The 266,571-nt window shown below is 32.5% G+C and overlaps 33 protein-coding genes across 53 annotated transcripts; 18 read left to right on the top strand and 15 right to left on the bottom strand.

Annotated features, from left to right (window-relative positions):
• Nucleotides 1-6,871: 6,871 nt before the first annotated feature.
• Nucleotides 6,872-12,716, top strand: LOC114380478 (peptidyl-prolyl cis-trans isomerase CYP21-1-like). Of its 2 annotated transcripts, XM_028339555.1 has the most exons (7): nucleotides 6,874-7,192; nucleotides 9,448-9,538; nucleotides 9,730-9,777; nucleotides 10,081-10,104; nucleotides 10,184-10,366; nucleotides 10,495-10,570; nucleotides 12,247-12,716. In XM_028339555.1, the coding sequence occupies exons 1-7, from the start codon at nucleotides 7,067-7,069 to the stop codon at nucleotides 12,407-12,409; spliced, it is 711 nt and encodes a 236-aa protein (XP_028195356.1). In that variant the 5' UTR covers nucleotides 6,874-7,066; the 3' UTR covers nucleotides 12,410-12,716. The 2 variants fall into 2 exon arrangements, with proteins under 2 accessions (XP_028195357.1, XP_028195356.1); XM_028339556.1 differs by lacking the exon at nucleotides 9,730-9,777 and having other exon boundaries at nucleotides 6,872-7,192.
• Nucleotides 12,717-14,793: 2,077 nt separating this feature from the next.
• Nucleotides 14,794-19,032, top strand: LOC114379974 (CTL-like protein DDB_G0274487). The gene is made up of 3 exons (XM_028338834.1): nucleotides 14,794-15,842; nucleotides 16,292-16,637; nucleotides 18,439-19,032. The coding sequence occupies exons 1-3, from the start codon at nucleotides 14,794-14,796 to the stop codon at nucleotides 18,697-18,699; spliced, it is 1,656 nt and encodes a 551-aa protein (XP_028194635.1). The 3' UTR covers nucleotides 18,700-19,032.
• Nucleotides 19,033-27,238: 8,206 nt separating this feature from the next.
• LOC114378165 (actin-depolymerizing factor 5-like) lies at nucleotides 27,239-28,654 on the top strand. Its single transcript, XM_028336713.1, has 3 exons — nucleotides 27,239-27,358; nucleotides 27,456-27,715; nucleotides 28,113-28,654. Exons 1-3 carry the CDS (start codon nucleotides 27,338-27,340, stop codon nucleotides 28,261-28,263), a joined length of 432 nt encoding a protein of 143 aa, XP_028192514.1. The 5' UTR covers nucleotides 27,239-27,337; the 3' UTR covers nucleotides 28,264-28,654.
• An 11,182-nt stretch (nucleotides 28,655-39,836) lies between these two features.
• Nucleotides 39,837-42,626, top strand: LOC114378506 (subtilisin-like protease SBT1.6). Its single transcript, XM_028337101.1, has one exon. It carries the CDS (start codon nucleotides 39,991-39,993, stop codon nucleotides 42,310-42,312), a length of 2,322 nt encoding a protein of 773 aa, XP_028192902.1. The 5' UTR covers nucleotides 39,837-39,990; the 3' UTR covers nucleotides 42,313-42,626.
• A 334-nt stretch (nucleotides 42,627-42,960) lies between these two features.
• Nucleotides 42,961-44,155, top strand: LOC114380260 (senescence/dehydration-associated protein At4g35985, chloroplastic-like; the record flags this gene model as incomplete). Its single annotated transcript, XM_028339262.1, has 3 exons — nucleotides 42,961-43,258; nucleotides 43,350-43,434; nucleotides 43,725-44,155. Coding segments are annotated over 3 exons (561 nt in total), but the record flags the coding sequence as incomplete, so codon positions are not given.
• Nucleotides 44,156-44,345: 190 nt separating this feature from the next.
• LOC114378419 (amino acid permease 4-like) lies at nucleotides 44,346-48,476 on the bottom strand. Its single transcript, XM_028337008.1, has 8 exons — nucleotides 48,218-48,476; nucleotides 47,953-48,091; nucleotides 46,721-46,954; nucleotides 46,517-46,610; nucleotides 46,184-46,398; nucleotides 45,925-46,082; nucleotides 45,593-45,820; nucleotides 44,346-45,053 (listed from the first exon to the last, which is right to left on the bottom strand). The coding sequence occupies exons 1-8, from the start codon at nucleotides 48,263-48,265 to the stop codon at nucleotides 44,628-44,630; spliced, it is 1,542 nt and encodes a 513-aa protein (XP_028192809.1). The 5' UTR covers nucleotides 48,266-48,476; the 3' UTR covers nucleotides 44,346-44,627.
• A 20,106-nt stretch (nucleotides 48,477-68,582) lies between these two features.
• On the bottom strand, nucleotides 68,583-69,928 carry LOC114378128 (myb-related protein 308-like). Its single transcript, XM_028336676.1, has 2 exons — nucleotides 69,377-69,928; nucleotides 68,583-69,248 (listed from the first exon to the last, which is right to left on the bottom strand). Exons 1-2 carry the CDS (start codon nucleotides 69,637-69,639, stop codon nucleotides 68,759-68,761), a joined length of 753 nt encoding a protein of 250 aa, XP_028192477.1. The 5' UTR covers nucleotides 69,640-69,928; the 3' UTR covers nucleotides 68,583-68,758.
• Nucleotides 69,929-73,097: 3,169 nt separating this feature from the next.
• Nucleotides 73,098-78,605, bottom strand: LOC114380179 (L-ascorbate peroxidase 3-like). Its single transcript, XM_028339132.1, has 9 exons — nucleotides 78,411-78,605; nucleotides 78,137-78,261; nucleotides 77,738-77,787; nucleotides 74,795-74,860; nucleotides 74,658-74,706; nucleotides 74,433-74,515; nucleotides 74,264-74,343; nucleotides 74,027-74,129; nucleotides 73,098-73,519 (listed from the first exon to the last, which is right to left on the bottom strand). The coding sequence occupies exons 1-9, from the start codon at nucleotides 78,524-78,526 to the stop codon at nucleotides 73,328-73,330; spliced, it is 864 nt and encodes a 287-aa protein (XP_028194933.1). The 5' UTR covers nucleotides 78,527-78,605; the 3' UTR covers nucleotides 73,098-73,327.
• Nucleotides 78,606-80,844: 2,239 nt separating this feature from the next.
• Nucleotides 80,845-93,001, bottom strand: LOC114379975 (synaptotagmin-2-like). Of its 2 annotated transcripts, XM_028338835.1 has the most exons (12): nucleotides 92,682-93,001; nucleotides 92,487-92,585; nucleotides 92,338-92,388; nucleotides 92,100-92,223; nucleotides 91,212-91,330; nucleotides 91,023-91,124; nucleotides 84,485-84,559; nucleotides 83,505-83,581; nucleotides 83,160-83,406; nucleotides 82,724-83,074; nucleotides 82,000-82,128; nucleotides 80,845-81,220 (listed from the first exon to the last, which is right to left on the bottom strand). In XM_028338835.1, exons 1-12 carry the CDS (start codon nucleotides 92,790-92,792, stop codon nucleotides 81,086-81,088), a joined length of 1,620 nt encoding a protein of 539 aa, XP_028194636.1. In that variant the 5' UTR covers nucleotides 92,793-93,001; the 3' UTR covers nucleotides 80,845-81,085. The 2 variants fall into 2 exon arrangements, with proteins under 2 accessions (XP_028194636.1, XP_028194637.1); XM_028338836.1 differs by lacking the exons at nucleotides 92,100-92,223; nucleotides 92,338-92,388 and having other exon boundaries at nucleotides 92,682-92,999.
• A 7,528-nt stretch (nucleotides 93,002-100,529) lies between these two features.
• Nucleotides 100,530-111,464, top strand: LOC114379120 (E3 ubiquitin-protein ligase UPL3-like). Its single transcript, XM_028337705.1, has 18 exons — nucleotides 100,530-101,678; nucleotides 101,925-102,035; nucleotides 102,165-102,281; nucleotides 102,461-102,631; nucleotides 102,703-102,864; nucleotides 102,988-103,236; nucleotides 103,376-103,497; nucleotides 103,591-104,980; nucleotides 106,620-106,715; nucleotides 107,205-108,776; nucleotides 108,870-109,094; nucleotides 109,190-109,294; nucleotides 109,912-109,992; nucleotides 110,091-110,159; nucleotides 110,253-110,381; nucleotides 110,624-110,746; nucleotides 110,829-111,055; nucleotides 111,201-111,464. Exons 1-17 carry the CDS (start codon nucleotides 100,833-100,835, stop codon nucleotides 110,892-110,894), a joined length of 5,634 nt encoding a protein of 1,877 aa, XP_028193506.1. The 5' UTR covers nucleotides 100,530-100,832; the 3' UTR covers nucleotides 110,895-111,055; nucleotides 111,201-111,464.
• Nucleotides 111,465-113,777: 2,313 nt separating this feature from the next.
• On the bottom strand, nucleotides 113,778-119,364 carry LOC114379675 (beta-galactosidase 13-like). The gene is made up of 18 exons (XM_028338366.1): nucleotides 119,061-119,364; nucleotides 118,615-118,710; nucleotides 118,382-118,494; nucleotides 118,119-118,185; nucleotides 117,907-117,999; nucleotides 117,677-117,820; nucleotides 117,315-117,409; nucleotides 116,876-116,981; nucleotides 116,577-116,780; nucleotides 116,325-116,492; nucleotides 116,037-116,215; nucleotides 115,816-115,925; nucleotides 115,567-115,676; nucleotides 115,352-115,459; nucleotides 115,167-115,271; nucleotides 114,718-114,863; nucleotides 114,290-114,635; nucleotides 113,778-114,171 (listed from the first exon to the last, which is right to left on the bottom strand). Exons 1-18 carry the CDS (start codon nucleotides 119,280-119,282, stop codon nucleotides 114,052-114,054), a joined length of 2,532 nt encoding a protein of 843 aa, XP_028194167.1. The 5' UTR covers nucleotides 119,283-119,364; the 3' UTR covers nucleotides 113,778-114,051.
• Nucleotides 119,365-129,258: 9,894 nt separating this feature from the next.
• LOC114379780 (rac-like GTP-binding protein RAC1) lies at nucleotides 129,259-132,234 on the top strand. Its single transcript, XM_028338498.1, has 7 exons — nucleotides 129,259-129,600; nucleotides 130,270-130,357; nucleotides 130,435-130,544; nucleotides 130,620-130,683; nucleotides 131,342-131,406; nucleotides 131,578-131,643; nucleotides 131,728-132,234. Exons 1-7 carry the CDS (start codon nucleotides 129,502-129,504, stop codon nucleotides 131,827-131,829), a joined length of 594 nt encoding a protein of 197 aa, XP_028194299.1. The 5' UTR covers nucleotides 129,259-129,501; the 3' UTR covers nucleotides 131,830-132,234.
• Nucleotides 132,235-132,763: 529 nt separating this feature from the next.
• LOC114379781 (ubiquitin-conjugating enzyme E2 28-like) lies at nucleotides 132,764-134,302 on the top strand. Its single transcript, XM_028338499.1, has 4 exons — nucleotides 132,764-133,134; nucleotides 133,239-133,366; nucleotides 133,685-133,789; nucleotides 133,881-134,302. Exons 1-4 carry the CDS (start codon nucleotides 133,065-133,067, stop codon nucleotides 134,022-134,024), a joined length of 447 nt encoding a protein of 148 aa, XP_028194300.1. The 5' UTR covers nucleotides 132,764-133,064; the 3' UTR covers nucleotides 134,025-134,302.
• Nucleotides 134,303-140,368: 6,066 nt separating this feature from the next.
• LOC114379744 (PTI1-like tyrosine-protein kinase 2) lies at nucleotides 140,369-144,366 on the top strand. Its single transcript, XM_028338433.1, has 12 exons — nucleotides 140,369-140,529; nucleotides 140,692-140,772; nucleotides 140,850-141,043; nucleotides 141,133-141,206; nucleotides 141,464-141,558; nucleotides 141,676-141,791; nucleotides 141,889-142,416; nucleotides 142,511-142,759; nucleotides 142,859-143,022; nucleotides 143,110-143,334; nucleotides 143,606-143,755; nucleotides 143,872-144,366. The coding sequence occupies exons 3-12, from the start codon at nucleotides 140,908-140,910 to the stop codon at nucleotides 144,118-144,120; spliced, it is 1,986 nt and encodes a 661-aa protein (XP_028194234.1). The 5' UTR covers nucleotides 140,369-140,529; nucleotides 140,692-140,772; nucleotides 140,850-140,907; the 3' UTR covers nucleotides 144,121-144,366.
• Nucleotides 144,367-148,551: 4,185 nt separating this feature from the next.
• Nucleotides 148,552-152,240, top strand: LOC114379746 (basic leucine zipper 23-like). Of its 14 annotated transcripts, XR_003659593.1 has the most exons (6): nucleotides 148,552-148,774; nucleotides 148,883-149,695; nucleotides 151,203-151,267; nucleotides 151,404-151,501; nucleotides 151,692-151,746; nucleotides 151,886-152,240. XR_003659593.1 is itself a non-coding variant. In XM_028338437.1 (4 exons), the coding sequence occupies exons 2-3, from the start codon at nucleotides 148,909-148,911 to the stop codon at nucleotides 151,229-151,231; spliced, it is 816 nt and encodes a 271-aa protein (XP_028194238.1). In that variant the 5' UTR covers nucleotides 148,552-148,774; nucleotides 148,883-148,908; the 3' UTR covers nucleotides 151,232-151,267; nucleotides 151,692-152,240. The 14 variants fall into 14 exon arrangements, 3 of the variants coding, with proteins under 3 accessions (XP_028194238.1, XP_028194239.1, XP_028194237.1); XR_003659595.1 differs by having other exon boundaries at nucleotides 148,883-149,736; nucleotides 151,404-151,746; XR_003659596.1 differs by lacking the exon at nucleotides 151,404-151,501 and having other exon boundaries at nucleotides 148,883-149,736.
• A 586-nt stretch (nucleotides 152,241-152,826) lies between these two features.
• Nucleotides 152,827-155,660, bottom strand: LOC114379745 (WD-40 repeat-containing protein MSI3-like). The gene is made up of 6 exons (XM_028338434.1): nucleotides 155,296-155,660; nucleotides 154,899-155,210; nucleotides 154,634-154,777; nucleotides 154,176-154,300; nucleotides 153,912-154,007; nucleotides 152,827-153,245 (listed from the first exon to the last, which is right to left on the bottom strand). The coding sequence occupies exons 1-6, from the start codon at nucleotides 155,599-155,601 to the stop codon at nucleotides 153,023-153,025; spliced, it is 1,206 nt and encodes a 401-aa protein (XP_028194235.1). The 5' UTR covers nucleotides 155,602-155,660; the 3' UTR covers nucleotides 152,827-153,022.
• A 1,997-nt stretch (nucleotides 155,661-157,657) lies between these two features.
• LOC114378278 (heavy metal-associated isoprenylated plant protein 26-like) lies at nucleotides 157,658-158,651 on the bottom strand. Its single transcript, XM_028336847.1, has 2 exons — nucleotides 158,307-158,651; nucleotides 157,658-158,127 (listed from the first exon to the last, which is right to left on the bottom strand). The coding sequence occupies exons 1-2, from the start codon at nucleotides 158,388-158,390 to the stop codon at nucleotides 157,951-157,953; spliced, it is 261 nt and encodes an 86-aa protein (XP_028192648.1). The 5' UTR covers nucleotides 158,391-158,651; the 3' UTR covers nucleotides 157,658-157,950.
• Nucleotides 158,652-165,730: 7,079 nt separating this feature from the next.
• On the top strand, nucleotides 165,731-167,930 carry LOC114379128 (probable BOI-related E3 ubiquitin-protein ligase 3). Its single transcript, XM_028337718.1, has 3 exons — nucleotides 165,731-165,914; nucleotides 166,262-166,790; nucleotides 166,904-167,930. The coding sequence occupies exons 2-3, from the start codon at nucleotides 166,500-166,502 to the stop codon at nucleotides 167,477-167,479; spliced, it is 867 nt and encodes a 288-aa protein (XP_028193519.1). The 5' UTR covers nucleotides 165,731-165,914; nucleotides 166,262-166,499; the 3' UTR covers nucleotides 167,480-167,930.
• A 6,868-nt stretch (nucleotides 167,931-174,798) lies between these two features.
• LOC114378057 (probable CDP-diacylglycerol--inositol 3-phosphatidyltransferase 2) lies at nucleotides 174,799-179,401 on the top strand. 6 transcript variants are annotated; one of them, XM_028336570.1, is made up of 11 exons: nucleotides 174,801-175,037; nucleotides 175,608-175,737; nucleotides 176,064-176,227; nucleotides 176,326-176,375; nucleotides 177,421-177,460; nucleotides 177,582-177,626; nucleotides 177,713-177,778; nucleotides 177,895-178,009; nucleotides 178,090-178,146; nucleotides 178,240-178,338; nucleotides 179,037-179,353. In XM_028336570.1, the coding sequence occupies exons 3-11, from the start codon at nucleotides 176,148-176,150 to the stop codon at nucleotides 179,094-179,096; spliced, it is 612 nt and encodes a 203-aa protein (XP_028192371.1). In that variant the 5' UTR covers nucleotides 174,801-175,037; nucleotides 175,608-175,737; nucleotides 176,064-176,147; the 3' UTR covers nucleotides 179,097-179,353. The 6 variants fall into 6 exon arrangements, with proteins under 6 accessions (XP_028192374.1, XP_028192371.1, XP_028192370.1 ...); XM_028336569.1 differs by having other exon boundaries at nucleotides 174,802-175,001; nucleotides 176,143-176,227; XM_028336568.1 differs by having other exon boundaries at nucleotides 174,803-175,037; nucleotides 176,143-176,227; nucleotides 179,037-179,401.
• Nucleotides 179,402-180,931: 1,530 nt separating this feature from the next.
• On the bottom strand, nucleotides 180,932-183,276 carry LOC114380063. The gene is made up of 2 exons (XM_028338974.1): nucleotides 182,881-183,276; nucleotides 180,932-182,021 (listed from the first exon to the last, which is right to left on the bottom strand). Exons 1-2 carry the CDS (start codon nucleotides 183,151-183,153, stop codon nucleotides 181,179-181,181), a joined length of 1,116 nt encoding a protein of 371 aa, XP_028194775.1. The 5' UTR covers nucleotides 183,154-183,276; the 3' UTR covers nucleotides 180,932-181,178.
• A 4,053-nt stretch (nucleotides 183,277-187,329) lies between these two features.
• Nucleotides 187,330-198,116, top strand: LOC114379233 (pentatricopeptide repeat-containing protein MRL1, chloroplastic-like). The gene is made up of 19 exons (XM_028337858.1): nucleotides 187,330-187,706; nucleotides 188,085-188,826; nucleotides 188,961-189,225; nucleotides 189,474-189,537; nucleotides 189,620-189,764; nucleotides 189,843-189,958; nucleotides 190,057-190,185; nucleotides 190,297-190,470; nucleotides 190,559-190,723; nucleotides 190,897-191,037; nucleotides 191,646-191,745; nucleotides 192,791-192,899; nucleotides 192,988-193,079; nucleotides 194,161-194,251; nucleotides 194,593-194,824; nucleotides 194,922-195,014; nucleotides 195,709-195,757; nucleotides 196,542-196,635; nucleotides 197,390-198,116. Exons 1-19 carry the CDS (start codon nucleotides 187,386-187,388, stop codon nucleotides 197,649-197,651), a joined length of 3,384 nt encoding a protein of 1,127 aa, XP_028193659.1. The 5' UTR covers nucleotides 187,330-187,385; the 3' UTR covers nucleotides 197,652-198,116.
• Nucleotides 198,117-199,733: 1,617 nt separating this feature from the next.
• LOC114379314 (auxin-responsive protein SAUR21-like) lies at nucleotides 199,734-200,392 on the bottom strand. The gene has a single exon (XM_028337954.1). It carries the CDS (start codon nucleotides 200,309-200,311, stop codon nucleotides 200,033-200,035), a length of 279 nt encoding a protein of 92 aa, XP_028193755.1. The 5' UTR covers nucleotides 200,312-200,392; the 3' UTR covers nucleotides 199,734-200,032.
• Nucleotides 200,393-213,478: 13,086 nt separating this feature from the next.
• LOC114379313 (auxin-induced protein 15A-like) lies at nucleotides 213,479-214,339 on the bottom strand. The gene has a single exon (XM_028337953.1). The coding sequence runs from the start codon at nucleotides 214,017-214,019 to the stop codon at nucleotides 213,720-213,722; it is 300 nt and encodes a 99-aa protein (XP_028193754.1). The 5' UTR covers nucleotides 214,020-214,339; the 3' UTR covers nucleotides 213,479-213,719.
• Nucleotides 214,340-220,461: 6,122 nt separating this feature from the next.
• LOC114377953 (auxin-induced protein 6B-like) lies at nucleotides 220,462-221,084 on the top strand. The gene has a single exon (XM_028336434.1). It carries the CDS (start codon nucleotides 220,631-220,633, stop codon nucleotides 220,907-220,909), a length of 279 nt encoding a protein of 92 aa, XP_028192235.1. The 5' UTR covers nucleotides 220,462-220,630; the 3' UTR covers nucleotides 220,910-221,084.
• Nucleotides 221,085-221,931: 847 nt separating this feature from the next.
• On the top strand, nucleotides 221,932-222,613 carry LOC114379575 (auxin-induced protein X10A-like). The gene has a single exon (XM_028338253.1). It carries the CDS (start codon nucleotides 222,030-222,032, stop codon nucleotides 222,306-222,308), a length of 279 nt encoding a protein of 92 aa, XP_028194054.1. The 5' UTR covers nucleotides 221,932-222,029; the 3' UTR covers nucleotides 222,309-222,613.
• Nucleotides 222,614-228,217: 5,604 nt separating this feature from the next.
• Nucleotides 228,218-228,701, bottom strand: LOC114379545 (auxin-induced protein 6B-like). Its single transcript, XM_028338224.1, has one exon. The coding sequence runs from the start codon at nucleotides 228,594-228,596 to the stop codon at nucleotides 228,318-228,320; it is 279 nt and encodes a 92-aa protein (XP_028194025.1). The 5' UTR covers nucleotides 228,597-228,701; the 3' UTR covers nucleotides 228,218-228,317.
• A 2,358-nt stretch (nucleotides 228,702-231,059) lies between these two features.
• On the bottom strand, nucleotides 231,060-231,642 carry LOC114377976 (auxin-induced protein 6B-like). The gene has a single exon (XM_028336466.1). The coding sequence runs from the start codon at nucleotides 231,454-231,456 to the stop codon at nucleotides 231,178-231,180; it is 279 nt and encodes a 92-aa protein (XP_028192267.1). The 5' UTR covers nucleotides 231,457-231,642; the 3' UTR covers nucleotides 231,060-231,177.
• Nucleotides 231,643-239,292: 7,650 nt separating this feature from the next.
• LOC114379502 (auxin-induced protein 15A-like) lies at nucleotides 239,293-239,818 on the bottom strand. The gene has a single exon (XM_028338184.1). It carries the CDS (start codon nucleotides 239,698-239,700, stop codon nucleotides 239,422-239,424), a length of 279 nt encoding a protein of 92 aa, XP_028193985.1. The 5' UTR covers nucleotides 239,701-239,818; the 3' UTR covers nucleotides 239,293-239,421.
• Nucleotides 239,819-240,431: 613 nt separating this feature from the next.
• On the top strand, nucleotides 240,432-241,271 carry LOC114379501 (auxin-induced protein X10A-like). The gene has a single exon (XM_028338183.1). It carries the CDS (start codon nucleotides 240,770-240,772, stop codon nucleotides 241,049-241,051), a length of 282 nt encoding a protein of 93 aa, XP_028193984.1. The 5' UTR covers nucleotides 240,432-240,769; the 3' UTR covers nucleotides 241,052-241,271.
• Nucleotides 241,272-243,272: 2,001 nt separating this feature from the next.
• LOC114379084 (auxin-induced protein 6B-like) lies at nucleotides 243,273-244,087 on the bottom strand. Its single transcript, XM_028337645.1, has one exon. The coding sequence runs from the start codon at nucleotides 243,824-243,826 to the stop codon at nucleotides 243,548-243,550; it is 279 nt and encodes a 92-aa protein (XP_028193446.1). The 5' UTR covers nucleotides 243,827-244,087; the 3' UTR covers nucleotides 243,273-243,547.
• Nucleotides 244,088-249,242: 5,155 nt separating this feature from the next.
• On the bottom strand, nucleotides 249,243-250,000 carry LOC114379340 (auxin-induced protein 6B-like). Its single transcript, XM_028337981.1, has one exon. It carries the CDS (start codon nucleotides 249,685-249,687, stop codon nucleotides 249,409-249,411), a length of 279 nt encoding a protein of 92 aa, XP_028193782.1. The 5' UTR covers nucleotides 249,688-250,000; the 3' UTR covers nucleotides 249,243-249,408.
• Nucleotides 250,001-254,952: 4,952 nt separating this feature from the next.
• LOC114378317 (transcription initiation factor TFIID subunit 14b) lies at nucleotides 254,953-258,182 on the top strand. The gene is made up of 6 exons (XM_028336888.1): nucleotides 254,953-255,146; nucleotides 255,462-255,550; nucleotides 255,661-255,882; nucleotides 256,317-256,504; nucleotides 256,584-256,705; nucleotides 257,859-258,182. Exons 1-6 carry the CDS (start codon nucleotides 255,033-255,035, stop codon nucleotides 257,943-257,945), a joined length of 822 nt encoding a protein of 273 aa, XP_028192689.1. The 5' UTR covers nucleotides 254,953-255,032; the 3' UTR covers nucleotides 257,946-258,182.
• A 5,721-nt stretch (nucleotides 258,183-263,903) lies between these two features.
• On the top strand, nucleotides 263,904-264,712 carry LOC114379131 (auxin-responsive protein SAUR50-like). The gene has a single exon (XM_028337721.1). The coding sequence runs from the start codon at nucleotides 264,006-264,008 to the stop codon at nucleotides 264,321-264,323; it is 318 nt and encodes a 105-aa protein (XP_028193522.1). The 5' UTR covers nucleotides 263,904-264,005; the 3' UTR covers nucleotides 264,324-264,712.
• The last annotated feature ends 1,859 nt before the right edge of the window (nucleotides 264,713-266,571 follow it).

Genomic DNA, 266,571 nt, shown 5'->3' on the forward strand with positions numbered 1-266,571 from the left:
TGCAGCTAGTAAAAATAGTTAAAAATTAACTGAAATATCTTATCGAACATATTCAAATTAATTATGTTTGTATCATAGTGGATCAGGTATGACACTATATTGAAACATTTTGTTGTTAGGTTGACTACATAATTGATTATCTTATTAATATAATCAGTTATGTATCAATTGCATAATTAATAGATAGAAATAAAATGAATATTTCTTTCATTTCTGTTTATTCTTTACTTGCTACTTAATAATTCAAATCTTTCATCTCTTTCATCTTAATCAAATAATTTCACTTTCTATTATTTTTTCACTCTATTTCAATTCTTTTAATTCCTCACACTTTCATCTCTTCATCAAATACTATCTTAATTTAAATGTATCACTTATTTTCATCTGAATTAACTTTCATACTTTTTTCATTCTTTTAAACTAAACTCACCCTAAGATAACATCTATCTCAATAAGGATTAAAGTAAAAACATCATATATACAAAACAAATATAATCAGGCTTAGTTTAGTTGGTGAGTAATTTATTTAAAAAAATGTGAGTTTGATTTTCATTATCGATGTAAATAACTAATTGATGAGTAATATATAAGTATTTCATATATAAGTGTTCCTTGAGTCTTAATATTCTCTAATATTGATGAGTTGTTAAGAGACCAAAATCCAACTCACCTATGTAGGAAAAAAATATAATAAGTGATAATTAAAAAGAGAAAAAAAGAAAATGGAGTGAAAGTAAGATACACGAATAAATGTTTAAAATTATAAAACTAGTTACTATATTATTAATTATAAAATTTTGCTGGGTTAATTTTTGTCGGTATTATGGAAAGTAAAAGAGTAAAAAAAAAATGAAATTTGAATTAAAAGGTCTAAAACTTTTATCTTATCAACACTCGGACCCCAATGTTGAAGATAAGAACAAATTATGTTTGATTCGCGCCTATTATACACTCATCCACATATCATAAATTCGTACCTTCATCTTTTCAACATTCAACAATCAAGATGATTATAGATAAGGATGACATTCTTAGAATCCAATTAAAATCAGATTTTTTTTTTATGTAAGAATTAAAATTTAAAAAAGTTAAATTTCAGATTAAAGAACAATCAAAATTATATTTTTTTAGGAAAATGTTAAATAACTTCACATCACACTTTTATTTTGAGTGTCAAATAAATGAATAAATATTAATTTTTATAATAATTATTTTAAAAATTATATCATCCGTAATTTAGAATTAAATAACTATACAAATATTTTATATTATTAGTGTGATCATTAAATTTTAACATAAAATATATTTTTAATTTTTTATGAGTATAAAAGTTTGATTTTAATATTTTTAAATAAAAAAACAATAATTTTAGTACTTCCCGATTATATGACTTAGGAGCATTGGTGACATCAAAGGGTAACGCAAGTAAATGTAACACAATTATTACACCTGGACGATGTGTTATTTCCATTTACTTAACAATGTCGATAAAAGGAATTACATATGATATACATTTAAAAGACAATGTACTAAAACAATACGTTTTTAAATTTGACGAAGTAAAATTAAGTTTCAAGGACCAAAATTTATATTTCTTTTTTATTTTATTAAAGCACGCACAAAAGAGGCAATTAATTGATATAGAGGAAACAAAACTTGTTTTGTGGAAAATTCAGACTTGTAAACTGACGAAACGGACAGAAGAATATATAAGGCAGCGGGGCATGCATTGTCAAGAAAATCTGAAATGATTCGTCGGGGACAGGGCATTTAGTTTATTGCAATGAACCAAAAAGAAAGTATTTTTCAGCGTCACGAATACTTCAAGAAATGTTAATAAAAAATCATATAATATGAATTTTGTTTACTTTGAAATTCACGTGTTATATCTTAATTATGTTGCTTCTTGTGTTACAAATGTTATGCCATCATTTTAAAATATTATATTCTGAATTTTAAGCAATCAACAATTTTCAGTTATACACGTATATTTGTTTAAACTTATTTATTGAGAAAACACTTATTTTAAATAAAATAATATTTTTTGTTTTTTTAGTATGTTTGTTTAAATTGTTTTGCTTAAAACTTTTAAGAAACAAATTTTAAGTAAGTTTATTTAAACTTTAAAATTCATTTTTAAAAGAACTTTTTTAAAAAAAATATTTTTTTAAGAAACATATATGATTTTTATTATAAAAAAAACAAAAAAAAACTACTTATTTTAAATAAAAGTAGTTTATAAAAACAAATTAAAAAAATTATTTATTTTATTAAGAAGCACGTTTTTGAAAAAATAAAATTAAACAAATTGATCCTTCTATATATATCTGTTTTTTTTAGAAAAATATTTAAAAATGCTTTTTTACAATTGCTTTTTTCTGAGTCTTTTTGGGTTTGTTTGACAATAATAGTTGATAATATGGGTGTTGTAAGTCTCTAACTTTTACAGGACGGTTACTTTGACATTAGAGGCCTATTGGAAAAAGAAAAAAAAACCGCAAAACCTGATGGAAAGTGTCATACGTTGTAGAAATGTGTTTCGGTTCCCTTTCTAATCTAAAAGCCTTATATACTTCTAAAAAGTTGTAGAAGAAGTGTGTTTAGCTTAAAGCTTTAGGGGTATTCACTCAATGAGTGTTGTTAAGGCTGATAAAAAAAAGTGTTGTTAAGATGTAACATCATCATAAACACTACTTTCTTGTATGGGTAAGTTGTATTTATTGCAAACTAAGTAGGTGGGTTAGTTTAGTTTTGGTTTAGAGAGAAGTGCTGGATAAAACTAAGAAGGTGGCACCAAATTGATGAGATTCCAAAGCATCTTTATCATATGGTAATGGAGTCGGTCTTCTGTCAACGGAGAAATTATAGGAAAACTACGTTCCCATTGACAATGCTAACGTTTTATTTACTTTTCTTTCTTGAACATCGTATACACGAGGAATTTTCAAGCTCAAATATGAGGACCCTTCAACACTTTGGCGGAATGGCGGTAGAGAGCTCATCGTCATTAGGAATGGAAATACGTAAGATGGTATGTCAGGCACATCGGAGATTTAAAAAAAAAATCTTTTTAGATAAAAAGATAAGGTTTTATTACACTTGATGGGCTAGTTTTATATTTTATACTATATGTTTTTATTTATTATAAATATTATATTTAATATTTAATATAGGTTAATAGTAATTTTTAAAATAAAATATTTTAATTTGAAACTCTTATTCTTTTACTATGTTAGACTCCTTTAAATTTAATTATGTTTTAACTATATTTCATGTGTACTATTAATCAAATTGTATTATGTATGCTGAATATTGTAATATTTATCATTGTCGATTTATCGGGAATTCACATATTATCATACTTGATACGATAACACTTCACTCAACTTCTTATTAATCATAACTGCCTGTAGGTAGTTCTTTCAATGTACTTTATTTTTATTCACTCATTTTTGGAAAATTTCTAAAAAATGTCACTCATTTCATAATTGTTTCAAGTCAAATACGTTTAGTTGTACAGTTTTTATGTGATATGTTACCAAAAATTAAATGTATTTTATTGGTATATGTAGTACTAATTAATTCTTTTAAGTCATTCTCAACTATATAATCTCATACTTACACAACTTCTAGATTCCTCTCATTCTAATGTGATTCATCTAGGGTGTTACATGTTCTTTCACTTGGTTCGTCCTCGAACCACACCATACTAGGATAAATATTTGTTTTGATACAATTTGTAACATCCCTCATCCTCAATTTTCACGATGACACTTCACTCAACTTTCCGTTGGTCAAAATCTTCCATAAGTAAGTATTTCTGAGACATTGACAACTAGCTTTGACATCACTCAACTTCTTTTAGGATCATTGACTGTCCCCATAAAATAATACGAGATTTTTTGATATGTTTTGTCCTTACTCACACATGCTTTTGGGAAAACTTCTTAAAAGATCACTCATTCTATAATTGTTTCAAATCAAATACACTTAACTGTTAATTTTTTATTTAATGAGATATCGAAAAGTAAATATATGTTATTAGTATAAATAATATTAATTAATTTTGTTAACTCATATCTTTAACTTTAGAATCTCTTCCTTTTACGACCTTTAGATCCTTCTCTGGTATTATTCACAAATATTCTATTTATATCTTGCACGTTGAAACTTGATTCATTGCACATAATAAATGAAGTTTGTATTACAAAGAACTTGACTACATTGACTGGGTCATTATTTAACTCTACGAAAAGTTGAGAGAAACTTTGCGTGATATACTACAGAACTTCAAAACTAGAATGATAATTTTTTGTAAAAAAAAAAAGGCATGGGAAAAACAGTTTAGAAAGAATGTACATTGAGATTAAACTAAAATAAATCCTTTAGGTGAAAATAAAATTATGACAACAACTTGATAATTATAAAGTTTGTCAAAATTTATTTTTCTTTATTTTTATTTTTTACAAAGCATGTAATAATTTAGGTGGGCATTATTTTTTATGGTCCATTTATTAGGCTTATTCACCTATTTGTAAACTTTATATAAAACAAATTAAATATATAGGTTTTCAAGCCCATCAAGCCTTCAAACATGATAGGCCTTAAAAATTGTCCATGATAGACCAACATGTCAACTTCAAACTCTGACTTTGACTTGTTTTCACTGTTACCTGTTTGTTCCTTTTACTTTATTTTTGATAAAGAGATTCATGAATTGAGATCCTAATGAGACCCTAATGTATAGATACAAATGGTCCAATTCGTCCAATGGGAGCAAAAATTTTGGGGAGCATCAAGTGTACGATGAGACTATCATTTGGGAGCACTCTAACAAACTAACACATGAGTATACTTGTGCTAATTAAGTCTAGAATCTTTTAGGGTTTAGGGTTAGAGTGATGATACAAACTGTCCCCTTTGTAATGAAGGGGAAGAAACAATTTCTCACCTTTTGTTTGTTTGCAGGGTGGCAGCTTCCATTTGGTATCTGAGCGCGCATTGGTGCGCTATCCAATCGTTGATTCATCCTATGGTGGAGGACTTCTTCTGGCAGTTCTCAAATTAGGTGCAAGGGAAAGAAGCTAAGTTGATGTGGTCAAATGTTTGGCCGGAGACAATATGGAAAATTTGGGAGCAGCGAAATGATGTGGTGTTTCAATGGTGGCCAGTTCTGCAGGATGAAGATATTGGAGTTGGTTAACGTGAGGTGATGGCACTGGAATAGGGGGGGCGGGAAATTAAAAGGTTTTCATTACTCACTATATGATTAATATGATATTCCAATGTGCGATCGCTGATGAATCAGATGCTGTGAAAAGGCTCTGCATTTTATCTGAATTCATTATGCTACGACGATTTTTAGATAATATACAGGCACTTGTGCGGACTGTCAAGCTTAATCAGTTGGGAATTGAAGGATCAATCGAATTTGTTGATGCATACGGAAGTAACATGCATGTATCAATGGGGAATTGAAGGGCTCAGTTGCTGTTCATAGTATATTTTTTAGAACTTTGTTTTGTTTTAGGGAACTGTATGGAAGTGGTCTAGAAGGGATGGTTCTGATTTAGGTGTTGGTTCGGGTGGTTAGCATCTATTTAGGTTCCATGGATTTAAATGGCAGCTAACCATGTCAAGTTTTCTGTCTTTTTTTATGTATGTATATGGGTTATGGTACCCATTGTATCAATATATTTTCTTAGCTAATTTTTTTAAGAAAAGAGTAAAACCTTTTAGAGAAGAAAACATACTTTGAAATGAAAAAACCATTAGTGTTATACACAGTATTGTCGGTGGTTGTGTTACCGTCTTCGCTGCTGCATACGACGGATCGTTGCTGGGGTTCCCAAACATTGGCAAGTTCGTAATGAGTTGAGTTGGGTGAAAGAAATTTGGAAGGTTTTTCTATGGTCTTTTGTTGTAATATTATGGGAATGGAGTTTTTTTCTTCAATGAAATTTTTGAACAATTTTACCGTAACGGTTGCTCTTCAACAGCCTCACATATAAAATGGACTTCAATTCCCGCCGCCCAATAATGGCAATCAATCTGTTCTACCCTACCTTTGGTTTCCATTCACCAAATTCACACCCAATCTAACAGAATTATCCTACCAAAAACCAATTACTTTTTGTGCAGGAAACTGGTTTAACATCGAATTCATCAACACTCAATGTAGTTTTGAGACAATTGTGTTCATCAATTCCGACATAAGGATAACCTAATCCCACAACAAACACGGCAAAACCAGTTGATTAGGGAAATAAACCCTAAAAACACAATAATAACACCAAACGACTAAAAGTAATTAAATGACTAACATAAAAAGGGCAAACCAGTAAAATTACTCAAACTCATATAAAATAAACATTAACTTTTGATTACTGCAATATATTACCTATATACAATTTTTGAAGTTGAATTTGATATTAAATCATTGTTTCCAATAAAAAAAATATAATTTAAATAAAAAAACCCTTGAAAACATTATATTATACTCAAAAATCTCACGTACAATTTAGATAAATTCCTGACCATTTTTAAATTAACATTTTAAAAATTGTTTTTTATTAAATGGATTTTTTTATAAATAAACTATATTTTGTCGTTAGGAATTAGAAGAGTTTTGAACTAAATACTGGTCACAATTTCTTAATATAAATAGATTAAACTTTGAATCAATTAAACTGATGTCTTAATTATATGGTATTTTGTTATGAAAATAGTTAAATGTATTTGCTTTCAGAAAAGTTAAATGTTTCTATAAAAATAACTATAACTATTTGAACATCAATTATATATTTTGGGAATAAAATTCTCACTGTGAGGCTTTTCCAATAATCAGGACCTCATTATTCCGAATTTTCAAATTAAATTAATTTATCAACTTGTTTTCCCTATGTGGACCGCCCTCTGTTCCGAGCTTGAACCATCTTCAGCTTCAAGTTCTTAACAAAGCGCCCCACGTTCTGAGACAAACCCAGTATGCTGTCTGCCATGGAGGATGAGAAAGTTTCGATTTTTCATTGATTGGGTATAACTGCACAAAGAGGTTAGTGAAGCAATGCATAGAGCGATCGTGTTTCTCATTCACCCACGATTCCTCCTCCTCTTCCTTGTCCTCTCAATTTTCCTCATTTTCACATTTTCTGGTTCTACTACTACCAGTGGTTTTGCTACACCTCAACAGGTGCGCCCTTTAACCCTTTATCTGTCTGTTGTCTTTGTGGGTCTGATTTTGGGCAATTGTGCCGGGTTTCGTGCATAATGTTTATATTACTGTGAGTTTGATGGGGTATAGTTTAAGTTTCTTTCCATAGATCTGAACGTTCCGTTACATGCATTTGCCACGTGTTTTCGTTTTACTCTTTCATTTTTACTTTCTGTTACTGATAGAATGAAATCAAAATGGAGTTTTTGTATTTTAATTTTGCTTACATTACCTGTAATGCCATCCCAAGGAAGTGCACCTTATGAAATTAAACTCTTTGATGTAATTGAATTGTATTGCTTTCGGATGCATTTTAACTTTTGCCATTGTAATCATTCTTATTATTAGTTGTCTGCTGTCTATGCAGTCTAATTTGATTACTGATGAATATCTCATGGCTCAATTCTGTGGGATTGCGCTGTGTCTGGGTAGCATGCTTTGCATTATAATCAATTCCTTCTTTATTAATTCAAGTAAGTTGTTTGAGTTCCTTTTTGGTTGGGTTAGTGTATGCTCTATGCAGTACTAGAAGTATGAACTAGGTAATGTATTCAAACTTCCAGCTGTAGACTAGCACAAAATTGGAGCAGCTCAAGAATAAAATGGAGGTTTAGCCCTGAAAGTGAATCAACGGAGGGTCATAACTCATAACATACATTAGCCAGTTTGAAGAGGCATCCATCTTGTAGACCAAATGTGTGTACCCGTGCCTTGTAACCCAGCTTTAGAAAGAAGAGGATAATGAGAGCTTCAAAAGGTGGGTGGAGACACAGAATCTTTTAGTTCCCATGATTCCTTTAAGTATTAGTGAGAGGACATCTACACTATAGGGCTCCCGAGGCACAGGGTGCATTTAGTGCTCACAGAAGGCTATGATCATTTATAAATGTGATAGAAATTGATGAAACGAGGATACTAGATTAGGAGAGTATACTAGTAGAAGAATGTGACATAAACAGAAGAGGATAGTATTTTGATGAGAAAGGCAATATGAAAAAAAGTGTTTTGAAGAGGATAGTATACCTGGGTAAGCAATACCGCAGAAGTTAACTTTATCCTTTGATTTCAGTTTGAGTCTTTTGCTGAAATCAACCCATCATGTTTTATCTTTCCCACCTTATTCTGAGCATTCCCTGCTTCTTGGAGTGTTACCCTTATCTATATTTGTGGCGGTAGCTCTATCTAGTACAGGTTCATTGGTTGAAGTTGTATGAGCCACACTCTGACTATAAATGAAGTTTTTTTGTCCACTATATTATGTGTGGACCTGTTTTGAGACCACCATTTTTAACACTGAATATTTATAAACATTAAACAACAACTTGTGTTAGTTGTGTATCATTTGATTGCAAATCGATGGTTAGGTGTTAGAATATTAGGAAAATATCTTTAATTTATTAAAGAATATCTTAAATTATCTCTTACGATTAGTTGTTATTTTGGAGTATCTTAGATTATCCTTTAAAATTAGTTTCTTATCCCATAATATCTCCTAGGATTAGTTTTCATATTTCTTAGTAATTATCATGTTTTGTTTTGTTATTTAAGTAAAATTAGGAGTCTATTAATTAGAATAAATAAAGGTTAGTGCCTTAGTCTTTTGAATAAGATCAGTGTATCGAATTGTATTCATGATTCAAGATTATTATCTTTTTCTTTTCTCTCCTTTTTTTGCCAAACCCATATACCTTCAACATGGTATCAGAGCCATCAGGACTTGTCCTTCATTATTCTGCTATTGAGTTGCTACTCAGAACTCTTGTAACAATGTCTATCTTTCCAAATCCTTCTCTTTGTTCCTTGATATTTGTTGTTTGCCACCATTACATATCCCATAATTACATTAGTGTTCTTCTTTAGTTTTCAAGCTCCGTTGTTACTAGCATATGCCATTTCTTTTGCTTTGCATTTTCAATGGTAAAATTTGCAAAATAATGAAAGTTGGGTGGTAAAATGTGCAATTAAGCCTAAATTCTAAAAACTTTTTAGTTTAAGAAAAGATCTTTAAAAGTTCTCATTCAAGATGATGATTTAGATTTATAATATAGGAGTAGATTTGGAGTCTATTAATTAGTATGAAAGTTCTCAAATCATATTCATAATTCAAGGTTATTTGCTTTTTCTCTTCTCTATTTCTCTCTAAAAGCTAGTAATTTCAACATTAGGCCATGTGTAAATTTTTCCCACTTATGATTTCCATCTTAACTGATAAACTTTCCCCTTTTCTGATGTAGGTTGTTGAGATCATTGAGGAGAAACCAGAAGAGGAGCCTGAAATTACACACAGAGTATTCTTGGATATTGATATTGATAAACAGCGTTTAGGTTGTCAAGGAGTATTTTTAGAAATTTTACTCATTGCAATCATTTGAATCAATTTGACTCATGAAATACTTTTGTTACAAAGAGGATGTAGAAAAATTGAAGCAACAATTTAGGCTCAATGTGCTTAAAAAATGCTATTTTTCCTTTCCTATCTGATATTAACAACCTGCGGTATGCAATAACTTCTACAGGTAGGATAGTGATTGGATTATATGGCAAAGTTGTACCGAAAACTGTGGGTATGTCATTGTTCTTCTATTTCATGTTCTTTTGTCTGCAACTTAATTGCTTTAAGAATATAATTTTTCATTTTGCATGAACCAAGGGTCAGCTTCTTTAGTAGAAAATGTAATATTTGTGGGTATTCATTTTCTTTCACCCTTTTATATAGGGTGTCTACTTTAGACTTCAGTTATTTCTGTAAATTCAAACTTAAATGTGCTTGATGAAGCTTTCTCCTTGTATATTTAGGCTATTTACATACAGTAAGGCTTATACGTTATAACATTGCAATTTCTAATGACTGAATTTTCTGTCTGCAGAAAATTTTAGAGCTTTGTGTACAGGTACCTGTAGTCTCTTCATTTCGTTTATTAATTTGATCCCCATCGGTCCTTGCACTGATTAGGAGTGTTCCACGTGTAGGGGAGAAAGGCAAGAGTGAAAATGGCATAAAGCTTCATTACAAAGGAACACCATTTCATCGGATAATATCTGGTTTTGTGATTCAGGGTGGAGACATTGTTCATCATGATGGTAAAGGGTCTGAATCTATTTATGGTGGCACCTTTCCTGATGATAATTTCAAGATTAAACATTCTCACGCTGGTGAGTAACAATTTGCTTGGATGAAAGCATTTCGCTTTATTATTAATATTTTTATAACTTGATGTTTTTCTGTCATTTCTAAGATGTGTTTGAGTTGTTTCTATAAAATCTTACTCCCATGATTGCAGGTGTTGTTTCTATGGCAAATTCAGGACCTGATTCCAATGGCTCACAGTTTTTCTTTACCACAGTGAAGGCCAGATGGTAAGTTATTTTTGTCCTTAAAGTGTATGGTTTGGGCGATTTCTAGACTGGGGATCAGATGCAGTTGGATAAGTTCTTGTAGGTTAAGCGCAGTCTTTTTTAGGGTGCGAGCACACACACTTGTGAGAATTCTGATTTATCGTGAAAAACAAGAACTATAAATCTAGATCATTTAACCATACATGCAGTGGCGGACCTTGAACTAAAATTTTGGGGGAGCCAAAATAAATTTTAAGGCATATCTTTAATATGCAATATCATATTAAGTTGCAATATAAATACAAAGTTGAGAAATAAAATTATCAATTACATAAAAAATGATAAATTGTTTACATAATTATTACAAATAAAAATAGATAAAATCTATAATCATTACTTGAACATGCATGAAATTTTTGAGCATTAAGATAGAAAAAAACATTATAGGCTAAACATTACATATTTTAGAAGGAAAGTGATTATTTTACGAAAGCATAGGTTGCACAACAATAACATCAAGATGGAAAACGAGAGCAATAACAATGCTTCAAAAAGTTAGTAGATCATTGGATTTATATCAAAACAGAAAAATAAATCAATAACACAATTGAGATAATATATATATATATATATATATATATATATATATATATAATAACTAAAGATTGAAAATGAAAACACATATATACTTATCAAGATAAATCGTGCAAATATGAAAAACAAGTCTATTGATATTGTTGAAACTAAGCTACAGGTTAGGTGTTTCAGAGAATAAAAAATGATAAAGAAAGAGAAGCAACTAATCTGTAAGTTTGTGTTAAGAAAAAAGTATCAGAAATCCTTGAAAATGTTAAAACTATAATTGGCCAAAAGAGAAACAATAAATGATGGGCTTTCAATTTTTGTTGAAAAGAAAGAACTTTTGTCCTAAATTGTAAGTTAATTGAGTTAAGGTAAAAGAAACTAAGTATTAGAAATAATTAAAGTTTTTATTAATCATATTATTATAGACATATGTGTTTATAATTTTGAAAAACTCTGGGGGGGCCATGGATCCCCATCCCTATATAGCACCGCCAATGCATACATGGATGGTTAAGATCATATATTTATCTCTTAATCTCATTCATTCAAATATGATCTAGTGGTCCAAATTTTTAGTTCTGATTTCTTACAATGACTAGAATTCTCACTTGATATACTTTCTATATATAGATTGATTGACACTACCTTTGAATTTGTTCTTTTAAAGGCAAAATATATACTCATTGTGTCATCATCTATGAAGCACGGACACCTCTCTTGTCCGTAGTATTTCTGTGTCAGACGCATTTCCGACACCGACACACTCAAACATGTATCCGAGATTTCTTATTAGGTGTTTGATTCAAAAATTACTTTTTGTTGTTGAACACTTAAGCTGTCACTTTTACACAACTAATACATTTGAAAAGATATAGAAAGTTGGTTTAAAAACATGAATCTACCATCAATTTGGATATTTTATTATATGTTACTCATATGTTATTTAATTAAAATCTCTTTGTTTGTGTGTGAATGCGGTATCTTCATGTCCTATATTATAGACATTACCGTGTCGAAGTGTTTGTATCCATGTCAGAGTCTATGCTTCATAGGTTATTATCACTAGTTTATAGTTATGAGTTATGATATCAATTTACTTGTAAACTTTCCAGGTTGGATGGAGAGCATGTTGTCTTTGGCAGGGTTGTTCAAGGCATGGATATTGTGTATGTAATTGAAGGGGGAGCCGGAACCTACAGTGGAAAACCCAGAAAGAAGGTAGTGATAGCAGACTCTGGGGAGATACCAAAGAACCACTGGGATGAGGAAAATTGAACTTCCTCCTTTTGGTGACCGACCACTAGCACATGTTTGGATAGCAGACACGGCTGGTTTGTCTTTGATCTTGATTCTCTAGTTCTTAAACCATGGTTTACAAATTATTGAAAGTATACTGAAACCCGATTTCTTTTATATGTAACAATGTAAGCAATATATTTGGTAAGTCCGTTTTATGTTTTTCTGTTTATTGTGTTTTTCTTTTTTTAAATCATTCCTGTATATTTATATTAAACACTTTATATCTTAACACGGCCCTTTGCTGTAGAGAAAGGGGAAGAAATTATATTTTCTTGTTTCCGTTGAATATTCTGCTGCCCCAAAGGTTGCCGTAATTAACTATGCTCTATTTTTCTCTCTTTATTTTCCTCTATCACATAACGGATTTCATTCCATACTTTTCTTTCCCTTCTGTTTCTCTTAATTGTAAAAAAAAAAATGTACGAAATGATATCACTTCCCGCATTGTAAATATACAAGTTAATGAGTTTGAAGAATATATCGTTCTCTCCTCAATCTTATTATTCTCCTAAAAATTTATTAAAATTATAAATTTCATGATAAGTGATCATTGTAAATATTAAACAACGATTTAATTAAAATTTATTAAATCTTAAAAGGTTTTTTAAGCGATACAGAATTTAACATTTTTAATTAAATAAACTTTAAAAAAGTATCCTAACTTCTTTATTAAATCCTATCAAAAAACTTCTTTATTGAATAGGTTTAGCTTGACATAAATTATAAAATCAGATAATAATAATAATAATAAGATACTGCACACTCCGATCATTGATTGGATGATTCTTATTGTTGTTGGCTTATACAAAAGGTGTGATAAAGAAGACTAGCAGCACTAAGTAATAAGTTACGTTTAAAACCTCTGTTGAAGTCTGTGGAAGATTAAGCCGTTCAAAAGAATCAGATCAAATAGAATTTGGTTTAATGTTAGAAGTTAAAGGAATTAATTGAAGCAATGAATGTCAAGCCAACAAATGATTTGTATTATTAGAGGGGATGATATCGGACAACAATAAGAAAGAGCCACAACCCACATGTTTCTGGTGTTGTGCATGTATTATTAATTATTAAGTAATAAGAAAAGTACAACTTTGAACATAATCTCTTTCTCTTTTTCTTTCTTAATATTATCTTATTATAATTGTAAGGTTATGTTAAAGAGAAGTGTGATTTTTTTTTTTCTAGCTGTTATTTACCAGAGCAGAGTCAACAGACTGAATGTAAAATGAAGTAAAAAGCCAGATCTGCATGAGCTTTCAAAGCATGTGGATTGCAGCTCAATATTTTTTGACAGATTATACCGCGTCCTTTGACTTGCTGTCTGGACCGCTTCACCTACGGGGCACGCTGTACCGCTAGCCATTCTGGCCACCTGCTACTCGTCTGAGACGGTCATCAACTTGAACCATCGGCTCTGATACCAATTGTTGGGGAGATTCGAGGGATACACCTGTAGACCACGAGCCACCACATAAGGAGACCTGACACCACACTCTAACCCAAAACCTTAAGGCTCAGGTTTATGGGTCTTCTCCTCACTTATATGGTGTTTAACCTTTCCACTTCTACCGATGTGGGACTTCACCTCACACTTGTACTCAACATCATGTTCTTCCAATATCTCTCAATTTAAAAAAAAAAAAGGTGAAACCATAATCAAGGTTCTAAAAATATTGTTTAAGAAATTTAAAGGAAAAATATATTTTTTAGAAAAAGAAAATTTTTATTTATAATCTTTTTACCTTCTCTTATGATTTACATGATAATTTTTTTTAATTAATACCGTATGCCCACTGATTAACTACCAAAACCATAAAAAAAAATAGAGAAATAGTAAAGTAGTATTAATATATAAAGCATCTTAATAAACGAACAAGAGAATATCCTAACAATGAAATGAATAATAAATACTATTGTACTAAACACTAAGAAGAAGAAACACTATGTATAATGTCTGACCTAATATCTCACAAATTAAAAAAAATAATATTAACATAACAAGTAAAAGTATTCTGTTTTGGTTTGAGAATTTTTTTACGGCGAGGAACATTTCTTACACCCATTTGCAAGAAAAGAAAAGAAAAATAATATTTTTATTTATTGTCTTGTCTATAGAAAATTATCTTTGAATGCAACTACTTAATGGAATATAATCAGGCGTAGTACATATTAGAAGTAATCCGATTAATACACTAAAACCATAAAACTCCTATACTTTTAATTGGTGTGTAGAGTTTCAGACATAATTTTAATTGGTGTTTTTGGATGGATTGAACATGGAACATTCTTGTCCTGAGGGCTGAGGCAGCGCCACCAAAAACACAACATTGAACCCTGAATAAACACTCGTGCTCTCTCCGATGGGTTCTAGCGAGGATCCGAACAACAAAGTCGATTTTCCGTACGAGTCCCCGGCATCGCAACCCTTTCTATCGAAACCCTCGTACCCTTCATCGTCTTCTTCGGCTGTGGAAGAAGAATCGGAGTCAAACCAGCAATTCCATCACATCACTTACAATTCAGGTCCTCGCTCCTTCAAGGACCTTCCTTTCCTCATCCTCTTCCTTCTCTTCGTACTTTCCTCCTTCGCCTTTGGCATCTTCGCCATCATCCACCGAAACAACAGCTACCCCTCTCTCTCCTCCTTCACCTACGACCCCACCACCACCTCCTGCGTCCTAAACCCTTCTAATTCCTCCTCCTCCTCCGTCTCCACGCTCTCCCTCGTCGACACAACATCATCCGTTTCATCGAAATTGGTGAAGGGTCTCATATGGACTCTCGTCATCACCTTCGTTCTCAGCGTCCCCTTGTGCTGGGCTCTGCTTCTCTTACTCAAGCATTACACCAAACAGATTGTCTACGCTGCTATTCCACTCTTTATCGCCATCCCCGTTTTCCTCAACGTGTATTGGTTCGTGGCCTGCACCCTCGGCGCGTCTTGCAGCAACGCTTTCCCCCTCGCGTACCGGGTTCTGATTTTGGTGTTCTTGTTTTTGGTGATTGGGATCATTGTGTGGATCTTGGTGGTGAATTGGCATCGCGTGGAGCTCACGGTGAGCATAATCGGGGTCGCTTCCCACGCACTTTCGAGGAACATGGCTTTGTTCGGGGTGCTGCCTTGTTTGTCTGTTGGGCTGGTGCTGTATTTTGTTCCAATCGTGGTTTTCATGGTGTTTGCGAGGTTTAATGGGAAGATTGTTGTGAAGAATTTGAAGAGTGGATATGACTGTGAATGGAAGGAGGATTCTTGGGTGCCAGCTTATTATGCTTTGGCTGTTCTCACCATGTTGTGGTCTGCGGCAGCTATGGTTGAAGCTCAAGTTTATGTCATCAGTGGGACTATTGCTAATTGGTATTTCTCCAAGGAACATCAAACTCCTAAGCGGAGTATTCGAACTCCTCTCAGGTCAACATTGTTGTTGTTGCCTTACATTTGTTTGCTTATAAGTTATATCATGTTTCATTCAGACTCCAGTGTTAAATTGGTTAGTTTAACTTGAATTGTGTGCTTTGATATGATTTTGGTATATCGTATATCCTAGTTTATACATCCATGTGTACTTTATAAATTCTGTATCCAGTGTTAGAGTGCTTAGTTTGAAATGTTTTCTTTGCTTCCATTTTAGTTATTATTTATGTCAATGACTCTTGCTTGTTGCTTTGGAAAATTTTCTTAGTTCAACATTGCTGTTACCTGTGGTGTGTCTTGTGGCTTTTGAATATGATATGGTTGTTCCTTGTAGTGTACTCCTTGATTGGCTGATAGGAGAACTAATGAAAATTAATGTTCAACTGTGTTGAATGATTGCTTCTTTTCATTTAGATAGACATTAACTGTGGGAATTTGGCTTGCAGAAATGTTTTTGGTCCTTCTTCTGGCACGATATGTTTGTCAGGATTGCTTGTCTGTGTTGTTCGAATGGTGCGTTCTGCGGTTGATAGTGCAAGACAAGAGGATACTCCTGGGATAGTGAACCTTGTGTTGCGGTGCTGTGTAAATGCATTGCTGACAGCAGTTGATTTTCTTAACAAGTTTACCATAAACTTTGCTGCAATAACTGGTGAAGCCTACTGCTCTTCTGCAAGGATGACATATGAACTTCTAAGACGCAATCTTCTCTCTGCTGTTTTTGTGGAGACCATCTCATCTCGCATCCTGGCTGGAATTGTCTTTGTTTTTTCTGCATCATATACAATAGTGGTACGTGGTGTTAGTATGACTCTTATGCTTGCACTTTGCATTAGAAATTTGCTGTGAATTGTAAGTTCTTGGCATGGACATTTTCTCTTGAAACATTAAATAATTTGTACAGTGATGAAAGTTTGGCCAGTGCATAAAAAATGTATAAAATTGAAATTTTCAATCATGGTAAATGCACCAGTCATGTCAGATACTAAATAGTGAGATCCTACAAAGATTGTGAGCAAGTAATTGATTAAGATGGAAATAATTGAAGACAGAATTGTAGGAAGTGTTTAGAATGCAAGAATAAAAGCGACTAGGGTACAAAACTCCATTCTTGTCTTCCAATGCAACTGAATTCAATTCAATGCTAATCAAATCATGAAATTGGAGTTTGAACCTATGAAATTAGATTTAGCTCAATTCCTTGAGTCAAAACCAAGTATATTTCTTATTCCTTACACAATATCTAACTTGATTTAGCAACGAAATCAAAGATTTATAAAGAACCCCCAAATTTGATGTCTGTTCTTATACACACCCAGACTTCTGGCAAACAATTTAAATTCTAGTCTAAGCCCGGTGTTCCAATTACCCCACAAACCTAAGATCAGTTTCTATAGCGAAAAACTAAAGAAACACCAAGAGTATTGAGAAAGATGCACAAATTTCATGGAATAAACTTAGATAAGAAAATTCAGATTACATAAAGATTCAATATCAACCTTATTTAGCTTAGAGAGGATTAGTTACACATGGAAAACAAAACAGAAGAACAAGAAAATAGAAGGGATAAAATTCGTTTGTCCTGGTGGATCCTTTCCCTAGGACTCCAAGGCTTCAGGAATGTTTTGGAACTCTTTGATCCTCTATTCCTGCATATGCCTTCTTTTGGTCCAAAGATTCAAAATAAACTCTTGACCTGCGACCTTCAGCGCCTATTGTTGGCGCTGACTAGATACTCTTTAGTCTAACCCTTGGTGCTGGCTTTGTAGCATTGGGCACTCCAAGATAGTATCTCACTGTCATTTCATCACATGATGCTTTAGAGGAAACACATAATGCTGACTTCGTTGACCTTCAACTCCTAACACTGAATCGCTGATGATCTAGTTCTCAAGACTAGGTTATTTTTAGATTTTTTTGCGCAAATAAAATATAAAAATCATTAAAAAAATGTAAGTAATTTCTAAAAATATAAAATACTAAAATTTTACAATTAAGTGCCAAAATGTAAATATGAGAATCTAAATTCCCTAATAATGATGCCTAAAATTAGCTATAAATTTACATTGTGTTGAGCTACCAAGGAAATAATAACCCCTAAAGAGGCTAGAGCAAAGCCTAATTGAAATGAATTGAATTATTGATTGTGTCATATAGACCCTTATGTCCACGCCCTAATTGTTAAGGTAGACTTATGATATATCTCTTGCACTTGTAACCTGTGGATGTTGACCGTTTGTTTGACCACTTGCAAGTTAGAACATTTCCTTCCATTAGCATCTCTACATTTGCACTTGGTAGGCATAAATTGTAGCCAATTTATATTTCTTTTCTTGGTAATTGTTTTGAAGTTAGAAGGAGTTTGCAGGAGGATTTAAATCAGTTGAAAATTCATTTTCTTATAAAACTCCAGACTCCGGGCAAATAATGTCTTAAAAATACTTTTAGGGATAAAAAAGTATGCCATTTATTTGATGGACTTGGTTATTCTGTCTATTTAATACATTGTTACTACTTACTAGTTTGTTTTTCTATTTTCATTATTTTCTGTTTCTTCTATCAAGTTTTGTCTTAATTGTTTATGTATTACCAGGTCTGTGTTATCTTAAAAGCTGGTACCAATCTTGGGTCTGACTCATATTTTGTGGCTGCGATGGCATGGGTGCTACTGATGGTAGTGCTGGGTTACCTCGTGCATGTGCTAGACAACGTAATTGACACAATTTACGTCTGCTATGCGATAGACCGGGATAGAGGAGAGGTTTGTAAACAAGACGTCCATGAGGTTTACATTCAACTACCCATTAGTAGAAGTCTCAGACAGTCTGTTACTACAAGAACTCTAGGTGTGTAAATAATTCTTGAGATACAAATGTTTTTGAATCCTGGGATTGCTATTTTATGGACAGTGTGGAGTTAGAATTGTCTGTGACTGTGACTATGACTTGTGAGCCTATTGTGCATACTCCTGAATGTTTCTTCTTTAAAATTTGTTTTCTATTTTTTTCTAAGGGTAACTTTTAGTTAATCTGAAAGTTGACTGCAGTTTTGTGTAACCTGAATGATGTATATTTTGTTTGGGGGGAAAGAGGCACAAGTTTACCCTGTTAATCAAAAAGATTTGTTGGAGAACTAAGCAAAATCTGTATTACTTTTGTAGTGCTTTCATTCTTATTTGTTTGGTGCATTGATTTGCTTTGATCCCCTTTAGGCATTTGTATACTATTGTCTTAGTCACGAAGCCGTGTAAAACTGTAAAAGCTTCAATTCCAAGTATCTATCTGTTTCTTCTTCCTTTAGAAATACTTGTTTGTTTTAGACATGTAAAAATGAGTTAGGCGCCAAGTCTATTGGTCATTGTTTATTGAAAATTGTACTCTCTCGACCCCCTAGATCGGACATAAGATGATCTGGGCTTTGATTCTAGTCCCTTTGTGCTTACGCGCTGGGGACTGTGGGGCTATGTACCCCCTCAGCGTACTTGGTCAGAAACTGAGTGATCATTTATTCGGTTTGCCTATTTTAGGGTCCTTCGGATTCAAGACGACTGATATCACGATAAATGAGCATTACATCATCCATGTAACACCCCCCTAAGCTATAATGATGGTCTAGGAAGTGTCGCTATGTGATGCCCATAATGACAATTAATGGGGAGTTAAATGCAGGGACAACCGTTATTAGGCATGGGAGAGACTTGTGAATAAGAATCTCGGAAATAGAGTTGAAAAGATATATTATACTTTTACACTGAATGTTATTGGACTAGTTTTGACACGATCTAAATACAATAACAAAAATGATTGTGATTTTTTATTAGAAAAAAACCTTTGAAAACAATTCAGACCAACCTAGTGCATGTTTGGAAACCCGTAAAATTGCCTCCAAAATTACTTGAGGCAAATACTATCAGGGGAGTTACTTCTAGCCACTTACATTTATCACAAACGAACGGTTATTCAAACACATGGCTATTATATTTCTCAGGCTAAAATTTGGGTCACTAACTTTTAGAATGCGTGGATAAATAGCTGAATTAAAGCTTTACTTTATATTATTTTTTTCATAAATTTGATCATGGGATTTGTTGTAATAAGGTAAAAAATATATTTTTTCATAAGTTATATTAAGAAGTTAATTAAAATAAGTTGAAAAAAAGCTTATGAGAATTATAAGTTAATTTAAAATGTTTCTTAAAAAAAAATCCAAACACTTTCCTAGTGGGTGGACCTGATAAAAGGAAGATGGACTGAGATAATTAAGGGCACTGGCAATGTCAGGTTCATTTGGTTCTTGTATCAGGTCAGTTGTCCCTTATGGTGGAGAAATTCTAATACTATATTGCAAGACCAATGTCCAATACTCAAGGTAGTTTTGGAGCAATTCAAAACTGTTTTCTTATTTTTAATATTTTTAAATTCAAAGGCCTACTCGTAGAGTATATGAGAACTCATTCAGTTTGAGAAAATGCCTTTTATTTTTATAAATAATCACAAAAATGTAACTTTACTTTTACATTTTTTATTTTCAATGATTTGTACAAAATAATGAAAATAAAAATTTATTATTTTCACTAATCCTATACATTTTTAAAAAATAACAAAATAAAAAATGTATTTTTTATAGTAATTTATAAAACTAGAAAAATGTTTTTTTTTTAAATAAAAACAAACTTGACACTTCTCCTTGTGGAGAGGTGTGATTCACTGTACATGTTAATTGGTCCAATAATATACTCTTGCTGGAAGCATTTTGTATATAGGAAACGTCAATAAAGCATTGTTTTTACCTCACTAAGTGTATGTTTGCATGCAAGTTAGGAGAGTTGATTTTTTTAATAACAAATTATTTTTTCTTTATTTTGTGTCTCAAATTTTTTTCATATGTGACTTACGTATAACTAGACTCCTTATGTCTTAAAATTTATGAATGCCAATCTGAATTTTAGAAAAAAAAATTAAATCCTTCATTCCTTGTGGGTTTAGCAAGTTAAGTGGGTTTCAGTTTGCAATTCCAAAAGGCAAGAGTTCTTTGTTTCTTGGATCCCATCACGTGAAAGCTGGCACTGGGAGAGTGGCAGTGATAGTGACAATTATTTATGTGTCTCTTGCTGCTCCTTCCTTGCTCGGTAAAATTGGCTATCAAGAAACAAGCCACATGATTCAAAATCTCGAGTAGATATATACTGTTTTTTTAGTAACAATGGCTTCTCTGCATAAAGTTTAACATTTTACAGAGGCAGTGGCAATTCCAAAACTTTATTTTTAGTTACAAAGTTTACTTTCATAAACTATTTTACTAGCAGTTTGATAGGTTATATTACTCCACAAAAAGCCTCTCTTTGCTTGACAGGTTGGTAAAGGAATATGATCAGATCAACTGATAACACCATCATAACGTACCCTTTAGCCAGATCCCTATCGATACAGAAGTTGATCAAACCCCAAGACTGCAGTGCAGATGCATCAACCAACATAATATGTTGAATTGAATCAAACATGCATCTTCACTCTCGTACTCTTTTGAATTAGCATGAGCATAGGGAAGAATTCACCTACCTGATATGGTCTTGACTTTTGAGGAAGCATTTTGTGAACACATAATGTGCTGTGAGGTGTAGTCAACAAAGAAAACCTGCCTGTTCTGTTGTCTTCCATTAGCATTTCCTTTGAACTGGTGGAGTTGCAAAATTTTATGGATCTATTATCTATATATATAACAACTGTACATGTACGTAGCTCTATGGCCTAAATATGTTGAGTTGATGAAGCTTTATAATTTTCAATGGTAATCAGTTAACTTAAAGCTAGGAGCGGAGCCTATGATTTTAACAAAAGCCCCAAGATATATAATTGAGACTCAAACCATGTTTAGACAAATAAGGAGTGACATGGAATAAAAAGAAATGAAATAAAATACAATACAATAATCACTTTATGGATATTTCATATTGAAATGAAAAAAAAAAAAAAAAACACAGACGGGTGTTGTCTCTTATCTCAAACTAGAGGTGAAGAAAAGGATTGATATTAAGTGGAAGAAGAATAATCATTTGATTATGAGTACACTTCAATGGATAAAAGAGATAAAAATAAAAGAAACGAAAAATCATAAATATGATAAATAACATGATAAAAATAAAAAATAATAATATTACGGTGTAAGGTAGATATAAAAATTAGAATTTCTTAATTATTATATTATACGTGTAAAGTATTCATATGCTTTTGTTAATAAGATGTAGAATATTCGTTGACTTTTATTGATGAAATATTTTTTTGTTAAAAAAATGATTTAACACAGATTAGTGAAGTTTCTACCATATTTATTATTATTATTATGAATATTCAAACTTCAAACCTTATAAAAAAGAGCTTAGAATAGTTTCATCCGAACAACTTAATGTTAGTAAATGTAAAACTTAAAATGTGAAACAATTATGATCGTAAATGGAACATTAAAATTTATTTTGAGATTCCATTTGATCATATTTTAATTAATCTAAGCCATGAAATTGAAGAAATTAAATTTTATTTTTCTTCATCTCGTTCATATCCGTAATCTAAACAGAGTGGCTGCGTTGCATTGAGCCATTGTACGTGTTACGTGACAATGGCTTCAAGGTCATGGCCTTGTCGTTGGGTTTAGACTTTAGCGGATATATATAGTCCATGCATGCCCCCTTAAGCTGGCCTTACTTGGTGAACCACTTTTCTATCATAGGATAATTTTCTATATGCAATTAGAAGCTAGCGGGCCAATCTGGTTCTGCAAGAAATCCGAAGATGTAAGCAGTTGCTTAAAAAAACAACAATGTGTTCAAATGTGTGAAGCACTTAAGCTATACAAACTGCTGTCTGATCTTGTGGATTAGATCATGGAGAATGGAGATCATTCTCTGAATCAGAATGTACCAAGCAGCATAGCACATGATATGTATATGTATGTTGTCTCTCCCTTTAGTTTGCCAAATATTACTTTTTTTCAGTTCTTGGTGTAAACAATGATAATGAGGAGAGTCTAGAGTTAGAAACGCCTAATGTTGACAAGTCAAATAAACATTAATCAGAATAAGGTCCAACAAGATAAAGTTAGCCTATATTATTTGCTGTTTTGTTGTCAAATTGATCGATCAGGATTATTATACACCACAAGAGTGGGTACTTCCATGCAGAAGAAGCTCCTTGTAATATTAAAGTAGTTTGATTCTAGTGGCCCACCACTCTACCACAAAGTAGTTAGACATCATGCAAGACCATCCTATAATCAACAAGTAGTTTATGAGTAAAAATATTAAATCTTGGGATTGTGTTGATAGGAATAAGTGAATCATGCCACCTCAACTTGTGGGCCTAATCAGAGTTTATTAAGTCAAGTAGAGGGCCCTTGGTTCGATAAACATGCCTCCCAATTCACCTGCATAAGTTATCTTGCTGGCTATATCACTGGATTTTTGTGTCTGTAATCTCCATTTATCCTCTTTCTCTATGAGCTAGAGCAAGCAATGCATGTGGAAAAATATAGCATGGCGACACAAAGAACTGAATGTGTGACTGCGATATTGAATCAGAAATAATTTTAAATTAAACAGAATCATATCTGAGTCGCTGAATATGTCAGAATTTCTATCGCTGTCTCAATATCAACTTAATGATATGATATTTGTTGCGGTATTAACTCTATTGGCTTCATTTTCTTAGACAAATGCATGGGATTACTTTAGCCCTTGGGGCGTTAAATGTCGAAGCTGAAAGAAGCACGAATAATATATATATATATATATATATAAACAAACGGATGATAACCAAGTTCAAGTTGGCAAGGGAACTGAACTGTGATTGGCAAAATGTACGTACATACACAGTTTTATGAGGAGATAATTTTTTATTGTAGTTTTTTTTTCCACCTTCTTATCTGTTTTTCTTTCACGCAAAGACTATTTTCAGAAGCAAAAAGTGTGATGGAATGTGTGGGTGTGATCCGAGATAAACAGGACCATGGTCAGCTATACTGCAAACAAATATTTGTGTGTTAAAATACATTGAATTGGTGGGTGTATATGTTTATCGGGAAAAGTATATTAAATCCATATCGAGCTTAATTAGCATTTTTTTTAACTCAACCTCATGGCATCTTCAAATAAACTAATGCAAGTGCTAAAATAAGTTACTTAAAATTAAGTAACATTGTTGTTGTTTTTTTATTGGAGTTGATAATTTTACAGCGTATTGTTTAACTAAGTAGTTTATATAAATAGATATTATTTAATTCATTATTATAAAAAAATATTTTTTAATTCAAAATTTAATGTGATTTAAGTTAAGTATACCAGTAATATAACTTTAATATTGAAATAAATTTTTGTGTAAAATTTTTAAATATACGTGACATTGTATTCATTGATATATAATATAAGTTTACTTTTTCTTCTATTTCATTTGTGGATTATTAATTATTTATATGTACTTTTTTTTCTCTTATAAATTGTGTTTGAGTTTAACTATATCCTATAAAAATAACTTGTTTGATGAGAATTATCATTTAATTATATATTTAAAGTTAAACATGTCACTACTAGAATTATCATTTATTTATATAATTTAATTTATTCTTTTTATGTCGATCTAGAATGAATAAAGTATCTTGAATATAAAATTTGGAAGAAATAATATTTATATATTTGTAAGTAGGTTGATAATATTAGATTTCTTTATTAAATACCTAAAATAAGGGGAGAATTAATGCATTTCCCCTTATTTTTATTACTAAAATTGCTGAATATGCTATTTTGGTCCTTTGCTTAGTTGTTTATTTTCATTCTAGCAAGTTGTGGATCGAAATTTTTACAGTGTCCTTTTCATTCCTTATAATTATTTCCATATAAAAGTTAGCTACCCCCTTATGCAATCTAGATTATGGACACAACACATCACACCTTTGTGAGGGAAATCAATTAATACCGTGACCAATTTGGGTTAAGTCCGTCTATAATTTTTTTATTTTGCTTTTGTTGTCACTTTTTATTACAACTTTTGCGCTCGTCGTTGTCACGAGACCTTGAATGGGTTACCATTAATTAAATGTCAGTATCCTATGTACCTTAATGGTTTATTTAGTCATCCACAATTATATTCCCACAAGTATTTTTCTTTAGAGATAATATTCTTTAAGTTTTTAATTTTAATTTTTTTTTCTGAATATTGTTTAAGTTATTACCAGATACTAAATATAAGCATATTTCTTCTTCTTTTTTTATCGGCATATACGTATCTTTCTTGATAGAATTTAAATTTGAATTTGCTCATTAGTTTCTAAATCATTAATTTTACTATAATTTACTGATATTTAACAAGCTTAATTTTATCATTGGACTTTTGTGATTTTGTTTTCACGAATTTCAACATTATACTATTCAATTTTGTCAAAATTTTACCACTTCGTTATAAAAATGACTTATGAAAAATAATGAAATTCGGGGCATATCTATTATTAAGAAAGGAAAGTAATTAACAAGAGAAAAAAAATCCATATCCATTTTAAAGAAGAAACTATAAATGATTTTTACTTTTTTTATAGTTAAGATATTAAAAGTTTTAATTTTTCACATTTAATGATTTATATTTTAAGTAGCTTTAAAAAGGTGAAAAAGTTTTATTAAAAGGTATTTTATATATATCTTACAAAAAAAGGTCTTTTATTTAAGATATTAAAAGTCTTATCAATGCTTTTATTAAATATTAAATTCTTGTGTTTTAATTTAATATTTTTAAATAGTTAAAAGAAGTACGAAAAAGGATCTTTTAGATAATTCATGAACAAATAAGGGTGCATTTATTTTTAAATTATTTAACGAGCTGAAAACATATTCAGAATATAATAATGATCGTTTTTATAATATATTTTACAATTTTTATAAAACAATTATTTATTTTTCATTATTGCCTTTATTAAGATTTTGAGTATTTGTGTATTTTGTTGTTCATTAACAAGGATAATTTGAGAAGTAATTAATTCTCTTTTTTTAAAAAAAGACAATAGTAATATTTATTGATAGTGGTGCATAATTTAATATTTTCACTTTACTCACGACAATTAATGAGGATAAAATTGGTATGAAAATTAATTTGCGTATTACAAGTGTCTTATATTAAGATCCTTTTTGAAGAGATTTTTTTTAGTAAAACTTTCTTCAAAGTATTTAACATAATAATCAGATATTCAAAATTTGAATTGGATATATCTTTATTTGAGTTGAAATAATCTTGTGTCATTTAATTCACACACAATGATAAAAAAAAAGTGCATTAATAACATTTATAAATGAAATGTTTTTATTTTAAATTTCTTAATCAATGTGTTTAGTATTTGTCAATTAATGTTGTTCCTTGTTATAATTGTCAATTATTATGCTAATTAATTTATATTTTTTATTGTGAAAAAATGTACAAGTGTTAATCAATAACTTTGTTTGATTATAAAATTCATTAATTGTATCAAGTGTGTGAATTAATTAAAATGAAATTATTTTAACTTAAATAATAATATTAAATTCAAATCCTAAATATGATTAATTAAATATTCAAATAAAAAATTATTAATACTACTCATTTAGAGCAGAAATTTCCCTCTTATTCAAGATACCTGTAGTTAAAAAAAATTATTAATTGTATATATACAAATCAGAATATTAACTACAAATAAAGAAATGATTTAATTTTGTGATGACCATTCGACCTGTGTACCAGAATTAATCATTTTGAAAGTTGATCTGGCACCCCATTTGACATTGAACTTCAATTCAAGATTGTTTAGGAAGTATTAAAAAATGGAGGGTTATTGCCAAATGGTTGAAATTAATATTAATAATACACTAAATTAGTTTGAAAAATGTGAACGTTAATATTTTTTAATTACTAAACAACATTTTTTTATGTTATCAAATGATAACTATTTTAATGTTGAGTATTATAAAATAAGATTTAAAATGATATTTTTATAACTCGAGATCAAATTAATGAATATACACCGGAGAGTTGCAAGATAATTAAGTTTCTTAGAATTCAATTATTAACTATTTGTGTAAAAAATTATATTTCTTGATAATTTTTTTGTCATACATCAAAGATCAGTTAGCATTTTCAACAACTTATGAATTAAAGATTAATGTTATTCATGATTTATTATCGTTGTGAATCAAATTTTTGTTGCATAATATAAATTAAATATAATTTTTTCTACTAGACTGTTCCACGTGAACAAAGCGGGCCTTATCCCACTTACTTGGTGGTTTATTTATTAATTTGTGCAAACCAAACGAATAGTAATAATGAATATAGTTAATTTGATGTATTATTTATTAAATACTATAGAATAGGATAAAATTGTAAATAAGAAGAAATAGGAATGGCAATCTGAAGGAGGCCCTGCTTATATATAGAGCCAAGTCCCACTCTTCCTTCAAATTCTCGTCAACCTTCTCTGCTGAGACAACAATGGCGATGGCTTTCAAAATGGTACTGCTCCACTGCATCTGCATCTGTAACCACTCTTTTTTTCGATTTGGTTGTGTATATATGATCTTAAAGTGATGAATTAACACTTAATTAATAGGCCACTACTGGGATGTGGGTGACGGATGAGTGCAAGAACTCTTTCATGGAAATGAAGTGGAAGAAGGTTCATAGATACATAGTCTTCAAGATCGATGAGAAGTCAAGGCTTGTCACCGTTGATAAGGTGGGTGGTCCCGGCGAGAGCTATGGTGATCTCGCCGCCTCCTTGCCCGACGATGATTGTAGATATGCCGTATTCGACTTTGATTTCGTCACCGTCGATAACTGCCGCAAGAGCAAGATCTTCTTCATTGCATGGTATAATTAATCAACCTAGCTTCTGTTGATTATTATTCATATGTCATGACCATAATCATTTTTTTCATAGGCAAGTCTTAATGGTTAGTATTATTAATTTTTGTTAGCGAAACATTTGAACCTGTAATCTTTTTTTTTTTTTTTCCACTGGACCAATCTTATATTTCTGTCGTGAGCATAACCATAACCATGGTTAAGTGGTAGTGCTACTCACCCCGTTTGACTCCAATACTAGTAATGTTGTAGAAAAATGGGATGGGAAAATGACCCACTAACCAAAAGGGTAATTTAACTTCTGTTTTAGGTGTGAATAATGCAATTGTCGTGTGAATTTAATATTATGATGATTGATGGCAAAGGCTTTATTTTGTTTTTTGTTTTTTACGAAAAAATTCAGGTCTCCAACAGCATCAAGGATAAGAGCAAAGATGCTCTACGCAACATCCAAGGATGGTCTGAGAAGAGCTCTGGATGGAATCAGCTATGAAGTTCAAGCCACCGATCCAGCCGAGATGGGATTCGATGTAATTCAAGACAGAGCCAAATAGATGCCCCCTTTTTTAAAGTGGGAATCCAACTCCTTATTTATGTGCCTGAGCTAATCAATTAATCCATCAATCTTACTCTCTTTTATTTGCTATAATTAAGTAACTATATATAGTCCAATGACTGTATGACATGTGCTCTTCTCTTCTTTCTTGTTTTTATGCTAGTTTAATTGTGTTCGATGTAAGTGGGGCATCTAATCTTCAATCCTTAAGTCATAATATTAAGTTATGTGTAATATATGACTGTCGGGTGTATGATAAGTTAAGGGCAACAAACTTTGGTTGCAATCTCTTTAATGATGAAAATTTGTGGAAAAGAATGGATTAGCTCAACTTTTCCCACGGAAAGTTGATGCGTTACCATATTTATAAATGATGCTTTCACATTCTACATTCTCAATACTTTAATTACTTAACTATTGTAGTTTGCTAACTTGGGCTCGGCAGTTTTGTTCAATGGCGCCATAACGAAGGCACTTGCCAACAATGCTTCGCTCATGGATTCGTACAAAACCAGAAATAGAAAATCAGAAACAGCGGTGACTAGGATCTGAGACGACATCAAAATAAATTAAACAATGCAGGACCTTTTGCAAGTCAGAAGTATTTTTATATACTTTTCTAATACTTTACGCTTCTTTTGGGTACAGAAAAAGAGAGAATAGCAAGTGCTCCACAAATACTTTAATTTTAAAGTAAATCTAATGATTAAAAAACTGATATTTTACATAATTAATAGTAATAATATAAACATGCTGACTGCAATGTTACTTAGAGGCTAAACTATCCTCTTTCACACTGTTTCCTTTAGCTTGATTCGGTATTTTCTTTTGACCTTTTCTTTTCGTCTTTATCTTTTAGACAGCCAACAAAATTGAAAAGATGTATTGCCGTGCATGAAATTGTAGTATTTGGTTAATATTTGGGTAATGCACCATCAGTGTGAAATTTCTTGTCTTCATGACAACATGTTCAAGGGGCTTTTGTACGCCTTTACTCTAAATTTCTCGTACTTGAAAGTTACAAATAAGTTAGCCAGCCTATCAAGATGGGGATAGGCATAAAATAAATTTGTTAACAGATTGAAATACCTTGTTAAATATACCAACATTTAAAGTTGTCATTTTCAATACAACATTAATAAGCAAATATACATGCATAAGATGTCGACAAATATGAAACTATTTAGTATATATTTTGAATAAATTGCACTTCGCTCTCTTATAGTTCCACACTTTCAACTTATTTTCTTATACTTTTCTTTACTACTAAATTCCTTATTATAATCATGGGTAATAATGCAGTTTATAAGTTTAGAACCGCAGTTAAATCAAATAATATATGGTTCATATATACAATCATACCTTGTATACGATATGAATGTGAAGATATATCAAAGTTATTAACAAATATTTCTCAAAAGTATACACATAAGCATATGGATGTTTTGTATGCATATTTTGATCTCACTTTCTTCGGTTTCGCTCAGAATGAAAATTGAAGCCAAACTTGGACTCAGACACATTTGTATACGACAATTTCCAAAAAAACAGAAATAAGGTTACGCAGGTAAGTAGTCTTTGTCGGTTAAGGAGGCTAAATTACGTAGATGGATTGACTTGTCCAAAATTGGGCAGTTCTAGTGGGTAGATCGAGCTGGGCCGGGCTTTACTGTTTATACCTTGCTACTTTTTATTCCCGTGTCGTTTTCATGTTGCTGTGGAAACCATTCAAGCTTATCACCATTTCGTCTTTTTATACAACCCCACCTCAACTACTCTGCTTTTTTTTTTTTTTTTCCTTTGCTAATTATTCTTACTCAAAAATATGCTATTATCAAATACCTTTTTAATCATTTGTTGAGCAATATATATAATTAAATGATTACCTTTCCCTTATGATCTAATGCTTGAATGGATCATTAAAATATTTCAAATAATAAAAAAAGGTATGAAGTCAAATGATCCTACCCTCCGACCTCCGTGTGTATATATAAAAGCTGCTGAGGGGGCGAGGTGTTGCTTGCGATTGGCATCAAATTAAAGCAACATAGCAAACTAAGACAATATATCTCTCTTAGTCACTTTGCAGTTCTTGACACTGCAGTTAGTTATTCAGATATATTGTTATGTGCTTACTGGTTAATGATTTGTACACAAAATTTCTGCATGATACTGTATTTGGCAACAACTAAGAAAACCTTCAAATTCGTCTAGCCCAATGAATGGGTATATATACAAATCCATCGCCTCTTGCAATTCACGAGTAGCTAGGGAAATAGCATTAAAGCAGTCCTTTATTTCTCACTATGTTAGAAATTAACTGAGCATGGCAACTCCGGATCCAAAAACTGATTTAAACAAATCTTATATGGAGTATTCTAATTATACTCTTGACCAACCTGGGACATTTTAACATTTAACTTAAGATCGACCATCCCAACTATCAGAAATGAATGTACACCAGTCAACATATATCCTTCCTAAAAGGCTAAAACCATGGCTATGTCTCATTCCTCGATGCTAAAATAGCAAAACTACAGCCAAACTACATGATTGTTTTTTCTTTGCTACTAGATGATTGTTAAAACACCATTCGACTGCGTTAAAATATATAGCATTTTCACAATAGTTTCTGAAAGTAAGAAAATTAAAAAAAGAAAAAAAAATTCTGAAAATACAATATTTTGATCACTTTAGTTCAAAATTCAAAAACGTAGTATAACCTAACTACTAATATTAACACATGTTTAAAAATTAAAATAACAATAAATATTTAGAAACTTATTTGATATTCTAAAAACTTATTTTAAATTTTCTTAACTTCAAGACCAAAATAATATTTTTTTTTCCATGAGAGAATTTACCTCATCTTTGTTTTGTATTAAAAAATTTCGGTGTATCCACAGTGTGTAACACAAGTAGCAAGTAGTTTGATCCTTTTAAGTATATGTCAGAATTTCAATCTATGATATGTGAATAAAGCAACACGTGGTAGAAGAGAAATGTATCCTGATATTCTAGTTTTTCGAGAAATTAGTCTCATAGTTTTTTATTGTGAAAATACCTTTTAAAAAAAATCCGATGCACGTAGTATCTAGTATGTACCATTTGCCTTGTTTGCGTGCGGATAGTCTTTGCTGACATGGACCACAACCCGAAGCCTTGTCATGGCCGAGTTACTTAGAAATTGTAACTGGGCCAGAATTGCTAAAGGTTATGCATCAAATTTGGGCTTGACCTATATTTAGTTTAGATCTCTTTTTATTTGGTCCAGAAATTTAGTTCATTTCTAAACTATATATTCATCTTACCCAGTCCAGGCAGGGCCACCACCACTGTATTTTTGGTCATAAAACTAAAATCAAATTTTCAACTCCCTCCCCACCCCCAAGCGGAAAAATCAAACTGCCAAACCAAACTTAAAATCTTTTCAAATGAATATAAGATCTTTATATTAATATGAACTCATGTTAAACCATTACTTAACTGAAAATTGGTTAATGAAATTCTTAATTTATTTTTCAACTTTAATTTTCGAATACTACCTCTAACAAATTATCAATCCGAATGGACAAGCAATCGACCTGATAACTATCTTTTCTCAATTCTCCAATTTCTTCTTTTCGTTTTCAAACTAGAATTCGTACATCATTCTATTTCGCGATAAAAAAAAATAGTACTATTCTTAGTTGGTGTTTGATCTGATATTTTTTTATATATAGAGGAGAAATCTAATCAATTGAATTTTAAAAAACAAAAGAAAAAGTAATTTCAATGAAAAATACTTCTGAAGAAGTTAATTAGATTAACAATTATTTCCAGTTTCAGAATATATATATATATATATATATATATATATATAAAGTTAACTGCTTTTAAGTAGTGACTTAGATTGTGCTTTTTGGCCTGATTGACGCAAATTAAATCAATAACTTGTTTCTTTGTCTTTTCCTTGGACCGGCTTTGATGTCATGGAAATCAAAGAAGTAAAGCACTACTACATCCTGCTCGTCCTAAAGGAAGGGTATAGGATCCTTACCTCCGCTACATGTGATGTGAGGTCCATGGATTCTATATCTCCTTGCAAATCTTCATCAACCACAAAACCATCTTATGAATCTTTATTATGATAACAGGTAAGTAATCTCTGGGATTTATTAAGCATATTTTATTTCTTTGTTAAATTTTTTTTTTATTTTCTAATTTATATCTCTGGAATTTATTTTGTTTAGATAGATTTTTTTTATAAAAAAAAGAGTTAAATGGGGAAACTATAATTTTTAGTATTTAATAAAAAAAAGAGAATAAAGGGAGAGAAAAAAAAAAGTAGAACTCACTAATCTCTCTTTAAGTAGAGATAAAGATAGCTAGAGGAAGAAAACTAGATACAATACTGAATTTTTTTATTCATCTACTTACTTATTATTATATTAAAAATATATAAAAGTAATTTACTATATTTTTCTCACTTTTTCCTATAACTCATTTTTTATTCATCTACTAAAAGTAATTTTCTCACGAGAGTGAAAATGGAATACTGTTATTGTTAGTGTCGAAACTTGTTTGTAAATGACCATTTGAAAGTTTAGATTTTTTTTTTTTACTTTTATGTGTAACTTAAATTTTTAATTTGATAATACAAAAAATTTAAAATAATACTTTTTTATTTGATTTTTTACTTTGTTATTAAAATATTATAAAACTGATATTAAACTAGTGTAAGATATAATAGCTAAAATTAATAATTATTATCATATATAACAATAAAAAAAATAGTATTTGAGTTTATTTATTTTAGGTTAAATTAATTTATTAGTCTTTTAATTTATTTTTTAGGTTTGATTTGATTCTTTAATTTTTTTAAGATTTAATTTTGTCTTTTAATTTTTTAAATCTATTCAATTTGATATTTGTTGTTTAAATTGAGTTAACCGTATTAAAAAATCATACTTTATAACTGTTTAAAATTATTTAATAATAATTTTAAACTATCACAAAACTCATATTTAAACGATAAAATCACTCAAATTAATTTAGATAATAATATTAAATTGAATTAATTTTAAAAGTTAGAAGATTAAATTAAACCCAAAAAAAATTAAAAGACTAAGTCTAATCAATTTTAAAAATTAAAGGATAAAAGTAAACAAAAAAAATAGAGCAATAAATCAATTTTTAAAAATAAATTAAAGGAAAAAACTAATATAACCTTTATTTTATTATCATTAACAATACTTAAATGACAAGGAATAAAAAATTGTATATCTAAAAATTATATTTAAAAAAATAAATAAAGTAAAAATAAACTCCATGTATAATTATAAAATTATGTTTAACACTTTAACCATTATTAACAATATATTTGGGGCGGCGTTACTTTAACTTTAGTAACTATTGGTCTTTAACATATTATTTGGTTTCTTTTGTCCAAGTGTCTTTTACACTGATTTTCAACCACATGGATGGTATATATTGTTCTTCTATTCCGAGTTGACTCAACATCTAAACTCGTCGTCAAAGGGTACACACCAACTTCTGACAAAATTCACTTTTCCAACTCAAAGGAAAATTAAAGAAAAGAAAAAGAACAAGTACGTGTCGGACCAGACCACTCTTTGGGCCGTGAATGACTGAAATCATCACATGTCCATCCACGCATAAATCTTTGTGTAACACAATCTCTACCGTTCATCTCAGTTGATGGTGGCCCAGCCAATGAAGCTGCACCGTCCGATAGAGGGTCATGGGGACACTATCTTAATAGGGGACATAGATAAAGATCGTGTAATAAAAAAACCTTAAACAGCATATTGTTTTCCACGCGCCTTTCATGCAAGTAGAGTAACTATCCTCTACATGTTCTGCAAATTGAAAGCGTTCAAGGTCTCTTCTTAAAAATGTATCGTAAATTGTAGTTGCATACAATGCAAGATCATGGATTTGGGAACATCCTCCGTCTTAGATGCTCTCACTACCTACATAGTTGATGTTATTCTAACTTGAAAGACAAGATAATTTCACATTGCATTATATAGAGAGAAAAAGAAAATATTAACTAAAAGTCTAATGATGTTACAAGTATTCCAATTGAGCTTCGCTTAAATTGGCATTTACCATGATGATCTTCTGATCAAAATTTTCTTTTTCAGTGCTTTTATTTTTTTGCTTTATTTCGCTGGCTGTCATTTTTTTTAGTTAGTAGTATAAATAAATTCATGGGGCCAATGTAAATGACAAAAGAATACCAAATGAATAGTATCTTTAGCTTTCCTAATTTCTGTCGGTTGATGGAAAATTAATAATATTAAAAAAAACATGTCTGTCGGTAGTGTTGTTACTATAGACTTTTGTTTGGGGGTAAAGTCCCTATCAATTTGCATGTCATTGCCGTATACAATTCCTCACCACGTTGAATGTGATATCTATTTTCGTTGGTCAGATAGATTTTAGTTGTTTCCTTCTTTTTTATATAATTTTTTTTCTTTGAACTATACATAAAATTAGTTGGTACCAATTCTTCTTGTTCTTTTGAAGGAAGTAATACCTTTTTCGTAACTATAATTTGTATTTTAATCAACTGCTAAATTAGATTTTGAAGTATATATACATAATTATATAATAAATATTATTCTAGTTACTTTCAAACACAATAAATATTAAACTTTTTTCATTAAAAAAAAGCGTTTAAACTTTAGAAGTTTAAACTTTCATGACAAATCTGACACCTTCATTTTCACGAATAGATAAAATATTAGTTGATGAAACTCATAATTGGCATGTATAGAAAAAAAATACATGAATTTTTTTGAATGTTGTGAGAAGATAATTAGAATTGGTATTTTAATTAACTGTTAGATTAGATTTTGAAGTATATATACATAATTATATAATAAATATTATTCTGGTTATTTTGAAACACAATAAATATTAAATTTTTAAAGCGTTTAAACTTTCATGACAAACCTAACACCTCTATTTCACGAATAGATAAAATATTAGTCGATGAGACTCACGATCAACATGCATAAAAAAAATGCATAAATTTTCTTGAATGTTGTGAGAAGATAACTCATGATACTTATATGATATTACTATTATTCTTTTTACATTTCTTACTTTAAAAAAATCATTTTATTTATTTTCAGAATTTGACATAATATTAGTTATTAGTTTTAATTATATTTTAATTTAAAATAAATAAAATATGAAATATTAAAATAAAAACAATGTGAATAAAAGATATATTAAAAATTATAAATATTCTTAATATAGAAATAAATATTTGTCTTAATCATAAACACCTTTAAACTAAATAAAGAAAACAGGAAAGTTGTAATTTTCTGTCGCCACTCTTCGTTGTAGTACTTAGAATAAAAATTATAGTGATTAAATAGAAGAATATTAGCATGGAAAAAAGAAGAATATTTAGAGTGTATTTGATAAATTGTTTTAGTATTTTGTAAGCTTCTTTAACCAGTACAATAGCTTAGAAGAAGCTTTGCAGCAGCTAATGTTGGATATAGAGAATAAATAGAAAGAAAAAAAATACTTAAATCGGAGTAATTTTTTGTTTCTTATAATTTTTCTTAATTCTTAATTTTAGTTTTTGTTATTTTTTATTTTAATATCTGACTAAACCATTATTATAATTCCAACAAAGATATAAATTTTCTATTGATATTTAGTTTTTTAATTTAAATAACATTAAATTTGTTTTTTCTACCTTCATTAATCACACCATCACATAAATATAAAAATCGTCACGTCCAAAATCAAAATAAAACAAAACAGATTAATAAGAAACCAACAAAATAATTAAAAAGTCCAAAACAAAAATAATCATGTACTAAACTAAGAAATTATTTAAATAAAAGAAGAAACATAAAAAAGAAGGAAAATTATGGGTGACATGAGAATACTAACACTTATCTTTCTGTTCAACTTTTGTGCTTAACTTTTGCCTGTAAGTGGCATTTTCACAGAAAAATATTCCACTGCCTTGTTCTAATTTCAAAGAAATATTTATATAATTACAATATAGAAACTAGTGAAAATATATACTCGTGCTAATTTTGACCAGAATATCTTAGAACATCACGTAGTGCCTGCATTTTTTAATTAAACTTTTCTAATTATTTTTTTAAACAATATCAAATACTATTATTTTAATGATATTTATCTTTAATTAACTGTTAATTATTTATATATTAGTCACAAAATTAGATATATAATGAATTATTCAGAAGTCTATAAATGAAAATAAAAACTTAGTACGAGTCGTTTTTTCACCCACTTCTAAACATTTATCATTATAAATGATTTGGATATTAATTTCAATACATGTATATTAGTTATAATTTTATAAGTGAAATAGTATTCTGAGATATTAAAAATTAAATTTAACATAGATAAAATATTAAATTATATTTTTAAGCATACATAATTACATATATTAAATGTCGCTTAAAAAAAACAATGGAGAGAGTACAATTATTTCGTTGACGAGCACCTATGGTTGTTAGTAACATATACGAAAGATTGTAAGGTATAGTATTTTGTTGTCATTGTCTGGAAAGAATTTCAACATGAAAAAAGGACACGGTGGGGTGACTGGATGCGATGGGATGGGCCTTCTTCTTACGTGTCTTGGCCTTCCACGTTTCATTATGTATCGCACGTTCATTTTTATTTTTTTTCGTCAAAATCAAAGATAATATAATTTTTTTTTTATAATAATTCACAGTTTTGATTTAATCAACTGACTTATATCACTCTACATTGATTTTCTTTTCTAAAAGAAAAGCGAAGAATTTGAAGCTTACCTTTTTTCTCTTATATGATGGGGATACACATCATTTTCTTTTCCAATATAAATAAAATAAAGAGGACCTTGTAACAGTTACACCACTTGATGCTATACAGTCTATCACATGGCATTAGAATCATATTTTTTTAAATAAAAAAATACTGAAGGAATTTTCGAACGAATATTTGATACATGATTAAAAATTAAATTACAAATAACACATTTAAGAATTTAACTTTGATGTATTAACAATATATAAAAATTACTTTATAAAAAATACGCTAAAATAATTTTGATGTTATGGTGAAATAAACAATATAAAAAAATGACACTATTAACTGATTAAAAATTACTTTATATATAATATTTAAAATAATTATTATAAAACACAATAATCTTATTATATACTGATTACATTCCATAAATAACAGTATAAAAAACTTATATACTGTATATACAATCTAACTATATTTTATACTTACAAGAGACAATTATTTTGCTAATAAGAAAATAGGTTATATACTATAATTTAATCATAAATTATTATTTATAATAAATTTATTAGTTTTTATAAATAATTATATTAAAAGTTCTACAAGTAATGATTTTTTATTTATTGATAGTGTAAAAGTCTTTACACCGATAAATATATAGTTATTAAATTATGTGTGTATTTATCAAACTTCATTGTTGACAAATCAATCATTTGCATAAATAGTTGTTAATCAATTATACCTAAAATAAGTTTACACAAATTGTATGGGCGATAATATTTATAAAATATTTTTCTATAATATTGTTTATAAAATATGTTTTTACACAATTCTATACTTTTCCTATATTTTCTATTACAAAAAACTGTACAGAATTACTATATAAATATAATTCCTTTGAAGCAGTTTGAGGTTCACAACCATGAACCAACACAAGAATTAGATAAATATTCTTATATTATAAATTATAATATATAAATTTTTCAAATTATTATAATATATAGTTTAGAGAATAAGATTTTTTGGTCTTTTAATTTTTTTTAATTAATTATACACACTACATACTCCTTCCCTTTGTTTTTATCTGTCTTTAGATTTTTATGAAGAAAACAAAAAATATAATAAAATTTATTGATTATGATATAATAGTTGTGGGTTTTTCTTATTTTATCCCTTTCTTTTTTCACTTCACAATTAAATAAATACATATATAAAATAATTAAATATTATATGAAAAATAAAAATATAATTGATAAGATAATAATTAATGAATTTTAAAACTTTACAAGCCACAAATAAATATAAACAAATTTTAAATCCAACAATTAAAAAAACACAAAGGAAATAACAATTAATGAGTTGTTAGGAAAAGACTGATCTCTACAAAACATGTCATTAGAGAATAATAAATTTTAATTATAATTAAATCTTGAACACATAATTAATCTCATTATTAAACCTCCCAAAGTGTTAAAAGTTTGTAAAAATATTTCAAAATGAAAAAGCCATATATCCTTGGAGATTAAAAAGAAATTCTTAATTCTTAAAAAAAAAACTCTTAAAAGAATACATACACCATTATTTGATTCGACAGCTTCATAACACGAATACGACAAATTTAATCTAAAGTTTTGACGTTTACCCTAAAGCATTAAATGCATTTTGTAGAAATGTTTTGTTTTGAGATTTAATTATGAGTGGGCAGGTTTTTTTTTTTTATAATGAAATTGATAGGAAGTATTTATTAATTTTGTTAATAATTATTTTTTATAAAAACAAATAAATTTAATATCACTCAATTAACGATTTATCGGTTGCACAAGTAGGTTTGGTTTAGTTTTAAAACATTAAATCAATCAGATTATACATTCAGAATGTAATTTTTTTACACTAATATTCAATCACCAATTATTACATATGTCAAATTTATTATTTTTATAAAATTTAATTTGAAAATCATACTAATAATATTTTCTAATTAATTGATATTATATTTTTATAAACAATTGATATTACAAATTTTAAAATACTATTTAATAATTAAACTATAAAACAATTTAATTCACTTATAAATATGTTAAATTTAAATCAAATGACTTTGTTCGAAAAAAGTTAACTAAAAAGTTAGTGAATAACTGAATAGAAAGGGGTAGTTGGAGATTAAAAAGTATAAATATTAAGTAAAATTAGCTAAAAAGTATAAAATAATATAAAAATAATAAAATTTTGATTTATTTAAAAAATATAATTAAGAAATTAGATAAATGTATTAAAGAACTATTAAGAAATTACTAAAATAAACTTGTTGATTAAACTGTTAAACAAATTTTTTAATTAATAAAAAAAATTAAAATTATCTAAAACATCTTGTCAAATATAACTTATTTTAATCAAGTAAATGAGTTAGATATTTTTTTTTTTTGAAGAAGTACAGAACCTAGAGGATTAGAAGTATCTGGGAAAGAGATCAATTTGATTTACTGTGTTTGTCGTGTGTTTGAATTTTCATTTGATTTGTTGTGTTTAAATCTTACTAAATCAATTTAAGTAATAGGTTGTCAAAACTCTTGATTATAAAATCAATATTCAAAGTAAAAAGATCGAGACTAGCTTTCTATTATATAAATTAAAATATAAAATTGAAAATTTTATTATTAAACATTATTAATATTCTATGTCTTGTGTTTTTTGAAGGAATATTTAATATATTATCGTCTCAATCATAAAAAAAACATGTCTCTTAATTATCTTTTTCTTTTGTTTTTCTCATATATGAAAAATACTTACAACATATTATATAGTATTATTCATTACAGAATTAGTTTTTGTCATTATTTTTAGAATCATGAGTGTTCCCTGGGCATGAGTGGACGCTATAAGACTCAGTGCACTCACTCACTCACTCACTCAGTGACTGTGTCTGAAAATGGGCAAACAAGTATTGAATTCCTTTCGTCCCCCAGTGGTTTTCTTGTTATTCTTCATTGTCTTTTCCGTTGTTTCCTGTGATGAAGCTTCCAAGACCTTCATCTTTCGCGTGGATTCCCAATCCAAGCCCACCGTCTTCCCCACCCATTATCACTGGTACACCTCCGAGTTCGCCCAAGAAACCAGCATCCTCCACGTATACGACACCGTTTTCCACGGCTTCTCCGCGGTGCTCACGCACCAACAAGTCGCGTCCATAAGCCAGCACCCCTCCGTCCTCGCCGTCTTCGAAGACCGCCGCCGCCAGCTCCACACCACGCGCTCCCCGCAGTTCCTCGGCCTCCGCAACCAGCGCGGCCTATGGTCCGAATCCGACTACGGCTCCGACGTCATCATTGGAGTCTTCGACACGGGCGTCTGGCCCGAACGCCGCAGCTTCTCCGATTTGAACCTCGGCCCCATTCCCCGCCGCTGGAAAGGCGCGTGCGAAACCGGCGTCAGATTCTCCCCCAAAAACTGCAACCGCAAGCTCATCGGCGCCAGATTCTTCTCCAAAGGCCACGAGGCAGGTGCGGGTTCGGGTCCTCTCAATCCGATCAACGACACCGTCGAATTCCGATCCCCTCGCGACGCCGATGGCCACGGCACCCATACCGCCTCCACCGCCGCCGGCCGCTACGCCTTCCAAGCCAGCATGTCCGGTTACGCTGCTGGAATCGCGAAAGGCGTTGCTCCGAAAGCCAGATTGGCTGCTTACAAAGTTTGCTGGAAAAATTCCGGTTGCTTCGACTCTGACATCCTCGCCGCCTTTGACGCCGCCGTGAACGACGGGGTGGATGTGATTTCGATCTCCATCGGTGGCGGCGACGGTATTGCCTCCCCATATTATCTGGACCCCATCGCAATCGGATCCTACGGCGCAGTTTCCAGAGGAGTGTTCGTGTCCTCTTCCGCCGGCAACGATGGTCCCAGCGGAATGTCAGTGACGAACCTTGCTCCATGGTTAACAACAGTAGGCGCAGGCACCATTGATCGTGACTTCCCCTCACAGGTGATTCTGGGCGACGGTCGGAGACTCTCCGGCGTGTCGCTATACGCCGGAGCAGCTTTGAAGGGGAAAATGTATCAACTTGTTTACCCAGGGAAATCAGGGATTCTTGGAGACTCACTCTGCATGGAGAATTCTCTAGATCCGAACATGGTGAAGGGTAAGATAGTAATATGCGACAGAGGAAGTAGCCCGAGGGTAGCAAAGGGGTTAGTGGTGAAGAAAGCAGGGGGAGTGGGAATGATTCTGGCCAACGGAATATCCAACGGCGAAGGACTGGTGGGAGACGCTCATCTTCTCCCAGCTTGTGCTGTTGGTGCCAACGAAGGAGACGTAATCAAGAAATACATTTCCTCTTCAACAAACCCCACAGCCACTCTTGATTTCAAAGGTACTATCTTAGGAATCAAACCGGCACCGGTTATAGCTTCTTTCTCAGCGAGAGGACCCAACGGTTTAAACCCTCAGATACTTAAACCGGATTTCATTGCTCCCGGTGTCAACATCCTCGCCGCCTGGACCCAAGCTGTCGGCCCGACCGGTTTGGACTCCGATACCAGGAGAACCGAGTTCAACATCTTGTCTGGCACTTCCATGGCTTGCCCTCACGTCAGTGGCGCCGCGGCTTTGCTCAAATCGGCTCACCCTGATTGGAGCCCCGCCGCCCTAAGGTCCGCCATGATGACCACCGCCACCGTCCTCGACAACCGCAACCAGATCATGACCGACGAAGCCACCGGGAACAGCTCAACTCCTTACGATTTCGGTGCTGGCCATCTTAACCTAGGACGAGCCATGGATCCTGGCTTGGTGTACGATATCACCAACAATGATTATGTTAATTTCCTTTGCGGTATTGGTTACGGGCCTAAGGTGATTCAGGTGATCACTCGCGCGCCGGCGAGTTGTCCGGTGAGGAGGCCGGCGCCGGAGAATCTGAATTACCCTTCCTTTGTTGCTATGTTTCCTGCTTCGTCCAAGGGGGTGGCTTCCAAGACGTTCATACGGACTGTGACAAACGTGGGGCCCGCGAACTCAGTTTACCGCGTGAGCGTGGAGGCACCCGCGAGTGGTGTCAGCGTGACGGTGAAGCCGTCGAGGCTCGTGTTCTCGGAGGCGGTGAAGAAGCGGAGCTATGTGGTGACGGTGGCGGGGGACACCCGGAAGCTGAAGATGGGTCCGTCCGGGGCGGTGTTCGGGTCGCTGACGTGGACGGATGGGAAGCACGTGGTTCGGAGCCCCATTGTGGTGACTCAAATAGAACCGTTATAGAGAGCCTCGAATCGATCATGTCGTTTTGATCGATGCGGCTCGTGACTCGTGACGTAAGTGGGTGGCACCCCTGTAGGTTGCCACGACTAGTATAAAAGACAACAAAAACACAAATATTTTGTATTTCTTCTTTCTTTTTCATTTTTAAATTTTTGTTTAAGTGACCAAGTTTGGAGGTGTAATCCGTTGTTGTACTTTTTTATAAAATTATAGGAGTAATTTGTAATATTTATGTTAAGCCGTCATTATTTAATTTTAACCACGTTTGATTTGAAAATATCTTTTTCTATTACAGCATATTCTGTTTTCTCTGTTGTTGATTAGTTATTATTATTGCAATCTTAAGTTTGTGGTTTATGGTGCCAATCTTACACTGTTTTAAACTAAGCATTGATTATGACAGGAACCTAGATTCGTTGTCTAATATACTTCTATCGCCTCCTCTCTCGATTCTGTTTTCCATAATATTAGATGTGCATGTAAGCTTTGTTTTGAAAAAATAAATAAAAGAAGCTAAAGTTAATTTTAAGAACGAAGAATGGAGTTTGCATTGTCTTTATGTGACATAGAAATCAATGACATTTTCTGTTTAGTAAAATTTTATTCTTTAACTGAAAATAAGAAAAAGAGAATTTTATTCTTTAACTGGTTAGGGGGATTTTGTGGGTTGGAGATGTGACTGTGGAAAGGTTGAAGTGGGGGAATGATTTCTTGAAGAAGAGGTTGGAGTCTGGTTCACACTCCCAGGTTAGTCCTCAGGCATTGGAGAGCATGAAAAGGGTTAAGAAATTGACTATGATGTCTGAGAAAGTTGCCACTGGTGTGCTCTCTGGGGTTGTCAAGGTGTCCGGATTCTTCACAAGTTCTGTGGTCAACTCCAAAGCTGGAAAGAAGTTCTTTAGCCTTCTTCCAGGGGAAATCGTCCTTGCTACCATGGATGGATTCAGTATGTTATGTTCCATTATCTGTGCATGGAATAGGTAGGAATTTTTTATTTTATTTTATTTTTCTTATAATTATTTTTCTTTGATCTGCAGATAAGGTTTTGGATGCTGCAGAAGTAGCTGGAAGGAATGTCATGTCCACTTCATCAGTTGTGACCACCGGCCTAGTTTCACATAAGTAAGTTCGTTCTCTATTTAAGTATTCTTCTCATCACTAACATAATTGCCTGGCCTCAAATGATACAAGACCTTTGCTTGATTTTTTATTTGTTTTTTATCAAACCAATGTTTTGTTCAAATTAGTTCGTTGTTTGGTTGTGACATGTGGGGATTGCACTTGCTTGGTTTTAAAATTGGACAAGCCCTTATTTCTGTAGGTTGCATTTAATTAACCTGTACAAGAAGCACCTTGAGCCTTATTGATGTGGTGTGATTGACTTGGTCTTTTTTATTTTTTGCTGTTGTTAGATATGGAGAGGAAGCAGCACAGGTTACAAATGAAGGCCTTGATGCAGCAGGGCATGCGATTGGGACAGCTTGGGCCGTGTTCAAACTTAGGAAGGCACTCAACCCCAAGAGCGCAATCAAACCAACAACACTAGCTAAAGCTGCAGCTGAAGCAACTTCTACTAAACTTAAGAAATAAGGCATGGTAACAAAAGAATTAGGATCCCCCCAGCACCCTTCATATATAATAGTTTGCCTTTTTCAATCTTTATAGTGATTAGGATTTATAGTTAATCCAGATGTTCGGGAAAAGGAATTGGGTTAAGTCCAACGGGTTATTTACCGAATTTGCGATGTTGAATTCCATTTATTTTTTTCCCATTCTTGTCTACTGATATATATAAATTGCATATTCATGGTTGAAAGTGGATGAAGTTATGTTTGTAGTTGTATGGTATAGCCAAGTTTCTTTCTCGCTGGCAGCAACTCTATTCAGTTATTAGTATTTCGTAAATAACAGAATAGCCACAGTAATGTAAATGAAAGTGAAAAGAAATCTTAAATTTAAGGGATATCAGAGGGGTGGAACAAAAGTAATCTAGCTAAAGAAATAAAAAGGCAAAAGGAAGAAATACCATGGACTGAGGAGAAGAAAAAAGTACTATGACTAAAGAAATAACACGTTCAAAGACTTTTATTCCTTACAATTGACTTCAATATAGCAGTTACACAGACACGTATACGTCCAAATTCTGAGGTATGTTATGTCCAATTATCATTTTTTTCTTCTTCTCAAATCAATTGCTCTAACAGCAGCGGCATGGAGCGTATATACTTAAATTTCACAAACCAACTTATCATTAGTTTTCTATAATATCATCAAGCTTAAACACTTCTATTTCTACGACCTTCTTTAAATCTCACTTAATAACTAGTTTTAAATGGCTTATAAGTCTTGAGGTCCAAAACAACCCCTGCCATGGAACCAACTGCAGCTAACAATGAAATGATGAGGCAACTGACACTAAGTAATTGAAGTCCAATCCACCGACTAGTCCATCGTCCAATCTTCTTTTGCGAAATATACATGTCGATAGGGAAATAAACTGTTAAGGGCCAGAACCCAAAAGCGCCAAGTATTCCAACCACATCGTTGAAAAAAGGCATGAGCATGGCTATGAGGGTCGTCAACAGCACAAAAATGGTTCTCCATACTAAGCGGAAGAAGTTGAGTTGGTACACACCAAAGCAGGGAATCGGTATATCATATTCTGCCGTGACAAAATTGCTCTTTGGCCATTTGCGTACACTCCATTTTTCCACAAATGCAAATAAGGGCTGGGAAAAAACCTGTGGAATAGTATATACATTTCATAAATAAATGTAAATATACCAGTACATTTCTTTAGCATGCTCCCAGCCCTAGTTTATATCTAGAATTGAGAAACTAATATCGATTCAAAATTAAAGCAACTCAAACCAAATCATAGTGACACACACTGCAACATGATAATGTTCAACAGTTTTCAGAAGTTCTATCAAGTCTTTGAAATAAGATACTAGTCATTATTCCTTGAAACAACGTACTAACCATCAAGTCCTAATGTGGCACCATGTAATTGTTATAGTTTAATTCAATTTTAGTCACAATCATCTGAAAGTGTCTCTAGGAAAATGTATATAATTAATTAGATGTTCTATGAGAAGAAAAGCACAACCCAATTAAGGCAAGATCATTATAAGTTTATATTCGATCAATTCTCTCTTATTTTTCATTTCTTGTCTACTGCTGCTTGCTCAGAAGCTCTTGAGCCCATCATAATTCTTGCGTCAATATGTAGACTTCACAACAGATAACTAGCATTGAAGGATCATATGTAATATAATACCTGATATGCCCCAACTAGGTGGATAACAATTGCAAGGTTGGCAATGTCCAGAAGCCAATAAGGGTTATAGAACCCAAAACCAGTCAAGAGATTTCCAGGTGCATTATCTCCGAAGGCTGCATAACCCATGCATCCACAGAGTAAATAGAACACTGTGGTAACCGCGATGCTCAATGTTGTGGCCTTTCTCATGGTCTTGTGCTCTGCAGGAGGAGATTTTATGGTGTCCTGCAACAAAGATAAATTGTTTCTTAATTAATTCCCATGCAACATTATTAATCTTTTTGTGAAGAATACGTATTATTTATTATGATAGGCCATATCTGACTTACCTGAATTTCGATGAGGATAATGGAAAAGGAGTATGCAAAGGCCATTGCCCCAAGAGCTTGTAAACTCCTCCATATTTTCTGTGTGCTGGTGACTGTTCCGGCTTGTGTTACTGTGCCAATGCTAATTCCCATCAGGCTTCCTTTGAAAGTTTTATTTTCTGCAATATGAAAAACAATTTCAGAGGTTGCAAAAAGAACTAAACAATGGTTTAAGGCTGCAGGTAAATGTTAGACACATGGAATATAAATCTGCTTGCACCTGCTACTTTGGCCACTCCAAGACTCAATCCAACTGAAGAATAAGTGAAGGACATGATAGCTGCAACTATGGATAGCCACCACACCTGATCAAAGTCTGGGATTTGGGAAAATATCACTTCTGCTATTCCAAATGTTATCATATACCCATTGCTTGACATGTGGCAGGGATCTTTTCCATGACTGCTGTGATAGCAATTCGACCTTTTTATGGCCCTGAAGACAGGCAGAAAAGTCAAGAATAAATTAACATCACAAATATAGTTCCAGCAAGTGAATTCATTTTATAGAGCAAGAAAGAATAACTAAAGTCCCTTATTATGTTTGAACTCACATCATACTGACAGAGGCAGCAATGGTGTACCCGATTGCAACTCCAAACAGATTGATATATTGGATGAGGCCACATAACTTGACCTTTTTTCCTCCTGAAACACAAAGGGAATGGCATGACATGATATCAGTTTAATAACAACAACACACTTTTTGTGGTTACATTACATTACATACACACACACTAATAACATGTTCTTAATACCCAAGATGGACTTGACAGCCTCCATGTAGGTGTAATTTCTGTGCCCATTAACGGAGTCACCGGTCCTGTAACACTGTGTTAATAGGTTGGAAGTGTAGAGATTGACGACGGCAAAGAGAAACATGACAACAGGTCCAGCAACCCAACCAAGCTGAGCAACCGCCCATGCTAGTGAAAGGACTCCCGACCCTATCACAGCAGTGATGATATGAGCAGTTGCCGTCCAAAATGTTCCTGCACAACATGCTTTAATTTGTCACTTCCACATTCTGCTTCATGTGTCACCTTCAGGATTGTTACCATTTTATGTCAATGTAGCTTATGAGACAAATTTTGCCTTCTAACACTCTACTTATACTCTACAGCGCGCATACGTTACTTTCTCAAATATAAGGTACTTTTTTTTATTAAAGGTTAAATTACTTATTTTGTTTCCATTATTATCTTTTTAGTTCCTATAATTTGAAATTTGAAAGTGATCTTTTTAATTCTTATAATTTATATTTTAATTCTTTTTTAGTTCCTATAGTTTAAAAGTGTTATTTTTAGTCCTTACCATTTACATTTTAATTTTCTTTTAATCCCTAACTTGAAAATTATTGGGACTAAAAAAATAAGAATCGTGAAACTATAGGAACTAAAAAGATCACTTTCAAAATTAGGAATTAAAAGAAAATTAAAATATAAACTATAAAAATTAAAAACCCACTTTTAAAGGACTAAAAAAGTAAGAATTATAAAATTATAGGGACCAAATGAGTAATTTAACCTTTATTAAATTATGTTATAACTTTACTAAAATGAATTATATAATTTTGAGTTATTTTTATAGGGATCACTACTATATTTCAAAAAAATTGCATAAATGAATTTTTACTTACCAACAAACCATTAAGATCATGTTATCTTTTGCTAAGCTATAGCCTACAAGGGCTTACCTATTTGAAAACTTAAATAAAGAAGTTATTTTACAGAGAAAACAATGACATAGTTACTTTTATCTGAATTTTTTAATAGAAGTTTATATAGATAGATAAAAAATAAATAAATGATATTTAAAATTTCGTGAAAAGTTTTTAAACTATAACAACATTTTTGTGCTTGAGATTGATTTATATAGATGAAATTATATGAAATTCATGTATGTAATTTAATTTAGCAGGTACTTGAATGCTAGCTCCTCCCCTGAAATGAATCTACCATAGCTTTGAATTTTGATATTAAAGTAAAACCTGTTCTCTTCAAGCGACCATCATCATCGAAGCACTTGGAATAGTTAGACTGGATATTCATCGCTTGGGTCTCCGTTTGGATATTATTGGGTCGCACTTCTACTTGTACGTAGGGCCTGACATCGTGCCTCTCTTCTATCTGTTGTAAACAAATGAACATCAGATCAATAACGTGATCGAATAATACTATACTAGCTGGTGACTAACAAAATTAAAAGCAGAAAAAGCGTATGATACTCAAATATAGATTCCTTTGTGCACTTACAATTCCTTGGTGGATTCTGCTAGGAAGGGTTCTACTTCTTGGCAACATGGCTGTGAAATATGTAGCTCGATACTAAGAAGAAAGCTGGATGAGAGAGATGCTTCTAAAAGATGAAAATGAATGGATTTTATAGCTATAGGAAAAGATTGAGTCTATGTACAGTCCACGTACAACACGTTTCCATTGATATTATAGTTAGAACTGTATAACATTTTCAAAGGTTTAATGGGCAAGGATAATTTCAGCTTGCAATCAACGCCTCTTAGGACCTTAATTGGGAACATGTTGTCTATGAGATAACAAACTGCCACTTAACTGAGTGAGTGCATGGATAGATGGGGCCATGAGATGGTCCAATAAAAACGATAGTTTATATATCTATCAAGATATGAAGAGAAAAAGGTTGTTATTGGCATCCAGCATGAAATTTTTTAATCATAAAAGGACAATTGCCTTACCTATTCGGTCTCCCGATTAGATTATTCAATGTATTAAAATCGATTGCCAATAATTTTGTACATCCTAAAACTACTAATGGCTAGCTTTACTTTAAGTAGGTCCATGTTCATGATCAGGATTACTTTCTCAACTTTGTGATATCACCAGATGACATACGTATCATCCAATTCACTACGACAACACTTTGAGTTGAGCAAACTATATTTTTATCTTTTCATTTCTTCTTAAGCTGCCTCGTCAAATTAATAAACCCCAGTTCTAGCTACCTTCTCTTATCATTAGAACACTACGGCTTAAAGTTCCAACAATATTTTATTATTTTAATTGGGAAAGCCTACTACTTATGAGAAAAAGAAAAGGAACAACTTTATTAGTCTGTTCTTGCCTGTACACTGTAATACATACATGTACTAACTAACAAGGTCGGAGGAATAAAAAGTTTGAATTGTGACTCTAGCACTAGAAGAAGGTGTCATGGTGATTATGATTGCTTGCCACCATCATCAACTGTATCAGTTTGTCTGTTTGTTTTTAGACTAATGTGCTGTCCAAGTCCAATCTAGCTTATTATACAGGATAGGTGCTTAATTTGCTCTTACTTCACAGGGAAATGAAAATGGCGAGCTTCTCCTTTTTTCAAGTGTCGACGACGAATCAACACTTCAAGAAAAGAGTAATATTTAATCTGCTGCTGGTTGATGCTGGAACACCTCCAAGTCCAACTGTGGTATCTGAAAAATAGTCTCATGCTCAAAACACTGAAATCAGTAAAAAAAAAAAAATGGCAACAAGGTAAATCATGTAACCGAAGGGAGATCAGTTAATGTTTTTTATTAGACCCTACCTGACTCCATCTGTTTAGAAAGATAAAATTATAGCAACTGGAATACTAAGAAAACTACCATCAGAGACAGCTAGTGAGAAGATAAATATGACTATAGAGAAGAATAAAAGGAACATTCTGATTTTTCATTCTGATGGTTGTCTTAATTAATACACATAATCACTATATTGTCCTGTCAGAAGGTCTTCTTATAATAGGTCTAGCAAAGTTAGGAAATGGTAAAGAGATTAAGCCATTTTTTCAGTTGCATTGCGGCAATGTTCTCTCCCCGACCTGTGAATGATGGTGTTAGAAAAAGCAACCTTGATTATTTTTAGCCCGCAAGTGTCTCAGAAAGGGTTGACTAGAAAAACCGAGTTAAACGTATAGTGCGGAGCCATTGAGACATTGAGATCCCATGTCAACTATAAATATAGCTGATGTAATCCTTTGTAAAGGTTGAGGCAGTCCTTCTTACAATTTTGTAGGACTGAGTTATACAATTATTGATCGAAGAAGGGGGGAATTTTTATAAACTTGTATTATTTGATTCATTTTTAGGAGGGAAAATAAGAAGAATGGAAGAGAAAAAAATTCCTTGTCAACTAATTTTTGCTTCCATCCAATATTTGTGAAATTTGGAGGAAAGAGAGAATTTTAAATATTTCAACAGTAATAACTAAGATATCTCTATACATACGTAGGTTTAAATAAAAATTCTCAGGTTGAATAAATAAGTTAAATATATAATACGTAAGCACAAAAAAATCATAGTTATTCTCTTAAGTTGTTTTATTTGAATGTGATATCAAATTTATTTATATTTTATTCTGTACTCATATAAAAAAAAGTTATCTTATATCTTAAATTTTAATATAAACAAATCTAACTAATTTTAATTTTACTTCTATTTAATGATATTATTTTTAAAATATCTTTTATTTAATTGTAATTTTATTTTCAAGGATCCTATTTTATTCATGGTATCAAGTTTTAATCAAGAATACTTTAAGAATATCCTTATTTTTTTTTACTTAAGATTAATAAAATTAAATAATTTTAACTAACTTTTTAATTAACGTAAAAATAATTATTTTTACTTATATATAAATCAGAATAAAAAAAATATGACTTAAGACACGATCTTGTATTAACTAAACATAAAATTTGAATCTAAATACTCATGCAAACTATTCAAATTTTATTAGGTCAAATTTTAATCTATATATATATTTCATGTGTATTTCATTCATTTTATTTTAGAAAAACAAGAGGATTTTGATAAAAATTAACCATTTTTTTAATTAATCGTTATCAATCATGAATAAGATACAAATCCTCGATCTGACGATCTGGGATTTAACTCATTAAGTATAAATTGCACCCTGTGCATTTATATCCATGAAGATACTTCATAGACTGCCATGTATGTTATTAAATATTGAATAACAAATTAGCCTCGCAGCCTTTTTGTTCCTCATTGGTCTAGTTCAGACGAGAGGGCACACCTGCATGAAATCTCCAAAGCCCCAAGTCTACTAGCAATCCTCAAGTAAAGCGATTAGTAATTAGACGTGATAGTGATTTGTTAGCCAAAGCAAAAATTCAGGGCATGAAATATTACCAATACATTGAAATAAGTGAAAAGTTTTGTGAATAATGAGCGACTCGGAATGGATAATCGTATTCATTTAAAGTCTAATCTTACTTTTCATTTGTAATCCATATAATTGCTTAATTAATTTGTAAAAAAGAAACAGCTATAATTGTGGAGAAAGATGTTTGATATTGGTGGAGGGAGGGAAAAGATAAACATGGAAGCAAAATTGTGATATGGTGGAGAAGATGCTAATAAAATAATTAGTTTCGTGAAAATAGCCCTACAAGCACCCAAGATGGGTCTCGTCATTCTGGTTGACGAAGAGGTCAAGACAAGTACTCGAGTATGCTCGTGATTAACTCCAAATAAGAGTAACGTGTTCGTGGCCTTACCACTCACTCAATCCATTGTGGAGACTCAAAAATTCTACTACTGTGATATAGAGCATTTCATTTGTCTTCATATGGTGCAGCAGGAAGGAAGAAAAATTCAAGTTTGATGAAAGACCATTCATTTACTTCAGTCATTCCTTTCATTATATTATATGACTAAATAATATATGCGTTAATACTATTATAAAAAAATTATATCATCATTCAATAACAAATTCTCATTTATGATTAATTTATTTTATTTTATAACAACTTTATTAAAAGTCAAACCATCAATGATTTACAATTAATTGAAAATATCTGTTTTGATAAGCATAGGTATAAGCTCATCAAGCATGTTTGTCTTATAGAAACCCAAACCAAGATAGGAAAGGATCCACATACGTATTAATTAATCTTGATGAAAGAGTTTGGCGAGTTGTTGAATTGAAAGTGTTTGCAATGCAACCTCGTCCCGCTAAAAAAAGCGTCAAAGTGTCTTAAATGGTGCTTGGGTCCCGTCCCCTAAAACTAATTCATTCTGTCACTTGCATATCTTAAAACCACTATGACCAAAATATAAAACAATCTGACACTGAATCTTCCTTGTCTCCTGCTACAAATGGCAAATCCATAAAAGAGATCCCGAAGCTGAGTTCGGCCTAAAGTTACCTAAAATTAATTTAATAATGCTAATCACAAATTTTACATTACATTAAAATAGTCGATAACTCAGAACTGCTGAATGAAGAGGACTTGTATTTTAGCTTGATAGATCAAACTTAAAATATACATTTAAAATCTGAAAATATCTTGGATATATCTATATAATAATCTACAGTTAGAGAGATAAAAATGAAAGAGAGAGAAGCGACAGATATAATAAGTATATAATACAATAAGAAGAGAGACTAACAGAATAAAAGATATTAATAGAGCTTGTCGGGTTTAGAATATTAGATGTTTAAAAATTATTACTCTTACAATTCAAACGGTTAACTGTGTTTATTTTGTTATTTGGTTTGATGTTAAAATAGTAAAAAAAAAAAAAAAGAGTTAAAAGACTAAAAACATGAATGAAAAAAATAATTAAGAGACTAAAAATAAGTACAAAAAAATGTTAAGGAACACTAATTAATAAAAAAAAAAAACAACAACTAAAAACATTTTTTTAAAAAAGTAAATCCTTTCTTCTAAAATCATTTAATGTCCTCTTGAGTCATAAGCCATAATTCATAATAGTGTTGCCTGGTTTCAGTCTTTTTTTGTTTTTGGGGTCTGGGATATCTGTCTTTCCAACACAGAGGTTCCAGTGGTAATGAACTTGGGCAGTAGGGCGAGTCCAAAGTAAATTTCTTAGGCCGAAGTCTTCCTTTATTGGTCCACACGTCCTCCATCAGGCCCAAAAGAGGTGCGAACAACAAGTCCATACTGCCTAATTAGATTGTCATGAGCCTGGTCATTCGGCATGAGACCAGAGTTTGATTGGGATCAATCGAATAGCAAAAGATTGACAATACAATAGCAATATGTAAGCCTCTCTCTTTTGGGCCCAAAGGCCGAAATGAAAAGAAAAGCCCACCATCCCAATAGCTAATACAGTTTGTTCGGCTGAGTCGTTCTCACTTCAATCCTCACCTTGGAACTGAAGAATCTATCTTGATTTTCAAGCATTCCACGTATTCACTGTTCATATTACTTTTTAGGGTACATTAAATAAATGTCTTTAGGACATTGATTAAGAAATTTAAAAAAATATTTATTGTAAAGATGATAAAAGAGTATAAAAAAATCATAAATGATACAATTTTATGCATCTCAATAAAAATATTTTTTTATTTAATTTATTAACTAATGTCTCAAAGATATTGATTAGTATTTTTATACTCCTTATAATCTTGCACCTCTCTCTCTTCATTTCTCATTGAGGAGAGAAATGGTCTTGGATAGGATGAGATCTTTGTCTAGGTTGTGGTTTAATATAGTTAGAAAGATAAGGTGGAGGGTTAGATGTTCTAATTGATCTTCTTAAGGGAGGAGAAGACAATGTAGATGATGCACCAATGGTAGTATCAATTGTAGAATCAGATAACTGAATAGGCAGATCACTTGTGTCAGGGGGAATAGGGTGATCAGGTTCAGAAGTATTGGGTTCAATGGCTCTAGGTTGAATGTTTGAGGTTATAGGTTCAGGAATGGGTAAGGAAATAACTAATTCACTAAGGAAATCAGGTTCTTGATATGAGTTGGGTAAAGTTTGAAAAGGAAAAATGCTCTCATGAAAGACTAAATCCCTTGAAACATAAAACTTCCTAGTATGCAAGTTATACAACCTGTACCCCTTGACTCCTTGTGGATAACCAACAAACACAGAGGGAACTGCTCTTGGAGAGAATTTTTTCCTCTCAGAAGCTAAAGTAGCTCCAAAGGCAAGGCAACCAAAAGATCTCCAAATGGAATAATCAGGTGCAATGGTGAAGAACCATGAAGAACCTGATATGGAGTACTTTGTTTCAGCAACGGTGAAGGCAATCTATTGATAAGGAAAGCAACAGTAATAACACACTCTCCCTAAAAAGTAATAGACACCTTGGACTGGAAAAATAATGCTCTAGCAACATTAAGTAAATGTTGATGTTTCCTCTCAACGACAAAACTTTGTTGAGGTCTTTCAACACATGAGAATTGATGTAAGGTCCCTTGAAATGCTAGGAAGTCTATAAGAGCCAACTCCTTGGCATTATCTGATCTTAGACATTTGATTGAAGCTGCAAATTGAGTCTTTACCATTGCAAAAAATCGCATGATCATAGTTGGTGCTTCAAATTTATTTTTGAGCAAAAAAATCCATGTAAATCGTGAACAATCATCCACAATTGTTAGGAAGTAACGATTATTATCATAAGTTGAATGCTTATAAGGTCCCCAAATATCACAATGAATCAAATCCAATGACTTATCAAAAACATTATTAACAGAAGGAAAAGATAATCTACGAAACTTAGCAACAGGACACACACAACAACTCTTTGTGGAAAACTCATTAGGGATGGAAAAAGGAATTTTATTACTCAGAACTTTCAATACACTGTCTGATACATGGCCAAAGTGATTATGCCAATTAATAGCTTGAGTATAAGTATTGGATACAAAATTTATATAGGAATTAGAAACAAAAACATTGCAAGTGGAATGAGTATCCTTGAGGTTCAAGACATAGAGTCCTTGAAGGAGATCCCCTCTACCAATCTTCTTGCAATGAGGCATTTCTTGTATGACAAATTAATTTGAAGAGAAACAAATAGAGTAAGCTGAATTGGTAAGGAATGCACAAACTGAAAGGAGATTGAAAGCGAAATTGGGAATAAAAGACACATTATGCAAAGTTAAAGAAGAAGATAAATGCACAGTACCAACTGCAATGACTGAGACTGTTGCATTATTAGGCAATTTAACTATACGATTTGACACATATTGATAGGAATCAAAGAGATCAATGGAACAAACAATGTGAGTGCTCGCACCTGAATCAACAATTTTGAGGAAACTTAGTTAAAGAAGCAGACAACAGTCACAAGACCATACCAGCGTTAGAAGACTCAATATTGGGAATAACAACATTTGAATTTCATGCTTGAAGCAAACTCACGAGTTGGCCGTATTGTTGGGTAGTGAGATGAAAATCAGGAACAAAATTGGGTGTTGAGACTTGATTCATTGTTTGCTTTCAGTATTAGAAGAAGAAGGCTTATTCTTCTTGTAATTTGGGGGAAACCCATGTAACTTGAAGCACTTATCTTAAGTATGGCATAGTCGACCACAATGTGCACAGAGGGGTCGATTCTTGGAATTGGCATTAAACTTGTGGTCAGACTGATATTTGGAGTCCTTGACAGCAAAGGCATGAGACTGTGAAACATCATTCGTAGAGTTGAAAGCAGAAACAGAAGCACCAATTCTCTTTGTTTTTCTTCTTGAACCACTAGAGAAAAAATGCGAGTAATAAGGGGGAAAGGGTCCATAGAAAGAATCTGACCTTGAATTGAACCATAGGATTCATTGAGTCCCATCAAAAAATGCATGGCATACTCCATCTGCGCATAGTCGTGCCAAGGATGGATGTGGTTGCAGGTGCATGAATATGCAGACTTTAATTCAGAAATTGATTCCCAATTTTATCACAACTTGGAATAATAGGATGAGACGGACATAGAACCTTATTGCAAGGTTGCTAGTTCATGTTTCAATTGGAAAATCAAGGGACCATTTCTTTGTTCAAATCTTTCTTTAAGATCATTCTAAATGGTTTGAGCAGTGGAACAGTAAAGAATGCTTATTTGTATCTCTTTTGTAAGAGAATTGAGAAGCTAAGATGCAACGATGTTATCATTTTGCTGCCATAAAGCATGACTAGAGTGCTCCAATGGTGGTTCAAGAATGGAACCGTCCACAAAACCAAACTTATTCTTTCCAAGAAGTGCCATCTTGATGGCTTTCTTCCAAGAATTATAATTCTCGTCAGATAAAGGATGAGTCACAAGACTCAATCCAGGATTATCACTGGGTTGTATGAGAAAAGGATTGGAATCATCCATGGCACCCATGGGGGAACTTCGAAGAACCGAAGAAAGGAGAAGTAGAGCTAGAAAGGGATTAGAGAAAACGAAAAGAGTTTATCTCTGCTGATATCATATTAACAGAGAGATATGAGTAATAGGTGCATTCTCAAATTCTTATTCATGGGTAATAAAGAGATACAAGATTATATACTAGGTATTTTAACCCGCTTAACTGATAATAATAACTAACTTCCTATGCCAGTTATTCTAACTAATTGTCAACTATTTTAACTAACTTCCATCCTTTTATACAACTATAATAAAAGTATAAAAAAAATCATAAATAATACAATTTAATGCATCTCAATAAAAATATTTTTATTTAATTTATTAACTAATGTCTTAAAGATATTGATTAATATTTTTATACTCCTTATGATCCTGCACCTCGCTCTCTCTCTCTTCATCTCTTACCGGGGAGAGAAATTAATATAGAAGCGTGTGAAATGAAATGAGAAAGTTGTTGGTTGGTCTCAAGAGGAGTTAATGTTTTGCCAAAGAGATCCAAAAGCCACGTCACATCCACATCCACGCCCAGCTTGTAATGATCTCAAATTGATTGATTATGTTAAGCTAGTTGGTAGAAGCGCTAAGACAATATTAAATTTGTCAAAAGCAACTCCGTTGGTTGTTCAATTTAATGACACCTTTTACAAACCATGTTCATTTTTATTTTTTTTAAATTTATCTTGCTTCTCAAGCTTCTTCTTTTTTTGGATAAGTTTTCTCATGCTTTTCTACAAGTGCGGCAAGCCTCTGGGAATTGAGATAAGAATTTGTAAAGTTAGTTATACTCTTCAAGAAATTGAAAGAAGTCTCTCTGGCTCTCATCTAAAGTTAAGACTTTGTAAAGTTAGTTATCCTCTTCAAGAAATTGAAACAAGAATTTTGTAAAAAATGTAAATTATATTAAACTCAAAATGATACAATAATAAATGGGGCATACCTCACGGTTAAAGAAAATAAAAAATCTCCCTAATACAAGAAGACCTATATCAAGATGTTAAAACAAATGCAACAGGTGCGTTTGTCTATACATAAGAAACTTAATCTTGCTAATAACCTCTATTACAAAAAATTGATAATCTTCAAAAATCAGCTTGTTCCTAGACAGCCAGATGCAGTAGACTGTAATCCCAGACAACGTAATTTTCCTTAAACACCTTATGTGGATCTGCCCTTAATTAAAGAGTCAGTAATGCATTCTAAAGAAGTGAAACGCCTGCGGGAAGGAGTCAAATCACGAATGTGAGCCCAAACTTGGAGAGATTTCCTGCAAGAAAAGAACAAATGAAAATTCTACTCAGCCTCATTTGAACATAAAAGATAGAGGGAACCCTTGTTAAAAAAACAATTTTATCAAAAGTAAATAATCGGTTCCTTAGAAATTGAAACAAGACTTACTTATTTGTTAGGTGGAGAGAGAAACTGAGAAAATAAACCCAAATAATTGAAGCTAACCGTTTAAAAGTCGGTATCGAATTTAAGATCGATTATAGTTGGTATGCCTCGGGATTTTTAGTTTTAAAGGGCACCAACACCATGTGATGCCAATGCCATGTCTAAAAAATCAATTAACCAAACAACTGATTCGGCCAAAACTTTTTTGGAAGATTGCTTTGATTTGGAAACATTTGGAGTTTTCTCGGTGGATGTTTGGTACAAGTTTTTGGAAAATTCATGCTTTGTACCTCTTCATCATGCAATGGAGTTATACATCTTTCTCTCAAGCACGTGTAGAAGTGCCCAGAAGCACTCCAATACTGTTCACGCAGAGAACATTGAGATCCAATCGGTTTCCTGTTAAAATACTTTACTTGCTTTAATTTTTTTATCCAAACACTGTAAATTTTCAGGAAATTCTAGGATACTAATCTTAAATCTCTCACTTTATCCTACACTTATACACAACACAATCAATGAAAAGCTTATAACTGATAAAATAGAATAAAAACAAAAAACCAGCTTGTCAAATAAAAAATAAAAAAGAGTTTGGACTTCATTTATTTCAATTAATTAAACTCCCATTTTAATTTCTGGATTTGTGAAGCTATTATAGTAATTTCTAGAATTAGAAAAATAACAAATAAATTCTTGAAATCTTTGACGTTAGTTCCACTAGAGGAAAATTATGGAATTTAGGAACTAAATGATAATAAAGTATATATTTTAGGGATTAAAATGACAATAATTTTAATTTTAAATATTTATTTAATATTTTTCAAATTTTATGAACTACTATGACAACTTCTCACATTTTAAAATGAGAGTTAATTCTGGTGGAACTAACGTCATGGACTAATGTTACTTTTAAATTGAATTATTTAAAATAATTTAAGGATATAATTGATAATTAAGTCTTCTTTTACACAACTACATTAATAGTATGTTTGGATGTAAAAACAAAACATAGAAAAGAGAAAATATGGATAATAATATATTTATTGTTTGTTTTTTTTGTATGAATCACATGTATCTTCAAAATAAGGTAGTATAGTTAAAGTCAGTTAAGATCAATGTAGATAATACAAAATTCCCTCTAAGTATTTATTATGATTTCTTATCTAAATTTTGAACTCAATACTTTCGATTAAGTTGGAATAATCCCACTCATTCATTCATATAAGAAACAAGAGAATTTTTTTTTTTATTATAAGAAATATAAGACTACTTTCAAGTGTATTAATTGCTAGTTGTTTAACTCGTAATTAATTGTGAGGTCTGGTACTCTTTCTTTTCTTATTTATACGACTCAAATTTGAAATAATGATTAATCATTTCTTTTTATTAGACCCAATATATAGTTTTATCTATATTAATTATTTTTATACTAAAAATATCACTAATTAAAAGAAGAAAGATAATGTATTCACAAACAATTAGAAGATAAAGAAATATTAATGACAAAGATAGTTTTAAATTTTTTCATAAATTTATTACCATAAATTAAATTAATAATTTTTCTTAATCTTAATGAATTAGTGAATTACTTCCTCTGTTCCTAGTTATAAGACATTTTTAACTAATTCATATTTTTTAAGAAAAATATTTAATTTAGTTAATCTTATTAAATTTGTCAATTATTTATACTATCATTCCAAGATTACCCATTTATTGTATCTCTTTCCACTTAATTGTTTCTCATTAATGTTTATTGGAATGAGAATAATAAAGTAAGAATATACAAGAAAAAGTAATTAAAATATCTATAAATTAGAAAATGGTCTTATAAAAAGAAACAAACAAATTTTTGAAAATGATCTTATAACTAGGAACAAGGTAGACTCATTATTGAAAATTGAAAAATAACTACATTTAAACCATCTAATAGGTAATTTTGAAATAAAATCAAAATTTATTATATTATTAATTTAAATGAATTAATTTAATATTTTTTATCAATGTTGATAAATTAGATATTTATTTCATATATAGGACTGAAGTTACTATTTTTTTTTATTTTGCTGAAGAGAAAGTGTAAGAAAAAATGATTTTTTAACTAGAATAATATATATATATATATATATATATATATATATATATATCTTCACTCTATGAACAATAATAATATAGACATTACTATAACTATTAAAAAACCAATCTCATGTCCCTGAATAAGGATGTCCCACGTCTAAATTTTAGTTGAATTTTATTCTTTATATTGAAATGTAGACGTGCTTATTATTTTACTATTATAACTATTTTATAGTTTATAATCTCCCTTGTTTGGGAATTTTCTAATTAATATATAAATATCTAAACAATGATCAGTAATTTAAAAAACATTTACTGAGCTTTTAAATATTTTTTCTTCTTTATTTTGTATCCTTAAAAAAACATTTAATGGAATACCACAAAAGGATCAATTCTTCAAAATTGAACTCCACAAATTGTTTTTCAAGTGATGAGCGTGCGTAGAAATCTTCTTTCCTCGACTGCGCACATCCAAATGGCATCTATGCGCAGTGTCAATATGGACCACTTCGTCTGAATCTGATAGAAACAGGTTTGTGTGCGTAAGGTTAAAAGATAGTGTTGGCAAGACATGTTGATCAGGTAAGTAGAACAAGAGTTGTGAACAAAAAGAGGAAAAAAGCATGACTTTTTAGACTATAAGAGAGCAGATCACACAATAATTAATTACCTATAAGAGTTCATAGAAAAAATTATTAATACAAATAGTTTTACACTTGACTTCTTTTGATAAGTTTAAAGTTTCGATTTCCAACTTAATAGAATTGTAATTGAAAATACTATTTTATTTAAAAGAAGTTGATTGGTGGGATAAGATTAATCGTGTGTGGAATAAAAGTTCTTAGTACCTCTTAGTTTTTTTTTTTAAAAAAAAAATGAAAAATAATACTAGAAAGAAAAAAAGTGTTGTGGGCTGAGGTTGAGTTTGTGAAAGGGACAGATGGTTGACTGAGAAAAGACTAGATGAGATACATGGGGGTGAGGATGACTTTGCAGAATGATCATGACCTAAATCCAAGCAACCACTACCTAACAACATGGGCATCCATGCTTATTATCCACACACTACAATATCCTTCTCCACTCTCTCATGCTCCAGGTCCAGAACCTATTTTTGCTTTTTTCATTATTATATCATATATTTTTTTTTTTTGTGCTTTTCCCTCATCTCATGTGCCTATCTCATTATTTAATCATAGACATCTCACCAAACTTTGTGAACTTTTCCTACCCGCTACATTTTTGCTATTTTGCGCACGGTGCTCTGTCCTTCTTCTATGCACATGTCGCTTTCACGGTTTGGTACGTTCAGGCCCAGCTATGGCCCAAATTAATTAAAAGAGCTGCTCCACACCAAGACCTAACGAGTAAAGGCATTAAAATTTAATAACACAATGGCAAATTTCATCAGGATTTAATTTGCCAACTATGAGCTTATGACTATGCAGCAAAGCAATAAAACACATACGGATGAGGGGAAATAATTACTAGTACCTTTTTTTCAAGTTTGCAGCTAAATAACACATACCAACTAGAAAGAAGAGAAAGCATACATCTTACTCTTTCCCTCTTCTCTAATTATAAGATTTTTTTTTAAAATATTTATTTTTTTATAAGCTTCTTTTTTAATTTATAAATATATTAATTATTTTTTTTACTACATATCATTTTTTAATTATTTTCTCTTCTAACATTAATGAAAAGTAATTAATTAGGTAGAAAAGATAAGAAAAGAATAATTTTAAATAATATTATAAATAATTAACATATTTAATGTAATTAATTAAATTAATTACTTTTCTTAAAGAGATATAAATTAATTAAAATAATCTTATAATTAGAAATGGGGAGGATAATAAAATTAATTAATTACTACAACAAACATCTTTCAAACTAGAGCATTTCTTGCGTTTAATTTAATATGAATGAGGCAGGGAAGGGTTGGAATGTTCCTTTCTGTGTCTCTCACAAGTGACCTGCGTGGCAACTAGCAATTTGTTCATTGCATAAAAAAACTTGGGGATTGTTTAATTTGTTTGTTCATGAAAAGGAAGAGTAGCTTAGATACATCCCACTGTTGCTAGTATTTATCGAGGAGAGTTATCCAATTTTTGCCCAACCACAAGACCCCAGATGTAATAGAAAAAAAAATGGTACCAACCAAGTGCCAGAAGCTGAACCAAAGATCCAATTCTATCTAGACTTGTAGGGTAATAGGGTATTAGGTTTGACTCTGCCCGTCCTCAGTAATGGCTCTGTCCCATGCATGTCTTGAAAGTTAAAGATAAAAGTCTTGCTTTTTGTGTTCATTTATCATGAAAAGATCACATGCTAAAACACATATTCAACTCCTCAATTTTTTTGACAACCTTTTGAATTTTCCTCTGCTTATCTTAATCCAAATCAACTTAGAAAACACTTTGGCTTTCTATTACTACAATTGTGCAAGTAGATATATATTCAAAGATCAAATTAGTCATCTTGGACCAAGGTCACCCGAATGCAGTCAAATATAGAAAAATAGTGAAGAGCACAATTGATTGTCGTTTAGTAATTATTGTTGCATATAATAATTGACGGTACAAGAATAAAAGAATTGATGCAATTCATGTTCAATCCCTAAGCTTGGATTCTTGGTATTTTACCTGATATCCTAAAAATATAAGAAAAAATAGACTAAACAAGAGGAACTTTAAAACCAGTATCTCGGAATTCATCATTATAAAGTGAATAAGACCTAAACAAAGATAATTTCTGATACGCTTTATATAATTAATCCTTTTTTTCCCTAGCTGATTACATCACCGAATCCATGGACTTTTCTACGAGTGTTCCATCATGATGTAATAGTCTTCTAGAGATTAGAGAGAAGAATTATGGATTAAATCAAATCAATTAAGTGAGAGATTTTCCTTAAAACCAAGATTAGATTAGAGAAAGTGTCGGAAAATAATTATACTATAGGATGAGGGCTTGGTGATAAGAAAGAGATGTATTATGTGGAAATATTGAGTTGAGGAATATATTGATTCTTGACAATAAAGATTAGAAAAGAGAGGACCCACCGCCGCAGCAGTGCACATGCGCCTACGTCGGACGGCTACCAACTACCGCCCCAAAACATACTCGAGTTGGTAACGTTCAGGGCCCAGACCATAGGTTAGTTATTCAATTCAATAATGCTATTTTTATGGGATCAACTCAAAACTCTATATAATTACTAACTTCTACTACATAAGTTTAGATGAAAGTAATGTAACAATATAAAAAAAAAATTCTCTCTTTTTTTACGGTAACAACAATGAAAATCGAACCTAAATACTTATACAACATTTACTCCCACCCCTTGTCATTAGCCCAATCCTAATAGGTAAAAATAAAGGACAAACGGTGACTTAATGTGAAAGAAGTGATGAATTAAAATATAGACAACAATTTGATTAAACTTAATTTTAATATTCCAAAAGTATTTGGACCTAAAAGATAGAATGAAATAATATATGGACAAATAAATTTGTTATGAATTCCGATATTCTCTTTTATTTTATTTTATTTAATTAATTAATTTTTGAAGATATGGAAGTGGACTACCCATGACTGATCAAGTAAGAAATGAATGGAAAAAAGTTACATGTCTGATCAATTTTAAAAATATTTTACTCTTCTATTGATACTTAAAACTCAAATTCGATATATCTTTCAAATAGGTTTCATTCAGTTGGTTGAATAATATGGGTTGTAATAAGTTTTTTGACATTATCTTTAATGCCTACCAATAAAAGAAAAATCAACAAATCTTATTAAGCTTTGAATTCTCATGTTATTTAATCCATGTGTTGGATGGTGATCGAAAATTCTGTCCAAGTATAATAAAATCGTTGTATATTTTTAAGTATTTAATATAATTATACACTTAAATCTGGTACTAAACAAAAACAAAAACAGAATCATGCACAAATTCATCATGCACTCGATGGTGATTAATGTAGGTTTAATTAATTCTTCATATTCTTCCTTTTCATAAATATTGTTGTGCATGCGGTGTACAAAATTAATTTTCAGATATGTTATTTTATTTTATCATCCAAATAAAATTGCCTCTTGTAGAATTACTTATAAAGGCATTATTTATAAATATAAATATTTTTTTAACTTTAGTGCTTCTGAATTCTATTCTTTAAAGTTTAAACATCAATCCTCTCAACTAAATTAACTGATTCCTCGAGGCCTATTTATGAATTTATTCATGTTTATTTTGCATGATTTGTGAAATTTAATTTTAAATTTAATACAATGATGACATCATATGGAAGTTTAAGGTTATATTGGATTAAAGGTTGCAAAGTAATTTTGTAAATTTTAATACACAATTGCGAACTCCAATGCATCAAATGAAGAAGAAGAAAATTGTTACTTTGAAACTAAAAATACTTTTTAAACTTTTCTAACTTTAATCTAAACATACACTAACTTTGTTAGATTATACAAACTATTTAAGTTTCTAATTACTAGCTCACTTTCGATTTTTCTTAAAATTTTGATAAATCCCTCTATGTAATACATACAGTAGTATTCAATTCTTATAATATTAACCACTCCAAATCAGTGGATACTCCTAGTTGATATATGACTAATGTATTTGAATGATGAAATATAAGTGTTAGGTAAACATCATAAATATTTCCTCGGCACCTTGGTCTCTTCTAACTTCCTTTTGTGCCCATGTTGCATTTGAGTATCTCTAGATAGAAGAAAGCTGATCTTGAAAATAAAATGGAAAATTATGTGCTCAAGTGATTAAATTAAAGTATCGACAAAAATAATTAGCTCCGTGTCTTGAGAGTGCATGGCTGCAACCTATACCTCCCGAACCCTAAATTTAGTACAACTACAACCTACAACCTGTTCAATGCCAAACCCACTTTAGCTAGGGAGACATAGATGCCTAACTCGCACATTAACCTCGTTTCTGTTTCTTAATTGTTGATTACGAAAGGAAAGTATCCCTACTTTTTGGGAGTGGTACCAACCACGAGTCAATTGAAGGAGGAACCCTCAAATTTTGTCCAACTCCTTACCGCACAAGAGAAGTGCATGTTGTTTTCTCCCTTTGTAATTTTTTTTTCTTTCCATTTGCTAAAAGATATCCTCCATTTTAGTCGTTTTTCAATCATGAATAATGTTTGCTGCACGGCATTCAGCTTCCCATCCTTCCCAATAATGAGACGATAATTAGAGTAGGTATATGAAAAATGAGACAAGACTTTTTTTTAATCGGAAAAAATATCTCTGAAATTTTTTCGTATGAGGGATACCCTCGTACTGTTATAAAGAAATTAAAAGCTACAGACACAATCTCTATTATGAATTTGGACCTGCAGTTCTATAGAGATGAAAGAAATATTATGGATAGAAATAAAACAGAAGAGAAAATGAATAATTGTTTAAGCTATTTAAATTAAAAGAAATAGGGAGTAAACAGAAGAAAAAGAAAGAAATTAAGAATGTTTTTTTCTTTCTTTGTTTAGCTTTAAGAAAATGAAAGAAAAGAAAATAATTTATTACAAAGTCTCATTTTATTCTCTCAAAACTGCATATGCAAGTGGATTAGAGAAAGGACAGATAAACGAAAGTATATATTAGTAATGCAATCCTTCTGATTTTCTTAACATTCAATTTCAATGGAAGGCCATCTCGCGGTTGACCGCTGATTTTTCTTTTCTAGTTTTCTTTCTGTCCACTTTTATGGTCAATCCCGAAAAGTGGAACTACTCATTATCTACCCCCACTAGTCCTCTTCCACTTAATTCACTCGTTCCTAAATAACAGGAAATAAACAAAGTGATCATTAAACGTTTAAATTGCAAAGTTTAATTTTACTACTTTATGTTCCATTTTCCGCCATGCCCTTCAATACAATTTTCCCAGTATTGTTCATCTATGTTGGTAAACCAATAGTTCAATACCCCATATTCATAGCCTTGTGAAATCTAAATTCTAGCAAACTTGACGGTATGCCATGCCTATAATTAGCACACAAAAAAGAAGAAAATAGTAACAAGTTGGAATGAACAATAATTAGCATAGCAAGGCCCAGTTTACCCGTAGATAGATAAGAGGAAGGCAGATAAATGTCCGAACAATCTCTATTCTCTAACCTATAACGGACCCCATGGAATGGCCATAAAATGTACACACATGTGTGCTACTATTTATCAAGTTTGGTTAAGGTTCTATCAACATTATTATTATTATCATGTGATCCATATCTATATGCACACACATGCACATCCCCAAAACAGAATTGGATATAAAGAACTTGCCACCAAACAATGGCTTATGTAAGGCATCCTTGTCTATTATTTAGTAATCTCCTTGATGCGGTGAGGATCTAGATATGAATCCAAAAGGACCCACTACAAGTCATGCATGTGATGTGGGTGGAGGTTGAACCAATTTAACAACATCGAGGATGTAGAAACAATAATAATAAGTACCAATCCCACCCCTTCTCCCAATTGCTATTTGACGGTCTCAGAAAGCAATAAATTAAAATCACAAAAGTCCCCTACCTTAGGGCACTTGTTGGCTGCGCCATTAATAAAAAAGTTTACAAGGGGCGAGTAAAATAATAGTGAAGAAATAGAAATAAAAAGAAAAATTCTTATGGAAGCTTCTAATGTCTCTACCTAACACTTTGGAAAAAGGAAAAAGGAAAAAGGGATGGTTGAAAAGGGACGCTCCCCATTATCTGTGGGAAGGGCATAGTTTTGGGATCTGGTTGAAAATTAGCTACCACCCGTTCTGTCCTTTCTGCTCGTTGTTATCTAATCCTAATATCCAATGTCTTTAACTACTTTTTCCAAAGACAAATGCTTTTCAGCCTTCTTTAGGAATTTCATTCAAAAATTATAAATAAAATCGTTTTATTACTATTCATGTTTTTCACTGTAATTTTTATTATTCTTATAAGTGCAATTATTTTTTTGGGATTTTTTACTAACAATAATTCTCTTTTATTTTATAATTTAGTTTGCATTTCTACAACATTCACACTTCTATTCTAACTTCTGTGTTGTTTTAAATTAATTCTTACATTATTGCTATAAGACTAATTATTCAATAAAGTCTACACCTATGATGATTATTTTATATATATATATATATATATATAACCAATTCTTATATAAATATTTTAATGCTATAATAATAATAATTTCTATCAATCGTTATTAAAATAGATATTTTATTCCATACAGATATGCTATATAATAAATTAATGTAATTTTCTAATAAAACAATTTCAGGAATTCATCCATATATACACGAATATCACAATCTTTAATGTAGTAGTGTCATTAGGTTGGGGAAAACATCCCCATTAATCCAAGGCACCCAGAACTGGCCAATCCAATCGAATTGCTCTCTGACCCCATGACATGACCCTGAGTTAATGCGGCAGATAAAATTTGAATGGTTGGTAGGATCAATTTACTGCCAATTTTATTTTAGTTGCTCCCACCTTTTAATGTGATTTATGCCATTTACCTATGCAAAAGTTCCTTATATATCGTCAAATACGCAATTTTGTAGCTAGTAGCTACTACTCAGAAAGCATACTCGCACCAAGCAAGCACGATTTAAACCAAAAAAGTTTGGAAAGATAATTACGCAACTACCATTACATGACCTAAAGCCAGCACAAAAAACATTCTTTAAATAACTAACCATAAATATAGATGTAGATTGAAAACAAACAAGGGTGCTTAGTGAATACAACTAATTGAGGGTTGCTGGGGTTTGATTAACCTGACGAAACCAATTAAGTACCTAATTAATATATATTAATAGTGCTGTACTTGGTTAGATCCATTGATCCAAAATCTTATCAGTTTTACCTATCTATCATTTCTCTAATTTGATTGCAAATATGTTATGAAGACGTATCACCAAATTTAGAAGAGCATAGTGCATACTTGATCTCTGTGTGAGGTAAAATAAAGTATAGCAAAACCTAGGTATGTTGGGCATCTACACTAACTATACATACCGAAGTAAGAAGTTGGTTGGAGCATGGCCTAAATAATTAAATGTTAATAAGGTTGGCAGAACGAAAATATGTGGTACTACGGATTCTGCTGGTTCATTCACGCGTTTTACATAGTCTTGTATTTATCAGTACTTGAGCTAGCTGTAACTGTGATTCAGTAGAAATGAGGAAGATACTGTATTTAAGATCCTTCTGAGCCACATGAGAATATATAAACATGTGACAAAGTTGAGTGTAAGTATATAATAAAAACAAAATGAGATTAGTTATATTTAAAAATTAAAAAAAATGTTTAAATGTATATGGAGCATTATTTTAACTTTAATTAGGTAATTAGCATTCCATCTCAAGAATTTCTCCTCCTCTCTCAGCTTATCCATTTACTGTTTGCATATACATGGATATATCTATCATCTCCCTTTTCTTTTTATTTTTCTCCATAAAAGACAAGCCCAAAAGCCTCCAAAAAGATGCCAAATAGAATTCAAAGGGGGAAGAAAAAGGGAAATAAAGATCATCATCCAAAAGCCTACATGGATATATATGACGCATGAATGAATACATAATATTCATCATAACAATAAGAACAACAATGATAAACAACACCAAATCACAGGATTCATCTAGGGGAGCAGGGATTTGTAGCGCAATTGTATGATGCATCCATGTGAAGCCGCGAATAATTATATACTCAAAACTCTGGCTAGCTCAAACTAAGGATGTAAATAAATTCATTAAAAATTCAGAAAAGATTAACCACGACTTGGGATGTGATGATGCAGATAAACTATTGAATAATATACAGTAAAATATAATTAAAAGAGCTGTCATTACTCATTCCAATTGGAAAGAGAGACCTCTGTAAAATAAAAAAATTAGCAAACCCAAATCAAATTCATGTTCTCTTCTTTATGACTACCATCAATTGCCGGAAGAAAAGAAAGTGAAGAGTAACAACAAAAGGGAAAATTGGGCAATAAAATGTTCAACTGTACCGGTACTATATATTATGCATCAGCGACTAATTATTTATACAAACAAGAGAAGAAAAAGAAAATAGGAGAGAAAATTAAAAAATTAATGAATTTCATTCTCTCGACTTCTCTCCAAAAACACTAACTAATTGGTATAATTTCGTTGAATTTTCATTTCATTTCCAAGCGGGTGCAATCCCAAACACCGTTGGTTTTCATGCCCAAGAAATCATAAGCAGCAGCAGCAGCAGAAGAAGGAGTAGTGTTGCTGACAGTAACAGTAACAGTGTTGGCAACGTTGCAGCTACAATCCTTGCTGTTGTTCAAACCCAAACTGCAAACAAAACAAAGATTCTTCTGAGGTTGTTGTTGGCGAGGAGGACTAATGGTTAACTCAAGGTTCAAGTCAGGGCAGCGTTCCAAGATGGAACCTTTAACAACGCTTCCGTTACTAGAACTTGTCTCTTGTTCTTGTTGTTTCCCAAAAGATATATTAGTGGTGGCAGTTGTAACAGTTGCAGCAGAAGCAGCTTCGTTGAGTGGCCTATGAGTAGCAGGGTCGATTCCTCTGTTCAAAAGCTTCCTTCTTATGTGCGTGTTCCAATAATTCTTTATTTCATTGTCTGTTCTCCCCGGCAATCTTCCAGCTATCAAAGACCACCTGAAACAACAACAACAACAACAACAACGTTGTTGTTTTTTTTGTTTTTTATTTTAATTCAGATAAGATTTGTTTTGAATTATTAATATTCATTGATGTGGTGGTGAAATGAGTTTTGCTATGCTTACTTGTTACCGAGGAGACTGTGGAGTTTGATGATGAGTTCATCTTCTTCTTCGGTAAAGTTACCTCTTTTGAGGTCGGGGCGGAGGTAGTTGATCCACCGGAGACGGCAGCTCTTGCCGCACCGGAGAAGGCCGGCGGCTTTGGGGAGTGAACGCCAGCAGCCTTCGCCGTGAGCTCGAATATAAGATATGAGTCTGTCATCTTCTTCTTTAGTCCATGCACCTTTGTTTGTGTGAGCTTTCTCACAGCAAGGGGACCTTCCCATACTTAACTCACAATTCTAAGAGTTGTGTTGTGAAATTGCTCTATTTTTTCTTACTTTAGAGTTATGTAAAAGGATAGGAGAATAGGAATTAGGATTGGCTTGCAGCAACAAATTAAGAAGCCGGCTCAAGAGGGAGTTTGGGTGTGGTTTTATAGGCTTTTGACTCCAAAGTAGAGGGGACAGAACATAGAGAGAGAAGAGAGGAAGACCCTATAATTGCTTCTAGATGCGAGTTGGTGAGGCAGGTTAAAGAGAGAGAGTGGCTGTTGGTTCTCTCTCTTTCCTCTCCCTATCTGATTATATATTTATACTACTATATTTGCATCAATGATATAACTAGTTAAAAGACATTAATTATGCGTAACCTTCAGGTTGGTGTAAAGTAGAGTGTATTAAAGTATGGGTAAGGCAAAACAAGATGTGATCTCTTGCCCCCTTTTAGAATAAGAGAGAACATATTTTATATCTCATACGCGTTATCCTAATATAAAATCCAAACTTAGTTACTAATCTTGTGCTAAGTAAAAAAAAATCAGTTCTCCGTCTTTCTTCAATAATTGATCAATGAAATGTCAAGCTGTGGTTATGTGAGGAGTAAGCTACCTCTATATTTAATCATTTGGGATTAAAAAATTGGCTATTTCATTTACTGTGCATGTGACAATGGAATCAAATTGATTCAGGATCTACTTACCTCAACACGTCTGCGTTTGATTCTTATTATTATTTTGGAATGTTACAACCTCTCGTCTTTCTAAACTTTGTTTCTTATTGTAATATAAAAAAATGTTACATGTGTGCACACACAAGACGGTGAGATGTTTTTTTCAAACCAGCAGGTAACTGCATTCGAAGGTAGTTTAATTTTGGACAATAGTTTAATTCTGTGTCCAAAAGATTCTGCATACATTGGATCATCAATGATTAACATAATTTGACATATATATTCTAATAATAGTTCGTTTTACGGCACTTAACAATTATTCACTAGTTTTAATTTTACTAGTTCCGTGAAAATCACCACTTAATGTAGAAATACAGTACATGTGGATAACCAGTCAATACCATGCCTTAAACATAAGAGCTTCGTGTGGGTTAAATTTCCTTTAAAAAAATTTAGCAATTTCGGTAAGTTAGTTGCAACGGGCAATTCCTGAAAGAAATGTATCAGTAGTTGGCTATTCATGTGCATAAGCATAGAGATGGTAATGGTAGTTGTGGTTCTTTATTCTATTGGTGCATTATGATGCATGAGAGAGAAAGAGAGGGATCAAAATCAAATAGATAAGTTTCTAGAAGTGTTGGAGGAGGGGTTGAAATAAGAGAAGGGGAGAATGGGAAATGCCAAATGAGTGAGTGTGGTAGTGGTTGTATATGGACTTTGTTTTTGGTTTACCTTCCACTTTTCGTTTTCCTCTTCCCTCCCCCAAACCTTGTGTTGCAAGTTTAGGGAAAGGTTAGGATTGGGGGACTCATTCATCTTTTTGTTGTCATAATCGCCCCCCCAAGTGCATAGTTATCCACTCTTTCTCTTTCCCTGTGTGAACGTCAAGTGGATGGTAAGAGTTAATATTTCATGGGTACAGGTTGCTTTCAAGGAGGAAGAGCACCAATATTGTGGGGAAAAGATTCAGTCCACATGGGCGTAATTATTTGCGAGTATTTCACCCACCTTTTCACTCTTTTCTGACTGTACTTGCAATTCTAGACCAAATCCTCCACCAGTTATATATGTTAAACTATGGCACATAATGACATGAGTTGAGTTACGTTACCACACTTGAAACCTCTTTTTTTTTAATTAGTGAAAACATCTCATTTTAACTGCATTTTGCTTCTAAACCAAAATTTGACGCACTGTTTTTAATGTGCAAAAGAAAATGATCCTCTGTGTTTTTAAAGAGAATGAACAACTCAGCTAAGATCATGAGCATATAATTGCATTCATAATTGTATGATATTTTATTGGGTGAGGTAACAACACTACCTAACTCTAATTCGTAGGGTACCCAAAAGATGCAATGTGCGTATAATACTAAAGGGTTAGTACTAGCAATAATAATAAATGATGGAGGAAGGCGCGAAACAGCGCACATCAATAAATTGAGCATCAGTAGTCATGGTCGCTATCAGTTGGGTGTAATTATTACACAAGATCAGCCTATAATGAGCTTCTTAGCTAACCCAAAAAGGAGGAGCAACCTAAGGGGTTCTCTCTTGCTGCACACCACATGGGATGGGAAGAAAATCAAACAAAGATGAAAAATTGAAAGGAAAATATATACATTACATTATGCAGAGAGTGAGTCTGTGGCGTACGATTTGCATTTACATGATTGTTTTGTTTCTGTAGTGTGTGGTGACAGCCAGCACAGCAACACGAGTTTGTCATGTGCTTAGGTACTCGTGGGAGGCTGTCCTAACTTCTAAAAGCCCCTTACCTACCTCTTTGGCTGTCCTCCACATGTGTGTCTTCCTCAACATGAACCTTTTCTGCTATGTCTATATACTAGTGGATAACATTTTTAAAAAGATTCAATAATAGGATTAATAGCCTTGCCTCACAAAGGAGACAATTTTCTTGTGACAGTATTGGCAGACACCAACCGCAGATTCCGATATTTCTCAATCTCAGTCTCACATTGTTGTATAGTATAGTGTAGGTCTTCCTTTTCGTTCCTTTTACCGCTTTTCAATTTTCTTTCCTATTTAAAAATAGGACACATTGTCTGAAGGGCTTGAATTTGATGAATCGCTCATTGACATACATGGCACCTTCTCTTGTGTATCTTTGTTCATCAAAGAAAAAGAAATAGACCTCCACTCCCCCATTTGATACTTTCATTATATTCAACACGTGCTTGAATGATCTAATGTTAAAAATATGCTTTTCCTATTGCTTGGACATTCGCGGGTATGTATGTACACCAAAAAATGAGTGATGTATAATTATCAAGTATTAATGATCCAATGTTTAAGACTTTTGTGCCTATAAATATGTAAATAAGGTAGACTTAAACTTTACATAATCATATGAGGAGACTTGAATTATACTATAGTTAATAGATCCAATTAAATTGTTCGCATGAATAATATTTATAATACAATTTTAATTATATAACTCTAATTCAATTATGAAATTATATTTCACAAACAATAAATTTAAAAGTAATGATATTTATTATACAGTGTTAATATAATAACACAATGAGAAAAATTAGCAATTTATTATCAATGAAAAAGTATAAATCGTATATTAAAAACACTATCTACACCTGGTTAACACTTAACAGGAGAATTCTCTATGCTACTGCAGTCTAATTATAAGCATGATTTTCACAATTCTCTCGGCTAGTGCAGTCACGGTTTTCATAATTCTGATTTCCTCGCGCGTAACAAACACAACAAATTAGTCTCTTTGAGCATGTCTACCCTCTAACCTTTCAGAGAACAACACGTAACTGGGAATGCTAAAATTTGTATTAACATATTAGGAAGTTGCTACCAAATTGAGTATTTAGGGATAGTTTTAGTCTATTCATATAAAAAAAAAGTCTGAATGGCTGTGGCATTATTCTTTATTGGTACTATGTAAACAGAAACTGAAGCTGCAAAAATGAACCCTGTTTTCACATTATGGGTCAGGGTCACGCAAACGTAACAGCCAAGTGAAATGAACAAGTCCAGTTTACTTCCCTCTTTTGCGAACTTCATACAAGTAACTGATGATCACCACTGCGGCAGTAACTACAACTCCTACAGCACCTTGTGCCAGTATGGTCCCATCCTTAATAGAAATCGGCTTTGAACTTGGCACAAAGCCTAGCTCTGAAAGTTTCTTATGTGATTCAGCATAATCTCGAAAAAATGCATCCTCGTCCTGCCAGAATGACAGTATAAAAATGAGATGGCAGACAGATTCACACAATTCAATGGTGCATTGACAGCAGTCAGAACTTTGCTGAAAACAGTATGCTCTTAATTTTCTTTAATAGCTTTAGAGCAAAATAGAAACTTCACACTGATGTCTTAGATAAGTTATTCTACAACTCTACATACAAGTGCGTGCTAACACTATCAGGCATGTTATTTAGTTTAATGTAAACTTTAGTTTCATTAGTCTAAAGAAGGAAAAAAGACAAAAGTTTAGTCAATTGTTGGCAAAGTACGTAGTTTTATTAATTCCTGACCAACCATTAAGCCAACCCTAGTGGGTACCTCCGGCCAAAAGATTGATCTAATAATTCATGCAATATGATTACAAGCTTCATGGTGTTTATAGTAAACAAATAGACCCATGAAATGCTATAGAGAAACATTAATTGGAAATTAGGACACAGCATCAAACAAATTTCACACGGTGGTTATTTGAATTAATCTCAATTACCTTCGCATATAGCTCAACATAACGGCGAAATTCAGCATCCTCCAATAAAGCCTTGTCTGTTGGAAGTTTAAGCAGCCCAGCAGAATCTTCTTTCAAAAGTTCCCTGATGTTAACGATGATATTTAGTTGTAGATAAAAATCAAACTCTTTCGGTATTGCAAGGCAAAAGTGAAGCTCTACAAAATGCCTTTGTAGAAAAGCAAAAATGAATAGCATTGCATACAACACAAGTCTTACACAAAGTATGAGTTATCAAACTTCAGAGGGTCCTCTGTCCAAGGGCCATCAAACCCTGATCTCTCTGGATGTGCTCTCCCCTTATAAGATCACCACAGAAAGTAAGATAAGAATATCTAGCCATAATCACAGCAAGTAATAAAAAGATATTACACAAAAGGATAATTACCAGTGTATGTCCTCCAGATAGTGCAACAATATCTCGGTCAGTCAAGCCCATTCGATAAAAGATATCATGGAGATGTGAAACACCTAACAACAGCATTGACATATTTTTATGCTTTCATATCGCATTCATAACCTCGTCCATTGTGAATGGAATACAAAAAATAGAATATCTTTCACAGTCCAGGTGAAGAGAATAGTTTTATCACTGAAAAAAATTTAAAAACACCTTTTTTAGCATCAGGAAGCCGCCCTTCATTAGGAGATATTTTTGAATCCTATAAGAACAGAAAATTACATTAACAAAACAAGATTCGATGATTTCCTAACAATTAATATTCTGACCAAAGGCATGGCACAACATACCCTTCTACCAGGAGCGAAATCAATTGTGGGACCCCCGGTAACCTCAACTGCAACAACACCCGCAAGCTGGAAGCACAAGGACAAATAAATTATTTTTAATCAGATTTGTATAATCTATATGGCAGTTAGTTTAAGTCCGTTTCTACTTATGAATGCAAATCTTGTTTTAAACAAGGTATGACCTATCAATGAGTGATAATCTCCTCCCTCTCTGTTTCAACAGAATCTGGACTCATGCACTCATTGGATTTAAATGGCTTGTATGTGATATACACAAAAATCCAGTAAATGCTTGATTTTGATATAAATTATTTCAGTAATCTTAAGGGAGATTTTGATTTTCAGAATATCAAATTGCTGATATTTGCTAACCTTTAACATTAGTACATTAGTGTATAAGAAAATCAAACGGTATTCACCTTTATTGTAGAAATCCTAGGCACTAACGTTAACTATATGCATTTCAAAAACTAGCTACAAAAGAATTGGACCACAACCAGGTAAATGCTTAAGCTATTAAAACTTGAAACTCATTGCATTAACTTACATAGATGCTTGAACTTCAATTGTACTCCTGTACACTCCTTAACTAGCAACCTCTAGGTGTATTACTGCTACTAATACAAAATAGATATAGCTACCCAGAATTCTTGTTTTAGGGATTTGTTCCCCCTCCCTTTTGAGCTGATAGAGATTTGTGGGCACTGGGCAGAATGAAACAGATCATGAGTTCCTTTTAAATAATTGGGAGGCAGGGCTAGAATTTGATTAAGGGAAATGCAAATGTGATACGATCCAGCAATCAACAATAGGTAGGCCTTTCCAGGTTTATACCTAGAGGCCCAAAACTCTTAAGCCCAACATGCCTGTTGGCAGAAATTAGAAGTTAAGGGGAAGGTTGTTATAGAGAAAGTAGTTACAGAGAGAGAAAGGGGAATCTGTTAAATAGGAGCCAAGGTTATCAAACTTGAGAGTCTATTGAAACTCATGGACACAGACTTGACTCGTAGACTCATAAAAGTCTACTTCATATAAAAATAATAACAAAATACCTATAAATAACATACTAATTAAACATTTCAACAACATAATAAATAAAATAGTAAATCATAAATTTCACAATACTTAAATAACCAAGTGTAGTAATGCATCACTACTAGATAATAACTTGAAGAGATGATAATAGTGGTAGAGCATTCTCGTCGAGGGTTTGATGTTGTTGAAGAACAAAAGTTTGATGTTGTTAGAGGAGAGGGTTCTTCAATTTAGAAGCAACACACCAAATGGAGGTATGTTGAACCCTAAACGTACAGTAAACAACCCAAAACAACTTGTATTTTGGTCTAATTTCTTTAACTTACTGACTCGCTGGCTCGGTGGTAAACTAAAGAGTTTACCGAGTTTGCATTAAGTCTACCCCGAATCTACTAAAAAGAGTGTTTGTACACGAGTCAACTCGCAGAGAGTAAGTGGACTTGTAAACTTGTAAGAGTTAACGACTTAACTCAAGAGTTTGATAATCATGATAGGAGAGAATGAGAATAATGTAGGTGTGGAATATTTGATTTAGATTGGGAGTTGAGAGAGAAGGTTCTCTAACTAGGGGATTAGGTCATACTTGTATTCCTTTAATTCACGTTATTAATATCAATAGCAAAATCTCATCAAAATGCATATGCTCTCGAATCACATAAAGCAACTAACCAAACAAATAGCTCAAAAAATGGAAGTCTATAGAAGAGCAATCAAGTTGGGCTCTCCCCCTTAAAATGGTTCCATCACAGAACAGCCCCCTTACCCAAATTCAAGGCATAGCATAATTCCTTGACAACTTTTCAAAAACCTTGGAACCTCACAGATAAGGTACAAGGCCAAGAAAAGCAAACCTGTATCCAATTAAATAGAACAAGCAACCCATGTTGTCTTTGGAAAGAAAAAGGATTTTCTTAGAGGATAGAGATAAATAAGTACAAGAAAAGAAGATAAATTATTATGCTTAAAGAGAATAGAGAAAATGAACAAAACATCCCAGACAAGCTGAATAACTAGGAAAAGTTTGCTAATTTCTTTGCAATTGTGGTTGTGGATGCAGACATGTTTGTGGCCACTGCAATTGTACCTATTGTGATTTGTGATTCAATATTGTGGCCATTGCGGTATAAACTTATTTTATGCTTGCACTGAACGTAAATTATCATGACTCACATTCAAAATCCCACATCTCCTGCTCCTCCCTCCCAAATCCCACCTTTAATTCACCAACATCCTAAAATCTCCCCAACCCTTCGAAATCCACTTTAAATCTACTAAGTAAAGAAATAGAAAGAATGAAGAACAATTTGTTTGAGGACTTTGATTCCCATTGCTGTGTGATGCATCTGTTGTGGTGCTATGTTGCAGATCTTAATGTGATTTTCAAACACATCAAAAGGTGTGATGTGATTGTGAACACAACTACAACAACAAGTCCCACATTATTGTGGCCGCATCATCGGATGTGGTCCACAATTTGAAACCATAAGTAATCAGAGTTGACAAACATTATGAGAAGATGAGTCTTGACTCTTAAGTGTAACAAGGCACTACATCACTGGCATGTTAAGTCTGTAACTTTTAAGATTCATCCATCCACATCATACTGAAATTCAATCATGATCAGGGAACAAAATAGAAACAAGAGTCATAAACTAATCCCACCTAACACTACGGGAAAACCAAAGCCTCAGCAGCATCCATGAGATTTGAGTTAAAAACAGTGTACAAAAAGAGTCATTTGAATTGATAGTGGACGAAAATGGAACCCGTAATCAACTATCATGCACATGCCAGACAAGTTTGAAAGTCCATTGACCCCATTCTACAATTTTCACCTAATGAATTCATTACAAAATTATCAGATTCACTACAAACTTTCATAGCAACTGAATGAAAACAAATGATCACCTGGTAGAGATCTGCATATGTAATTTTAGGATGTTTTTCCTTCACTTCCTCTGTGACATCAGAAAATAAGCAACTCTTAGAAAGACAAGGAGACCAACATAGTTCCAACCAATGATACTATTTTGGTTAGAACATCCTAAGCGTGTTAAATTGGAATAGCTTCGATTCAACACAAGGCACGACCATGACAATACACAAATCAAATTCAAGACTGTATGTCATGTTGTTATTCAATACTCAAATAACTCAAAGTATGTGCAAATAGATAAGCACGGACGGAGCATTAAAAATCCTAACCACAAATATGCTAGCTAGCTAGCAAAATGAAAACGATTATTGAATGATAATTTTAGGAAAAGATAAAAGCGAAGGAATTAACTCAATTAAGAAAAAGCATACCACAGAAATCAATAGCCTTCTTCAAGCCATTGTTGGCGCCGTGAGAATACTCTTCCTCGTTACGGATCGAACCGTTAGGTCCACCAGTCTTGGTCTTAGCATCGTAAGTTCCGGCATCGTGCCAGCTGCATCAGATTAAGCTAATTCAAACACAGAAAAACTAAACACAATAGCACGATCGCAGCGTTGACCAACTCGAAATCTAAGAATTAACATGAAATTGTTCGACTAAAGAAAAAATAAAAGCGATAGAGAGAGAAGAAGAAGTACATACGCCAATCGAAGCATGAGAGGAGCGCAGTTCCTGTTAGCGATGAGTGCGCGGAGATCGCGGCGAGCCTTGTCGACCTCCTTGAGGTACTCTGCGTCGACGACCACTGGCAAGGCCATTCTCAAGTCACTGCACTCTGCTAACTAACTGACAAATGTGAATGGAAAACGGATAATTGTATTGTAATTTGTATGGGTGTGGGTGCTGTTCCTATTCCCAATCCCATCGCATATTATTATTCTACTTCTCTCTTGCCACGTCACATTACTTAATTGCCTCACAAGCTTCAAATTAGGAAGGGACAAAATTCATTCACATTTTTTTATTATTAAATAAAACTATAAATTGAGATTTTTGTAATAGAACTACTATGCACTAAAAATAAGTGTTAAAAAATCTGTAAAGGAGATGTCTATCATGTCTTACCTCCATACAGCAAAAGGCCAATATTGAAGAATGTCCAATTTATTTCAGATGAGACAGAGAATGCCCGATTTTCTTACCCATCTGTCCAAAAGCTATTCCATTGTGTATTTAAATAAATTCCTTCTTAGATATTGATATAAAATTTTATGTATTTAAACAAAAATCTTGAAAACTTTTTTCATTGTATTTGGTTTATGATTTTTATTTTTTTTTCTTGTTAGAAAATACAAATATTTTCCAATCCACTGAATTTTATCTGATCATTGAAGGTCTCAAATTTTTTTATACACAGACCCCATCAAACATGATTCTCCCACTAAATAAATGTTTTTCATATGTAAACACAACAAAGTCTGTTGCATCAATCTTATGGATTATTTATGATTTTTGTTTAAAACTTAGACTTATTTAAAACAATAAAACTAAATAAGAGCAATTGTTTTTATTTTTGTATTTATTATATTGAACGCTAGTTGTTTTCTTAAATAGATTTTTGGCACTTAAACTAACTTTTTTCAAACGTTATAAAATAAAATAAAAATACCCCGGAATTTTAGTGTCAAAACTGTAGTTTTATTAACCAAATTCTTTGATTATAACATGCATGTTTTTTCTTCTTTCATTTGACACATATGCTCACTTTGCAGGAATTAAATGAGTCATGAATTATATTTTGCAAGAGAAATTCATACTTATCCTTATATGAACAATAAATGTTAAGTCTACAATTAAAGATAATAAAATGAGTCGAATTAGCTGGAGCGACCTAAATCTATCTGACAAAATATAGGACTTAAACTTAAATTTTTTAGTCCAAATTAAATGTAGACATTTTAGCCAAACTCAATCCTGACCTATTACAATTAAGTCAATTAAGTCATTCCATCACTTTTCTTATATTCATATTACTTTAAGAGTAAATCAAGCATTCATATTTTTTTCTAAAAGTAAATCATAAATTATAAACAAATAATATTTGGTAAAAAAAATGTATATATAAAAAATGTGTCCTCAATTAAAAATTTTATGCATTCAAAATATTTGCAAAAAAATTAATGTTTATTATATATGTTACAATATAGTTAAAATTTATTAAAATAAAAAGTAGAACTTTTACACATTCGGACGTAAAAACTAAAACTAGAGAATTCTCGTAGAGCTGGTCGTTGTGTATAGTAGAAAAATTTTGGTATGGATTTTTGACAAATGAACCAACTTGTGCTTGTTCACTGCAGGGACAGATGCATCCTATAGAGTACACAGTTGCTTCCGCAAGATAATTTTTTTACTTAAAAAAAAATAAGAGTTACTTTTCATAAGGTAATTTTTTAAATGAATTCCGCTCATCTAATATTAAGTACATATAATGAGTCAAAGAAATAAGTACCTAATTATAATTTGTACAAACTTAGTTAATTTAATTTATTTTATCATGAGACTACATTTTATAAAAACTTATACTACTAATATTTTGTTTTTGAAAATATTATAAACTACTTTTTTATATTTTTCTTTTGTAAAAATATTATAAACTATCTTTTTAAGATTTGTGATTGGATTTTACGCTATCAGTACTTAACCATTAAACTCTTTTTTTATCCCACTAAATAATTTTTTTGAATCCGTCCGTGTTGATCAGTTACACAAATTAAGAAAGAAAATAAAAAGGCCGAATTTGAGGAATTTTCGTCTAGACAATTTCCAGTTAACGGTACGATTTTCTTTCTACGAACGGATGGAAGCCGCAGCGCAGGGAGCCGTTGATGAGATATTACCTCTTGTAAACTGTGAATTTTCCAAACCAAACATGATTGGCTGCAAATGATTTCCAAAATTTCACGAGTTTAATTTAAGTACCCAATAGCAAAATTGTTACTTCATTGTAAGGAAATTGCATTGCTTCATTTGGGGTAGTCGACAGTTTAATCTAAGGGGGGAGGATGAACACAATAATTATGGTTCTTATGGTTCAAGCTGAAAGCTGCATACGTATCATATAGGTCGTCTATAATGATACCAAGTAAGGTAAATGTATATAATCAAAACCAAATCATATCTATGCTTTTGCTATTTCAGACCTTTTTATCTCAAACATGTACATGATTGACAAATAAAATCAATATATTTCACAAGAACACAAGAAATACCCTTTTCTCACATTTTCCTTGCACTGCATAGAAAACAATCTTTAAAAAAGGAAAGACGGGGGGGAGAAAGGAAACAGAAGTACAAATCTATGGAGAATTTAATCATCATGCTTCCGAGGTTCTCCACTGCAACTCTATCTGGAGGCGACCATTCTTGGAGTCTATAAGATGGTACTTCTCATTGATTCTTTTGTTGGCAACAACATCCCCAAGATTGATGTCGATATAACCCAATGATTCCTAACGCCGTAAGGAGCAGCAGATAATAAAACTCAAGTCATATCAAGTAACATGAAAGGAAAAAAAAAACGTTGGGCTTAATTTCAGGGCAAAGCACTGTTTTTTTACAAGAACAAATTTGTGCAAGCCAGGAATCGTCAAGTGTTAAAATAAAGTTGCCATGCGTGGACACATAATTTTCATATTTTAGCAATAAAAGGCAAAATGCAAGAAACCCTTTGAACCAAAGATGCTCCATGGAGTATAGAAAAGCAGTACGAGTGTATAGTTTACCGCACAAACCTATCTCTCGAAAATTCAAAATAATGTTCCTCTGAACTAATGAAGTCAATTTCATATGCATTACATTCTAGAAACATGAATACAATCATCCCTCAACATATATTTTGGCTAAATTATATAAAACTCCCTTGAACTTTGAGACATGTGATTTACTTTCTTCAATTCCAATTAAAACAATCAACTTCCCAAATATATAATCCTATTAAGCTTCCATCAAAATAGATAACTGTGAGCATGTTGCGTGTAAAATGCTTTTTAATTGGAAGCACGTGCAGGTAAGTTGCACATGACATTACCCGAAGCTAAAGGCACTTGTGTATAATTCAGCCTACATTTTTATATCTGGATTTGGAATCATTAAAAATTTGTGCAGATTCCACAAGTACTTTAACTTTTTTCAACAATTTGAGGCTTTCTAGTCTAACTCACTCTTGCATATCATATTAATGATAATGCATCACATAATTCAGAACTGTAGAGTTGCTATGATTATTTACCTTTTGGTGGAGCAGGTTTCGTGATGAAGTGCTGACAACCTCCACATGTAATCTATCATTGGTGGGAGGCTCGTCCACCATAAACTGGAACTCATCTTCCCATCTTGGATCTCTGTTCTTTTTAATGCGCTGTGATTGTAACCATAGTATCATCAGCATTCCATACAAAAGTGACTATCAACCTGAATGTAATGTACATGTATCACTCCAATCTTTTCATCTTTGACATTTGCATCTGCATCCCATTATCTTCTTGTTCTTTTGTATTTTTTGTTATATTAATAAAAAAAATTATGAATTTGCCACTCGACTATAGACATGAAAAATTCACCAGACAAACCAACCATGTCATTATACATCAGTTGTTTTAGCAACCTACTAAACTAACAAACCAATACCATATGCTGGGTAGAATGATTAAAAACTACAGTATGTTTCATTAAAAGCTTTGACAGTATACCACATTCTATAAGGAGATTTGCCAAACTGGAACCTGTACCCCCTCCCCCACCCCTCCTCCTAAGTAGCATCTATTAGCCTATAGGGATTTAGTTGAATGGAAAGAATTCCAGAAACTCATTAAGGAATATTAAAACCCAAGCTTGTAAAGAGGGTTTTTCCCTATCCTCCAGGGGAAAGGTTAGGGAGCCTGCTATTTTATTTATTCCAGATAATTCAGAAGAAATATGAAGTAAAATGCAAGTATTTTCTTGGGATTCTGTACCTTGGTTTTTTTCTCATCCCCTCTGAAAATAAGGCGTACATGTGGATTAGTGTGATACTTTCCTTCAACGTCTTGAGCTTCATGGACTATAACTACAAGCAAACCTCCACCAGCTGGAGTACCTTCAGGAGCTTTTGGTACTGTCTGTGTCTCTTCAAACCCCTTGCCCAAATCCTCCTCCTTGAAGGGTTTATATGTCAATTCTACAACAATCTGCCCTCGTGACTTCTCATTTTGGGCATCATTAGGATCCATATTTTTTAGGAGGTCAAGAGTAAAACGTTTAGGCTCTTCAGGGGAAACTTCTTTTAAAGGGATCACATTCATACCCATCTTGTCATGCTTCCCAACCTAAGCACAGAAACAAAAAAACAACATTCAGTTGAGATATCATAAGAAGAAACTAGATTAAACACTTACAGTTCAAGAGGTTTACCTGCTCCCAGTCATAAACATTAATCTCTAAAACCTGGGAGTCTGGATCTTTAACAACTATATTGAATTCTTCATTCCATTCAGGATTTAAGTTCTTGTGCTTCACAGTAGTCTTTTTTGATGGCAATTTATCCTCAGTAAGCTTTAGCTTCACATAAGGGTCAGATGCACCAAGAAGATCTTTCTTCTTTAACTTCATTGCTTGCAGAACCTTTACATGTAAAATTCCAACAGGCCTCTTCAAGGCTCTAAGATTCCCAAAAACATTCACAAGAAAAAACAGAAAAGAGTCAAGGTAATATACCATTATATTTTGACAAACATTTATAGAAACGAAGTAACATACTTTGACATATCTAACACTTGAACTTCCAAGGTTTTGGGCCATAGATACATGTTTGCAACCTGATCTTTGATAAGCTCCTGAAAACAACACTCTTTAAGTTAGTTTAAAAGTGATGAATACTTCAACAAACCAAAACCAAAACCAAAACAAGTTTGGTACAACAACAAAATTATGGATATGTTACAAAAGAATAAACCACAACTCCACAAGTGCACACCGTGAACCAAAGAATACATTACATGTGCTATACATAATATGACCACCAGTTTTCTGTGTACACTTTAATCTGTAATAATAAATCAAGGTAGCGTAATCGAGAGAATGGAAGGCATTTAAGATGCCATAACAAATTTTCAATTTAACAGATGTGTCCAATCAAATGATATTTCTATAACTAATTCTAACAGAGAAGAAAATGTCAAAACAAAAAGCTGGCTTCAATCTAAAAAGGTAACAGCACCCAACTGAATCTGAACCACTGGACCACTTTAAACAAGAAGACCCAATTACACCCTCAATGAACTGTAAAATAAAACCTTGCAAGCCCACAAACAATTCAACTTCAGACCCCTACACTACATGTTCACAGCAACATTATACAAGCCAGTTCAGTTACTAACACACAAGTTCTTATTTCCTTTAGCAATTAAATTTCTATCTGTCATGTGCAAACACATCACCAGCTTGATGCAAGAAATTGTTCCATGATAATTTCCCCATCATTATGCAAGCAAAGATGTTTGTGCAGACACAAATCAATGGCCTGTGCTGAGAATATCTCTCATTTCAAAATAAAATCTACTTGACCAAACAATTGTTCATATCTACCATGGTGAGATTGTCTACTATGCAGGTGGTGGCAACTCTGGCTTAATGAATGGAAGAAGAGTGTAAGCAACTTCAGACCTCAAACATTAACCATTAAGATAGGAGAAAAGAGGGGGAGCAAACAGACAGATAAAGAAGATACCATCTTATACCTGAACAATCCTGTAGACTCCCGGAATAGACATAAGATCAGCCCCTATGAGCTTTAGCCCAAAGTCAACATGTGGCTGCAAGATAATGTACACCAAAAACAGAAAGAAGATAAGTACCATATATAAAATAATCACAGGTTGATATCAATTTTGGGCAGGAATAAAACATTGCCAAATTTCCTCAAACATTCAAAATAAAATCAAATAACAATTTAATTATGTTTAAGCAGGATGAAAAAATGTTAGAATTTCAACATCATCAAGGATATCATAAAATGGCAATAATAACTCCAGATATCATCAACATAAGCATAAAAAAAAACATACCTACAATTGCAAATCATTTGCATATGGAAGAAACCCACCCAAAATCACAATTATATTTGAAGTTGCTAAACTACTAATATGGGAGGAAAGCAAATTATTTAAACATGATCCCCTTTTCGACTAAAGCTGAAAGCTTGATAAATGATCTTCATTATAATAGCCCTAGAATATCTCAAAAATATTTTGAAAGTCACCTTTCAGTTTTAAAATGTGTAAATATTATTAGAGTTAGTTAAAGTAGTTATTTCAGTTAGTTTGTTAGAAGTTAGTTAGTTCCAAGTTGATGTATATATAGCAATCATTGTGTAAATCATTCACAAATTTTCAATGAATTCATTTTTTAGTTCTCTCATCTAACTTGGTATCAAGAGAAATTCTTCCGCATTCATAGTTTTTTAGCTTCTCATGAAGCATCTTCATCTTCAAGCTTCTTCTCTTTCATTGAAGCTTTCTCTAGTTTTCTCCCATGGCAGCCATGGATGAATCCAATCCTCTAAGCATTCATTCTTCCGATAATCCCGGATTGATGCTTGTTTCTCTCATCCTCTGTCTGGAGACAATTATAGTTCTTGGAAAAAGGCGATGAAGATGGCACTTCTTGGCAAGAACAAGTTCGGTTTTGTAGATGGTTCCATTCCAGAACTTGCTACTGGATCCGCTACTCATTCTCTTTGGCATCGCAACGATAACGTAGTTGCTTCTTGGCTTCTGAATTCACTTTCGAAGGAGATGTAGGTTAGTGTTTTGCATTGTTCTTCAGCTAAGGCTATTTGGAGTGATCTTAAGGAGCGTTTTGAGCAACGCAATGGCCCTCCCATTTTTCAGCTGAAACGCGATCTTGTTTCACTGCAGCAAGGGTCCATGTCAGTTTCTTCTTATTATGCGAAGTTGAGATCAATTTTGGGAGTCATTGATGAGTTAAAACCTGCTCACACATGTACTTGCAGTGGCATCAAACCATGGAGTGATCATGATCAAATGGAGTATGCCATGCATTTTCTCATGGGTCTCAAAGAAACTTATTCTTCTATTAGGGGTCAGATTTTGTCCATGGATCCATTCCCTTCTATCACCAAGGTTTTTTCTCTTATTGTTCAAGAAGAAAAGCAGAGGGAAATTGGTGCTTCAGCTAATGTTGAGTCTTCTCATGCCTTTGCAATCAAGAATGGTGTTGATTCGAAAAACAAGAATGTTCAGAAAGATCGCCCAATCTGTGCTCACTATGGCATTCAGGGTCATACGAAAGCTCAATGCTACAAACTGATTGGATATCCACCAAATTACAAGAAGAACAAACCTTCTTCAGCTTCTGTAAATCAAGCTTCTTCTAGTTCTGTGAACCAGGTTTCTTCTGGTGAGGTTGGTAAGGATTCCACACCTTCGTTTCAACTCACAGCCCAGCAGTATCAACAATTGATGAGTCTCCTTCAGGGTAAGGCAACAAATGTCACACAGAACTCAAATACTCCTAGTGGTATGATTATGTTTGCTCTAGAAGTCAATTCTATTTCTAATGGTCTAGCTATGTCTACCATTTCTGTGAATCCTCTACTTAGTGGTAGTTGGATCATTGATTCTGGTGCCAGCACTCATGTGGCATGCTCTTTAACACTTTTTCAATCTTATAGATATGTGTCAGATAAAACTAGTGTTACCAAATAAACAGTAATACCTATAGCAGCTGTTGGCACAGTTACAATTTCTTCCACATTGTTGCTTCACAATGTCTTTTATGTACCTCGATTCAACTTCAATTTGCTTTTTGTCAGTGCTTTATTAGCTGACAGTAATCTATCAATCACTTTCCTTAAAACACATTTTTTTATTCAAGAGGTGCCTCACTCCAAGAAGATTGGCAGTAGTGATCTCACTGAAGGCCTATATGTTTTGTCCTCCTCGGCTTGTTTTGATGACAATCCTACTACTTGTAATTCAGTTTCATACAATTCTTGTACAAATTCAGTTTTTTCTTGTCAGAATGTTGTACCCCGTAAGAATGCTTCTGTTTGGCATTCAAGGTTTGGCTATGTATCTGATAAGATTCTTAGACTTTTGAGCAATGAAATTCCTTTTGATATGTCTCATAGTTTTTCTACTTCAGATTGTCAAATTTCTCCTCTTGCTAAATTTAGGAGATTATCCTTTACTTCACTTAATAATGTTTCCCACTCATTATTTGATATTCTGCATTGTGACATTTGGGGACCATATGGTAAACCTACATATGATGGGAAACGATTTTTCTTAACTTTGGTTGATGATTGTAGTCGTTTTACTTGGATATTTTTACTCACACACAAGTCTGAGGCTGCTAGTGCCATTAAACAGTTTTTTCAAAAGGTTAAGACTCAGTTTGGAGCCACTATTAAGTCTCAGGTCTGATAATGCAAAAGAGCTTGCTCTTACTGAATTTCAGCAGAACAAGAAACTCTTCGTCAATTTTCTTGTGTGGATAGATCTCAACAAAATTCAGTGGTGGAAAGAAAACATCAACATCTATTGAATGTGGCTAGGGCCTTATTTTTTCAGTCCAAATTGTCAATACAATTTTGGGGAGAATGTATCTCCACTGCTGCTTTCCTTGTCAACAGAGTTCCCTCTCCTGTTCTACAACAGCAGTCTCCTTATCATGTGCTTTTTGCTTCCAAGCCAGACTATCACTCTTTAAGAGCCTTTGGCTGCCTGGCATATGCAGCAGGTTATAAGGATTACAAGTTGTATAATCTGGAAACTAAACAATTTTTTGTTTCTAGAGATGTGGTTTTCATGAAACGGTTTTTCCTTTCTAGGGAGTAACACCTACTTAAGATATTTCACGTTTTGTTGATGACATGGTTATTCCTTTACCTGTTGCTGACAATTCATCCTCAGATCCTCCTGCTTCAGATGCTGTGAATACTTCACCAACAACAACTATTGTTGAATCTGCATCCACTGCTGATATCAGTGGAACCTCTGTGCCAGTAGTTCCTTTGAGGAGATCCTCAAGAGTGTCTAAAGAGCCACCTTATTTGTCTGACTTTGTGTGTTCCAATACTTTACAAACTTATCCAATTTATCAATTTTGTTCCCTGGATAGACTCAATCCAGATTACAAGGCTTTTATCAATCAGATTTCTACCACATATGAGCCTCAGTTTTATCACCAGGCAGTTCCTTTTCCTGAGTGGAGAGAAACCATGGCTCAGGAAATTAAGGCTTTAGAGGATAGTAACACTTGGTCTTTAGTTCCTTTGCCTGATGGCAAGCATTGCATAGATTGCAGATGGATGTTCAAACTGAAATGCAAGGCAGATGGTTCAGTGGATAGATACAAGGCTCGACTAGTAGCCAAGGGCTACGCACAGCAAGCTGGGATTGACTTCTCAAATACTTTCTCACCGGTAGCCAAACTTACATCTGTAAGAGTCTTATTGGCCGTAGCTGCTGCTAAAAATTGGTGTTTACAGCAGTTAGACATTAATAATCCATTCCTAAATGGAGAATTGTTTGAAGAAGTTTACATAGATTTACCTCAGGGTTATAAAACAAGTACTAAGGGTCTAGTTTGCAAACTCAATAAGTCTTTGTATGGTCTTTTGCAAGCCTCAAGACAGTGGTTCTGCAAATTTTCATCTACCTTGCTTCAGCATGGTTTTACACAGTCTAAAAATGACTATTCATTGTTCACACATGGATCTGGCTCATCCTTGGTTATTTTACTGGTGTATGTGGATGATATCATCCTGGCTGGACCAAGTTCTGCTTGTGTTACTCGGATACAGGTTCCGTTACAATCATTGTTCAAATTGAAGGTTCTTGGTTCTCTCAAATATTTTTTTAGGCTTGGAAATTGCTAAATCCAGCAAAGGAATCTCCTTAAGTCAGAGAAAATACACTTTATCTTTGCTTGATGATACTGGCTTCTTAGGTAGCAAACCTGCAACTCTACCTATGAATCCAAATCTGAAGCTCAGTCTAACTAGTGGTGATCCTATTGAGGATCCTTCATTGCACAGAAGAATGATTGGCAGGCTTATGTATCTGACCATATCTTGGCCAGATATATTACTTTGGCTGTGCACAAGCTTAGTCAATATATGAAGCATCCTTTGTCTACTCATTTAAATGCAGTTCATCACTTGCTGCAGTATTTGAAATCCACTCCAGGTCAAGGTCTCTTCTTCCCTGCAAATAACAAGCTACACTTGTCAGCCTAAGCTGATGCAGACTGGGGGAGTTGTTTGGATACCAGAAAATCCACAACTGGTTTTTGTGTTTTCCTGGGAGACTCTTTGATTTCCTGGAAATCTGTCAAACAAGGCAACAACAACAACAACAACAACAACGCCTTATCCCACTAGGTGGGGTCGGCTACATGGATCAACTTCCGCCATAATGTTCTATCAAGTACCATACTTCTATCCAAACCATTAATTTCGAGATCCTTTTTGATAACCTCTCTTATAGTCTTTTTGGGTCTTCCTCTGCCTCGAATTGTTTGTCTTCTCTCCATCTGGTCTACTCTCCTCACTACAGAGTCTACCGGTCTTCTCTCTACATGCCCAAACCACCTAAGTCTATTTTCCACCATCTTCTCTACAATAGGCGCTACTCCAACCCTCTCTCTAATAGCTTCGTTTCTAATTTTATCCTGTCGAGTCTTACCACACATCCACCGCAACATCCTCATCTCCGCTACACCTACTTTATTCTCATGTTGGCTCTTGACCGCCCAACATTCTGTTCCGTACAAAATCGCCGGTCTTACCGCAGTCCGATAAAATTTTCCCTTTAGCTTGATCGGTACCTTTGCATCACATAACACCCCCGATGCTTTTCTCCATTTCATCCATCCTGCTTGAATGCGATGATTCACATCCCCTTCAATTTCCCCATCATCCTGTATTACAGACCCAAGATATTTAAACCGTGTGACTTGAGGGATAATATGGTCTCCTATTTTCACCTCTGAGTTAGAAACCCTCCTTCTTTTGTTGAACTTACATTCCATATACTCCGATTTGCTTCTGCTTAGGCGAAAGCCATGTGTTTCTAGAGCTCGTCTCCAAGTTTCCAACCTCTCATTCAACTCCTCCCTCGACTCTCCAAGGAGGACTATGTCATCTGCAAAAAGCATGCATCTCGGCGCTATCTCTTGGATTTTGAAACGGTGCCTTGTTTGACAAATCTGTCAAACAAGGCACCGTTTCAAAATCCTCAGCTGAGTCAGGGTATCCTGCCTTATCCTCAGTAGCAAGTGAAGTGATTTGGTTACAGCAATTGCTAGAACACTTTGAGGTTTCTGTTGACACAGCCATGCTCTTCTGTGATAATAAGTCTGCAATTCACTTGGCCTCTAATCCTTCCCATCATGAGAGGTCTAAACATATTGATATTGATTGCCATTTCATCCGTGAACTAGTTCAGAAACAACTACTTGCATTGATTCATGTCAAGACTCAACATCAAGTAGTTGATGTGTTTACCAAGGCTCTGCCTGCTGCAGCTTTCCATGGATTCATCCGCAAGCTGGAAATTATTAGCATATATTCTCCAACTTGAGGGGGGTATTAGAGTTAGTAAAAGTAGTTGTAAAAGTAGTTATTTCAGTTAATTTGTTAGAAGGTAGTTAGTTCCAAGTTGATGTATATATAGTAATCATTGTGTAATCATTCACAAATTTTCAATTAATTCATTTTCTAGTTCTCTCATCTAACAAATATCAATGACTATGGTGAATTTTTTTAATTCTAAACAAATCAAGTGCAAAGGTTATTTATTTCATTTAGGTTACGTCAGAAAAGGGAAATGTGATTGTGACTTCCAAGAAGTTTGTGATCCTTAATACATTTCTAGTATTCCTAAAAGTAAAAGCAATTACTGATCTGGAAAACTACATTGTTAAAACTTTCAAGACTTTATGGGGACATATAGCAATCAAATGTACATGCAACAAAAGACAAAAATATAAACTGAATTTAAGCATTTTCAATAGGAACACAATGCATTGTATTTGCACATAAGTAAGTCAGAATGAAAGACCAATCCCAGCTCCTCTTTCCCAATAAGAATAGAATATCCAATCATCCAGTAAGGGGTTTCTATCAATGCTAATTCCAACTAAAACCACTCCATGACAACACTATCAAATATACTTGTGTCTTTCATTACGTGTTCAAGGGGGCATGCAAGTAGGTGGGGGGAAGTAATACACCCAACAATCACCAACCTTTTCCATGAGAGAGACGTATATGTTGGCAAAGCACGGAAAGCTAGGAACCAAAGGCTTCAAAGTAATGCGAGGCAAGAGGAAAACTTGTAAATCCACAACCTGGAGAAATAAGAGCCCTTAGTGGGAAGGGGAAAAAAACTATCTATCCCCTCTCTACAAATACACACAAAAACACAACAAAGTTACCTGCACAGTTGCTTTCAACCCAAATGCCTTAACAGAAACAGTGACATTAGGATTTCCAGCCCATTTTACAGAAGGCTCCATAATTAACTCCTTCTCATCAGTCACAAAAACTTTCATCCCTATGAATGTGAATTTAACAAAAGTGTTAAGAAAGTTCATATTATATGACATAACAAATAAGTTATCATGACATAAATCTATTATATCGTAGAATAGCAAAGAAACAAGTCAAATAATCCTTTATTGTAAAGATGAAGACATGAAAGGGTAATCTTTAAGACTATAACAACTGACTCATACATAACAAGTAAAATGCAACAGGGGATCTTATGGGGAAATGCATTATATAATACATCAACTTTTCTTCAAGTTCTAACCAGAAACTGGCCTCCAACTTGTTAGTTCAAGTTCAAGGAAAGTACTATCAAAATTTCAAACCTTGAATTTAATAGAAAATATTGATTCAAGACCAACAAGCCATATAAGAAGATTTCGTGTGTAAATACTGGTTACTCTTTCTCTAACTCTGTTTCATATCCCAAAAAGGCATTATCTTTGGTATCACAGGCAATGTCTTAAAACAGCGATATTTATGGACCTAGATTGACTGAGGCACATTTCACACAGTCAAGGGTGCAGTCATGATCTAATGGCTATTTCTTTTGTTCTAATATTGTATTAATTTTGTAAGGTTACAAAATAAAATTAAAGGTTAAGATTCAAAATTCTCTCTCTCACTGACTGCAGAAAATCCAAATCCAATATTTATCCCTTCGTAAACAATAGAATAGAAACTCCGTGAAAATAGCTAACACTGTTCACAAAACATTGGCAATACCCTAAGTATCTGCGCAGGCAACTAAAAGGTTCTTATCCAGATCTACTAACCTTGAAATGTTGGTGGCAGCGACCCCAATGTGAGTGTTTCAAACTCAACAGAATCAATTTTGTATTTAGGAATCTGTTCGGCAATTATGGGTTTTGCAATGTTTTTCGCAGTCTTACAAATTGCCTAAATAAATTTAAAAAAGAAAATCTCTATAGTCAAACAAGCTTAGAAACAAGGTGAATCACAAGCCTAGTAGGTGTTAATCTCGAGGAGTTGAAGTATATCAAAACTGCAAACCTTATCAAGATACGGCCACATATATTCTACAAACTTGTTCAGCCAATCAAGCTTGACAAAAAAATCAAACAGATAAGTTCAGTAGTCAAATCCTAAAGCCAAAAAAAAAAAAAAAACGAAGTACTAATTGGGTAGTACTAGTAGATTACCCGATCAAAATCCGGATTTTTTATCCAAAGAGGAATCTCTGGAAACATTCGTTGCAGAGTCTCTTGCTCTTGCTCCGACAATGGCTTGATTTCAGGATCCTGCACAAGCCACAATAACAGTTATTGAAGTCAAATACAAAGACAACAATGATTAAAGAATCATATGCTGCATATAGCTGCTACACATATACATACCTCAACATTGGTGGGTTGGAAGTAGATGAAGAGAAAGTACCCAGACACGAGACCAATCGAAATCCCAACCCCAAATCCCAAAAACCCCAAAATGGTACCAAAGAAACCCATTTCAACTCGATCTTTCAGCTAAACCCTATTCCAGATCGCGATTTCTCTCCACTACTACACCATTCCTCTACTCAGTTCAGTGTAATTTTATTTTTATTTTTATTTTTTCAAGAGATCAATTATTTTAAAGAAGAAGAAAAAAGTGAGGAAAAGATCGTTTAAGAGTTTTTGTCCTTATAGTAGAGGTGGGGGCAGAAAGGCGAACCAATTGAACGGCGAGAGACGGATGCAGAAAGCAAGGCATCCATAAAAAATATTTACATCACAGTTATCTTTCTTTCACAAAGTCAACTAGTTCAGTAACTATAAAATTATATAATTATAATATTATAAAACTTAATAAAAGAGAACTAAAATTAATATAAAATACAACATTTTGAAATATGTTATATTAAATGGGATAAAATTATTATAAACAATATAAAAAAAATTAAACAGTCGCATAGGAGGACTCAAACACATGGTACCTCTGTTTGATGGTCCATAAAATATAATTTTATGAATGGAAATAATCTTAATAATAATAATAATAATACATAAATGCAGTAATTATACACGTGGCGTGCATGGAAAGCTGTCGGCATGGGTTTCAGCCAGATCACCTGATGGTGACCGTGATTGCCAATGCCTCTACGCGGATACACGACACCTGGCTAGTTTCCATGTAAAATAAGACAAAGAGTTACCTTTCACAGGTGGGCAATTTATCTTTAACACTGTTTATAACGACAGAAAATAAGACACAGAGAAAACAGATTGAAAAAAAAGAGAGAGAGAGAGATTAATTTTAATGTACAAATTAAAATTATGGGGAATAAAAAAATATTTCAATTTTTATGATATGATATAGCATCCGTATTGGCAAGTTCTTTTTTTTTTTTTTTTTACTGAAAGCTATTGCAACTATGATTCAACACTTTGACGGTTGACAATATAATAGGTAGTTGGAAAAAGAAAGGTCGGTCGGATGGGTCATGGGTCCGGTCATCCAGTTATTAATCCATACCTTTGATATTATAATGAGCGATTATTCAAGGCATTAACATATGTATGGACGTGACTGCAACTTACGATAATAATTTTGATTTCTTAGTTCATCTTTTTAAAATTTAATTGAGATATTTCATTTTTTTTAGTTTAAAAATTTTAGAATTTTAGTTAATTAGTTAGATTACTAATAAATATTTATAAATTAATTAAAAACCATTACTCATTTTAAAAAAATCTTTTATCAAAGTTTATTGAACTCTAACCACTTCCTCTTTATCTTAACCACAAATTGCTTTTCCCCAATCCCTAATTTCACTTCATTGATAATTTTAATGAGATTAATTCTATTTTTGTTATTGTTCGTTGAGATTTTTTGTGTTGGGTTGGTTGGGTTTAATAATGTTCGGTTGATTAGAATGAAGGTTGTGTGAAACTCATCATGTTTCGGTGATCGGATATTGACCAACGTTGAGCTGACAAAGATGTTATCTCTGATTTTGGTGTCTAACAAGGCATCATCATGTTTGTTGAGCAAGATCTAAAGCACGCGAAGCTTGCGCTACGCTAAAAAATGCAAAGGTGTGATTGCTAGGGTGGATGGGATAAAACACAAGACGACAACGTTGTCACTTCGCATTGTCAATTCTCCACACTTGCGTTGGTGTGACAAAGTTGTATTTAAGTTGCTTTCTTGTGGTAGCTCAGATCCATCAAATGCTTCATTGAGGTTCATGATTGAGATTGAGGGAAGGGTTGGGTTCAATGATCTTTAATGAAAGTTTTTTAATAATTAATGATTTATAAATAACTTAATAATTCTACCAATAACAATTATTCATTAATAATCTAACGTATTAATCAAAATCCTTAAATTTTTTAAACTATGAGGATTAAATGTCTCTATTAAATTTAAGAGTAACCAAAAATCACGATTTTTTAAATATGTGAGGCCCAAATGTCTCAATTAAATTGGGTTGAATTGGATTTTTTTTTTTTTTGCAATTGAATCCTATCCAACCCATTTTTAATTGGATTGGGCTAGACCATTAAAAAAATAACTTTTTAAATATTAAAACATATTAACTTAAACTAAAAAATGTGAGGGATATTTTTAAAATAAATTTTGCAATTACTCTTTGAATAAGAAAAATAAACCATAAATCATTAACCTATAATAAATTTAAGTAATTCATTCATGGTAATAAAATATAAAACCCATAACCTATTTAACAATTTATTGTATTCATAAAACAGAACATTGTTTTACAACTCAAAATATTTAAGTCAACAGTAATCACTAATTATAAAAACATAAAAGTCTTAAACTATACAATAATGAAAATATGAACAAAATTCATACAAGTACTTACTTTAGAAATTTCTATTCAATATATGTCATGCATTTAAGAAGATAAATATTGGGAACATTTACACCAATGAGACATAAGTAACTACATAAACAAGTTTGACACACCTTGACCAAAAACCTTAAGGCTCACTAGTGTAAATCTCCTTGATATTTACTCCCTCGGATGCACAATAATTGGTATTAAAGTTGACCGTTTGAATTGGTAACTGAATTGAATGAGTATAATGGAGTTGGTGGTGAATCCATGGAGATGGGGATTCCTTGTATTGAACGTCTTCCTAGTGGGTGAGTCCATGCATGGAAGCCAATCAATGGGTCTCGTAGGCGTTGCGACAGTGTAAGGTACCGAAGTATGTTGGTGGCAATAACTACGTAATTCGGGGCAACCAAGATTAAGTTCTAAAACTTTAGTCATAGATTAAAAATGAGTTCTGCTCAAGGGGGAGATTATCATATGGAAGAAAATCACACTTTAGGGAGAGATTGTTGGAGTACAAGTGTGAAATAAAGTCTCTCATCAGGTAAGAATGAGAAGGTCGAGCACCATATAAATAAGGAAAAGATCTATAAACTTAGACCTTAAGATTTTGAGTTAAAGTGTGGTGTCAAATTTGTTTATATGATTGTTCATGTCCTATTGATGTAGATCGTTCTGATATTTATCTCCCTCAATTGCACAAACAATATACAATTAATATTTTGATATATGTTTGTTTATTATGTGCGGGTTGGATCGGGTTTTGGTTGAGTCCAAAACATCAAACCCAAGTTTGGTTAAATTTAACGATTTTGTAGATTGAATGCGATTCACATACATTCTTAATTTTTAAAACCAGAACCTCTCTCACCCCTCAATTCAATTAGTTATGTTCTATTTATTTACAATGAGAGACATAGAACAAATGCAAGAAAGAACCAGAGAATTAAAAAAAAAATACAATGGAAATAAAATGAACTGTCCGATTATTTTGTTTGAATAAAATGAAAGAAGAATAGTTAATAAACTTATAAAAATATTATTATATGGTTAAATGTATCTTTTGTTTAAATTTAATCGATTAAATTGATGCATTTAACACGTCATACCAATCAAATAATCGGGGTACCGTTTTAATAATTAATTAAAATTTTAATTAATTTGATTCAATGAAACCCATTTAATCCATTAAGTGTATTTGATAATCTATTAATAGATTTACGCATTTGTGAATTTGGTTGTTGTCTCAACCATTTAATTGATTATCAGCCAAAGATAATCGATTAAATGGCTCGACCCACGGTATATAACATAGTGCATTGCAAATACAATTTGTGACCTTTTTACCAGCCCAAAATCCATGCGTGAGTTGGCCGAAACTGTGTTGCATCAAGGGCAAAAAAATAAATTACACATTGCTCTCCCAAAGCCACGTGCTCCAGCATCACATCCGGGAGCGAAGACACAATTGTGAGACCCACTAATTTTCAAATAATGTTGCACGTTTTGTTTCAAAGAAAGTTATTTTAAATTAGTTATTCTCAAACAGATGATTTATTTGTATTTTAATCTATTATTTTAGACTGATAAGAACTCATATATGATATTTATGTTATTACTATTATGTGATTATATTGTTATAGTTTTCTTTTATCTTATAAGACTTGTGGTATAATTTTTATATTAATTTGAAATTTTATTCCGTTTATTTTTCATATTAATTTAATATACAATATAATATTAACATATATATTCAAGTATTATTTCTTTAACTATATTTTAATTTAAATTATATATATAGATATATAATATTTTTTTAATATTATAAAGTATTATTTTTTCATTCATAAAAGTTGAATTTAGTTATAAAAAATTTATAATAACTCACAGTAGTTACACTCTTATATATAACTGGATATGACTAAATTCGTTTTTACACAAATGCAACATGGAAAATTATCTTTACTACTCATAGTCACAACTTTGTTCAATCAGCAGCCCATCAACATCTTATAAGCACTTCAAGAACATTTTCAGCTTTCACTGGTTATTCCATTAGATATTTTAATGGTTGTTATGCAGGAATTAGAATATAAACATTCTTGCCTTCATAAGCATATATTCTCAGCGAATAATTATTTCCCATGTGTCAACGATATTACTTTCATAAACTTGGATTCTTAACAATTAGAATATTAATTAGTAACATGTTTTGTGATATAATTTGTTTTGGTAAATACTTGTTTTTAAAGTGTTCTTTAATATTAGTCTTTTTTAAAAACAATTCCATGTGCATAGTGGTGGGGAGTTTGGGCAGGGTCATTTGTGGATTAGATTTGATCTATTTCGAAAGAAAAATCATTTGATTTAATCACTTTATTTTTTTTATAAATTTATCATTCAATCGATTTTGTCTAAAATTTTAATCTGATCTAATTCAATTTGTTACGGTTTGAATTTTATTGGTTTTTGATTTTAATCATATTTTTATTTTTTAGAAAATATTAAATAATTGATAAGATATATGATAATTATAATAACAAATAATTTAAAATATCAAATATTTTATCTGTATATCATTATATAATTATATATATGCATCTTAACTCAAATAATTAGTAAAAATAATCTTTAATTAAATATTTTTTATAAATAGGTATAAATTATGTGATAATTTTATAAATATATAAAAATATAAACATGATCACTTATATTATTAAATTATGAATTATATATATGTGTATGCGCGCACGCGCAAAAAATCAATTTAAATTGGATTAGATCTATTTTGAAAATTAAATATGATCCAATCCAATAAAAAAAATTGATTTTTCAAATTTTTAATCTATTTGGATTTTGATTTTTTAAAGTTTTATTGGATTAGATCAATTTATGAACACCATCTAATATACTAGGTTCAACCTTAGTGTGATTATTGCAAAACAAAATTATATGAGAGATTTACTTAGTAAGATATATATCTTTCAATTCAACTTAGTTTAGATTAATTCAAATTTAACCTCACTTTTAGTTCTCTCTCTTCAATGAAAAAAAAAACTCACTTTTAGCTATTGATGATCTCATAAAGGTAAAAGACTTTTTAATATGGACCAATTTATTTAAACTAAAAAAGAGTTATTTAAAAAACAAAAATATGTTTTAAAAAAAATAGTTTAGACAGATACAGTTTTTTTTGCTTGTTTTATTAAAAAAAATTAAGGCAAGCTTTAATAAACAGGTCATATGTCATCTTTGTTATTAAATTAAAATCACTTTGAAATTTGATTGATTTCATTGGATGATTGACTGACTTAAAAACTTTGTTATTAATTTTTAAAAATGATTTTATAAGACAAAATTTAAAATCAATTTTTTAAAGAGTAAGAGTGAGAAAAAAATATGAAAAAGTATGACTCAAGCTCTTGTCTGTTTTTACATAAAGTTTTAAGAGCTAGATTATTTTTATATACACTTTTTTATGATATATTTTATCTCAAGATCTTAAGCAACAAATAATAATTTCAAGGCAAATATATATAATAGGATGCACAAAACAAAAAATAGAAATCAACATACACCAAATTTTAGTTAGTTTGTCTGAATGGAATAATATTTTAAAGCTTGAATGTTGGATCGATTAGTGTTATTTCCAAAAGCAAAACTATGTCCCTGATTTATGTTTGAATATTAACTTATGTTTGTGTTTTATTTCCAAAAAAAAAAAAGAAGTACAGTCACAATTTATATTTGAAGTTGCTAAACTATACTAATAAGGGAGGAAAACTAGGTTATTTGAACATGACCGGCCCCTTGTCGACAACAACTGAAAGCTCGATAAATGATCATCACTAAATCACTATAGTAGCCCGATAACTTCTAAAAAACATTTAGAAAGTCACCTTTCAGTTTTTAAATGTGTAAATATTAATGATTATGATGATTTTTTTTTTAATTCTAAACAAGTCAAGTGCAAAGATTATTTATTTCATTCAGGTTAAGTTGAAATGGGATTTGTGATTGTGATTTCCTAAAGTTACTGTGATCCGTAATACATGTCCAGTATTCCGAAAAGTACAAACAATTACTGATCTAATAAACAATATCCTTAAAACTTTCAAGACTTTATGGAGACAAATAGCAATCAAATGTACATGCAAAAAAAAAAAAACAGAAATATATCCTGGATTTAAGCATTTTCAATAGGAAGACTATGCATTGTATTTGCACATAAAAGTAGGCCATAACAAAAAGTCCTATCCCCGCTCCTCTTTCCCCGATCGATAAGAATAGAACATCCAATAATCCATTAAGGGATTTCTATCAACGTTAATTCCAGCTAGAAACCAGTGCATGAGAACACTATCGAGTACTCTACTCGTGCCTTTCATTACATGTTCAAGTGAGCATGCAAAGTAGGTGGGGGAAGTAATAAACCCGACAACCACCAACCTTTTCCATGAGAGAGACATATATATTGGCAAAGCAAGGAACCAAAGACTTCAAACTTGCACTCTCAGTGGGAAGGTCTGGTATATAGGCAACTCTGGGGTGCATTGGGGCGTAATTTGTTTTAAAAATATAACTATTATTGAAAATTAAAATAAAATGTTGTAGCTATTTAGAGTATATAGTTAAAGGTAAAAATATTTAGAAGAAAAATGACAATAAATAAGATTATTTCTTTTATAATAATTATAGATATTGATAGTGATATATAATAGATTTATATAGTTTTTATTTTTTATTTGTTTTTGAATATTTTATAAATAAAAAATTACAAGTGTTTAAAATATACTTCTATCAAAAAAATCAAATTAAAATGTGTATATAAACATTACATGATTATTGTTTCAATTTTTTAGTATTTTAAGAATTATTGTTTTGTGTGTTATAAGTATTAATTGCTACTGACTTATAAGAATTAAGAACTAAAATTATTGAAACAAAGCTGATTTGGCAGTATTTATTTAAAGCAGTTATAGAAAAATTGAAGAAATAATGTGTTGATTTATCATTGGCAATACATTTTTTTAATTTTTTTTAATTACTCAATCCAATTATCTAATCCAACGGCCAATTAATACCAGCCTTATGTTTAATTGGATTATATTGTAAATTAGATTAAACTAAACTCAATCCAACCAGTTACATCTTATATTTTTATCTAAAATTTGTATTATAATACATTTTCTATTAAATACAATTTAATAATTTAACTTTATTGTGCAAGTGCAACGTATATTAATACAATGCAGGTGTCTATTGAAACGACGACGTTGAGGGATCGAAGTGTACGCGCCACATTGCGACAGTGCCACCGAGGAGCGTAGCTAGTTCAGTTCCGTTTGATGAACGAAAATGACCAATCCACCGAGCGAAATTGTAATTTTCAACAATAAAAAAGGCAAAGAAAGTTACATATGAAAGCCTGTTTTGTTCTGTCCCTTTTTATTCTTCCCTTTCTTTCTTACTTACCCCTTTCCCTGGCTTAGGGTTTTCTGCCCCCCCTGAATCCTCATCGCTATTCATGATTACACTCCTTACAATTCTCACTCAGCGACTCGTTCGAAATACGTGAAATCCCCTTATCTCCAATTTCTAGGGTTTCGATTCATTCAACTCACCACAAAGATTGGATCCATGGTAGCGTGATTGGCGCTCGGTGGCGAGCGAGTTGATAATTATCGGGTTGGGTGGATTTTGTATGGAAACTCGGAGCCGGAAGCGGGCGGAGGCTTCCTCAGCTGCCCCTTCATCCCCTTCCTCTGGTCCCACCACTCGTTCCAGCAAGCGTGCACGCCTCTCTTCTTCTTCCTCCGCTTCCGCCGCCGCTGCCGCCGCATCCGTTTCTTCCGTGAACACTCGCTCCCGTTCATCCCGGACTAAGGAACCCTTGCCCCCTAAGAATCCTCCTCCCATGGACTCTGCCAATGAATCCTCTGGCTCCCGCCGCGATCGCCGCAACAAAGACAACTCCGACAAGGGGAAGGAGAAAGAGCATGATGTTAGGATTAGGGACAGGGATGCTGACAGAGGGCTGGCATTGAACATGGATGGTGGCGGAGACGATGATGACAATGACAGCGAAGGCGGTGTGGGGATTTTGCATCAAAACTTGACCTCTGCGAGTAGTGCACTTCAGGGGCTTCTTCGGAAACTTGGTGCTGGTTTGGATGATCTGCTTCCATCATCGGCTATGGGTTCTGCGTCTTCCTCTCACCAGAGTGGGAGGCTGAAAAAGATCCTCTTCGGATTGCGGGCGGATGGCGAAGAAGGGCGGCAGGTTGAAGCATTGACACAGCTCTGTGAGATGCTTTCGATTGGGACTGAAGAGTCACTTAGTACATTCTCTGTTGATTCGTTTGTTCCCGTGCTTGTGGGGTTGTTGAATCACGAGAGCAACCCTGACATCATGCTTCTTGCTGCCAGAGCATTGACCCATCTCTGTGATGTGCTCCCTTCATCTTGTGCTGCTGTTGTGCATTATGGTGCCGTGTCAATCTTTTGTGCGAGGTTGCTCACCATAGAATACATGGACCTGGCTGAGCAGGTTGTTCCTTGGTTCATGACTATTGTGGAATTAATGAAAATGGTGCTAGAAAGTTATAAAATAAATATTTGTGTTTCAGTGTTGAACCCTGGTGCTGCCTAATTGTTTTTAAAACTATATATTTCGATGTTTCTGGGTCAAATTTTCAGTTGTAGAAGAATTATGCCTTTTTTTTTTAATCTAAGACTTAGCATTTTGAAAATGAAATTCATATAGTTTGATTACTGTATTTGATGGCATGAACAGTCCCTTCAAGCTCTGAAGAAGATATCTCAGGAGCATCCCACTGCCTGCCTACGAGCAGGTGCTCTTATGGCCGTGCTTTCCTATTTGGATTTCTTTTCAACAGGAGTTCAGGTAAATTGTCAGTGAAGTACCTACATTTAGAGGATGATTGCAGTTTTGGTCCTTTTGGACAGTCATAAATCATTTGGCCACAGGTGCCATTAGTGAGCAAGTGTATGTTGACATTATTCTTTGTTTCAGCGGGTTGCATTGTCTACTGCTGCAAATATGTGCAAGAAGCTTCCTTCAGATGCAGCTGATTTTGTGATGGAAGCTGTTCCTCTTCTGACAAACCTTCTTCAGTACCATGATTCCAAGGTAAGGTCATGTTTTGTTGCAAGTCTTGTCACATAATGGAAACTGTATTTTTCCTTTTGCATCCATAAACTTGCCTTTTAAGGAAGTTTAGCTTGAGAAGAGGGAAATTTTGATCCCTATATCCCATGGTATAAAATATTTATCTATAGCTTCACCTTATGCATTTTCAATTTTTGTAGGTTCTGGAGCACGCCTCTGTTTGTTTGACTCGAATAGCTGAAGCTTTTGCGTCATCTCCAGACAAATTAGATGAATTGTGCAACCATGGACTTGTAACACAAGCTGCCTCCCTCATTTCTAACAGCAGTTCTGGGGGTGGTCAGGCTTCTCTCAGCACGCCGACATATACTGTAAGTGCAATTTTTACTTTTAGTTAGATGCATTTTGCCTATAGTTTGGTCCTTGACCTGGGTATATGCAGGGTTTAATCCGACTTCTTTCAACTTGTGCGAGTGGATCTCCTCTTGGAGCTAAAACCTTACTACTTCTTGGAATTAGTGGTATTCTTAAAGATATTCTATCTGGTTCTGGAGTTTCTTCTAAGGCCTCTGTTTCTCCTGCATTAAGTAGGCCGCCAGAACAGGTATAGTATAACATCAGAACTTTTCTTTTGGTCATTCATGTGTAGTTTTATCTCGTAATGTTCATTAAACAGACACTGACCTTAAATCCATCATTATTCTAATTCTCGGTTTCAAATATATAGATATTTGAGATTGTAAACCTCACGAATGAGCTTCTGCCTCCATTGCCACATGGAACAATTTCTCTCCCTATCATCTCCAACATGTTTTTGAAAGGGCCCATTGTAAAGAAGTCTCCTGCTGGTAGCTCTGGAAAACAAGAAGACACAAATGGAAATGTTCCTGAGATATCGGCTCGTGAGAAACTATTAAATGATCAGCCTGAACTACTTAAGCAATTTGCGATGGATCTCCTTCCAGTTTTAATACAGGTTGATATTTGTGCATCAATTGCTTAAACTTTGCTTGATAAATTTGTTAAATTGAAAAAAATGTTCTGATAAATTGCTCCTTTGCTTCCTTATTTGTCTTCTTTGGTTAATTGATGATATTGGCTTGCTGTTGATATAGATATATGGTTCTAGTGTCAATGGTCCTGTTCGGCACAAATGCCTTTCTGTCATTGGAAAATTGATGTATTTCAGCACAGCAGAGATGATCCAGTCTTTGTTGAGTGTGACAAATATATCAAGGTATGTTGAAATTTAATTGGGTTGATATTGCTTGATACCCTCACTGATTTTATGGGTTTAGAAAATTTATGCATTGTTGCTTTGATCATATAGTTTCTTAGCTGGCGTCTTAGCATGGAAAGATCCACATGTTTTGCTTCCTGCCTTGAAAATTGCTGAAATTCTTATGGAAAAGCTTCCTGGGACATTCTCCAAGATGTTCATTAGAGAAGGTGTTGTGCATGCAGTGGACCAACTTATTTTAACTGGAAATTCGACCAATATCTCTACACAGGCATCTTCTGCCGAGAAGGATAATGATTCTATATCTGGAGCATCATCTCGCTCTAGGCGTTATCGGCGACGCAGTGGGAATTCCAATCCTGATGGAAATCCTTTGGACGATTTGAAAACTCCAGTTTCAGTAAATGTTGGTTCACCTCCTAATTCTGTGGATATGCCAACAGTAAATTCCAGTATTCGGTTATCTGTTAGTACAGCTGCCAAAGCTTTTAAAGATAAGTATTTTCCTTCAGATCCTGGGGCTGCTGAAGTGGGTATTACTGATGATCTTTTGCATCTGAAAAATCTTTGCATGAAGTTAAATGCTGGTGCTGATGAACAAAGGACTAATGGAAAGGGGAAATCTAAAACTTCTGGATTTGGTCTGGAAGAGTATTTAATTGGGATCATAGCTGACATGCTAAAGGAACTTGGCAAAGGAGATGGGGTATCTACTTTTGAATTCATTGGTAGTGGTGTTGTTGCAGCTCTGTTGAATTATTTTTCTTGTGGGTATTTCTCTAAAGATCGACCATTAGAAACCCACCTTCCCAAGCTTCGCCAACAAGCACTTACAAGGTTTAAGTTATTTATAGCTGTTGCACTACCTTCTACTACTGAAGATGGGACTGTGGCTCCTATGACTGTCTTGGTCCAGAAGCTTCAAAATGCCTTGTCCTCCTTGGAGCGTTTCCCTGTTGTGCTGAGTCATTCATCTAGGTCATCTAGTGGGAGTGCACGCCTCTCCTCTGGACTAAGTGCATTATCTCAGCCCTTCAAGTTGCGGCTTTGTCGAGCCCAGGGTGAAAGGTCACTTAGGGATTATTCATCCAATGTTGTACTGGTTGATCCATTAGCAAGTTTAGCAGCAATTGAGGAATTTGTTTGGCCTCGTATCCAACGAAGTGAATTGGGTCAGAAGTCCACTGTACCTGCTGGGAATTCTGAATCTGGGACAACTCCTACAGGAGCTGGTGTATCCTCTCCAACTACCCATCGCCATTCTACTAGATCCAGATCATCTGTTAATATAGGTGATACATCTAGAAAGGAAATAAGTCAAGATAAAAGCACAAGCTCTTCCAAGGGTAAGGGAAAAGCTGTATTAAAGCCTGCACAAGAGGAGGCAAGAGGACCTCAGACCAGAAATGCTACTCGCAGAAGAGAAGCTCTTGATAAAGATGCTCAAATAAAGCCTGTAAACGGTGACTCTACTTCTGAGGTATACTGATGGAAACCGAGTTAGGGGCAGATATGACAGTTATCTGTAGAAAATAACTGCTTTAGAAATCAATTCTGTATAAGAAACTCAAATAACTGTCTTAGAAAACAGTACTGTATTAGAAACTGCAGGATGGTAGTTATGTGTAGAAAATAACTGCTGGTAGTTATGTATTAGGAGTATATGTCTGTTAGTATGTGGTGTAATTGGGCAGTGTAAAGTCATTTTTAAGTTTGTGGATAGAGAATACTCTGTAGGAGACTTCTGTCTCTGGGACAGCTAGTGCTGTTTTTTGTATATGATAGGAGACTTTAGTCTCTAGGACGGCAGGTGTATTGCTGTATTTGTATGTGATAGGAGACTTTTGTCTCTGGGACAGCAAGTGTATTGCTGTATTGTGTGATTTCAGTGTTCTATATATTTTAGGTAAATGCTAGGGCTCTGGTTGAGGAAGTAAAAAGAGGGATGCGTAAAAATGTACTCCTCCTATGATTTCCAAAAAAAACTTTTCTTTTTTAATTCCTTAACCAGTGCCTGGCACTGGTTAGCAAGACCCTATATTTTATTACTTTATCATTTGGTGTTCTATCATATACTGTGAAATCCTAGCGATGACTTTACAATGCTTCAACTTTTTTCTTCTGTTAATTTATAACTTCCTTCTGGCTGTATGACCTGACTATGAATGCTCTGTTTTCATGTTGGCTTATAAAGTGAAATACGAAGAGAATACTTGATAATGCCAATATAAGATGTAAAGATGCATTATTACATTTTTCATTGCAAGCTTGAAAAGACATCTTACATTTCTCTGTATCTGTAACTTTGGACATGCTGGATTTTGTTGTCTGTAGATCCTTAAAATGTTACCTCTGCCATTTAGTTTTATAAATGGTTTTTGATTATAATTATCTATTTAAGATATCATCTCTAATATGAGAAACACTGCCTAGGTGTTCTTTGGATTATGTTGAACAGTTGCTTTTTTGCACCATTGATTTCTTTACATACATTAAAATTAAGCTGTTGTAAGGTTTCCCTGCAAAAGTGTTGATTTACTAAAAAATTGAGGCAGAGCTAGCACTGAGAGGATAACTTATCTATTTTGCATTGAAGTAACATTGCTGTAAGTAATAGTGTATTTGGATGTAATCAGATGGATACTTTGTATATGCTGATCCTCATCCTTCTTTCATTAAGTGCATGTGTCAGAATTTTTAGTATGGTACCACTCAAAAAGTCAAAATCGATTCCTATTTTCAGTTTAGCTTAGTTTTTAATTATTTTCTTATAACATTAAACTTGTCTGTCATGAAGTTGTAGTTTGTATGACTCTCATTGGGGAATATTTTAGATTATTTGTGGGCGGGTTACATATTTTTTCCGTTTAGGTGAAGCTTTCTTGTTTTGTTTTTTGTTGCTTTTGATTATGGCAGTGTTTACATGCATGTTGTTTAGCTTGGTTCTTGTGGTTGTTAAACTGGTGGAAGCATCTTTGAGTATAAATATTAGTCATTTGTTTTTCCTGCTATGCTTTGGACTAAATCATGAACCTAATCCAAGTATCTTGAAGTAGTCATTTGTTTTTCCTTTTCTTTTTTTACCCTTCTATTGACATTTTCCAATGTCTACATTGTAGGATGAAGATTTGGATATATCCCCTGTTGAGATTGATGAGGCATTGGTGATTGAAGATGATGATATTTCTGATGATGAAGATGATGACCATGATGATGTATGTTATCTACTGTTTCTTCTTCTTTGGCTAGGATTTTCTTACTTCCTTGGTGATGAGTATCTCATTTAAGTAATTACTGTGTTTCTGTCTTTTTTTTTTTTTTGCTTTTCTGACATCATTTCCTTTTTTAACATGGCTTTTAAATATGTTAAAATCTGTGTGCATCTTTATTTTTTTATTTCCAGTGCTGGTGTCCTTCAATCTTGTTTACAATTTTTTCAAAATGAGTTGCTGCTGTCTTTCTATCATTTCTTTGTTTTCTATTTTTCTTTTCTGGGTATAATGATGCAATGAAGTTTTGGTTTATGACCTTATGCAAACTATCCATAATCCAAGTCTCTGACCAATAGCTCAATCCTGGTGTTTTATTTCCAAATTTTTAATTTTAGCTACCATCATTATTGTTAACCAAGATTGAACATTATAATTAAATTCAGTTGTATCTATTAAAATTTTTGTGCTTGTTTTGTTTTTTCTGATGCACAGGTACTGAGGGATGATTCTCTTCCTGTTTGTTCACCTGACAAAGTACATGATGTGAAATTGGGCGACATAGTGGAGGAGAGTAATGTTGCTCCTGCAACTAGTGATGGCGGCCAGACTAATGCTGCCTCAGGTTCTAGTAGCAAAGCTGGTACAGTCAGGGGATCAGACTCTGCTGATTTTAGGAGTGGCTATACCTCAAGCTCAAGAGGTGCAATGTCATTTGCTGCTGCTGCTATGGCTGGACTTGGATCTGCCAATAGCAGAGGTATCAGGGGTGGAAGAGATCGACTAGGGCGTCCATTGCTTGGTAGTTCTAATGATCCTCCAAAGTTGATATTTACTGCTGGTGGGAAGCAGCTTAATAGGCATTTGACTATTTATCAGGCAATTCAAAGGCAGCTTGTGCTAGATGAAGATGATGAGGAGAGATTTGCTGGCAGTAGTGACTATGTATCCAGTGATGGAAGCAGGTTGTGGGGTGATATTTATACTATAACTTATCAGAGGGCAGAGAACCAGACAGATAGGACTCCCCCTGGAGGTTCAACCTCTAATGCTTCAAAATCTGGCAAATCTGGGTCTGTATTGAATTCTAGTTCTGAAGACAAGCTACATCAGACATCTGTATTAGATAGTATTTTGCAGGGAGAATTGCCCTGTGAACTGGAGAAATCTAATCCTACATACAATATATTGGCATTATTGCGGGTGCTTGAGGGTTTGAACCAACTTGCATCTCGTTTGAGGGCCCAAGTGGTTACTGATAGCTTTGCAGAGGGAAAATTTTTGGATTTAGTTGAGCTAAGTTTTACCAGTGGTGCTAGGGTTCCTACAGAGGAATTTATAAGCAGCAAACTTACTCCAAAATTAGCTAGGCAAATACAAGATGCCCTTGCCTTATGTAGTGGGAGTCTTCCCTCATGGTGTTACCAGTTATCTAAAGCGTGTCCTTTTTTGTTTCCTTTTGAGACCCGGCGACAGTATTTTTATTCAACTGCCTTTGGGTTATCTCGTGCATTGTATCGCCTTCAGCAGCAGCAGGGTGCTGATGGTCATGGATCAACAAATGAAAGAGAGGTCAGGGTTGGGAGATTGCAGCGTCAAAAGGTTCGTGTCTCTCGAAATCGCATTTTGGATTCTGCTGCTAAGGTGATGGAGTTGTATTCTAGTCAAAAGGCTGTACTTGAAGTAGAATATTTTGGTGAAGTTGGCACCGGTCTGGGTCCCACTCTGGAGTTCTACACACTTCTCAGTCATGACTTACAAAAAGTTGTACTTCAAATGTGGAGATCAGGTTCTTCAGAGAAATATCAAATGGAAATTGATGGAGATGAAAAGAAAATGAAAAATAGTGAAGGCTCTTTTGTTGGAGATGGAGAACTCGTTCAAGCTCCTCTTGGGCTGTTTCCTCGACCTTGGCCTGCAAATGCTGATGCATCAGAGGGTACCCAAATTTTCAAAGTGATTGAATATTTCCGATTATTAGGCCGTGTAATGGCTAAAGCTCTTCAAGATGGACGCTTATTGGATTTACCATTGTCAGTGGCATTTTATAAGCTTGTTCTTGGTCAAGTAAGTTATGAAATGTTGATGTCTTGTCTGATTTCATGTGTATCTTAAGGTTGATTTTTAGTCTCTATATATTTAGCCTTTGATATATTGCAGGAGCTTGATTTGCATGACATTCTTTTCATTGATGCTGAACTTGGGAAAACTTTGCAAGAGTTAAATGCCCTTGTTTGCCGGAAATGTTTTATAGAATCTATTGGTGGTAGCTACAATGATACCTTTGCTAATTTGCATTTTCGTGGGGCCCCAATAGAAGATCTCTGCTTGGACTTCACACTTCCTGGTTATCCAGAGTACATCTTGAAACCTGGAGATGAAATTGTATGTATTCAGTCTGTTTTTTTTACCTGGTTTTTGTTTTGGTTCTGATTCTGTCTGTAATAAAAATTGCTTTGAACTTACTGTCAAACTTTCAGGTTGACATCAATAATCTAGAGGAGTACATATCCATGGTGGTTGAGGCAACGGTTAAGACTGGAATCATGCGTCAAATGGAAGCTTTTAGAGCAGGGTTTAATCAGGTTATATGTTGTCTCAATAAATTCATGTAACTTTGTCTTTGACTGTGCATCTTGTTTGGTGATGCTGAGTATAAAAAATATCATGTATTTTTTAACTGATTAATGGTTCATTCTTTTTGGTATTCCTTTTCTAGTTTCTCTCAAACAATTTTATTGAAAACTAAACTTGACTGCGGTTTAATTTGAAAATATTGAGTATGGATTTTTCAGCTTTTAGATTCTTAAGGGGCATTGTTTTCTACTAAAAATTATTACTTTTGGTTATGTCTTGAGCAGTGAACTGTATATATATCCTGAATCTCGGATGTATCAATTAAGAAATTACTAAATGTTTGTTTCTGACTTTTACTTATGTTTGCTACCAACCTTGTATCCCCCTTCCCCTGCAGATGAAGAATGGAAGTTAGAAAATACACATTTTTTTTGTATTGATGTCAAATATTCAGTTATTTAATGTCAAAATTTTACAAGTGAAATGAGCTACTAGCCTAACTTATATGGAAGAGATGGGCTGGGCAATAGTTTGAACTTGGAACAACTAGTTGGATAATTTGTTCATTTGCTTGAGTCCAAAAACTAAACATTTGTCACTTTCCCACTTGTTCTTGTCAATTCAGGTTTTTGACATCTCATCTTTACAAATTTTTTCTCCCCAAGAACTGGATTACTTGCTTTGCGGCCGGAGAGAATTGTGGAAGGTATTCTTTTTTATACAAAAGTATTACTGCTGCTTACAACAATCTTTTAGATGTTACCATGGATAATGTAGTTATAATTTTTTTTCTCCTATCTGCAGACTGAGACACTAGCTGATCATATAAAATTTGACCATGGTTATACTGCCAAGAGCCCTGCCATAGTTAATGTATGTTTTTTTATTCCTGTAGAAGGACAATTGTGTTTTTGGAAATTTAGGCTTGTTATATTTGGTGCTGAACCTGTATGATGCTATTTTCAGTTACTCGAAATTATGGGAGAATTCACACCAGAGCAGCAGCGTGCCTTCTGTCAATTTGTTACTGGTGCACCTAGGCTGCCTCCTGGTGGACTGGCAGTTCTAAATCCAAAATTAACGATTGTGAGGAAGGTATTGAAAAATATTTTTGATCACTTGCAACCTGTGTTATTCATTCATGCCTTTGCAATTTTGTACTTGATATCTTGAATGTTAAAGTTTTTTGGGGGGCGAGGATCTATTTGAACTTCGGTAGCTAGATGTGTCTGGATTTACTGCCTGACATATGTTGCTCCACTATTCCTTTACCTCTTGAAGGGGGGTTTTCAAAATGCAATGTTAGTAAGTGATTACATTTACATGTCTGGGTGCAGCTTTCGTCAAGTGCAGCTAATGCTTCATCTAACGGGAATGGGCCTTCAGAATTAGCAGATGATGACTTGCCAAGTGTGATGACGTGTGCAAATTACCTGAAGCTTCCTCCTTATTCTACCAAGGTAGAACACTGCAAAGCATTGTTGGTTATATGATCATGCATGTCAAAGTGTCTTTTGATCTTTGATTTCCATTTTAAAACAGGAAATTATGTACAAGAAGCTACTCTATGCAATCAGTGAAGGCCAGGGATCCTTTGATTTATCATGAGTTTCTGGAACTACCCAACCCGGCCCTGTATGTTAATATGATGATGAATCAGGGTTTACTCGAGACTTAATTATTTTTTGGTTGCATGTACTTTCCTCCCTGCTTCTCAAAATAATGGCTTCTCTCGGGTCACGCACATCAAAGGTGGTGACATGGTTCAGGTGAGTTTACCATTGTTGTGAAACCTCACTATGATTCTTGACATTACTAGACTATTGTTGTGAGCTTACCAAGAGCCTCTTATTATTTTGTTCATTTTCATTTGTTGGTAAACTAAATTAATATTAATTCTTTGATTATTGGCAGTTGAATCAGATCGCCTCGTTTTTAAAGGTGTAAAGGAATTTGCGGAGCTCGTTTTAGCTGTTACATGTAAATAGAATAGGAATGTTGAGTAATTCCCTCCCAAATTTTTCATCATTCTGTTTTCAACTCAAATTATTGGCAGTTAGTTATCATACCTGTATGGAAGATGGTAAAAGGAATAGAAATAATATCGTATACTATGCTTTATGATTTCATGTTAGATCTGTTACGAGCTTTTGTTGAAGTAAAATGCGAATTATTCTATGCTTGTTTGCTATGATTGTCCCAAAATGAGGCGTTCTAGCATAAATAAGTACTGTTTGAGTTACTGATTAATTAATTTGTTGGTCGCTAATGAGTCGAGGATGCGTTGTATGTTTTGATCTGAAAAAGACGTCCCAACTCCCCAGTCTAAGACACAGACCAGGAACCAACCTACCACCCATTCTTTGGTGTAAATGGCAGTCTATCTCCAAAATCAATAATTCTGCTACTTTGAGTTGAGTACCCATCGCACTTGTGATTTTGAAAACAGTCTCATACCCATGCCTCTTATTTCCAAAAGGTGTAATTATTGTGCACACTTTTTTTTTTCATTCTGAATGCCACAAAAAAGTTTGATATATAAAGAAGGTTTTAGAAATTATAAGATAAAATGTGTTACAATCTCATTAAATCAATTCACATTTTTGATCCAATTAATTTTTCATCCTGATTTATTGTTTTATAATATGTAGTTTGTGCTTCAGATTATATTTTTAGTATGATTTTAAATTTTACAATTTTGAATAAAAATATAATATGTTAAGATTATATATTGAATCAATATGACCGAGTCATAATAATAAAATAATTATATATCACTGGAAATTAAAAATGCTGTACGTATAATAAATGATCTCTAAAAAGTTATTGCTGTAATTCTAAGAATAATGAAGTTGAAGAAATTTAATGTTTGAATTAAAATTTGAAAAGTATTTTTATGGATTCTAATGCATGATTATGAACTTCAATGCATCAAATGAAGAAGAGAAGTTTCCGAATAAAAGAGAGAAGAAAAAAATAATAGATATAAAAAGTTATTAATGGTGTTTTATATATATGGGTGTTCATATATTATCTCTATACACAATTAACATTAACTCACAAATCATTAGGACTATAACAGCAGGTGAAATGTTTGATAATTTGGAGGAACTTAAAGATTTAAACTTCATTATCATATATTATTATATTTCAAAAGGGAAAAACAACCTATAACTTATTTCTTATTAATTATCTAGTTCAAATAAAACTAACTTAGTTCTTATTAATTATCTAGTTCTAATTTACCAAAAAGAATGGACCATTTGTTTAATTTGATAAATTCAATATGAACAAGTCTATTTGAACCGTTTCAGCTCACTACAACCTAACAACAACAACAACTTGGAATTAGTTATCTTTGTGTTGCATTTAAATTGTGTTCTAATTATTTCCTGGATTGATACATGTTTGATACGTAGTAGAAAATTTAAAATTGATAGTGTTTTTATATGATCCAAACATATTGGCACATCGTTAAATAAAAGTTAAACTTTTAAGTGATTGTAGAATTTCCACTTTGGGTTCTAAAAGTGGTAATTTATGTTAATTTTAAAACTTGCTAGTGAATTAATACTTTTAAAGATTAAAATAACACAAGTTGTAAATTTGAAGGATTAAAATGGTCATTGAGTGGTTATCGGAAAAAATGGTCAATGAGCTTAAATATATCTTGACGATGGATCAAGATTGTTTTGTGCTTTTTATATAATAAACTACACTATATATATATATATATATATATATATATATATATATATATATATATATATATATATGTATATATATATATATATGTATATATATATATATATTTATTTATTTATTAAAGAGACTATGTTCTATCTCTTTCCCATTAAGAAACAAACAAAACAAAGCACCGCTACTTGGTACAAAACACAGTATTCTGTACAAATAGTGAGTAATAAGTTTGGAAAAAAGAAGGAACAATAATCATACATGGAGTGAAGGAACAATGATAGAAAGGAATATGAAACAATTATTCCAAGAAATTGACAAGTTGCCGGGGAACATTAAACAATTATTTGGGGTTAAGCATTTTCGACATCTTATCTGATAAAATATTTCTATTGCATGAACGCGTAAGATCTCCAATACCTCACAAAATGAAAATGTACGAATATTGGACAAATAATCTTATCGAAAGTTATTTGTAAGTGAAACATCTTGAAATCTTACACCAAACATGAAAATTCAATTCATCATTTTCATATGTAAGGATTCTTATTGAGCAACGTAACAAGTACCTAAGGAAACCCAACAAAATTAAGTGGAAATTAGTGGACTTCTAACAAGAAACCCAAGGGTAATAATACAAACTACCAAAAGTTATTCAATCGTGTGCATTGTTAACTAATAATGAGGAGTGTGAGGTTAGTACTTTTTGTCATATGTTAGCGAGTTTTAAAGAGTTTATAACTTTTTTTGTTTTGGTGATAAACGGAATAATTAATGAACTCTTTTGAATTCAAATGAACCAAGAAATTAAGGGACTTTTATCATTCAGAGAAGGATGACAAGTTGCCGGCGATCGAATATGAAACAAAATTGAATCATAATTTTTTCTACATTTTTAATGTAAACAGAACAAACAAAATGTTGCTTGTTAAGTAAAAGACACCGATTTCAGGTATCATGTGCTACAAAACAAAGGCTAAACTAAAATGTGGGCCTATGGACTCCACTTCAACAATCAAATCACTAACGTGGCCACCCACCCAACTCTACTTCACCTAGTGGCAGGTTGCTAGGCTTCACACTTCACTTGGATTGCAAGTGTCTTCACCATATTTCGGCAAGCATCTTGGCCCTTAGTGAAGGCGTCCTTGTCAATTGGAACATTACAGGATTGTTTTCCAAGGCAATGCTGCACAAAGTCAAAGGAAAAAAGAAACAAAAAAAAAATGTTCAACTTGATATATTGTCATAGCATAAGACATAATGATCTATTTTTTAAAAAAAATTACTAATGAGAGCTCTACTACCTTCTCAACAATCTGCTTGGTGGAAGGTGCATTACATTTGCCTAAAGTATAGGCTCCACATACACCAGCAGGATCACCAAAGCTTGCAAACTCCACAGCCTTAATGGTTCTGCGGTTTGGACATTTGAGTGTAGCTGTTGGCACCAGATTATTCGAAAGAGCCTGGAACTTCTCGCTCTTAACTGCCCATGACTTCACATTGGGGGGGTGATTCTCTGTGATGAAACTGCATATTGTATCTCTGTCTACAGTTAGGATCTCAACCTTTTCTGGATTTGCTATCTCTTCCTCAAACACAACAATCAAGTTGTCTTTTGGATTGAAGAAAGCTCTGGGGATGTGGTACCTGATACAATCACAAATTCAAAATGGACAAATAAGAAACTAAATGAAGAAGAATAATGTTTGTTGACGAGTGATTTACTTACTCTGACTGAGTAGGCATTCCAAGAGGAGAGAGGTAACTCATCCAGTGACGACCAATGCTTTTGCCATTGATCCAAATCATTCCCTTCCCCATACCAGTCATTCTGATGGCAACAGGATCCGTTCCCTCCGGGGTTTCAAAATTTGTCTGCAAAATCATAAAAGAATTCAAACATGTTTAATTTGATTGAATTGAATCCCCTTAAAGATAAAAATAAAAACTTGCACAATGTTTTAAGAGAAAAAGGGTTATGCCCTCTCAGTATGAAATAATAGTTTTACACATTATCTAATCACAATCCAACATATATCATAAGATTATTAATTTTTATGATAATTATTTTAAAAGTCATATCAACAATAATTTGTGATTGGATGATAATATATAACTAGTTTACACCTAATTTCATGACCATTAAACTCATGTTTTAATCCAACAACTAACTATTACCTTGTACCAGGAGAGAGCTGGTCCAGATCCCTTGGCTTCTTTCCATTGTACTTTCTTTGACCCCTCTTCAGTGAAAATGCCAAGCTCCTCACCTTTGATACCAACCTGCAAATTGGCACCAATTCAGTTATAGATACAATCTTACCCTGTTCAACAGTGACTTCGACAGATTAATTAATTAATACCTTATGACCCCAACCATTAGAAGCGAGATCAATTTTTCCAGAGTTGAGACCAAGGATGAAAATAGACTTTGGTCCAGCGAACCTGTGCTCCATGTATGCTCCACTGTCCTGTATATCAAAGGGGACACAGCACAAGAAAAGAATGATAATATTATCCTCCTTGAAACAAACAATTGCTGAAAATTTAAGACAAGGAAAAAAGTTGAGCCTCTTACGGGGAGTCCCACAGTGCAAGCCAAGATAGCTATTTGGTTAACTCCAACCTTCAAGGTTACAGGTTTCTGGAATTCAAAACTTTTCTCTTCATGGGAACCGTGATTTGATCCTTAATTAAAACCATCAAGACATTTAATTAGCCAAATATCAGTACCCATTTTAGTTTCTCATAGAGAATATATATAATACTTTGCCATGCATGGATAAATCCAAATACATTGAATTTGATCAAATTTCTGTGTTCTTACCAATGAATTCTCCATTTACAAAGGCAACCAATGAATGGCCAAGACTCATAATACGGAGAACGGGGGATATATCATTCTTCTTTGGCAAGTCTTCTGGACCCAGTTCCACGCTGCAGTAAATATATAAAGTCTCAGATAGTAGTTGCATTGCATACATAAGTTACAGATGCATAAAGAGAATATTGAAATGTCCTCAGTTGTTGTCATGAAGATGAACTCACCTGGTGGTGTACCATGCATAGTCGCTGGTGTCTTTAAGCAAACTGTAAAGCTCTGTAGGAATCTTTTCATTGGTTGGAATTTGCTTGGTGGTAGGAATGTTCTCAGAATACACCTCCCACTTATGATTGTTTGCTGCCATTGACCTCTTGAAGTTCCTTGAATTATGTTGTGAAGCAATCTGAAGATTGAGGAGGCAATGCAAAAATCAAAATGGTTAGCTACAAAGTCAAGCCTGAGATTTCTCTAACTTGTAAAAAAGCAAGGCAAGGGTTAAAAAAGTTACTTACAAATTGAGTGTTGAAGACAACAGTCTTGCAGTCAGGGAGTATGCTAATGGAACGTGGTGGCATATAGTAGTCAGTACCTCTGAATTTTATGGTTGCTGGTGTCAAGGTGTGGTTGTTGGTGAGGAAAGCAGCGCACAAATCACTTCCTGGCTTCTCGAAAACTATAGTCTGCGAAATTTAAACTTGCAGCATGGCTTAAATTGTCTTATGGAAATGTGAATTTTGAGAAGGCTGTGCCAGATCAATGCTTACCTCGTGATGTTGGCTCAGTTTTGTGACGGTAGACTCACCATTGAACAAGGCCTTCTTGCATAGGCTCAATGCCTTGTGCACATCCCTCAAGTGACTCCATTTTGGTTCTCTCTGCATACCGTACTCATCAAGAGGGGCTTCATCATAATATTGGGTTGTAGTGAAGGCAGAGCTTGTTCTACCAAAATTTGTTCCACCATGGTACTACACCAGTTTCGGATTGAGTTTAGTAAGAAGCACAATTTTCATAAGTTAATTTCGTAAAAAAAGTTTGGTAGCATGATAAGGTTATTTGTTACCATATAATAGTTCACCAAAGATCCATTCTTAGAGAAGAAGCGAGCAACTGAAAAGGCAATGTCTTCTGCTGATCTTCGGGATGGTGGATCTCCAAACACTCTATACCTGTAGTTTCAAATTACCAACAAATTAGTGGGGTAAGCCAAAACTAGAACATTGTGCTTGTTTGGGAAATATTATGTCCTGAAAAGAACTAGTTAAACTGAAAAAAATAAGTGACTGTCATTTTTATTTTTCTCACAAAAATAGGTAACACAATCAATTTTGTCAAGTATTCATGCATATAGTCAATCAGAACTATTACATGAAGATCAAATACTAAGATAAAATACGAGTCATTTCATCTTCATTTGAGAGTTCTAATTTACTGATTGCATGAATACATGAAAAAGGAACTGACTTAGGACTAAAAAATTGATCACTAACGAATATACTTACTGAACCGTCCAGTTTTCAGTCCATAGAGAAGGCTTGTAAGGTTTGTTGGGGCCTGCAAAGGTATCACCACAGTGCCTTCCATTGCAAGCATTAATCTACCAGATGAAGTAGGCATGGTCAGGTCATAGAAAACACACATGCATTATTTATCATCGATCACTGGAAGTGATACGAACACAGAAATGAAACGAATCGCCTTGAAGAATTCAGAATTTAGGAACTGATTTTTGGTTTGCTATTAGGGAAGGATATTGTGAGAAGGTGAGTGATAAGTCATAGGTTTGATCGCCACAAGTTTCCTATGACTTATCAAGGTTTCCATCAGGAAGGAAAATTATGTCAAAATATTTTCATGAACTTACCACTGGATCAGGAGCATCTCTCTGCTTGCACATGATCCATGGAACTCCAACATCCAGCGACACTGCCATTTTCGCAGCCCATTGGACATAATTATCTCCTTCCTCTCTGAAAGCACGTTGGATATGGTTGTACTCATTCTCAATCTGTAGCACGTAAATAGAATGTTGTGAGCACTAGTTTGCGTATACTATTGAGCACCTTGCAGAAGGGTCATGTGGAAAATCAGAACCTGTGCCAAGATGATGGGGCCTCCTTGGGGACCAAAGAGCTTCGCCTCTTTCAACGTTTTTACAACAGTTGATACATATTCTTTCATGTGCTTCTGCACATTAGAAATGATTTTAATCAGTAATCTTGAATTATAGTCTTAATTTCCAGAAACTAGAAGCAGCTCGCGAGTTCTACATATCTATATACGGAGATCAGAACACGGTTGATTACCTTAAAGGGTTCATTGTTAGAGCGGAATATGATATCAGGGATCTCTCTCAGCCAATATGGAAGTCCTCTGACGTATTAACATTGAAGGAAATAAATTATCAAATCAGAGATAAACAGAGTACACTTTCTTAATTAAATTTCATTTTCATGTGTGAGTATAATTTTTTTTACACTTAATTAGTTAAGAAAGTGTATGGTCACCATTCATGAACGGTATACGGTATTTGTTGTTTCTTTTGAAATAAAATAATTAAAGGGCATACCCGTGGTTCCATTCAGCTTGGATGAAAGGCCCAACCCTGAGGGTTACATACATTCCTTTCTTTTGAACGAGCTTCATGAACTTTATGTAATCATACTGCGGCTCAATTGAGAACTGGAAAACGGAACAAACCACCAATTAGTCAAGCTAGGACATTCATTAACCTTGGAATTGGAATAATAATCAAACTTTACATGCATGCATGAGGTAGTTCTGGTTCTCGAATTCAATTACCTTGCCTTTCTCAGGCTCATGAATGTTCCAGAATATGTAAGTTTGGACCACCTTTATGCCTCCATGTTTTGCTTTTTCAAGAATGTCTGCCCACATCTGAAAACACACAAGCGTGCATGCACACATAGCACACATACACATCAAAACAGTTAGCTGAAACTCTATTTTATCTATGATTGGTTAGTAGTATATTATTATGAATCATCTAACAAGTATCTTGAAAATATTAATAAGTAATACAAATTATGCATGATCACGGATAACCACATATTCCTGATGTCAATCAATTTCCACGTAACTTAGAGTTGAATTTTTAGTTTATAACAGAGAATTAATAAAATTCGACTACATGTTACATTGAGAATGACTGAAACCACAGATGATATAATAATTTCTCGTGAAATGTATCGTATGATAGATCCGATGTTACGTGACGAAGAAGGTACCTCGGGGGTGCTTCGTGGGTAATGAATGGAACCGGAGAAGAGAAGCTCTCGTCTTCCATTGATAATGAGAGACCTGCCATCATAAGTCACAGTCTTTTTCTTGTCTTTGTCGTTGTCATCGCTTTCAGAAGTCATCTTCTTGTTGTCTTCATCATGGGCGCTGCTGGCAGAAATGACCAATGAAACAATGATGGTAATCAAAAGAACTTTGAGAATTGACATGTTAAGATTGTATGTGCAGAATGGAGAGAAAGAGAAAGATGTAAAGTGTGGTTTGATCGAAGTGACCCTCCTTCTAATTAGATGCAATAGTTGCTCAGAAACTGTTTCTGCAATTCCATTAGTGACAAGTAACATGTGTATTTAAGGTATTAGAGCAAAACTCGGTTTCCCGTTTTGGATTTCTGTTAGGAATCATTGGTCATGATTAAGCTTCGTCCTAGGCCTACGTGTCACATGTATATTTTGCTTTCTCATTTCTTTCACTGCCACCTACTTAGTTTTCTTTGTTATGTTGGCTATAATTTTGGAGACATCTATATTCATAATATGAGGCATCATCTTATCGTTATCTCTCTTCCCCACACTATAGTTTGAATGTCTTGTCTTCAGCGTTGTTCAAATTGTTGTCCATTCCACAAGTATTCCTACAGCATGTCTTAAACTTAATCATAATGCTTTCTATTAATAATTATAATGTACTACATTGTTTTGTTTTATTTATTTCTCTTTTTTAAAGATTTATAAGAAATAATCTTGTATAATGTTTCTTAAAAAAAGAAAACATCAAATGTAATATGCTTGTAACTATTTATAAAAATAAGAAATGAAATTGAATAATATTTTCTCTAATGTGTAATATCTCATTTTTTAAAAATAAATTAAAAAGGATTTTATTTCTTTAAAAATAAATGATTTTAGAAAAACGATGAGGTTTTTATAATTAAATAAATAAAGAGAAGTAACTTTATTAATTAAAATAATGGCTTGAAGGAAAATAAAAAAAAAAGATATTTTATTTATTCATTTGATAGGAAATAAAATAGAGTTCTTGTTTATAAAATAATAAAAAAATAGAATAAATAATAGGCTGGGAATACCCTAGTTATAAATAGAGATATGTTAGGTCAGTTTTGATACCTCTATATGCTTTCTCTTCCTCGAAAACCTTCACTTTTTCTTGCATACACTCAAACCTGTCTTAATAAAATGATGATTCCGAACTTGTTAACAGTTGGATCATTGTGAAATTTGAGCACCTAGTTCGAAACTCATTTTTGAATATTCTCACCCTTGGAATTTGTGAAACAATGTATGAGGTGAGAGAAATGTTCTTCGCATCCTACCTTTCTCTTTTCCCACAGAGACCCAAAACCTGTCCCAGCAAAACTACGATCCTGGACTCTTCAACCGTTGAATCATTGTGAAATTTGGACACCATCTTCAGAACCAATTTTCTCACACCGTTGGGATTTATAAAATAATATTTTTGCATAGAGAAATTAGTCTCACACATTGACAGTAAAATGGAGGCTATAATCTCTTCTCCTTTTCTCTAACGCTTGGAAACCCTAACCGAGCAAACAAAGGAAAAATTTGAGGAATCTTAGGAAATTGCTAGAGATGTAGCTATCGGTGTCGGACTATACATGTGAGCCTGCTTAGAGGTAAGAGATGAGTTTATTGCAATTTGGTTAGAATGAATATGTGTAGGGATCCTTAGAGGATTAAATTGAGTTTATTTTGAGATGTTTATTGAATTATAATTTTTTCTTTATGATTATAAATACGATATTATTGTGTTTGACGAACAAATTGATGTCCTGATGCGAATTAGATGATAAATTGAGTGCTCTTGGTGTTTTCGTATTTTTTATCTATGTTTTTTATTTCTTGATTTTAATATGATTATGTGAAATTATTTAAGAGGTTTTACTCCTCATGTTATGAGAAAGATTTTTGTATAAATTATTTATATTTTGGATAAGATTTACTAGGTGAGCATGATAAATTGTAACTTTGAGATCATGAAATTGTGATTAAAATTGTGTGTAAATGATAAATTGAATATGTGATGAATTTGAGATAATATGTTGCTTTGAGATTATAATATTGTTATTGAAATTGAGTATAAGTGTAAAGTTGAACATGTGTTAAATTGTGAGATACACGTAAACATGTGATGATGGATTGTGACATTATGAAATGTTAAATTGTGGACATGAGATTTGATTGTGAATAAGTGTGTGGTTAACACTTGATGTGACAATACTTGTGTTGTGAGTTGTGAATTATACAATAACCCGATTGGTGTTTACCTTGAGAAAATTGTTTATATATGCGCAGTGTTAAAGGAAAAGTATAAGATTCCTAGTTAGGAATCTGAAGTGTTAAATTGTAACACAATGTGTTAAACGTGTTTGAAACACGAGTGTGAAATCGTGAGTATTGTATAATTCATAAGCAGTGTTTGCGTGCAAAAATTGTTTTAGGGGTTGGACCTGAATCAGGAAGGTGAGATCCTAACGAATTTTTCAGAGTCTAGGCCTTGGGAGTAAAGACACTCTCGGTTTAAGTGTTCCTTTAAGCTTATATTGATCGCATATGGTTGGAGTATTCTCGCAAAACAGAGTGACCCTGATCGATCATCTTATGATTTTACTTAGTGAGAGTGACCTGACATACCCATTGTGTGGTGTGTCTTGTTATGTACTCCTAAGTTCCCTAGGGTGGTTTTTCACTACATGGTACCACATTGCATATAGACTTGAGTCTTAGTATAATTGTTGCATAACACTTGCTAATTATTTATTATGAAATTGATGAGTGTTATTACGTCTTGACCCGAGTGTGTAATTCATGCGTGATGTGATTCGTGATTGAAAAATAAATTTTAAATGATAAAGTGGTGAAATGACATGGATTATATTAAGTTGAGCTATGTTATAATTACTTCCATAGTTTATTTTGATTACGTCTTTGTTTATTTGTATTTTTTTAGAAATGTTATAACTCATTCACTATATGTTATTTGTATTTGGATCCTATGATGATCTCGAATCTTGTGTTCATGAGAACAACACATGAATAGGTGGATAACTTTAAAGAACCTCGTGTCTCATGCTAGAGGATGCTGGATCACAATGCTTTGATAGGATGTGACATTGGAAATGAGTTTTTATTTTAATTACATGATGTTATTTTATTTTATTTTACCTCAGTGACTTAACACAATTTCTTTTGTGTAAACTTTGACGGTCTTGTTCTGAGCCGAATATATTTTTAATAAGTTTTATTTGATAATAGTAAAGTGAATGCGAACCTTTTATCCACATATTATTTATCAGTCTTTTTATATGTTTTATTTATTTATATGTAAGTTGGAACGGAGAATGTCACAATATGTTAGATAACATTTGGTGTGCCATGATTGACACTAGCAACCATGTTTAGAGTTAGAAACAAACTTGGTCCGAAGAATTCTTTGAATGGTCATATCTTAACAATCTGATTTTTTTTAACACACATAAAAACAATATTAAAAAAAGTATTCTAACATGCCAAAATAAAATAATAATTATAACTAGAAGTTCAAATACAACAATTTAAAAATAGGAATAACATAAAATTTAAGAATAAGAAGTTAAAGCTAAATAATATAATATTAATCTATTGTATACTAATATTCATTAGCCAAATATAATAGACAAAGTATAAACATAATATAATAGCTAATATAATAGCCAAAGTATATAATAGTTTCTCTACCTAATATACAACCGATAAAGTATAAATTTTATAATGTAATATAATTATTTTCTGAAGCAAAATTACTCCCTTAGAAGTAAGTTCTTTTGTTTTACGCGAGTTGCAAGATAAGATTCCATCGAGCAGAATTTACATAGAAGAGGAGGTATTTTGGAAGGGGATGAGATGCGGTGTGTTGATTGCAATGTGCACTTTAAATCATCGCAGAACTTATTTTATGAGTGCCTTGATTTTTCTCAAATTTGGTTTTTGTGTGCCAATGATTTGGCCTTGCAACAACGTTTCAAGATGAAGCTGTGTCTCATTTCTTTTAATCAGTTTGGGGGCTTGGCTGTGGGTTAAGTGTGGATAGGGAAGGTTGGAAAATTGATTTGGTTTTGGGTGGTGTGGATGCTTTGGAAGGCAAGGAATGAAGTGATTTTTCAAGGTGTTAATTCCAATATTTCTAAAATCATGGAATCAGTCAAACTTATTTCGTGAAAGTGATCGAGGGGGAGGAACAAGCTTATAAGGGGAGTTTCATGAGGATGGGAGGCACGCATGCTGTTTTAATTTGGTTTTGAAGGGGTGCATTTTGCATTTTGATGGTGGATGTGTGTTGTAACAACATGATCAACATGTATCTTGTGGTCTCTTCTCGATTGTACAAGTGCAGTATGAGATCTTTATTTGAGATTGTTTAGTATACACCTTGTACTTTATTTTTACCTTTTAATAAAAATTTTGGCAGTTAAAAAAAATATCTCTCACATTAAAAATACTAAAAGTTAAAGAGTTTTTTACGTGCAGATTTAAAAGTGTGAAATGGTCAAACTAGAAAGTGGGTATCTATTTTTTTTATATAGAAAACAAGTTTAAAAAAGATATATATATATAGTTAATGGATTGTCTTACGGGCCGGGCTTCTTTTTTTATGGATTGAGATAAACCGTAAATAGACTTGAGTTATGGTTAGGGTTTTTTTCTTCAGAATTATGCTTGGGACTTAAGACCAAATTATTAAGGGACTAAAACTTTATGTAATCCTACTATTGTTTCCTGCATATTTTATTACATTTTAGAAAGTCTATTTCAAAGTAGATTTTCTAAAATACAATGGAAAGTGAAAAAAATATAACAGTGGAAGTATAGAAAGCAACACCCTATTACAGGGGGCAAGTTTTATTTTTGAACATTCAATTTGGTACCCGTATTGTGGAACATGTAGTTCCGTTCATTAAGTTTTCCAGAATATATATAACATTTTTTTTTTTTGCAATAATAATTACAGAAAGTCGTTTCCTAGTGGCTTGGTTTTGGGTGTTTGGTAGGAACTGAAGACAAATGGCCAAAATATATTGGAATCTGGAGGCTAGAAGGTAGGTGGACCTTTATCTGTTCACATGGACTAGTAATTTGGTATTCAATAGTGTGCTGTTATTATTTTAGATACATAAGTTCTTGAATAATAATAATAAAAACCATAATTTCGTACCTCAGCTTCTCTTACGTACCCAATTATACTTATTTTGGTACGTGAAAATTTTAACATATTTGATAGGTTCCAAAAGAACTACATAAAAGAAAAAGAAACCGGTAAGTAATTGTCCTTTTTGTTATAATCTTCTCATAACATATCACCCTTAATTTTTGTTGGAATTTCTTTATATTTAAGGAAGTGGCACATTTAAGGAATTCTTTTAAGGGAACGTACTGTACCCCAGGTCAAGCAGTTTATTAAAATTAAAAATAGTTAGTAGTTATTTTGTTTATTCACTTTTATAAGAAAAAAAACACATTTCTTTTTTGTTTTCAGGAGTAAATTTTGACTATTTTTGTTTTATTTAATGAAATTATATTTAAATATCCTCATAATAAGAAATTTATGCTTAATATCAATTTTCAATAAATGATAGTTTTAAAAAATATTTTTTAATTAAAAATAACACAATTTAATAAAATTAACTAATTTTCATAAGGGAGAAATTATTATTATTTTGCTTATAAAAGATAAGAGTAACTATATTTGATACAGTTAAGACATGTGAAATTAAGATAAATGCACGTAAAGGATGCACACGCTTAATATCCTTTAAAAAGTGCAAGTGTTAAAAGCTCCATTCTTGGATTGTCTTGATATTTAAAAGAGTTTGAAGTTTAAGTGCACTAAACAGGTCTCTTAAATAAGAAAAAAAATATTTGTAATCCTTCAAAGATAGAGATACTTTTAGCAAAAAAGAGAGAACAGTTTTAGAAAACATGCATACTTAAAAAAAAGTTAAAATACATTTCCCATCCTTAATAAATATCTAAATTTTATGTTTATTTTTTAATATTTTTTCTTTTCTTTTCTCCTTGATAAAACAAATTTTTTTATTTTTATGCATGTCACTTTTTTTAGTATTTGATAGATTAAGAATTTTATGTTTACTCCTTGATAAATTTTTTAAATTTGTTATTAGTTCCTTTGAAAAGATTAATAATAAATGATATATATTTTTTTATTAAGGAACAAATAAAAAATTTCCTAATTTATCAGGAACTAAAAAAATATCAAGAATTAAAAATAAAATTATTATTTTATTAGGGACTCAATATAAAGAAAAAATTTATCAAAAAATAAATAAAAATTTAAATATTTATTAGGAATAAAACATATTTTAGCCTTTAAAAAATATAACTTAATTTGAGAAAAAAATGTACTTATATCATGTATGTAACAAGAATTAGGAGATATCTTATAAATCATTATGATTAGATAAGACGATCGAGAAAATATCTTATGTGAAGAGAAAAATACTATAATTTTACTTTCAAATTAAAGTAGAGATATTTTTACTTTTGGTTCCTTCAATTTCCTTATTTACATTTAAAAGTTGTTTCATATTTCTTGATATCATTCTTTTACCTATTATTCAGTACCTATTTTGAATTCACTATGAGAAATTTGGACTGTTAATTAATTTCCAACATTTCTTTATTACATAGTTACCCAAGCACTTATGAGGCTAATATAAAGATTTTTGGCCTGTACATGTTCATAGGTTTGCATTTTATTCGTATGGGTGCTAATAACTAACTATCTCTAAGGAGATTTCGTAAAGAAGCAACAAGTTAAAAGAGACCATGTCCTATAAAAAAACAATTCTCTGAACAAATAACCCTAATTTGAAATATGAACCAAAAATTGAATAAGACCTACATATATTGGTGGTTGCATAAAATCAGGCCGTGGAAGGTTGATTCACATAGGTTTAGGTGTAGATTAGATAGTGATAAATTACTATTTTTAGTTAAATTCATTCATTATAAAAATTCCAAGAGATACGTGCCGCGTGTCTTACACACACCCCACGCATATATATAATTGGTTTAATTAATCAGATTGTCTCTTTATTCACTTGTTGGTTGGGTTTAATAATCTTTGAATTGTTATGATTAGTCCCATTGCTTAATCAGTGGCAGATGAACCTGAAACTACCTGTCCTCACGGTCCAGTAGTTCCGTAGGACGTCACAATTGTTGATTTGTGATCCTCCAACTAATCTCATTAGGTGGGGGTACCACTAGCCACACTCAACAACCATTGATATTTCAAGCAATTTTGTGGGAAATTAATTAATGTGAAATTCACATACTTAATAGTACCTGGTGAATGAAAAGAGTTTAGCCACGGATCGGATTGAAATTTAATTAAGCATGTTTGTCGAGTGTTATGGAGCAAAATGGAACTAGTGCTAGTGTACTACTACTAAATTAAAGTTTCTGGTGTGATAATGTTTATGCATCATTCATTGTCACTCACTAGCTATAGCATGGCTGGTATAATAGCACATAAATAAATGGCGCTTTAAAAGACATCCATACCCAACCATGAAAATATATCGCTTCCTAATGAAGGAAAATTAAAGCGTGGTCCATTCTCTTTGCAGTTGTGAATATCGATCGTGGCATAATTGTGATGAGAGTTATGGCATTTCTTTCACATCATTCTCACACTTGTCACCATCTTCCACGTGGGTTTAAGGGAAGATGCATTACCCATCCCCATCATCTTCCTCCCTTTCAATGCAAAATTTTCCATGCTCAATATTTGAGGTTCGGAATCAGAACTTCAATTATATCAGCATGTAGTAGTATTTTATAACATACTAATTAACAAGGCATATAAGTTCACAACTCAGGTTGAAGTGGAATTATGGTCACCAATGTAGTAAAGAACTCTAAAATTAAAATTGTACTAGTAGTTAATAAACTTCTGGATTTAAACTTCGTGATACTGATATATTGTGGCGTCATTAATTTTTTTAGCAGTTTTCTCCTTATTTATGATAGCAATTGTTATGTTTCTCCATGTAGTGGACGGCAACATGCGTTGATTTGACTTTGCATTTTATTCTTCACAGGATCTGTGAGGATTGAGTAAGAATTGAAATAATGCATGGACAAAATCAATAAGCTGCTCAGCTGTAAAGTAATTTAAGAAAACAGATACCGTTTCTCTCTGTCAAAATTATTTTGTGACGATTGCTTTAAATTTGTTATGACAGGCCACCGTGATTCTTCTTAACTTGCCATAAATTGCTCATTCAATTTACTGAACTATACTATTATTGGCAATGTGATACTCCCGAGAGCTTATCTGCATGTGTCCTACTCCTACAATTGTTACTCACCTCCTTTTTATATCAACATTGAATTTGAAAGATGATGAATGTAAAATTTTTATTTTAAATATTTATCACCTCATTTATGTTACTGTCCTTTCATGTTTGTAAAATTGACAGTGCATCCGATTTTAATTGCATAGTCAGGTAAGTATCAATAGGCTCGGTTTCTAATTTCAAGTAGCTGAAATTGGAAGTGATTCAGATGGTGAAAGTTTTAGATTTAAGTCCTAATTCTTTGTTGATAAGAGAGAAAGAGCGACCTCTAATCAGAAATTAACTTTTTCTTTGTTCACACTAAACGATGAACATTTTATAAATATTTCACATGCTATATTCCTAGGTATTTAGTTCTTTTATGTAGCAACATTTTTTTTTCTCTTCTAACGAGAGATTCTTGACAAGTGTATCACGTACACCTTATAATTATTTTTTTAAAAAAATTAAACCAAAAGTATAATTTACGTTGTGATCGACATTATCTTTGTATCTTGCATGTATTAAATTAAAGAGATACAACTAACAGTCATACTATATATTCATTACGCAGCAAGCTCTATGAATAATGAAACGTGGCTGACATTAAATGCATCACAATTACAGCCAATAGTGGGTCCTCTAATCATGCCTCTTTTGCAAAACAAAATCTTTATTTTATGTTAATACAAGACTTAGATACGTACACTTCGATAAGTGTTTTGGGTCTTTGTTCTTTTTTTAACTCAAAAATTAATTTTATCTCATTATTCTACGTTATAAAACATTAAAATTTAATTTAAGTTATAAGAATGAAATTCTAATTCTAATTGAAAAAAAAACAAAATATTTATCTTAATAATCTGCATCTAAGTTTTATTTTGAATATTATATAACAAGGGAAAAAGGATAAAACAAATGCTTTATTTGTTTCTGTGAAGAACTGATGGGTAGATTAAAGAATAGAAAATATTATGATTAAAAGTCCTTTCGTAGTTTGAATATTTGTATGAAGAAAAGAAATAAAAGCTTTACATGAGTTTCACTCTATTATTGTCCGTTCATTGGACGAAAAGGCGAGAAAATGAAGCTCTTTTTTTTATAAATATAAAAAAATTAATTTATCTAACACATATAAAATTAGTATAAATCAAAAACAGTTATATATATATATATATATATATATATATATATATATATATTTATTTAAATTTAAGACTATTCATTAAATTAAAATAACTTGCATCAACATTTATTAAATATTATATTTGGTTATTTTTTTTCTTATGAATTAGTAGACGTTTAAGTAGTAGAGAAACTTTTTATTTCCCGTTAAAAAACTTGATTTTCATGTTTGATATAATTTTTTTTAAATAAACATTTTGTTCCTGCGAATGTCTTTAATCAATTTTTCAAAAAAAAATTCATGGAGAGTTACAAATCTTACTTTTTTAAGTTTAATTTTTTTTACAACAACAAAATAACAAAATATCATGTTATTTTTTTTTATTAAATTATATAATGTAATAAATAATTAAAATAATTAACAAAAACATTATAACATTTTGATTTCTAAAAAAATATAATTTTTTTAATAATTAATTAAACAAATTTTATTCATCAGAAAACATAATTCCTCTAAAATAAATCATGATTCCCGAGGATAATTTTTTTCCTACCCAACACCCCCAAAGGGTATCTTAAAAAAATATCTCATTTTTATTACTAATTATCCTTTTGTTTCCTTTTACTACCTTGTGTAATTGTGTTGATAAAGGCATTATGGTGGAGGTGAGGGGAGTTGGTGAGGGCATATTAAAATTTGGGAGCTGAAATTGTGGCATAAGCATAGCTGGCAAATACAACATGCAGCCCAGGCCCAGGCCCAGTACAGTACACCAAATTCAATTTCTTTTTTTCCCTTTCTCTAATACACACTAGCTCCTCCTTCTCTTCTCTCTCTCCCTTTTCTTTTGTTTCTTTCTTCTTCAACATCCACTGCACAATTGCCACATGAATCATTAGTTAGGGTTTATTCTCCAAGAAAAGCAATGAGTGCGTCCAGGTTCATCAAGTGTGTCACTGTGGGTGACGGTGCCGTTGGCAAGACTTGCATGCTCATCTCCTACACCAGCAACACTTTTCCTACGGTCAGTGCTACTTTTCTCACTATCGCAAACAAAGCTTCACATTTTCTGTTCTCTTCAGGTTCTAGCTTACTGGGTTTTCAGATAATCACAAATAGTTGGGAATGCTTGTTACCTACTTGTTCTTACTCTGTGATAGTTGGGTTTGCTTGTGATTTTCATAATTCTTTTCTTTCTTTTTTATTGTTTGTGTTCTTGTTTTTAGGTTTTTCTTGGTTCTGTTGTCCTAACCTTTCTTTTAGAGTTGCTGATGCTAGCTAAGGTTTCTTCTAAACAGATTAAATGTGGGGATTTTTTTTTCCCATCGTTTTCATATACCCTTCTTAGAGACGACCGTGGATTTGGACCCGTTTGTAATTTTTTGGGTGAAAAGAGGAAAAGAAAATGTTTTGGTTGAATCTTGGATGTTGATTTCAACTTTTAGTTGCTGTCTTTCTTTGTATTTGATATGACTCCAACGGAGGTGCGATAATTTCTCGAAGATGCTTTGCTAAAATTACTTTCGTAGGACTTTTATGACTTAGATCCTTCTTGATTTTTTGGATTGCTACAATAATCTTCAAAACAATTCCCTTTGTGTTGTTTGACTTGCAATTGACTGAGCGATGGGGATTGACTTTGGGATGTAGTAATCGTGACATCTTGTGTTTCTTTGTGATTCATTGGCAACAGGACTACGTGCCAACTGTCTTTGACAATTTCAGTGCAAATGTAGTTGTGGATGGAAGCACTGTGAATCTTGGGTTGTGGGATACTGCTGGTAAGTATAGTTTCCCGGTTATCTTTCATCCTTCTTGTGTTTTGTCATTGTTTTGATGTTTTCAACTTATGGGACAGGCCAAGAAGATTACAATAGATTAAGACCCTTAAGCTATCGTGGAGCAGATGTATTCCTGCTTGCTTTCTCTCTCATAAGCAGGGCTAGCTATGAAAATGTTGCCAAGAAAGTAAGCTTGGGTTTTTTACTTTTTTTTTTTTTGTACCTCTCTAATCTGGACTAATTTTCTCCCATCCTTTTCCAGTGGATTCCTGAGTTGAGGCATTATGCTCCTGGTGTTCCAATTATTCTTGTTGGAACAAAACTTGGTTAGATTCTTGTTCCTTCATTACCTTCTCTGACTTTGTATACACTCTTAATGTGCTCCTTATGTTGTGTCATTGTTTTAAAGTGGGGGAAGTTACTTGCTTAATAAACCTAACCTCTAATTAAATGTCTTGGCCTAAATTCTAGAATCTGAAGCTACTGGATGGGTTGTTATTCAGTATAGATTGAAAGAATAAAGTTCCTTTCTATATTCCAAACTTCCCTCAGGCGTAACTTTACCCAGTAATTGGTTCAGATATAACAAAGTATTTCAGAAGAGCCTTGGCAAATTTTCATCTTCGTTCAATGTTTACCTCCTTTAAAACCAAATGGCAAGTGTAATGGTTGTTCTGAATGCTGCAAGAGTGATTACTGATAAAGCTTGAGAACTTTTGAAGTGTACTAGTGTAAGATGAAAGAGGAATGCAAGTACATAGTACATAAGTCCTTCGCTTCACTATTCATCAGACTTTCTGTTAATCTGTAGCAAAAGTTCTTTTGTTCTGTAAATTTTTCCATTAATAGTTTCACTTTTCACAAGGTTGCCTTTGGAATGTGTTTCCTCCTACATACAGCTTTTGATAGTTCCATTGACCACGATAAAGCTGCCATGATTAGTTTGCTTGGGCATTTCATGACAACCAAATCTCTGTCTTGTAGATCTTCGGGATGATAAGCAGTTCTTTCAAGACCATCCTGGTGCAGTGCCTATCACCACAGCACAGGTGCTTGCTATTTGCCACTACTTCCTTTATATATACAATTAATTAATTGCTTTTGCATTATTTTTTTTTTATTTCACTGTTTTTTCTTTTAGCCCTTTTTTTGTTGGTCACAGTATGGGCATGAGCTTACTTTTGATAGGTTAGTGGTCTGATTTACTGTATTTTGTGAAGGGTGAGGAGCTGAGAAAGCTTATCGGTGCTCCAGTTTACATTGAATGTAGTTCAAAAACGCAACAGGTACATACATGTTCTTTGAATCTTTTGAAAGTTCTGAAGGTTAAAGGAAGTCATGACCTTATTGATGTTAGCCTTTGTATACAGAATGTGAAGGCTGTTTTTGATGCGGCCATCAAGGTAGTTCTCCAGCCCCCAAAACAGAAGAAAAAGAAGAGAAAGGGGCAAAAGGCCTGTTCCATTTTGTGATCTTCAGTTCTTAATATAGTAGTTCGTGGAGGATGACATGACCGTAGTCTTCACCATTCTATATCTTATACTATTTCCAACCTAGATGAAGGAATCACCATGTCCAACTGATTGGTGTGCACACAACTTGCGTTTCTGCTGTAGGATCTGTACAGTCGTAATTTCAATATGTTTGGTGTGCACACAACTTGCGTTTCTGCTGGCCGTTTACCTGCTATATTGATTATTAAATGGCCATTTCCACCAGTGGACACGGGTTGTATTCATGTTGTAATCTAATCTAGGAAGTGCTTGCATATGTGGCTTTGGATGTGAACCAAGTATATGTAATTAATTATGTTAGCTGCTTTTAACAGCTTGGATATATAGATGGTTTGATTAAGGTTTCATTCTTCCATTTGTTTATTCGAGTCGGGTTGACTTAGTGAACTTAAAATCTTATGACAATTCCAGCCTGAGGCTAGTAAAAACGAATTTTAAAATGGAATCTAAACTATCAAGTAACGAAAAGAATAATATGGAGCTGTCAACAACTTTGAGCTTGCACGGGAATATACATTTATTTTAAAGGATTCACAAAACAAGACCAAATTCATCTTTCCCTAGTCACAACTTTATCAGATACTCAACGTGTGGACTTTGAGAGTCGGCAAGCAAAGTGTGGATCTAATTTCTTCTTTTTGGGACGTGGGTTGTCCAATAACTCGGTATCTTGTTTTGGCATTGATGCATTTCACAGGGGAAGTGGTACCTGAAGCCAAAATGGAAGAAAGATAAAAGGCTTAAATAGTCAATGAGGTGTTGGACTTAATTTAATTTGCAAATGGTTAAACTAAACTATATAGTTAATTCTTTGTTAGATTCAACGTTTAACTTTGATATAATATCCTAATGAAGAATCTTTGGGGCGTGGACCATTTTTCCATCTATGCTTAGATGGACAGCAGGCAATTGCAAAAATGATAGAACTCAATTGAAAGCAGCTAAATACTATGTAATATGGCCAACAGCTTTCACTCATTGCTCCCATATCTAAAAGTTGATTGATTCTTAGAATCTTATCTTTTACATGAGGAATATATACTGTGCCCACTTCCGTTGATGAATGGAACTCGTGATTCTGTTCAATCTCCCTTCTCCAACCCTCCATTAAATAATAGCCTGCAACCTGCTTTGTTTCTTGTAGTGTTCTAATCATTTTGGCTTTCCTCTTCTACAATTCTAAAATCACGCAAATGGCATCCAAGAGAATACTGAAGGAGCTCAAGGACTTACAGAGAGATCCACCAACTTCATGCAGTGCAGGTAAAGAGGTTGAATGAAAGTTTGTTTAATTGGATTATTTGACATAAGCTATAACCATGCTGCAGTGTAGACTAGTGTGACATGCTTGTTATGGCGGATTTCAGGACCTGTGGGTGAGGACATGTTCCATTGGCAAGCAACCATCATTGGTCCAAATGACAGTCCCTATGCTGGTGGTGTTTTCCTTGTGACCATCCATTTCCCTCCCGATTATCCCTTCAAACCTCCCAAGGTATACATCAAAAACTGTTACCGTATTCTGACACCCATTTTCTTCATTTCAGTTAAACTTTCATTTACAAATGACTATGGATAAGCAAAGAGTTTCTTCCTTTGCCATATTTGAAGGTGGAACATCTGTTTTTCTAGAGCAACACACAAACACACACATCAGCAGCTATATACAGATATATATACACATACATGGTAGCAGCATCACCTAACAAAATCGTGCTTGTCTTCAATTTTAAATCTTAGTAACTGTTATTTAATATTTGTAGTATAAAGCACGGGATCTAATTGATGGCTAGTATTAAAAACTATTAAACAGGTTGCATTCAGGACCAAGGTTTTCCATCCCAACATTAACAGCAATGGCAATATTTGCCTGGACATACTCAAAGAACAATGGAGTCCTGCTCTCACCATATCCAAGGTCATGTTTTGGACCTTTCCTCATTGATGCCATTAATAGTTTGTTTCTGTTTGTTATAAGTGCTGACTGGTTGTCAAAAATCATGATGCAGGTGCTGCTCTCTATATGTTCTTTGCTAACGGATCCAAATCCTGATGACCCTTTGGTGCCTGAAATTGCTCATATGTGCAAGACCGACAAAGTCAAGTATGAGTCCACTGCTAGAAGCTGGACCCAGAAGTATGCCATGGGCTAAAACTCGATCTCTGCCCTCTTGTCCCCTCCAATACGTTTTGGAATTGTCTCTTTTTGCTCTTCAAAAACCTTCCCTTTTATAGTATTATATATTAATATGTAGATATGACCATGAAGTTTGGGCATATTATTGAACAACTTGCATACACATGAGAATTGTTCTCAAAGGCTTTACCTTTGTGATTCGAGCTTGCTCTATATGAATAAATGCTACTCTCATTTAGAGCTTTTCAAATATTCCCATTAAAAAAGTAACCAAGAAGACTGAATTATTGTCCACTTCCTCAGGTCAAGAAACAAGGTTTTTATATGCACTAGAGGTAATAGTTTTTTTTTTTTTTAAAGACCAATGTTTGTTGTTACTTTATTAGATTTTGTTATTGGGAGAGATACAAATTCACGATCTCTTCCTCTTCCTACAACCACCAAACCATGAAAACTCTAAGCCCTTAATTTGCATTTTGTTTTGGTTTGAAATTATGGTTAACTAAATTGAATCATACTATAATCTAGGGTCAAAAACATGAGGGGAAAAGAAACACGTTCTGAATTATATCTTCAAGAGTACACTTTTATGTTTGACAGAACTAACGAATTTGTGATTGGTATTTCAAGCTTGGTGTTTGAAACTGTCATCCGCTTTGCTGATTTTTATACATTTCATCGTGAGGTAATGAAAACTGTCATCCGCTTGTTGATCACAAATGAGCATATTGACCAAGTATTTAAGAGTCATGCTTTACAAATTACAAGTAAAATATTCTTCCATACTAGTTAAACTGCCAGTGCTAGTAAACATCTTAATATAACCCAATATAGTTCTCATTGACAGTTTGACCTGTAACAGTCTTACATTAGTCATTTTGAGAAAATAGGCTGCACATGGTTTTATAAAGTGATTTAATGACAAACGTAGGATCACAGTTAAACCCAAGGATAAAGTAACTAAAAGTTGCATTTTAGGCTCACTAGCTAGCAAAATTATTTGCTATTAGTATTAGTATTTATAAAGTAAAAAAGCACTATACATTGACAAAAAAATCATATATATTAGTAAAAAGACTCAACATATTTAAAATACAATATTTCTTTTCAAAATTATTTAGATCTTACTTATCATTGTGTCGGTCCTGCGTAAAAAAAGAAAAAAAATAACATAAAAAAATATTATGATAAATTTATTAATTTTTACATGAATTATATTAAAAGTCATACCGTAGTATTGTTGGTGATTTATGATTGATTAATATTTAACGGTATAAAGCTATCTACGCATAGTCATTAAAAATATGCATATGACTTGAAACAAGGTATTATGTTTTTCTGTCACTACCAATTTTAGCTAATAGTCAAGAATCATATAGTCATCTTCAGCTTTACAAAACTATTACTTGCTATAATTTGTTTGAAAAATGTTTCTGAACAACCCTTGAGTTGTATACACCTTGAGAGAGAAAGGAAGAGAATAGAGATAAAAGAAAGTGATTGCTTTGATTGATGATGTGGTGTGATAAGAAAAAAAAAATAGAAAAAAGAGAATTATTAATTGAGTGTTTAAATATAAGCACTCAATTTGTTTAGACACGCAGGTTCCTAATATCCCATATCACAGTGGTTAGGTTTCTTCATTATATAAAAAGAATAAAGGTAGCAATTATTGCAGGATGAGATTAATATTCTGATAGATATTTACATTTTATACCTAATGTCCCATCTTAATAATTGCAACATGCAATATGCGCAACTTTACGACTTACGAGCAAACATTAGTACCACGCAAATAAAATTTAAAATTAGACATTGGTGATGCCATGTCAAGCACGCAAAGCTACAATGGAGTGTCTTAATGACAGCATTTGATGGCATGCTTATGGTTGGCGTTATTTACAGAAAGAATAGGGGTTACACCATCAATATTCTTCGAGCAAATAATTCTCTTGCTTGGTTCCAAAGATGCAGTTGAGTAGGCCACAGCACCTTTCTCATATGTGATGGTAGCAAAGCCATGCAGGGAACCCCTACGATTGTGAGACTTGAACTGCTTTAATTTTATTTTTCACACCTTGTTTCTTTTCAACCTCCCTAAATTTAATTTAATTTTCTGCAAATAGACCCTTGAACTTTAATTTCATTACAATTAATCATTAAATTTAATCATTTTATAAATAGACATGTTGGACTTTAATTTTTCTAAATTGATTCCTAAATTTTAAACATTTTACAAAAAGAGACTCTATTCTAGACTTTAATTTTATACCAATTGATCATCAAACTTCGCCTCTATTGCAAATAGTATATTTTAATTATTAAGTTGAGATTAAATTATTGACTGCGGAGAAAAAATCTCAATTGTTTATTTACCTTAAATCTCAATCATTCATTAAAAATATTTATCTTTCAAAACTTATTCGAGTACACCCTTCAATAGAAAATATCTTAATTTATATATTGTTAGGTATATGTAGAGTATTAAATTATTGTGCTGCATAAAATATTCTAATGACTGAGAGAGGGTACACTAAGTATATTAAGTAGAAAAGGAAAGAATAAGAGGATTTGATTTTGATTTTTAAAACAAAGAGGGAGGACCTTGCTCATCTTTCGAATTTTGTTTCGTCCACTAATCGCTTATGTTGGTCAAGCATCTTTTAAAAAATATAATAATTTCCTTTGATAAATTATTATATATAGATGATTTTGTAGTGCTTTTTTTTATATAAAAATAAACTTTTTAAGCAGCCTCTATATGTTTACCAAAAGAAAGTCATCCACGACTTCACAAAGTAGTTTTGTCGTTCTAGCAAACAAGCTTAAACCGTTGTAAAACATTCGCAGACAGTTTAGACCTATAACTTTTACTAAGGTCCACTGCCAGTTCTACCAAAAAATTCTTATTCCGGTCCCTCTGTATTAAAATAGTGTTAAAATGTTTTGACTTGTCCTTTCTTTCTTTCCTTTATTTTTTTTTTCTTTTCCTCTTATTGGTTCATATTGACATACATATTTGCGTATTTAACTAATCTAACTGTTATATTTAATCGATTTATGTACGATGCTTTTCTTTTCGGTTGTTATGAGGCAGAGATGACAACTTAATTATCGCATACAAATCAAGAGAAAGAAAAATAGAAGAAGGAAAAAGATGAAAATCCAAATACAACAAACCAAACCATACCAAACCATCCCGATTTCTGTTGTACCTAATATCAGATAAGGGTGAAGATTTATCAGTCCCATTTCTCACCAAAGAACAACAAGGCCTGACAAGAAAACGTGGCATGTATTCAGCTTGAAAGTTGAAAGGTTATGCTTTAGACTTTGAATTTGTGGGGCCTATTAAAGAATCAGAATTTTAACGTGTTCAACTTTGATTTCATTGTCAATATTAATTTCAACTAGATAAGCAACAAGTAAATTAAATTAAACTGCGTAATATGTTCAAACTTAAATTTTCAATTATCAGATGGGATCTCTTCAACTGTTACATTCCTGTTGTTGAGCTGCTGAACAATCTGATGACCATTTTGGTTCTGTAAAAAATTCACATGAAAAAGAGAAACAGTATACAAATTTTCAATCAAAGACGTGCACTCCGAGAATTCTAACGTCTAAAATTTTTCAAGCTTTGCATAGTTTTGGATAAATATACACATGCGATCATGACAATGACAAAACAGATCGATTTATGTTGTGTGAATTTTTCAATTTTGTTACGGAATGTATGTTTTTAATTTGCGATATAATTCAAACACTGAAAAGATTCTTTTTTACATTTTTATTTAATCATGAAATTTAAATGATTGAGTTTTTGTAATAATCACTTAAAAAATTATATTTAAAATAATTTCTAATTAGTTGATAGTATAATTTTTTTTTTACAATAACAACATGTTAAAAGTAAAATGTTAAATTGATTGAATTTTAATTTTTATGGTTACCTCCTTTACGTGGACTAAACTGTAATATTTTTTAAACAATTAAGAAATTTAGTGTAATGTATAAGGAGTGTTGTTATAATATTTTTAAAATAATTAAGAAATGTTAGTATAGGAATAGAAAAAACATGGAGAGATTGAGTAATTTTATGAAATCCTAGGAATAACGTTTGTGTTAAGTTTGCATGTAGGCAAACTAATCAAGTTTCTCATACTTTAGTTAGAGTATCTTAATTTCATGCTATTCCACATGTTTCTTATTTCATTTCAACATATATATTCACTCAATTACATTAAAATTACATTATAACATGGAACATTTTATTGCATGTCATGAAAATCATATGCAATTGAACATATACAAAAATTTTCAGCAATTTTATTTTTAATGTATACTAATAAATAATTCATCGAAAATTCATCTTGTTTTAATTTTTTGTTTTTAATGATCATAAGAAAGGCTCATAATTAGAGTTTAGCAAAGCCTAAGGATTTTTTTTTAACTAGGGTATTTCTAAACCCAAAGCCAAGGATTTGTCTCATGTGGTAAAACCCATATGTATGATCACACTTAAGAAACAAAATTATCTATTAATAATGTCATATCATATTTACATGATTGTATAATAATTAAAAATTGAAAATATATTATCTTTTGATGTTTTAGCTTTCCAATTTTTTTCCAAAATAATTGATGTTTTAGACTTTCAATGTCCATTTAAATCTTTTTTCTCAAATATACTCTTATTTAACATCGGATGCAAGTATCAAAGATCAAAATATTAAATAAGGATAATTTAGTCCAAATACGATTTCATTAAATATTTCTTAATCTATGTGTAATGATCTTAAACATTAAAAGATATGAAAAGGAGGTAGTAATATTTAGATAAAAAAAATCCAAAAAAAGATAAGATTACTAATAATTTTATCATTTAGAAAAAAAGTAAGGTTAAATATTAATTGTATAATGATTAAAATTTGATAAATGTAATATTTAGATAAAAATTTCTTTAAAAAGAAAAAATAAGATTACTATTAATTTTATAACTTTAAGAAAAAGTTAAGAAATAAATATTGATTATATAATAACTAAAATTTGATTTAATATTTAGATAAGATTTCTTTGTTAATAAAATATCCTTCTAGTTTTTTAAAAATATATACCAGTGTTCTTATATTTGATGACCACAACTATATAACACTATTCTTTATAGTTTCAACAATATATAAGTTAACAGCGAACTCAATTTAATATGGCTTTTAAATTTAGCAAAAAGTCAGGGGGGCCTAGCATATTTCATTATTAATATTTAATGTAATATGATAATTTGTTATCATGATTATCAATATACATAGATATTATAAATAATAAAATAATAATAACAATAATAAATATAAAATATGACCACAAATTTTATTATTTTTATTTATTGTGTTAGCGTTTAAGGTATCATAATCATTTATTTACGGCAAATTATTATTATAAAATCGTGATATTAAACAAAAATTAATCATAATTATGAAAAGTATTCTAAAATTTTAAAGCTGATTATCATCTTATATAAAATTAAAATTGATTTAATGATTTTATTGATTAATTTAATCAAAATATATTTTTTAATTTACAATAAATGATTATAATAATGTTTTTATGAATTAAAAACCCAAAAGAATCGACGAAATTTAGACGAAAAAAGAGTACATGTATGATGTCATGCTTATGTAACAAAACCTCCTTTTATTATTCTTCATAATTGACTGGTTTTTATATAAAAGTTAGAATGACACACGTGCTTACTATCCAAATATATTTATCATGAAAAAATTGAATTATATAATTAGAATGAATTTCATCGGTGCAGACGTTCTAACAAATAAAAATTGACAATTGATAAAGAAAGTACTAATATTTTTTCTTTATCATCATCATTGTTTGATTAAGAAGGGAGATAAATGACAAAACAAAAATTGAGCATTATTGTTATTATAACATTATAAGAATAATATACCACGAGTATTAAAAAAAAAAATAGAAAGAAGAATACGAGTGTCACTCGAAGTTTGGAAATTTTTATTGTAAGCGATGTGGTCGTCCTAGGCGCAATAATCGTGGAATAGTGTTTCATCAGACCATGAACATGTAACAGGACCGCATGTCAAGGGTTTCCCGCCAAAACGCCCGCTTAGGACTAAAAGTCAGGTGCTTATTTTCATCTTATCGTAAATAACGTTAACACACAACTCTCTATCCGTACTTTTCGCACCAATACTTTTCCTTATCAACACCCCCAGCAATGCATCTTTTTACTTCCTTTTTTCCTTTCCAATTTTAACACCCCCATTTCGTTCAAGAACACACTTTTATTCCACACCCGAATTCTCTCTGTGTATTCTTTTATTCCATTCTACCACAATACGTAAAAGCAATTTCAGTAGTCTTCTATAGAAATTTTTTAGTTCAAGTAGGTACGCTTGCTGATGCTATTTGGCGGTAATTTAATTCAGTTAAAAGAAAAAACACACCAAAAACATGCTGTTCTCAAACCATGGCTGCTTACAACATTTTAGGTACATATTTCTTGTTTTATTCAACATATTTTTAATACCATAATCGTTTTTTACGACGATATATTATATTAATTCAAGGTCTCCGCGGGTTTTCTTCACCTATTGTTTCATCCAATAGGTCATGTGATTTTTAATGTTTTTTTTCCTCCCCTTCCTCTCTAGCCACCATAAATATATGGATTTTTTTAATGCGACGTCGTCTGTCAATGGATGCTGCTATTTAATATTCAACTATACGAATAGGTGAGCCAAGTGTTGGGACATTATGTTCAAGTTTCAATTCCAACCATGATAGTAATATTAGTACCTCTGTTTTGCAGAGGATGAGATGGTTCGCTCAACAAGGTGAGGTGATTGATACTATAAGGGCAAAACGCAATGACTGTTGAAAAGAGAATTGTTTTGGTTGGGATTAGAATTGATGGCTATAGCAGACAGCTCCTCAACTGGGCACTTGCCAAAGTTGCTGAGCCTGGGGATTGTGTTATAGCAGTTCATGTTGTTAAAAGTTCGGGTAAGGAACTTCAAAGCTTCTACAAATATTATTAGCGTGTGTATTTTACCTTTGAACATGCCGTTGTTGAAAAAGTTAATTTAATGCAGATTATGTTTCCAAAAACAAGACTCTGATAGATGGCTATTTAGAAGTTTATGAAGGCCTATGTGGTGTGAAGAAGGTACATAAATATTTCTATACTTTTTTTTTTACAATACTTTTGATACAGTTCTGGAGATATTGTTTGTGGTGTTCTTCAATTTATAGTTAGAGTTTCACCTCAATAAGGCATAATAAAACCAAGTTAAAACTCCAATTCTGATTAGAAAATGATGCTTAAGATATTGTAAGTTATGTCTTTATTTTTATTTTTTTTTACTTTAATTCATGGGGTTGGTAAAGTCACAGATTTTATTGACGGGTCTAATTGGATTTCAGGTAGGTCTCACCGGTCAAATCTTCACAGGAAGCTCCATTAAAAACATTCTTGTTAGAGAAGCTAAAAAGCATGCTGCCCTGGCTCTAGTGTTAGGGTATGTGGAGCTTGTATTTCACCATATTTGTTGTGGGTTTAGTTTACTTGATGTGTACATTTACTTAATTTGCTTTCTCTGATTGGTTTAAAAGACTAAAACAGATTTCAATTGCAGGGGTCGAGCTGCCACAGCTAAATATTGTGCTAAACGTCTACAACCCACCACCAATGTTCTAGCCATTCAAGACTCAAGAATTGTCTTCAGAAGTTGCACCAATAAACAACTACCAGGTTCATATCTGTGTCATTTTTCTTGTAGAAAAATTATATCGTAAGAGAGTCAGTAACATGAGTGAAACAGAATAAGGCTTGTTTTCTCTTGTGGCAGGTGGTCTTATACTGGATCCAAGACCAAGTTTAACAATCATAAAAGAAAACTTGCGTGACAGAGCAATCCACTCTTCAATTTGTGACTCCATCGTGGAGATTGAGGAATCAACGCTCAAAAATTCCTTAGAATCGAAGGAAGAAGCGTTTAATGGGTCAGAAAAGAGCAAGTCAAGGTCAATATCCATGTTTGCAGGTGATTCTGCCGAACAGAAGCTTGGATGGCCTCTACTCCGCAGAGCCAATTCAGGAATGTCACAAACCCTTCATACAAGGGACATGTCAGTAGTACAATGGGTTATGACCTTACCAGATCGTTCACCAAATAAAGGTTCTAGCTCTTCTTCCACTGAGGAAAATCCATTTGAAAGGAGCATCAGCGATATTGAATATGAGAGCTCTTCAAATTCCTCTCCTTCATCTGTTGATATACCAAATGGCCTGGAAGAGATGTTAAATTTAAATTCTCTAAATTGCAAGCGGTTCAGCCTTGAGGTTCTGAAGTCTTGCACTAGCCAATTCTCTTCAGGTTGAACCTCTGCTTCTTACACTGACTGTTATGTTTTTTTCTTCTAGTTTCATAGTTTGTGAATAAATATAATATAAACTTTGTTCCGTTGCAGAAAAATTGGTTGGGAAAGGAGGGAGCAATCGTGTGTACAAAGGAGTCCTCACTGATGGAAAATCAATCGCAGTTAAAGTAATGCAGTCATCAAAAGAAGCATGGAAAGATTTTGCCCTTGAGGTGGAAATAATATCCTCATTGGAGCACAAAAGCATTGCCCCTTTACTTGGGATTTGCATAGAGAACAATACTTTAATATCTGTTTATGACTATTTCCCCAATGGCAGCTTAGAGGAAAATCTGCATGGTAAAGTTTCAGTGGATTTTTGCTTTCACTTTTCAACCATAATTTCAATTTTGATGGGAATGAATAATGATGCTAATATGAATTTGAAAATGGATATAGGAAAGAACAAGGATGAATCCATCTTGTCATGGGAAGTAAGATTTAATGTGGCTATTAGGATCGCTGAGGCCCTTGATTACCTACACAGGGAAGCTTTGAAGCCTGTCATACATAAAGATGTCAAGTCGTCTAACATTCTTCTCTCCCAAGGGTTTGAACCTCAGGTAACCAAAAGTTGAGACTATTAGTATTGAAAAGAACATTATGTGTGAAATTCATTGGGTGACTCATGATTTTTTCTTTTGATGCAGTTGTCTGATTTTGGACTAGCAGTATGGGGACCAACAACTTCATCCTTTTTGACCCAAGATGTAGTTGGAACATTTGGTTACCTTGCTCCTGAATACTTCATGTATGGAAAGGTCAGTGACAAGATAGATGTCTATGCCTTCGGTGTAGTTTTACTTGAACTAATATCAGGAAGGGAACCTATCAACTCGGCAGCTTGCAAAGGACAGGAGAGCTTGGTCGTGTGGGTAAGACGAAGCCCCATTTACAAGAATGAATTTTGACTTCTGTTAATGATATAAAAATATAAGAATAATGTTATTCTTGCAATTCCTGTCACAAATCACAATACTAGTACCATTTATAATTAGGAGAGAGAGGGAAGTATAGAATAAGATAAAAGATGTGACATACAGAAAAAATGAATTATTAAAAAGTATATATAAAACATTGTGAAAATAGGAATACTCAAAAAGTATAAATTCTTCTAAGAATTATAAACAATGATTTCATTTTCAGGCAAAACCAATAATAGAGAGTGGGAATGTTAAGGGCTTATTGGACCCAAATTTAGAAGGGAAATTTGATGAGGCCCAATTGCAAAGAATGGTTTTGGCAGCATCTTTATGCATCACACGGGCTGCTAGACTTCGTCCTAAACTGAGCCAGGTAATACCAAATGACCCATATTGAAGCTGCCATATTCTCGATGAAAGTCACATTCCCAGTTATTATATTTTATAAACTTTAAGCTCCTAAAGTTTATAATTTTCCATCATGTACAGATACTGAAGATCCTAAAAGGAGAAGAGAAAGTTGAATATTTCTTAAACTCTCAAGGAGATAATGATCAGGAGGATTCAGAAAATCAAGAAAACATTGATGACGAAGTGTATCCAAATTCAAGTGCAGAGTTACACCTAAGTCTTGCATTACTTGGTGTTGACGATGACAGTACATCACATAGTAGCACAGACCACAGCTATAGTGAAGACTTGAAAGAACAATGGAGCAGGTCATCAAGTTTTAATTAGTTTTCTTCAATTTCTAAGTTCCTAACACCTATTTCGTCATTAGTTTTGTGCGTGTACAGTTACGTTAAAAAAACAACAAACGCGAAAACAAAGGAGTTGCGCCCCTTGATGAGGTGGTTTGTAGATTTAGAATGGCAGTTTTCTTTTGAATTTATCAGGGAACAATGTACTAATTTTTGGATTTATGCACAAATCATATAGGCAATGGTTGAAATATAATGCGACTTTTATTTCTCTTACCCATTATATATGCTTTGACTGAAGCCGATATTCCTTTAAAATTTCAATGAACCATAACTAATGTTTGAAATTTCAACCAATAATGTAGAGATTATGATTATTTTTTGGTCTATACCTCTACAAAAGAAGATGGGGAGAGCTCCAAAGGAACATATACATTTAGGCAGAAACTAGTGTTGATTAAGAATAATTTAAAAAGTTTATTACCATTCACACCACTTTCTTTGTTTCGTACTACGAATTCAATGATGCCATTCAGCTGACTACTCTATGAAAGCGAAAGTAAAATATGCGATGGATAATGCCAACAATGATGCCATTCATCCCATTATATGAAAGCTAAGTAAAATATAAGCTCTTGGCAAAAGTAAATAGTAAAAGTAAAAAAGAAGAGAGAAATAAAATATAAGCTCTTGGCAAAAGTAAATAGTAAAAGTAAAAAGAAGAGAGAAGTAAAATATAAGTTCCCAAAAAGATCAAGCTTCTGTTTGTGGAGTGTAAATTAATTGGGGGAGGGAGAGATTAAAAAAATCAGAACACATATGAGTTGTTTTCTATTTTTATGTTTTCCTATTCTTATCATAAAAAAATTGTAAAATCCATTTTATAAATAATTTTTAAAAATTAAACAAAAACACAATTAAATGGTCACAACTCACAGCATAGAAGGGAATCATGAACAGTGTTGGAACGTGTCCTCCACTCGAGGCTCCAGCAAGGAAAGTTAAGATTTTTTTTTCCTTTTTAAAAAGATCAACAGATCGTTCATTAAAAATGTCCAACGACATTTATAAAGCATAATAGATTAAACAGAACATTACAACTGTGCACAACCACAACATAGAAGTTTAGAATTATGACGTGATTGTAATTGTGGGTTCGAGGTAGCTGGGTCAAATTGGCAAGGTAACTGCAAGGAAAACGGGCCTGAACAACACAAATCAATACCAAATTCTCAAAAGTCAAATCCTCAAAATTGTCTAAACTTTTTATTATATATATATATATATATATATATATATATATATGTGTGTGTGTGAAAATAGATGAGACGTGTTGTGTTATGATGTAATGTTACATGACAAAGTGATGAAATGACATGAATTATGTTTAAGTAAGTTATATTTTGTTTATGATATTTGTATCTACATGTTGTCTTATTTCTTTTTTATTAGTTAGAAATATGATAACTCACCCTTGTTTGCGTTTGCAGTGATGATCTCGAACTATCTTTGTAAGAGCAGATGACTGACTTTAAAGAACCTCCTCTTAGAGAATGCTGGGACACGATGCTCTGATAGGATCAGGATGAATTTTTATTTTAATTGCATGATGTTATTTTATTTTATGTTACCTCACTAATTTAACAAATTTTCTTGTGTAAACTTTGACGGCTTTGTTCTGAATCGAATATGTTTTTAATAAATTCTATTTGGTAATAGTAAATTGAATGTGAACATTTTACTCACATAAATTTATTTATCAGTATTTTTATATGTTTTATATATATATATATATGGGATATATGGGGGTAAAGGGTGTCACTCATATAAAAATATCTTTCAATAAAAATGATTACTTGTGACATTTTCAAGAATTCTAAATAGTAAATTTATTTGATTTTTTTAAGAAAATTCATTTTAAATTATATAATAATTATAACGTAATTATAATGATTAATTGAAATCAGATTTTCTTATAATTGTAATTATAATAATAAAAAATGAATAATTATACATATTATACTTTTTTACTGCATACTTATTATTATTATTATTATTATTATTATTATTATTATTATTATTGTTCTAATGGCCAGTAATGAATATGAAATTACTAGAAATATTTTATACACAATTTTAAATAGGTTTGAATGTAATTTTGATTTTCCTATTTTGTTCAATATATAATTTTGGTCTTTTCATTTTAAAATGGAGACATTTGGTTTCTCTATTTTTTAAAAATCTATCATTTCAGTTCATATATTTCAAAATAGAGATATTTTGTCCTTCTGTTTTAGAAAATTTATAATTTTGGTTCACATATTTTAAAATTCTGTAATTTTGGTTCAATATTCAATTTTATCTACATTTTATTTCTATTATTGCTTACATTATAATTAATTTAATAATTTTTTTATGATACCTTAAATGAATATGTTAGATCTAATGTTCAAACTGTATCAAAATAAAATAAACAACCTTAGGAAAATTTAAGGATTTAACTAAAATTATAAATTTTCTAAAAATAAAAGGATTAAATATCTCTATTTTGAAATAGATAAATAAGATCACAGATCTTTTAAAGTAGGGTAATCAAATGTCTGTATTTTAAAATAGAATAATCAAAATTACGGATTTAACAAAATATGGAGATTTAAAATTATATTTAAGCCTTTTGAATAAATATATTTTTCAAGTATGAATAATAACCTTCTTTGAGGTCTTCCACTATTTTTTCCTTGTGTGTTAGCCTCACACTTATTTAATAATTTATGCACAATTATTTGCATATAAAATAATTTTAAAACAATTATAACCTTCAAAAATATAAAAAAAATATTTATAATATTTTCTAATCAAGTATCATTTCACAATCACTATATATAATTGTGAAAATTATGAGTATCTAATATTTTTATTTTTTAATTCAAATAGAGTTGAAGAATAAAAGACCATCAAGGAAACAAAAAATAATAAAGGGATGTATCTTTGAAGATTAATGGGTCTAGAGTAACTATACATGTCAATAATTAAATAAATTGATATGTAAATTGAGTAAAATATTTAACATAAAATACTCAATCGATTATTTTTAAAAATATTTAATTTAAAATAATTAGGAGTAATATATACTTTAATTTTGATTAATTAATAACATTAATATATCTTGATTCAAAATTACAACATATTTAAATTAACATAAAATAAAAATAATTTATTGAGTGAACATAAATTTAGTTATTATTTTTATTATTTCCATATTTTTTTAAGATATAATAATTAATTGAATCTTCAACTGACTATTTATGTTACACAATAATAATTAATAATTTTAAAATCGTTATATTTATGATACATTGTTGATATCTAGGACAAAAATATTAATTTTAGTTTATAATTCTTAATTCAAAATTTTAAAAATTCTTATAGGTTAAAATTTTAAAATTTTTTATATCATTTTTCAGAAATCAACATATATATTATGAATGACACACATTATATGAATTTAAGTCTTAATTTTAAAATACATAATTGAAAATTATTTTATAAATATTTTTTTATTATAGCCAACAATTAAGTTTAGATTTTTGTAATATTATTTTTCAACAAATATAAATTACTAACCTATTTAACATATAATTAATTATTATTTGTCTCATTGTATTTTTTAAAAGTCTACTATATATAACAACCATTAATAATAGACAACAATAACTAATAAGTAAATGGTTAGAATAAACAAGTTACTAGAAAAGTTTAAAAAATACATATTTAAAATTTATTTTAAAAAAATATTTACCCGTACATGGTACCAGTCACAACACTCTAGTAATATAGATAAATAAATCACACACTTATATATATATATAATAAAATAAAAAAACAAGCTGTATTATCTTTACATATAAATGTCTATGTTAAAGAATGCATTAACAGTGGAGAAATTATATGAGATAAGGAATTGTCTATAATGAGTTAGGGTAAGATAAATGTTGTTTAATAACTTGTTTAAAAGTATATAAAAAATATCATACAAAAAAATAAATGAAAATTTTGCATGTGTATGGCCTGATATAAATCATATGGTGACTACTTGACTAGGTTTCGAAAGTAATTTTGGAAAACACGACACAAAATTGATTGTAACAAACAATAATGATTTTCATACAGTATTAGTATTATGATGATAAAATCTTAGTACCTTTAGAAAGACGAAAGTGATTTAATAAATTATAGAAGTACAATTACAAAACTTGGTATTATTTTCTCTGTCTCTATCGGTCAACAATTTTTTTTTTCTTACGATAAGATTTGATTTTATTTCTCTTATTTTACTAAAATATCTTAAATTATATATTTTTTTTTCTCTAATCGAAGAAGATAAGCAGATTCACACTAAATTAAGAATAATTTTTTAAAAAAATATTAAAAATTAAAATAATTAAGTTTTTATAATTAAAAAGGGAGAAAAGGAAGAATATTATTCTGATACCAATGACAATAGAGAGTGTGGACCCAGAATAAGGAGAAGAGGTAGAGGTCTTGGCCCTACGCGAATTATCATCGTAGAACAATCAGACATTCACACATTCTCGATCACATGTAAGTCTGAGACTAGAAGAATACGTATAAATTAGAACCGATTGAAAGTAATCAATCCGTGGATTCTCTGAACTTATCGCTTCTTCCCGGTAGGTCCATTTCGCTTTTGTTTCTGTTTCCCATATCCTGCCTGTGTTATCTTATTAGGGTTTCGTTCCCAATTGCTATTCAATTCAAATTCGCACACTATTTACTAGGTTTGAATTTGGGTGTTTCCGTTTCAATGGATGACGGCGAGCTTGATTTCTCCAACCATGAAGTGTTTTCGAGTCCCAACATGGGTGAGCTTCCCAGCAGCGGTTCAATGGACAGTTTCTTCGACGAGCTTCTCAAGGACACGCACGCCTGCACCCACACCCACACGTGTAACCCTCCCGGCCCCGATTTCTCCCACACTCACACGTGCTACCATGTCCACACCAAAATCGTCCCCGCCCCTGAGGAGGACCATGTCGCCACCGATGACACCGCCGAGTCCGCCGAGAAGAAGTCGTCGTCGTCGAAGAAGCGGTCTCTGGGGAACAAAGAGGCCGTCCGGAAGTACCGCGAGAAGAAGAAGGCGCGTGCGGCGTCGCTGGAGGACGAGGTTGTGAAGTTGAGGGCTCTGAACCAGCACTTGATGAAGAAGCTGAAGGGGCAGGCGGCTCTCGAGGCCGAAATCGCGAGGCTCAAGTGTTTGTTGGTTGACATAAGGGGGAGGATTGAAGGGGAAATTGGGTCGTTTCCCTATCAGAAACCAACGCCGAATGCGAACCCTCCGGTGGCTAACTTGCCTGGTTCTTATGTGATGAACCCTTGTAACTTGCAATGTGATGATCGGGTGTATTGCCATCACCCCTATGGGAAAATTGGGGAGAGTGCGGCTTTGAATGGGGAAGAGTTTGATGGTTGTGAATTTGAGAACCTGCAGTGTCTGGCAAGCCAGAATTTGGGGCTCAAGGATCTTCGTGCCTGTGGGGTTGGACAGGCAAGGTCTAATGTAAATTCTTCTGCATCAAATAAAAGAAAAGGTGGCACTTGAATTTGATGACACACACTATCTGATTATAGGGTAAATTGAAATGTTTGATTTGTTACTACTGAATTTGTGCTTATACTAGCTTGCATTTTAATTGCTGCTCATGGTATGATTATGATCTGCCTAGTATATTCGGTCACTTTTTTTTGGATTCAGTGCTAATTGTTTGTCTTGTTATCTAGTTTTGCTTTGTAAACGTGCAGTATAGATTCCAGGGACGGAGCTATGTAGTGACTTAGGGGGCCTGACTAATAGAAATTTTTTCAATAATACTTGCTAGCTCTACCAAGCTTATGGCTCTCATGGACATATTCTCTTGCCATTGTGGGCCTTTTGTTTGCAAGAAAAAAAGTTCTAATGTGCAGGATTTCATAAGAAAGTGATTTTAGGAAAAGTTTAATTTATTGGATATTAGATTTGGCCTTTTGTTTATATTCGTTGCATGTTGTATACCTGTCTTTTCTTTAGATTTACCATATTTTAGTACTGAATTTAGTATTATATGTTAACATTTCCATTACTCATTCAACCATTCTTTTACTACTTCTATAGTAGAATCTGTCAATTTTTCTTCTTTGGCACAAGTTTTTTACCTACAGGCTACAGTATAAAGAGCATTCAATTTATGTATTTTTCTTTTTGTGTGATTTGATCTTTTTTCCCCCACCCACTATCTATTAGTTGGCCTTTTTTTACAGTTTTAAGTTTCATCTCGTTTATATATAATTTTAATAATTTCTTTAAAAATATTTCTAATTTATATTTTATACTTTTCAAATATCATAAATATAACTATTATCACCCGTTAAATAAAAAAAAATGAAAATTTTATCAGTGCCCCCCCGTAAGCCTCCTCTGGCTCCGTCATTAGAAAGTGTTGAGATTTGAGAGAGGGAGAGAAAGAGAAAAGCATGGGAGGTGAACTTGCTCATGCTCAACAATGCGATCTTCTACATTTTTTCTGTTTAGGTCATGAATTGTTGGGAGTTCTGAATTAAGATGGTCACACAGAAACACCTTTTTTTTAACATATATTTGGTATAGTTTGTGTTTGCTAAATTTCGTAGTTGTCCTTATATTCTAGGGCTGAAATCTGATTGCTAGATTTTATATGGTATTATTGTTAGCTTCTGTGAGAATGCTAGGTTTTGAAAGGGTAGTTATTATTACAGTATTACTATTACTATTTACTAGTATTAGAGTTCTTGTAAGACTTGTAAGATAACTACATGTAACATGTATGTATGCACGAGTTAACAAAATGGTGCCATGTTTTATGACTAAATCTCCTCCCAGAAGATTTAAGCAATTGAAATTTAAAGATTCAAAGTACCAAATTATTGTGCTGAACGTTTTTACCAACTCTACCTAGAGGGTTGAAACAAGGTTTTTTTTTCAATTATTTATTATTCAATTCCTTTTATCCCCGTTTCCCAAAGAATTGGGATTGAGTCCAGTATGATGACTTTAAAATGCTCTAATGGATGTTTATTTCTTAGGGGGATCTCATGCTGTGACAGCTGGTTGAAGAATTAATAAATTGGTGGTTTTCATCTTTGCCATGGTAATATCTCCTTCCAATAAATATCTCGTTACCAGTTGAAGCATCAGCTATCCATCAAGTCTTTTTTTAAAACAATTTTCTCTTTTTGACCCTCTGCTGCATTATCGTGGTTCGAATGGCTGTTCTACTATGGAAGATTAGTCATAGATTAATGTTTTATTCAAACGAAATAGAGTAGTTGATCTGCAGCCAGCATAGCTTCTGGCCAAGACAGATTTGGTGCTTCTCTATGCAGTTAAGTTTCCTGTTTTTTTTTTTTTTTATGCATGGGACAAGTTAAACTGATATCACAAAAGTTTCTATGATCTGCCAATTTTAAATATGTCAAGTATGTGAGTAGTGTTTACTTTGTTTAATAATAAGAGGATATAAAGTGGTGATTCATGTTTTCTAAATTCGCTAGTTTTTCATTGCTGGATTGCAGAACTTAGGGAAGATGGGGGTGTGTTTCATCTTTCAGTACTTAGTGCTGTGGACAGGTGAGACACCAATGTCATTTTGTGTAATATATAATTTTGTGTGAGTGAAATGATAAAATTGGCTTGTATGGTTGCCGGCGTTGTTCTTTTTCCATCTTTGTTTATCTTAATAATATGAGAGGTTTACTTCTGTCTTTAGCATTTTTGCTGGACAAGGGTAGAAGGAACTGTTCCTTTAACTGAAGATTTTGCATATGGGCATGTCTTCTACAAGTTAAGACAGACAAGTGATTTGTTTTGTATTTGAGAACGCAAAGTAACTGTTTCGATGATGGGAAAAGCATATCTGCCTGTCTGCCCTTAGAGAACAAGTCTTGAATAGATTTCGGTAAATTAAAAATGCTCTTGCTGATCCTCTTTTGGAATGATTAATAAAACATTACATTATTGTATCTTCTACTTCGACCGCCGTTGTAGACAAAATTTGTAATAATTTTACTTTGCGTTAGAGTCTCTATAGTAAATAATTGCTTAAATAAATTGTTTATCTTAAATTTTTGAGTCATTGTTACATAGATTTAAAAATTCGACATAAAAATTTATTCTATTGCTAAAGTTGTTAGAGTAATTGTTTAACTTGAATTATATTAAATTTTATAATTAAAAAATCTTTAACTGGTAAGAATTAATTAAACAACGGTTGTTAATACATAAGTAACCCACTTAAGTAAGTCACTATCAAGTCATCTGCTTCGATAGTAAAAACTTGTTAAACAATATTGTTAAATTTTAAAAACTTATGAAACACCTACATTAGAGATGTCCTTACTTGCTTGTTGAACGTTAAAATTTTCTTATGTCAAAAGCTACATCTACAATTTATTAATGACATCAAACTTGTTCGATGAACATTAATGTGAGATAACAAAAGCCTTTTGAAAAACAATTTTTCCTCAAGAGTTTTATTTACAAACTTTTTTTCGTTTAAAGACCAATTATTTATAAATAACACTAAGGAAATTTCTTTCTTACCCTCAAACTTTATTGTTCTAGTTCTGTTGTAAAAGCAATCATTGTGTGTGTATAAACTCTCAAGTCTCAAGCACGCTGCGGCAGACATAGGATTTATCATCATAGTACTTTTAAACGTGCTTCAGAAATCAATTCTGCATATAAAAAAGAGTTCATGTTTGACAAAGATACTATGTTGCCATCACTGTTCCAGTTGTTAATGATCACAAGACATTCACATGACACCAAATGGTCAAAGATTCCATTAAAACAATAAAGCAATGGTAATAAGAGCATCATCGCCTTTGATCATGTGTCTGGTTAATTAATCATCGGCCGTCCACATGTTGTCATCATCTCCGTCATTGTAAATGCTCTCAGCCATTTGCCAGACATGGAAAGAATTGTCCTCAGCTACACTTGAGATAACCCATGGCTGATTTCTGTTCCATGAAAAATCTGATATTTTCCCTTTGTGACCCCCGTGAGAGAATAGTAGTTCAGGAGGGCCACCTTCACCATCTCCCTCTATCTGCTCACCACCAACTCTGAGCCATCATGAAAATAAAGCGTTAAGGGAAGATTTCAAATCCTTTTGTTTATAATTATTATGCCATTATTGAATATAGAGTTTGCACCGTGAATCTAAATAAGCATAATCATAGTTATTAGAATCTAAGATTCATTATTCGAATCCTACAATGTGATTTGGCTACTTATGGATTTGTATCATAAGAAACTCAAATGACTTTAAATTTTATGATTCATAATGAACCATTGCAATTTCATATCATTAATATGAATCACATGATTCGGCAATTTATTACTTTTTCCTTTTTGTTTCTCACTTTTATGTCACCAATTTCCATAAAGTACAAGTCATATAGACTTAAATTGTTAAATCAAAAGAAATTAAAGGAACACCTCTAAACATATATCATTCGATTATTCCACTACTTTATTTGCCACTCATTCCTTCGATGCATGCACTTTATTTGGCTATTTCATTGCTTTATGGTGAGGTGGTTTTATCAATTTCTAGTTCAAAATTATTACATTTAACACCATATCATCTATTCCCAATTCAAAAGTTAGCTTGGCAATTCTTGATTTGATAACCTAGACCATAATTCTTCTTACAGTAGTAGATCAACTAATCACAACAAATTGTCAAGAAAGAGAAAGAAACAAAACATTCTGGAGTCTGCCCTTACCTGTTAAGGTCCCAAACCATCAGCCGTCTGTCAGCACCAGAAGATGCCAACACAGTCTCATGATTAGGATCCCACTCTACCTGGAAAACTTCATCTCTATACACATTAAAAACAAACCAAATCAGTGAGTAAACAAAATTGAAATATTCTAAGCTACTAATGACTAGTCAGTCGTCACATTGAAATAGTATCAACAAAAATAATTATTTTACCAACGGACCAAGGCATTGTTAATACACACAGCATGATAGACAAATGACATACGTGTGGCTACTTAAAATATGTAGCGGCACTGCCAGCTTCCGTGTATCAAAGAGGCCAACATCTGTATCTGAAGATGCTGTAGCCAAAATCCATTCATTATATGGATTGAAAGAAAGAAAGTTCACCTGATCCAACAAGAAAACAGATACAATATAACATTATCAGTAACAAACAAACGATATTCCGGTAAAGAGTGAGATGAGAGTCGGATGAGGCAAATATACAGAGACATGGGGAGTATATTTCAGTTTAAACAACGGTAACAATTAACTACAACAAAAAGAAAGGCACACAAACTACGGTAAATATTAACTACAGTGTGTACTATCATTGGTTCCAAAATCCTGTAGTTTTTAGCAATGTCATTGTACACACAACCCTAATGTGGTGGTTGTCATAACCCCATGCAGTCAGCACACTTGACGAACAAGAGACACTGCAAGGATTACGAAGCATACCTCCTTTTCATGTGGTTTGACTGATTGTTGGGCTTTGTTTGTCCGCAAGTCCCAAATGATCAATTTGCAGTCATCTCCACTGGACCCAAACATATTCTCATCCTTCAAATTCCATGACACATCTTCAACCACATTCTCATGACCCTGCCAATACAATCAAAAGCCCAATTCAATCACCAAAATGCCAGGCAACCTAACCTAACAAAAAAGACCAACACAGCACACCAAGCATAAAAAAACAACCGTCACCAATTCTCAGCATTACCTCATAAATATGAAGTGCATCAAGCACCTTCTCTTGAGAGGCACCAGGCACATCCCACAAGCAAACCTTATGGTCATGCGAACCACTCAAAAGATACCCGTTCTTAAAAGGGCTCCAAGACAAACCATAACCCTCTTTATCATGACCCCTTAACCTCAAATCAGGGTCACACGCACTCCCACGTTCCTTGGTGAAATCAAACACATAAACCTCGGAATTACAAGTCTTGGCACCAACAATACTAGGGTTCTGCGGCATGCACCGCGCTCGATTCACCTCCCCATCAACAGAAATCCTTTGAGAAATCTCCACCTACAAAAAATTAGCAGAGAAATTTCATCAAACAGTTGGTACGCATAAACCGATGGAGCAAAAAAGGGGTTAGAGAAACACAAACCTTGGGAAGAACGGGGTTGTTCGGATCGGTGGCGACGATGTGTTGTGAGGTGTCTACGGGGAGGGATGCGTCAGCGAGCATGAGGAAGTTTGATTCGCCTTCGGAAGTGTGAGTGGCGAGAAGAAGTTTGTGGAGATTGAAGGAAGGGTGGGAGTGAGGTTGGGGAGAGGAGGGAAGCCAGTGAACGGTGAGAGAAGGCCATTGAAGAGGGTGAGAAATGAAGAAATCGTACAATAGAGGAGTGTTCTTCTTCCAAACGGAGAACTCTTCTTCAACCTCACCACCTTCCTCGTACTCTTCCGCCATTTTTCTTTCAGCGCCAAAACTTCAAACCCTCGCGCGCGAATGCCACTGTCAGAGAGAAACGCAGGTTTTAATAGTGGAGCAGAGCATTACACTTGCGCTGGGCTTGGGCTGGGATTAGATGGTCAGGTCTATTTGGTTCAAAATCTCCCCAGGCCCATCTATAAATAACTATTGCTAGATAATATCCTTAATAATTTTTTATTCGGATAATATCTTTGATATAGATTAAAAACAAATATTGGGACATTTTTTATTTTCCATTCTTAAATTAAAAAATAAATTTAATCTCAACTTACCACCAAACTCGTAGATCAACTGATGTGAATTGTTCTAATTTAACAAAAAGTCTGAAATTAAAGTTTTAAACCAGAAAAATAACTTTAACCCAAGTCCAGAGACTCATCCTTTTGCTTTTACATTGGTTCATCAACTTTTGTGCTTGGGTTGTGACATTCTAACTTTCAACAACAATCAATTAAAGGGCCGCGTTGAAATATGGTAATCCTCTATTCTAATTCATGATATAGCTTACTCATACGAAGGCTATCATTCCATCAATCACAAATATTTGTATAGGCGCGTTAAACTATATTTTGATTTTTTTGTTGTCATCTTCAGATGTATTTCGGACATAGTTAGAATATTTACATACTCTTGGTGTAAAGATTTATATATTGTTAACCAATTTAAAATGATTTTAAATATAATTTTATAATACTTTTAAAAAAGATAACAATATTTTCATATATAATGATTTATAATTAAAAAGACAATGTAAAAAGGTTTACACTATTATATGTTTTAATTAAATTCATTAAAGAATCTCACTAAAAGTTAAGATAATGATCGAGAGTCCCCGAAAAAAAAAAGATAACGATCGAGAGGACATTGAATGTTATTCCAAACAAATTTGTAGTTAGAATGACCGACGACAAACAACATCACCCACAAAATAAAATGTGAGCTAGGAATATTTCAAGATGAGTATTACTAACAGTTGTTAAAAATATGCTTAATTAAGTTCGGTTACAATGTAAATTACTTTTCTCGTTCATGAGAGTGGGGAGATGGTCTTTTCATGAAGAGAATAAAAGTAAAAGCAAAGATAATAGAAAATGAAGAGTGGGGAGATGCATATAACTTTTCCGTGGTTTTCTTTTTATACACACACATACAAACCCACTCCCAACTTGCCATACGTAAGAGGTAAATTATCTTTTTTCATATCAACCATGTAATCATTCATACTTGTTTGGGTTGCTTTTGCATGTAATCATGAAGTTAATTAATTATAACTTTTCACCTACTTATTTTAATTGATTGTTTGAACTATTGTGTACCTAATTTTTTCTTTTCAATTTATAATTCATCCTGCTAAGAGATTTTCAATTATCAAGTGTATGATTGTATTTATTCTTCAAATTGAAGCAGAAAAGCTTCTTCCTCGCTCCGTCTCTCGAAGGATGATGAATTGCGAATATGTGAGTTTGATCTCTTATAAATATTGATAAGACAGCATTTTTTTTTCTTATTTCCTTTTTTTATTATTCTTTATCATAGCTTGCTACCAGTCTTTTAAAAAAAAAACGCTAATATCACCTGATCAGTAAAAGAAATAAACAAACCAGTAATCTACGATGACACGTCGTTATATGCATGCATCTACCTCCCCTCGCATGCTGTGTGATGTTTTTAGGCAAAACAATCTGTTTTAAAATGTGAAAAAACAAACCACAACTGAGCTATGTTTAGTTGTGCATTTCAATTAACTTTTACTCTTTTTATAACTTTTATAGCATCTTTTAAAATGTTAGATGAAACAACTTTCTTAAATATTTAAGAAGATTATTGTATTTTATTTCATTTTTATCTTAAAAAATTTATTCAATTTTTTTTGTTATTTAAAATTTTTCAATTACTTCTTTTACCGTTAATTTTATTAAATACTTATAATTAATTATATTTCAATAAGTTAATTTTTTAGTTTTATCGATCTAATCTGAAATAACATAGCAAGAAAAAAATATATACTAACACAAACAGAAAAAAAGGCGCATTAATTTGTAATATATGGATTCATAAAATAATCATTAATTACAATACAAAGATATCAAATTTCCCAACATGACATTATAAATAAATAAAACATCACTATTAAGGATACATGTCCATTGCCAAAAGCGTTCCCCTCATGAACAGGTGACCTATTTTACTTTTATGTTGTTTTTTTTTTTTTGCTACTACGATATGATACAAGAAAAAGAAAAACAAAAGGAAAGAGAAACTAACCAATAAGACAGGATGAGGTGTGGTGTGGTGTGGTGTTCACATCAGATTCACATAACGATTTCACGTAAGGCCGGTGCGGTGAGCGATGCGTGAAACCACCTTTGAGGGTTCCACGTACCCCGAAACACTCACCTTGCTACCCTGTCGATCCACCTCCACTTCTGTCACCCCTTCCACCGATTTCTTCACCTTTCTTTCACACCCTTCGCAGTCCATCTTCACTTCCACCTCCACCGTCTGTTACGTGCATCAAATGACTCAATTAATTCAACACAATGCGTTAATTATTTTAAATCTTAAATACTGATCGACGGATAAAAAGAAAAATTACAACATAGTGGCACGGATATGATGTGTGTATATATATATATATATATATATATATAAATCTATGATTGTGATATGAAGTGGTTTGCCTGGAATTGTTTGCGTTTCTTCTTGAGCTTGGAGCTGGCGTGGGAGCAGTCAAAGAGCTCAGAGATGTGATCCAAAGCACCCATTTTTCTGTGTATGAGATTGAATATTGTTGCTGGTTGCTACTACTACGTTACTACTTTGGTTGGCCTCATCTATTAGAAGTTACTATTATTTATTGCGAAGACCAAGGCTAAAAATTAAACGAGTGATGAATACTATATATATCGGATGCAGTAGAAAGTTCTAGCTGTGAAACCGACAAGTCCGTAAGAAATAGTAACAGCCAAAATAAAACGAACATTTAGTCGGTTGGTTTTGTTTTGATGAGATGAGATGCATGGGGGTGGCAATGTTAATCGATTGAGGAAAGGAGGTGTGGGTCGTTACAAGTAATGTAATGACCGTATGGGGTATCCATTCTATCTTTTTCAAGTAATATTTTTATTTCCAAATACGTCCGGGAAGAGAGGTGTGGCGGTGCACAGAACAAAAGAAACTCCCTGAATTTTTTTCTTTCAAGGCCCAAAGGGAAATCTTTGGGTTGTTTTGCTTTAAGCCCATGTAAGTAGGCCTCAATCTCATTAGTGTCAGCTCAGAAAGGCCTCACAAGGAAATATACTCGAGCCCATTGTACAGTGCCGCATCCAAGGGCTGCCACTTCTTTTGAAAAAAATAAATTGGACCTACTTCATGGAAAAATGGGTGTTGACTGAAAAAAAAAAAGATGAATATATGTATTACATAGTAATAATTTGGGTTTGAATGTGTTGATAAGTTGGACACAGGAAACAATAATTAAAGATGATACCTACGTGCCAATAAATAAATGAATCCTTACTAAACATTTTATATATATATATATATATATATATATTTACAGAATTGAATATAATAGTAAATGATTCCTACATTCCGTTTCATGTCCCTGGCAATGTACAAATTCTTTTTACTCAAAAGTCTATCATCATTTATTCTTGGACTCGCTTACTTATGCGTTCATCACAACACTGAAACTGTATATTCTTTTGAATTACAGTAGAAATTTAAATTTAATGAATGACAACACACTCAAATCAGTAACATTTTATAAAAAATATTGGTATGTTTAGATAATAAATTAATTTAATCCAGGCACCCCTTCCTAGTTCCTGACCACTTAATTAGATTATTTTGGTTGTGTAGACAAGATAAGTATAAATTTGGTGCAGCATAAATATCACCAACTTTAAGGTTTTTAGGTACTAGATTGGGAGTTAATATCAATTAGGTAAAAGTCATTAGCATATGGTCAAAGTCGGTATGTTCCCATGTCCCCTCGCTCCACGACTTAAGGGACAAGGACAATTATTAATGATATATGGACTTCAATTCCCATCTCATCCATGTTATGTACGTTATTGTTAGCTCCCAAGTCCTTTTTTTATATTTTTTGTTCTACACTTTGAATCTGGGAGAAAAAAGAGAAAGACAAAGTTACCCTATGGTCTGAACTTTCGAGGAAACAAGATGTCAACGAATAGAGTAATTATACAATTAAAGACGTGCATGAATGAACTCTGCAGATTTTCTTTAAAGAAAAAGCTATATGTATTGTAAGACCAAAAAGGTAAAAAAAAGGAATTAGCTAGCTAGGGGATATAAAATATTGGTTCAAACTTCAAAGACTGAATGAATCATTCATATATATCCGCTTCCAGCTTTTTCTAGACATGCTTTACTGACTATTGACTGGTAAACAGCATGCAATATTGCAACTGGGGGTGTTGTCAAAGTTGCACGAGAACCACTCAAAAGAATTCACCTCTTTGCTCTAATTTCTTTCTTTCTTTCACTGTTATGGGGCATAGAAAAGCGACCTCATAGAACAATATGTATTCAAGTAAAGCATGCATGGGATTGGGATAGGTCCTTCCCTCCACAAAAAGACAAATTCATAGTTCACATGATTTGCGTGCATGTGTCGGTCTCCAATGTAGAATATATATATATATATATATATGAGATGAGAATATTCAACCCACACATGATCATACATCCACATATACTAACCATAACCAGTAACTAACCAGACAAATTCATATTTCACTCTCTTAACAACCAGTCAAGTCAAGAACATGCATGGGCGTGCCGCCCTTAATTTGTTTATTCATATATAGGGATTCAATTTTCACTTTTCATGTTAAAATATTGTGGTTCCTGTTATCTACGTACCAGCTGATTTGTTGTCATTACTTGTAAGTTACTGAGTTGGATTACAATTTACAACCAAATAATATTAACAATAATGAAGAAAATCTGATATTATTGAGGAACAGTTGACGCTATTATGAGTTGTTTCTCAACTAAATGCTAAATACGAATGACATTACATATTAGCATCTGTATCATGTGACAGATGAGGTTTTACTTAGTCGGAGCTGTGTGCTGATAATTATTAAGAACCAGATTTGGTAACCGACCAAAAAAGATACTACATACATACTAGTTCAATCAATCTATCTTTGCCTCTTTTAATCCTCTGCTGTTGTAGATTAAGTTGCCAGCTATTGAACCTAGCTAGTAGCTATATATGCTATCCATAACCTAATTAAATATTAAAATATGTATATACAGTACTATCAGTTTGTTATATATTAGATAATGATGTTGCATATCTATAAAAAAAAAAATATAATTTGCAGGCTCCATATATAGATCCATGATAAAACAAAATCCTTATATTTGGTAATGCTGAAAGTGATTGATATATGATTAACGGAATACTGATTGATATATGATCAACCGAATCTAACGTAGTTGATTGAGTAGAAGGAATATGAATTATTATAAATTTTTTAACATTATATTCAATTTTTACATATAAAAAAATAATATAGTATAAAGCTATGAGCTAGTATATCATAGTGATTCAAGAAGTTGAGTTTTTTAAGTTTTTAAATAATTAAGCCAAACAAATCAATTTCACCAATAGAAGATGATATTGTTGTGAACGAAAGACTACGCAATTTATAATTGGCCAATTCCACATGGCAACGTTTATGCATTGTGGAGGTGGTCCGTGGTCCTAAGATTACCCAAAAACATTGAAGCATCAGCTATAATTAACCCATCCAAGTCAAATCTTTGATATCACCGAAAACCTAACAAAAAAGTAAATGGTTCTTAATTTCTTTTCTACGTATATAGATTGGTACGTAATGCAGTACAAATAGGACAAAGCTATGATGTATGAACAATTTTGTGAGGTGTGATGACTGATGAGTAGGTTCTGTGCTTGATTAGTGGTGTCTCTGCTTGCCCTTGTGATATAGTATGGAGGAAATTAATAACTCCAATTGCATAATTCGGTTTCTGATAAGATAACATTAATCGTGTGTGACTAAATTAGCAAATGCTAATTAACCTAGCTACAATTCTTAGAAGCCGCCAGCACTCATGCACATAATAAGGTATAACCTTTACTTATGTTTGCTCGATAGGGACCGGCGAAGTTCTTTCATAAAAAAAATGCCGAGATAGTTTTGATTTTAACTTCCAAATGCTTAATCTATATATAGACTTAAGATTAATTGCTCTAGGCTTAAACCAGAAGAAATTAATAGCTATGTAAGCTAGCTTTTTTTAATTACAGAGCCAGTTGACTTTTTGCATGTTTGTGTATTTTATGCAACAATGTGACTCGCTAAGTGGCTATTTTCATTCATTAATTCCGTAGAGATTAATGCTATGGAGGCTTACAAATTGAGAATTGCTAGCTAAAAGTTGTGCTCTGACTTCTCATTTCAACTCGCAACGTTTACATTAATTTACCTACACGGCAATGTCATATATTAACAATGCATGGTAGAATCACACTACTCTATAAAGAATTACCTTGATTCCACGACAATTCCCTGTGTTTAATGATTGTGCGAAATCAAAGTCTTAAAGTTTAAAATTACGATGCTGAACGAATAATTTTTTTTGAATCGGGGGATTGAGAGTTGAGACTGCCCTTTACGGCACAAGTTCCACCTTATACAATGCTTTGTTCAAGGTTCAAAAACAAAACAAAAAAGAATCGTAGTTGAGAAGTTACCCCCAAAGACTTTTTGCATCAAATACGAGAAATGGGGCTAACATATTGGAATGAATATCTCCACGTCTTAATGAGTTAAACGAAACAAAGCAAAGCAAACCCCATTACCCACAAGAGAAAGCGAAAGATATGTGGGTCTTCCTTGAGAATATATTACTGGCATGACACGATCATAACAAATATAAAACCCACACAATGTGGGAAGACTTTAACCCTTGGTCTCATTTGCCCAAGTACCGCCCAAGATGGTTCATGTGGGTGGCCAACACGTGGGTCCATTCCCACACCTTAATATTCAATTATTCATCTCTATGAATAATGATCATTCGGTTCATTGTCCGTGCTTTCTCCATCTGTCTCGCTTTACACCAAAAACAAATTAATGTTTACAAAGGAAACCAATTAGAAAAGAAAATTAATAAAAAATACAACCAACAGTTGGTGACTTTTTCTCCTACACCGAGATTTCTTTGTGTGTGCATCCGTGCATATATGTATCTATTCAAAATGATGTTACTGTCTCTAAGGTGGATCACCTTTATAAGTGATTTATCGTGGACCACTTTTAGTAATCGTTAGATTCATCTTCAGCTTACATTGATACCGTGCATCCTCCACACTGGATCCCTCCTCTGCCTCCACAGATTCTCTCGTTCTTGTTTCACTCTCACTTGATGCGCAATTACTCGCCACCGCCAGCACCAAGCTAGGGTACTCTGATTCAGATTTTCCACACAAATCATGGCACCTTTCTTGGGGAAGTATATGCTGTTTCGTGGTTTTCTTTTTTTTTTTTTTTTCCTGAAAATTAGTTTATAGTTTATTAGTACATTTTTTCTACTTTGATGCTTTAGTTTACAGTGTGGTCATTTAGAGCATTTTGGTTCTCTGGTGTGAATTTATTGGGTGACACATTTAGGTGAGAAGGGATGCGAAAGCTATTGACAGTGCTGAGATCTATAGTTCACAAGTACTACACGCAGAGAAGAGGACTCCAGGAAAGATGATCGAGGAAATAAAAGGTGAGAAGGGATCTAGTGTGGATGATGCACGTTATTAGTCTGAGCTGAAAATGATTCTAATGGCTATTAAAAGTGACTCACGGTAAACTACTTGCAAAGATGGTTCACCTTAGCATCATCTGGCTTGACATATAAACTAGTTTAAATAATGTTTCCGTGATTTGGGGTTCCACCGGACGCGTCAATAACAACGTTGTGGCCTGTGGGTCATGGCTATTGCTTCCATGAAGGTGTTTACATGTGTGGCTCCAAGAAGATAGGTCCAATGTAACGTCCAAAGTTCAAAAGAATATCATGATCATCCTATGTGGATATTGACTATGCCTAACACCGATATGTTCGTTTTTTTGAATTATTTAATCAAGAGATTTAGATTGTTATTATTTGTGTCTATCATTGCGGATAAATATTACTAATTTTGGATCAATTAACGCTTGCGACATTTTGTTTACGTGATGAGTTCTTTAAGTTAATTAAATCCTTAACTGTGGTCTGCTTTTTTTTTTTTTAAATTATATTAAATTCAAAATCATACATCGCTGTTAAAAAAAATCAAGATGTTAAAACAAATATAACATATACGTTTGTCTATATTTAACAAACTTAATCTTAGTAACGTCTCTGCTTGATTCTCAAACACGCGCTGCAAATCGCAGTGCATATATAACACAAGTGACTTACGTGTTCATTCGGCTTTTGGCTTTTTTGCTTTCGATGGACGGTATGGTCTATATGAATAGAATACACGCTTTCAAGCTTCAACCACCGAATCACACGACAGTCACGACTATTTGGATGGGGGAGCGTCTGCAAATTTTATTTTAAGTGCTTCTTATTTTTAAATATAATTTTAATTAAAATTATAGTGAAGTAATTTATACTTAAAAAATTGATTATTTTCTGGTGTGCATCAAGACTTCAGCTATGGAAGATTAACTTTTTAAATAAAGTCTTCACACACTAACCGCACTTTGATTGATACGTCAAAAATTTAAATTTCAAAAACAATTTTTTTATATTAAAATTTAACCTATAATTTATAAAATAATTTTACTTTTATAGTCGAATCTATAAAGTTTGATTAGACAAAATCACGTTTGCTTAGACAAAATCACGTTTGCATTATATTAGCAAGCAATCTATCATTACAGTAGTTTATTGTGCTTGCCAAAACCATATTGTCACGATAAACAATCTATCATTAAGGCAGCTCTAGACATTTTAGTTTCAAAGTAAGGAGACTACTGATCTTGTTCCAAGCTCGACCAACGCAAAAGGTGAACCCCAATTAAAGTCAGTTGGTGATATCGCGCTAAACTTATTTGCAGAACCTTATCCTTTACTTTTTCAATCAAAGATATATAATATGGTTAGTTATGAATTTTTTTTTTTAAATTATGATATTTGAATTCAGATATAAATTCTACTTCACATTTGTTGAGTGACCTAACTTGATATTATTATACTTTCAAAACATAATAAAAAAAATTAAGCAATCAAAAAATATTTTACAAAATGTTACTATAATTTTTAATAAATATTTATTAATTCCCAATAAAGAGTGTTAGCAAATCCTGAAAATTATTTCCCTCACAATAAACGTCCTGTTGCAAAAGAAAAAAATGTTTAAATAAGTACATTTATTAATGCAAAAAATTCCACTCAATTAATAGAAGACAAATTTTCTATCTTCTTCCTGAATTTGATTACCGGCGGCCACGCAGTACCCACTAAAACAAGCAAGCTCAAAAACATTGTTTATTAAAAAAAATGTAAAATTTTCAACACTAAAATAAAATGAATTGTCAGTTCCACAAAATCTAAACTTTGACCAACTTATAAACTAAATTATAGTTTCTTTATTAATAAATCTAATTAATTTTGTCTTATTTAATAATTTTATTTTTTTAAAAAAATTTAATTTTAATTCTATTTTTAGTGATTTTTTTATATTCATAATAACAAGTTCTAATAAAAAAATACTTTAAAAATAACCTTATTTTTTATTTGAGATAAAAAAATTAAACAATATAACTAATTTTTTTAATAATATAAAATTAGTTATTTCTTTAGTCGAGGAAGTATGATATTTTTAGCATGTAAAAACTAACTAATTGCAGCCAAGAAACATTTGCTATCTAAAAATTCTCATGGTTATGACTTATCAACGCAATATTAACGAGTAACAAACGTAAGAAAAGACATCTAGGAATCCGGAAAGAGGGTGTTAGTAACGTAGAAATACGACCAACCAAAAGAAATTGAACGCTAACTTTTTCTCCTGGCCAATAAATCATGCTTTCAATCCATTCCTTTTCAAACGAGGGAGCTGACAAAGCTCTGTCTTGTTGTTCAATAAAAACTGACCCTTTCACAGGTTCCTGTGACTTTCTCACTTGCCACCTACTTGAAAATTCGAATTCAATTCCTTTATTATATTTATTCAAAGCAGAACAAACGCCTCTGAAATCTCTGACCCGATAGTTTAGTCACAAAATATGCATGTGGTACGTTGTTGCTTACCACATCTCGCACCTATTTCTTAAATGCATATAGGACCGGGAAGAACAAAGTTTAAAAAGAAAAAGCAAAAGAGAGAAAAACTCCACGACACCCTATAGCTAATAGCCTCTTTCTCTGATTTCCTTTCAAGTTTTTCAGTTACTTTTTCTCTGGTCAATCAAAATCCATTCATTAATTGAGCCTCATTAATGTGACATATTATTATTTATAATAAAATGTAAACTTGAACTGTTAATTGATTCCTATCCTGAAGTTTTTTTACTACTTTTTCTGTTCAAGCAATTTTGTTTTATTCAAAGCAGTTTTTTATTTTATATATATATTTGCACAGCACCACCAGCCAAGCCAGTACTGCCACAACGCTATTTGCCATGCCCTATATCCTGCCGTGAGAACGTGGAAAAAGAAAAACTATTTTCAGTTTTTTCACCCTTGGAACATTCAACTTTCAGCAGATATAATCTCATCAGCATGTGTTACTGAAGGAGATTTAAGGGTGGAAAAGGTTCAGGTTCTGATCATTTTGAAGCTATAGGTTGGCTTTGGTGTGAAAGATTGGTGCTTAGGTTATGGCCATTCAAGCACAGTGGTATCCAAATAATTCTGCTTCTCCGTTTTGCAACAATGGTTTTTGTGCTGGTGGGCTTATTGACTCTCATATCAATTTCCAACCGAAAAATCATCTTCAACAACAGCAGTTGCAGCTATCAGAACAGCATTTGAAAGAGTTATATAATGCGAGTCATGGAACTGTTGATCCAAATCTTCATGTTTATAATTCAAAAGCCGTGAATTCTCATATGTTTGCTGTTCAGCTTGAGAAGCAAAGGGAGGAGATTGATCAGTACATGAAATCCGAGGTTAGATGTAATTTTTATGTTTTTATTATTATTATTATTACTATTATTATGGTGAGTTGAGATTGTAATTATTATTTACTGTGTGTTCTGATGATTAATTTTTTATGGAGCAGGATGAGAAATTGAGATATATGCTACGGGAGCATGGGAAACAAGTGATGGCATTGTTGAAGAAACTGGAATCTCGATCACTTCATGTTTTAAGGGAAAAAGATGAAGAAATTGCGCAAGCTATTAAGAAAAGGGTGGAGTTGGAAGAGTATTTAAGAAAGCTAGAGGCAGAAAATATGAAGTGGCAGAAAGTGGCTCAAGAGAAGGAAAACATGGCATTGTCCCTCTATAAAACATTGGAGGAAATGACAGAAAGTGGCAATTTTTTGAACAATGGGATGGTGGCAAATGATGCAGTGTCCTTTTGTGGCGAAACTGGGGGAAAAGAAGAGATGGACGAAGAAGAAGCAACAGCAGAGAAAGAGAAAAAACGTATAGAATGTTGCGGTGGGGTGAGTGAGTTTGAACAGAATACGAGAAGAGGAGTAATGGTTTGTAAAAGCTGTCATTCTAGGAGCTCGAGCTTTCTGTTTCTACCATGCAGGCACCTTTCTTGCTGCAAAGTTTGCAACACTTTCCTCGAGGCATGCCCCGTTTGCAGCACACCAAAGAAGGCTACCATTGAGTTGAGACTTTGATTTTTTAGGCTGATATGAGACTACAGGCTTTCATTTTCTAGGCTGATTGATTGATATTCCCGGAAAAAAAAAAAAAGTAAATACTAGTAGAACAGATCATAGAGATTGCTTAGCTGTGATGGTTGGATGATGGATCTGCTGAGATACACAGCAAGATGTATGGACATTACTTATTTTCACTGAGTTCAATGTTTCTAGACTTAACTATAGGTTTTTTTAAGTTTTCATTCTAATGCCTGGTTTACTTTTCTTAGGCCCTTTATGTATTTAGATCTAATTTGTTCTTGAATTGAAAAGACAATCCAGACCAGTACAAGAAAATTTGCTAAATACAATATGTTTAGCTTTTGCTTTTAAATTTTCTGTTTTCATATAGGGTCAATTAGTGATTTTTGTTTTTCCCTTCCAAAAATTCATCCACGACCATGTATAACTTGATTGTTTCTGTGGCAAATCTGTAATCGAACAACTTAATAGTCCTAATTTAGTTCCTTTGTATGGTTAATAGGTTAGTACTATTTGTGAAATGTGATGACAGCACTTTTCTCAAAGAATGGTTTGCAATTTGGGCCGGTGATTGTGGATATTGATTAGTGTATAGTCTATTCATCTTTGGGAAACACCATTGATATTTTGTACCGATGATGTGATGATGTCTACACAGATTTGGCCGGGTCTAATATAGTTGGAGGGCAAATTGTACGATGAACTCCTAAATAGGTAGTTTACTCATTCACTAGTATTTTTTTAATTGAAAATTTTATTTTCATCCTCTTTTAGAACCACTGGATCTTACTTTAAATGATTAGATGATTGAGATTTGTGAGACAATGAGAATATTAATTTTATTATACAATGAATTATTTATAAATTATAAGCTAAGTAGAACATTTTAACCTTCACTCTCAGATCTCACTTCTACGCAACTCCCTCCAAACCCAAAATCCTTGTTCATTCATTTATACATCGCCGCAGGAGATCGTTGAATCAATGATCCTTGTTGCAAGCAACGATCGTGTGTTGGTTTTATGTGTCTAAACAAATTGATTTATTTATACAAGAGTCAATTGAATTAGATTCTAACGTTGAAATCTCATCTGTTGTGAGTTTGTTGATAAATTGTAGAGCGTAAATTGAAAACAAGAGTTAATTAAAGGATAATTTTTACAAGCTGGAGTTTTAGAGTATAGGGTGCACATGAACAAATATATCCGGCTTTGTGAAGAAAAGAGTTATCGATATTGATAAATTAAGCTCAACGCAACTTTGGATAAACAATTAAATGCCAATTTGAAACACCTCTTACCAGAATTCACACGCAGATGATGGAAAGTCCTTTATATTTACCGATTTGAACGAACACAATATTGTTCACTATCCAAAGTATTCTTGGAACCAACGAGTACTTTTCTTTATTATTAAACAATTTAACTTATTGGGCTTATACTAAACAGGAGCACAATTGTCTTTCTCTACATTATCGTTAAATATTATTTAATTGTTTATCTTATTTTAATATTATTTTCATGTATTATTCACTATAAAATTTTAATTCCACCGGTGGATCACTTGTTACACGTTCCACCGTAGAACGCTTCTAGATTGAGTAAAAGAAAACTATGCTTCTAGATTGATCAGTGTTTTGAAAAATTAAGTTAAATCATGGGAACTGAAAACAAATGTATTGACACTTCAGTTTAATTTTGTTAGAACATATTCTGTTTTTATAAGCTTTTAGGGAAAAAATGCTTCTTTTGTGTATATATATTTGTTTCCGCCACGTTCGGCTTCATTTTCTCGTCAAAAATTGGAAGAAGACACAGAAGCAAGGCATTTATTGAGTCTGTAGACCTACGTCCAAAATGTATGACACCTTACCAAATATGCCTTTCATTGTTTGGAACTCTATAAATAAGAAGGGAAGAAGAGATTGTTGTGGATCCCATCTAAAAAAAATCTCTCTTTTCTTGGAAACAAAAGGTAGGATGAAGTGTATGTATCGATTGAAAGACAAAAATACTATTAGTTATTTCATAATTTTTCATTTAGGGTATTTATGTGATTTTTACAAATATTTTTTTTTCTCACTTTCTATGATGAAATAAAGATTTTTAGCCTATTTGAAAAACCGTCCAGACACCTCAAAAAGTACATTTGTGTTAGAAATTACAAAGGAGGTTGTTAGAAGCATACATCAAAATAAGTTCTTGATATACCCAATCAGAGATTTTATTTTTCTTTCCTTTTACTTACTCTTCTACGGAGACAACCCAAAAAAAATATTTTACTTTCTATTACTCTTTTTTCCTCCTTTCTTTTTCTTCCCGTTCAAATTATTTTTTTACTTTTCTTTCTAACAAAAATACAATTAGTCCATATACAAAAAAGAAATTATAAAATTAGTCCTTACATAATTATTTTGTAACGATTTATCACAACCAAAAGTCTTTGTGGTAAAGTTTTCTCCAATGTTAATATGAAAAGTCAAAACTTAATTTATAAACCTTTATATGGATCAAAACTTATGATTTTCTCGTATAAGGACTACAACTTAAAATAAAAACAACTATAACAATCAAATAAATAGTTTAACCAATAAAAAATTTGAATGGAAAAGTAAACATTAAGAAACTTTTAAATATTTAAATGGATTAATTAAATTTAATGTGACAGTTTTTTTTAACCACCATAACTAAAACCTAAACTAAGGATAACTATAAGAATCAAACAAATATTTTAACATTTTTTAATGAAAAAGTAAACATTAAGAAAATTTTAAATATTTTAATAAAACAATTTATTTTAATGCGATTATATATTGTAATCATCTTAATTAAGACTTTTAACTCTAGATGTATCTTTCTAAGTTTTAATCTTTTATAGGTCAATTATGAAATTAATTTCGGATCAGACAGACACTTAACTCATCATCCACTCCTAAAGATATACTGTGTAGGAATCAAGCATGTTCCTCCCCTAACCAACTCACCTGCACTACCACTTAATTTAATGTGACTTTTGAATATAGAAATCCTTCTCAAAGCAACTGTTTGGTGACTTTTGAATATACACCATCAAGTATATTTTTTGTATACTATATATATTAAGCTTTGAATCCTTTCAATAATTTAAATAGTTATTTTATTTTATTTTAAGCTCATCACCATCTTAACTTTTCCTTGCTTAAGTAACGGTAGCATATGCCATTGCATGCCAGCATTCATTATCTTCTTAATTGTTTACCAGTCTTAATTTCATAATACATCATCTCTTGATACTGTTAAGTGATAATTTATTTATAATATTATCTAACTTACTCAAAATAAAAATGAAGTTAAATAATCTTATTCTAAATTATTAGTGAAAATCTGTATGCACTTAAATATGGTTGAAACAATATTTTTAATTGCACTAATTATTTACGATTGTTTAACTTCATTTTTATTTGATTAAGTTAGACAACCTCTTATAATATATAAAATCAAACTTGTTAATTTCAACACTTTATTTAATTGTCATTTTTTTGTTATTGTATTTACACCGCATAAATGATATTATTAATTTATCACTTTTGATTTTAGCCCATATCAGCATTTTGGTTTTGATTCATTTTCATACTTTCTAAATACGTTTTTTTTAAAACTTTTTGTAACCTGGTCACTGTTTCATTTTTACCATGCATACCAACATTCATTGTCTTCTTAACTGTCCACCAACTTTAATTATGTGCATGTAATCTGTTAAAAATCATTAACAAAAAAATGTTATGTTTATCTAGCTGGGAAAGAGAAAAACAGTGCCATAGTCTCATAGAGTGCCTAATAAATTCATATTTAGATATTTTTTTTCTTGTCTATTCTTATTGAAAAAATAACCCTAATATAATGAGTCATTGCCATTTGCGATATGCCTAGCTAGCACCATAGCCCAAATTTAATTTCCATACATGGTTAATAAACCACTACTATTTGTGAATTGTGATGGCAGCAGTTTTCAGTTTTCTCAAATAGTAGTCAGCAATTTGAGCTGGTGATGGTGGACACTGAATAGTGTAGTCTATTCATTTTTGGAAGATACCATTGATATTTTATACTGATGATGTCTGCCCATTTAGACTTAGAAATTTGCAAATAGATGGATCCAATCAAAGTCTAGTTAGATTGAGTAAAACTATCCCATTTTCAGTTATTATTATTTTTTATTTCATTTTTTAAAATCTGTTTTGATTAGTAGTTTGAAATATTATTTAAACTATGTGAACTGCAAACAAATACCTCTTTTAAAAAAATTATCAAAAATGTTTCGATCATAGATTACTTTAAACAGAATTAAAAAAATTGAATGAGAATAAACATAAGAAAAATTTGAATCTTTAAAGGGATCAATTCAATATAATGTGACTAAAAAGAAGGTTAAATTTTGAAATTATATATCAACTGCAAACAATCTTATTTATAAGGATTAATTTCTCAATAGTTAATTGTCGAAATCTCAAGCCTTAAAAAGAACAAGTTGGGGTTTTGATAGCGGGAAATAGGGTGAAGGAAGGTGGCCGTAAAAAATAAAAGCTGAGGTTATGAGATAAGAGAGTTGGGTATATAGGAGCGACTGACTGAAAAAAATGAGAGTTGGGATTTTGACACAGGAGAGTCACGGAAAATAAATGAAAGAGATCAGTTAACTTGTTTAAACTTTTTATAATTTAAATAACTTTTATGACTATCTATTTTTATACTGTTATTAAATTATCTACTGTTATTAAATTATCGTTTGAATTATGTTAAGATAATTATTTTAAAAATTAATAAATTTATTATATATATAATAAATTGTGATTATTGCTCATTTTTATAGTATATTTCGACACTATCTTTATTCGATATGGGACTTATCATATTTCATTACTTTCACCACAAAAATATATCAAAGTTAAAAATAATTAGTTTAAAAAATAAATACAGATAAATTTTAAAATAATAACAGTTAAATTACAAAAGAATATATTTCAAATATATTTATTTATTTTAAAAGTAGATAAACCTTTACATAAAAAAATATTAATATATAATTTAAAAAAATTGAGTTTAACTTTTATGTATTGTTATTGTAAAATATTTTGTATTATTGATCAATTAAAAATTATTTTAAATATGACTTAGGTAAACAAACTTCTCGCACCGTCGAAACAAAGCACTCAACACAATTAAACTTAATGAACAAGGTAATCTTTTTTTTTACTATGTAGACTAGGTCATTACTTCCGTAGACTACTTGATAAGTAGTCGATTATGAATCATAAATTTTGGTCATTGGATTAATCTGATGTTAATAGGTATATTTTACATCTACCAAATCAGATTATTCTTCCCTTGTGTAATCCTGCCACCGACCACCTCTCTGTTGTTGAAGACGATTTCTAGTGGCGTAGGAGGTGAAATATACTTCAATAATCGTAGCTTGGTAAGCTGTTTAAGATCCTCTATTACTTGATTTCTTTTTGTTTTCTTTTTTCTTTTTGCAATACATTGTCATCGTATCTTTGGAGAAGTTTGAGTTCATGAAGAATGGTGTTGCAGTGGCGGAGAGAGGCTGTGGAGACCAGTGGGAATTGCAATTTTTTTTTTTTTTTAGGAGAATCTAATGGTAGTTAAAAAGTAGTGCACTATAAATCACCTATGAAGAGGTTCATTTGTTAAAATCAATTTCGAATGAAGTTGTTTTAAATAATCGATTTGAAACCAATTTTAAATTGATTTTGAGAACCAAATCGATCTCAAATCTGATTTTCAAATTATATTTTTAAAACTATTCCAATTTTATAAAAAACATATTTGGTAATTAATTGAATCGAACTTGTTTTAAAATCAGTTTGAAATAAGTTTATTTCAAACTGAACTTATTTAAAAAAAACAAATCAGTTTTATTTAATCCAACTAATTCAGTTCAAAAAATAATACAATTAGAAAACAATTCAATCTGAATTGATCTATATGTACACTCCTGTTGTAGATCATAAAGTATTCTCTAAATCAGACAATTGTTTCAACTGCATGTAAACACTATAAACAATACAATTTTACCTTCAAGCAATTAACTTAATTATATACTCAAAATTTAAACTCAAAAAACCAAAACAATCGTGCATTAGCTTATCCATAATCTCGATGGATGGAAAGTGAGGTAAGCTTTAATACACATGCTAAGAATAACTTCTCTTGAACCAAGTACAAATACTTGATAAATATTATCCCTTGGACCAAAGATATGTACACTTTTTTTTTTTTTTATTTCTCCTATATCAAACGCACTTCATTTCTTATATTTCGTTTGTTATCACTCATTCCTCCCTAATTTCTCTCCACTCCACCCTTCCAAATACATCATAAAAAGATATAAATTTGATCTCTATGGTAATTCATAACAACACACAAATGTTCGATCACACCAACATTATAAATAAATAATAATAAATAAATGGATGCACTACAAATAAAGTTATTTTTTAATTATCCAATAAGTTTTACTAAGGGCGAATTAACTTGAACATTAAAATTTTTTTATTGGTACTTATTCAATTTACTTGAAGATTCGTTAGAAAAAAAAAGATATATTTTAGTTGTTGTAGATATTGATCAAAACATAAAGAACTAGAAGAATATTGATCTTACTTGTTATTTAAAAAAAAAATAGTTATTTCTAATTCTTATATAATTAAAAATGTTTAATATCAAATATCTTTTTTTTTTTTAATTTCAATTAATTTATATTATGAAATGCTTACCAATAAAATCTATTTGTTTAATGCTCTAACTATATTATCATAAATATATTTAATCATCTAACTAAAACTTCAGTGGTCTAACTGTATTATGAAATTATATTTTTGCGAATATATTTAATGTTATAGCTAAGAATAGTAATACTAATTTCTAAACAATATTTTGGAATCGCCTATCTAACCACCAATGTGCAAATCTTAATTGAAAATTAAATAAGTTAAAACACATGATGACCATGAAGATGAAGGAGCTAAGAGCACAAGCTACAAACCACGAAAAAAGATACGGCAGAAACATTAATCAATAACTCGAACTTTCTTTTGATGAACATTAATGAATTAATAACTCAAGAAAAAAGAGTGAGAGTTGTATTACCCATTTACAATTCACGACTTATAAATAAAGTCCGAAAAGCAAAAGTCGTATTACACTTCATGACTTTATTTTATTTTGGAAAAAAAAGTTATATACTTTTTACAATGTTCTTACAATTTTTTTTATAAACAACAATCATACATATCTCATCGTAACTTTGGTATTCTGAATAAATTTTCAAAATGCACCCCCGTTGTAATTACAAATTTTCATTTTTCAGTAAAAAAAGAAAAGCCCTTATACTCTTTTTGTTGTTGTCTCTGAACGTATACTACGCTAACTTCTCTTCCCCGAATCTCTTCCAATCTCCCTTCGCCGGTGCATCCCTTCCCCGATCTGTCTCGCATTCCGCCACCGCTTCTGCAAAAGTATGTACAGTGCTTCATAATCCTCCCTCGCCACCGGTATCGTATATTTTTCTCTCTTCTATTTCTTTCAATTCCTTTCCCTGCATTTCACTTTTAGTTTATATCATTCGAGAATAATCGTTTCCCTTCGAATTTCTAGCGTGTTAGGAGTCACCGTTGTCAATGCACTTGTGCAACGAACTTTTGATTTCGAGACTTGTAGATTTGAATTAGGAGCACTTTTGATTTGGCATCGATTTCTGATTTGACTTTTTGCAAATTGAATTCACAACATAAAAAAATAAAATAGATTGAACTAATATTTAGGTTGCCTGTAACTGCTATTTGAAGGTTAACTTATTGTGGAGAGGAGAATTAGTATTTATTTGCTTGTTTCTGTAGCAAAGAATATATGCTAAGGAACTTCATTATCAGATGTTGACTTTGATGTTTAGTTTTTATTATTTATGTATCTGGATGAATAGTTAGGTTAGGTAGATGATTGCGACTTAATACACCTTCCATTATGGTTATGCTTATATGTGCATGACATGGGATGGGAGTATCTATGTGAGCACGTGGCTTTGTAGATTTGGATGGATTTCTTACTGGAAACTATGTATGCAGGTGAATGTTTGATTGGCAATCCTGTACTTATTAGTCAAGTTTTTAGAATAAAAAGAAGCTTCAATGGCCAAGAAACCAGGACAAAGATCCAGTAAATTGTCTGTGTACCTTTACATTCCTAATATAATTGGTGGGTATTTAGTTATACTGCTGGATATTTATTTTTGTTTTCTTTGTTTACTTAGTAGTTAGTACTTAAATAATGCAGAAGCAATGGTGTGCTCTAATACTTAATCTGTGTTGATAAAAATAATGGGATATAACTCTGATTTAGGACAGATGAACAGAGTGATACAGAAAATTTATCCAGGAACATTTTTGTTTTTTTGGAGAATGTGAGGCTTTGGTACTCTTTATTTGATTATACCATGTGTTAGCAACTGTTGTTTTAAACAAATGGATGTTTAATATTGTAACTAGAGTAACACTGTTTATTATTGGATTGTTTAATTTCAGGAGATTTTACTCAACTTCTGGCTCATAGTTTTCTGTGAATACATTGTCTTAACTCCTGACCATGTCCATGGTGATGCAGGATACATGCGGGTTCTTTTAAACTGTTTTGCCTTCTCCCAATGTTTATCAAACAAAATCTTATTCTCTATTCTCTATTTTTTAAGGTGGGATACCATTTTATGGACTTTCTTTGGTATTGAGCTTTTTTGTCATTTATGTTTATGGAATGCGGGACATAATTTGGCTGAATTCGCATTGCCAGCTTTGTATGTGATGCTGTTGATGGCTGGTGTGCCCGCAAATTCAATCAAGGTATAAACTTTTTTATTGATGTCAGATCGCAATACGTTTATCCGTTAAGGTTTTCTTATTGAATTCATAAATAATGTCAATGCCCAACTTAGAAAATCCTTGACCACAATTTATCTATGTTCACAATGGATGCTATTGCATTTGCAAATTTGCATACATCACAATCACCTTCTTGGGCAAAAGTTGGTCAATTAATTGAGGGATAACTGTGTTTTGACTCCTTGTGGTTTATAGAGCATTCTGATTATGATCTCTCTGTTAATTTTTTTTGTACCCTTAGCTTCCTTCTGCTTTGTGACAACAGGTAAAGTTTGGTTTTTTGCTGACTCTTTTACTGATTATTGAGTCCTTCAAAATCGTCTGGAACTTTAAATCTGGAAAATCAGTTCGAAACTGAGGGAATGCCAATATATCACAGCTATAATTTGCTTAGATATTTCTTTGAGACACATTTACAGTATGAATTTCAGGTAATAATAATACTGATTTTCACACATTCGTAAGGTTCATGCTAAAGAGGACACATATATGTATTTTTCTACTACTTTTCACTTAACTATGGGTTATTTAGTGGCAAATTTAGATGAAGATATAAAGTGTCCACCAAATGTGGATTCATCATGTGCTGACTGCCAAGGTTAAGGATGTTTTGTTTTGTTTCCATGATTGAATTCTGTTGACTGTTAGACTTTCACATTTTTTAATAAAACACTTGGTAGGCCATAAGCAAGTATTAAACAAGAAAATAGAAGGATAACGTGGCATATATGCTAAAGACTAAAGAGAGTTGGCTTAATTGGTATGATCAACCATCATTGACGAAAAAGGTCTTGGGTTCAAATTTTCTGCTAGTGGTCTTTCATTGGTATGTAATGTGTAAGTACCACTATAAGCCAAGCTTGTAGCATGCCCTAAATGTGGAATTGGGATAATTACCCATCTCCCTAAATTCTTTATTTTTATTATGAAAAGACAATTATTCCGTATGATAAATAAATATATTAATCTAACACTTTTTATTTTTATTGTTATTTTCTTGATTCAGTGTCAACCTTTGGAGCTGTGCTGGACATGGTAACAGACAGGTTATTCTCTGCTCTCTCTTTATGCATGCAGACCAAAGAAAATGTGATGATTGATGCTGTTATAACTCCTTTATGTTCAATTCTTGTGTGCTTTGAATTGATGTGGCTTCCTTAATACCAGAATTAGCACTGCTTGTCTACTTGTAGTCCTTTCCCAACTGTACAAGTAAGATATTTTCCCTTTCAAGTTGTATTTCAGTCGCTGTAATTTCAAGCATGTACACCTGACTTTTGGGTTGAACTTGTGTAAAGGCCTAGCCTTATCTTCTTGTCATTGCTTGCTTTAGATATTGCCAGCCACTGGCTGCAAATGTACAGGTAATGCATGTCAACTCTGTTTTTTCTCCTCTAACTCTAATTGTATAATTCTGCAATTACTGGTTTTAGTCTTGATGGAGAGTTCATATTTTGATTTTTTTAAACATTAAATGCAGCACTTTCTTGACGGGAAAGACTAGTCATAAAGATGTAAAAGACAGCAGCAGCTGGCTTTTCAGGGCATACTATGGAAATAGGATGTTTATGGCTTACTGCTGTGTCTCATGTGAGGCAAGTGTAATGCCATCCTAATCCTGTTTACTTAATCCTTTATGGGTTCTTTACTTAATCCTGTTGTATCCTTTCTATAGGTTCTTTACTTAATCCTGTTTTATCTTGTGGAGAATCAAACACAGAAACTGGTGGACGTAAGTGCTCCCTACAGCCTACTGCTGTTAGATTATCTAAAGATGTTTCATTTGCTGTGAGCATCATAGTTTCTCAATTTTTTCTATTTCCAGGTTATATCAAGTAATTTACAAAAGATATCATTACTTTCTCTCCTAATGGGTTCTAGTTTATTTGGATGGGCAGTCAAGCAAATTATAAATGTTATCCAGGTTCGAATGTAATATATATATTCTGGATATTTTTTATGATTAGGTGCTATATATATATATATATATATATATATATTTAGATTTTGACCACCCTACTCCATAATGAAAAGATGAGGAACAAAAAACTATTAAAAAGAAGCAACACATCAGGGAAGAAAAGAAAATCCAAAGTCCAAAAAAATAGAGTGGCACTAAATTGTTTATATTTTTTATTTGGAATATTCATCCTGCAAGTATCACAGTAGAATAAAATTTAGAATCTTAAAAATCCTGTGCATTCTAGTTTTCTTTTTGGTGTAATTATCACAAGCTAATCTTTTTCCCAAACAAAAAAAAGAAAAGAAATTCACATGCAATCAAGTTTTTATATTTTAAGTCAGCACAAAACTTCATAAACTGTATTCTATTTAGTACAGTTTTAAAAATGTATTATACTGCAGATGATGACATTAGTTCAAATGTGGATTAAGATCCAGCACATTCAGTAACTAGCAGGTTCCGTGGTGCCTCCTCAATGCACTCTTGCTTAACTCTTTAAAATGGCTCATTAACTTAATATTATGACTTGGGAATTGAAAAGAGTTTTCTTTACATTCTAGCTATATAGAGTCTTGGAATAAGAACTGATTCTTCATGTGTTGATCTGATGCTTTTGATTATTATTTAGTTGTTCATTAATTACGCTCTTGTGATTTCAGATGAAGACAGCATCAGATGCATGTGTGCTTTATGACATCGAAAAAAAACATAAGAACTGATATTTCTTCCACGACCCGAATCCCTTATCTTTGTTTTTCAGTACCAAGTTGTGCGCTCAAAGATTAATATGAATTATCCCAGATGGCAATTGGGATTGAATTGTTCGGTTTTCTATAATTTGTAATGAAAGAAAAAGAACATACTGAACTAAAGAATCTACCTTTCCATATAGCTGAAAGATTCTGTAGCGCAATGTTCAGTGCTTTTTTGTTTAGCCGCTGTTAATCACACTGCGACGCTAAGAAAGATTTGTTCAGTTTTGAATTTGCAAATACCTTTATAGGATTGGCTGATTGTGTACTTACATATATATTCTCTCTCGGGTGGGATGGGGTGGGGGTGTATAAACTGAAAAACGCCTTTATTTCACACACAGAATGTGGCAAATTGATATTAGTGTGGCACAGGGCTTGCAGGATACGATAAAACAGCTGAACCATTCATGTCGTGCATCATTTCATACAGTGTGAATATCCATTTTAGTTTTTGAAAGTGAGATTCTAATAAATTGGTTCATAAAAGATGAAAATTCAAATTTAGTGTATAAAATGTGCGGTAGGTTAATTTTATTATTTAATTTGTGAGATCATTTTATTTTTAAGTTGTAATGCTTAAAAATCAATTTAATAATAAATTATATTTTTTAAGGATTAATTTAACATTCATTTATAAAATTTAGGGATCAATTTGTCAATAAATTATCTTAAGGATTAATTTGTCACACTTTTTATATATTTGAGAATTAAATTTAAATTTTACAACTTTCAAGAATCAATTTGTCGATCCCTAATATTATCAAAACCAAAATGGATATTTATCCTTTCACACACATATATATAGATCAAATCATACTAATGTAACTTTAACAATTATTACACTAATTTTTGTAACTTAATATAAAATTTAATTTTTATTGATTCAACCATTGAATTATATTTAAATATTATTAAGATCGTTTTTGTCAAATTTTAACAACAATAAAAAGATAATCAAATTATTCATATTTTAATATATTTAAAATGTTTATGTTACATCGACTTTAATATATATTAATGGGTATCAAATGATTTTGGATTAATATGAAATTTTACGTATATAATTTATGTAAAAAGAACTTTCGATCCACTAGTAAATTTTAAAAAAATATTATTTTGTTGAAAGTTATAAAATTTTATAATAATTATCAAAGTTATAACATTATAATTTCATCCTCCTATTTGTCTTCATAATGCATATATATATAGAGAACATATCTTGCTTGAGCAAGATAACTAGTACACAAGATTCCCAGAAAAGTTATATCCTCTATCTATTTTTTAAAATATTAAGACTAATACAGATACGAAATCGTAATCATCATTTGAATAACATGTTATTACGTCTAAAGATTATAATTGACTTACAAATATTAATATCTGCTTATTTTAATTTAGTGTTTACATTTTTTTATACCATTTTATATTAGTATACACGATATGTGTTGTGTTATTAATATCAAACATCTTATAATTTTCAAGAATTTCATACCACGTACCAGTTTGGAGTTGCTTACTTAACCCTCCATGAATATACTCCTGCTTTCTGGCTACACTGCGCTTCATCGGGTACACTTCATGGAAACATAAGGTACAATATAATATTTTTACCTTTTGAAATATACGGGTTTCCAACTCGACTTTTACAAGAAAACCCGTGAAAGAGCTATATGATACAATAATATTACCCCTTTTGAAAAGCAATGACTAAATTTTAACCCTGCCTACATAATACTAGTATAACGTTATGAAGCACTCGTATAATTCAGTAACAAACTACTACTGCATGAGAATACATATGCATAAACAGAATATTGGTAAAATCAATCGAAATCTTCAAATGAAACAGCAACATAGTTCTTGGCAGTAGAGTAATTGAACCTACCCGATATATACATTCACAAACGTAGTCAAATAATAGACAATCAAAATCTTGCATAAATAATGACCTTGCTCCAAACAATCAAATTTCTCTCTAACGTCCCTACTTTTTTCTAGACACCAAAACGATGTTCATAAAAAAGGTCCCTGGCTGAATAAAGTTTACTAATACAGGCTAAACCCAAAAAACTGGCTAATGATGATGGCAAATCCGAGGGCTATTGCAATAAGAGAAGAAGCCCAAGTGAGTTTCTCAGTTATTCTAGGTACTCTATCTTTTAGTGCCTCGCTACATGAACCGATAAATACCGTATAGCTCCCCATTGCAACAACAGTTCCAAGTAAGAACATGATGAGAAATGCAGCACCAGCCAAGCGTGAGGGTAGAGCAAGGGCAGGCAACACCATCATCAATGCATCTGGTTGCAGTCCGTGAACTATTCCAGTGGCAAAAGTAGCAAAACCAATCTTCTTCTTTCCTACAACAGGATTACTATCGCGTGATTCATAGACACTGACATCACATTCACCATTTTCTAAGGCAACACACGGGGTAGGCACTTCTGAAGCTTCCTTAATTCCCATAGCACCAATTACTAGCAGGGTAAGGCCAACCACTCGGGTGCCCCAAGTTCGGATAATTTCAATGTGAAGTCGATCTTTTAAGAGCAAAAATATTAAGCCAAAGATAACTTGACCGGCATCATGGCCACAACCCCAAAGGGCTCCAACAGCAGCACTCTCCATTCGGGTTCGGCCAATTGACAATGGAGCCAAAGCTGCAAGGTGGTCAGGCCCTGACAGTGTGTGCAAGCAGCCAGCAAAGAAACCAGTCCAAGCACTAGTTAGAAGCTCAGTGCGGATTAGTTTTCCACCAACTGCGGCAGCAGCAGGGCCACCAGTCTTGGCAGCATTTTGAAACGTGGCAAAAGCTGCCGGAGCAAAAGCTGGTTGGATTAAGAGCAAAACAAGAGAAGAGAGTATTGCAAACGTTCGAGCTGTTATTGCCTGAGAAAAAAACATAGCAAATGATATTTTTTAAGCTTCACTGGAATGTTCAAACCTCTAAAAGGCAATAACTGCGTGCATTGAGTCTATATAATAAAAACCCTTGTAACCTTCAGCGAAAAAATAAAAAACTTGAAACCAAAACATATCATGATTCGTGAATATCAGTAATAATAACATACGGCCAGGTCAAACTCACCTCTTTCAACAGTGTAACCTTTCAGTGAAGCATTACATGCATATCCAGGTTTCAACTCAGTTACACCCGATTCAACAAGAATGTTAATGATCGTGTTTTACTTTAGAAAACACGTGATTAAAAAGCTAAGTTTGGTTATGATTCAATTTGATACCAGCAACAAACCGTATTACCAAAACAGAGCTGCAGATTAAAGTATCAGTATCAAAACTGCTATATATATAGTACATAAGAAACGTAACACCTTAAGTTTTAAGTTTCAACATACATGCAAATTAGATGAAAGCCGGCCTTCAGAATATAACATACTTATGCATGCATAAGAAATCTCCCGGCATTTTACAAAAGTAAGAGAGTAAATGAGTAATTTATCCCCTTTCAATAATTTTGCTGCAAAAAATAGAATAAAAAGAGTAACGGAATGAAGCACATTAATAGAAAATGTTACTTAGCATAATACTAAAATTATAGAGATTCCAAATAGACCAATACAAGGTTAGATGCTTTTGATTGAAGATTGAAATCAGAAGGAGGATACTCTATAAATACGGTTTATGATATAATAACTTGAAAATGAGCATGATATTGGATGTAATGAGCATGCAGCATGAAACACAGACGAGATCTAAGCAGCAATCATGAATAACAGAAAGTTCATACCTTTGGATTTTGGAAATTATTCGGAGTGAGGGGTTGGGATGGGGGCACGGAGGCATGAAAATGAATGAGTGGAGAGGGGGAAAGGGGTGGTAGGGTTTTTGGAGGAGAAGACGATAATGGAGGTGGGGTTTCATGCTTGGATGAAATTGAGGTGAAGGAACAGCGCGTTGATGAGAAAGGGTTGAATCTGACGGAGTCAAATCGAGGGAGAAGAGAAAAGGGCTTGAGATTGGTGTTAAGGGAAGAAGAACAAGAAGATAGAAGCCTATCCATGGCTTCTATCGGAAATGAAGAGACGGCTTGGTTTGGGTTTATTTGATTGGATAAACTCTCTACTGTGCACAGAAACCTAAACACTTGCTCTACACCTCTTTCCCCCTTCTAGACTTCTACTTTAGTGCTCTTTCGTTACTATTTAAGGTTTTAATTCTCACCCTTCATTTCTAAAAAATAAAAAATTTAAATTAATTTAATGATAAATTTTACTCCATAAATTTTATAATTTAACATCAAATTAATTCTAGAAATATAATTTATTATTAAATTTTAAACAAAATAATCATATAAATTTAACCATATAGTTATTTGTCATATTTTTTACTCATTTAAAATAATAAATTTGTTTACTTTTTGTTTTCTTAGATAAATTTATCATGACATTATATTTTTTAAGGATAAATTTAATTATTTATATTTTTCTAAACTTATTTTAAGTAATATTCTACATCTATAACTATTTTTATTTTTATTTATTTGGTTTAAATTTCTGTTATAAATTGTATTTATAATTGTCATTTAAAAAATTAATGAGTATATTAGTGATAAAATACATGCACATATGTAATAAATGTTAAGATTTCATTTTTTTAGAAGTGAAACATAAGCTGGGAGAGGGATATTTTTGTGTTCACTTCTTAGCTAACCTTGGTGCCTTATCGAATGACAGGTTACTTGTTCTCAAGGAGAAGAGTCTTTAGGGGCTCCCTATTTGTGTTTGTAATTTTTCTATTTTGCTTTCTTTTCTTTGACTACTTACACTTTTAACAAATCACATTTTATTGTAATGTTTTTATTATAAAAAAGTATTGAATAATTTTTTCCTTTAAATATTCACGAATAACAAAAGTTATTTTTTTTCATGATGTTATAAATGTAAAATATTTATTAATAAAATACCTACATTTTTCTATTTTCAAATATGAGATCTTTCTCAAAAAATTTATATTATCTGACCTAGTAGCTCAACTATGTGAGCACCTACACTATGTGAATGGTCAACAGAAAACCAAAGGCACCTATACGGGAGAAGTAAAGAGGAGATAGTGTGGAGCAATGCTATAAAACCTGATTGGATTATTGACTCAATCAAAATAATAAGATAGTGGTTCAATTGGTGAATTAATACTTAACTCAGTTTGATTTGATTTATATTAAAAAATTCAATATATATATATATTAAAAATAAAAATGTGCTCATGGGACCAACAATTTTAAATATATTGAAGGAACAAACAAATTTAAGGTAGAAAACTACTTTTAAAAACAATAAACAAACAATGCCTTAATCATTGTCCATTTACTCTCCTTAGTCCTAGATTTTCAATTCTTTCAACCCTGATAGGATTAACAAAGGAATTCTGTTTTCTTCCATTTCTGATCTAGTTCCTATCAGAATGTTGGCACTGCAATCGAAATTGGAAGAAAAAAATATGTTCTCATATCATACAAACCCTCACACCTTCAAGAGTTCAGCAATCATGCAAATTGGATAGTACATAATAAATACCATGATACATAAGCAACCAGAGAGAGAATAGTAACCAAATTACAAGTTGATCATCTTGTGTAATAAAGCAAGCAATTTCACACTTTTAAATTATTAGAGGTTAAAATTCAAATTGAATAAAAAATGAAAGATGTTCATGCCACCATTGTAATAGCAAGTTGTTACTTACTTTAAGAGAAGCTATCGATGTGGATAGAAAGAACCAATGTAATCTATGCTAATGTTTTCTTTTTAGAGAGGAACACCTACCATTCAATGTCACTGCTCACATAAAGTTTATGCTGCTATCATCAAACTTGTCTTAAACCAAGCATAACTAGTAGAGATCAATTAAGAAAGTTGCATATTCTGAAACGTGTTTCCTGCTAGTAAACGGAATTAAAGGAGAACTCACCAAAAATGGGACCCAGGTGTGGTGGTGCAACGAATTTACGGTGCGATGACGATGATGAACGTGAAGATGAAGAGAAGGGTTGAGTCGTTGAGTGTGAAGAAGAGAAGTGACTGAGATTTTAGGGTTGCTTCAAAACGACTGATTTTGTAGCATGATATTTTTTTAAACGTGAAAAACTTAGGGTTTTAAAAACTGGTCAAGTCACCAAGTTTTTTCAAAACTGACAGAATTTGATCGAGTCATCTTGAGCCACATGTATGAACGGTCCAATAACAAAATCGATCCAATCATGCCACTGAGTTCTGGTTGGACCGGTCCGACAAGTCGAACCGAACTGGATTTTACAATTATGGTGGGGAGATTACTAGAGGAATGATTACTCCAACCATAACTATAACTGTAGGTCTATTAGACAAAACACATAGAGAGACAGGCACCAGGTAAGTAGATAGAACATAATACATCTCACCAACTCTTGTAGACTCCTATGACTTGATCTTCAAAGTGTCATTGTAAATATCATCCTCAATTTGGAATGAATACTAGCAACACATGAAGAAAGGAGAAGATCGATGTAGCATATTACCTGGTTGAGAAAATCGTCATATACAAAGAAGTATCTCAGAATTTGGCAGATACAAGATGCGCACCTATAGCTAATTTCACTTGCACTAACAATATGTTTGATGAAGTTATAGTCATTTAACAATATTTATGGACAATATGAGTATTATTTAGATTGACGAAAAATAAAAACACACCAAAGCCGTGCGTTTAATAGTGAGACGTTAATTCCAGTTTGCTCTTACATTTTCACTACATTTTAGATAAGCTTTTCAAACAACCTGCTAAGCTTATGGCAATTCTCCAAGGCATTAGAGCGGTTGGGCAAAGGTTGCCGAAGGATAAGAAGGTGAATATGAATCACAATTTCAAGATGCTGTTATCTTGACCTGAATTTTTTCTTCTCTTCCTTTTCCGTACACGGCTACATCATCGTTGCCGATATCAAGGCTATGCTACTCTTCACTTTGGACAAGGCCATGTTAGACAACAAAAATCAAGGCCATGTTACTGTTTGATTAGCGAGTTTAGGTCATGCTCTTTCCAAAGCTAAAGTATATAATTGCAGGGATTACATGAACAAATTTGGCATTTAGAAGTAGTTAATTATCTTTAAACGACGAATCTGACATTATAATTATAATTTAATTCAGAGTCACAACTTTTATTTTAACAACTATAAAAACAGTCTATTAAACATGGAATTAAATAGTTTGAGATTAAGGTTTTAAATTGATTTTGATTAAAATTAATTTTGAAGTGATGTGATTTATATTTAAATATTTTTATTATAAGATGAAGTTATCAGTAAAACTCATATTTCTTCGGTTCCTATTTATAAGATCCAATTAACTAATTAAATAATATTAAGAAAATAGTTAAGTTACTTGATAATAATAAATTCATCTTAAATTTATATACTTTTTAAAAAATATCATTATTATTCATGTTTATCTCTCTTCTATATGCATGCATGTTAATGTAATTTTTCTCTTATTTTATTGGGCTATTTTTAGTCTAAAAATAATTAATATAAATCTTATATAAAGAAATAATCAAGTTAAAAAAATTTAATATTATAAAGAGAATGTAGTACAAAATATTAGATTCAATATAAAAGTTATTTAAATTTATTTCAATTCATAATGTGTGTTTAAATAAACATTAACAAAATTTATTTTGAATAAAAAAAAATTGATTAAAATTGATTTTGAAGTGATATAATTTCTTTAGATATTTTATTATATAATTAAATTATAAGTAAAATTCACGATACAGTTTTGAATCTAACCTAAAAATCGCTCAAAATTATTTCATTCATAGAATCAATTCTAGATAAAAATCAATTATAAATTCTTCTCTTACATTAAATCAAACATATAAAAAATGTATTCAAAATTAATTTTAAACTCAAGATTAATTATCCAACGTCAAACCAAAGACGTACTCAATCTTAAATTTAAGAGCTTTTCTTCAACTTAAAACCAAAGAGTATTAAAATATATTGAGAATTAATTTTTCTCCTGCCTTAAATCAAACAAGCACAAGGTATATATAAAGGTTTTCGAGTGTATTTTTTTTTTCAGCAAGTAAAAAGTTAGCGGGTAAGAAATGGTGGTGGGGGAGGGTGTGTAACGGAAAAACAAAAATGCGCCACGTCAGCAGGAAAATGGATGAGCAAGGTTGCTCAAAAGAAGCTACTAGCTCCTCTCCTTTCTGCTAATGTTGCAAATCTAGAGTCTTTCTCTCTCTTGTTCATCCATGGAAGTTAACCTCTCTCTCAACCACCACCGCTCCCTCACTCTAACCTCCCCCACTCCCTCCCTCTCCACTCTCCGCACACACTTCCTCGGTTCCACCCACACTCTCCGCCCTCCTCCTCCGACTCCACCTTCTCTTCGCTCCAGGAACAAACGCAGCAGCAGCAACTTTGGTCTTCTTCGCTTCCACTCCCCTCGCTTCGTCTTCAAGGCCTCCTTCCATTCCCACTCCGTTATCGTCGTCTTCATCGTCGTCACTCTCTCTGCCGTTTCCTGGCTCCACTTCACTCTCAACAAGAAGAAGAACAAGACTCTTAACCAGGTCTCCTCACCCAACTTCCTTAACTAACTTCTCATCCTATTCCGTTAGTTATTACTTGCAAACTTTGGATAATATCGTTCAATTATCGAATTTCACTAATTACTCGGTTTGTATTTAGGAAATTCAGCTTAGATTAGATTAGATTAACTTTTAGTGTTATAGATAGAGTGTTACTGCTTCGAAAATGTCGCTGTCAAAGTTCGTACTGTTCTCTCACTGGCTGTGTTTAATGTAATTCGTGAATTGACTGCTTCTATTCTCTTTCTATAATTAGATGTACTTTTTCTTTTACAGACATAGTAATATACTAATTCGTGAATTGATTGAATCTGTTCCGTTTCCTTAATTAGCGCCTTTCTAACTTTTTCACTAATGCAGAGACGGGGACATGCAAAATTTGCGTTGTCATCGCAAGGAACTAATGTTGGGAACCGGGTCATTGATAGGGAGATTCTTGGTTTTACGGAATTTCAAAGGGATAACACTCTTACTGAGATTGGGAAGTTGAAGGATCACCATGGAGAGGACTACCGTGTCTTTGAGGAAAACGAGATCCACATTCCGTTTTTGAAATCTTCAGTGGTGCAAGAAGTGGTCGCTGCGACCGAGGCTTCGGAGTCATCTTCTTCTGTTCTTGACTCTGGTGTCAATAATAATAATGGTTCCAAGGTATTGGATGAAGCTTTTTTATCTGTGGCTTTCTCACCAAGTTCTTTACAGCCGTTAGAGTTTGCTGAGGAAATGGCTATACAAGTGGAAGAAAGTCAAGATAAAGTTGACTCTGATGATGAGTTGCCTCTGAATATGGTTGAACCTGAACATTCTGCATCTTCTGTTTCTGTAAACAATGCACTGACAACAGTCGATGGACATACTAAAGAAAAAATTGAACTTGGTGCTGTCAACGATGATGTCCTTTTCGGTGAACCAGTTAGGGAAGGGCTGTACATGTTTTATGAGGTTAACAAGCCTGCGACTGGATCCATGACACCACTCAGTAGTTTAAAGTCATTATCTCCCCGTGCTTCTTTTAGGAATAAAAAAGGATTGCCCTCAGTGATGGGAAATGGTGCACTAAAGGGATCAGGGTTATCTACAGATATTCCTCTACAAAGTGCAGGTAATTACGTGAAAGAAAATGCATTATCATATCATTTCATTGATGATATAATTGGTCAAACCTTTACATAGTATCATGATGAACAATCCAAAATATAAAGAAAACTTTTATGTGAATCATGTTTATTGATTCAGAACATGTCAAAGGAGCAGTTAAAATTTCCAGTCATAAAGGAGGCTACCCTCCACAACATGTGAGTAAAAACTTGAGGAAAGGTGTCATCTCTTTAAGAGAAAGGGAAAGTATGGATCACAATGGTAACAAAGTTTTTCCCCTGAATGCTCACGCGACCAAGGTGCATGTTGATCAAACAAATGGTCAATTCAGGGTGCATGATGGTCATAAAATGGATTCTTCAGAGCTTCTAAGCAAATATAATAATTTGCTAAAAGTTGAGAGGTAATTTGCTACCTGATCTGCTTCCAATGAACACTGATAAACAGAGTCTTGTTAATTTATGAGAATACTACTTGTTTGAATTTTAGACATGAAACAAATTTTCTTTCAATGAAACAATGAGGTGAAACCCCTCCCTTCACCTTTTTCTTATTTGTTAACTATATCATGATCACGATGCCCATCTGACCTTCTTTTCCTATTACTTTTAAGCTTGAGGAGCTTATCCCAAAGTACATTGATTTTGTTAGGTTACATGAATGTGTAGAATTGCTTAAAGATATGGAAACAAAGGGTTTATTAGACATGAGTAAGGTACATGCGTCTTTCTGGCTGTTACTTGATATTCTGTTCTTCAATTTTATGTTTTTCTTACATACCTATTTTCTGGTTATAGGTTTATCATGCCAAGTTTTTTAACATCTGCAAGAAACGAAAGGCTGTCAAAGAAGCTTTTGATTTCATTAGACTAATTCCAAATCCAATGCTGAGTACATTTAATATGCTTATGTCGGTGTGTGCAAGCTCCCAAGATTCAGAAGGTAAATATCCTGATTACCCTCTAAAATGTTCCTTCTTTGTCATCTTTTCAGTTCGTGACATTTGTATTGTGTATTCAGGGGCTTTCCAAGTTTTGCAGCTTCTTAAGGATGCTCGACTAGAACCTGATTGCAAACTTTATACCACTCTGATATTAACTTGTGCAAAGAGTGGGAAAGTTGATCTAATGTTTGAAGTACAATATCTCTCTTCAACTCACCATAGCATGATATTATTAAATGTCATATATTTGTAAATTCCATATCCATTAAAAATGTTAATCTGTATGCTTAGGTGTTTCACAAGATGGTTAATTCTGGAGTGGAACCTAACGTTCATACCTATGGAGCACTTATTGGTGGTTGTGCTAGAGCTGGGCAAGTTGCTAAAGCATTTGGTGCTTATGGAATTATGAGGTCAAAGGTACAATTATTGCAACTTGTATTTCTAAAGAACTATATTCACAGTGGTATGAGTTGAGTTCCTCCCAGTTTTTTTTAATTGTACATGCTGATGTGATGTTTAATGCAGTAGAATGTGAAGCCAGACCGTGTTGTATTCAATGCACTTATAGCTGCCTGTGCTCAATCAGGAGCAGTAGATCGTGCTTTTGATGTGTTAGCAGAAATGGCAGCTGAAACACAGCCCATTGACCCAGATCACGTAACAATAGGAGCATTGTTGAAAGCATGCACAAAAGCTGGTCAGGTGTGGTTTCTTTCTTTCCCAGCTACTCTGTTTATTGTACTTTACTATAAATCTATTTAATTTTTAACAATATTCTGTTTTTTTTCAGGTTGAACGAGCTCAAGAAGTGTACAAGATGGTACAAAAATATAACATAAAGGGTTGTCCAGAAGTTTACACCATTGCTATTAATTCTTGCAGCCAAACTGGAGATTGGGAATATGCTCGTACTGTATACAATGACATGACCCAGAAAGGGATCCTCCCAGATGAGGTACTTTTTTTTTTGAAAAAATGTCTTGGTGATATGGAATTATGGATTATTAAAATCTTTAGTTTTAGTGGATTTTAAAACATAATAATAATGTACACAAGATTGATTCTTGTATGCAAAGTTTTATCCTTTCTCTACTGTTGTTTGCTTACAGAAGTTGATTCCTCATGCAGATATTTCTGAGTGCACTAATAGATGTTGCTGGTCATGCTAAAAAGCTGGATGCTGCCTTTGATGTCCTGCAAGAAGCCCATAAAGGAGGAATACAGATTGGAATAATGTCATATAGCTCATTGATGGGTGCCTGTAGCAATGTATGTCTGGTCAAGTAATATGATTTTAGTTGAAAAGAAAAGGAAAACAAGATTGGCATGAATGAATATGAAAACATCATTAATGAGTCTGGTCTTACCAGGGCAACCTTTTAGTCATGAAATCCAAAAAATTGGATTATGGATTTTGTAGAGTATGCATAATAAAAGGTAAAGGAACTGAAATGGATTGAAGGTCTGTTTATGGGACAGTAGAGTGCATTTGAAATGTTATTTTAATCAAATCATTAATTTAGGAAAATTCATTCCATTTAATGACTGTTATTAAGTTTTCTACCAGGGGAGTGGGGATGTAATGAAGTATGGGTTTCCTATTATTAGTAGGTTTTTCTGGCATTCTAGCTATTGGTTTTAATTAAGAAATATGTATGGATGTAGAATATTTTAGTTTCAGTGTAGTATATCAAAGATTTTGTGCTCTAGTTGATGACCCTGAATCTAGAAACTAAAAATAATAAGTACAAGTATGACCTGAGACAACTGCTGTGTACATTTATGTTTCTTTTCCATGCAAGTTATGTTTTTTCAAATCTTTTCCCCCCTGCATTGAATTCACCATGCTACTAACTATTGGCAAATGCTTATTCCAGGCAAGAAATTGGCAGAAAGCATTGGAGTTATATGAATATCTTAAATCTCTTAAATTGACGATAACAGTTTCAACAGTTAATGCTTTGCTCACTGCACTTTGTAAGTTTGACTTTTTTTCTTTCTTTCTTTTGTTGATTATTACATTCATTCAGGTTCTTGAAGCTGTGAATTCTTTATGCTTCACAGCTTCAGCACTAAATGTTTGATGAGGAAGCTGTTCAATAGCTTGGAAAAGTAGTTCCTTTTAAAAAAATAACTGCAAATTTAAAGGTCTGTGAATTCAGGGTAGTTTAAGTTAATAGGCTTAGTAAACATATCTGAAGATAGAGAGATAAGAAAGACCAAAGCAGACTTATCACATGACTAGACAGCTAAAGCTAACATTTCCTTGAAAATCTACTCTTTGTTCATTCTTGGTTAATAACTGGTAAGTTATTGCTCGACTTGGGACAAGTCAAAGTTCAGGGACCATTGCCAACAAGTGAAGCCAAGGAAATGAGCCACTATATACACAGACACAAATAAAATACCTGAATTTAAAACTCTGATTGCTAAGTACTAAAATGCCCCTAGGAATATAATCTTAAGTTCTTAACCAACGCAACAACTCTAATAACTTGTCACATGGCAACCAGAATTAAAAAAAATGAAAGGAATAAAGAGAGTATAATAATGGAGAGGCGGAAAGAAAGAGCGAGAAAAACAGAGTTTTATTGTGAAACTGCTAATCTGGCTCGACACCATTACAGCTACTGAGCACTTTTTATACAGGTAACTAAACTTTAAAATACAGAAAGCAACTCTTAACAAACTTATAACTGAACTCAATAACTTGCTAACTGAAACTATAACCAAAGTGCCAGAATATGACATAACTATTAAGTTAAGATAAGGACAGTGTAAATTAAGATAAATTCCAAAATGATTTGACTTTGTTTAACGTTTCTTTTCCTAAAGCATTTCTTGTAAAACACATGGGTGACAACCCTCTCTACATTGGTTTTGCTTGAATTATGGTTACTTCCAACTTTGTTTTCAATTTTATAGCTGCTGCAGTTGTTTTCCCGATCTGTGCAGTCACATTGTTTAACTTTAGCTGATTAGTGGGAAAATGGAGTTTAATCATTGCAAGAGTTCTGTATAGGTGATGGAGATCAATTTCAGAAGGCTTTGGAGGTTTTATTTGAAATGAAAGGATTAGGATTGAGCCCAAACAGTATCACATTCTCAATACTTATAGTGGCAAGTGAGAAGTAAGTGGTCTAAGAGGATTTTGTCATCAAATTAAAGTTTAGTTTAGATTCTTTCTCAACCAATTTCCTATTTTGCCTGCATTGATAGAAAGGATGATATGGAGGCAGCTCAGATGATCCTTTCTCTAGCTAAAAAAGATGGTGTAGCCCCTAATCTCATCATGTGTCGATGCATAATTGGTGAGTCTCATTGGATTTTGTTAGATTCTATTCTGGCCCTATATTGCTCGGTTTAATCAAGTCTTTTCTTTGATATTGTTTTGAAAATGACTAGTTTCTTGCATCACTTCTATTTATACCTTTAAATTCCTCATTAGGAGGTATATTATTAAAAAATTGTTGGCTCATTATGTGATGTTTGCAAATACATTGAAAATTGTTGTTATAGATTTTCTTGCATTTTTCTTTTTTGTTTATTACCTTTAAAGCCCAAATACTTGATACAACATGGGCACAATACGACACATATACAGGATATGAAAAATTCTTAAAAATTCAAGATATGATATGATTAGAATTAGATTTGTCAATATGAATTTTAAAAAAAAACATATTTTACATAAAATCACTATGTTTGTAAAGAGACATATCCTTTCTCATTAATATGCAATCACATTAGTGGATGGTGATCACAATTTTAAAAAAAGAAAACAAAAACTTGTGATCATAGCAAAAAACCATATCAAAATATGTTCTTTCCCCAATGAACATATCATAAAATTTCATATTTTCTCCCAACCTTTTTTAGAGCATCACAAAAAAGCATCATCAGTCCTGTTAAAATGAAGTTGTGAGTTGTGACCCTATATAAATGTTAGTCCTATTCAAAGCATCAGAGGTGTATTCCGAATGTATCAATAATAATTTTCTAAAAAAATGGAAAATACTCCTTGTATAGCATACATGTATTGGTATCTTATACAAGTATAATAACAATACTTTGTCATTTTTGCAGTATATGGGTTTAGGTTCTTACATATTGGTTCACAATTTCTGTGTTTTTCCTGTTAGTTAATTGTGTGCAATTGCATAGGAAATATTCCTATAAGGCCATTTCATATAAAAAAAATAATACAGAAATCATGATGGACTCTCATGATATGATTTGAATTTTATTTATGGGATTAGTTCTTAATTTTATGAGAACTTAAAGCAAAAGGTCATGGACTTTGGTTATCTTGTGGCCCAAATCTATTCATATATTATGCCTTGAGAGTTTTATGGTTTGTAAACTCTGATAGCACTTTGATTTCTTTGAAAGGAATGTGCCAGCGGAGATATGAGAAGGCTTGCTTTGTTGGTGAGCCTGTTTTATCTTTTGATTCAGGACGGCCACTAGTTGATAATAAATGGTATATGTTATTTAATTTTTGCAACTTTTTTAAGACATGATTCTTTATTTAACTGTTTATTTATGCATAGACATTCTTTTACATTTTTATTTTTTCAATTTATGCATGTCAGGATGCTGCTTTTTTATAGTGAAACTATTTGCATTTCCATAACATTTTGTTTGAAATAATTCTTTTTTTTTCTCATTCTTACCCAATTGGCTCTTTCAAAGAAAAGAACTAATAACATGAGGAAGTCTGTAAATCTCCATGCCCTGTTTTTTATGACCATTAATTTTCTCAGGCTTCTCTTCTAGATTTATTTTTTTGTGGAAGTCTAATGCTGCTTTTACTCTATAAAGGACATCACTGGCCTTAATGGTGTATCGTGAAACAATTGAAGCCGGTGGAAAACCTACAAGTGAAATATTACCACAAATTCTGGGATGCCTGCAACTCCCTTATGATACATCTGTGAAAAATAGACTTGTTGAGAACCTAGGAGTACGTGCAGAAACTTCAAGAAGCTCAAACCTCTGTTCATTAATGGATGGATTTGGTGAATATGATCCTCGTGCTTTTTCAATACTTGAGGTCAGTATGGAGCTGAAACTAATTCTATTCAGTATATTGTGTCTTATTGTTTTTAAGGGAACTGGGACCATCATATGGTGCTGTAATAATTGTGTAGGAATCTGCTTCACATGGAGTTGTTCCATCTGTATCATTTAAAGTGAGTCCTATTGTTATTGATGCTAAAGAATTGCATGCTTCTACTGCTGAGGTGAGCTTGTCTAACTCCTACAATGATTATTTATGTTGCATAAATGGTTTCCTTTTTAACTGTGAAAGGCTAGAGGAAGAGAGAACATATGTGGCGGATTCATGAACTCAATTGTATTTGGGGATTACAATCACTATATTTCCATTTATAGGAACCAGGTCGGGTATAAGTAACATACCCAAGCCAAGCCCGTCCCATAGTCATAAAAGCCTTCATATGCTTACTATATTCCAAGATTAACTTACAAGCTTAAAATTCATTCACATTGTTGCAGAAAAAAGTGCTTTAGAGTCATTGTACATATAATTAGCACATAAGATAAATAAATGGAAATATTTTTACCTACATCAAAGTATTTTTTAGTTTTTACTCTTGTTTTTTGAGAGATTTTTTACCTTTTTTTTCTGTCTGTGTGCAGTACTCTTAGGTTTTATTTTATAACCACATTTAATATTTGGTGCATATATGTGATCTACTATGATACTAATGTGCAAATTTGCTCCAAAATTTGAATGATGGATACAATAGCCTCTTGTTTCCCTTCTTCTTAAGTCTTAACTGCTCATGTATCTTTCATACTTTGTATACATCTGAAACATTTGCAATATTGACATGCAAACATATGCAGTAGATAGACATTTGTGCTACTGTAATTGTTAAATCCATATCCCTAAATCCATGAAAATCTTAACAGGTATACATCATAACAGTTTTGAAAGGTCTCAAGTATCGACTAGCAGCAGGTAATACCATCATCATTTAATTATATTGTGCTACATTTTTTTTGTTGAACTTTTCATTCAAAGAAAGATTTTCTAATCCTATCTTTATTTATAATACTCGTGTGAGATCAATTGAAACTTTAAAAATGAGTTAATTTTCTAATTTGAGTTTATTTACATGAAACATACTCTATCGAGATTGACTTGTGATTCTGATATATTGATAAGGAAATGAATTCAATCTACAGCGTAAGTTGATATTTTTTTTTTTTCTGATTCCTTTGCTATGATAGTATGGAAAGGAAAAGCTGGCGACAGATGATTATAAAAAATGTGCTTTATTTTATTTACTTGAGTATCGTTATCTGCTTCAACACAACATGATTATCAAACATAAGCTAGTCAGTCTGCATCACTTTCTTAGTACGGCTCTATCTTTCCTTCTATTTTATGATTTTGCCAACAATATAAGGACTTTTTTCTGGTACTTATGCAACAAATATTGTGAACAAAACCTTGTTATGATGACATTTTGCCAGATCAATCTCTTGGTGGTCCATTTTGAAATTTTCAATTGGTGATGGCTTAAGTCTACAACATGCAGTTTTTATTTTAATATACTATTTCAGGATTCTATTTTTTCCTTTTTAACCATATTTGTTTAAGTAAACTTTATTAATAATTACCATAGGTGTATTTACTATGAGCTTACTAAACCAACAGATGACAATGGTAGAAAATATTACATTATATATAGTCTACTGACTTCTTTGGTCGGGGATCCCCATGAAAATCTTCTTTGCAGGTGCAAGATTACCCAATATAATCATTTTATTGCCTGTAGAGAAAACAGAAGTTGTGTCTCCCAAGGGGAAGAAGATTATTAACCTTGGAGGAAGGTGAGACAGTCAATCACAAATGCATCCTTTGTCAACATGTTTTTAACCATATAGTTGCCCCACATATCTGCAACAATCCATTGTTCAAACGTACATTATGAACCACTATCCAAATTTGTTAAGTCAGAGGAACACACATTATGTTTAAATGCACGAAGCCTATATATAATTTTGGTTGCTAAATCAAATAGGGAAATCTTAATGGACGTTGTTCTGTTGGTATTTTGGTGCTATTTTCCAATGAAAACACATCATGTGTATTAGTTATTACATGTGTTATATTTTCATTGATGATCCATTACATTCGTACATTGGCATATTTTTTTGGCTGCCAGTTGTATTTTTTACTGATAGTGATTTTAGTGAGTCATTCTATATTTGACACATCTACATGTTAGTAACAAGATGTATATGTAAAATAGAATATCTTAAGTGGTCGGTCGGTGGTCAAACGGCACTCGCAAGTCAAATTTCAAGTTTCTTAAATTTTTCTTAATAGTTTTAAGCAGGTGATTGACTACCCCTGGTAATATGTAGTTACTTGCAAGTTCATCTGAGTATTTTTGCTGTTTGCATGATATTTTATGGAGATTGTTTGTCATAAATGTCTGATTTACATGTGACTGAAAAATTGGAAGGTGTTATTGTGTGAAGTTATTCAATTTTTTTAGTATGAAATTCTCTCTTGTACAATCTGTTCAGAAAATATTGTTTAAGAAATTTGTATGACAAATATGCAATATTTTGGCTTCAGAGCTGGCCAAGCAGTTGGAGCGTTATTGAGGAGGCTTCAGATTCCTCACCAAGGTAGTGAATCGAATGGAAAGCTTAGAATTGGTGGTTTGGCTCTGAAAAAATGGTTTCAGCCGAAACTTGCATCTCCGTTCAGTGTTAATATGGGATCTCCAACATTCAGTGGAAAACCAGGTGATTGGAACTCGTCCCTATCACGACTGGGCAAAAATATTAGTAATCAGCAACGAAACATCCGAATTGGCAATCTGTCTTTGGATTAAGTGTACATGTATTGATTTTTGCCTAATACTATCTTTCCTGCCCCCTCTTCACTAATGTTTTTTCAATATATAAGTTGAAAGCTCCTTCATCATAATGGTATAAATAGAAGAGTGATTTAGACCCAAGAAAGCAGATAATGCCTTCTTGAGTGCTGAGGCCATTGAATGCTAGAAGATGGGAAAGTGTAGGACATCTCATCAAGTTCATTTTGGTGAACAAGGTCATACCCGCGATAGAATACATATGGCACAGAACTCGTTCTTTTGTGATTACCTGCAGCTATGTCATGGCCTTTGCAACGCGGATTATATATATGCATGATGATAGAGATGCAGATATTTCATGTATGTGCTATTGTTGTATGTATTTTTTGTCTAGAACTCTCCATATGTAAACTAAAAAATAGGCAAATGGAAAAAAATTCAGACGATTTTGATATTTATAAGTTCTTTCATTATGTTCTATCATCATGTTTGTAGTGTGGTAGAGATGTGAGACTCCCATTAATTTTTGAAAAAAAATTCTCTCTTCTTACTAATTTGAACTCAACCAAACGAAGGGTTAGAGGTTGTTTGTCCCCTCTTAACTTGGTTCTTTTTATACACAAGAGTTAGAACTCAAATCTTTGATCACTTGTTTGTTTAAAGTACGCAAGTCCATAACAGCTCAAGTTAACCCCTTGTTGAGTTGTTGGTATGTTGTTACTGGTTTACTATTTTGATTTCCATCTTTTCAAATATTGAAAGTCTTTCACCTGCAGCAGCCGATACAGGTTAGAGACGAATCTAGCTGTTTGGAGCATAATATTTGTGCGGATAATAAAATAAAGTAGCTAATTACAAGAATATAAGTTGAGGCAAGTGTAGCATATAAAGTTAAATTAAATTCGATTTGCAACAAAATATATTTAGTGTTAAAATTTAACTCATTTAAGTAAGAGGTTTACTGTCCAAATCCATTTGAGAAAAGATAACTCCTTTAATGAGTTTTAGTACCTCTATATTCTCGAATTTTCAACCGAGATACTCTGAACTCACAAATAAATAGTCAAATTTAATGTTTGAATTTAATTTATGAATAAACATGTAAGAAAAAATTTATATTTAACTTCTTTTAAGTTTATTAACTTTATTGGTTTTTTTATTATTTATCATATATATTCTAAAGTTCTATTTAATTTTATTAATGAGATTTTTTTTATTATGTTTTGTAAACATACAATAAACAATCTCTTTACTAATAAAGTAATCAAGAGATGTTTTTATGTAGTAAGAAAAGAAAGAAAAAAAAAGAAGTATGAATAAATAATATATGCATTTACAATTTGAAGGTTTACATTGTCATCCAACTATAAATAATCATGTATAATATATTTTTTATTTTTTTTAATAATATTTACCTTAAAAGTACTAAGGATATTTCAATTAGTTAATAATGTATCAACTTTTAGACTAAGAATGCATGTCAATTAAAAGATAAAAAATATTTAAATAAAAATTGATGTAATGATTTTTGTGATAAAATTACAATATCTCTTTTTATATAAAATTAATACTTTCTCATTATATAGAGAATTTATTTTTTACACACTGTTTTGTCAACCAATCAAAAGATGATTATTGGTATGATTCTTAATATAATTATTTAAAATCAATAAATTTACTCTCCATAACAATTTATAGTTAAATTATTTACCTGAGAAGTTATGTGGGCGTGGATCCTCTCCAACTTTCCTCCCGACTCTTTATTTCTTTCTAATTCTTCTTTCTCTCTATCGTTTACCATGCTTTCTTCATTTTTTTTATACTGTAATACCTTTGGTTTTTTGTCAGATGAAAAAAATCCAATTTGAAATTATTTACGAACTTTTATGTCAATACTTTTTTTTTTGAAGAAAGAACTTATGAAGTATAAACTTGAATTATTTATAGATCGAATTTACACTCATCTATTTATGGAAAAAACAAATTTATGCAAACATTTTTGTTTTGACAGCATTTATGCAAATATTTACTAACCTGAATATTTCAACTCGTTTATTCCTTATCTAACTAGTAACTACAACTCTACAAGATGCCGCCTGCAATTGAACTCTGGAGACCGGAATTTTTTAACAACAAGTTTTGAAACAATAAACAAATTGTCGAGTTTACAGGGAGAGAGACAAGAGAGTAGAAGTTACAATTGCCATGGCGATCAATTTTGATTCTCCAGACAGTTAATACATTTTGAACATAGTAGTAGTATTATACAAATTAAGAGATATAGAACATTTCGTGTTTGTCAAAATGACTGACTGAGTCAGAAGGAAAAACCCAAAGAGGTATAGGGGTGGAAAAAAGTCAATACTAGTAAGTGGAAGTGGTCAAATAGATACGTTTCACAAGGCTCGCAGTTGAGAGGTTAGATTGATGAAGGCATCTTCTTTGCAAGGAATTGTGAGTCCCCCCATGGGATGATTGAAGCCAAACTCTTCTTCGGCGCGGTTTAGCAAATCAAGAAACAAAGGGTGGTTCAAATACGATATTGGAACCACAAACCTCTTTTTTTGCATCTCTCCAACGTAAACTGCCACGTGCCCCTTTGGAACATTGGACTTGAATGACGATGATGTCTGTTTTGCTGCATGAACCATAAACGGCAAACGAATACCCATCATAGAACAAAAGTTCAATGGAGTTTGCTTTTGTGTAGTAGTGGAATGGTGGTGATTGAATTGGATTTGGTTATGAAAATGAAGAGTGTGGTGTGGAATATTTATAGGACGAGCACAGAGTGGAAAACCGTACATGTCCAACTCATGGTTGAGTAATGCTAAGTCGTGAGAGTCCCACGTCATAATATTTTTATTATTATCAGTAATTAGTACCGATTATTCTACTGTTTTATCATTAATTTTTGTCTAAAAATTTAACTAATTATCATCAACAAATTCTATTTTTTTCTTCATTAAGTTCAAACTCTAGATTTTATTTAATTTGTTGGTCCCACTTCATAATATGAATTTAGGATCACATGGCTTTGTTGAATTCCACTTCAAAGGAGCCAGCTAAGTTCCATTGGAGAAGTCCATTGCTAAATCACACTATAAAGAGGCAGCGCTGGCTAGAGTGTGCAAAACAGAGTGCCGTACGCTGAAAATGATAACTGTCCATCTATGTCGTTACCTGACTCTAGGAAGATTCGTTACGTTACGGATGACTCTTGTTTTCTTTCATTTTTTTTTTCTTTTCAAGTGTCAATTTCTTATTTTTAATTATTGAAAATATTAATGGTTTTTAAATTTTTGGTTTTTAATATTTTCACACTTACCACTCCGCGTTAGATGGCACTCAGACTCCATTTATTATGAAGGAAAGAAACATACAAGAAATAAAGATGAATGAAAATAAAATAACAAAGATAAATAAAAATAGATGAAAGTTAAAGTAGAAATACATATGTTTGGTTTAGGAGAAATATAGAAAATTAAAGACAATATAAGCATGTGAATGAAAATAAGTGAGAAATATAATAAAAATAAGATGTAAATCTTTTTTCTTTAATTTTATTTTCTTCCTCATTTCCTTACAATCAAACATATAAACATTTTTTTTTCGTTTTCGATTTCTCTCATCTTCACTCTATTTCACGTCTATCAAATAAAGTATTATAGAGTAGTAGATGGAGTCACTTCAACGATTTATATATAAGGACAAAAATTAATAAACACTAACTTCTAATTAATACCTAGAGGATAAAGAGATTAGAGGAATGTAAATATTAAAATGTTTTATATTCAAAAGTGTTTATCTTTCGTTACTTCTTGTTATAAAATCTACAATTACAACTAATGATGGGTCTATATTTGAGGATGAATAAATGTATTTTCTCATTTTAATAAAGTCATCTCTATTTGTGTAAAAATTATATATTTTACATCCCTTAATTTTATATGTTTGTACCTCTCACTTATTTTTATGTGAAGATAAATAAATGTATCTCCTTTATTTTAATATTCAAATTTTTTATTTTTATGTGTTTGAACTCATTATTTTTTCTCACTTTTTTATATGTTTATTATTATTTTATTTACATATTGATTTGAAAGTTTATTTTTATTTTTTCTCCGTTAAAGTCAATAATTTTTTTTGTTGATTATCTCATACATTCTACTTTTTCTTGCACATTTTTTCCCTCTACGACTCTCATTTTATTTTATGATATTTTGATTTTATTTTACATTGTGCAACTAAGTAGTTTGATTCACAACTTATCATTACAATTCATTTTCTTCTTGCATAAACACATCTTGATTAAACTGTGATAATTCTTGCTTAAAATTTATGATTTTAATATCTGTGTTTATCTTCATATATATGATAACTTTTTATTAAATTATTTTAAATACATTGCCCTTGCCTCCATTGGCTCTGGGTCCTAGATTCCCCACATATTAGAACAATAGAATCAGTAATTCATAAATGGAGGAACCACGAGGTATGTGTTTATTGCAGTTGCAAATCTACAAATGTCCATTCAAGGGAAAAGAGATAAATTGTTTCCTATTTTTATGTAGGAATGCAAATGATTTCCAAACACATCCAAGAGGCTTAGAATTGTGGCAACGTTGCCACTTGCCTCTGATTAATATTAATTGAACAATGAGCTCCAATTTGGTTTTTCATTTCAGCAAGGCAGCCAGGCACGCCAAGAAGATCCAAATAAGTTTCTAACTTCATATTCATCATATATTATTGAACCCTCCAACGTTTTTGCCTACCAAAAACTAGTCTTTTGTTTCTTGTGTCTTTCATAGACTGACACTTTAATTTAATAGATTAATACTGAACATTCATGGACATTATCTGTCGGGGTGGGGCTATTAGGATTCCCAAGTCATACTGCTTTTTTTTTTAATGTTCGGTTTTAATCTTATTTAGATTTATCTTTTAAATAAAAAGACAAATATACATACGATTATTTATACTCTTTAGACAAAAGACTAAATTATTTAAGTTTATTTTACGAAAAATTATTATCTTATTATTTTATCGAATTTTTTAATTTTTTATATTGACTCAAGTTGAGACAAAAAAATTTATTATTTTAGAAAGTTTATTAATCTACCGAGAATTAATTTAAAGAGTTTCTACTCTATTTGTATTTCTAATGAATGCATTTTTTAGCTGATAAAAAAAACTATGCTTAGGGATGTTAGACTTGATCAATGAACCGACAAGATTCGGATTGGGTAGTTAGCATTTAGCAAAGATGGAAGTTTAAGAATCTGATGAAATGCTAACACTTTACATACAACAAAAGCATTAACAGTTTAGATTGTTTTCCTTTTTTTCAGGTGAGATGCTTTATTAGTTAGTTTTTATTGTTCACTAGTCATTACACTGATTTCTACGGTCCCACTCTCTAGATATGTTTTCAGCCTTAAATTTACGTATAAATATAACACGGCAATGTTATAACCTGATAACCATACGTATTCGATTAGTACAATCCTATTACGTTGTATGGTTAAATTAATTAAAATATTTTAAATTATAAATGTTTTCTAAATTAACAAAAAATTATAAATTACAATTAAATTTAATTAACGAGCATATATAATATGAAAATATATAACTTCATACATTTACACTTAATTTAATAGATTAATACTGAACATTCATGAACATATAAGTTGTCTTGAAAGCAAGATGTAGGAATATTAATTAAAACACAGTTAAAAGTTAACTATAGGACATAGTTAAAAGTTTGTAATTATTAACTCCATTAAAATTAATATTTCAAATAAAATTTCTACCTGAAAACTTATAGTATGGAAATTAACAAGAATGAAAATTTGATGAAATAACAAATACTTTTCAAACCGCTAAAGCATTTTTCTATCTATTTTTCGTTTTCAGAATATGTTTTCACTAGGTAGTTTTTATTGTCGACTAGTCATTACACCGTTGATTTCCATGCCCCACTCCTTAGATATGTTTTTAGCCTATTACAAAGATAACACAACATGCCACAAGCCTATTAGCCTAGCTATAATAGTATGTAATTCAATTAATGGCATTACATACCATAAAAAACACAAAAAAGTATGACAGCAAAAACATATAGATCGAAAGTATCATTAAGACGACATGTTGTTTAAAAAGTTTGATTCCTTGAGAAAAGAAATTTAACAAGACTTGACACATGAACTTTAAATTAAATTAATAATTGTCATTTCAATTTAAATTTTTCAAATGAAAAAGGGTTTGAAATCACAATTCATATATTTAGGTTGTGCAAAAAAAAAAAAGAGATTATGAAAGTGAATTTTTTTTTTTTTAACAAAATCTTCATCGTCATGAATTGAATTTTTGCATGAGGTTTTAAACTCTAATGTCAGTACAGTCCTTATATACCCAAAAAATACTTATCTTAATTATGATAAACATATAAAATCGGACACTTACTATACTTATAAGTTTAAATAGATAAAGTATAATACTTTTTAAAATTTGAGATGACAAAATGAAAGTTATACAAACCAAGAACCAAACTAATTTGGCACAAATGTTGGAGTTATAACTAACGAAGAAAATTTCACACTAGTATGTTACACTAATCTTCCCATTAGTTCTTAGCAATGCTAGTAAGGAGATATGCAACACAGCCCTAATCTTGGAAAAAATGAATATTTAATCTAGAGGCAATAGTATGTATGAGCATCGGTTAACACTTAACAGTCCAAAAAGAATATTCGATTATTAAAAATCTGAGAAGTAAAAAATTGTTGATTGTTCTAGAAAAAGGCTGACAAGAGAATCAGCATCAGAAAGCAGTCAAAGAACAATATCTAGACGGTACAAATTGCAGTGTACGTTTGTCAGAGTCGGTACGTACGTGACTGGTAATCATGTAAAGATATCTTTATGGCAACGTAGGATATCATCAAAATGTGAATGTGAATGTGACACACTGCCAAAATATTTGGTCACCAGTATTAGTATTAGGGCAACAGCGAAAAGATTTAATCTTGTAAAATGTACGTTCATATGTTGGTGTTCATTTATGAAGCTTGCTTGGATTCTGACATCATCGGATACGATACCGACACTAACATCCTCATAGAGTTAAATTTTAAAATATAAGGCATGGAAACATGATGTTATATATATATATATATATATATATATATATATTAAATAATACATTATTATTTAAAAGAAAATTTCAAAAGACAAAAAAATTCTTTTTAAAAATAAATTTATTAATATATTTAATAATGAGTTTCACCTAAAAAATACCAAAATAAATTATTATAATAAAAAAAGATAAATAAAAAATTATTTTTTCTAATTTATCTAAATTCTTTCTCTTTCTTCTTGATCGTCATCGTTGAACAACACAATTTTTAATTTTGATTCATCAAGGGATAAATTAACAACTTTAAGAATTTTATTCTCATCAAGGGATAAAATAACAACTTTAAGAATTTCATTCTCATCAAGTGATACAAACTTATCTCCTGCAATGTCTCACATTTTAGGTTTTTCTTGATGATATTATGGAAAATTTCTTGAAAGAAAACAAAGATTACTATGAACAAATACTAAATCCTATGTTCAATGAGGTATCATCTTGTTTCTTTTGATTGAGTGAATGAAAGAGTAAGTACTCCATTTTTTTTCACAACATGATGATGAATAAGGTTGCCCTAACAACTTAAGAGCAATCTTTTGAAGTGTTGATGCATAAGCATCATGAACTAGCCACCAAGACTTTGTTTCCATTAGACCTTTATCCCTTCAATAGTCAATATCATCAAAGCCTTCCCTTCCACCATAAAAGCTTGTAAACTCTAGATTCACTTGCCTTCTTTCATTATCATCATCAAAATACCTTTTGAAGCATTTCAATTTTTCACGAGTAAGTTTTCCATCTTAGTGTGAAAGAATTTTATTTGAATCTTCACTTACGAGCCTACGAAAGATGAAGAAAAAATTATAAAAATTGGAAAGCAAATAAAAGATTTCAAGGGTGCAAACCTTACAAAGTTCCAATGCACCCAACTAGAACCAAAATAGTAAATCAGAGGTCAACAACTACAAATGCAACAAACAACAAGTCAAAGTCAGCAACCGTAAATGCTATGAAGGTCATAAGCAAAACGAACAGCGATAACAACAAACTCAAACCAGTAACGAATAGACATGAACGAGAGAACCAATAAAAACGTACGTGAATGAAGGAGTGACATGACTAGTGTAAAGAGGAAGCGTTGTTATTCTAATTTTATTTAATTTAAATTTTAATATGTTATTATAATTTAAAATATAATATTTTATCTTTAAGGTTTTTTAAAAAATAGAAAGCATAAACGACGTGAAAAGGAAGCGTGAAAAGGAAATAATAAAAAATCTAATCTATTATTATAATTTAAAATCTAATCTTTTATCTTTTAAGATTTTAAAAAATATAATTTTAAAAAAATAACAAAAATCGTATTGTGTCTATTGACTTTGTGTCCAAAACCATGTCAAATATTTTTTTTCTTTAAATAAAAGCTAAACACAACAAATGTGTGTCCGGCACATGTCCATGTAATCAGCGTGTGGAAAACAAAAATAACGCTGTTTGGGACCGCGTGAATGCTTCATAAGTGTTCATCAATATCAATCATCATAAATTCATAGTATTAGAATTATAAATGTTCACAAAGATATGAATCTTTCTTGAATGGCTATAACTCTATGGGATAAGGACTATAATTTATTAATCCATAACCCTCCACAATTGCGGGTCCCTTCAGTCTTGATTCTTGATGTGTTTGATTTCACCCGAAGATAGCGGTATTTGTTTCTTTTTTCTTGGCCCATTCGTTGAAAGTGGGTTGGGCTGGGAGATTATTTTTTACTCCGATCCAACTGCTACGTTGCATTTATCGGTGGGTTGTGTTGGGTTAAACTTGTTGGTTTGACAAATATTATAACTTTTTATGAAAAGATAAATGTTTAAATATAAAATAAAAAATTATTTCATAACACTGAATAAGATATCCAAAGTAAAAAAAAAAAAAATATCACCAAACGCATGAATCAACTGATATGAGAATATGAGATTATTTTAATTTAATCAATGAATTTAGGTTAAGTTCTAACACGCAATTGCGCTGAATACTTAGATATAAAACCGTGCTGTCTACAGGTTCTTATCACTTCACAATGTTTTTAATCTAACACAACCCGTAAATGTAGCTTAATTCACATTTTCTTTGTTTGGGTCAAAACCCACTAGACATAAAACCACAATGTTGATATTTACCTATAATCATTAATCAGTAAGTCAGGATGGCAAGTAGTCTGAATTATTGGATAAAAAAATATCATGTTAAAACCTCTGTGACCAAATTGAAGTTAACTTCATAGACAATTGAAATTGATTGAACATGTAGGCATGCTATACTGTCTGATTTTGCCAAATAATGTTAATATTATGAAAGACAATTCATCGGGCAATCGTTATAGACTTGTTGTCTTTGTCCAATATAGATTAGGAAGAATATAATTGGAACATATTTCCCTATGCTAAGAATGCTGAATTCACTGCTTCTTCAAAAATTTCACGGCATAATAATCTACAAGGAGTCTAGGACTGTCATTTGGTCTGTTCCATGATTTCCTTGCCTGTTACGGTGAAACAATATATCTTATTATGTCATTAATTATTCTGTCATCTTGTGTGGTTTTGTATCCATTAAAAACTTTGAATCTCCTCTTTTATTTTTATTTTTTAATTTGAAAACTACAAAAACTATTCCAGCTAGTGCATAGCCTTTAGATTATTCGTATTTGGTCCAATTTTCTGTTTTTCATATGAATACTGAATATTAATAATTCAAATGTGATTATATTACCACTGGAACATTATATTATTATTGAACAATGCTTTGCAATTTTTTTCCACTATAACACAGTTTAAATATTAATTATTACTCGAATTTTTTATATTTAAATAAATACAACTATATAACACAGTTTAAGGTGATGCAAAACTCATTTTAAAAAAAGTAACGAGATATATATAAAAATATTTTTTACAAAGAGAAATATTAACACTGTACTTTTATTTCTTATTAGGGTGAAATTTATTATATATATATATATATAGGAAATAAGACGAACATTGCTTGATAGTTTTCACGTGAATTTCATGCAATAATGTTGAGTATCAAAAAGGTATATTGTAGTACGTAATTACTCTTCACAAGAACTAGCAAGTTTTGTATGCATTATTTGTGTATTTATTTTAATAATTTTACCTGACTTGAGTTTAAATAAGATGACGAAACAAAAAAAGTTATGAATATCAAATTCACGAATATGGAATTTTTTTAATACTAACAATAAAATAATTTAAGATTACCTATATATAAATTTAAATAATACTAATTGAAAAATAAAACAAAATAAATATGATACACTTAATATAGGAGAGGATTAAAAAAATAAATAAATGAGACCTTAAATTTAGTAGGGTTTAATTATATTAACTAATTGCAAATTATAATTAACCTAAAGTTATTAAGCAAATATAAACTTAGGATCTGTTTGATTTATTAAAATTTACATTACCATATAAGATAAATATTTTTATTCCATGATTGATTTGAAAAAAAATTATGAAATAACATAAATTAATCAAATAAGATCAAAATAAAAACTTAGTTTTTTGTTGCTTACAAAGTCATGGGACAACTTTTTGTCCCAAATATAAAGTATTAAGACACACATATCTCTATCTCTCTTTTGTTTATCAAGCATTATTTGCTAGTAACAACAATAATTAATTATGTTATGTATTTCAAATTTATTTATCCACTAGCAACAAGAATCTCATGTTATTTATTTTGAAATTCATATTATCTATTAGGTACATTAATTTTATCTTATCATGTAATTTGAATTCATATTATCTATATTTACGGGATGTAATGACCTTATAATATCATGTATTTTGAGATATATTATCGATTAACTAATTTGTATGTATTTTATATTTTGAATTCTCATAAAATATAATTATAATAATAATGCAAATTATATTAAGACAATTAATGTTAAAAATGATATTTTAATAAATTTTATATTATTTTGTTCGTGTTGTCTATTATTAATCGATAAAAATTACCCTATAACTCACATATTTGTCCCGTAATCTTCGTCTTTGTCTTATAGCATAGTGTGTAATAAAGGCAACCTGAACGAAACAAGGGTTGATATTGCTCATGGGAATGATATGAGAGAAACGTAAAAACAATATTTTTCCATTCTAATTAATCCAATTACTAGTTATCTGTCACTGCGAAAAGTAATATCGTTTTTTTAAAAAATACTACACATATTTTTTAAAGGGAATCATGTTAAAGTTAGCTAGAACCATTATACATGATTTAAAACATGCTTTTCATTTTTTTTTTCCGTGTTTATTTTTGAAAAGTAAATACCATTGTTGCCTGCATTCTAAAATAAATATGACAAATACAGAAGGCTATGAGCCTATGATTAATACAACACGTACTACGATTGTACAGTGCATGATACTCTACCCTTATACACTTATATGTAACTAATGTAAGTATTAAATACAAATTGTGGCTATGACTCAAACAACCTGCTCCTATTAACGATTTAAATTAACGAGAAGTGATGAGATTTACGAAATCTTCAGCTCGATTCAACAAGTCCTGGAACATATCGAGGTTGACTCAAGTACGATATTGGGATCATATATATAAATTTTGATACCATTTTAAAATATGAATTTTAGTCTCATTCAATTTCAAAATTTAATTTATGAGATAACATTTATTTTTTATATATTTTATTGTGATATTATCTCCAGTCAACATTCGATTTAAAATTTGAATTTTTTCTCAAAACACTTCCTCATGTTTAGGTATTATTAGATTTAAAGCATGGATAACATAGAGTTACCTGTTTAATGATTTAAAATATACTCTCATTACATTCCCCATTTCTCACATACAGTGCAAAATGACCTTTTGTGACATCAAAAGTGTTCGAACTTTGGCCCGAAAATTGATGCCTCGAATGAGACCTCACTCGTAAAATTTGCCTGTGCATGGTGAAACATCTCCGGAAGTACTAGCCGAATGCCCATCTTTAATTTGAACTCTAAATGTTGAATGAACCAAAACAATTACATATATATAGGTAAACCGTAAACCATAAGGAATGTATATAAGATATGATATTTGTTGTTTTTCAATGATAAATTTGAGCATATGATATGCCTTTAATATTGCATGTCACCGGCTCAATTTGGCATTCTACTTGCCCACCGTTTCCCCCTAAAACCTATACTGTTTTTCTTATGTTCCGGAAGTGGGCACGTTCTTGACGTCAGTGATTTGATGAATGTTTGTATAGATGCCAAGAATCCGTCAATTATTTCTGCTTATTTCAATTTCTTTATACATGTTCATGTCTCTTCCTATCAATATATTTGGAATTCAACCTTTTCTCTTCTCTTCTTTTAGCTTCGTTTGCCATGAGAGAAACTGTAAAGAAAGAAAAATACAATATCAACAATTATCAACGTATCTTTCTTAATTTCAGACGAGAAAGAAATAATTCACGTGAAGTTGTGATCAAAGTTCATTTTTTTTTCTCTCGAGTGGAGGAGAGAAGGAGATGCACATTTCATTTATTTTTTGTCTTTGTTATGTATCTCTATTGATTAATTAAATTTCGTTTAATAATTTCTTTACGTACTTCTAAGTTCCCGTAAATTGATACGAGATAAACGGTATCAAACCAATGAGATTTGACATAAATGATTAAAAATTCAGTATAACTTTTACCTTTTCTATAGAGGTGGGTTGAATCTCTAATGTCACTTTTATTTTTTTTTGAACAACTCTTTTCATATCTTGACATCTAAAGACTAATTGAGTAGCTATAATAAAATAAAACTGCTTATAATTTAGGCTTGAATAATAATTTTTAGGTAATTTTCTAGTGACAACTTTAGTATGGCACCTGCGGTAGTTTTGGTGAGTTCATGTTCTTCCACTTTTTTTCTCAACAAAAAAAAAATATCAATTTTTGTTTAATTAATTGACATTCTTGAACAAATTTGCAATGTTTTTATTTAATTACATTGCATTATATTGTTTTAATATATTTTTTCTGAATTTATGATGGATATTACTTAAATAAATATTTTTTTTGTTATTTGCTCATAATATTTTTATGATAATTTATGCAGTATCTTTTGGTGATATTATTATAAATGGCGTCTTCATGGACTTCTTCCTTAAGTAGCATACATTGTGGACCACTAGAGCCCGATGTGTTATGGATGCAGGATATGCGTGTGTCTCATCAACATATTTGGAATATGAGAATGATTGTATTTTGCAAGTGAGACGAGCACATGTCCAACTCACAAAAGAAATTGTACAGTACCTAGATGAAGCAGTTTTCGTTGGGTTGCTGAAATGAGATTTATAAAGATCAGCGTTGGATTAATTTGTGCTTTGGTAGAAGGATGGCGACTTCAGACTCATACTTTTCTAATTGTTTATAATTATTTTATAAAAAAGTTAAATTCCACAATCAATTTATATGTTACATCAGTGACAAGCACGTAAGTGTTATAAACGAGATTAACCTCCGATTTCATTAATTAGATTGTAACACTTATGATTTTTGACTCAAGATAAAAGAAAATATTACTACAGTCTTAAACCTAAAGATTTTTTCTTGAATATTTAATATATATAGTTAATTCATGAGATGACACACCAAAGAGGATTAAGAAAAGCTGGCAGTAGTGGCATTTGGTCTGGCTGCCGAATTTGTGTTGTGTTTATGATCTATGAATAGTGAATAAATGATGGAAGATGGCCACCTCCAATGTCCAGATGCCCACTTTACGGAACTTGCATCCTCACACTCGCACTCTCTCCTTAAATAAAGTACATGCATTTACTATTCTTCACTGTTAAATACTTCAATTAAAGGAAAACATTGCATACCATAAAACCAGAATGCATACATGCAATGCATTTTCGCAATGCTTGCTAGGACAGCCAATCAACCTTGGCTGCAGCCATATCAAATGTTGAAAATATTCTTTTTCTTAATTTCTGCATGATATGTTATGGTTTTAAATTTAAATCAATGATTAAATATATTTTGTCCTTCAAAATATTTTAAGTTCATATTTAGTCTCTAAATTTCAAATGTCCTACTTTGATGCCCCACTGTTAATTTAGATATGTGCCATAAGTGATCTTTTACACATTTAATTTGAATAAATGGAAATGGTATGTCATTCATTATCACGTTAGCAGTGGTGTTATGAAGACGTTGATGCAAGATTTTATGTCATATTTTTTTTATTCATATGGTTTTATGTCATATTTGAGAAAGATTAAAATTGATTTTTTTTTCATATTTATAGACACTAAAATCAAACTTCTACATATTTAGAGGAATAAAAAATATCTATCATCTTAATTTTTGTTATCATTAGGAATTGAACTCACATACTATGAAGTTTACAAAAACTAACATAAATTGTTGAACCAATTAAACTATACTTTTTGATAATTTGATTGACTTTACTAAAATAAAATTGAGATATCATTATTTGGCATTATCCTAAAAAGAAATTAATATTAAAAGAAAATTTAGTTCATAATAATTTTAGTAATAATGTAGAAAATGAATATTAAATGGGGTATTCCATCATGGATTAGTATCAAGAGATGATTTGCTCTTAACAAAATTGATTTTATCCACTACATTTTGAAAATAGTGGTTTTAGTTTTTTTATTTTTTATTTTTTAAATGTGATGGATTTCATCTTGACCTACACTTTATTTTGACTTGATAAGATATAAAATCTACCACATTTTAGAAATATAAAGATCGATATCTTAAAAAAAAGAAATATAAAGATTGAGACTACCATTTTTGAAATGTATGAACTAATTTTTTATTTTATTTTATCAAATGTTAATAAATCAAAATACATTTTCCCCTATTACTAATTTAGTAATTAATCCATTTTTTGATATATTTTTTTAGAGAGCTAATACATCTTTTAAAAACATTGATTCCCTCCAAATGTCACCACTTGGGTCACAAGATTGTGACCGAAAACATTGATTCAATTACATTTTCTTTTGGATCCAAGTGAATATTTGTTCTTAATCGGTCCATATTTTTAGCAACATTTTCTTGTAAATAAGTCAAATGATTATGCAAAGTTAATTATAAAATTAGGGGTGATGAGTTCAAATTCCATTTTTTTATATAAAATAAAGCAACATTCTCTAGTCTCAAGAATATAAAGTAATGCTGAAACAAATTTCTTTAAAAACAACTTAGACATTTAAAAACAATTATTGCTTTCTTAACTGTATATTGATGTTATCGTTGAATTTTGTTTTTTGGTTGTAGAATGAAGGTAGTGATGTTAATCATGTTGTTGATGTTTATACAAAATAGGATATGAGCTCTGATGAGCATAGCTGGTGAAGCTTAACCCTATAATAACAGAGTGACAGAGCAGACTACAGAGTTAAACAGATAATCATCGTTTGAATTAAGCTAAACAATACTATATCCTAAAATTCTAATTGTTGACTTAGCCAATTGATTAAAATCCCTTGGCCTTTGTTACTTATTACTGTAAGACAGTATATCAGGCAAATGTATGTCACGCTTTCAACTTAAAATTTCATTTCTAAGTCTAAATTAAAATGGAGACAACGCCAATTCAAGGTTACACATAAATTTTCAGAGCAATATTTGGAAACATAAACTTGCTTGAAACTCAATGGCGAAAAAATATACACAAATTTTTGAAGACATCACTTGGGATGCAATTGGATTAAGTAGAATCTCTAGAACAAAATGAATGGAAGAGACCGGATATTATTGCTCCTATCTAACTTGGTGGTAATCCTTATCAACTAGGAAAATCAAAATAACCAATGTCCAATGGGTCAATTTGATGATTGAAAGCATTGCCAGCTTTTTAACTACTAACTAATTAAGAGAAGAAGTTAGACTAATGAAGTAATCTTCAGTACATGGAATAGTGAGGCCACCCATTGGGTGATTGAATCCGAATTCTTCTTCAGCCCAATCCAACAAGTCTCTGAATAAAGGGTGGCTTAGGTAAGATATTGGAATCACAAACCTCTTATGGTTCTCTCCAACGTACACTGCCAAGTGGCCTTTTGGAACATCAGCAACAGCTGAAGCCATTTTGATTCTTTGTGAAAGTGTTCTCTGAAGTTTCTGCTTGGCATGAGCTATCCCCACAAATCTGTTACCAGTCTTCATGATGGAGAAAGCTAGATATGAATCAAAGTCTAAAGATATTATTAAGTGAGAGAATTTTTTTAGTGGCAGAGCTAAATAAGACTTGGGTTGGAATTGCCATCTCAAGAAAATACACACACATATATAGGGGGTCAAGGCATGCACTAACTAAAATTGCTTGATAACTATGAAGAATGTTTAGAAACATGTCAGGTGTAGGACTTGGGGTAGCTTCACATGAGTGTGCCTAATCTGGACCAAAGCATGAGGACCCACTAATTTTTGGAGCCAGAAAAAGAAGTGTGGTACAAGTTAATAGTTGTACTACTTGTTGATTATTGTTTCTTGCTTTGAACGAATAATGCCTTGGCCCTTTTTATTCTAGGCACGTTCTTGACATGAAATGCCAACATGCAATTGGAAAATATGTTGAACTGGTCTTACCTATTAAAAGGAGCTTTGAATTTAGACTGGTGCTCTTTACTGGCAATTTCTTGTCATCACTAGACAGTCTCTGTTGTGGATAATAGATAGGCCTATGATATCATCTGGTTCACATAACTTTTGATTAGGTTCAATTTAATCCTTTATTTAATTTGGTCCAAATTGGCTTAGTCTAATAATTTTCATTTCCTTTTCTAAATTTTACTGTTTTAAAAATTCCATCCTGAAATACAACGTCAAATCTATATAATGAAATTCCATTATCCGATTCACACCTACCTAATATCATGTTGGACTAATTCAAGCAGGGAAACTTTATTCTAAACCTGATCCTACTCAATCCAATAACCTATAATAGAGTTTGATTTTGTTCTTTAACCTAGCCGGGACTGCAAACGGTAAATAGAATTAAAATGAAATGATTTTTTTTTTTATCAATTTATGAATTATATAAGCACGTCATATTTACCGATATCATTTAGAAATATAATCAACATATACAAAAAGTTCAATAGTTAATGGGTAAGCACAACGTCATTATTCTAAACAAAAAGCCAAATAATAGGCCCTCAATTATTTCACACAAGGGTGGTTCCCTCTATTAGACCTGCTACATTTGTTTTTTGCTGAAGGAAGGATGATAACTTGGTTTATACAGTTGCATAAACTGAAACAATTACCCTAGCCTCCTCTTCTCAAAATAGAAAGGAAGCGTTTTTTATCTGCTTATAGTTTACTTTCCTCTTCAACGTGAATCGCAGGGAAAATAATTTAATGGCAATCACATTGGCTTTCTTAAAGGCAATTATTCAATTATTCTATAAGCAGATTGAGTTCCTCTCCAAAGTGTACATAGTTTAGTGTAGTAAATAATCTATTTGCCATACATAGTTAGTATATAATATGCACCCCATCACATGATCAAACTCAACAATTGTTTTGGGAGCCAAATTCGGTGTAGTGAAGTGCTTGTTAATTGATATGTAACTTGGTGTGACCAATAGATTGTTAACTACATTAAATACTGCACATTTTACAACATATTGTGGCAAATGAAAGAATGCCTTGCTTAGTTAGCGCAACTTCACTTCAATCTGTTTTTCATCTATTCATTCTCCGTTGAGTTCATAAAGCAATCCAATAATAGAGCCACTCAATAGAAAACTGAAAACGTCCATGTGATTGCATAAAAGTTGTTTTCAACACGGCACGTGAAATACTCCCACCATTGGAGTATTGGACCCGAGTTTTGGAAGGTCAATTACTTTAAATGTGACCATAGTTCACATATAGTTAACTATAAAATGTTAATGATTTAATTTTATATAATGAGTCTTTTGGTTCCGATAGTTGTACTATCTATTTTAGTTCCTCCACATATACTTTTGATATTTTGATTTCTGCTGTCAAGTGTGTCTTAACTTTGTTAAGTAAAACTGTCACAAAATAAAAAGGTGGTGTAAAAGCATTACAAATTTATAGGCAGTATGTAAAACCTCTACAAATTTTATGCATTTTTTATTTTGTGATACCGATTTGTGACGATTTAATAATTGCTAGAAAATTTATGACAATTTTACTTAAACGAAGTTAAAACTCAGCTAACGGTTGGAACTAAAATGATATCAAAAGTACATATCAAGTGTAAAAGCACAGCTAACGGTGGGAACTAAAATGATACCAAGGCATTACAAATTTTATGCATTTTTTATTTTGTGATACCAATTTGTGACGATTTAATAATTGCTAGAAAATTTATGACAATTTTACTTAAACGAAGTTAAAACACGGCTAATGGTGGGAACTAAAATGATATCAAAAGTACATATGTAGGGAATAAAATAGATAGTTTTTAGCTATAAGAACCAAAACATAAAAATAGTTGAAGTACAGAGACTAAATGAATAATTAAACTAAAGTTTATTAATCGGTTTACAAATCTCTCTTAAAGCTTAGTGGCCGCCCCATCCATGACTAGGCTCAATTTGTGAAGCAGTTTTATAAGGCAGACATTATTAGGAAAGGAAGACACAAAATCGACAAGGAACGTGAAAGAAAATTTGGCATTTCGTAGTAATAGATTATAATTCTATTAGCAGTCAATTCACCGAACCTTGATTTTAGTGTGTAGTATTTTTCATTATATAATCTTTTAAATATAGAAAGTTATGGTTAATAAAGTTCTTTTAATTTTCTTGAGCTGGCACAAAATTGACCAGCCCCATTTCCGCATGTTAACCTTTATTTGGGACACTGCCAAGAAAACAAGAGCCCAAATTTAAAGCCCAAAATTAAGACTTGAAGGGTTCAATTTTAACTTCAAGCGGATATACATATCTTTCGATTGTGCTATTGCTAACTAAAATACATTCTTTTTACATCAAGTGGATAATGTGCTAACACTAGTTCATCTATTCTCAATCAAGAAAGATATCGATTTCCAATTTAAGAGACGTTTGAACTTTCTGTTACAAATTCAATATTGCTAAGTTGTTTTTATATGGAAACATATAATTCTCATTCATTGGAGTCTTTCTCAATTTGTTTTATGCTTCCATTTGGTAGTCGTCAACATAGCAAAGCAGATTAAGATGCAGACGTGCATGATAAGCTTAATTGTCCATGCTATGCTTTGCATTTTATAGTGGCTATGATTTGTCTCAACCACTTGACACTTCTACATGTAAGGTAGAGGAACGAATTTTCCCTATATTGTTGCCTCAACTCTTCTATTTATTTTATAAAGGAAAATTGTAAGTATATGCCAACAACTTAAAACGCCTTATCTAAATGTTTCTTTCTAGTATATGATATATTATTGTTGACTGTTCAATATGAACCAAACATGGTGTCTGAAGTTATGTCTAGAACACTACGTCAGCCATTAAATTGTTTAGACAAGCAGGTTTTTCTTTTTTTAATGATCAAGTGGCTACCATTTATGATGTCCTTCAAATAATTGGAACATCCAGCTTCACTTAATTTCTTCATATTTTGATAAAATACATTCTAGAGTGCAGACAGTACCATGAGACCCTTCACACTCATGTTTCTCACCAGACACCGTTTGGATTACTCTTCATCAATCATTTTTGTATCTAAAGAGTTTTCTGAAATCTTTTTATGTATATATAGGGATAGTTGTGGTTGGAGTCACAAACAAGTCAAGCCCTTAGCATTTTTTAAGCACCAAATTCTTCTTACACAATTTTTTTTTTTCCAAATCATTCTCTTGATCTGCAATGGGTTTCTGTTTGCCTGGTTTTCAAAGGCGCAGTGATGTCCCAAAGGGCTGCCTTGTAGTTTAAGTGTAGGACAAAACCAAAAGAAGCAGTTTGTGATTCCCTTTATCATATTTGAACCAACCTTCAATGCGGCACATGCTGAGTGAAGTTGAACAAGAATTTGGATTTGATAATCAATGGATGGCCTCAAGAATGCCATGTAGATAAGATAATCCAATGCATTAGCATGATCTTGAACTCACTAATCTTTATTAACATGTAGTTTCTTCTTCTGTAATGCTTGATTAATAAATTAGCGGGGATGTGCATGTGCCATTACTGCAGAGTTGTATCTCCTTAGGAGATGCCTTACATTACAATTGAGCCTTGATTTTTTTGTGAGGTTTTATCAGGTTTTGCAATCACTTATCCAATAATAAATTCAAAGCTTTTACATCCAAAAAACAGGAGAAAAAAAGAAAATTATAGTTACTTCACAGATAAACAAAAGGGGTGTATGCCAAACCTTTAAATTTCAAACAGTCCATGCCATCAACTGCAATCTACTTAAGATTGTTTATCCTCCAAAAATATTTATCTGGTCAGAGCAACTACTTTTTAAATATCAGGTATCCAAGTTCTCAATTTTAATTTTGTGAACAGAGAGAAGTAGGAAAGGGAGAAAAAAATTGGCCATGGGTAATAGAGCAACTGTTAGGTGATCTCTTTCCACTAAAATGAGCAATATCTTTTATTCCTGTTGTGAAATTCAGGGAAATTTGTTGTGATAATCCATGTATTGCTGACCAAGAAACAACTAAAATAACCCTTCTGACGGTGCTGCTTGATTAGGAAACTGAAAGAATTAATGACCCTTTGGAAATGAGTGATTTTCCATTGATGATAGAATAGGAAAGAACATCAAATTAACTCAAGATTATTCTGTGATGTTGCAAGTAGGAACTAAATGAGCTCGTGTTATAAAAAAATATGTGTCTAGAGCTGTTTCAGAACAAATGTTTTCTTTGTTCCATGTTCATCTCAAAGACATACATTGAAATTGTTGGAAATAATCCAAGTCTCACATCGACTAAAAGTAATTCTACATTAAAATATATAAGTGAGGGGCAACCCTTACCCCTTGAGCAAGTTTTTGGGATTGAGTTAGGTCTTTCACATTATTTATTCTAAGATGGTATTAGAGTCAATTCTGATCTTGGGACTACGCTTCCGCTAGTCCTCGCTTTGTGGTGACAAACACCCACCCCTGACTCTGACTGATCTTGTGTTAGAGAGTTATAGTTTACACCACACTTGGTGAGAGTTGAGACAAATTGTAAGTCATCCTTGTTGGATGAAGTTGAGAGATATTTTGTCCCGTGGTTTTTACCTTTCACATTGAAAGGGTTTTCCACGCTAATTTATTTTGTCCCGTGCCTATTTTGAGTCTATAGAGAGGAAAATAATGCTAGTATTCTCCAATAGATTTATAGCTCATTCAAGCGAGAAGTGAAGTTTAGAAACTCATCCTCCTTGCATGGAATTGTGAGACCACCAATTGGATGATCAAATTGACTTAGTAATTCTTGAAATGAAGGTTGGTTCAAGTATGATACTGGAATCACAAACCGTCTCATCTCATCTCCAACATAGACAACAAGATAGCCTTTTGGGACTTGAAGTCCCTTGCAAGTTGCTTTGGCTGCAGAAAATGATGTCTGTCTAATAATACCTGGTATGTGGAAAGCCATTGCTTTTGTTTTTTTTGCTCCACAAACAAATAATATACCAAGTGATGTAAAAAACTTGTATGAGAAAGAAAATTTGAATTCTGAGGCTTCTGGATGCAAATGACTTGTGTTGCTTGAGAAAACAAGAGATCGTGTATATATATAGTCATTAATGGGCCCTCTGCATAGCAATCCAATTCCACCATGAGTTTGACAGGGCTATGACGAGGTCTACTGAGGGGAAAGGGATCACATGGTGTTGTCTGAGTTTTCTTTCAAGGATTAGGAAGATAAATAGGAGTATCATACCTCATCTTCTTGTTCAAAACTTCATGTAATTAATACAGAAATTCATGTCTCAATGTCACATTCTATCAGAGTATTGTGTCCCAGCATCTTCTAGCACAGGTTTTTTTAAAATTATCCACCTAACCATTTGTTCGCACTAACACAAAATTCGAGATCATTATAAGATCTAAATACAAACAATCATTGTTCAAGACCCATGATTCTATTTTATCATCAATCCAATCACCATTCACGTTTTTTATTTTTCTTATCAAGGAATAGATTGTTTTACTTGGATGATTTAGATGTCTCGTATTTCTTGAAAAAGCGATTCGATTGATGAGATTTGATATAATACTTATGAGATCGATGAAATTCAAATATTTCTTCTTTGAATATATTGATTTGATTCCATAAATGGGACCACCACCCATAGCACCACCAAAAGCAAAACTCTATATTTCTTCTAAAGAATATCCTAATTAGAGTGAGTTATTACATTTTTAAACATATATATATATTAACACAGCGTGAAATTTGCATAAATGTATTTTGTGGTTACTGCCACCACAAATAAATGTCAACATGATCAATTAGATTTTCGTTTTTCATAGAAGCATCTGTTTCATTTCAAGTGGGGTAATCTGTTCGAGAAGGTGGGACTTGTATTCTCTACTATAACATGTATTGTCGAATCACGAGAAAGTCCTTTAAGACAACACCATATGCCCTTGTCTCTGGTTTGGTCCCATGACTCCTAACTCATAGCCCTCCTTCGCCAATAATTGAAGTAGCCTATGGTTTCTTGCATAACTATATATATTTATGGCTGCAAGACTTTAGGACCAACACAAATCATTCACAACCTGGAGCATTAAAATTCAAAAGTTTATTTTAAAGTCTTAGACGATTCTCTTCTCCAGTCTCTAACACAATCAATATAACAATGGGTTTCCGTTTACCTGGTATCAGAAGGGCATTATTTGCTGCAAATCAAGCATCTTCAAAAGTAGTGGAAATGCCAAAGGGCTATCTTGCAGCCTATGTTGGAGAGAAAATGAGGCGTTTTGTGATCCCTGTATCATACTTGAACCAACCTTCATTCCAAGAATTGTTGAACCAAGCGGAGGAAGAGTTTGAATATGATCATCCCATGGGTGGTCTCACAATTCCTTGCAGCGAAGATGTCTTCCAACGCATAACTTCTCGCTTGAGTGGACAGTAAATCTCACTGTAGGAGACAGACAGATTAGTGGAGACATTTTGTACTAATAGGCATTGTCTCGACTTGTAAAAATCCCCCTTTTGTGAGAAATAGGGAAAAGAAAGACCATCAGAATGACAAAATCACATTATATAATTTTTTTGTGTGTATAACGACAATGAATTAAATTACTCAACCTGCCTCTCTGTGTTTTCTGTTATTTTTTTGTCAGATTTGAGTGCTACTTGTGTTAAGGGTCAACTGCAGTTGCACTACAATTTTAAATTTCTCATTCTAAATAGTGCAGTATCCAAAGGGGAAAATTGAAAGAAAATATGTCTAGGTGATTTAAGAAACCAAAATTTCAATATTTAATAGCATATAAGCTATTTGACCAATCTCTTTAAAGATTGCCGTGTATCTAAGTACTTCATACATAGTAAGAAAGTAGGAACGCTCACAAACTTTGGTTTTGTTCTGTCAACTGGATATTCATCTAGTCAGAGCAACTGAGCAAATCAATAGAAATCCAATTTTAAATTTGGTATCTTTTAGTTGCAAGTAACAGTCTACACAACATTTTAAGTCATGTGTTGCAGGGACTATATAATGTATGCTCTTCTTGCACTACTTTTGTTACCTAGAGGGTAAAACAGATCTACATAACCACTACACAGTAGAATTTTATTTTACTGTTTTTTCATCAGGGAAGTGGTAGTTTATCAACATGAAGAACCAATATGATATGTTTTGAGCCTGTCTGCAACATAAGAAGAAGGCCATTGAATTGGTTATACAATTATTTGCTTTTTGGCTGTAAAGTCTCTTTCACAAGGTGCAACCAGCTGGTTGGCATGAATTCTCAAATCTCAAGTAATCCTTGACCAAAATCATGCAGACAATATCATGTGACACCTCATTACTCCTAATCTCTCACTAGACCCTATCAAGCATCAAATTGCACACTAACCATTCACTTCGCTAGAGAACTGTTTCCACATAGACTCATATATCTGTCTATATATACTCATAATGGCATTCTCAAGCAATACAAGTCACTAAGTAAAAATTCAAACATTTTCTTTCATACACAAGCTCTTCCATTCATTGTATTTTTTTCTTTGCCTTTCAACTCAAAACAATGGGCTTCCGCTTACCTGGTATTAGAAGGTCATCTTTTGCTGTAACCAAAGCAGCTTCCAAGGCTGTGGAGGTCCCCAAAGGCTACCTTGCAGTCTATGTTGGGGAGAAAATGAAGCGGTTTGTGATTCCTATTTCATACTTGAATCAACCTTTATTTCAACAATTACTGAGCCAAGCTGAGGAAGAATTCGGATATGATCATCCAATGGGTGGTCTCACAATTCCTTGCAGCGAAGATGCTTTCCTAGACCTCACTTCTCGTTTGAATGGACTATAAATCATATTGAAGGAGATTGACATAGATTAGTTGAGGCAAATTGTACAGAAGACAATTCTATTTATTTATTTATCCTTCTTTTGTAAGTGGAAAGTGCCATCTAAGTGAGATAGTTATTAACAGAGATGTTGAATTCCTTTTTGGTCAAATTTCAATGAGTTTTCATGCACACTTTGCTGAAAAATTATACAGATAGCCACTGTTATGCATATTCTCTTCAATATATTTTTTTTTCTTCCCCTGCTCTTCTGCTGCTACTGTTGTACAAATAAAAGCAAAATAAATTATAATGATGTTCTTTTAGAGGAAGGAGTTGTAATGAAATGAAGTGGGGTTGAAAACTTGAAAATTAAAATTAATAGAATTATGTCAGTAAAATATGCACACTAGGGTATTTTCTTTTTTTCTTTTTTTTTTTTGTTGAGGGGGGGGGGGAGGGGGTGTTAATCAATAAATCCAATATATATGGATAAAATTAGTACACTTAGTTATTTGATGATCAATAGTTGAATATCCCACTGTCTCGCATTACTTGTACAATTTACAAAATACTAGTATACCATTAGAAGCAGAAGACATTTGGTAACCCAAAGCTTTATATGTGAAACTAAGTGAGCCCATCAGCCCTAAAAAGAAGGAAGGAACTTGAGCTTCTAAATTTGAAGGGGAGCCCGAAAGAAAGAGGACAGGTTAAGATTGAATGTTAATTAATGGGGATTGGAATATTTTTTATTTTTTTTTACAGAGGGGATTGTGAATTCTCTGGTTACAAAAGTGATGGAAAGAAATCCTAACCCTGAAAAATAATTATTATACATTAAACAACAAATAAAATATAATTAATTTTTTTTTGAACCGTAGTGATGATAGCAGAGTCCTACATTAATGGATCATACCCTTGGGCTGCAATTGTGAGAGCACTTTAGGCCATGTAGAGAAAAATCAAGAAGGGCTTTGCTATTTTCATCCTTTATTTGCTATGTTCACACCCTATAATGCTAGTTTTTTTATACTAAAATACCTTTGACAAAAACATGTTTAAATATACAATGAATATGTGTTTTTATTTCTTTTTTAAAATGAATATAAAAGTGTTTTAAAAATGAGTTAAAAACTATTTTAACTCTTTTTTTATTAAACACGTTTTATTTTGAAAATTACATTTAAAAACTAAAAATCAAAATTCGCAACTAACCCAACTAAGTTAACATTATTTTTGAGAAATTCAATGGTATAATTTTATTTTGTTTTGTTTTAGTGAACGAACTTCTATTTAATGAAGCAATGCTATATCATTTATTATTTAATAGGGAACTTTTTAGTTATTGTTGTTAATCCCTAATTAGTTAACTATTTTTCTTTTTAAATTTTAAATCAAGATTTTAAAATGTAAAAAATATGTTTATTGTTTTTAAAATATATTATGTTTTAAAAACCCGTTTAATTATAGTTTTCAACTAAATCAATAGTTTTCCTTTCTACCCTAAAGCCATGTTTGTTTAAACTAACGTATATGCTACCTGAAAACTTATAAGTTATAAATTTGAAATTGAAAAGTTAAAAACTTATAAACTATCTTATTAGATTGTCTTAACTATTGTTTTAGGGCTTGAAGCTCACATACACTGTGGTATTAGAAAAGCTACATACTTACAATAATATTAAATTGCGAGTAACTAGTGATTTTTTGTCCAAGTATTGGGCATAAAATTACCTTAAATATTTATTATTGCCTCTTACCTTGCTCCATTAGAATTGCCTCCAGGTACTTGAAAAAAATTATACTAAACCCTAAAATTAAATTCATTCTTAAATATTCCCCTAAAAAATTTCTCGAAGCCCACGAAGAGTAAACTCTACAAAAACTGAACTTGCAGGATGAATAAAAAGCTAGTAATTGCAGGTGAGTTCACAGATTCCCCCCGCCCCCCGTGTTTTTTTTTACAACCAAAAAATGGCTCAAACACAGTGAGTGTGCATATATTTAAATTCCTCAACATAATCAATGGAACTAGTAATTGCACTTTTGTTCCTTTACACATCTTCCACTTTTGCATGAAAGCAAAGGGAAACAAAAAAATAAAAAAAAAATCGAATCTCTACAAAATTGTTTGTTTGAACTAGATTCTATCATACTACTACTAGTATGTGTCGGTGTCTTTGTTGAGAAGTATTCAAGCGAGAACCGACATGATATGTAAGAAGACATCTTCTCTGCAAGGAATAGTGAGGCCACCCATTGGATGATGGTACCCGTATTCTTCTTCTGCTTTGCTTAGCAAGTCCTGAAATGAAGGTTGGTTCAAGCATTCGATTGGAATCACGAACCGCTTCTTTTCTTCTCCAACATACACGGCTAGATATCCTTTTGGGACCTCTGCACCCTTTGATACTGCTTGTCTAGCTCTTCTAACCCCAAGCAAACGAAAACCCATGGTTTTTGTTTTTTGTTTGTTACTTCACACACACAACTATAGAATGATCTCCAAGAACTTGTATGACAAACAAGTGTTTGATGCTCTATGACATAGGTGAGAGTGGAATGAGGGGTATATATATGGTGATTATGTGGATCACCTTGCTTACCAAATTGAATGGTTATTGTGCTATTTGGGTCTAGTGAGAAACAAGGGATCATGAACCATGTGGTGTTGTCTTATATGTCTTTATCAATACTTAATTGCTGAAGATTTTTAAGTAAATGGCCTACTTTATAGAAGAGTGGCCAATGCAGTTATTGCTTGAAGATGGAAGAGAATTGTGCAGCAAAGAACCTAATTATATTTTAAGCTATTTAATGCACTGTTTTTTATGTTCAAGACATGTACCAGACATCACATTTTCACTTTCACACCTATACTTTCATTGCTGATAAATATTTGCACATTTGCAAGCTGTTGGAAACTTAAATTTCAGTGGTTGCACTTGTACAATGTCATTCATTGTGATAACAGCTTGCTTGACAAGTCCTTGTGAACAGCACGGAAAGTACTTTTGATTGCACTCTCCATCAAGAGTCAAGAGCCCGCAGTTTACTACGGAACAAGTACAAAGCAACATACAATTTAATTGCAGACTAAGACATTGTTTGTTGCATTGGTATATTCCTTTCTTGCCATTGTTGTATTCCGATCGAGTATTGGAATATACCATAAGGGTGAGAGGTTCACTATTAACTTTTACTTTTTACTCCTAATAGCAAATATTGCCACATGGCTTAGATGGATCCCACCCTTAAGATTTTATTCCATGTTAAGTTCATTTTAATTTCTAAAAGTAAAAAAAGTGCTTCACCTTTACCAAAGGGTGAAGCCTAAGGCTAAGAAATTATGGCATTTCTATTATATTCTGTTTGTAACTTCTATTAAGCCGCTGTTTGTCTTGGCTTTCACTTAATCTTATCCAATCAACTCTTTCTTTCCAAATTCTATCTCGTTTCAATGAAAATGAAAATCTTTATAGGTGTTATGTCAAATTGCCAGTTGGAATACATAATTATGCGACTTCGGTAGTAACAGAAGACAGACACTGACTGAATGGAGATGGGACCTGTATTTATACAGCTCATAGATTGAGAAGCACCATAGATACATGTCTCATGTGACACTGTTGAGCGACATATTTGAATAATCCAGTAGGCAGTAACAGATGTTAGGTTTTTATTTTCTTAAGTGTGTTGTTTCTTATCATTTTGCTTAATTTTACCAAAATCAGAAAAGGAATAAGTGAATAACAATAACATGCATGCGCTGAGGAAAGAACTTACAGTGAAAATGATCTGGTATCAATTTAAAATATCTAAGAAATTGCATGAATGTTACATTAAGTATATATCATGAAAAAAAATAAAAATACAATGTCATTTTTCTATAGAAGCTTAGTAAATGACTATAATTTGTGATGGAGGTTAGAAATTGCAGCAAATTCTGTATAATTAAACCAGTTTATTTGCAGCCTTCTTTGCTTTTGTGTCTCGACCCCAAAGTTGTTTGACAACATATTGTGGTCAACATTTTGTCATCAATGTCCAAGGTCATCATCGACTAAAGTACTACAATAGTGCATTCGTAACAGCCACAATCAAGTTTAGCAAAACTAATCTATATCACCACTATAACTACTTGATACATAGCATTTAATGCAAAATTGGTGGCAATACCACAAAAAGATCAGTTAAGAGAGGCAATATGCAAGATGGCCATCGTGCTTGTGTTGTATGTATTTTAATTCATTCAGTTAGATGAAAAGTAAGAACAATATAAATTCTGCATAACTGTTTGGTAGATTATCATTGAGATGCCATGAATTTTTTTACAACATCTGGGTTAACATAAAAATGAGAAGCAATGCCTGCTGTACAATGTTTGTCTCAAGTCTCAACCACAACTACTCTATATTACTCTTCTACAGAACAATATGGACTATAGCAAGTTCAAACGAGAAGCTATATCTAAGAACACATATTCCTTGATGGGAATTGTGAGACCTCCCATAGGATGATAGTAGCTGAACTCGTCTTCAGCTTGTTTCAGCAATTCTTGAAATAAAGGTTGATTCAAGAATGCTATGGGAATTGTGAACCTCTTCATTTTCTCTCCAACATAAACTGCAACATATCCTTTTGGTACTTCCACAACCTTGCTAGCTGCTAGGCTTGTAAATGATGTCCGTCTTCCAAGTAAGCGAAAACCCATTGTTTTTGCTCTACACACAAAGAACTACAAAATGATCTCAGAGGACTAGTGAAAGAATGCAATGAATTTGAATTCTGCTGATTCAGTGTAAGAATGACATGTGCTGCTTGTATGCTCAATGACAGATACACACACACATATATATATATATAGATAGATAGATAGATAGATAGATAATGCAAACCTTTCTGTCTTGAATTGGATGGTGAATGTACTATTTGATGGGGTCAAGTGAGAGACAGGGCTCATTAAGGCTCACATGCTATGTCTTGGTTAGGTTACCATCAGAGATTACTTGAGATATAGTAAATTCTGCTTATGGAAAAGACCTTGGTGGCCTACTTCTCATGTTTCAGACATGCTCTAAACATATTAAATATTCTGTTCATGGTTTCTATAGGCCAATTGGCAGATATTGGTACTTTATAAACCCTAAAATCTATTTGAGTTATTAAATCACGTGGTTTGAAGACAAGAGATGAACTTCTTTTAATGATTTCATTCTAACTAATGCTATGAGTACCTGACATATGGCCGTACAAATGAGCCATCCATTACGTTATGTTACTCTATAGATAGTTATGTGACATAGGGTTGTGTGGAACTATAGACAGCTACGAATAAATAAGGGAGTCTCAAAAATAATATAATATTTAATTTGTTGATTTACTCAATTGCCCTGAAGGCTAACCAAATTGAAATACAGTCGATACTTGATCGAGCCAAATCAAAGTTTGTGAGATTTCCAGAGCCAAACCAAAGTTTGCATGGTTTATGGCTAAATTTTTCATTGAAGAAATAAGAGCATCTACAGGCGTATATAATTAAACTAAACCATACGTCAAATGAATATGAAATTTCATTAACTAAAGATGTTATCCACAGAAATTGATGGGAACAATTAAGTGAATGAACCTTGATACTAGCTCCACTATTATCAGCCTTGGCAATTTGGCAGGGGCGAAATCTTGTGTATGATTGGGGGCATTAATTTTAACTTTACATGTGCATAAAACTTAAAAATCTAACAATCCTGTCCCAAATAAATTGATGCTTCTCTTTGGCCGTAGCAAAATATTATTAGCTCTGCCCAGATGAAGCACATAGGCTGTTATGCCGTGGAATTTATGAAACAATAAAGTCTTCTTTTCCCAGCAAGCAACCTTCAAATAGTTTTGCAGAGAGAACCAAAAATGGTAATTAATAAACAAAAAATACTCTAGAATTGAATTCATTTTCATTACTCAAAAATTGGTAACAATTGTTACAAGTTAGAGAAGATGCCTATAGTGCAGAGTGTCTCTAAGTGTGAGATTTATTGTCCATTCAAGTGAGCAGTTATATGTTGGAAGATATCTTCACTGCAAAGAATTGTGAGGCCACCCATGGGATGATCATATCCAAACTCTTCCTCAGCTTGACTCAATAAATTTTGGAATGAAGGTTGGTTCAGGTATGATACGGGAATCACAAATCGCTTCTGTTTCTCTCCAACATATACTGCAAGATAGCCCTTTGGGACTTCTGCAGATTTTGAAGCTGCTTGGCTAGCCTTGAATGAGGCCCTGCGAATAGAAGGTAAACGGAAACCCATTTTTGCTCTTGTTTGAAGGAAGAAGAACAATCTCAAATATTCAACGAATGAATCTAAATTTTGATGCTTGAAGTTGCCAATGAGTGTTGTCAATGAAGGCAAAGGATAGTGTATATATAGCTTTTAAGATTCCCTAGAAACTAAATTAGCAGAAAATGACTGTTAAAGGATGGAGGGCATACACATGAGATATCACGAGGTGTTGTCTTCAATTCCTCTATCAAGGATAAAGTTGTGTAGACTTGTGTAACCCCAACACCTTATCAAACAATGGCACAGATATATAAAACCTCCACTTGTGGACAACTGAGACGTGCCTAAGTGAAACCAAACGTTTATTCATGCATTAATTGGTATTCCGTAATTTTGTAAACATACTTTGGACAAGTTTTCTTCAGGTTGATAACACAGCCTAATGTTGAAGTACAGTACTGCTGGAAAGTAATTTCTGGCTGATGAATTATAATGCTATGGATAGCGAGAGATCATAGACCATTATATTCTTGAGATTTGAGATCACTTGTCTGTTTTATTTCAAGTGGATTTGCTCCAGAAGGTGGGACCCCTATTATAAACTATAAGATGCTAGATTCATCCTTGAGAAAGTCCTCCAAGGCAACGCCATATGCCCCTGTCTCCCTGTTGGTCCCATGACTCTTATCTTATAGTCCTCCCCCCTCAATCATTCACATAGACAACAATTTCTTGCAAATTCTCTCATCTATATATATTCATGGCTGTAAGCATTTTGGACAGCAACAATCATTCACATCCTAAAGCATTTGAAGTTCAAAAACTTGCATCATATTTACGACTCTTTCTTCACAAATTCTCTTTGCAAGTCTCAGCACATACAACGATGGGATTTCGTCTACCTGGAATAAGAAAGGCATCATTTGCTGCAAACAAAGCATCTTCAAAATCAGTGGATGTACCAAAGGGATATCTTGCAGTCTATGTTGGAGAGAAAATAAAGCGGTTCGTGATCCCCATATCATACTTGAACCAACTTTCATTTCAAGATTTGTTGAGTCAAGCTGAGGAAGAATTCGGGTATGACCATCCAATGGGTGGTCTCACAATACCTTGCGGAGAAGATGTGTTCTTAGATACCATTTCTCGCTTGAATATGTTTTAGTCCCTTGAAGATGATACTGACATAGACGTAGACTGATCTTGACAGTTTTTTTGTACATAGTTTCTTACCTTGAATACATTCTCTCTCAATATTTGTTATCTTGGGCAAGTGTAAAAAAATGTTCATCTTAATGAGAAGTTTCCTACGTGAAGCTTTTTCTCACATTTTCTCTTAATTTATCAATCTGATGAAAATAATTATTGAATATGAAATTAGCTAAAAATATGTTGATTTAAATCAAATAATTCTTAATATGTCAAATTGAAATAAAACTATTAACTCTACTTTTTATAACTAAATTCAATAAAAAAATAGCTACTTTAGAAATAGATTGGAAGAAGAAATATAAGTTTAAAATAAAATGACTGATTTAATAGTCATTTTAATTGTGAAAAAGTAAAGTACGGAAATTTTAAGTCTTTGTAAACCTGGCTGCTTTGATTTCATCTGGCTACGAGATCTTTGTGAACCACCCCTGGTAACTGAAACATGGACTCACACGAGATTGAATTTCATCCATAAAAGTTTTTGAGAAGTACATATGAGGCATGCTACATTTCCTTATGATCATAGATTCTTGAATTCTGTGAGTCAAGCAGCAGTGTCATCTTCACATGATCATGTTAGTTGGTTTTACGGTCACAACAGATGATATGCTGGTACGGGTTCTTAATTAATTCAATATTCTTTGAATCTCGATCCATTTGAAGATATTAACTGTGTTTTGTTGGAGGGAAACAGATAGTATATTAATCCATGCATTTCATCGCTCCATGTTTTCTTTCTTATGTCATTTCTGTTTAACAAAGCAAACAACTAAAATAGGGAATCTATCAATCTCTTAAAAACTTGAAATTGTGTGGTCTTCGCACAATAATCTTTATAGTGATATACTAAACCATTCGTCAAATGAATACAAAATCTCTTTAGCCATCGATGTTATCCATTGAAATTAATGGGAACAAATAAACCATTAAACCTTCATATTAAGTCCATTGAAACTACCTTGGAAATTGGCAGGGGTGGAATCTCGTGAATGATTGGGACCCTGAATTTTAATTTTACATGCGTGTTATGTGTACAAAAGTTAAAATCTTTCAAACCCTTCCTAAATAAATTGATGCTTCTTGCCCTAGCAAAATACTATTAGGTCTACTCTGCCCTGCCTCGACTATGAAGCACTTGGATTGTTTGTTATGCTGTGGAATTTGGAATTTATGAGAACAATCTAGTTTTTTTCCTCTTTTCCAGCAAGCAACTTTCTATATTGTCTACCATTCTAATTGCAGGGATAAGTGAACATTGTAATTCATAAAAAGAAACAATTAAGCAATTGAATTCGTTGGCATTACTCAGAAATTGGTAACATGCTACAAGTTAAAGAAGATGCCTACAGTACAAAATGTCTCTCCTAATCTATGTCAGTCTCCTAAAGTGTGAGATTTATTGTCCATTCAAGCGGGAAGTTATATGTTGGAAGACATCTTCACTACAAGGAATTGTGAGGCCACCCATGGGATGATCATATCCATACTCTTTCTCAGCTTGACTCAATAAGTCTTGAAATGAAGGTTGGTTCAAGTATGATATGGGAATCACAAACCGTTTCTGTTTGTCTCCAACGTACACCGCCAAATAGCCCTTTGGAAGTTCAGCTGATTTCGATGCTGATTGGTTAGCGTTGAATGATGCCCGTCGAATAGCAGGTAAACGGAAACCCATTTTGTGTGCTTATTTGTAGGAACAAGAACAAGGCAAAAATCTCAGATCTAAGAAGAATGAATCTAAATATTGATGCTTGATGATGCCAGTGATTTGTGTTGTTTGTGAAGGCAAGAGGAAGTGTATTTATAATTTTCAAGATAATGAGGAAACCAAATTTTAAGAGACATGATTATTAACGGATGGAGGGCACAGAGTTGAGATATCATGTGGTGTTGTCTTAGACGCTACCATCAAGGGTAAAGTTGTGTTTAGGTGCATGGCCCCACCTTCTCAAACAACGGCCAGCATAGAGCATGCACTTGCAACCGAATAGGACTCGCTCTACCGAAGCCCAATGTTTGTTCATCCATTGAATATTACTCCATAATTTTGTTAACATGCTTTAGACATGTTTCCATCATTTTGAAAACACAGCTTAATGTTGAATTACAGCTGGTAACTAATATCTGCCTGATGAATTATGAGGCAAGGGTTATAGATTATAGACAAGGGCACCACATGCCCTTGTCTCTCAGTTGGTCCCATGACTCGTATCTCATATCTCTCCACCATGCATTCAAGAAGCCAAATTGCATATCCTTAAATCTATATATATTCATAGCTGCTAGCACTTGGACCTAAACAAATCATATTCACATCATGAAGCATTCCAAGTTCAAAAACTTGCATCTTATTTAAAAGTATTTTTTCAGAACATTTTGATCCCAAGTCTCAACACATATAAAACAATGGGTTTTCGTTTACCTGGTATCAAAAAAGCATCATTAAACCAAGCATCTTCAAAAGCTGTGGACGTGCCAAAGGGCTACCTTCCAGTCTATGTTGGAGAGAAAATGAAGTGATTTGTGATCCCCTTATCATACTTGAAGCAAACTTCATTTCAAGACATGCTCAGTCTATCCGATGAAGAATTTGGGTATAAACGTCCAATGGGTGGTCTTATGATTCCTTGTGGAGAAAATGTGTTCTTAGATATCACTTCTCGATCGCTTGAATTAATAGGTTCTAACCCTACAATGATAAGACTGACATAGACATATAGTACTTGACTAAATTTCTGTAATTCAATTTCTCACTTTGAAAATATTTTCTCTTTTTTTGTTATCATACTTAGGCAAGTGTAGAAATGTTCAGACAAATATGAAGTTTATGACCATTACCATATATTTCTCTCATTTCCCTTTTTATTTGTGAATATGAAAATCAACTGGTAGTTGAATGCTCAGTTTATAGTGTTTATGATGTTTATGATAAAATGAAAAAATAAAAATTCTTTTGTTGGTCCTTAAAAAAGTGAAAGAAAACAAGGGTCAATTTGTTTCATAGAAACAATCCGTTGCCGCCCCCCCCCCCCCCCACTGAAAGGTTCGACCTAACTTTGATACCACTAAAATGTGACACTCTCTACCTCGATATACATATTTATATAATAGCATACATGAAAATATGAAATTACATAATGAAATTTTATTCAATGAATATAAAAGAGTTCAAGTGACTAAAAGGTTCATATTCACTTTACTATTACAAATAAAACTTGTTAAAAATATTTTCGGCTCAAAACATCATGCATTTAAAACAAAAGTCCATGTCCCAATGTTCAAGATCATCACATGATCCAAACACAAACAACACACAGAGAGTGAGTTATCACATTCCTAATTAATAGAGAGAAACAAAACAACATAGATATACATATTATATAAATAAAATACAACTTACTTAAACACAATTCACGTCATTCCACCACTTATCGCGTGACATCACATCTCAACATTACATGTCTCACATATTTTCATATCATTCACGTACTCAAGAATCAAACACAATATCACTCAACCAATCAATATCAATCAATACACAAACATTATGCAATAAATGTACTAAGACTCAATCTTATATGTAATGTGGTACCATGTCAGTGAAAAACCTCGTCGAGCGCCTAGGAGTACATGACAAGACAGACCACACACTGGTAAGTCCGGTTACTCTCACTAGGTAAAATTATAGAGAGACCAGTCAAGGTCATGCTGTTTTGCGAGAATGGTCCAATCATGTGGGATCGGCATATGCTTAAATGAGCTCTCAAACCGAGTGTATTTACCCCAAGGTCTACACTTTGAAGAGTCCATCAAAGTCTTTCCCTCTTGATTCATGTCCAATCCAGAAAACATTTTAGCACACAGACTCTGTTTATGAACTATACAAAACACACGACTCCTCAATTGTTCTCAAAATAATTTTATCTCGTCACGCTTGTGATTAAACTCGTCAAGTCCTTACAGTGATTCCCATCATAATATTCGTCGCGCATTAACTCGCCATCATAATACTCATCGCGCATTCCTCACAACTCAATACACACAACATCTCAATGCACATATATATATTACTCAATTTATCACATACACTCGGTCTCAATCAAAATGGTATAATCCCAAAGTAACATATTATCATACCTTATGAATCATATACACTTTACCTATGAGAATGTAAAAACTACTAGACATTTCCAAAAACACTTTTTGCTTTTGCCAAATCTTAATGAATTCTAATACATTATATTATCTTATTTCATTTACATATATGCATCCGGTTATCATCTTTTAATAGGGATTAATTTCGTCCCAAATATGATATCTCTCTCCATGGTCCTAGGATCAAGTTGTACAAGAGTGCATAACCTACCTCCTCAAAAGAATAGCAATAGAGCAACAACTACTTTCAATCAAATGAGATGTGATCAATTAAAACCTAATGTTTGATTGTGCATTGATTGCTATTCTATGGTATTTCCTAGACACACTTTAGGCATGTCACATGTTTTCCTTTACATTGATAACACGGATTAATGCTATAGCTGCCAATCGCCAGCTAGCATCTACTTGACGATCGGGATGAATTATTTAGCAGTTGACACTGAAATATCAGTGTTACAGTGTTAGTAGGGCACAGGAGAACTCGAGCATTATCAGTACTAGACTACTAACCAACGTATCCTTCGAGAGCATTTGTCTCACAGAATCTTAATTCATTCCTGCTATATATAATGTTTTCTCAGTAATATAACATGGATTAGCATTCCTCCTGGGTATTTTAAATTGACTATTAAAATCGGTTGAAAATCTTTATAAAAGTTAAAGCATGTGGTTGGTTCATGTTATTTTCTCCGGAGAATATACGTTATAATTACTAAATTCATGTCATTATTATATTAAAATTACTATTATTTTTTTATATCAACTTTTACGTTGAAAGAAAGAGATAAATAAACTTTTTCTATCATTAATGTTTTAGTAGCTTTCAAGTGTGTACAATTCTGTTTTTGAATAGCACTTCAACTGCTAATTCATCAAATATTGCAGGAATAGCACAAATTTAATTTTAAAAGCAATTTTCTTTTATGAGACTTGCAATTGAATGCTAGTATACTTGCATAAAATAGAAAAATTTTAATAATTTTGTAGAAATTTGGTTTGCGCATATTGGTTAAAACACAAATTTGGTGCATAAAATTGTAAAATGGAAAATTAGCAGTTTTATTTCAACAAATATATTACTGTGTCCATTCCTTAAAAAAATTATATATAATTAAAAATTATAATGAATCAATATTTTTAAATGAATAAATTATATTATAATTAAATTTTAGGCTAAAATATGTTTTAAGTCTATAATGAATTAACAAATTTTATTTTGGATCCTTAATAAAAAAATTTGTGTTAGATTTTTTATATATTAAAATTTGTATTTTAGATTTTTGACGTCGTGATGATATGTAAGTTAAAAATTTAAAAATATGATTTTTGACTGCCACTATTCATTTGAAAAATTAAATTACAATGTCAGACTAAGTTTCAGTGAATAGTGACCACCATGTAGCAACTAGAGATAGTCAACAAAGATCTTGGAGCCAGATAAATCAAGACAGAATACAGTCAATTATGTGTGTTGCAACACTACTACCAAGACTTGAATTTTTTCATTCTTCTCTTTTATAATTGACTTTTTTTTCTATATTCTTAATTATTAATCACTCATTTTATTTTATTTTTATCTCTCTTCTCTTCCTATCTCTCACTTGTTTATAAAAAAATGGTGTGTAAAAATACAATTATTTTACTAATACTAGCCATCCTTAGGTAAAGATTCTATTGAAACTATTTATAGAATTAACAGTTTTCTTTCAAACTAATACATATAATTAATTGATTTAAATTAACATATTTTAACTAATTTCTGATTTAATAATTACATTCTTTCATCATTTCTTTTGTCATATAGTTACGTGCACCTTTAATTTCTCTTTTTCTAGAACAAGCGGAGAGAATCGAGTTTATAAATGAAAATAATCCTTCTTTTTTATCTCAGGATCAAGAAAATAATTTTCCATTTATGTTTATAAATATTTTCTACCGACCAACATTCAGCTTATTAGTGCCTTCGATTTTCACATTGAAAAATGAAGAAAAAATGTGAGAAAAAGGTTCATGCACGAAATTTCTCATTCAGATGAACATTTTTTACTGTTGCCCAGGTAAGATAAAAAAAAATGGAGAGGGAATATTTTCAAGGCAAGAAACTATGTACAAAAATGTGTCAAGGTTATTCTACGTCTATGTCAGTTTCATCTTCATGGGATTAGCACCTATTCAAGCGAGAAGTCGTATCTAGGAACACATCTTCTCTACAAGGAATTGTGAGACCACCCATTGGATGGTCATACCCGAATTCTTCCTCAGCTTGACTCAACAAATCTTGAAATGAACGTTGGTTCAAATATGATAAGGGGATCACGAACCGCTTCATTTTCTCTCCAACATAGACGGCAAGATAGCCCTTTGGAATGTCGACAGCGGTTGAAGATAATGCCCTCCCAATACCTAATAAATGAAAACCCATTGTTGTATAGTATGTGTTGGGTTGGGACTTAAGAAGGTAATTGGAAGTGGAGGTTTTCGAATTTTGAATGCTTCACGGTGTGAATGATTTCTGTTGGTCCTAAATGCTTCTAGTCATGAATATATATATAAAGAGAGAGAGAGAGAGAGAGAGAGAGAGAGATAACAGGATACTAAGAAACCATTGGCTTCAAGAATTATCTGTGAAGGAGGGCTATGAGATAGGACTAGGGACCAACTGAGAGACAAGGCCATGTGGAGTTGTCATAAAGGACTTTCTCAAGAATTAACATAACAGGTTAAGAGTAATTTTGAAATGAAGTCCCACCTTCTCGACTGAAGGCCAACAGATTTCCCCACTTGAAAAGAAAAATATATCTAGGAAAATGAAAATATAATTGGACCATGTCGACAATTATTAAGGAAGTATGCAAATTTCATGCTAAGTTTGTTAGAATTTTCCGTACATAAAAAATGTGGTTGATAGTGCCTCCTGATTATGTGTTCAATATTGGTTCTGTTCTTATTTCTGAACACTATTTCAGAGAGCAATCAATCTGGTCTGCTTAGAATTTGATGGTCGCTAACTTTCACTATGATATAAGTCAGTACATGGTATATATATATATATATATATATATATATATATATATATCAATAGGCACTGTCATCTTAATTAAAGATGTTGCTTGTCTAAAGCATGTCCACCATTGGATTAGCTATATCACAATGCATGAACGAACGTTAGGTTCTCAGGTGCGTAATTTGTTTGCCATTACCTAAGAAGGCGGGGTATGCACTCCCATTGAACTTCCTAACCCATCAAAGAGATCTCTGAGACAATAACATATGATCCATTGTCCCTCAGTAGATCCCATCATGGCCACGTCAAAAATTAAATCATTGTGGAATTGGATTGCAGAAGCAATTAACAACTATATATACACTATTTCTTGGGTTCTCAGGGAACACAATTCATCACATTCCTTAAGTATCAGAATTCAAATTTTTCTTTCTTTCATATTCAAGTCCTCTGTACTATTTGTTGTGAGGAGCAAGAGAAACAATGGGTTTCCACATACCTTTTATTATCAGGCGAGCATCATTCTCTACAACCCAAGCAGCCTCCAAGAGGGTTGAAGTACAAAAAGGCTATCTTGCAGTCTATGTTGGAGATAAGATGAGGCGGTTCATGATTCCAGTATCATACTTGAACCAACCTTCATTTCAAGAATTACTAAGTCAAGCAGAAGAAGAATTTGGATATGATCATCCAACGGGTGGTCTCACAATTCCCTGCAAGGAGAATGAGTTCCTAAGCATCATTGCTAACTTGAATGAGCTGTAAATCATGCTAATGGAGTCTGAGATAGATTAGATGAGGCAAATTTGTACAGGAGGCACATTCTTTTATTGTAAAGATTTTCCATTTTCTAATTCCATTCTATGTTGAAACATGCTCGCTGAATGAGAATACAACACAAGACATTTTTTAGCACTTTTTTCTTTTGCGGAATCCTAACCAATTTTAATTTCATTATCAAATTCCAGTTTATATATATCAGGCTATGACCATATATTAGAGATTAAGTGCAGTGATTCTACCTCAGATATTGACAAATCTTTATAATTGTTGTTACTGATGCACTGTTGTAATTTAAATATACCTCCTTGAGCCAAACAAGAAACCCACAACACATTTGTCCTGAAACAGCTTTAGCCAATTGTTGCTACAATTTTTTATAGTTCGTTGATCATTCAGCTCCGGCTTTGAGCACAATATCCTAAATACCTTAAGTTAATTTAGTACTCCCCCTTTTTTATCATCATTATCTCTGCAAAATCATTATCATTTTCCAAGGGTCAACAATTTTTCTGTTTTACTAAACAAGAAGCACCAGCACATGGATTATTAGTTGGTTCTCTGGCAGAAAAACATGGGCTATTACTATTATTGCAAATTTTGGTTATCCATGTCCTATTATTTCTCCCTTTCCAATTTATTTCTGATTATTAAATTTAAATTGAGAATTTGGATCTCCATCTTCCATGACCAGCTGTATAAATCTTTTGGGATTATAATTTAATATTGATACAGAACTAGAACTAGACCAATTAAGGCAACTTTTTCTTTATTTGGTTTGAAGACCTAGACCTATTAGTCAATCATAATCTATGCTCTTGCATTGTAAGTCATTGTTTCATTTTATCTAAAAGACAAAAGTTATAGAGAAGCATTGGTTCTTTGACTTCTACAGATATATATATAGCCATAGAGGGTTAAAGAGGCCATACCATACCATACAGTCAATGATATAAGATAAATCTTTTGATATAGGAGTAGGCCAGTGTTACTCAAGGGAAAAAGTAAACCTAAATGTTAAGTTCATTGTTATTTTGCATCTGCCTTGTGAGGGAAGGTACCTTATGGGTGATTTTGGTCTTGCACTTTAAAATTTAAATTTTATGGGTATATTTATTAATAAAATATATTTTAATTTTGTCCCAGATAAATTTTTCTTTCTCCTTGATCCTAGGAAAAATAATTTTGCTCTACCCAGGTTAGGAATGTGAGGGCGAGCCCTGGTGCAGCGGTAAAGTTGTGCCTTGGTGACTTGTTGGTCATGGGTTCGAATCCGGAAACAGCCTCTTTGCATATGCAAGGGTAAGGCTGCGTACAACATCCCTCCCCCATACCTTCGCATAGCGAAGAGCCTCTGGGCAATGGGGTACGAAGTTTTTTTTACCCAGGTTAGGAATCACGTGTTCTGTTATTGCTTTTAAATTTATCAGAACAAAGCCTCAATTTTTTACACCAATCAACCTTTCTCATACAGGGAGAAGGGAACATTGTAACTATTAAACAGAAAACACAGAGGAGATACTTGGGCAGTTGAAATCATTCTCATTGCACATTAACAACGACATACTGTAATTTTGTCAATCTGATAGTCTTTCTTTTCCATATTTCTTGAGAAAGGGAGATCTTTACAAGTTTAGAAGATGCCTATTGTACAAAAATGTCACTACTAATCTATGTCAGCCTCCTAAAGTGTGAGGTTTATTGTCCATTCAAGCAAGAAGTTATACGTTGGAAGACATCTTCGCTGCAAGGAATTGTGAGGCCACCCATGGGATGCTCATATCCAAACTCTTCCTCAGCATGACTCAACAAGTCTTGAAATGAAGGTTGGTTCAAGTATAACACGGGGATCACAAACCGCTTCATTTTCTCTCCAACATACACTGCAAGGTAGCCCTTTGGAGCATCCACTGCTTTTGAAGATGCTTGATTGGCTGCAAATAATGCCTTTCTGATACCAGGTAAACGGAAACCCATAGTTCAATTGATTGTGTTAAGAGAATTTAGAAGAGAATGGTTTGACAAAAGTCTTGAAAGCAAGCTTTTGAATTTGGAATGCTTTAGGATGTGAATGATTTGTTTTGTTCCTAAATGCTTTCAGCCAAGAATATATATAGATAAAAGGATATGTAAGAAACCACTAGATACCTGAATTATTGGTGATGGAGGGATATGAGATAGGAGTAATGGGACCAAATGGGAGACAAGGCATATGATGTTGTCTTGGAGGACTTATTCTAAGAATCAACGTACATGTTATAGTAGATAATGTAAGTTTAACCTTATGTATCTAAGAAAAGAAAGTCTAATTGAATCATGTTAGTATGTTATACTTATTGAGGGTGGTGGGGGCCGGAAACTTCATTTATGCAAATTTCATGCCCTGTTACTTAAAATTTGGCATACATAGAAGATGTGGTTCATAGTGCCTCATGATCATGCGTTCAATGTTGGTTCCCTTCATATCTCCTCTGTTTCAGAGCTATCAACCCACTATGCTCAAGCCTCAATATTTGCAGGTTGCCTATGTCACCGTGATATTAGTTGGTACGTGGAAGAGGTATATGAACAGCATTGTCACCTTATTTAAAGAAACACGTGAGATGTCTAAAGTTTGTCTACATGTCTATAAATGATGTATCTAGAGCACAATAAATGAACAAGAATTAGGTTTCACCTTTGCTGGTGTATTATTTCAAGTGGGTAAATCTGTTAGCCATTATCTCAGAAGGTAGGGACGTGGTCACGTGGAGTATGGTATGCACTCCCATTATCTTCCTAATCCTTGAAAATGAACTCGAAGACAACACCATGTTATCCCCTGTCCCTCAGTAGATCCTATCATAGGCCTGTCAAAAATCATTCATGGTGGAATTGGATTGGAGTTGCAGACTGTCCACCTGGAACTATATATACACTCTTTCTTGCGTCCTCAAGCAACACAAGTCATTTGCATCCTGAAGCATCAGAATTCAAATATTTATTTCTCATACAAGTCCTTTGACAACACTCAGTTTATTATTTGTTTGTGGAGAAACAAAAAACAATGGGTTTCCTCATACCAGGTATTATTAGACAGGCATCATTTTCTGCTTCCAAAGCAACTCTCAAGGGAGTTGAAGTCCCAAAAGGCTATCTTGCAGTGTATGTTGGAGATAAGATGAGGCGGTTTGTGATTCCAGTATCATACTTGAACCAACCTTCATTTCAACAATTACTAAATCAAGCTGAAGAAGAGTTTGGATTTGATCACCCAATGGGTGGTCTCACAATTCCATGCAAGGAGGATGAGTTTCTAAACCTTACTTCTCGCTTGAATGAGCTGTAAATCAGGCTATAATGGAGACTCAGATAGATTAGTTGAGGCAAATTTGTACAGAAGGAACTTTTTTTTATTGTGAATATTTTCCATGTTTTTTCCTTGTATAATCCAATTGAAGTTGGAAATGGACTCAAATGAGAATGTTAAGACTAGACATTTCCAAAAACACTTTTTGCATTTTCCAAATCTCAATGAATTATAATATATACAACATTACAATTATCTAATTTCAGTTTATATGTATCAGGTTTTCATCTTTTAATAGGGATTAACTTCGTCCCAAATATGAAATCTGTCTCCATGGTCCAAGGATTAAGTTGTACATGAGTGCAAAATTCACTTCCTCAAATGAATAGCCAATAAAGCAACTAGTTGCAATAAAATGATATATGATCAAGTAAAAACTAATATTTGTGCATTGATTGGTGCTATTCCATACTTCTGCAGACACACGCTTTAGACACGTCACATGTTTTTTTTTCATATTCCTAAAGCGGTTTAATGCTAAGTTATACTTGCTGCTAATAGCCCGCTAGCATCTACTTGACGAGATGAATTATGCAGCAGTTGACACTGAAATATATATCAGTGTTACTGTGTTAGTAGGGCACAGGAGAACTCGAGCATTACCAGTACTAGACTACTAACCAATGTAACCTTAAAATTTATCCACCTAAAATTGTAAAATGGAGAGTTATCAATTTTATCTAAATCTGATACTTTTCTTTTTACAGGTCTCAATCTGATACATTAAAAAGTATTATTATGGTATAAATTACATTTTATATATGGGATAGGATCACTGACACTAGGTGTCAAACTTTTACACTTACAAAATTAATTAATCCAACCAGTTGAATAAGTTGATTTTAACTTTTCTAATCATGCATAAAAAAATTGAGGTAGAACAATTATATATTATGCATTATCTAGTAATGGATATTTAATAATATTTTAAATAATATGTCAAATAAAATACTGCAATGAATTATCAATTAGTTTTTTATTTGCATGAAATTTTAATACACCAAGTGTAAAACTTTTGTACTTACTTATCATTTGATATTTTTTTTTTATAATATGAAATAACCAATTCAACAGTTGAATTGAAAGCCTTTATATAAAATATGACAAGTTTAATTTATATTTACTAAAATTTTCTCAAAAAATTACTATTTACTAAAATTAGATTATAAATATATTTTAAAAAATAAGATAAAAATAAATATGTTAATATAGTACATGTAATTGATATATATATAATAATAATAATAATAATTTGTCTCTTAATTTTTATGATTAAATATTATTATTTTAAATGCACTACTACTATTTATTTAAAAATTTAAATATACATTAAAATATTTTTTAACTGTTGTTATATATATAAATGTTTTAAGCAACAAAATTTAAATGCGTTTATATAATTTTAAATTTATTTAAAAAATATATATGTTAATAACTTAATCTAAATATTATTTTTACATTTCACTTTGTTTTAAATTTTGAGATACAGAAAATTAAATTTTACTTAATACAAATAATTGAATAAAAATTAAATCATACTGTACATATTATATACCTTATAGTGTTTTCTATATTAAATCAACTAAATCATGTTGTTCTTGTTGTTTTTTTTACAGAAAATCATGTTATTTTATATAAACCAGAGATATTTTAATCAATACACTAAAAATGTTTTAAAATCTCCCTTTGTCCTCAAAATATCCAATACTGGAGTGGAACAAAAATTAGATGAGAAAGGATTTTACTCCTCTCCATTTTCCTTTTCTTTCATTTACTCCCAACCAAATACTGTGTAAACCTGCACTTCTAGCATTATATGGTCATAGTTTCATTCATATAACAAAAAGCAGTAATAGAAAAAGCATTGGTTCAGATCAATAAACCATATGTCAATGGTAAGAAAGCTTTCTCGAGAAAGCTTTTGCAGTAGATGTAAGCTGGTGTTTTTCAAGGGAAAAATCAAACCTTGATGTCAGGTCCATTGTTATTGCACACCATAAATATCAGGGAAGGTACCTTGTGTGATCAGGGCCTCAGCACCCCAAAATTTAATTTTTATATGAATGTTGTGAATGTTTATTAATAAAAACATCTTAACTTTTCCCCAAATAAATTAATCTTTCTCCTTGGTCCTAGTAAAAATGCTTTTGATCTTCCCTTGCTAGGAATCACATGTTGTATCCATGCTTTGAAACTTATCAGGACAACCAATTCTGGTTTCTCTTATTATAGCGAGCAACCATGCCCCTACTCAGGAAGTGAACATTGGCAATGTAACTAATAAAAAGAAAAAACAGAGGAACTGCTTGAGTAGTTGAATTCCTTGTCATTAAACAAAAATAAAAGAAACAAATTTGTCATTCTAATGGTCTTTTCTTTTCTCCTATTTCTCTAAAAGGAAATCTTTACAAACTGAGAAGATGCCTAGTCTACAAAATGTCTCTACAAATCTGTCAGTCTTCTACACTACGAGATTTATAGTCCATTCAAGGGGGAAGTTATGTTTTGGAAGACATCTTCACTGCAAGGAATTGTAAGACCACCCATGGGATGATCATATCCAAACTCTTCCTCAGCTCGACTCAACAAGTCTTGGAATGAAGATTGGGTCAAGTATGATATCGGGATCACAAACCGCTTCATTCTCTCTCCAACATAGACTGCAAGATAGCCCTTTGGCACCTCCACAGCTTTTGAAGATGCTTGGTTTGCAGCAAATGATGCCCTTCTGATACCAGGTAGACGAAAACCCATTGTTGTATTGTATTGCTGAGACTTGAGAAGAAAATTGTCTAAAAAAGACTTGGAAGTTCAGGCTTGTGAATTTCGGATTCTTCAGGATGTGGATGATTTGTATTGGTTCTAAAATGCTTGCAACCATGAATATATAGAGATAAAAGGATATGAGAAGGCTACTTGAATTATTGGTAAAGGAGGGCCTATGAATATGAGATAGGAGTCATGGGACCAACTGAGAGACAAGGGCATATGGTAATGTTTCAGATGATTCTCCCATAATCAACGCAACATGTTATCATAGATAATACAAGTCCCACCTTCTGGAGCAAAGGCCATCAGATTACCCCACTTGAAATGAAACACGCATATCTATGTAAAAGAGAATCTAAAACGATGATGTTGACACTTATTTGGGGTGGAGGGGACCGCAAACTTCATGTATGCAAGTTCACATGGTATTGCTTAAAATTTGGCATACACAAAAAATGTGGTTCATAGTGCCTCATGATCATGTGTTCAATATCAGTTCTCCTCGTACCTCCAATTCCAATTGAGTCTGCTCATGGTTTACAGGTTGCGTACTCTCACTCTGATATTAGTTGGTGGATGGTCGATATCAATAGCATTGTCATCTATATAAAGAAACATGTGGGATGTCTATGGCATGTCGATCATTCAAACAGCTATAGCATAATGAATGAACAAACATTAGGTTTCACCTGTACATCTGTTGGCCATTATCTCAAAAGGTGGTGGGGTATTTACTCCAATTAACTTCCTAATTCTTGAAATAGATCTCTAAGACAATACCATGTGATCCCTCGTCTCTCGGTTGACCCCATCGTAGCCCCACCAAAAATCATTCATTGTGGTATTGGATTGCAGAGTCCATTTGCAACTATATAAACAACATTTCTTCAGTACACAAACAACTCAAGTCATTGCATTCCTCAAGTATCAGAATTCAAATATTTCTTTCTTATACAAGTCCTTTGGCATCAGTACATTATTTGTTGTGTGGAGATTTAAAAAACAATGGGTTTCCGCATAGCATGTATTATTAGACGAGTGTCATTTTCTACAACCCAAGCAGCCTCCAAGGGGATTGAAGTACCAAAAGGCTATCTTGCAGTCTATGTTGGAGATAAGATGAGGCGGTTTGTGATTCCAGTATCATACTTGAACCAACCTTCATTTCAAGAATTATTAAGTCAAGCAAAAGAAGAATTTGGATATGATCATCCAACTGGTGGTCTCACAATTCCATGTCAGGAGGATGTGTTCCTAAATGTCACCTCTCGCTTGAATGAGTTGTAAATCATGCTAATGGAGACGTAGATTAGATTAGTTGAGGCAAATTTGTACAGAAGGCACTTTCTTTTATAGAAAATATTTTACATTTTGTTAAAACTCTCCATTGGAAGTTGAAACCTGTTGCCTGAATTAAAGTGCAACATAAGACATTGTTTAAACACTTTTTTGCTTTTGCCAAATCTCAATGAATTCTAATATATACAATAGTTTCATACTTTCATTATCAAATTTCAGTCCATATACATCAGGCTATTAGCTTTTACTAGTGATTAAGTTGACCAAGTCTATTGGAGATATTTACCAATATAATCATGACCCTATTGTATTTCAATATCTATTCTTGAGCTAAACAATGAGCACACAACACATTTGTCATGAAACAGCTTTTGCAACTTGTTGCTAGATTTTTCAATAATATGTAGTGCACTCAGTTTTTGACTTTCTGCTTTCAGCATCATAGAATAATTATCCGAAGTTAATTTGGTGCAGCTTACAATGCTATCATCCCTGAAAAACCATTCTTCATTTCCCAGGCCATCGTTTCGTCTATTTTCCTAATTAAGTAGAACCATCACATGGATCTCTGATATTTAAGAAGTAGAGACTTCAACCAGGTAAGTATTTTTGGAGGATAGTTTGTAGCATAAACATTAGTGCTAATTGCAAGGACTGCTTGATATAAAGGAGGTTTCTCAGATACCCCTGTTATATATAGCTTTGAAGTAATTAACTAAAAGTTCTTGTTTTTGTGTATGGATTGAAAACTTTAAACAAGTTGTTGGATAAGTGATCACATAAACCTGAATAACAAAAATTGCACAAAAACTTCAAGGCTTCAATTGTAAGGCATCTCCCCAAGAGATATTATTATAGACTAGAGTAATAGTGGCTTCCATATATGGTTGGAAGAACGACCAGTCTATGAGACATATCACAAAGTTCTTAATGTGAACGTGAGACTTTCTATTTAAAGCCATAAATTTTCTAATACTTGAGCAATATAAAAATTCTCCCTCATTTTTTGGAAATGCTCTCACACTTACACACTGTACAATGTAAGGTTACAGGTGCATTTTTATCTAAAATGACAAAAATCAGAGAAACGCTTAGTTGCTTTACTTCTTTTATGAATTTAAAAGAAAACAGATTATTTTTAAATATAACTCCACATATTCCCCCGTAAATTTATTGATCAAACCTCACAGAAGAAGACACTCCAAGCTAATAGTTCATGAGTTCAAGGTCATATATTACTGCAACTGTATGTCTTGACTGTATTGAAACAACTACAATAAAATGAATAAATTACTTATTAGTGTTTCATGGGTGCCAGAGTTATTTCCATGCATATTTAAATAAATAATAAAGGAACTGTGTTAACATTTAATTTGCAATACAAATATTTAAAAAAGGATTTAGATTTGTGAATTTCTCATTATGGACCATGTGATCCAAATTATTAACACTATTCCCAACTTCTGTCAAATAGTTGGATTTTGGTCTTGAATCCAAATATATATATTTTTTAGGGGGGAAAAAGGAGAGAAAAAAACAGTTTAAGAAATTTCAATTCCTTTGCTTTCAAACAAAACAATAAATAGAAGGAAGCATCATCAACACTGGACTCCAGATGTAGCCACTAATCAGATTTGGGCACTAATAAAAATATGATCATGCAAGCATACTTATAGTCTACAAAAAATAAATTGACAAGCATGCATCTACCAAGTGACAACTTAAAATAAGGGTTCCTGGGAAAATTTGGAAAATAAATGATTGCTATAATATATGTTTATAAGTTTCTGGCAGGATACATCTTTCCAATTCTCTAAGTATAAAAATAAGATAAAATATTTACAATGTTCAACTATATGTCTTCTCTACAAAATTGAATTGGTCATTGACCATCTACATTTCATTCATCTCCTCTATGACCTTTGCAAGCGAGAAGTGATATCTAGGAAGACATCTTCTCTACACGGGATTGTAAGGCCACCCATTGGATGAGCAAACCCAAATTCTTGTTCAGCTTGACTAAGAAGGTCTTGGATTGATGGTTGGTTCAAATATGATATAGGAATCATGAACCGCTTCTTTTCATTTTTTCCCACGTAGACTGCAATATAACCCTTTGGTACATTACTACGCCTTTGAAGACCGAGCAAACGGAAACCCATTGCAGATCAAGAGAATGATTTGAATGAACTTGTGTAGGAAATATTTTATGTTACAAAAATGCAAAGAACTTGTTTGTGACTGAAGCCATGAATATCTCTATATATAGATTAAGAGATGGCCTTGGAAAACCATTAGGCACAGAAATAATTGATGAAGAGATATCCAACAAATGGGGTCTACCTAGAGACACTGGTGTGATGGATCACATGGAACTGTCTTTGATTTCATTTATCAAACACAGAAAATTAATGTGTGGCTGGATGCCCCAGTTTTTTTTATGAACGAGCAAGATGGTACCCACTTGAAAATTGAAACCAGAGAAATGTGTACAGTTCTACACCAAAAAGTTAGCATTATATAGCTGGCTTGTTTATTGTGTTCCAGACACACATGAGACATCTCATGTGTACTACAATGTGATCGACCAGGGAATTGATAACTGCAGTCTTTTTTAAAGTGTTTAATAATAAAAATAACATCTATGAATTGTAGGAGTGAGAAAATTGGAATAGACAATACCATGATCCCTTGTCTCTCAGTAGACCCCTTCATAGCCACACCAAAAATCATTCCTGATTCATTATTGTGGAATTGGAAAATAGAGGCCTTAGCAACTATATATACATTATTTCATGGATTCTCAAACCTTTTGCATTCTGAACTATATGAAATTAAATATTTCTTTCTTATATAAGTCTTTGGATATCAATATATTGGTTTCATGTGAACTGTGAAGTAACAAGAAATAACGGAGTTCCACTTAGCAGGTATTACCGTATTAGACTGTCACAATTTTCTGCATCGCAAGCAAGGAACCTAAGTGGAATCAAGTACCAAAAGGATACCTTGCAGACTGTAGTCTATGCTGGAGATAAAATGACGAGGATGCCCCAGTTGTGATGTTGTCTTCATGGAGGATCAAACCATTGAAGATATTGATGAAGCATACAAGACAGAGTCTCCCAGTACAAATGACCTAGTTGATCTTGATAGAGTTTCAGAGTCTCATATGCAGGCATCCGAAAGATCCCCTTAAAAAGGGGTGGTCTACCCAGCTATATAAGCACTTATCATGTTCATGAATTAGTCGATGTGGGACTATTCTTAACACGCCCCACCACAAAGCGAGGGCTGGCGGCACCCACCGGACAGAAGCAGAAGATGGCTCTGATACCATATTAAATTTTATAGTGCAGCCAAGGCATCCGAAAGGTCCCCTTAAAAACCGGTTCATAAGGGGGTGGTCTACCCAGCTATATAAGCACTTATCATGTTCATGAATTACTCGATGTGGGACTATTCTTAACAGATATTGAGCCGATCAAGTTGCCTAAAGACTAACATTACTTTGAAAATTCGGTTGGTTCACAGGATGAAGATTGTTGTTACTTCCTTCATTTCACGGTGCAGTGTTACTTTAGTTGTTAGGGGTTATGGTAAAAAAAAATGGTTTTATATATATCAACTCTTAGGTGGAATAATTCTTTTGGAGATATTGACCAAACTTGATATTGTCACGACTCACTCTAAAGCCATGACCAATGCACAGGCTAACACTAACTCAAATGACCTTTAGTCTGGCAAGCCTACAGATGAAACTGAACTCGGAATGCATACTCCAACAAATCAAAAAGTTTAATGAAAATTTGACAGAGTTTTCCGTGTATCTCCAACATTTCATTATTCAAATTTAATAACTGCCACGAGTTCTTGAATTTAAAGTTCATAGGCATGTTGTGTGTATTTATTAATAAAAAAAATTAACTTGCCCCAAATAAAATTATCTTTCTCCTTAGTCCTATTAAAAAATACTTTTGTTCTTCCCTTGCTAATAATCACGTGATCTAATCATCAGGACAACCAAGTCTGGTTTTTCTTATACTATGGCAAGCAACCTTGCTCATACAGACTAAAGTGAACGTTGGCAATGTAAAGAAACAAACATAAAAGACAGGAAATGCTTGAGTAGTTGAATTCCTTGTCATTAAACAAAAATAAAAGGAACAAATTTATCATTCTAATGGTCTTTTCTTTTACAAATTGAGAAGATGCCTAATGTACAAAATGTCTCTACAAATCTATGTCAGTCTTCTACACTACGAGATTTATAGTCCATTCAAGCGGGAAGTTATGTTTTGGAAGACATCTTCTCTGCAAGGAATTGTAAGGCCGCCCATGGGATGATCATATCCAAACTCTTCCTCAGCTCGACTCAACAAGTCTTGGAATGAAGATTGGGTCAAGCATGATATCGGGATCACAAACCGCTTCATTCTCTCTCCAACATAGACTGCAAGATAGCCCTTTGGCACCTCCACAGCTTTTGAAGATGCTTGGTTTTCAGCAAATGATGCCCTTCTGATACCAGGTAGACGAAAACCCATTGTTGTATTGTATTTACTGAGACTTGATAAGAAAATTGTCTAAAGAGACTTGGAAGTTCAGGCTTGAGAAATTCGAATTCTTCAGGATGTGAACGATTTGTGTTGGTGCTAAAATGCTTGCAACCATGAATATATATAGATTAAAGGATATGAGAAGGCTTCTTGAATTATTGGTAAAGGAGGGCCTATGACTATGAGATAGGAGTCATGGGACCAACTGAGAGACAAGGGCATATGGTAATGTTTCAGATGACTCTTAGCTCCCATAATCAACTTAACATGTTATGGTAGATAATTCAAGTCCCACCTTCTGGAGCAAAGACCATCAGATTACCTCACTTGAAATGAAACACATATCTGTAAAAGAAAATCTAAAACGATGATGTTGACACTTATTTGGGGTGGAGGGGACCGCAAACTTCATGTATTCAAGTTCACATGGTGTTGCACAAAATTTGGCATACACAGAAAATGTGGTTCATAGTGCCTCATGATCATGTGTTCTGTATGGATTCTCTCCTTACCTCCAATTCCAATTGAGACAGCTCATGGTTCACAGGTTGCTTACTCTCACTCTGAGTAGTTGGTGGATGGTAGATATATATCAATAGCATTGTCAATCATCTAAACCAACATGTGAGATGTCTATAGCATGTCGATCATTCAAATAGTTATAATGAACAAGCATTAGGTTTCACCTGTAAATCTGTTGGTCATTATCTCAGAAGGTGGTGGGGTATTTACTCCAATTCCTAATCCTTGAAAGAGATCTCTAAGACAATACCATGTGATCCCTTATCTTTCAGTTGACTCCATCGTAGCCCCACCAAATATCATTCATTGTGGTATTGGATTGCAGAGGCCATTGGCAACTATATATACAATATTTATTCGGTACTCAAGCAACACAAGTCATTGCATTCCTAAAGTATAAGAATTCAAATATTTCTTTCTTATACAAGTCCTTTGACATCAGTATAATATATTTGTTGTGTGGAGCAATAGAAAACAATGGGTTTCCGCATAGCAGGTATCATTAGACGGGCTTCATTTTCTACAACCCTAGCAGCCTCCAAGGGGATTGAAGTACCAAAAGGCTATCTTTCAGTCTATGTTGGAGATAAGATGAGGCGGTTTGTGATTCCAGTATCATACTTGAACCAACCTTCATTTCAAGAATTATTAAGTCAAGCAGAAGAAGAATTTGGATATGATCATCCAACTGGTGGTCTCACAATTCCATGTCAGGAGAATGTGTTCCTAAACATTACATCTCGCTTGAATGAGTTGCAATCATGCTAATGGAGATGTAGATTAGATTAGATGAGGCAATTTGTACAGAAGGCACTTTCTTTTATAGGAAATATTTTCCAATTGGTTCTCTACTTCTCTTGTATAATTCCATTGGAAGTTGAAGCCTAAATCTCATGAATTCTAATATATACAACAGTTTCATTATCAAATTGGCGCACTCAGTTCTTGACTTCCTGCTTTCAGCATCACAGAATAATTATCTCAAGTTAATTTGGTTCACCTTCCAATGCTATCATCCCTGCAAATCATTCTTCATTTCCCCGGGCTATCGATTGATCTGTTTTCCTAAATAAGCAGAACTATCACATCGATCTCTGATATTTAACAAGTAGAGACTTCAACCAGATAAATATTTTGAGAGGATATTTTGTAGACAGGTCTGCTTGATTTGAAGGAGGTTTCGCAGATACCTCTGTTGTTTAGCTTTGAAGTAACTAAAAGTTCTTGTTTGTGTCTGGAGTGAAAACCTTAAACATGTTGGATAAGTGACCACATAAACCTGAATAACTAGCGCAAAAATTTCAAGGCTTCAATTGTAACGCATCTCGCCACGAGAGACTATTCTAGAGTAATAGTGGACTTCCATGGTTGGAGGTACATCCAGTCGATCTATGAGGCATATCACAAAGTTCTTAATGATGCGAGACTTACTATTTAAAGCTTCAACTTTTCTGATACTTGATCAATATCAAACTTCTCCCTTATATTTTGGAAATGCTCTCACACTTGCGCAATTTACAATTTATAATGTAAGGTTACAAGTGGTTATTATCTAAAAAGACGAAATATCAGAGAAGCACATTGGTTGCCTTACTTCTTTTACGAATTTTAAAGAAACCAAATTATTGTTCAAATATAACTCCACATGTTTACCTAAATTTATTGATCAAACATTACAGAAAGAAGACACTCCAAGCTAATAGTTCAAGGTCATATTAATGCAACTGTTCGTTCTTGACTTTATTGGAACAACTACAATAAAATGAATAAATTACATGTTAGTGTTTCATTGGTACCAGATATATTTAAATAAATAATAAAAGGTACTATGTTAACATTTGCAATACAAAGATTTTAAAAAGGAATTAGATTTATGAATCTCTCATTATGGACCATGACCCAAATTATTAACAGTATTGCCCAACTTATTGTTTCAAAAAGTTGGATTTTGATCATGAATCGAACTATATATATGTCTAGAAAAGAAAAAGGAAACAAGAAAAATAAAGTTCAATTCCTGTGCTTTTAACAAAAGCAATACATAGAAGGAAGCTTTAAGCATGCAGATCATCAACACTGGACTCCAGATGTAGTCACTAATCAGGTTTGTGCACTAATAAAATTATGATCCTGCAATTATACTTACAGTCTACCAAAAATAAATTGACAAGCATCCATCTAACAACTTGAAATGAATGGTCATGGAAAATTTTAGAAAATAAATGATTGCCAATGATCTATGTTTATAAGTTTCCGTCAGAGTTCATATATCTTTCCAATTCTCTAAGTACAAGAAATAAAGATAAAACATTTACAATTTTCAACTGTCTTCCTACAAAATTGAATTGGTCATTGACCACCTACATTTCACTCTTCTCTATGACCTATGAAAGCAAGAAGTTATATCTTGGAAGACATCTTCTCTGCAAGGGATTGTAAGGCCACCTGTTGGATGATCAAATCCAAAAGGTCTTGGATTGAAGGTTGGTTCAAATATGATATAGGAATCACAAAGTGCTTCTTTTCATTTTCTCCCACATAGACTGCAAGATAGCCTTTTTTTTTGGGACATCACCTTTGAAGACTAGGCAAACGGAAACCCATTGCAGATCTAGAGAATGTTTTGAATGGACTTGTGTAAGAAATATTTTGTTTCAAAAATGCAAAGGACTTAACTTGTTTGTGACTGCAGCCATGACTATCTCTCTATATATAGATTAAGAGATGATCTTGGAAAACCATTAGGTACAGAAATAATTGATGAAGAGATATTCAACATATGGGGTCTAGCTAGTGGCACGGGCATGAAGGATCACATGGAACTGTCTTTGATTTCTTTTATCAAAGACGAAGAAATTATGTGTGGCCGAATACCCCACACTTTTTATTGAACTAGCAAGATGGTACCCACTTGAAAATTGAAACCAGAGAAATTTGTACAGTTCTACACCAAAAGGTTAGCATTACATAGCTGGCTTGCTTATTGTGTTCCAAACACGCTTGAGACATCTCATGTGTACAACATTGTGATCAGGAAACTGATCTCTAGTCTACCTTTAAGAAAATGGATAAGGCTATGAAATTTTCAACAGCTAAGTGCAGTATTCTCTAAATGCTTTTTTTAGTAATAGAAATATCCTTTAAGAATTGTGGGGTATAAGAAACTTGGAATAGACATCCTTCTTGAGCTCAGTTAATTATTGCAATCTGACAAACATAGTAGCAGAAGAAAATTATAATTGAGACTTCCACGTATTAATCCTCTTAACATTTCTATGAGTGTGTTGTATTGTTTGTTGACTTGCACACCTTTCCAAATGGTCCGTTATGGTTGACCACACGAAAATATGGTTGGTATACACTTTATAACTGTTCTAAATTCAACATAGGCTGCTATACATACATTGCAGTAAGAGAGCGACAACCTATATCATGGAAATGTTGTTTGATGTGGAAAGCGTTCTAATTAGGACCAGTGGTATGATTATTCATAGGTGATAGGTCCAATCTAGTCTTGATTGAAATCTCTCTCATATCTGGCTTACATTAGAATAACATAATAAAAAACGGCAAAAATTTCGGCTTTTTGCTTTCAACATGGGGCTAAAAAAGTACAGTGATAGGATATCCACTGTATGACCATATCGAATGTAGCATTTTACTCTTCTTTTTTCTTTTTTTCTGAATGTGGCATTTGACAAAAGAACATCACTAAACTAAATTTGGAATTTATTTATTTTATATTGTAAATTTGTCGTTGCTTATAGTTGTTTTCTTCTTCTTTCCTTCGCTATTTATGAATGAACTTGAAGTCTACTTCACCACTGAATTAATTGCCTACCAAGAACTGGAATTGAAAAGAAAGTGTTAAAAGCTCAGATTATTGCTAAATATTTTACTACTACCAAACTCACATTGTACAAGGTCGTGTTACTGGCATTAGTTATCAAGGAATTGTGTCCTGTAATAAAAAAATTTATAGGCACCTTTAATCATTAACATTCTTTCCTATCCAGATTCGACTGTATACTTGTTTGGGTAGATTATTCCCTGTAAACCAAACACTTGAAATCTCTCCAAAGAAAAAGGCATTCATGGCTTTGTGCAGTGAGTATTCAAAACTGGGGTAAAAAACAAGAGACGAAGGAATTATATTGTATTATTGTAAGTGACTAACCTATGCATCACTTCTTTATAGTAAACCCTTTTTTTAAAAAAAAAAAAGACTTCCAATTTTTAATTTTGGGATATGGAGCTGCTTTATTGGGGAAAACAAAATTTACCAAGGATTTATTGAAAATTTTGTCATTGTGCATTTTTTCTCTGCATCAAGATGCACCACGGAATGGCAATTCCACGGCATAATAGGGGATGCGAAAATTATACACTAAAATCATGATTCTGTTATGTAAATGCATAACAAAATCATAATAATTTCGTTGTGCACAGTTTTTATATCCCATGTTATGCTGCCCATAAAATTTTTCAGGGATGGATAATTTTAAAATTTTAAGAAATTGTTGGGGCAATAAAAAATCCCATTAAGGCCTATAGCAAATTCTAAAAAACAAGTTAAAGAACACCAAGCCTTTTTTCAGGCTTCAGGTGGCCCATTCGAATATCCAACAATTCTTGAATAGGCCCACTTGGGTATTGGGTTGGGCTTGCTAGTTTATGATGGATCAGAAACAGTTCTAAACGACGTCGTAAAATCCACGAACTGTGCTGCGTAATTTTGATAGAGACACACAAACCCTAGAACTTGATGCTCAGATTCAGCTTCTATCTTTGAGACGAGGTCGTTGATTGATATGACCAACAGCTCATCTTCGACAAAGCACGGTCAAGATCAGCCTGAATTAAGTGGTCCTACCCCCAAATCACAGCGAACCAAAATGGGCAAATCCGAAGACAACGATAAGAAGGTAACCTTGTTTCGATTCAAATTCGGATAAAACCCGCAAACCCATTTTCCAAATCGCCAAAATAACGATTTCCCCCAAACCCTGAGCTTTTGGGACTGTGTAAAGATTGCAGCTTGTTTCTGCTATTGATTCAAATTCGAAACTTTGATTTGGAGCCCTCATCCAGCACTACAAGGATCTTAAAGTCACTTTGCAGAACTTCAAATATGATTTTAGAATGTCATACAACGTGAAAACAAATTCCTCTATATGTTTTACTAAAGTAGGTTCTTTGTGTTGAATGTACAAGTATAACCATTTCTGGGTTTTGTGTAGAACTTAGGTAAGAAACTCAAAGATGTGGAAATAAGCATTCCAATAGTATATGGGAACGTAGCATTTTGGCTTGGCAAAAAGGCTAGCGAGTAAGTATCCTACACTGCCACCAATTGATCTAACGTTTAGCTTGAAGTCGCTAAAATGTGTCTTTTTTAACAGAGAGAGTAAGAAATTGAACATATTTATGTTATGCAAGGTATCAGTCGCACAAATGGACAGTATATGTTCGTGGAGCTACCAATGAGGATCTTGGGACGATAATAAAGCATGCTGTTTTTCAGTTGCATTCTAGTTTCAATAATCCCACACGTGTTGTGGAGTCACCGCCTTTTGAATTGTCAGAGTCAGGATGGGGGGAATTTGAAGTTTCCATCACACTTTATTTCCACAGTGATGTTTGTGACAAGCCTTTGAACTTGTGAGTTGTTGGTACTGCTTTGGATTTAGTAGCTGGCTGCCTGGTTATTGAGCCTTTTGTTGATACTCTGATTTCTTGATTCAGTGTAGAGGTTCAAAATATGCTCAAAAATACTTAGGGTAGGCAAAATGGCAACTGAATTTCTAGCGTGTTTCAATCATCAACAGCGTGCTTGTGCTTCTGAAACACTCCAGGAGTGAAGCTCCATGCCCTGCTAAGTTTAGTTAGATAGATACAGCAATTTGATTAGAGTGCTTCATTTTTTTATTAATGATAAGCTAGGATGACTATACAAATAATGTCTATTTTGCTAACTACTAAGTTTTGTAAGAGTATGCAATTTATCTATGGCTCAAGTGCTTGCAAACCATTTTTTGTGAATGTCAAAACAATTTCTGAATCTTGCATTTTATTGAAGAGTAATATATACACAGATATCATCACTTGAAGTTGTATCCAGAGGATGAAAACAGTTCCATGTCCACAAAGAAGCCTGTTGTTGTGGAGTTTTATGATGAGATAGTTTTCCCTGATCCTTCTGAGGCTTTTTTAGCTCGTGTGCAAAATCATCCAGCTGTGAACTTGCCAAGATTACCTGCTGGACTCACCTTGCCTCCTTCCAGTATGTTACGTAGCAATTACCCCTGTTATCTGCAGCTTTCCTTTTTCCATGCTTGAGTTGAAAGAACTTGTAAATGCAGTACCTGTTGAGGATGCAAGTAAAAGGAGGAAAGGTGATACCAAAGATCATTCCTTAAGTCAATGGTTCATGAATTTCTCGGAAGCGGATGAGCTCTTACAGCTTGCAGCAGCTCGTCAGCAGGTATGTATGACAATACTTTTTATCATATTTGAAAGTATATAATATTTGTGGATGTCAAAGATATTGTTAATTGTTGATGCCTTGATGGTATATTTAATGAATCTGAATGAGCCATGACAGCAAGCATATGCTTGCATCTTTACAAAATAGAAAGTATGTATCATACATGCTCACCTGTTTGGCTGTTTGTAATTACCACCCTAGCAATCTAGATTATAGATGCACTGGATAGTTTCTTTTTAGAGAAATGTGATGGCAATACCATCAAGATTTGTGATCTTGATGCAGGGTTAATGTTTTATTAAAAATGAAATGTATAAGGATTTTTGGAGTTTTTTTTTTTCAAATTTTCTGCACTTCAGTACATATACTCGGACTAAGACTACTGTTCTATGCTCGGGAGTTTAGTTGTGTTTGTATGATGTTTATGGCCTTTTTTTGTTGATTAGTTTAACTTGAAATAACTATGCCTTTGAATTATTAGGACAGAATGCAGAGACATTTTTCTTAATTTACATTGTTGGGTTCTATGCATGTAAGGGATTCTGGTTTGTAAGCAAATGATTTAATTCAACTTCTAAAGAAAGGGGAACCAGTGGAAAGGGATGGGAAGGGGAGAGAAAAAACAGATAAGATGGTGTGTATGCTGATTAACATCATTTTAGTTTTATTTAGTAGCCATCATGTTGTATCACTTCTGCTTGTTCATCATTAAAGGATTTAATTAAGGCATCCATTATCATCAATATATTGTGGGTTCTATATGTTCTAATCATGTTCTACGTGGGGCATGAATATTTAGAATGCACATCATAATGCAATTGTTATAATAATAATAAATAACTGACAAGACTAAAGTATATGAAGTTATTTTCATCCAAATCACTGACCCTTGTCAGTATGCTAAAGTCTGTATTACGGTTCTTTTCCTTATATTTCCTTGATGAGCCATTGATTGTGTGGGTTAGTGTTTACTTGTGTATTCCCATTATGCTAGTAAATTACAAGGAGTAGCTGAGAGAGGTGTGGTTGATCTTGTTTTCTTGTTGGCTAAATTGCAAATATGTTTTATTCTTGAAGGATTTGACTGTTCTATCATCTCAATCTTGTAAGGGTTCCAATTGACAGTTAATTTGTGTTTCCAATGGGTTAGGTTCAAGCTCATATTGCTAAACTCAGACGACAGATAAGCTTGATAGATGGACAGCATCAGCAGTTTAAATCTTCTTCTGACCTGTAGATGTACAATTAGGATCTTTGAGGTTTATTTTCTAATTACTGAGAGCAGAAGAATGGGTTGATTATATGCTTCTAATCAGCTAGTTGTTTCTTCAGCTGTATTGTAACTTATTTCATTTTTTGTCTGCGGTGTTGTAATGTTAGTGTACCTTTTGCCAATAATAAGCGGCCCAATGTGTATGATTTAATCATAAAAGTGAAAGATGTTGTCCTTTTATTTCTGATAATATATATTCAATACAGCTATCAAATTTAGATATATCATGTTGACAGCAATTAAAGACATGTTTAAATACGTAATTTAATTAAGCATTTCTTAACAAGTCTTTGTCAAAATAAGAGCATATTTAGTATTCGTGAGCTTGGCTTAAATCTTACTTAAATAAGCTAAAAATAGAATAACAGAAGTCACTTTACAATTACAACTAATAGTGGTACTTTTAACAAGGTTTTGTTATTAATTTATTTTTCAATAGTTGTGAAAGTAATATCTTGGTGATCAGTTGGTCATTAGTTTAAATATAAAAGTAGTCTCTGAAAAAAAATTGAAATCTCACATTAGTTAAAAATAATACTAAAATATAATATATAAGGGGACTAATTCTCATATAAGTTAATTTTTAAAGTTGAGTTAAACTTAAATCAATATTTTAAAATTTATCCTAGATTCATTAAATACATATCAGTCATTATACTCCCACATCGTTAAAGATAATATCAAAATACAATATGTAAGTGGAGAATGACACTCACCACAAACCCAAGTTCTAAGGGTCTCCTTGTACATGTAAGAATAAGATTGCCTACAATTATCTTCTCTGGTATGTTTGCACAGTGAGAAGCCTTCTTGCACCTCAATACCTTCCGTTTGTTCTTTTTTTTTAACTAGATTATAGGTAGTAGGTACAAGTAGGAATACTTAGGTACTCAACGAATAATGATACATGTGGATATTTTTATATATAAATGATACATGTGGATTTGAGTCTAGGTACAAGTATTTTCTAAAATGCACATGAGAACAAGTTCCAAAATAGCCAACCCAAACCCTACTTGCTATCATCCCTAACATTTGGAAGGCACAAAAGGTGTACAGAATTACATAGGTTAAAGAGTTAATAAAATCATTAGTTGAGAACTTGAGAGGGTAAATAAGTGTGCAATGTGCGTCATGAAAACAGCATACTTTTCAGCTCTAGGGGAAAAAGAAACAGTATACTTTTCTCTTTTGAATTAGTAATGCATTGAAGTAGCATGGTACAGTCCATTTAAAGGCTGGCATTACATATACTTTGGGTGGGTAATATGGTAGGAGTTGACCTTAGGGCTTGCCGTTAATGGGAAAATCCAACTTCCAGCTGTTTTATTTTGGTGGGTTTTGTAATTCTAAGTGAGGCTCCTACATTGATGTTCTTTTGAGAAGGTACAATGAGCAGACCAAAAATTACTAAGTAAGTAGTTAGCAGGTACATTGGTACAACAACGTAATGCATGACATGTTAGCCAAGGAATGGCCCTTTGGTACATCGGTTAGTAGAAAATAATAATTTATGGGAAAATTGGCATTTGGGTCCCAATTCGCACTACCCTGGTCATGGACATAGGTTTTTGCTTTTGTTGTGCCAGCTGTTGAGGACAATACAATCTATTATTTTTTGTTATAAACTAAAACAAGAACGCACTCAACGAAAATTATTGTTTGCTGCTTAATTTAGACAGAAGCTTTCGTTAACTGGATAGGATAAGACTCTTAGAATAGTAGGAACAAACAAGAGTCTTATCATAGAATTGACATATAACTAGCATCTTCTTTCTATAAAAAAATTCTTATTAAAATAAAAATCATAGTATAATCATCCTCTTAAAACCAACAAGTGATTGCTGAGTAGTGATAAGTTCATATTCCTTAAACAAGTGATTAATAGTTCAATTTAACTCGTGTATAGAACAAATGTAGTTAAGAAAGAACATTTTATCTTTTTAAGTGTCTTCAAATCTTTGGAAAAGATAACCAGGCAAAAAAAAATAATGATACTCTAAAAATTATAAAAACAATAATAAATCATCATATTGTTATACATGAATTCTTAGGATGTGTTTGTTTTATCATTCAAAATCTGTTGACATGCATTTCAATGCATCGTTTTGTGAGAAGTGACAACTTGAACATACCTTTGAACCCTTTTCAACAGAAAAACAAAGACACACTTAGATGATGCATTCAAATTTCGAAGGCAACTCAAGAAGAATTTACACTTTTGTAGAACACTAAGAGTACGTTGTTGTGATTCTAAAAGAAACAAATAAAGGTGGTGTGTTGTGGCTAGTGAGTTATGACGCTGGTTCCATTGGAAGGTTAAAAATTTGAGGTTAAATTAGGCGAGTGAGTAAAGATGGGCGCTTTCAAGTGGTTGGAATGATCTCGCAGGGCCTTAGCAAGTGGATTTTGGGGGCAAGAGTAACATGGCCTTCATGTGCCAAAGTAAAGGTTAAGTCCCCATCAACTTAAAAGAACATCCCCTTCTTTGATTTTCTCCTCAGAGCACCGCATTTTGGTGAAAATGGTGGGCCTTAATTTCAACTCTCTCTCTCTCTCTCCCCTTAATTTTAATTCCATCTCTTTCTCCAATTAATCTCATTCACAGAACATGAAAGAGTCTGTCCAAGGAAGGCGACATCCGTTTATCTGGTTTCCCATGTACACCTTACCTTACACTGTAATATATGTACATTTCAAATGGTACGTACCAGCATCCTTACAAACAAACCGACACAACCATCCAATTTATCCTCTCTTTTTTCTCCACCTTACTTTTTCCATCACATCTATTGTCATGATTAGCCTTTGTGAAAATTCTCTCTACAGTATAGCAAATCCATAAAATTCCTCACTTTCTTCTTATGGTCCAATTTCATAAGGACATAAATAAAAGCACTGTATGGCTTATACTTTTATCATGAATTTAATTTATGAGTGTTGAAAATATGAAAATAGACTTGAGCGGGGTATTTTAACCATAGAATTTAATTAAACTGGGCTGATTTACAATTTTGAGTTAGGCACTTGAATTTGTGCTTGTGAAACCATGTTATATATGTCCTACTAATTAGCAAGGAGTTTGGCATTGAGAGGGACACAAAGTGCAAAACAGATCACTAAAATGCCGGACACTCCGTATACGAGTCACTGAATATTAATAAGATCACTTTATTATTGTGGGCATAGGAAACATGCTAAGGTAACGAAGCAAGGTGGTGCAGGTTAAACCTAATTAATAGTGGTGCGCATTGATATAATTTATGTCTTATTATACTTATATATACTATTTAGTGGTCATGGTTTAGGCAGGACCACATGGAAAGCCCTGCATTGTTGAGACACTGATTTCTAGGTGCACTACCATTGTGTCCAAGTACTTGGCCAAGCCTAACCATCAATTCTGATATATCATATGTTACATGGTCCATGGGAATCTAAATGTACAAGCAGATCTCTGTCAATGGATTGAACATTGAACTATAATGTTGTGATTGATGCCAAATCATGATTCCAAACCTTAATAAGTTTACGACTCTTCCCCACTTGTATAAGAGGCAAAGACTTCATTCTCACTATTCATGAGTTTTCAATTACTTTGTTATTATACATTGAGCCTATCCCTGTATAGTTTTTCCACCAATAAATACGAATGTCTTCTATGAAAAGAACTAACCAACCAACCACGTTGTTTGAGCATGACAACTTTAGGTTCACATCAGACAGCTTAGCTTGCTGGTTATGCATGATTTATTCTAAATTAATTAGTATTTTAATAAATCAGAATAGCTAGATAGGGATTAATTAATAGGTTACAGTCGAATATTTAACTATTATAATAAAATATTTGTGCATGAAATTGGAAGGTGATGAAGCATCTTCTAGGAAAACACATCTTACTAGAGCATCATTTTTTTCTCTCTCCCTGAAAAGCCTAAGAAAAATTTATACAAGCTCCTAAATCTCATTAGTTTAAACTGAACTGAATGTGTTATACTTCTTCACTAGCTTTCTGTGACAGTTCTGTTATTTCAATTAATTACACTGTATAACTCTTTGGTCTTTGGGGTTTTAATCTCCTCTTCCCTTATCCATCCACGTTATTGTACTTACTAATTCTGAATCAGCAGACAACTTGTAGAGTTCGGCACTCATGAGTTACGATACTGAAGTGTGACGCACGTACTATTTTGCGTTGTGATGTTTGAAAAGAATTTTTACGGAATTGAACTTAATTAAAAAAACTTATATAATTCATTTAACTTTTGGAAAATGTTGCATGGACTGCACGACTCCATGTTCGTCTACAAGCCAGGGAGATAAAGACAGAGAAATGCAGCCATGACAAGTTTTCCATGTGATAGAAAAAAGAGAGATAAAAAAAAATGATAGATGATGATTGAGTATTTGTAAATTAGTAGTAGTGTTCATACATATCATCACACGTGATTTTTTTGTAACTTAGTTTGTTAAAATAAATTGTATGATCAAATTCACATTGGTGTGATAAAAATTTATTAGGTATATACTACATTGAGCTATTTATCCAAAAATACCTAATCAGTGGTGGTCATGCGAATTCGATGAAAATGGGCGAGAAAAGGACGTGAGTGTGTAGGCTATATTTTTATTTTTTTTTCGAAATATTTAAATTATTTCACTTGAACTTGAAGGTAGAGTAATATATGATACTGAGGCCAAAACCTGTAAAGTTTAAATATCACTGCAACAGACACACGGGTTTCTGTTTCATGAGTCACTTATCAGTCCTCACTTGCTCGTCAGTATCACAAGCCGAACAATCAAAAAGGCCAAATCATCACCAGGATCAGGTTAGGTTGTGCCCATGATTCCATAGAGCTAGATTGTGCAGGATTTCATAGAAAAATATTCTTCCAAATTCCAGTCACTTCTTCATACAGTCGCATATCATTAATTTACACCCTTAAGATAAAAAATTGTGTTGCGTAAGTTTGTGTTGTAAGTGGTGTTAGCAGCACCAAGATAAAATCAAAAGTCTTATTTATGAGGGATATGTGCATATCAAAATAAATGGTTTCATATTTATTTACCAAATTCAGGAGAGTCTATGTAAGCCACATGTTTTTTGAACCAGATCTTCAGTAGCCTTACGGAATTGAAAATTATTATCTGTTTCCATCTTAAAAAGTGACGTACAGTTTAAAAGTAATAGTACTCTTTAATGATTGTTAATTTTTGTCACTTTACAATTAGACAGAGAGAAGAGAAAAAAACTGTTGTTAATTCAAAAAAGGGTTACAAATATGTGGGAATTCATTATTATATGAAAAGAAGAAGTCTACGTAGAATAGAAGAGTCGTTAAAACAAAATTAAAGTTGAAATATCATATCATCATATACTATGTTATCCAAAAATTGAGTCAAAAAAGAAAAGAAGACAGGAGGGTTTTAAAAAGTGTTTTTATAGGGAGTGACCTCAAAGCATGGTCGAAGGAGGAAGAGGAAGAATAATAATGACCAGTGTCCGACATTAATTAAGGATTAAAATATATAGAATAAATATTTATTACAAAATTCATAAAAAAAAGTTATAGATAATATAATTTTACACATTTCAATAAAATAAATTTATTTGAATTCCTTAATTATTTGTCTTAATAGTTTGGAAGGAAATGATGAAAGAAAGAAAATGAGTTGGGGTGAATTAATAAGGGTTGAAAGCAGACAGATAGGTAGGGGGGGAATTGAAGGTGTACTAGAGTGAAACTGGGACCATGTTGCCGTGAGGAGGAGCAACATAGAATAGTATAGCCAATGGGTTTGGCTCCCACCATGTCCTTGCACAAATACACAAACCCCAAAACACCCGTGGTCTGTCCTTTAATTTGCCTTGTGCCCCACAGCACCCCTCACCCCTTTCCACCCTCTCCATAAATACCCCCTCCTCAATTCTCATCACCACCACACTCTCTCCTCATAATCCATCTCTCAAGTCTCAACTCAACTCAACCCTTTAATACACCAACCACCACAACCTCAAAAATGGCCATTAGAAAATCAAACAAACTTCCCCAACACGCAGTAGTTTTGAAGCAAATCCTAAAGAGGTGTTCGAGCCTAGGAAAGAAAAACGGGTACGATGATGATGGGCACCCAGTTGATGTCCCAAAGGGACACTTTGCTGTTTATGTTGGCGAAAACCGACGTAGGTACATTGTGCCAATCTCCTTCTTGGCTCACCCTGAGTTCCAATCACTCCTTCGACAAGCTGAAGAAGAATTCGGTTACGATCACGAAATGGGCCTCACTATTCCTTGTGATGAAGTTGTCTTCAGGTCTCTAACATCCTCCTTAAGATGAAACAAATTACAAGGACGTACGAGGTTTATTTCTATTCGATATGATGGTTCTGACTGAAGAGGATGGCCAAGATGAAGCACACCACTTTTTGCTTCTTTTTTCTCCCTTCGTCATTGCCACTTTCATTGGCCTTCTCCTCTCATCAATATTCTTCTTCATTGGCTCTATTTTTAAAATCCATCTCTCATTCTTTTTTCTTTTTTTGTGGGTTTGTTCGAACAACCTGTCATGATGATGTCAATTATGTGACTCTAACCTTGTTTCCATGAAGATTTCATTGGTAGAAAATTGTACAAAGGTTTCAAGTTTTCCTCGCAGAGGTTTCTAAATAATATATACCCTGTGAGAGAAGTTCTATGTCAATGAAAGCATGTTCATTTATGTTCTAATGCTCTATACATCCATTATCGCACCCTGCCTCCTATACCCTCTCTTACTCCATTCCTGGCTGAAAATTATTTGCCGTGGATAGAGCAAATTTTCAGTAACGTACATTATTTGTAAATCATGTTTATTTTATTTCTTTGAAATTTGAATTTTTTAAGAAAAAATAATGTTAGAAGAACTTTATTCGCTTAAACTAGTCCATTTAATTAAAATTGAATTAATCAAAGGGAAGATCAAGTCGTGGTGAAGGATTACAAGAAAAGAAAAAAGAAGAAAAAAAATAATAACAATTGTTATTACAGTCATTAAAGTTAAAGTATTGGACTCATAAATTCTTAAGAAATTAGGTTTTTCATAAAAGTGATAAAGATAATGAGCCAGTACCTATGTTGTACGGATTATCTCGGAACGGCTGGGCTTAAATTTTCAATTATCCCAACTAGAAAAATGGAAAAATGCCCTCGATCACTTTGTAAGATTCCCTAGTATTAGGTATAGTAATTGTATTATATATGGACACTTATTTATTATAAATATTTGATTAATATTCATTTTTTTTAATTTCTCTTCTTTATCTCACTATATTTTCTAAAATTCATTATTTATTATAAATAATTTATTTATATTCATCATATTTTTAATATAATCTATTATATTTTTATTTTTCACTTTTTTATCTCTTTCTCTTTAAAGTATCAAATAGAGCATTCACCCATCATTTTACCAGGAATAGATATACATGGTCGTACAAGAAGCAAAATGATGATGTCAATTTTTCTCATGGTTTTGTGATTTGCAAATAGTTTTTCAAACCATCAACGTGTAACTTCGAGCATGATATCAAATGAAAGAAAATCATATGTTAAGGAAGATTAACTAAAAAAGAGCCTACAAGTTCCATTCACTTATCAGAGGAACGTTCATATGGCAAATGTCTTTTGTAGAATCCTATGTAAAAATATTCAAGCACCTTGTAACTAATTCAATCCTAATAACTTATTCAAACGTTAAATCTTGGCTGAAATTTTTAAGAATAATTATTTAAATTTAAACTCAAATACATTCTATGCATGGATATATATAAATTTACTTATGGCTTTCAATGATCATCCCCTATATAATTGATTCCTTATTTTAGTTCAAATTCAAAAATATTTTACTATTAAAGTAATTACCTTCATAATTGATATTATAAGAAAAACCAGAAAAGCCGTTGGATTGGGAGGACCATGGTTTTAAGCCAATATGTGCAAAGTGGTTGTTAATGATGAGGACAGGGCATAAATAATGTTTGTGGCCTTGGGCAGGCCTCTGATAATAACCCTGGAAGTACCAGCCTTACAATCCTTTCTCTTAGCCAAAAGCTGATACACTTTTTTACATGGGTTCGGAAGTTGAAAGAGACCAAAAAACTGCCTAACTGTATTACATTTATTTAATTCAACATTAATAGCTTAATTGTACACTCAAGCAGTCATCCATATTTTGTTGCAATAAAATTATTCTATCAACTTTTTTCCCCTAGAGTTCTCTTTTTCCCTAAAGTCTTCTCTCACTCATCAAGTAAAAGATTACATATCCTAGAAAAATTATGAAAATGCAAAGGCAAAATCTCTTTCCTTGATATTTAATTATTATAAGAACAAAACTTAGATGCAGTTTTATGGATATTTTTATCATTATTTTTAATTAGAATTAAAGTTTTACATCAATAAATTATATTCACCTTCAACGAAAATTTTTATTAAGCATATTACTGAAAACTAACAATAAATTTTTTTTATGATGATGAGACAACAATACTGAAAACACTAACGAAATTATATCTAAATTATTTCATGTTATCAAATAAAAGAATATG

The sequence above is a fragment of the Glycine soja genome, chromosome 12 (assembly GCF_004193775.1).
Source record: "Glycine soja cultivar W05 chromosome 12, ASM419377v2, whole genome shotgun sequence".
In the NCBI taxonomy this organism is placed as follows: Eukaryota; Viridiplantae; Streptophyta; class Magnoliopsida; order Fabales; family Fabaceae; genus Glycine; species Glycine soja.

Excerpts from the sequence above, each read along its gene's own strand:
- LOC114380478 (XM_028339555.1), top strand. The coding sequence starts at position 7,067 with ATGCATAGAGCGATCGTGTTTCTCATTCACCCACGATTCCTCCTCCTC. Across the intron at positions 9,539-9,729 it reads TATTGATAAACAGCGTTTAG|GTAGGATAGTGATTGGATTA; the intron begins GTTGTCAAGGAG and ends TAACTTCTACAG. Across the intron at positions 10,105-10,183 it reads TTTTAGAGCTTTGTGTACAG|GGGAGAAAGGCAAGAGTGAA; the intron begins GTACCTGTAGTC and ends TTCCACGTGTAG.
- LOC114379974 (XM_028338834.1), top strand. The coding sequence starts at position 14,794 with ATGGGTTCTAGCGAGGATCCGAACAACAAAGTCGATTTTCCGTACGAG. Across the intron at positions 15,843-16,291 it reads AGTATTCGAACTCCTCTCAG|AAATGTTTTTGGTCCTTCTT; the intron begins GTCAACATTGTT and ends TTTGGCTTGCAG. Across the intron at positions 16,638-18,438 it reads CTGCATCATATACAATAGTG|GTCTGTGTTATCTTAAAAGC; the intron begins GTACGTGGTGTT and ends ATGTATTACCAG.
- LOC114378165 (XM_028336713.1), top strand. The coding sequence starts at position 27,338 with ATGGCGATGGCTTTCAAAATG. Across the intron at positions 27,359-27,455 it reads TGGCGATGGCTTTCAAAATG|GCCACTACTGGGATGTGGGT; the intron begins GTACTGCTCCAC and ends CTTAATTAATAG. Across the intron at positions 27,716-28,112 it reads AAGATCTTCTTCATTGCATG|GTCTCCAACAGCATCAAGGA; the intron begins GTATAATTAATC and ends GAAAAAATTCAG.
- LOC114378506 (XM_028337101.1), top strand. The coding sequence starts at position 39,991 with ATGGGCAAACAAGTATTGAATTCCTTTCGTCCCCCAGTGGTTTTCTTG.
- LOC114378419 (XM_028337008.1), bottom strand. The coding sequence starts at position 48,265 with ATGTTGCCAAGAAGTAGAACCCTTCCTAGCAGAATCCACCAAGGAATT. Across the intron at positions 46,399-46,516 it reads GCTGCCTCTGTCAGTATGAT|GGCCATAAAAAGGTCGAATT; the intron begins GTGAGTTCAAAC and ends GCCTGTCTTCAG. Across the intron at positions 46,083-46,183 it reads TGGAGTGGCCAAAGTAGCAG|AAAATAAAACTTTCAAAGGA; the intron begins GTGCAAGCAGAT and ends TTCATATTGCAG.
- LOC114378128 (XM_028336676.1), bottom strand. The coding sequence starts at position 69,639 with ATGGGAAGGTCCCCTTGCTGTGAGAAAGCTCACACAAACAAAGGTGCA. Across the intron at positions 69,249-69,376 it reads CACAGTCTCCTCGGTAACAA|GTGGTCTTTGATAGCTGGAA; the intron begins GTAAGCATAGCA and ends TTGTTGTTTCAG.
- LOC114380179 (XM_028339132.1), bottom strand. The coding sequence starts at position 78,526 with ATGGCCTTGCCAGTGGTCGTCGACGCAGAGTACCTCAAGGAGGTCGAC. Across the intron at positions 78,262-78,410 it reads CCTCTCATGCTTCGATTGGC|CTGGCACGATGCCGGAACTT; the intron begins GTATGTACTTCT and ends AATCTGATGCAG. Across the intron at positions 74,344-74,432 it reads TATCTGGAGGACATACACTG|GGGAGAGCACATCCAGAGAG; the intron begins GTAATTATCCTT and ends TGATCTTATAAG.
- LOC114379975 (XM_028338835.1), bottom strand. The coding sequence starts at position 92,792 with ATGGGTTTCTTTGGTACCATTTTGGGGTTTTTGGGATTTGGGGTTGGG. Across the intron at positions 91,331-92,099 it reads GCTGCCACCAACATTTCAAG|GGATGAAAGTTTTTGTGACT; the intron begins GTTAGTAGATCT and ends TCACATTCATAG. Across the intron at positions 84,560-91,022 it reads ACGTCTCTCTCATGGAAAAG|CCACATGTTGACTTTGGGCT; the intron begins GTTGGTGATTGT and ends ATTATCTTGCAG.
- LOC114379120 (XM_028337705.1), top strand. The coding sequence starts at position 100,833 with ATGGAAACTCGGAGCCGGAAGCGGGCGGAGGCTTCCTCAGCTGCCCCT. Across the intron at positions 102,865-102,987 it reads TAAGTAGGCCGCCAGAACAG|ATATTTGAGATTGTAAACCT; the intron begins GTATAGTATAAC and ends TCAAATATATAG. Across the intron at positions 104,981-106,619 it reads ACGGTGACTCTACTTCTGAG|GATGAAGATTTGGATATATC; the intron begins GTATACTGATGG and ends TCTACATTGTAG.
- LOC114379675 (XM_028338366.1), bottom strand. The coding sequence starts at position 119,282 with ATGTCAATTCTCAAAGTTCTTTTGATTACCATCATTGTTTCATTGGTC. Across the intron at positions 118,000-118,118 it reads CTAACAATGAACCCTTTAAG|AAGCACATGAAAGAATATGT; the intron begins GTAATCAACCGT and ends TCTAATGTGCAG. Across the intron at positions 114,172-114,289 it reads CCAAGCAGATTGTTGAGAAG|CATTGCCTTGGAAAACAATC; the intron begins GTAGTAGAGCTC and ends GACTTTGTGCAG.
- LOC114379780 (XM_028338498.1), top strand. The coding sequence starts at position 129,502 with ATGAGTGCGTCCAGGTTCATCAAGTGTGTCACTGTGGGTGACGGTGCC. Across the intron at positions 130,684-131,341 it reads TCTTGTTGGAACAAAACTTG|ATCTTCGGGATGATAAGCAG; the intron begins GTTAGATTCTTG and ends TCTGTCTTGTAG. Across the intron at positions 131,644-131,727 it reads GTAGTTCAAAAACGCAACAG|AATGTGAAGGCTGTTTTTGA; the intron begins GTACATACATGT and ends CTTTGTATACAG.
- LOC114379781 (XM_028338499.1), top strand. The coding sequence starts at position 133,065 with ATGGCATCCAAGAGAATACTGAAGGAGCTCAAGGACTTACAGAGAGAT. Across the intron at positions 133,135-133,238 it reads ACCAACTTCATGCAGTGCAG|GACCTGTGGGTGAGGACATG; the intron begins GTAAAGAGGTTG and ends GGCGGATTTCAG. Across the intron at positions 133,790-133,880 it reads CTGCTCTCACCATATCCAAG|GTGCTGCTCTCTATATGTTC; the intron begins GTCATGTTTTGG and ends ATCATGATGCAG.
- LOC114379744 (XM_028338433.1), top strand. The coding sequence starts at position 140,908 with ATGACTGTTGAAAAGAGAATTGTTTTGGTTGGGATTAGAATTGATGGC. Across the intron at positions 141,044-141,132 it reads TCATGTTGTTAAAAGTTCGG|ATTATGTTTCCAAAAACAAG; the intron begins GTAAGGAACTTC and ends AATTTAATGCAG. Across the intron at positions 141,559-141,675 it reads GCCCTGGCTCTAGTGTTAGG|GGGTCGAGCTGCCACAGCTA; the intron begins GTATGTGGAGCT and ends TTTCAATTGCAG.
- LOC114379746 (XM_028338436.1), top strand. The coding sequence starts at position 148,909 with ATGGATGACGGCGAGCTTGATTTCTCCAACCATGAAGTGTTTTCGAGT. Across the intron at positions 149,696-151,202 it reads TGCATCAAATAAAAGAAAAG|GGGGATCTCATGCTGTGACA; the intron begins GTGGCACTTGAA and ends TTTATTTCTTAG.
- LOC114379745 (XM_028338434.1), bottom strand. The coding sequence starts at position 155,601 with ATGGCGGAAGAGTACGAGGAAGGTGGTGAGGTTGAAGAAGAGTTCTCC. Across the intron at positions 155,211-155,295 it reads ACAACCCCGTTCTTCCCAAG|GTGGAGATTTCTCAAAGGAT; the intron begins GTTTGTGTTTCT and ends AATTTTTTGTAG. Across the intron at positions 154,301-154,633 it reads TCAAACCACATGAAAAGGAG|GTGAACTTTCTTTCTTTCAA; the intron begins GTATGCTTCGTA and ends TTGTTGGATCAG.
- LOC114378278 (XM_028336847.1), bottom strand. The coding sequence starts at position 158,390 with ATGGGTGCTTTGGATCACATCTCTGAGCTCTTTGACTGCTCCCACGCC. Across the intron at positions 158,128-158,306 it reads AGAAACGCAAACAATTCCAG|ACGGTGGAGGTGGAAGTGAA; the intron begins GCAAACCACTTC and ends TGCACGTAACAG.
- LOC114379128 (XM_028337718.1), top strand. The coding sequence starts at position 166,500 with ATGGCCATTCAAGCACAGTGGTATCCAAATAATTCTGCTTCTCCGTTT. Across the intron at positions 166,791-166,903 it reads ATCAGTACATGAAATCCGAG|GATGAGAAATTGAGATATAT; the intron begins GTTAGATGTAAT and ends TTTATGGAGCAG.
- LOC114378057 (XM_028336569.1), top strand. The coding sequence starts at position 175,671 with ATGGCCAAGAAACCAGGACAAAGATCCAGTAAATTGTCTGTGTACCTT. Across the intron at positions 176,228-176,325 it reads TCTATTCTCTATTTTTTAAG|CTTTGTATGTGATGCTGTTG; the intron begins GTGGGATACCAT and ends TCGCATTGCCAG. Across the intron at positions 178,010-178,089 it reads ACTGCTGTGTCTCATGTGAG|GTTCTTTACTTAATCCTGTT; the intron begins GCAAGTGTAATG and ends TCCTTTCTATAG.
- LOC114380063 (XM_028338974.1), bottom strand. The coding sequence starts at position 183,153 with ATGGATAGGCTTCTATCTTCTTGTTCTTCTTCCCTTAACACCAATCTC. Across the intron at positions 182,022-182,880 it reads ATAATTTCCAAAATCCAAAG|GCAATAACAGCTCGAACGTT; the intron begins GTATGAACTTTC and ends TTTTTTTCTCAG.
- LOC114379233 (XM_028337858.1), top strand. The coding sequence starts at position 187,386 with ATGGAAGTTAACCTCTCTCTCAACCACCACCGCTCCCTCACTCTAACC. Across the intron at positions 189,959-190,056 it reads AAGTTGATCTAATGTTTGAA|GTGTTTCACAAGATGGTTAA; the intron begins GTACAATATCTC and ends CTGTATGCTTAG. Across the intron at positions 192,900-192,987 it reads CTTATAGTGGCAAGTGAGAA|AAAGGATGATATGGAGGCAG; the intron begins GTAAGTGGTCTA and ends CTGCATTGATAG.
- LOC114379314 (XM_028337954.1), bottom strand. The coding sequence starts at position 200,311 with ATGATGGGTATTCGTTTGCCGTTTATGGTTCATGCAGCAAAACAGACA.
- LOC114379313 (XM_028337953.1), bottom strand. The coding sequence starts at position 214,019 with ATGAAGACTGGTAACAGATTTGTGGGGATAGCTCATGCCAAGCAGAAA.
- LOC114377953 (XM_028336434.1), top strand. The coding sequence starts at position 220,631 with ATGGGTTTCCGTTTACCTGGTATCAGAAGGGCATTATTTGCTGCAAAT.
- LOC114379575 (XM_028338253.1), top strand. The coding sequence starts at position 222,030 with ATGGGCTTCCGCTTACCTGGTATTAGAAGGTCATCTTTTGCTGTAACC.
- LOC114379545 (XM_028338224.1), bottom strand. The coding sequence starts at position 228,596 with ATGGGTTTCCGTTTACCTTCTATTCGCAGGGCCTCATTCAAGGCTAGC.
- LOC114377976 (XM_028336466.1), bottom strand. The coding sequence starts at position 231,456 with ATGGGTTTCCGTTTACCTGCTATTCGACGGGCATCATTCAACGCTAAC.
- LOC114379502 (XM_028338184.1), bottom strand. The coding sequence starts at position 239,700 with ATGGGTTTCCGTTTACCTGGTATCAGAAAGGCATTATTTGCAGCCAAT.
- LOC114379501 (XM_028338183.1), top strand. The coding sequence starts at position 240,770 with ATGGGTTTCCTCATACCAGGTATTATTAGACAGGCATCATTTTCTGCT.
- LOC114379084 (XM_028337645.1), bottom strand. The coding sequence starts at position 243,826 with ATGGGTTTTCGTCTACCTGGTATCAGAAGGGCATCATTTGCTGCAAAC.
- LOC114379340 (XM_028337981.1), bottom strand. The coding sequence starts at position 249,687 with ATGGGTTTTCGTCTACCTGGTATCAGAAGGGCATCATTTGCTGAAAAC.
- LOC114378317 (XM_028336888.1), top strand. The coding sequence starts at position 255,033 with ATGACCAACAGCTCATCTTCGACAAAGCACGGTCAAGATCAGCCTGAA. Across the intron at positions 255,147-255,461 it reads CCGAAGACAACGATAAGAAG|AACTTAGGTAAGAAACTCAA; the intron begins GTAACCTTGTTT and ends GGTTTTGTGTAG. Across the intron at positions 256,505-256,583 it reads ACTCACCTTGCCTCCTTCCA|TACCTGTTGAGGATGCAAGT; the intron begins GTATGTTACGTA and ends TTGTAAATGCAG.
- LOC114379131 (XM_028337721.1), top strand. The coding sequence starts at position 264,006 with ATGGCCATTAGAAAATCAAACAAACTTCCCCAACACGCAGTAGTTTTG.